Genomic DNA, 288,358 nt, shown 5'->3' on the forward strand with positions numbered 1-288,358 from the left:
ACTTTTCAAAGCAAGTTAGGTGTCACAACTTCTACTGAAGTTGGTCCCTCTCCTTGTTCGGGCGGCGTTCGGTGGTCGACGTCACCGGTTTTCTAGTCGCCACCGATCCACGTTTCATTTTCCATTTGTTTTGTCTTCATTGTGCACACCTGTGTCCTGCGCCTGTCTCCGCCTTACCTGCATCACCTAGACTTTTGACATTAGCATTATTTACGCAGCAGGTTAGGATAATTAAGGTGGCAGGGTAGGAGACTTAGGTTAAGGTTAGGCAAAGGGTTAGGGTTAGCTAAAATGCTCTCCTAACCTGCTACAAAAAGTAACTCCTGGTCATAGCTGTACTCCCTGGAAGAAGAGGAATGTAGGAAGTGGACAAACACGGATTTGACTAGATAAAATACAGTTTGCCACAATTGACCAGAATTTACTTTTCGTAGCAGGTTAGGAGATCTTGCTCAGCAGGTTATGAGAATTAACGAAGCAGGTTAGGATAATTCGATTGAGGTTAGGAAAAGGATTAGGGTTACATATGAAAAAAATATCTACTTTAGACGTAATTTAACATAAGATGTATCCCAGGAGTGTGAGAGAGCGTTGGAGGTTAGAAATGACAGTGACGTGTGCGGACGAAATTGAGAAAAAAAGTTGGTGAAGCAACAGCTGTGCTGGAATGCAAACATTATGGCTTTAAGTTGTGATGGTATGGAGCTGGAGGATGAGGTTCAAGGACCGGAGTGGTTGGTAGTGGAATGACATAGGAAGAAGAGAGATCATGATATAGAAAGCAGTGGAGCGTCTAGTAAAGAAAGCATAAAGAGGGCCAAGGTAGGAAGCAAGAGCAGTGATGTGTTGGAGTGGAAAGTGGTGATAGTGTTTGATGAGACCACAGGGCCTTACATATACCCTATCAAATCAAATTTTATTGGCCACATACACGTTTAGCAGATGTTAATGCGAGTGTAGCGAAATGCTTGTGGTTCTAGTTCCGACCATGCAGTAATATCTAACAAGTAATCTAACAATTTCACAACAACTACCTTATACAAGTGTAAAGGAATGAATAACAATATGTACACATAAATATATGGATGAGCGATGGCCGACCGGGATAGGCAGGATGCAGTAGATGGTATAGAGTACAGAATATACATATGAGATGAATAATATAGGGTATGTAAACATTATATAAAGTGGCATTGTTTAAAGTGACTAGTGATACATTTATTACATCCCATTTTTTATTATTAAAGTGGCTAGAGATTTGAGTCAGTATGTTGGCAGCAGCCACTCAATGTTAGTGATGGCTGTTTAACAGTCTGATGGCCTTGAGATAGAAGCTGTTTTTCAGTCTCTCAGACTAAATAATGCTGTAAAGATAGAGGTTGGTGAAGTGAAATTAGCTTGGTTCATTCGAAAGGATAGATTGTTAATATTGTGTGCTAGCCAGGCTCAGCAAGAGAAGATCCTGAAAAAGATTAATAGCCATGAGAACACAGTGCAGCATTGGGTGGATGCCAGGCACAGAGATATAGGATCAGTCATGATGTACCATATTTTATACATTTATTTTATTTAACTAGGCAAGTCAATTAAGAATAAATTCTTATTTACAGTGACAGCCTACCCCAGACAACACTTGGCCACCGCCCTATGGGACTCCCAATCACAGCCAAATTTGATACAGCCTGGAATTGAACCAGGGTGTCTGTAATGACACCTCAAGCACTGAGATGCAGTGCCTTTGACCACTGTGCCACTCGGGAGCCCATATACAGAGGCTGTAGAACAGATTGGTGTAGTGTTTCAAGGTGATATACATACAGTTTAATGTGTTTAGGGAGGTTTTCTTTGGGGGGCTGGGTGTTGGGGATCTATTTGGGACCATTTCCCTAGAAGTTCGGGATCTATTTGGTTTTGAATGTTATTTCATGGTAGTACAGAATTAATTCATTTGCATATTTCCGTTAGGGAACGCCTACTCTGAAGTGCACATGTGCAATAACTCAATTAGCCTTTGCACTCCTTCTAAACAACGCATTTTTTAAATTTTATTTTACTTTGGAAAAGTGTAAAGTCTATGTAAAGTGTCCACTCTGTTCGTAACAGGCTGTAGCTTTGGGTACAGAAAACTGTATTGAGAGTAAATGTTCCATCGATGGGAAAATTAACCGAATCTCGGCCAAAATCCATATCGCTTCATAGTCTCCCACGGTCGGTCAATGGGCTTTGATAGTGAGTGGAAATGACAAGCGGATGTTTCACCTTTATACATCCTGTAAAATATATGTCTAATTGTTCTATCTGTGGCTCTATTCCCTCGAGTAACTGTCGAAATTGGATTTAAGCCAATTAAATACTCTACTAACAAAAAAAGCTGTTAGAATAATACGTGTATGTATGTCCCTTAAGGTCCTTGTGTAATGTGATATTGTACCCCCTAGCCCGATTGTCCTTTGAATATTATTTGTATATACTTGTGTTCCCACATGTACTTGTTGTTAATTAAATATATATATATATATATTTATATATATTTTTAAACAGTCGCAATTGTTCTGCCCCAGCTTCCTGGTCTGTGGTCAGCTGATCAGAGAGAGCAGGGAGAATTGGGAAAAGCATCTCTGTAGCAACCATCCTCAGTTGGATTTTTTTGTTGTTGTAACATTTCTTTTAGAACGCGAAATAGAACATTGTGAGCCTGTATTTATTAACGAAGATAAACTAAGTTTGTTTGGTCGTCTGTATGCAAGATTGCGAATCTACCAGGTAACGTTAGCATTAGTTTGCTAGCTAATGGTTTTTTTCTACAGTGTGACTATGAAAGTCGTTACCAGCGGTCAGTATCTGGATAATAATCTTAGCGAACGGTAGGCATAATAACCAAACAGATTGGATTCGATTGATCGCTTCATACAATTAGGTTGTATTTGTTGAATTCAAGTATTAATGATATTGCTAGCCAGCTAACTAACGTTACGCTGTTCCCAGCTGGTTGTCATCCAAGTTAGGTAACTAGCTACAGTTACTATTCACAGAAGACATATGTCTGTCTGGCTTTCTCGATATTTCGGGTTTAGCAAGCTAGGTACCGGGACTGCAAGATGGCATGGCTCACTCTATTCTTGATGACGAATTGCTGAGGATAGCTAACGTTAGCTAGTTGGCTGGTGTTGCACAATCAGTGTTGTTGATGATTAGGATTACATTGAAACAGTATCTGTGTTTTTAAGAGGTTCTCTAACGCAAAGATACTGGTTCAGGATTACATGGTTATGTCATCAGAGGAGCTGTGTCAGTGTGGAAACTAGATTTTATTTAGTGCTAGCTAGATAATGTAATCCATTCAATACTGTGAGCATCAAATGGTAAACTGCAGTTTAGCTGTGCTACAGGGCCAGGTCCTGCTTCATGTCTTAGTGCCAGTCTCTTCCTCCTGTCCATAGACTAGGCTGTGAACTGTGCTTTCAGCCAAATATAATATCAGTTCCACTTCCCTCAACAACAAAAACAACTTTGATCATGGCTGCCTGAACCAGTTGTTTTGGGCTCTCTGTCATTTCCTCATTCCCCTTGTAGCTGATGAGCTTCTGCCATTTAGCCTAGATACTTGGCCTAGGCTATACCTTTTCCAGCTGATTCCTGTTTTTTCCAAGCTTGATTTTAAATGCACAATCTGTTTCACTGTCCATAGGGCAATTCCATGCCAGCGTGAGCAGATTACTATTTTTTAAATCTCAGCTTGTTCTGTCAATTCTCACATATAAACTTTATAGGAGGAAGTATGTTTGAACTGCGTTTTACATTTCTATCACAAACCATTTTTAATAAAATTATGATGAGTGGCCATTTTAAATCTATACATGCCTCCTCCTGTAACACCCTATAATCTATGATACGGACAACATCTTGGTGTCTTTATACTCTATATTCGAGAGTACACTATAAGTAGTCTTTCGAGATATTTCATATTCATTTATTCAACATCAAAAATATCTCAAAACTATTAGATTAGATTTAGTTCATTTTAAGACTTATTGTTTGGAACAATATACTCTTCGGGTAAATAATATGTCCATAGTGGGCTCTCTGCTAATTCTGAAGGTATGATTAACGTAATTGGCACCACCAACACAGTGAATGGGAAAATGGATTCCCATTCAAAAAATGGGAATGGAAAAATGGATTCACCCTTTGCTGATGACTTGCTGAATGTGCAATCCTAAAGGAGGGCTGTGATTGATTAATAACCTTATAATGTTGATTTCTATGTTTTAAAATGGGTCGTATCAATAAAAGTACCAGAAGGCTCTGGAAATTTGACGGTTGAAGAGTTTTGTTACAAAAAATGTCAAAATAGGCATAATCAGAAAGGGTGGTTTTTAGATTCATATTTTTTGTATTTCAGAATCTATACAAACTCCATATTTGAGTGAACACTATAGAGCCCTCTAACTCAACTCTGGACCTCGAAGCCAGCCAGTTCCGCTGCCTTTTTTTCATTCTTCCCCTCTAATCAGGGACTGATTTAGACCTGGGACACCAGCTGTGTGCAATTAATTACAGGAAACCAGCACGCTCTGGACCCTGTAGGGTTAGAGTTGAGTACTTCTGCAATAGAGTTTAATGACACAAATGTTGTCTGTATCGTGTACAGTTCACAGTGTATCATGTACAGGTCATAGGGTCTTACAGGAGGCATGTATAGGTCTAAAAAGGGCCTAAAAATTTTAATTTCATCATGATTTTCCAAACAATTGTTTGTGATACAAATGTTAAAAGCATGTTAAACATCCTTCCTCCCAATTAAATTCTGATAAGAGAATTGCTGGAACAATCTGAGTAACCACAAATATTTTCCCTGGTGTGGAATCGCCCCAATACAATCGAGAAACTTAACAAACACCCCACTCTACAACTCGCTCCTCTCATCCCACTCTTCTTCATTGATTTTTGGATGAACAAAACATCTTACCTGAAGTAGATGTTACAGATTGTGCCTTTTTAAAGTGCTTCTTTCAAAGCTGCCTACTTGCAAATCTGCAACCCAGATTTGCTAGCTTGGCTTTTTCTTTCCTCTTCTTTCCTTTTCTGTGCATCTCTCTCTCTTTTCTGTAGTTGCCTGAGATAGAGCTCTGACCCCTGCCACTCTCTCCTCTATTTACCGGAACGTTCCGCTCCTGGCCATGGAACGTCCCTTTACCAACTGCCCTGCCAGAAGGAGACGCTGAGATAAGCAACAGTTTCAGTCTGAGCTGGATTCAATGGTACATAAGGGGCAGGAGAGATGGGCTAGGTGTAGAAGCTGTGAGGAGAGATGGGCTAGGTGTAGAAGCTGTGAGGAGAGATGGGCTAGGTGTAGAAGCTGTGAGGAGAGATGGGCTAGGTGTAGAAGCTGTGAGGAGAGATGAGCTAGAAGGTGTAGAAGCTGTGAGGAGAGATGGGCTAGGTGTAGAAGCTGTGAGGAGAGATGGGCTAGGTGTAGAAGCTGTGAGGAGAGATGAGCTAGGTGTAGAAGCTGTGAGGAGAGATGGGCTAGGGGTAGAAGCTGTGAGGAGAGATGGGCTAGGTGTAGAAGCTGTGAGGAGAGATGGGGTGTGTTTAGACAAATTTGTCTAAAATTATACCCCGAATTTATTCAGTTAAATTCATTAAATCTTTATTCCCCTATGGGCAATTCATGTGCAGCATAAAATAATGAAACAAGTGATGGGTTTGGGGTAGGGAAGTATTTCCTTTCCCTTGACTTCTGTGAGGCGGAGCCTTGCCTAGCTCTCTCTTCTCATCGAGAAGCATTTGGTTTCAGTGAAACCATTTGATGTAGGCTGTATAACTCACAGGCTGTACAGGAGGCCTTTGTGCCCCACCTAAAACCACTGAACAGCAGGGGTTGTGTTGTATGTTACTGGGGCTGAGTTTGATGCACAGCCAATCAACTGGTTGAGGAAGAGGGATGGTTGAGGCTAAATGGAGGAACAGCATGTTTTCTACTCCGGGCCTCCAAGACAGGAATGAGGGAATAGAGATGGAGCAGTGAGCGGACACAGGAGCCCTCCCCTGAGTGAGCTGGGTTCCACAGCATAGCCAGCCAGCAGAGTTAAATCAAACTCTGCTCCCCATTAAAACTGCTCCCATGTTCCACCCCTCAAAAGGGAACAGGCAGGAGAGGAGAAACCTTGAATAACAACCAGGCCGCTCTGCTGAGATGGAACATTTAGTCCAACGCCACCACCCACGCATAAGTAGACCTAACTCTCACAATTACATCCTGGCAAGCCTGACATAATCCCTACAGTCTTAGGGGTTAGGGGAAATGGTTTAAAAACCATGCTTGTTTAAAAACTCTATCCTAAATGAGTTCTACATGTTTTGAAGATTTAGGTGAAGTGTTTAGTTCTTCTCTGCTCTCACACTCTTCATGGTGAGGCCAAGGCTGCAGTTATCATTATCAGCCTGCAGCACTCACACACACCTCCCAACATGAGCGCGAGGGTCCCGTCTTCACTGCTCTGTTTGCTAAGTGACATATAGGCTGATACTGTAAGTAGGCTAGTTGTTTCTGTTTGGTCAGTCCAGTCACAGAACACTTCACAACCCCAGGACCTAAACCCTTATTAGAGAGCAATACCTGAGTCTGCAGTGGCTTGGAGAAACGTAGAGAGGAACCAGGACCAGTCATAACTTTGAACCAAAGTTTTTTTTTTAAGTGTGTAAAGGAGTCAAGCATTCAGACCAGCTTTGTCATGCTATATATTTTATGTGATAACCAAGCTGGTATTGAGGCCCACCTGAGTGTGTGCTTTGCTTGTTTGGTAATTGTCTGCAATTGGTATAATGACTGTAGCAGCAGTGGTCATCCGGAGGGCTTGCTGCAGGCTTTCATTTCCAGCCCATCACTTACACGCCTGATTCTACTAATAAAGACTTATCCTTGATTAGTTTAAACGATGTTAGTGCTGGGCTGGAGAAAAAGCTTGCACCCCAGTAGGACCAGGGTTTCTGCTGAACTGTATCATTAATATGTGTGTGAGGTTTGTAACAGGTGTGTTCCTCCTCCTGTCCTACAGAGGGAGCCAGAGCGGGAGGAGCAACCTGAAGACGCCATCATGCCTCCCAAATTCAAACGACACCTCAATGATGAAGAGGTCACAGGATCCATATGCAGCGAGAGGGTGAGATACGGGTGGAGGGAGGGATGGAGCAAGGTTCAAGGGTTTTTATTAGTTACATTTACAAAAACATTTCCCAAGTGCAAACTTATTTAAGACGGGGTTGAGAGTGGGACATTGTAGGGAGACAGAGAGGGGAAGGCATCCACGTCCGGCAAGTGGACATCCACGTCCAGCAAGTGGAAATGATCCTAGATATAGGAGATGCAGATGGGTCATGAAAGGAGGGGAACATTGGAAACACAAGGGACAGAGGGGTTAAAGAGAGCAAGAGATGGAGGGATGACACTCCAGAGCCCTTTAGCCAAACGTATGTTCTCCATCATAGTTCCTCTATCCCTTTGCTTCTCTGAGGTTCAGAGAAGACTCCCTCCTCTGTCTCAGGATTGTGTTGTTGTGTTCAGCTGAATTCAAAGAGAAACAGACTTGCTTCTTACATACAGATCTGGCATCTTAATTTGATCACCCTTTTGTTGCAGCAAGTTTTCCTCCTCCACAGGAAAAAGCAAATGGTCGCAAATGGGCTTTGTGTTTAACATAAATGCAACAGAAACCCAAATAAACCCTGTCTCTTCATGCAGGGTCAGTTAAGTCATTAGTTCAGATTCAAGTTATAGAATTTGCATTAAAAGGGAGGCTATCCGTTTCCTGTAGGAGCGGTCAGCCAGTCAGATTCTGGTGCTACAGGAATCATTTGGGTCACATTAAGATGCCACATCTGTAACACACACACACCCCTCTCCATTCTCCTCCCTCCATCCCCCTTCTCTGATATTAGCTCTCAGTCCTCTCCTGGCTCCTGGGATCAGACATCCAGGAGTTGGACAGAGCTGAGCAGTGACATGCAGTCAGATGGCTGGGATGGAACATGGGTAGAGGAGAGGAAGAAGGGGGGTTTGGACCACTCATCAGATAAAGGCTTGTCCTTATGATCATATGGATCGCATTTAGTTTGTACAAAGCGATTCAAACCAGAGCATACCGGACCTATTTTCTCTCCATAACCCCGGATTCCTACTGCAAGCTCTGAACCTTCTCACCCTGATCATCGCAGCTAGCTAGCTGCAATCCGAGTGAGTACTCCTGGCTAACGTCTCTGTCCCGTAGCAAGCATCAATTAGCCTGGAGCTAACCCATGCTAGGCCTATCTCCCGGCTAGCTGAAGAGGTCCATCAGCCACTCCTGGGCTACAATACCTGTTTTGCCAACTGGCCTGCACCCCTTTTACTGCCAATACAGGGTACGGAACCCGCCAATTCTTCACGACTGGACTACCCACGTAATCTGTTCGAGGGGGTTACTCAACTGGCTCCTACGTAGCGACGTTCCCTGAATGCCCATCTGCTAGCCGCGGCCCGCTAGCTGTCTACAGCATATCAGACTGTTAGCTAATAGGTCCATCGGCCACTTTCTCGTGCCACTATTCCTATTTTGCCAATCGGCCTGGGCCCCTTTTACTACACAAAGCTCTGGTTATCCATCACGACTGGACTACCGACGTAATCTGCCCAAGGTTTTTTTTTCCAACAGGCCCCTCCGTCACGACATCCCCTGAATGCCCATCTGTCTAGAGCATATTTGACTGTTAGCTGAATAGATCCATTTGCCAATTGGACTAGACCCCTCTGCTACACTGACCTCTACAAATCCATCACGACTGGTCTATCGACGGAAACGCACAAGGAGGATAAAACAGACTTTCCTCCGTCGCTACGTCCCTCTAAGGCCCGCTGCTAGCTTGCTAGCCCCGGCCTGCTAGCTCTCTGAATCGCCGTGTCTCCAGCCAGCCCAACCATTCACATGACCTTTAAGATCACTCTACTACGCATGCTTCTCCCTAATGTCAATATGCCTTGTCCATTACTGTTCTGGTTAGTGATTATTGTTTTATTTCACTGTAGAGCCTCTAACCCTTCTCAGTATTCCTTAACCAACCATTTAGTTCCATCTCCCACATATGCGATGACATCACCTGGTTTAAATGTTTCTAGAGACAATATCTCTCATCATCACTCAATGCCTAGGTTTACCTCCAATGTACTCACATCCTACCATACCTTTGTCTGAACATTATGCCTTGAATCTATTCTATCACGCCCAGAAACCTGCTCCTTTTACTCTCTGTTCCGAAGGTACTAGACAACCAGTTCTGATAGCCTTTAGCCGTACCCTTATCCTACTCCTCTAGTGATGTAGAGGGTAATCCAGAACCTGCAGTGCCTAGCTCCACTCCCATTCCACAGGCGCTCTCATTTGTTGACTTCTGTAACCGTAAAAGCCTTGGTTTCATGCATGTTAACATTAAAGCCTCCTCCCTAAGTTCGTTTTATTCACTGCTTTAGCACACTCTGCCAATCCGGATGTCTTACCGTGTCTGAATCCTGGCTTAGGAAGACCACCAAAACCCCAGAATTTTCCATCCCTAACTATAACATTTTCCGCCAAGATAGAACTGCCAAAGGGGGCGGAGTTGCAATCTACTGCAGAGATAGTCTGCAGAGTTCTGTCATACTATCCAGGTCTGTACCCAAACAATTTGAGCTTCTACTTTTAAAAATGCACCTTTCCAGAAATAAGTCTCTCACCGTTGCCGCTTGCTATAGACCACCTTCTGCCCCCAGCTGTGCCCTGGACATCATATGTGAATTGATTGCCCCCCCATCTATTTTCTCGTGATGCTAAGTGACCTAAACTGGGACATGCTTAACACCCCGGCCATCCTACAATCTAAGATTGATGCCCTCAATCTCACACAAATTATCAATGAACCTACCAGGAACAACCCCAAATCCGTAAACACGTGCACCCTCATAGATATCAGCCTAACCAACCTGCCCGCCAAATACACCTCTGCTGTTTTCAACCAAGATCTCAGTGATCACTGCCTCATTGCCTGCATCCGTAATGGGTCCGCTGTCAAACGACCACCCCTCATCACTGTCAAACGCTCCCTAAAACACTTCAGAGAGCAGGCCTTTCTAATCGACCTGGCCGGGGTATCCTGGAATGATATTGACCTCATCCCGTCAGTAGAGGATGCTTGGTTATTCTTGAAAAGTGCCTTTCTCACCATCTTAAAAAAAGCATGCTCCATTCAAAAAAATTAGAACCAGGAACAGATTTAGTCCTTGGTTCACTCCAGACCTGACTGTCCTTGACCAGCACAAAAACATCCTGTGGCGTACTGCAGTAGCATCAAATAGCCCCCGTGATATGCAATTTTTCAGGGAAGTTAGGAACCAATATACACAGGCAGTTAGGAAGGCTAGCTTTTTCAAACAGAAATTTGCATCCTGTAGTACAAACTCAAAAAAAGTTCTGGGACCCTGTAAAGTCCATGGAGAATATGAGCACCTCCTCCCAGCTGCCCACTGCACTGAGGCTAGGAAACACTCATCACCGATAAATCCACTATAATTGAGAATTTCAATAAGCATTTTTATACGGCTGGCCATGCTTTCCACCTGGCGACCCCTACCCCGGTCAACTGCCCGGCACCCCCCTTCAGCAACTCGCCCAAGCCTCCCTATTTCTCCTTCACCCAAATCCAGATAGCTGATGTTCTGAAAGAGCTGCAAAATCTGGACCTCAACAAATCACCTGGGCTAGACAATCTGGACCCTCTCTTTATAAAATGATCCACCGCAATTGTTGTCCCCTATTACTAGCCTGTTCAACCTCTTTTGTATCATCTGAGATTCCCAAAGATTGTAAAGCTGCCGTGATCATCCCCCTCTTCAAAGGGGGAGACACTCTAGACCCAAACTGCTACAGACCTATATCTATCCTACCCCGCCTTTCTAAGGTCTTCGAAAGCCAAGTTAACAAACAGATTACCAACCGTTTCGAATCCCGCCTTACCTTCTCCGCTATGCCATCTGGTTTCAGAGCTGGTCATGGGTGCACCTCAGCCACACTCAAGTTCCTAAACGATATCATAACCGCCATCGATAAGAGACATTACTGTGCAGCCGCATTCATCGACCTGGCCAAGGCTTTTGACTCTGTCAATCACCACATTCTTATCGACAGACTAAACAGCCTTGGTTTCTCAAATGACTGCCTCGCATGGTTCACCAACTACTTTCCTGATAGAGTTCAGTGTGTCAAATCGGAGGGCCTGTTGTCTGGACCTCTGGCAGTCTCTATGGGGGTGCCACAGGGTTCAATTCTCAGGCCGACTCTCTTCTCTGTATACATCAATTATGTCGCTCTTGCTGCTGGTGATTCTCTGATCTACCTCTATGCAGAGGACACCATTCTGAATACTTCTGGCCCTGACGCTGTTAACTAACCTCCAGACGAGCTTGGTGGATGGGGAAAGAGGAGGAACTAAACACTTTACCTAAATCTTTAACACTACAACATTAAAATGACATTCTAGACAATTTTATGCTTCCAATTTTGTGGCAACAGTTTCCTGTTTCAGCATGACATTGCCCCCATGCGCAAAGCGAGGTCCATACAGAAATGGTTTGTCAAGATTGTTGTGGAAGAACTTGACTGGCCTGTACAGAGTCCTGACCTCAACCCCATCTAACACTTTCGAGATGAATTGGAATGCCGACTGCGACCCAGGCCTAATCGCCCAACATCAGTGCCCGACTTCATTAATGCTCTTGTGGCTGAATGGAAGCAAGTCCCCGCAGAAATGTTCCAACATCTAGTGGAAAGGCTGTTATAGCTGCAAAGGGGGGACTAACTCCATATTCATGCCCATTATTTTGGAATGAAATGTTCGACGAGTAGATGTCCACATACTTTTAGTCATATAGTGTATTTATATGTGTGGGCTCCCGAGTAGCTCAGCGGTCTAAGGCACTGCATCTCAGTGCTAGAGTTGTCACTACGGACCTTGGTTCAATTCCAGGCTGAATCGCAACTGGCCGTGATTGAAGTCCCATAGGGCGGTGCACAATTGGCCCAGCATCGTCCGGGTTTGGCCGGGGTAGGCCGTTATTGTAAATAAGAATTTGTTCTGAACTAGTTAACTAAATAAAATATGACTGAGGCTAGATATAGAATTTATGGAGCTCTCTCTGGCATGTTTTTGGGGATTCCTCTCCACTGTTGTTGCCAGACTCTGATAGGCCTGCTGTATGTTATGGTTGTTATGGCCAGAGCCATGGCTGTAGGCCATATCCTACCTGTCCCTGGTAGAATAAGATTGAACAAGGATCTGATATCCCTGATAAGGATGTGGTTTACCCCAGTCTGTCTGAGTTACCTGGTAATGGCCAGTAAAGTCCACACGACAGGAGAAGAATAATAAGCAGAGACATTCTGTTTATTCTGTAGCCAACTCGCCACCTGAGAAAGATGTACAAAACCATCCCAGTCGGTTTTATACCATTCCTTCACTGTGATCAGTTTTATACACAGTCTATTATAGGGTTTTAACTGAGCTCAGTTTTAACCCACATTTATATAGGGTCTTATATAACACAATTGAAGAGTCTGTCTTGTTGGAGGTAGGTATATGATGGTTGGTAAGCTGACCTCAGATCAGCCAGTCTCTGGAAGCCTAACCACCAGGGTAGCCTAGTGGTTAGAGTGTTGGACTAGTAACTGAGTGTTGTTCTGCCCCTGAACAAGGCAGTTAACCCACTGTTCCTAGGCCGTCATTGAAAATAAGAATTTGTTCTTAACTGACTTTCCTAGTTAAATACTACTCAGCTCCTCTTAATAGACTCCATGCTCTAATACACTGTGAAAGGCAAAACATACAACATTCTCTCTCAAGTAATGTTTATAGCAACAAGACACACAGGAGACCAGCACAACAGAGCAGAAATATATATTTTTTATTAGCTTATGTAAGCAAAACAGAAAATAGATTAGATGTTGCATGGTTTCTCAATGATCATGTAATTGATTTGATTTGCCTCCATGTCATTGTATTCCGTATCAGTGGTGGTGTGTCTGACCCCTGACATCTAACCTTTGCCCCCTCACAGAGGAACCTGCTGGAGGAAGACTCTGATGAAGAGGACGACTTCTTCTTGTGAGTAAAACATTAGTGTGTTTGACTGAATTGACCGCCTATTTCTTATACAGTGCTGTGTATGTGGAGGTACAGATTCTTTGTATGTTTCTTTCAGGAGGGGACCAACTGGACCCAGATTTGGAGCTGGAAGTGACAAAATCAGACAGTAAGTGTGTATGCACATGACGTGTGTGTATTTGGGATGGGGGGCACGAGTCTACACTCTTATATTTGAAATTATGAACGAAAGATGTAATTCTGTTTTTTGTTAATATTCTCTGCTTTTCTGAACCATCAACAAATCTGACAAAAAAAAATGTATGAGTTCTTTGATTCATTATTTAATTGAAGAACTACAACTGCTGAACACAGTTGATTTAGATGGTTCTGAATATATGGCCTCTTATTGGAACCCTCGCTGTTACCAAGTTAGAGGTAATCTTTTGGGCAACAGCTGTTCTAGCGATTGGTCTGATGTCACCGCCAATGCCCACAGCACATCTGTTCTAGAATCCCAACCCCGCTGCTCTTCCGGTCTGTCTCCGGTCTGTCTCCGGTCTGTCTCCGGTCTGTCTCCGGTCTGTCTCCGGTCTGTCTCCGGTCTGTTCAGTAAAAAATACAAAAGAGTGGTGATTTCCAGACAGACCCTTGGTGCATCACACCACGTATTGCTTGACATAGTCGGTGCCCTTGAGCCGGTGCTTGGTGGAGTCAAAGACATCCTCATCTGGAGCTCTTGGAGGACAGCTTGACACAGACCTCGCTGTGTTTCTCCAGGCGGCTGGGATGAAAGCACCGGCCGCAGTGCTCCCATGTCTTCAGCTTGGAGCTGGCCGCACTTATCCCAAATCGATGTTTCGTCTCCACCTGAATGAAGTAATTATCCTAATTTGTTTATTACATTGAGTTTCCTCAGTCATTATGAATACAACACTAAACACATTTGAAATGGTCAAGAATAAAACAGAATTATTTCCATTGTGGTCCTCCTCGTTATCAGATGGGCAAGCGAATGCACAGTTCAGGCACTCTAAAGGCACTTTACACACAATTAAATTGAATAAATGCATACAAAATACAGGATGTATTTCAAATAGGCCTACATGTGATCACAACAATAAATTAGAAAAGAAATCCATTAAGGAAAATGTGACATGCTTCATTCAGCTCTTGGAAAGTATTTTTGTGGCAGTGGGTAGGATTGCCTGAACATGTGGACATTAGTTTGGTGTCTGTCTCTAGCTTGAACGGTTCAAGAGTTATTACTGTGGGAGGTTATTTTATGCAAATTTATGAACGTTTATTTAGTTATAGTTGATAAACGTTTTAAAGAATTTGAAGTTGGGATAGCCTGAACATGTGAAAGTTAGTTTGGTTTCTCTAACTTGAACAGTTCAATATTTTACTGTTGGCGAGTTGTTTTTATGTAAATTTCAAAAGTTATAGTTGATAAATATTTTAAAGAATTTGATGTTTGGATAGCCTGCACATTTTAAAGTTGGTTTGGTGTCTCAAGCTTGAACAGATCAAGAGTTACTGTTGGTGAGTTATTATTTTTATGCTAATTTATGCAAATGTGTATATTTGATAAAGATTCAAAAGAATTTGAAGTTAGGATAGCCTGAATGTTTTAAAGTTGGTCTTGTTTTTTAATTGGCTAAGGAGCAGGACCATTTTGAATAGCTACCTCTGTATTCCTATGGTTCTCATTCAAACTCATGTTTATTTATTTTAAATGGTTGTAGTTCAAAAGGTGTAAATACTATAAAAACTATTTTGACAGGCAATCTAAGTAGGGTTAGTCTGAACATGTCAGCGCTGGTTTGGAGTTGATAGCTTAAATGGTGAAAGAGGAGATGGGTCTAGAATTTTAGATTTCTTTACCATTCTAGTCTATGGCCCTTTTTTTGCCATTGAAATGCATTGGAATCAATAACAATGAGCTGTTAGCTGATATTAGCTAGTTACTTTTCAACACCAACAAACAGTTGTAACTTTTTATTGGTAGCAGATAGGGCTGTGGCGGTCATTCATGAAATGTGTCTGATGGTTATTGTCAAGCAAAATGTTGCCCGTCTCACACGTTTAGCATCTTCAGGCCTCCACACGTACATGCTGCTGCTGCGTGCCTTTGGAACATCTGCATTTTAACAAGTCTAATAAATTCATTTTAATATAAACCATAACAATAAATCCATTATTTTAGGTAGGTAAAGAAACATTGTAATATGAAAAAAATGTATTTCAGATGAATTGAATATGAGTTGGCCTGTTACGTATGTTATCTGGCTATGTGCCATGCCATAGGCTGTAGGCTTGTTCATTTAGCAGACAAGATATGCTTAAGTCCCGTGTCATTAATTTATATGATTTGATAGTAAGAAGAATATAATTGAACTTAGCTGAATAAAATCGAAAGGCCCCATTCTGCAGCGTGTGCGCATATGAAGGCTATGTTGAGCGTAAAAGTGATCATTTGAAACCGGTCCTATAGGCTACGCTAGATTTCGTTATTTAGCAACTTTAGTTGTTAATGATACAAACCTTTATATGTTTTGATTTCTAAGACATTCTATGTGCTGCATGATTCAACTATAGGCTATTGATGATTTGAGAAAGTCGCAAAAGAAAAAGCTTAGGCTCTGTTCCTTGCATCATCAGGCTGCACACAATGTTCTCTCATCAAGTGACCATATCACCATCAGACTATTCTTAATATTGTCTTCACTAGTATGTTAAATTAGTTTAGATTTAGAATGGCCCGTTTATCAAATGGGCAGGGGGAAAAATACATGTCAAATGCTTATGCAGTCGAATAGCGAATGGACGCTGCTTTCCCATCTGTTCGTTAGTGGAGGACACTCCGGGTGTTTCACTCCATGCAGCAAACATTGTTTGAGGAGCATGCAACCTAACACTGCACGACAGGTGATATTCCGACAAAACTCTCAATGCCAGGCTCTGTCGTAACCGGCCGCGACCGGGAGGTCCGTGGGGCGACGCACAATTGGCCTAGCGTCGTCCGGGTTAGGGAGGGCTTGGTCGGTAGGGATGTCCTTGTCTCATCGCGCACCCGCGACTCCTGTGGTGGGCCGGGCGCAGTGCGCGCTAACCAAGGTTACCAGGTGTACCCTCCGACACATTGGTGCGGATGGCTTCCGGGTTGGATGCGCGCTGTGTTAAGAAGCAGTACGGCTGGTTGGGTTGTGTATCGGAGGACGCATGACTTTCAACCTTCATCTCTCCCGAGCCCGTACGGGAGTTGTAGCGATGAGACAAGATAGTAGCTACTACAACAATTGGATACCACGAAATTGGGGAGAAAAAGGGGTAAAATTCAAAACAAAACAAAAAAACACACAAAAAAACCTCTCAATGCCATGGGCTCCCCAACCTTGTTCCTGCAGCTGCCAAGTGCTTAATTTGGGAAACCAAGTGAAATCTGTCGGGAACGTCGAAAGTAACATGTTTTCACAACGAAACATATTTCATTAAACTGTTGACAGCTACTCTCTCTGCTTGCTTGAGAAAGTAATGGGGGAGATGGAAAAGCACAGTGGTGATATATTCTGCAGCTAAAGGTAGCCAAATGTGTCACCCTATTAATTATTTAATTATTTGTAAAAGTCCTATTACTAGGCCATTCAAAATCAAATATAAATGCACTATTGTAGGCTAACTCTGTAAGCCACCCTGCATAATCAATGAACCAACAGCATCACCTAGGCCTATACGTTCTCTCTCAGACTCATGAATAGAAACTTTAAAGTGTAGCATAAGGTAACCAGTTCATCTAGTATTCATAATAATACAGTCCACACTCAAAGGTGAATACTAGAATTTGAATAATTTTGGAGTTTAAAAAAATATATATATATGTTTCTGCGCTGCATAATATGCATAGGCTATGTGTTGTATAAGGAACTGCACAATCATCATTGTAATATTTTTTCAGTCTTGGGCACATATATAGGTCTATGTGTATGTATAAGCTCTAATATGTGTATGGGTGTCTTGAATGAACCATTACCTTTTGAAAGTGCTGTCTATTTCGTTGTTAGGCTTTGAGTTGGATACTACCAACACATGTCCTGAGTGCATAAAAGGAGATTACGGTGAATGGTCACGTGGAATTTTACTGTGGTCATGACTGCCGGCATGGCGGTACTACGGTCACCGCAACAGCCCTAGTATCAGATAATTCTGTTCTGATTCCGGATTTGAATAGCAGAGAAGTAGATCAAGATGTCACACACTTAATGTTTTGTCTAAAGTGCTATGAAAGTGGTGAAAAATGTCAGTTTGTAAAAAGTTAGAGAATTTTGTTTATGCGGCTACTAAAACAGCTGTATCGTTAGATTGGTAGAAGATATTTTTGAACTGATTTCAGATTTGAATAGCAGAGAAATATAGGAATATCTCATATGCTCTAATTTGTGGATAAAGTAGCTGATTTGTGTCATGTTGCATTCACAGTGACTGGAATGTTGGAAGTCATGTTGTCACAATGGAAGCTTTAGAATGTTGAAGAAACCCCATAGAAGTGGATGAAGTTTAATAAAAGTTTTAAAAGTATAGATAGTATCAGAAAGCTGTATACATACACACTATTCCAGACTAGTCTGCAAGTTTTAAAGTTTCTATCTTAAACGGTGTAAGAGGCATAGCACTGTAAAGAACTAGGTCAGAAAGTGGTACAATATTTCAAGTGGAACTGACAGCATTTTAACTACTTTGTAGATATGAAACAACCAGACATATCAGTAAAAAATATAAAATTCCTAGTTTATGCTTCAAAACCAACTTTATGAGAGGTTTTAAAAATAGGCTATATTTTCCTCAAACTTCCATGACGCACACTAAGGCATTGTCGGCAGACTGTATGGATGCAGTTCAATGCATGATTCATATAATTCAACAAAACATTTCTTGGTAGTCCAAAAAATATTACTATCAGGTTGTAAATCACAGCTGGTCTGACACATTGTTTGCTGCCTCAATGACTCAATATTTTAAACAAAAATAGGAGGCTATAACGAAGGCTGGGAATGTCAATACAATCAAACTAGCAAGCGTAATGATCACAAGTCGGTCATAATGTGTTTAATAGGCTACGTGTCAAACACGTGTCAAACACAAGGCCCGCGGTCCGAATAGGACAAACAAGCGAGTATAAATGAGTCATCTACTAGTTACAGCCTGATGTACTCGCATGGGTGAATTCAACTTCAGCTGCACTGCTTTCATGTGTCAGATTTACAGCGGAGGGAAAGTGTACAGACACATGCCACAGTCCTAGCTACTAAAATGACGCAGTCTGGCTTTGGTTTTTAGAGCTTGACAATGAATAACCAAAAAACTAAACCTGCAGCAATGCTGCATTCAACTGCACCGGTGATCCATGCAGTGCAAATGTTTAAATGTTACAACAACCTATGTTTTTGTTATTTAGAGTTATTAAATACTCTTTGATTTGGGTCACAGCATATTATGCAGATCTGCAAGTATAGCACAAAGGCTGGACAAATATGATTTCTCTGTTTTTGTTTTAATATGTTAACGCTATATACAGCATCTTTATATACATAAGTGGACAGGGACATAGCAGGCAAGTTCCCATTCAGTTGTGGGTTGGGACAAGCATGCATTGGCAGGCAAGCTGTAGAAGAACGAGCAGGCTACTATTCCCCATCTTTTATCAGTGCAGTTTTGACGGCAAACGAACTAAAACGTTTGATAGTGTTAATCTAATGTTCCCTCATTAGATTTTTAGCTAATCTCGCTCTGGCAAGCATTAGTTGTTGATCTTGTTGATGTGTATAAGCAACTGAGGTTGTTTGATCAATAGGACTGTGACGTTTCTAAATGTAGGAGGACACCCGAGGTATTTACAGAAGTCCATTCAGGTGTATTTTGTGGCTTTTGTCAAATGTGTTCTAATGCTCTAAAGTCGCACTGTTGCTATGCCTGTAAACACAGTCCAGTTAAAAGTGAATGATGGCAGGCCTGTAGGTCAGAATCCACCTTCATCAGCAAAATCTCCTGGATGTACTTCTCTATCTTTGCCTTGAACTGTTCCTTTGCTTTCTTCTCCTCCAAAGCCTGAGTGTCCATCTTGGCCCCACTCTTCATAAGGTTCAATTCCTGGGTGACACTGATCAGATTTGCCTTCAGATATGCCATCAACTGGTCAGCCTCATAATAAAAGACTTTCAATACCATCTTATGTCAGTAGATCCTGTATAGTTAGGGTCTGAGTCTTGATCTGAATATGTTTCTTCACGACCTGCCTTCTGAACTTTAAAGTAGGACGCTGGTTGCCCTCTGGTGTGACTGCCCGGAATATCTCCTTCTTGGGACCATTGTTAGGCACAGTGACTCTGGATCTAATGGAAGGCAATGGTGTCTTGGTGGCCATTTTGGCTCCATGGACTTCCTTCAGTGGCTTGGCACTATGGAGGAAGATGTCTTCCACTACACATTGGTCTCGATGGGTCGCAGTGGCTTCCGAATGTGAGGAAAACTATCCTTCCCTGTCTGCTGATATGTTGGAGCTGCATGCAGTCCTCAACGAATCCCATTGCAGATAGCACTCTTCTGCACAACTGGGATTCTGGAAGGAGGATGTGGATTATTTTTGTCTGTCACAATCTTTCCCACTGCCTTCATACTGGCAATTTGTTGCAGAGCACACTTTCTTCAGTCAACTCCAGTACTGGGATTCTGTAGGAAGGATGCGAGGTGTGATGAACCTTCTGGTTGAGCTCAGGAAGCTTCTCGGTGGCACTGGGTTGAGGTGGTGGGGCAGGATGAAGGGAGTTGGTACTGGCAGCACCAAGGTTCCCTATTGAAGCATTATCTTCTTGTATCGGCTGCAGTATTCTCCTCAGCATCAATGATATGGACAGTCATCTTTCACATCTTGTTCTGCAACCTCAACTTTTCGTCTAGTAACACGTTCTATATTTTATGGTGGGCTGCTGTAATAACTATGTCTCAGGTGGAATCTGAGATTGTCTTCTTGATACTGGTGTTCTATGTTCAGTATTCAGTCACCAGAATGTTCAAAGGGAATGTTTGGAATGTATTGATCAGTTGTGACATGGCTGGCTCACATAGAATTACAATGACATTCTGTGCTTAATGTAGTTGTGATGTCATAATGGACCAATACTTCTGAAAATGGTGAATAATATGACTTACCTGTGTTGAACTGCTTGCCCTCATATCTAAACATGGCACCTTTCATTGAGGGGGAAAAGTATTACTGTACTCACTGAAATCATATAACAGATTGTATATCAAATTATTTTGTAATCTGACAATGGAGTGTGTCTCTGTGTGCATGCGTGCAGGTGAGCGTATGTGTGCTCCCCACACACACCCCAGTACTGGCAGAGTTCAGACAGGGAGCCCAGCCCACAGACTGTGTTGAAATTAATTAACGGAGTCTAACATTGTTTACCAGTGTTCTGATTATTATGTAACACTACCTTTTTAGTGTTGTTTACATCATTGGGTAGTAAGGCTGCTAGTCTTTGAAGACGTGTAGTGTGTTTTTCCATATTCGCGACAGCAGCACAGAGCAATAGAGAACAACGCAGGTCATTGTTAAGACGGATTGGCACCAGACTCTCCTGTTCCCCTCTCTGGTCACACTGTGATGCTGTTATAAATAATTAGGCCTAATTAGATCATAACTCAGGTTCCTGGAAATGTTTGTTTGTTTGGTGGGGAGCTAACCCCTGCCCTGCGCCCTGCACCCCTCACCCCTGCCCCAGGTCAGATTGTAACTTGTGTTTGTGTGTTCTGGTGGTGTTTTAATGGTTATACTCTCCATAGGGACACAGCAGCACATTGAACTCCAGTTATGTGAGGATCTTACATAATCATCAGCCCAGTTTTAACTTTTCCAAAAGTTAAATTCTTCTGCAACACATACTCTTTCTTTCCCTCTCCCTCATTCTGTGTGTGTGTGTGTACGCACGCCATGGCAGGGTCAGCTGGGCACAGGTGAGGGTAGTGGTCAGTCTAAGTGTGGTCCAGGACCGTGGGAGAGAGGACATCTACTCTAATTTTATTGGTCAGATGAAGCGAAATGCTTGTGGTCCTAGGTCCAACAGTGCAGTAATATCTAACAGTATACACATCTAAATGTAAAATAATGGAATTAAGAATTATTTAACTATTATGATGAGCATTGTCTGAGTGGTATTGATTAGAATAGAGTAGAACCGGTTCAGCCCCTGGTACGACCGTGATCTGGCAGAGTTGCTCCACCTCAAGAACACCATTTGGTTAAAGGTTCAGCACACGCATACTCAGGCTGACTGGCTCTCGTTCAGGCAAATGAGAAATAAGTACACTCAGGGTATCTGGAAGGCCAAAGTTAGTTACTTTAAGTAGCAGTTCTCTCTCTGGGTCTAACCCCAAGAAGTTCTGGAGAATAAACCCTTCTCCTCACAGCTGCCCATGTCCCTTACTGTTTGTGATGTGGTTGTTACTGGCTGAGCTCTTTAATCACCACAAAACATTGTCAGGATTCCTATTTGACTCCACCATGCCTTCTTGCCTGTCCAACACTTCCTAATCCCTCAGCCCTTCTAATGCAACTATCCCTGATGCTCCTCCCTCTCTTTCCCCTGCCCCGCTACACGGTTTCTCCCTGCAGGCAGTCACTCAGTCTAAGGTGCTATAAGAACTCCTTAACCTTGACCCCCCCAAAAAATATTTGGGTCAGATGGTTTACATCCTTTCTTCGATAAGGTTGCAGCCTCTATCATCCCCGAGCCTATCTCTCACCTTTTATAACCTGTCTCTGGGGAGGTTCCCAGTTCTTGGAAGGCAGCCACGGTGCATCCTATATTTAAAGGGGGAGATCAAGCTGATCCTAACTGTTATAGGCCAATTTCTATCTTGCCCTGTTTATCTTAGTGGAAAAACGTGTCAATGATCAACTGACTGGCTTGCTTGATGTTTAGTGTTTTCTCTGGTATGCTATCTGGTTTCTGCTCAGTTTATGGATGTGTCACTGCAACCTTAAGTCCTCTGATGTCACCATTGCCCTTGATTCTTAGCAATGTTGTGCTCCTATTTTTATTGACTTGGCCAAAGCTTTTGATACAGCACACCATTCTATTCTTGTGGATCATCTAAGGAAAATTGGTGTCTCTGAGAGGTCTTTGGCCTGGTTACCCAACTGTCTCTCTTAAAGAGTGCCGTGTGTAAAGTAAGAACATCTGCTATTTAGAGCACTGGCTGTCAGCAAGGGAGTCCCTCTATGAGGGAGTCCCCCAATGGCTAGACAGTACACTGTCCTTCTCAGCACATCTCCAAGCTACAGGCTAAGGTTTAATCTAGACTTCATTTCCTCTATCGAAATCACACACAAAAAAAAAATCTCTGTTTTTTACCCAATTTTGTGGTATCCAATTGGTAGTTAGTCTTGTCTCATTGCTGCAACTCCCGTAATGACTCGAGAGGCAAAGGTCGAGAGCTGTGCATCCTCCGAAACCCAACCAAGCCACACTGCTTCTTGACACAATGCCCACTTAACCCGGAAGCCAGCTGCACCAATGTGTCAGAGGAAACACCGTGCACCTGGCGACCATTTTAGAGTGCACTGCGCCCAGCCTGCAACAGGAGTCGCTGGGACAAGGACATCCCTGCCGGCCAAACCCTCCCCTAACCCGGACGACACTGGGCCAATTGGGTCTCCTGGTTGTGGCTGGCTGCGACAGAGCTTGGACTCGAACCCAGAATCTCTAGTGGCGCAGTGCCTTAGACCACTGCACCCCTCGGGAGACCTTGCTCCTCTTTCACCCCAGCTGCCAAACTAACCCTGATTCAGATGACCATGCTAGATTACGGAGACGTAATTTATAGGTCGGCAGGTAAAGCTGCTCTCGACCGGCTAGATGTTCTTTACCATTCGGCCATTAGATTTGCCACCAATGCTCCTTATAGGACACATCACTGCATTCTATACTCCTCTGTAAACTGGTCATCTAAGTATACCTGACGCAACACCCACTGGATGATGCTTATTTATAAAAACCCTCTTGGGCCTCACTCCCCCCATCTGAGATACCTACTGCAACCCTCATCCTCCACAACACCCATTCTGCCAGTCACATTCTGTTAAAGGTCACACATCACTGGGTTTCTCCTCTTTCCAGTTCGCTGCAGCTAGCGACTGGAACGAGCTGCAAAAAACACTCAAACTCGATAGTTTTACATTCATCTCTACATTCAAAGACTCATCATGGACACTATTACTGACACTTGTGGCTGCTTCACATGATGTATTGTCTCTACCTTGCACTTTGTGCTGTTGTCTATGCCTAACTATATTTGTACAATGTTTATGCTGTTACCATGTTTTGCTGCTACCGTGTTGTTGTTGTGTTTCTACCATGCTGTGTTGTTGTCTTAAATCTCTCTTTATGTAGTGTTGTGGTGTCTCGTCATGTGTGTTTTGTCCTACATTTGTATTTTTAATCCCAGCCCCATCCCCGCAGGAGGCCTTTTGCCTCTTGGTAGGCCGTTAAGAATTTGTTCTTAAATTACTTGCGTAGTTAAATGAAGGTTTTAAAAATGTATAGGTCCAGAGAATAGGGTATTTGTGTGTGTGTGTGTGCGTGTGTGTGTGTGTGTTTGTGCATCAGTGGAGGCTGCTGAGGGGAGGAGGATTGCTCATAATAATGGCTGGACTGGAGTATGATGGCTGGTGTGGAGTGAATGGAATGTTATCAAGCACATAGAGTAAGATGGCGCCAACAGATATGGCAGCTCTGCTTCTAGCTCCTAAGCAACTTTGCAGTATTTTTTTGTGTGTGTTATTTCTTACATTATTAGCCCAGAAAATGTTTTGCATTATTACATACAGCCGGAAAGAACTTTTGGATATCAGAGTGCAGGTATTACGACCAGGAATACTACTTTCCCAAATTGAATCCTTTGTACCCCCCCATGGCAATTGAACTTATTCCAGAGGCTCCTCCAAAACACAGCCGGAAGAGAAGAGGCATTCAGAGTGGACTTCTAGTCCGACTCAGGAAGCATGCACCCCATCCACCGCTTATATAGTATATTTCTTGCTAATGTTCAGTGTCTGGATAATAAAGTAGACAAGCACAGGGCGAGGATCTCCTTCCAGAGCGACATCAGGGATTGTAACATACTGTGTTTCACGGAAACGTGGCTCTCTCGGGACATTTAAAAAAAAAAAAAAAAAAATGTATTTTACTAGGCAAGTCAGTTAAGAACAAATTCTTATTTTCAATGACGGCCTAGGAACAGTGGGTTAACTGCCTGTTCAGGGGCAGAACGACAGATTTGTACCTTGTCAGCTCGGGGGTTTGAACTTGCAACCTTCCGGTTACTAGTCCAACACTCTAACCACTAGGCTACCCTGCCGCCCCAAACATACTGGACATACTGTCCACGTCCATACAGCTAGCTTGGTTCTCAGTACATCGCGCAGACAGGAATAAAGAACTATCCAGGAAGAAGAAAGGCGGGGTGAATCTTTCATGGTATTACCTCCCAATAGAATACCTCCCAATTGTCTTTAGTTATAGTCACAGCCGTGTATATTCCCCCTCACGCCGATACCACGACGGCCCTTGTTAGCAGTTGATGTTATTCTTCAATAACACAGACCCCAAAGCAAATCTGGGAGAAAAATTCAAAGATTTAGAGTAACTGTAGTGATGCCACAACACCTACGATGCCGTGCCTTAGACCGCTGCGCGACTCGGGAGGCCTAGAAACATATTCTATTCTTATTTACAATAAAAGTTATTAAATTAGTTCTCCATAGTTCCACATTTATTCAAAGAGAACAAATCATAGTTGTTATGCTGGGAAGTAGATGTTTATTTTTCTCTGTCTTTAATGTTTCTCCACTGAACAAAGAGGCAGGATGAAGTTTATATCCCAACCCTAGCCTGTGGTTGATCAATTAGAATTCCTTGTAGTAAAATTGGGCCAGTGGCCAAATAACAAGTACCCCTTTTAAGATCAATGTATAGACAATTTGGACCAATGAGAACTTGCCACATGTAACTATAAGTCCAGGACTGAAATTCCTCCCGTGTCCCTGACCCATTCATCTTCAAAGAAACAACTATTTCCATTGATCGTTAATTCCCTCTTGACCTCTAGTCCTCTGCGTTGCATATTTGTCTTTGAATATTCTTACACCCTCAAAGAACTACACTGGACTTTATGCAAACTGTACACCATATATCCCTTGACTCTAGGGATTTTAACAAAGTAAATTTGAGGAAAAAGCTACCAAAGTTCTACCAACACATTGACTGTAGTGCTCGCGCTGGAAAAACATTGGACCATTCAACTCAACCTTTTTGAAATGCCTACAAGGCTTTCCCCCGCTCTCCCTTCGGCAAATCTAATCATGACTCCATTTTGCTCCTCCCTTTTATATAGGCAGAATTCAAACAGGAAGTATCCGTGCTAAGGTCTATTCAACGCTGGTCTGACCTATCGGAATCCATGCTTCAAGATTATTTTGATCACGTGGACTGGGATATCTTCCGGGTAGCCTCTGAGAATAACATTGATGAATACACGGATACAGTGACTAAGTTCATCAGGATGTGTATAGGAGATGTTGTACCCATTGTGACTATTAAAATCTACCCAACCCGAAACTGTGGATAGATGGCAGCATTCGCACAAAACTGAAAGCGTGAACCACCGCATTTAACAATGGCAAGGTGACGGCCGAATACGAACAGTGTAGGTATTCCCTCTGTAAGGCAATTAAACATGCAAAACATCAGTACAGAGACAAAGTGGAGTCACATTCCATGGCTCAGACACGAGACGTATGTGGCAGGGTCTACAGACAATCATAGACTACAAAGGGAAAAGAAAACCAGCCACGTTGCGGACACCGACTTCATGCTTCTGGACAAGCTTAACACCATCTACGTCCGCTTTGAGGATAACACAGTGCCATCAACACGGCCTGCGACCAAGGACTGTGGGCTCTCCTTCTCCGTGGCCGACGTGAGTAAGACAGTTTAAGTGTGTTAACCCTCGCAAGGCTGCCGGCCCAGACGGCATCCCTAGCCGCGTCCTCAGAGCATGCGGAGACCAGCTGGCTGGAGTGTTTACGGACATATTCAATCTCTCCCGAATCCAGTCTGCTGTCCCCACTTGCTTCAAGATGTCCACCATTGTTCCTGTACCCAAGAAAGCAAAGGTAACTGACCTAAATGACTATCGCCCCGTAGCACTCACTTCTGTCATCATGAAGTGCTTTGAGAGACTAGTCAAGGATCGTATCACGTCTACCGTACCTGACACCCTAGACCCACTTTAATTTGCCTACCGCCCCAATAGATCCACAGGCAATACAATCGCCATTGCATTGCACACAGCCCTATCCCATCTGGACAAGCAGAATACCTATGTAAGAATGCTGTTCATTTACTATAGCTCAGCATTCAACACCATAGTACCATCCAAGCTCATCATTAAGCTCGGGGTCCTGGGTCTGAACCCCGCCCTGTGCAACTAGGTCCTGGGCTTCCTGACGGTCCACTCCCAGGTGGTAAAGGTAGGAAACGACACCTCCGCTACGCTGATCCTCAACACAGGGGCCCCACAAGGGGTGTGCTCAGCCCCCTCCTGTACTCCCTGTTCATCCATGACTGCTTGGCCACGCACACCTCTAACTTAATCATCAAGTTTGCAGACAACAGTAGTAGGCCTTTTTACCAACAATGACGAGACAGCCTACAGGGAGGAGGTGAGGGCCCTGGGAGAGTGGTGCCAGGAAGATAACATCTCACTCAACATCAACAAAACAAAGGAGCTGATCGTGGACTTCAGGAAACAGCAGAGGGAGCACGTCCCTATGCACATCGGTGGGACCGTAGTGGAGGAGGTGGAAAGCTTCAAGTTGCTCGGCGTACACATCACTGACAATCTGAAATTGTCCACCCACACACAGTGTTGTGAAGGTGCAACAGCACCTTATCAACCTCAGGAAGCTGAAGAAATTTGGCTTGGCCAATAAAACCCTCACAAACTTTTACAGATGCACAATTGAGAGCATCCTGTTGGGCTGTATCACCATCTGGTACGAAAACTGCACCGCCCACAACCGCAAGGCTCTCCAGATGGTGGTGCGGTCTGCACAACGCATCCCCAGGGACAAACTACCTGCTCTCCAGGATACATACAGCACCCGATTTCACAGGAAGGCCATAAAGATCATCAAGGACAACAACCACCCGAGCCACTGCCTGTTCACCCCACTATCATCCAGAAGGCGTGGTCAGTACAGGTGCATTAAAGCTGGGACCGAGAGACTGAAAAATAGCTTCTATGTCAAGGCCATCAGACTGTTAAACAGCCATCACTAGCTGGCTTCCACCAGGTTACGCAACCCTGCACCTTAGAGGCTGCTGCCCTATATACTTAGAATCACTGGCCACTTTAATAATGGAACATTAGTCACTTTAAATAATGTTTACATACTGCTTTACTCATCTCGTATATACTGTATTCTATTCAAATGTATTTTAGTCAATGCCACTCCGACATTGCTCAATTAATTCCATAATTTTTATTTTAGATTTGTGTGTATTGTTGTGAATTTTTAGATATTACTGCATTGTTGGAGCTAGGAACACAAGCATTTCGCTACACCCGCAATAACATCTGCTAAATATGTATATGTGACCAGTAAGATTTGATTTTGATTTGATACAGTTAAAATAAAAATGTTTGATTCCATTCCGGCAGTTATGAGCCATCCTCCCCCCAGCAGCCTCCCTGGTGTGCATTTATTTGAACGTCCCTGTGTGTGTGTGTGTGTGGTTTTGTGAATGTGTCAGTAAGAACACCTGTACCAACTAACTCCTCCATCTTCAACACTGTTCACAACTTGTTATTTCTGTGTGTTGACATTCAAGTTTGTTTCTCTCCCCAGAGTGCAGTCGCAGGTTGATGAGGTCATCGATGTGATGCAGGAGAACATCTCCAAGGTGATCGACAGGGGAGAGCGACTTGAGGACCTGCAGGACAAGTCAGGTGAGACTCAAATCCTATTCAGATCAAGTTAATATCTTTAAAATGATATGTACAGAATCTGAGACTAACATAAAACCACGGTAGACTCCTGTCTTACATAAACAGTTCAGATAGGAAGGGAAAGAGACTGTATATGTGATCCTATGAGTGTACCCTGCCAGAAGTTCGTACAAGCAAAAGAACATTGCTGTTGGAGATGACCTGGGATTCTGACAGGTCCATTAGTCATCCTCTACAGGAGCTAATTTCCCACTGAGAATTCCACTCAGTCACTCCGGAATGGGAATGTGGGGGGAGATATGACAAGGCTAGCTCTCACTCTTGACTGCTCTTCTTTGGTTATCATGGATCAGAGCTAGAGGTCGACCGATTAATTGGCATGGTCGATTTAATTAGGGACGATTTCATAACAATCGGTAATCAGCCTTTTTGGTTGCCGATTACATTGCAATCCACGAGGAGACTGCGTGGCAGGCTGACCACCTGTTACGCGAGTGCAGCATCAAATGGACCTTGTGGCTGCAAGGACCCAAGGTAAGTTGCTAGCTAGCATTAAACTTATCTTATAATAAACAATCAATCTTCACATAATCACTAATTAACTCCACATGGTTGATGATATTACTAGGTTAACTAGCTTGTCCTGTATTGCATATAATCAGAGCGGTGCCTGTTAATTTATCATCGAATCACAGCCTACTTCAACTTCGCTAAAAAGAGTGATGAATTAATAAAAGCGCATTTGCGAAAAAAGCACAATCGTTGTACAAATGTACCGAACCATAAACATCAATGCCTTTCTTAAAATCAATACACAGAAGTGTTTTTTTTTTTTTTTACCTGCATATTTAGTTAAAGGAAATGCATGTTAGCAGGCAATATTAACTAGGGAAATTGTGTCACTTCTCTTGCGTTCAGTGCAAGCAGAGTCAGGGTATATGCAGAAGTTTTCGCCGCCTGGCTCGTTGCAAACTGTGTGAAGACCATTTCTTTCTAACAAAGACCGTAATTAATTTGCCAGAATTTTACATAATTACGACATAACATTGAAGGTTGTGCAATGTAACAGCAATATTTAGACTTAGGGTTGCCACCCGTTTGATAAAATACGGAACGGTTCCGTATTTCACTGAATGAATAACATTTTGTTCTCGAAATGAAATGATTTCACCATTATTAATGACCAAAGGCTCACATTTCTGTGTGTTTATTATAATTAAGTCTATGATTTGATATTTGATAGAGCAATCTGACTGAGCGGTGGTAGGCAGCAGCAGGCTCGTAAGCATTCATTCAAACAGCGCTTTACTGCGTTTGCCAGCAGCTCTTAGCAATGCTTGAAGCACAGCGCTGTTTATAACTTCAAGCCTAACAACTTCCGAGATTATACTAAAGTGCCTATAAGAACATCCAATAATCAAAGGTATATGAAATACAAATGGTATAGAGAGAAATACCTAAAACTTCTTAACTGGGAATATTGAAGACTCATGTAAAAGGAACCACTAGCTTTCATATGTTCTCATGTTCTGAGCAAGGAACTTAAATGTTAGCTTTTTTACATGGCACATATTGCACTTTTACTTCTCCAACACAGTTTTTACATTATTTAAACCAAATTCAACGTTTCATTATTTATTTGAGACTAAATTGACTTTATTTATGTATTATATTAAGTTAAAATAAGTGTTCATTCAGTATGGTTGTAATTGTCATTATTACAAATATATATATGTAATATATAGAAAAATCGTCCGATTTAATCGGTATCTGCTTTTTTTGGTCCTCCAATAATCGGTCGATCAGAGCCAAATGTGGCGATGACATACAGAGCATACACACACACAAAATGCAAGGCTTAGATGGGCAGGTGTGGTAACTGTGTAAAATAAGTTTCATTTTATTTTACCTTTATTTAACTAGGCAAGTCAGTTAAGAACAAATTCTTATTTTCAATGATGGCCTAGAAGCAGTGGGTTAACCTTGTTCGGGGCGGAACGACAGATTTTTACCTTGTCAGCTCGGGGATTCGATCTTGCAACCTTTCGGTTATTAGTCCAACTCTCTAACCAGTAGGCTACCTGCCGCCCCAAGTAAATGGAGTCTAGTCTGTACGATCGTAATAATGATTAGAGTACTCCCGGGTGGCGCAGTGGTCTAAGGCTGTGCCACCAGAGATTCTGGGTTCGAGCCCAGGCTCTGTCGCAGGTGGCCGCAACCGGGAGGTCCATGGGGCGACGCACAATTGGCCCAGCGTCGCCCGGGTTAGGGAGGGTTTGGCCAGCAGGGATATCCTTGTCTCATCGCACACTAGGGACTCCAGTGGCGGGCCGGGCGCAGTGCACACTGACCAGGTCGCCAGGTGTACGGTGTTTCCTCCGACACATTGGTGCGGATGGCTTCCGGGTTGGATGTGCATTGTGTCAAGAAGCAGTGCGGTTTGGTTGGATTGTGTTTCAGAGGGCGCATGGCTGTCGACCTTCGCCTCTTCCGAGTCCGTATGGGAGTTGCAGCGATGAGACAAGACTGTAAATACTACCAATTGGATACCACGAAATTGGGGAGAAAAAAATATTAGAGCTGTAATTAGTAAGGATGTTTTTCATCTGGGGCAGTAAGGAGCTGTTAGAGGATGTAGGAAACTGAACACATCCAGGTGTTCTGCACATTCTATGTGAATTATATGATCTCTATGTTCAGTACACTCTACATGTGTTCATGATCTCTACAGGTTGAATGCATTAACAGGCTAGCTCTCACTTGCGCTCTCTCTCTCGCTCTCTCTCTCTCTCTCTCTCTCACACGCCTTCCTGCTTTCTCTGTTGGGATGAACAGATGAAATGGGCTTTCTCCAGCCGTCCTGGGTACTCCAGGTCCATCATGACATACACAGATGTTGTCTCTGTCATGTCCACCAGTACAATATCCACATTTGGAACACAGTGGTGTGTGTTTAGGAAGGAACCCTAAAACAGTTTTGGTGAATTGGGACTAGAGGTCGACCGATTAATCGGAATGACCGATTAATTGGGGCCGATTTCATGTTTTTATAACAATCGTAAATCGGTATTTTGGGGCGCCGATTTATTTGTATTTTATTGATTTAAAAAAAAATGTATTATTATATTTTTGTATACCTTTATTTAACTAGGCAAGTCAGTTAAGAACACATTCTTATTTTCAATGACGGCCTAGGAACGGTGGTTAACTGCCTTGTTCAGGGGCAGAACGACAGATTTTCACCTTGTCAGCTCGGGGGATCCAATCTTGCAACCTTACAGTTAACTAGTCCAACGCAATAACGACCTGCCTCTCTCTCGTTGCACTCCACAAGGAGACTGCCTGTTACGCGAATGCAGTAAGGCAAGGCAAGGTAAGTTGCTTGCTAGCATTAAACTTATCTTATAAAAAACAATCAATCATAATCACTAGTTAACTACACATGGTTGATGATATTACTAGATATTATCTAGGCTGTCCTGCGTTGCATATAATCTAACTGAGCATACAAGTATCTAAGTATCTGACTGAGCGGTGGTAGGCAGAAGCAGGCGCGTAAACATTCATTCAAACAGCACTTTCGTGCATTCTGCCAGCAGCTCTTCGTTGTGCGTCAAGCATTGCGCTGTTTATGACTTCAAGCCTATCAACTCCCGAGATGAGGCTGGTGTAACCGAAGTGAAATGGCTAGCTAGTTCGGGCGCGCTAATAGTGTTTCAAACGTCACTCGCTCTGAGCCTTCTAGTAGTTGTTCCCCTTGCTCTGCATGGGTAACGCTGCTTCGATGGTGGCTGTTGTCGTTGTGTTGCTAGTTCAAGCCCAGGGAGGAGCGAGGAGAGGGACGGAAGCTATACTGTTACACTGGCAATACTAAAGTGCCTATAAGAACATCCAATAGTCAAAGGTTAATGAGAGGGAAATAGTCCTATAATAACTACAACCTAAAACCTCTTACCTGGGAATATTGAAGACTCGTGTTAAGAGGAACCACCAACTTTCATATGTTCTCATGTTCTGAGCAAGGAACTGAAACGTTCGCTTTCGTACATAGCACATATTGCACTTTTACTTTCTTCTCCAACACTTTGTTTTTGCATTATTTAAACCAAATTGAACATGTTTCATTATTTACTTGAGGCTAAATTGATTTTATTGATGTATTATATTAAGTTAAAATAAGTGTTCATTCAGTATTGTTGTAATTGTCATTATTACAAATATTTTTAATAATCGTCCGATTAATCTGCTTTTTTGGTCCTCCAATAATCGGTCTCGGCGTTGAAAAATCATTTTTGGTCGACCTCTAATTGGGACAGTGTCACATTTTATTGTTTTGCTGTACTCCAGCACTTTGGATTTGAAATGATACAATGACTGAGTTTTAATGGGAAAACTGTCAGCTTTAAATTGAGTTTTTTAAAAACCATATCAGGTTAACCGATTTAGAAATTAAAGCACTTCTTGTACATAGTCCCCCCCATTTTAGGGGACCAAAAGTATTTGGACAAATTTACTTAAGTGTATTAAAGTAGTCAACATTTTAGTATTTGGTCCTGTATTCCTAGCACGCAATGATTACATCAAGCTTGTGACTCTACAAACTTGTTGGATGCATTTGTTTGTTTTGGTTGTTTCAGATTCATTTCTTTTGGGCACAAAATAATGGTAAATAGTGTATTGTGTCATTTTGGAGACTCTTTATTGTGAATAGAAATGTTTCTATACACTTCTACATTAATGTGGATGCTACCATGATTACGGATAGTCCTGAATGAATCGTGACTAAGTGAGAAAGTAAACATCGATAACATCATCAATGCACTTATTAATGAAGCCAATGACTGATGTGGTGTACTCCTCAAAGCCATCGGAGGAACCCCGGAACATATTCCAGTCAGTGCTAGCAAAACAGTCCTGTAGCATAGCATCTGCTTCATCTGACCTCTTTTTACAACATTAATAATGTCTACACTGTATTTCTGATCAATTTTATGTTTTTTTCAATGGGGGAAAAATATATGTGTGTGTGTATATATTTAATGTTTATTTAACTAGGCAAGTCAGTTAAGAACAAATTCTTATTTACAATGACACCCTAACCCGGACAACGCTGGGCCAATCGTGCACCGCCCTATGGGACTCTTGATCACAGCCGGTTGTGATACAGCCTGGAATTGAACCAAGGTCTATAGTGACACCCCTAGCACTGAGAAGCAGTGCCTTAGACCGCGGAAGCCCTTGTGGCAGGGCTTGCAAACTATTACGGACTACAAAGGGAAGCACAGCCGTGAGCTGCCCAGTGACACGAGCCTACCAGACGAGCTAAAAAACTTCTATGCTTGCTCCGAGGCAAGTAACACTGAAGCATGCATGACTGTGATCATGCTCTCCACAGCCGATGTAAGACCTTTTAAACAGGTCAACATTCACAAGGCCGCAGGGACAGGTGGATTACCAGGACGTGTACTCCGAGCATGTGCTGACCTACTGGCAAGTGTCGTCACTGACATTTTCAACCTCTCCCTGACCGAGTCTGTAATACCAACATGTTTCAAGCAGACCACCATAGTCCTTGTGACCAAGAACACTAAGAGAACCTTCCTAAATGACTACTGACCCATAGCTGGTCATGGCTCACATCAACACCATTATCCCAGAAACCCTAGACCCACTCCAATTTACATACTGCCCCAACAGATCCACAGATGATACAATCTCTATTGCACTCCACTCTGCCCTTTCCCACATGGACAAAAGGAACACCTACGTGAGAATGCTATTCATTGACTACAGCTCAGCATTCAACACCGTAGTGCGACTCCAACACCATCGTTAAGTTTGCCGACGACACAACAGAGGTAGGCCTGATCACTGGCAACGATGAGACAGCCTATAAGGTGGAGGTCAGATACCTGGCAGTCTGGTGCCAGGATGACAACCTCTCCGTCAACGTGATCAAAACAAAGGAGATAATTGTGGACTACAGAAAAAGGAAGACGCCCCCATTCTCATCGACGGGGCTGCAGTGGAGCAGGTTGAGAGCTTCAAGTTCCTTGGTGTCCACATCACCAACACACTGTCATGGTCCAAACATTTTTATTTTTTTATTCTTAACTGCACTGTGAGTTAAGGGCTTGTAAGTAAGCATTTGACTGTCAGGTTGTTGAATTTGGCGCATGTGACTGTCACGAACCGGCTCAAAGCCCGTAACAAAAGGGAGACAACGTGGAGATAAGGAGTAACAAAAGATATATTTATTAACTAAAGCAACTAAGGAAAATATTACAATGGTGTGTGTAATCAGTAATCAGTAGTGTAAGTGAGTGTTTTGCATGCATGAATGTGATAATGCAGGGTGTTGAAAGATGTTGTCACAAACAACCCAAAAACCACCAAGAAACACAACAAAATCCATAAAGGTGTCTGCATGGAGAGAGTCTCCTCCATGAATGGGGAAGTGGTGTATTTATCCTGGGAGACACCGGGCCCAGGTGTTTCCCATGTAGCTGACGACCCTCCCAACTCCGCCCACCAGCATCCTAATAAGGAAATAACAGAGAGAGAATACGGCAGACAGAGTGGGAGGGTCGTCACAGTGACAAATACAATTAGATTTTTAGATGGTGCATGATTACAATGTTCTTATTCTGTAGGTAGTCTGCTAGTTATTGGCTGGAGCAAGTTCAGCTCTGTTAACAAGCACAGGAGATGACATGAGAGGAGAGGTGTTCACCATGAGAACAGGAGATCTCTGCATGCTCAGTTCAGCAGCTTTCATGTCCCTACCAACACACATAATGTCAAACAACTGTCTGACTCCAAACAGAGAGATCAAATCAAACTTTTATTTATATATGTATTTATATATTTATATATACAGGTCATCTACAAGACCCTGCTAGGTAAAGTCCCCCCTTATCTCAGCTCGCTGGTCACCATAGCAGCACCCACCTGTAGCACGCGCTCCAGCAGGTATATCTCTCCGGTCACCCCCAAAACCAATTCTTCCTTTGGCCGCCTCTCCTTCCAGTTCTCTGCTGCCAATGACTGGAACGAACTGGAAACACTTATCTCCCTCACTAGCTTTAAGCACCAGCTGTCAGAGCAGCTCACAGATTACTGCACCTGTACATAGCCCATCTATAATTTAGCCCAAACAACTACCTCTCCCCCTACTGTATTTATTTATTTTGCTGCACCCCATTATTTCTATCTCTACTTTGCACATTCTTCCACTGCAAATCTACCATTCTAGTGTTTACTTGCTATATTGTCTTTTTTTGTTGCCTTTAACTCCCTTATCTCACCTCATTTGCTCACATTGTATATAGACTTATTTTTCTACTGTATTATTGACTGTATGTTTGTTTTACTCCATGTGTAACTCTGTGTTGTATGTGTCATACTGCTTTGCTTTATCTTGGCTAGGTCGCAATTGTAAATGAGAACTTGTTCTCAACTTGCCTACCTGGTTAAATAAAGGTGAAATTAAAAAATCTAAATATGGAGAGGCAGAAGGAACAAGTTGTGTGTTTTGCTTTGGCAACATGAGGTTGTCCCTGTCATACCAGAGTATGAGGTGAGGTAGTTCTTAGTCATAGAAACAGAGAATACAACAGACAGCTCCTATCACATGCTGTTTACACCTTTCTGTTTTCTTCTATGTGTCTCCCTGTCCCCCTCTTCCCTGTCTGTCCCCATATTCTCTCCCTGCACGTGTCCCCTTTGGTCATATGACCTTCCAGAGAGCCTATCAGACAACGCTTCAGCCTTTAGCACCAGAGCCAAGCAGCTGCACAGGAGGATGTGGTGGAGAGATATGAAGGTGAGTCAACGTGTGTATGTCCGTGTATGTATCCATGTCTTTGTGTAATGCTTGGTTCTGTCTTCTACAGATGAAGGCCATCATAGCTCTGGTGGTGGTCGTTCTGCTACTTATCATCATCAGTGAGTGTCAGCCTGAACAACACACATTGTATTAATCAAGAATATTATCACACTGATTCAACATATAGCACTGTATACACACTTAACTCTCTCTCTCTCTCTCTCTCTCTCTCTCAGTTCCAGTGATATTGCGGTATCGCTAGTGTCGCCAGGAGGAGGAAGTATATCTCCTCATCTTACTCCCATTCTCCTGCACACAGTCCTCCACATCAGCCAGGGGGCACCACCCAGCCTCCCAGACCCCTGCTGTGCCAGCCTGTGTGGCTCTGGGTAGAAGTTGCTCTTAACTACAGATCTAGGATCAGCTCACCCTCTCCCAATGCTAACCTTTTACCGTTAGGTCAGTTTTGTGTTTTCAATCTTAAGGTCAGTGTCTACTAGAGACCACTTCATCCTACTCTGTGAGTCCGGGCCAAGGGTGACATAGGTAGCATTACGTCGCCGTTACATAAGGGTTGGGTTTGCTTTGCAAATGACACCTTATTTAGGGAAAAGGTTGTCATTTGACATGCTGCCTGTGTCTCAGCCCCCTCATCAAACTTAAGGAGAACTCTGTTCAATACATAATACATATCAGCTAGTCCGGTGGTCACCAAACCTTTCTGAGTCAAGATCTCTTTTACAGTCAAAAAGCAAGCTGAGATCTACCACTTAGATTTTTTTACATTACTTAAAAAATGTAACATTAACTCAATAGTTGTGTAGGAATGAGGTTCTGGCAGCAGGTCTAATGCACATGCTGCTGTTCTGTGTTGAGCGTTAACCTGAAAGAAATAGGTAGTCCTATATGCTTCATTTAAAGTTATTAATGTAACTTGTTCTACAAACATTGGGCTGGCTTTATGTTTAGATTTTTAATACATGGTAAGGCTGCATGATGCAACTTTAAATCTCTGCTTTGTTTTTTTGCGCAGGCTGAACACAGTCTCTCATTCACAATTTGACAATCAATTTGACAATGCCTAGAAGTTCATGGCAGCATCCCCTTTGTGGCCGTAATGCATCCTATAAAAACCCAGGCCTTTTGCGGCCCGGAGTACTGCATTGTGCCCTTCTCCCTGAGTCTGCTGCGCAATCCGAAACGTCTCTCACTCACACGGCTCTGACACACCAGGGACGCAATTGTGCGTGTCCTTATCCAATTACGAAGTGCATATTGAAGATATATGGAAGAACTGTCCACATTTACTTTTCATCAGCCAACAAGATGAGTAAGCCTAACGAAAAGCACTAGCATATGTCAATGTACTATCCCCCATAGTACAAAAGCCGACCTATTCTGTGCGAGAAATGAATATTCCAAACATAGTCTGGGACAGTTGTGGGATGGGATAGATCCCAATTTAATATAACCACTAGGATAAAAAAAAAACGGTTTTATGCAATGTGGCTGACGCAACAGATCAGAACATATAGCTTAAAATGTTAATAAACTATTAGGCTATTTTTTTTCACATTATAACTGCAGCAATGCGCACATGGTAATAGGCAATAAGCGCAAATGTTCCATTAGCGGAAAACAATATTATCAAAATTGACTGCAAATGCAAATATGCATGTAAATGCTTTTACTATAAAGGTGCATTTTAATGGTGAAAATGATCTTCCCCAAACTGGAAACTCACGCGCTGCTTGTAAATGCCAGTTAGGCTCTACACCCCTTGTAAAGGTGATTTAATATGTTTAATTTGAAGTTATTTGACCACTTTAGTTGTGATACAAACCGTATTAAAACATATAGGCCTATGGGCTAGACTACACGAGGTGTGCGAATATGATTGAACAAGTCGCAACAAAAAAAAGTATTTGTTTCTTATGCTGGGCATCATTCACAAGTGATAATATATCATTCACACGTGATAAACTAATATTGTCACCCATCAGACTATTCTTGATTTAATCTTGTCTTTACATATACTAAATAATATATGTGACATTTGTTTTGATTTAGAATGGACCATTATCATGCACCTGTATTGAAACGGGGCAGCAGGAAAAAAATACGTGTCATCTCACGCAATTGCATTGCCTATAGAAATGTTGCACAACATGAGCTCATGGGCTCTCATGAAGTGTTTGATTAGATCTTCGAATATATTTGCATTGATGTCAGAGGGATTAGAGGGACAATAGAGTACGGAGTACCAGGCAGTTATCAAGTTTGGTAGGCTACTAATGGCCAGCAGCAGCATCAGAGCTTGGAGAAGCCTAATTACCGTGACTAAACGGTCATGTGGAATTTGACTGCCTTCATGACATACGGTCACCGCAACAGCCCTAGGTACAGTTGAGCATATATTTTAGAATTTGCTTTATTATTTTACTGGACGTATGGTATCTGCATCTGATGGTCATGGTGCTTTCACGACAACTGGGAACTCGGAAAAATCGAGGTCAAATCATGTCAGTGAATTTCAGGTCGGAATGTCGGAGCACTGAAAGATGCCAGAGTTACGGAGTTGGATTACCGTTCAAAACGATTTTCCCCAGTTGGATCTCGTTTTTTTCCGAGTTCCGACTTCAGTGCGTTCAAGACAACTGGGAAGTCTGAGATTTCAGTTCTTTTGAAAAAACGGTATTAGTCTCAAGGGAGGGAGAGAGCAGCAGGTCCCTGATCTCTCCTTTCTCCCAGTGAGACTGACCAGAGAGAGGGGACATAAATCTTTCAACTGATGGCGCAACTCAAGTTGCACCGCATCTGTCTCAGGCACAAAATCTTGTTGTTCCTATGACCAAAGAAAGTTAAATACTCCTCGATATTAAAATATACACATCGAGCTGCTAATAATAATAAAACGCAGGGCTATCGATACACTTGGCTACTCATTCATTGCAGCTGCAGTGTGAGTGGAAGAGGAGAGAAGAGCGTTTCATGTTTTGTAATAGTTTTGAATTAAAACAGTGTTGACAGTGCTGAATAAGACTTAGACATGAACTCACTCATAAAAACAGCAGTTCTTTGCTGTATTCTTTGACAGTCTCTCTCTGGACATGGTTTTAAAAGTTGTGAAATCTAGGGCCTCTCGAGTAACGCAGCGGTCTAAGGCACCGCATCGCAGTGCTAGAGGCGTCACTACAGATCTGGGTTTGATCACAACCGGCTGTGATTGGGAGTCACATAGGGCGGCACACAATTGGCCCAGCTTCGTCCTGGTTAGGGGAGGGTTTGACTGGGAGGCTCTTTACTTGGCTCATCGCGCTCTAAGGACTCCTTGTGGCAGGCCGGGTGCCTGCAGGCTGACCTCAGTCATCAGGTGAACGGTGTTTCCTCCAACACATTGGTGCGGCTGGCTTTCGGGTTAAGCGGGCGGGTGTCAAGAAGCGTGGTTTGGCGGGTCATGTTTCGGAGGACGCATGACTCGACCTTCGCCTCCCGAGCCCGTTGGGGAGTTGCAGTGATGAGACAAGATCGAAATTGGGGAGAAGAAAGGGGGTAAAATACACACAAAAAAAAGGTATGAAATCTCACATAGGCTAGTATCAAACTTTGCTGTGGGCGGGGTCGTGAAAGCTGTAGGTAGGCACGGTGATTTGAGCTATCTGATTGGCCAGCACAGTAGGCACGCTCTATTTAACCACATATCTCCCGGTCCACCAGGTAGGCAGAGTTTGTATTTTCAGACAAACAAGACAAGGCTTCTGTATGAAGTGCATCTACCACCAACAACGCAACACGGGGGAAAAAAGGAGTGCAAGTGATTTGCCTTTATCGTTGGCTTTTCTACAGAAATGTTGGTGATCGTCTAGGAATGCCTTGAAGATCGACCAGCGATCGACCGATTGGTGACCATTGCCAGTAAGGTTACATTTCGTATCATATACTGTAGTCAGACGTATTATTATTATTATTATTATTATTATAATAGTCAACTTATTATTATAGTCAACTTATTATAATTATTTATTATTATAGTCGGATGTAGTAGTATTATTATAGTCGGATGTAGTAGTATTATTATAGTCGGATGTAGTAGTATTATTATAGTCAGATGTAGTAGTATTATTATAGTCGGATGTAGTAGTATTATTATAGTCGGATGTAGTAGTATTATTATAGTCGGATGTAGTAGTATTATTATAGTCGGATGTAGTAGTATTATTATAGTCGGATGTAGTAGTATTATTATAGTCGGATGTAGTAGTATTATTATAGTCGGATGTAGTAGTATTATTATAGTCGGATGTAGTAGTATTATTATAGTCGGATGTAGTAGTATTATTATAGTCAGATGTAGTAGTATTATTATAGTCGGATGTAGTAGTATTATTATAGTCGGATGTAGTAGTATTATTATAGTCGGATGTAGTAGTATTATTATAGTCTGACTAAAAGTCTGACTAACAATAATACGTCTATCTGTCTGCGGTTGTCTATCAACAGCTTAGAAACATGTTATACAGGACTTGTAGCACACCAAAATATTTGAAGATAAAGAAAGTAACCCCCACTACCACCCCCTCGTCCCTTCTCACACGTTTAAAATGCTTTCAAGCCAGAACTGAAAATGAAGTAATGGATGTATCTCAATACTCTACATTGGCCTCCTTTACTTGTCTCCTGCTTTCCTTTTCTACACCCAGCTTGATCCGACACTAGTAGGATAGGTTCTAGCCATTGAGAGGAAGCCACTGTGAAGTATTGAACTAGGCTTGGGCGGTATCCAGATTGTCCTACCTTCATACAAACCTTAAGCCATACCAGGATATTCGATAATACCGCCACCCAAGGAGCGCTATTTTCAAACCCAACTCTGCCTCTGTAATCCGAAGGTTAGCAATGCTAGCAAGTACATGTAAAAACCCATATAGAATGCTAACTAAATACTAAAGTTATACAAATAACTAAAAAATGCTAGTTACAGTTTGTTGCACGCACAAAACAAATCTTAGCAAGGATCTTGATCCAGGAAGGGATTTTCTGCTGTTACCAAGCAAAGCTTTATTTTGGAAGAAGTTAACCACTTAGCTCATTAACTAGCTACTAAATTAGCAAACCAAAGCATTTGCCACATTTTAGACCGTTAACTTAATAGTTATAAGATATCTCGCTGGCAAACATTTAGTTGTAAATGACATGCTGTAACTAGATCACCTGGCTTGTGCTGAACAACAGTGAGTGACTCACAAGGCTCTGTTCTCTCGTCATTGTGTCACCATGTGGCTAGGGACGACCGAAAAGCATCATAATGAAAAATATTATGTGACAGGTGAAATGAAGATCACATTTGTCTTTATCTCTTAACGTATTGCACAAGTTGACTTGAGGGATTTACTTAAAAAGTAGCTACAGATATTCACATTTATTTAAAAAATAATAATAATAATAATAATTAATAGAAATAGTATTGAAAAACCATCCCGTGGCTATTTCCAAATAACACATTATACGGTATACCAGGCCTAACTGGGACACAGTGTGCCCTACTGACCTAGTACGGCACACTAGGTCATAAATGCGGAATACACATTTTGGTTGAATGCATTGAGTTGTGCAACTGACTAGGTATCCCCTTTCCCTGTGGTACTGCTTGGCCACTTGATCTAATTTCCCATTGGTAATGCTAGGTTAGTTGTCTATCTCTAGATGGTTGAATTCTATTGTGTATGATGTATTTTTTCTGTGATATTGAGTTCTGCTGGAAGGTCATCATGAAGCTTCTGAATGTCTGCTGCTACAGTGCCTTGCGAAAGTATTCGGCCCCCTTGAACTTTGCGACCTTTTGCCACATTTCAGGCTTCAAACATAAAGATATAAAACTGTATTTTTTTGTGAAGAATCAACAACAAGTGGGACACAATCATGAGGGGCTTGGGAAATCTTTTTGTATCCAAATCCGGCTTTAAACTTCTTCACAACAGTATCTCGGACCTGCCTGGTGTGTTCCTTGTTCTTCATGATGCTCTCTGCGCTTTTAACGGACCTCTGAGACTATCACAGTGCAGGTGCATTTATACGGAGACTTGATTACACACAGGTGGATTGTATTTATCATCATTAGTCATTTAGGTCAATATTGGATCATTCAGAGATCCTCACTGAACTTCTGGAGAGAGTTTGCTGCACTGAAAGTAAAGGGGCTGAATAATTTTGCACGCCCAATTTTTCAGTTTTTGATTTGTTAAAAAAGTTTGAAATATCCAATAAATGTCGTTCCACTTCATGATTGTGTCCCACTTGTTGTTGATTCTTCACAAAAAAATACAGTTTTATATCTTTATGTTTGAAGCCTGAAATGTGGCAAAAGGTCGCAAAGTTCAAGGGGGCCGAATACTTTCGCAAGGCACTGTATTCCCATTAACCCTGAGGAGCTACGGGACAGACACTGTTCATTCCACTATTCCCATTAACCCTGAGGAGCTACGGGACAGACACTGTTCATTCCACTGCATCTGCTGGAGGTCATGAGCTGTCTAGTACCACTGTGTGTGTGTGTGTGTGTGTGTGTGTGTCGTCTGTGTCTGTGTGTGTGGGAGAGATTTGGGTGACCCATACATTCTGAGGGGGTTGGGACTTGGGTGGCATAATTCGTTTTAATTTGAATGGTATTAGTTTGTATTGTTATGTGTCTGGAAGAGTGCTGGTTAATGAGTTACAATGACTCTATGGGCTGTGAAACACACACAGACTGGGGTGTAACACTGCCTACTGTGATGACACCACAGCGTCTTGCATATCTGTACAATACAATAACCCCTACATCTTCATTCCTTTTGTTTTTTAATGTAATTTATTTGAGGTGTAAATATTGATCTGTAATGATGTACTATACTCTGGCATTGACAAACGGAACTACTGTAATGTTTCTCTGAGCTAATAAAATTATTTTAAAGGATATCTGTATTCAACTGGTTTGGTCTTGTTTATGTGACACGGAGTAGTGGGGAGGAGAGGAGGAGTGGTTGGATGAGGGAGGTGATCATTGGGACAGAGAGGTGGTTCCTGTGCCATCTTTCCTCTTTGGGCTGGCATGTCAGAGGCCGTGTGTGTGTGGAGACAGTGCTGCTGGTATTTCTCTCATCTCATTATCTGCCCTTTTTATTAGTGACTTTCAAAGCTCTCTGTAGTTAAAGCCCAGACTGACTGTTATATTAGTGTTCCTGCTGTGCCTCTCATCTCACTACTACTGTACCTGGCACCCACTTGTAAATGTAGAGTCAATGACACAGTGGAAAGTTGTACGTACGGTCATATACCAGATGACTACTGGTTCTAGCTTCCAGCTCTGTGACCCCAGGCTTTCATCTTCTTTATACCTCTTCAGAGAGAGCGATTCTTCTTATGGGTTACCAACACACACACACCTTTGTTATGGGTTACCAACACACACACACCTTGTTATGGGTTACCAACACACACTTTGGCAGGTGTCATGACGTTGGCCTGGGGGATAGGTTTATGACAGTCATAAATACCTCTTTCCCAGTTTTTCCTCTCTTTACCCTACTGATGTTACATTTGCAAACCCTTGGTTAACATAGAGATTTTGGGAACATCAGAACGTGGGGGGAAATGAACTATATTCTGGTAATCTGACGAATTGAACATATGCGGTGGTACTTAATGAATATGATGCCAGTTCGGTTGTCATCTGAGACATTCTCATCAATGATAAGATGACATAAACTCTACAGTGGAAAGTCTACACATCAGAGTTATCGGATTCACATGGAATTGTTGTTCAATTTAAATGCTTGAATATGAAATTATTTGTGATGGGATGAAATGTGATGTTAGCTTCTAAAATGTGGGTTTTCATAAGATAGGGCTCTGCTCAATCAGTGGCCCGCCCCTGTGAAGGGACATGGGCTATAAAACTTTTCAAACACGCCCTCCTTTCCCTTCCTATATAAGCCCTTGATGACAATATAACCTCCTGTTCCGAGGACGTGAGGACGAAGGTCCTATGTCAGAATGGTTCAGATGACTACAGAACGAAGCCAACATCAGGGTGAGCTTTGGTTGCGAAAGGTATGAACTTTGAACTCTTATTCACTACAGAAGTGATACCTCCTAGCCGTTGAGTTAGCAAAAGCAGATGCAAACGAGGATTAGGAAGGAACAGACAGAGTATCCCGTCTACCACACAACGACGTTACTACAACGTATCTAATTGATAACCAGAGACATTCTTCAAAGGACTCGGTTGGGCAACACGGCCTTCCATCTACCACCAACCTATCGAAGTGCAGCTCAGAGTAAATATTTATTGCATTTTCCTTTTCCAAATGGGCGGTAATTTAGAATGCATGAGAGACTGTATTTACGATAGCACAGCTTCTTCCCTTTGTTCCTCAGTCTTCCTGCTCTTTCACTCAAACCCAGCCCCTTTTCTTTTGTGTAACAAGCTGTCATATCTGTTCCGCCCGCTAGGGACGTGTTCCTTTATGACGTAATTTGTAATCAAGTTAAGATTTAATTATGTGTATGTGTAATTCTGTGTGATTTAGTTATTTAGTAATGATTTAGGTACTTAGTAAATAAATAATTAAACCCAATTTTGCATTGCTGATTCAATTTGTGAGCCAGGGTTCGTGCAGATAACCAAGAATTTACAACTTTCAGATGAGACTGAATTAAGATGATGATTAATATTGACTGCTATTGATGTAAAATATTACTAGGTCTTTAAGAGTTTATTCAGAAGATAACAGCTCTATAAATATTATTTTGTGGTGCCCGACTAGTTAATTACATTTACATGATTAGCTCAATAAATTATTTTATAGATTAGCATGTCATATCACTTAATCCGGCATAGCCAAAGACACGACACAGGACAGCGTGTATTGGTCCAGTTGGGGCTGGATGATGTCATAATCCAGACAAAGCAATAGTCATATACCGGTAAAGAGAGAAACATTTGAGAAATAGTAGTTGGGTAAGACTCTGCTCTGCCAACCTCCTGCTTTTCACTACAGGACAAATGAGCCTATTGAGGGACTGGGGAATCAGACACACACTACCAGACACTGAAGGACGGGGCAGACGGCAGGAGGAGGGAGATGGATGTGGCTACCTGGAGGAAGTAGTAGAGAATAAATCAGCATCACAACAACCCAGTCTGACACTCACCACTCCTGTTGGCTACAGCAGCAGTACTACGTACATATTCAGCAGGGTGACAACATGGAGGGAACACCAGCCAGGACTTGCACAGACGAGCAAAGAGACTTGTGGTTTAACTACTCCCTACATTATCTCTCATCTCTTTCATCCCCTTGACCCTTTGAAATGGGTTCTGGAAAGATGTGCCCATGCTAATAATACTGACCCCAAATCACTGGCTTCCTTAATCAAACACATACCAAATCCATCTAGCTAATGAAATGCATACCTGACCAATTAGGGGTTGAGGCTAACAAACATCCTGCCATTAGAAACAAAGCTGGCCTGTACCAACCTGCTTGAGAGGCAGAGAGAGCTTTGTGGAAGATAGTATTTCAACACCAGCCTTCCTGACTGATGTACCAATTGAGCTATATGACCCCTGACCCCATTTCTCAGACTCCTTCAGGGTGTGCATGTATGTGTGTGTTCTAGTCTTGAGTTCAATTTGAAAATGAACAAGGGATCATAAAAAAATGCATCACATGAGGGTGAGGAGGGAGTGTGTGTCTGTTATTCTGTGAAAGATGGATTGACAGGGAGAGGGATATAGAGAAGGAGAGAGAGATTAAAAGGTCTAGAGCAGGTGTGTGACTCATGTTATATTAAACTACATTTAAAAGTTATGAGTGGAAAAGCATCTGGTGAAGACACACAGACCCATTCATGCACATGCACACACATGCTCACACACACAAGTAATCCAGCTATTGGTTGACTCATAAGTCTAGCCCTTCAAACTGGCGATTGGAATCTGGACAGCATGGGTCAGGAGTCCTGTAGTGATCAGTCTCTTTTATGACAAACCAATTGTCTGCTTGCATCACATTTTGGCACCCTATGGGGGCTCTCCGTCTTTATGGGATGGTAACTTAATCCCCCAAAGCCCAGCTACCCCTCCCATCCCCGTGGAGACTCCCCTGCCATGCCCCCCTATCCCTGGGACCAAACACCGCACGTAGCTACAGATAGCCCAGCTCTGTTATAGCTGACAGGGAGTGCAACTGGATATAGAAAGTGAGAGCGAGCCTGTAGTCTCTCCTTGCTTACCCTCTCTGCATGTGCACATGCACACCCAGGCATGCATGCATACACCAGCATGCACGTGAAAACACACAAACAGTCCTCACCCCTCCCATCTCTCCCGCCTTTTCTTCCTTCCCCCTCTCTCTCTTTCCTCTTCTCTCCTTACTCACCTCCTCTCTTTCCTCTCCCTCCTTCCCAGATTGTATAAATATCCCTGAGTTGTTGAGAGGGACTCAGAGACCTGAGGACCCTGACCTGAGAAACAAACAGACCAGAACAGAAAGAAGAGAGACAGACAGGCAGCAGCAAGAAAACAGACAGACTAATCAGAGAATAAGAAAAATTATCTGCTGTAACACATAGAGAAAAACAAGGAAAAGGAAGACAGTTGGGTAAGAACTAGGTGAAAAGATAGAAGGGGAAATTACCACAGCTAGAGAAAAAGGAGAAGGGTTGAAACACAGAGTGGTGGAAGAGAGACCCTGAAGACAGAGAGTGTGAGAGAGCAGAAGAACGTCTAGTCTACATCTGTGTGTGTAGCTGTTTGTATTCACCATGTGGCTGCTGCTTAGCGTGTGTGTGTTCTGTCTGCTGGGGTGCAGTGAGGGGCAGGACCGTGCCACTCTCTGGAGGGGGAACGACCACAGCGGGCGCTGCCAGTACACCTTCACCGTGCCCAGCCCCAGTGAGACCAGCTGCTCCCCTACAGTCTCCGGAGGACCAGAGATGGAGGGGCTCAAGGCTAGACTCAGCCTGCTGGAGGTATTGGTGGCCAGGCTGACTGGAGGGGAGATAGGGGGTCCTGGGGCTGGGTCCCAGTCCCAGGCTGGTCTCCAGGAGGCTCTGACCCAGGCTATGGGAGAGAGGATCCTGCTGCAGGGAGAGAAAGAGCGTCTGGAGAGAGATGTGGAGGGGCTTCAGAGGAGGATGGAGGAGATGAGGAGAGAGACGGAGAGACTGCAGAGCAGACCTTGTTACCCACAACCCCCTCTGTTGCCACCCAGCATCCCACTACAGGACAGTGGTCTGCGACCTGCCGGAGGTGAGTAACAACATTCTCTCTGTCTGTTCTCTCTTCTGCTAGGGTCGGAAGTTCATAAGATTCCTGATTAAGTGGTGCAAACTATATAGACAGACTGTGTTGTAGACAGACTGTGTTGTAGACAGACTGTGTTGTAACTGTAAGTGTTCTCCATTCCCTCTATGAGACCTATTTTTATAGATCCTGTGTCTTGTGGTTTTATAGTGAGTCAGGAGATTCTGAGTTAACTGGAAGAGCTGAGTAAAAACATGACCCCACAGACCTGTGTGTGCATATGGGTGGGCGTGTGTGTGTACATGTCTGTGTTTGGGCAACACAAGCAAAGATGCAGAAGTAAGGTCAGGTTTCTCAGCTATCGGTCTGTTTTAAAGAGCAGAGGGAGGGAGAAGGTTCTAGAAGACAGCCAGCGACAGACAGGATTAGTCTGGTATTTACGACCAGAACCTTCTCTATGATGGTGCTTCCCTGAACTTCCTACATTACACGGGGAGGGGGGTTCAGTCTCACCTCCATCTCACCTTAGGTTTGATGACGCTCAACTCTGTGTGTGTCTTGTAAAACCGAGATAGCCTTAAACCGTAAATCCTCCTTTGCTAAGATCCTATACACCACCTCCATATCCCAGAGCAGCCCTATTGGAGCAGCCCTAAAAGGAGTTCATATATTTCATATAACATCTTGGCCATGTTCTGTTATAATCTCCACCCGGCACAGCCAGAAGAGGACTGGCCACCCCACATAGCCTGGTTCCTCTCTAGGTTTCTTCCTAGGTTTTGGCCTTTCTAGGGAGTTTTTCCTAGCCACCGTGCTTCTACACCTGCATTGCTTGCTGTTTGGGGTTTTAGGCTGGGCTTCTGTACAGCACTTTGAGATATCATCTGATGTACGAAGGGCTATATAAATCAATTTGATTTGATTTGATATATTTCCCTGCATGGTTCTGTGGCATCTGGTTAGATCCTCATGTAAGCACCTGCAGGCTGAAACATACAGATAGAATGCTGGGGGAGCACCATACAGCTCCACACAAATACACACACCCAGGGGACAGACATATGGAAAATAAATCACAGCCAGAGAGAAGGAAACATGAAAAGGGAAGAGAAGAGTGAAAAGTAAAACAATTACAGTGTTTCCTCTATATTCATATTCCGCCACTCCCAAAATATGACAAAATAAAATACACGTTCAATATTTCTGCCAAGACAAGCTTTTCAAGGAATTTTGCACAATTTTGGCAATTAAGCAATTTTTTGATTTACCCAGATTCAGATGAACTCATGAATACCAAGCTTGCGAGCTGTTCCCATAGACTTCCAGTCATTGCGCTAACGATATTTAGCAATGGCTTGCGAAACTACCTTCAACTTGTGTGCATGTGTGTGTGCTCGCATATGTGTGGTGAGGTATGGTAACGGGGTCCTTGGTTTTAACAGCCATCCGCTCAACAAACACAACATAAATCCCCAGCTGACCTTGGCTGATAGATGGGTAAGATTAGAACACCTCTCTGGCCCTGTAACAGGCCATGCTTTATTCATGTCTCCTTTTATTGTTTAACTCAATGGGACTTCCTGGTTATATAGTGGGTAGCTAGGGCTGGTCAGTCAGAATTAGGCATATAGAAGATGAGGTTGATGGTTAACCAGGTGAACTGAAATATGAAGTGGATTTCATATTGGTTCTAAAAATATCTGTAGCGACTGACTCACCTCTCCCTAAATATATTTTGTTACATTCATTTTCTAATGGGTTTTGAAGAGACCTTTGTTGTAGAAGAGATTTTATCAACAGCAGCCAAGGCAAGCGACCCATTGTGAGCATGTCTGCATCCAAGAACAGCTCTGCTACACAGCAACATTGAGGTGGACCGACACGTGCTGAGAGACTGACACTGAGGGAGACAGAGCAGAGCAGCCTTCAACCAAATTAGAGCCTTTTATTTCTTAGCTCTAATAACTGTAATAGCACATGGTTAGGGCTGATTAGGCCGTTGTCAGAGAGTGTGCATGTGTGCGTGTTCATATGTTTTGGTTTTTCAGTCTGGGGATCTTGATGTTCTGCCGGATATGCCCTGATATCCAACACACACACACACACACACACACACACACACACACAGACACAGACACAGACACAGACACAGACACAGACAGACAGACAGACAGACAGACAGACAGACAGACAGACAGACAGACAGACAGACAGACAGACAGACAGACAGACACAGACAGACAGACAGACAGACAGACAGACAGACAGACAGACAGACAGACAGACAGACAGACAGACAGACACACACACACACACACACACAGACACACTGACACACAGACACACAGAGCCAGAGGAACAATATGCTCTTTCTTGTTTACTTCAGATGCTGAATGACCTGGCCCTCTGGGAACACTTATGTAGTTCAGGGAAGCAAGACTCTTCCCCTCACCCTCCCTTAGCCCTTTCACCCCACCACCCCCCTCTCCCCATACTCATCCACACAAACACTCACACACAGAGAGAAACAATATGCTCTTGTTTACCTCAGATGATGAATGACCTGGCCCTCTGGAAACACTTATGTAGTTCAGGGAAGCAAGACTCTTCCCCTTACCCCTTTCACCCCACCACCCCCTCTCCCCACACTCATCCACCCAGAAAGCATCCATTGACTCTGGCCATACAAGGCATGAACAGAAGCAAACAATAATGGACATTCTCATTGTGTAAGGTCAGGCTGTACTTCCTCCATTTCAAAACCCCTTTCTTCTGTTTTGTGCCTGTTGAACTTAGCCCTGGTCTCCCCCCTTCAAACCCCACACCTCTCCTTCTCCTCCAACTTTACCCCAACCTCACCCACTCTCTCCATCAAAAGAGGAAATCAACATCAGTTTCCAGATGCTAAGGCTAACACGTTCTGCATCATTATCGCTCTTTAGGAGCCTGTAAACCCTTCACACACATGCCTTGTACCATTACAAGGTCATAAACACATTAGCATCCATCACTGTTGTAGACCAGTCACGGCTGTTGTTTATCAACACTTCTGAAGCATTAAAAAACGATCAATTGTAATGGTTGTCTGAGGGGCTGAAAGACTGAAGGGAGCAGGAGAGGGTATGGTGCAGAGGGGATGGGGATTGATGGGTGAGGCTTGGGCTAGTGTTTGGAGTTGTTCTAGTTGAACTAAACTGGTATGAGGAATTGCTATCTGTGGCAGCAGGGCAGATGGCGGGGGGCTCCATGACTGAAGGTTGTGTGTATGTGTGTGTGTATCCTACAGCCAGGCCGACTCCACAGTAGCTGGGAATCCACTCAGGAGTGTTTTTTTCCTCCTCTTACATTACCTGCTGTCAGTAGTATTGCCACAGACCCCCGCCCAACACACAAACACAGAGATACCCCATGGCTGGCTGATGGGGGCTGCTCTGGCCTCAATGGTCATTGCATGGTCGGTGATGGTGCCGTCAGTGTGACCGTTGTGTGTGATACTAAATCCAGTATGTGTTTGCAGGTGCTGGTGTTCTCTCTCACCTGGTTTCCAGACCTGGAAGACAATGGGACACTGGCAGCCTGAGAGGTATGGCGTCTTCTGTAATACCACTGAGTGTGTGTTTGCATGTTCGTGTACATATCTTATTTCAACAGAATGAATATAGCTTAATAAAAAAGTAAAAAGTACACAATGAAGACCGTGTCCAGTGTCATGGACAGATGTGCCAGGAGATCGTCTTTTAATGATTGTTGGTTTGATGCAGTCATCACACCTGCAGCTGGAATGTGTCAATGTGTCGCAGGTAATCCATCAGGGGTAGATTGTGGTAGTCCCCCACAAGCCGCTTTACCTTCTCCAGGCTAGTGCAGACTCTCTCTGGTGATGGTAGGTTGCCAGCGAAGTACTGGTCCAGTTGAGGTTCAGTCAGAGCCTGTTGTTGTTGCAGGGCATCGATGAACTCCAAAACGGTGGGGTGTGTGGCACCAACAAGAGCCCCCGAAGGCCTGATGCTAGTCCTGGTCTCCCCCTTCAAGGGGAAAAAATGTTGGTTCAACCACTGTGTGCCCAGTGGGTTGTTGGTCTTCACAAAGTCTTGCTGCTTGACAACATCATAGTAGTTCCACATTTCTGAAATATACATAGAGACATTAGACACCATGCAATGCTTTAATACTGTCATAATAATAAATATTAGGTCTATAGGTCCTCCTGTTCAAAAGGCCACAGCTTACTCAACACAAACACAACCGCCGAACAGGCATTCACACGTCTGGGTCTCCAGTTCCTCCTTCAAAACCAGCCAACCCTCTACAATCTCTGATCCGCACTTGGCATTGTTGTGTTCTCCCGCTATCTTAGTGATACGCCTGGCAGTGAGGTTGATGTGACCTTTGCACTTGTACTGATCATAACTGGTAACATAAACCCCCTCACTCCAGACCCAGCATGGCAGTATGGTGGTAATCCAGTGCTCCAGGAGTTGAAGGCTGAAGTGACTGAGATTCCTGCTCCTAGTCCTGAGGGCCCAGAGGACAGCACAGGTGAGACACACACCTGAACACACAGCTGTCCTGAACACCCACCTGGAGTATCAAATAGTTCATTAACCTGACGCGGTCCCAACAGACCCATTATTATTACACAGTAACCCCCTCTCCCCCATACAGCTGACCCACGGAATACCAGGGCATATATTAGGGCATATATTAGGGCAAATACCAACACCAGAGCATGAAACTGCATGTGTTTGTATATTTAGTGCCTGACAGGGAACGAGATCCATTGAAGCTCTCTGAGCGCACACACCATTCTCACACACACCATTCTGTCTTGAATATTCTGAATGTATTTTAGGAATTGGTAAATTTACAGCAGCCTGATCATTCTCTGAGTGAGAGACTTGAAGTGGTGAAGGATTCCTTCCTGCATCTGATCAGCTGCTGCCTTACTAACTCTGTACCTAACACACACTCATCGGGTATGTCAACCCAACACGCTGTAGACCTACTAGGTCTCTACTGACTGATGATCATCTCTCATATCTTTCAGAAGCCATGACTTCTTCCCTCCATCCCCCTATCCAACAACATGATTTACTACAGATCATCTCTCATATCTTTCAGAAGCCATGACTTCTTCCCTCCATCCCCCTATCCAACAACATGATTTACTACAGATCATCTCTCATATCTTTCAGAAGCCATGACTTCTTCCATCCATCCCCCTATCCAACAATATGATTTACTACAGATCATCTCTACACACTCCTCTTCCTCTCTCACTCACTCACTCTCTCACTTCAATTTAAATTTAAATTTACGGGGCTTTATTGGCATGGGAAACATATGTTTACATTGCCAATGCAAGTGAAATAGATAATAAACAAAAGTGAAGTAAACAAAAAAAAATATACAGTAAACATTACACTCACAAAAGAATAAAGACATTTCAAATGTCACTCTCTCTTACAGGGTGCATCTCAATAGTCTAAAATAGACACCTCTAACAACTGCCCCCCTCCCCCTCCCCATCTCTCACTTAATGTCTCTAACTGCCCTCCCCATCTATCTCTTAATGTCTCTAACACTCCCCTCCTCTCTCACAGGCTGTGGAGAGTTGATATCAATAGGTGAGCCAGTGTCCCATCGTAAGGCTGACAGTATAGCTGGTAAGTACGGGGTGTGGATGCAGGACCCAGAAGCTGTGGCGCCCTATGGAGGGAAGATGGTGTGGCGCATTGATACAGTGGGGTCAGAGGTCAGACAGCTCTTTGGTTACGAAGACATGGATCAGCTCTCTAAAGGCTTCCCCTCCAAGGTGACTGACTGGCATGGGATAGTCCTTGAGGCTAACCTTAACTACAGATCTAGGATCAGATTACCTTCCCCCTAACCAACCTTTACCTTAACCATGATAACATATTGAGGTATAATGTAAAGTGTGACCATTGACCAGACTGTATTATCATTATCTATCACAAGGTGTTGCTGTTACCGGAGCCAGTGGAGAGTACTGGAGCGACTCTGTACCGCGGCTCTCTGTACTACCAGCGCCGCCGCAGCCGCACCCTGCTGAGGTACGACCTGGTGTCTGAGAGCATCGCCGCCCGCCGAGACCTGCCCCACGCTGGCTTCCATGGCCAGTTCCCCTATTCCTGGGGGGGCTACACCGATGTGGACCTGGGGGTGGACGAGCAGGGCCTGTGGGCTGTCTACAGCACCAACAAGGCTAAAGGAGCCATAGTGGTGTCCCAGTTGGACCCACACAGCCTGGCGGTGAAGAGGAGCTGGGAGACCAGCATCAGGAAGACCAGCGTGGCTAACTCCTTCGTCATCTGTGGTCGTCTGTACACAGTGGCCAGCTACACGGCTCCCAACACCACCATCAACTTTATGTTTGACACAGCTACTGGCCAGGGGAAGGAGGTGGCGCTACCCTTCAGGAATAAGTACCGCTACAACAGCATGGTGGACTACAACCATGCCCAGAGGAAGCTCTTCGCCTGGGACAACTTCCACATCGTGTCCTACGATGTCAGGCTGGGCCACCAGTAGAGCTGAGGCTTCTTCATACAACCCAAAGACTTTCTATGTCTGTCCTTCATAGACTGACAGCTTTAGAGCAGCTCATGTGGTGGTAAGTTGTTAGTGTTATTCACCACCTTCATCAATGCGTAGGCCTAGTAGTTACCATAACTGGCCACTATAGTGATTGAGATTTAAAATTATTCTAGCAAACCCCCTGCAGGTATCTTGTTTCTGTGGAAAGGCAATTGCTGTGGCACGGTCCACAAATATGTTTATAGAGGAATTATTTTTCTACTGTTTGGTCATCAGAGTAGTGCTTTCATTGTATTTCATGTATAGTTTTGAGAAGGGGATTGCGGGCAAAGCCAACATTATCAAGTCTACTGCTCTCACACATTAGTGATCATACAAGGTCTAATGTGTGTACTGTGTATAAAACTCATTCGACCCATCTGTCCTGTACATAGTGCCTCTCCCCCCCCAGTAGGAAACATTTTCAGAGACAAACTTGCTGCTCTCTAGCTCAGCATGTATTGAAATATTGCATGTTCCTGTGCATTGTACTTCTGTATATTAAATGATGTACAAATTCATACCAATGTCTAATAAAGACGATCTATTCTAAATAATAGTTATCTGTAAAAATCAATAACTTCTAGATTCTAGGAGGATGATAACTCAATCGCATACCGTTTCACTATCATAAGAAGGGGAAGAAATGGAATCAGTCACCAAATAGCCCCTATCCATCCACTGCTTCCATCCATTCAGCTTTCAGGTCTGTGAACACAGAAGGAAGGCCTTGGACCAAAGAGGTCAATTATGAAGAGCATTCCTTCACAGGTCAATATTGACTGAAGACTCCATTTTAGTGGAGGTTGATGTGTTAGTGCAGTTGTTTTCCCCATCAGCTGCATTCATGAATGTTTTACACAATAAAACACACGTCAACTCATGGGACCTTCACCAGAGAAGGGGGAGACAAGACGAGGGGAAATGAGTGGAGAGGAGGGAATTGAAGTGTGAGAAACAGAAGAGAAAACATTCACTGTGTTCCTTCCGTAAAGAGAAATAAAACTAAGGATGGCAGAATGTTTATGGTTTATTATACACTTCTCTTGGGGCACTCCAGACACACTCACAGAACCTGCCTCAGTAACACATCACATATACAGTATGAGTATAGTCCTGGTTTGGAGTCTGCACTTTAGAAAGCAAAAGTCTTGGTTCTAAACCCACATAATCCAGGTTGGACAAAGGACACAATACATCTGGAGTTCTTCCAGTTTAAGGAAAGCATATAGAGTGCCTTCAGAAAGTATTCAAACCCCTTCACTTTCCCCCACATTTTGTTGTGTTACAGCCTGAATTTAAAATCGATTCAATTTAGATTTTGTGTCAGTGGCCTACACACAAGACTCCATAATGTCAAAGTGGAATTAGATTTTTAGAAATGTGTACAAATTAAAAGCTGAAATGTCTTGAGTCAATATTGTATTCCACCCCTTTGTTATGGCAAGCCTAAATAAGTTCAAGAGTAAAAATATGCTTAACAAGTCACATAAGTTGCACAGATGCAATAATTGTGTTTAACATGACTGACTACCTCCTCTCTGCACACCACACATAAAATTATCTTTAAGGTCTCTCAGTCAAGCAGTGAATTTCAAAAACAGATTGAAACACAAAGACCAGCAAGGTTTACCAATGCCTCACAAAGGGCACCTATTGGTAGGTGGGTACATATTAAAAAGTAGATATTTAACATCCCTTTGAGCATGGAGAAGTTATTAATTACACTTTGGATGGTGTATCAATACACCCAATCACTACAAAAATACAGGCGTCCTTCCTAACTCTGTTGCCTGAGAGGAAGGAAACTGCTCAGGGATTTCACAATGAGGCTGTGATAGCAGAAAACTGAGGATGGATCAAAGAAATTGTAGTTACTCCACAATACTAAATGACAGAGTGAAAAGAAGAAAGCCAGTACAATTTTTTTATTCCAAAACATGCATCCTTTTTGCAATAAGGCACTAACGTAAAACTGCAAAAAATGTACCAAAGAAATTAACTTTATGTCCTGAAAACAAAGTGTTGTTTGGGGCAAATCCAACACAACAGCACCATTCTACATATTTTCAGGACAATAATCTAAAACACAAGGCCAATTATATACTGGAGTTGCTTACCAAGACAACATTTAATGAGTGACCTAGTTACAGTTTTGACTTAAAACTATGGCAAGACTTAAATGGCTGTGTTGTAATGATCAACTAACAACTTGACAGAGCTTGATTTTTTTATATACTAATTTGCATATATTGTACAATCCAGGTGTGCAAAGCTCTTAGAAACATACCCAGAAAGACTCACAGTTGTAATCACTACCAAAGGTGATTCTAACATGTATTGACTCAGGGGGTTGAATACTTATCGAATCAAGATATATTAGTGTTTTGTGTTTTATAAATTGATTTAAAAAATCTTCAACTTAGACATTGTAGAGTATTTTGTGTAGATCGTTGACAATTCTTTTTCAATTTTAATCCCATGTGTAACACATCAAACTGTGGAAAAAGTCAAGGGGTGTGAATACTTTTTGAAGGCACTGTATCAAAAGCACCACTATCTCAATTCAACAACAGAATTGTTTGATTGGCTCAGACTCTGATACCCATAAGTCAGAGTAGGTAGAAGCTGCCCCACCACTGATACAGGGTCAGATTTTGTATCCCTCTAATGGTTATGTGATCTGATGCTAGATCAGGGGTTAATAGCCATTTCTTCTTCTTGCTATCTGGTGTGCCATTGTCCTGAGAGGAGAAGTGTTCAGACATGGCTGCCAGAGCTTGATACCGATGGGAAATGGTGTTCTTCACCTCCTTGGGTAGCTCAGCATATCTACAGGGATGATAGAGAGAGAGAGAGAGAGAACTTACAAATCATCAGTGAAACTGGGAATAATCACTATCATTAGTTTCCGTCAATTGGTTCAATAAAAGTCTGCCTGGAAACAGGGGTCCCATCCAAAGTCTCTGGGCCTCTAGGCTCTACAATGTAGCAGTTCAGATAAAAGACATGTACAGTACCAGTCAAAAGTATGGACACACCTACTCATTCAAGGATTTGTCTTTACTTTGACTATTTTCTACATTGTAGAATAATAGTGATGACATTAAAACTATGAAATAACACCTACGGAATCATGTAGTAACCAAAAAAAGTGTTAAACAAATCAAAATATATTTTATATTTGAGATTCGTCAAAATAGTGTCATGATGTGGCCCTTTCTGGGTGTAAATTGTGGCTCCCTGTACATTTCCCAGCTGTCAGGTTTACATCTAAATATTGTGAAACATATGTGATTACTCATTAAACTATTTGTGAAAAGATCAAATCACAATTTATTTATATAGCCCTTTGTACCTCAGCTGATATCTCAAAGTGCTGTACAGAAACCCAGCCTAAAACCCCAAACAGCAAGCAATGCAGGTGTAGAAGCACGGTGTCTAGGTAAAACTCCCTAGAAAGGCCAAAACCTAGGAAGAAACCTAGAGAGGAACCAGGCTATGAGGGGTGGCCAGTCCTCTTCTGGCTGTGCCGGGTGGAGATTATAACAGAACATGGCCAAGATGTTCAAATGTTCATAAATGACCAGCATGGTCAAATAATAATAATCACAGCAGTTGTCGAGGGTGCAGCAAGTCAGCACCTCAGGAGTAAATGTCAGTTGGCCTTTCATAGCCGATCATTAAGAGTATTTCTACCACTCCTGCTGTCTCTAGAGAGTAGCACGTCCGGTGAACAGGTCAGGATTCCATACCCACAGGCAGAACAGTTAAAACTGGAGCAGCAGCACGGCCAGGTGGACTGGGGACAGCAAGGAGTCATCATGTCAGGTAGTCCTGAGGCATGGTCCTAGGGCTCAGGTCCTCCAAGAGAGAGAAAGAAAGAGAGAAAGAGAGAATTAGAGAGAGCATACTTAAATTCACACAGGACACCGGATAAGACAGGAGAAGTACTCCAGATATAACAAACTGACCCTAGCCCCCTGACACAAACTACTGCAGCATAAATACTGGAGGCTGAGACAGGAGGCGTCAGGAGACACTGTGGCCCCATCCGATGATACCCCCGGACAGGGCCAAACAGGAAGGGTATAACCCCACCCACTTTGCCAAAGCACAGCCCCCACACCACTAGAGGGATATCTTCAACCACCAACTTACCATCATGAGACAAGGCCGAGTATAGCCCACAAAAATCTCCGCCATGGCACAACCCAAAGGGGGGCGGCAACCCAGACAGGAAGATCACATCAGTGACTCAACCCACTCAAGTGACGCACCCCTCCTAGGTACGGCATGAAAGAGCACCAGTAAGCCAGTGACTCAGCCCCTGTAATAGGGTTAGAGGCAGAGAATCCCAGTGGAAAGAGGGGAACCAGGCAGAGACAGCAAAAGCGGGTCGTTGCTCCAGAGCCTTTCCGTTCACCTTCACACTCCTGGGCCAGACTACACTCAATCATATGACCCACTGAAGAGATGAGTCTTCAGTAAAGACTTAAAGGTTGAGACCGAGTCTGCGTCTCTCACATGGGTAGGCAGACCATTCCACAAAAATTGAGCTCTATAGGAGAAAGCCCTGCCTCCAGCTGTTTGCTTAGAAATTCTAGGGACAATTAGGAGGCCTGCGTCTTGTGACCATAGCGTACGTGTAGGTATGTACAGCAGGACCAAATCAGAGAGATAGGTAGGAGCAAGCCCATGTAATGCTTTGTAGGTTAGCAGTAAAACCTTGAAATCAGCCCTTGCCTTAACAGGAAGCCAGTGTAGGGAGGCTAGCACTGGAGTAATATGATCAAATTTTTTGGTTCTCGTCAGGATTTTAGCAGCTGTATTTAGCACTAATTGAAGTTTATTTAGTGCTTTAGTGACAAAAGATGTGATGTTAACCTTTAAATGGGAGTATGGGTTTTTCATATGAAGTTAACCAAATCAATGGCCACACCCACGTGAGCATGGACATTACGTCGGCGTCATGGAACTGCCCTTTTCTACTAAAACGTATAAAATCCACTCCTGATGAAATTCACACCAGACCACGCACACCCCGGTGTAAGCTAACAGTCTGACTATGTTATTAAATTATTGCGCGCTAACGAGCGTCTGCGTTGCCAAGGGCTAAAATAGAAGTCAGTTCTATTTCTGACGCAGTTCGTGCTGCAAGTCATACCTCGCCCATCTCCTCATTGGTTATACCCACATGGGTGACTAAAAGACGAATGAGGTCAGTGGCGGTAATGCACCTAATTTATGAAAGTTGCCAATCGCATTATAAAGTCAAGAGAAGGAAAAGCCTGGAAGGATGAGATGACTAGAAATGATTTGGTTGACCGTTGGCTGATTTTCCTTCACTCTGTGGTCCAACTCATCCCAAACTATCGCAATTGAGTTGAGGTCAGGTTATTGTGTAGGCCAGGTCATCTGATGCAGCACTCCATGGCTCTCCTTCTTAGTCAAATAGCCCTTACACAGCCTGGAGGTGTGTTGTCATTGTCCTGTTTAAAAAGTAATGATAGTCCCGCTAAGCGCAAACCAGATGGGATGGCGTATCGCTGCAGAATGCTGTGGTAGCCATGCTGGTTAAGTGTGCCTTGAATTTTAAATAAATCACTGACTGTGTCACCAGCAAAGCACCCACACATCACCTCGTCCTCCATGCTTCACGGTGGGAACCACACATGCGGAGATCATCTGTTCACCTACTTTGCGTCTCACAAAGACACAGCGGTTGAAACCAAAAATCTCACATTTGGACTCATCAGACCAAAGGACAGATTTCCACCGGTCTAATGTTCATTGCTCGTGTTTCTTGGCCCAAGCTAGTCTCTTCTTATTATTGGTGTCCTTTAGTAGAAGTTTCTTTGCAGCAATTCTTCCATGAAGGCCTGATTCACAGAGTCAAAAAAGTTGTCACATGGGCCGAAAACAACAAGTACAGTGGAATGTTTACTTACAAGCCCTTAACCAATAATGCAGTTAAGAAAATATCTAAAAAAGTAAGAGATAAAAGTAACAAATAATTAAAGAGCAGCAGTAAAATAACAATAGCGAGGCAATATACAGGGAGTACCGGTGTTGAGGTATTTAAACTGCTTCACTAATCACTCCTCTCTCTCTCTCTCTGCTCCTCCAGGTATGATCCTGTTTTGTTTGTTCCTTTGTAGTTTTGCATAGTTTTCACTCAGTCATTCACACACACGGATCCATGCATCCCTGCACTTTACATACACCTTACATTATGATACTTTCACACCTCATTCCTTTTTCTTTGTTTAAAGTTAATAGTTCTGGTTTATAATAAAGAACCTTTTTGATTGGCCTATACCCGTTGTTCGCGTCCCCTCATTTTTGCCACAGGCTATGAGCCGGCCTGTGACACTATGCATAGATAACAGAGAGTAGCAGCAGTGTAGAATGGGGGGGCAATGCAAATAGTCTGAGTAGCCATTTGATTAGCTGATGGAAATTAGGTAAAAACTGATTTAAGTTTCCCTGCATTAATGTCCCCGGCCACTAGGAGCGCCGCCTCTGGATGAGCGTTTTCCTGTTTGCTTATGGTGGTATTCAGCTCATTGAGTGCGATCTTAGTGCCAGCATCGGTCTGTGATGGTATGTAGACAGCTACGAAAAATACAGATGAAAACTCTCTAGGTAGATAGTGTGGTCTACAGCTTATCATGAGATACTCTACCTCAGGCGAGAACAACCTTGAGACTTCCTTAGATATCGTGCACTAGCTGTTGTTTACAAAAATACATAGGCCACCACCCCGTGTCTTACCAGAGGCTGCTGTTCTATCCTGCCGATAGTGTGTATAACCCGCCAGCTGTATGTTATTAATGTTGTTGTTCAACCATGACTCGGTGAAACATAAGATATTACAGTTTGTAATGTTCTGTTGGTAGGATATACATGCTTTTAGTTCGTCCCATTTATTTTCCAGCAATTGAACGTTGGCTAACAGTATGGATGGCAAAGGCAGATTAGCCTCTCGTCGCCTGATCCTCACAAGGCACCCCGATCTCGTTCCACAAAATCGATGTTTCTTTCACCTATGAATGACAGGGATGAGGGCCTGTTTGGGTGTTTGGATTATATCCTTCCAGTCCAACTCATTAAAGAAAAATCTTTGTCCAATTCGAGGTGAGTAATCACTGTTCAGATGTCCAGAAGCTCTGATTTGATTTATTTTACCTTTATTTAACCAGGTAGGCAAGTTGAGAACAAGTTCTCATTTACAATTGCGACCTGGCCAAGATAAAGCAAAGCAGTTCAACAGATACAACGACACAGAGTTACACAGAGTAAAACAAACATACAGTCAATAATACAGTATAAACAAGTCTATATACAATGTGAGCAAATGAGGTGAGAAGGGAGGTAAAGGCAAAAAAGGCCATGGTGGCAAAGTAAATACAATGTAGCAAGTAAAACACTGGAATGGTAGTTTTGCAATGGAAGAATGTGCAAAGTAGAAATAAAAATGGGGTGCAAAGGAGCAAAATAAATAAATTGATTAAATACAGTTGGGAAAGAGGTAGTTGTTTGGGCTAAATTATAGGTGGGCTATGTACAGGTGCAGTAATCTGTGAGCTGCTCTGACAGTTGGTGCTTAAAGCTAGTGAGGGAGATAAGTGTTTCCAGTTTCAGAGATTTTTGTAGTTTGTTTCAGTCATTGGCAGCAGAGAAATGGAAGGAGAGGCGGCCAAAGAAAGAATTGGTTTTGGGGGTGACTAGAGAGATATACCTGCTGGAGCGTGTGCTACAGGTGGGAGATGCTATGGTGACCAGCGAGCTGAGATAAGGGGGGACTTTACCTAGCAGGGTCTTGTAGATGACATGGAGCTAGTGGGTTTGGCGACGAGTATGAAGCGAGGGCCAGCCAACGAGAGCGTACAGGTCGCAATGGTGGGTAGTATATGGGGCTTTGGTGACAAAACGGATTGCACTGTGATAGACTGCATCCAATTTGTTGAGTAGGGTATTGGAGGCTATTTTGTAAATGACATCGCCAAAGTCGAGGACTGGTAGGATGGTCAGTTTTACAAGGGTATGTTTGGCAGCATGAGTGAAGGATGCTTTGTTGCGAAATAGGAAGCCAATTCTAGATTTAACTTTGGATTGGAGATGTTTGATATGGGTCTGGAAGGAGAGTTTACAGTCTAACCAGACACCTAAGTATTTGTAGTTGTCCACGTATTCTAAGTCAGAGCCGTCCAGAGTAGTGATGTTGGACAGGCGGGTAGGTGCAGGTAGCGATCGGTTGAAGAGCATGCATTTAGTTTTACTTGTATTTAAGAGCAATTGGAGGCCACGGAAGGAGAGTTGTATGGCATTGAAGCTTGCCTGGAGGGTTGTTAACACAGTGTCCAAAAAGGGCCGGAAGTATACAGAATGGTGTCGTCTGCGTAGAGGTGGATCAGAGACTCACCAGCAGCAAGAGCGACCTCATTGATGTATACAGAGAAGAGAGTCGGTCCAAGAATTGAACCCTGTGGCACCCCCATAGAGACTGCCAGAGGTCCGGACAGCAGACCCTCCGATTTGACACACTGAACTCTATCAGAGAAGTAGTTGGTGAACCAGGCGAGGCAATCATTTGAGAAACCAAGGCTGTTGAGTCTGCCGATGAGGATGTGGTGATTGACAGAGTCGAAAGCCTTGGCCAGATCAATGAATACGGCTGCACAGTAATGTTTCTTATCGATGGCGGTTAAGATATCGTTTAGGACCTTGAGCATGGCTGAGGTGCACCCATGACCAGCTCTGAAACCAGATTGCATAGCAGAGAAGGTATGGTGAGATTCGAAATGGTCGGTAATCTGTTTGTTGACTTGGCTTTCGAAGACCTTAGAAAGGCATGGTAGGATAGATATAGGTCTGTAGCAGTTTGGGTCAAGAGTGTCCCCCCCTTTGAAGAGGGGGATGACCGCAGCTGCTTTCCAATCTTTGGGAATCTCAGATGACACGAAAGAGAGGTTGAACAGGCTAGTAATAGGGGTGGCAACAATTTCGGCAGATAATTTTAGAAAGAAAAGGGTCCAGATTGTCTAGCCCGGCTGATTTGTAGGGGTCCAGATTTTGCAGCTCTTTCAGAACATCAGCTGAATGGATTTGGGAGAAGGAGAAATGGGGAAGGCTTGGGCGAGTTGCTGTTGGGGGTGCAGTGCTGTTGACCGGGGTAGGAGTAGCCAGGTGGAAAGCATGGCCAGCCGTAGAAAAATGCTTATTGAAATTCTCAATTATGGTGGATTTATCAGTAGTGACAGTGTTTCCTATCTTCAGTGCAGTGGGCAGCTGGGAGGAGGTGTTCTTATTCTCCATGGACTTTACAGTGTCCCACAACTTTTTTGAGTTAGTGTTGCAGGAAGCAAATTTCTGCTTGAAAAAGCTAGCCTTGGCTTTTCTAACTGCCTGTGTATAATGGTTTCTAGCTTCCCTGAACAGCTGCATATCACGGGGGCTATTCGATGCTAATGCAGAACGCCATAGGATGTTTTTGTGTTGGTTAAGGGCAGTCAGGTCTGGGGAGAACCAAGGGCTATATCTGTTCCTGGTTCTAAATTTCTTGAATGGGGCATGTTTATTTAAGATGGTTAGGAAGGCATTTAAAAAAAAAAATCCAGGCATCCTCTACTGACGGGATGAGATCAATATACCCCGGCCAGGTCGATTAGAAAGGCCTGCTCGCTGAAGTGTTTCAGGGAGCGTTTTACAGTGATGAGTGGAGGTCGTTTGACCGCTGACCCATTACGGATGCAGGCAATGAGGCAGTGATCGCTGAGATCTTGGTTGAAGACAGTAGAGGTGTATTTAGAGGGGAAGTTGGTTAGGATGATATCTATGAGGGTGCCCATGTTTAAGGCTTTGGGGAGGTACCTGGTAGGTTCATTGATAATTTGTGTGAGATTGAGGGCATCAAGTTTAGATTGTAGGATGGCTGGGGTGTTAAGTGTTAAGCAGTTTAGGTCGCCTAGCAGCACGAGCTCTGAAGACAGATGGGGGTCAATCAGTTCACATATGGTGTCCAGAGCACAGCTGGGGGCAGAGGGTGGTCTATAGCAGGCGGCAACGGTGAGAGACTTGTTTTTAGAGAGGTGGATTTTTAAAAGTAGAAGTTCAAATTGTTTGGGTACAGACCTGGATAGTAGGACAGAACTCTGCAGGCTATCTTTGCAGTAGATTGCAACACCGCCCCCTTTGGCAGTTCTATCTTGTCTGAAAATGTTGTAGTTTGGAATTAAAATTTCTGAATTTTTGGTGGTCTTCCTAAGCCAGGATTCAGACACAGCTAGAACATCCGGGTTGGCAGAGTGTGCTAAAGCAGTGAATAGAACATGAAACCAAGGCTATTACGGTTACAGAAGTCGTCAAAAGAGAGCGCCTGGGGAATAGGAGTGGAGCTAGGCACTGCAGGGCCTGGATTCACCTCTACATCGCCAGAGGAACATAGGAGGAGTAGAGTAAGGGTACGGCTAAAAGCAATAAGAATTGGTCGTCTAGAACGTCTGGAACAGAGAGTAAAAGGAGGTTTCTGGGGGCGATAAAATAGCATCAAGGTATAATGTACAGACAAAGGTATGGTAGGATGTGAATACAGTGGAGGTAAACCTAGGTATTGAGTGATGAAGAGAGAGATAGTGTCTCTAGAAACATCATTGAAACCAGGAGATGTCATTGCATGTGTGGGTGGTGGAACTAATAGGTTGGATAAGGTATAGTGAGCAGGACTAGAGGCTCTACAGTGAAATAAGCCAATAAACACTAACCAGAACAGCAATGGACAAGACGTATTGACATTAAGGAGAGGCATGCTTAGTCAAGTGACCAAAAGGGTCCAGTGAGTGGAGAGGTTGGTTGGGGGTCACGGCGATTTAGACAGCTAGCCAGGCCATCGGTAGCAAGCTAGCATAGGATGGAGGTCTGTTGTTAGCCACCTCTTGCGTTCCGTCAGTAGATTAGTGGGGTTCCGTGTGGTAGAGGGGATTAATCCAAATCACACAACAACAAAACTAAAAACAATAGATATAGTTATAGAGGCCCAAGAAGAAAACATAATAATAATAATAAATAAATTGTCCGATTGTCTATTCAGATAGCAGCCAGTAAGACAGCTAACGGTTAGCAGGCCGCAGATGGGCGTTCAGGTAACGTCGTGACGGAGGAGCCAGCCGGATCTCCTTCGGGTAGATAACGTCGGCAGTCCAGTTGTGAAGGCCCGGTGGGTCTCCGCGTAGGCAGTAGAACGGGTCCGGATAGGTGACTGCAGCCCAGGAGTGATTGATGGAACTCAGGAGTGATTGACGGAGCTGGCTAGCTCCAGAATAATTGATGTTTGCTCCGGAATCGACGAAAGCCGATAGTCACATGGATAGCAGCTAGCTAGCTATGAGATCCGGGTATGAATGTCCAGAGAGCAGTTGAAATCCAGGGACATGGAGAGAAAAATTGGTCCGGTATGTTCCGTTCAGAGCCGCGCCGTACAAAACTGGCGATAGATTTTCGAGCTAAAGGATAGCTGATGACCCCAAACCGTGGTTAGCTGAATACTAACGATTTGCCAGTAAAGAAGCTAACTAGCTTCTGAACTAGCTTCTGGATTAGCTTCTGGGCTAGCTCCTGGCTAGCTTCTGGCTAGCTTCTTGGAGGATTACAGATTTTAGGTAAATAATACTTTTTTATAAATATAAATTGGTGAGGCGGGTTGCAGGAGAGTGTTTTGAAGATGAGTTGATGGAAAATAAAAATAAAATATATGTGAAAAAAGTTGTAAATATATATACAGGACACGACAAGACGAGGACAAAAGACGTCTGAACTGCTATGCCATCTTGGTTAAAAAAAATAAAAAATAAAAAAGACGTCTGATGTCTAGAAGCTGCTACCGTCATAAGAGACGATAGCAGCAACATTATGTACAAAATAGGTTAAACAATGCGAAAAATCTAACAAAATAGCACGGTTGGTTAAGAGCCCATAAAACAGCAGCCTTCCTCTCCGGGACCATCATCAATATTCAGTCTCCTCTGAACAGTTGATGTTGAGATGTGTCTGTTACTTGAACTCTGAAGCATTTATTTGGGCTGCAATTTCTGAGGCTGGTAACACTAATGAACTTATCCTCTGCAGCAGAGGTAACTCTGGGTCTTCCTTTCATGAGAGCCTGTTTAATCATAGCCCTTGATGGTTTTTGCAACTGCACTTGAAGAAACTTTAAAAGTTCTTGAAATTTTCCTGATTGACTGACCATCTTAAAGTAATGATGGACGGTCATTTCTCTTTGCTTATTTGACCTGTTCTTGCCATTATACGTACTTAGCCCTATTTGGTAAAAGACTATCTTCTGTATACCACCCCTACCTTGTCACAACACAACTGATTGGCTCAAACGCATTGAAGTAAAGAAATTCCACAAATTAACTTTTAACAAGGCACCGCAGTTAATTGAAATGCATTCCAGGTGACTACCTCATGAAGCCGGTTGAGAGGACGCAAAGAGTGTGCAAAGCTGTCATCAAGGCATTGATTTGTTTAACACTTTTTTTGGTTACTACAAGATATGTGTTATTTCATAGTTTTAGATGTCTTCACTATTATTCTACAATGAAGGAAATATTAAAAATAAAGAAAAACCCTGGAATGGGTAGGTGTGTCCAAACCTTTGACTGGTACTGTATATTAGAGCAAGCATGCAGAGATCTTCAGTGTGGTGGGTGTGATATTCTTACCTCAGTTATCCCTCTGAAGAGTTGTACCGGTTCCTCTTTTCCTGGACAGAAGGCAAAGGTACACAGAGCCCAGGCCGACTTATCCTCAAACCCAGCCAGCATCTTAAACTGACCTGGGCCGATGCCCAAAGGCATCTTAAGGCTAAGTTCATCATTAGAACCATAGGATCCTATATAATAAAATAAAAAACATCTTAAGGCTGTTCATCATGAGAACCAGATGATCCTATATAATAAAAAAAAGCATCTTATGGCTAAGTTCATCATTAGAACCAAACCGGGTCCTTAACAGTTCACACACGCTTACATAATAATTGGTAACTTTACATTTACTGTAAGTAACTATTCATTTATACATAACATAGGCTTTGTAGCTTATATGAGTCATTGCTTACCTTCTGGCTTCAATTTATTCAGGAACCATTGATAAGGTGCACTCACAGTCAATCTTCTTGGACACTAGTTTGTAGGGAAACTTGTCCCCCAGGATCTGAATCCCCTGTTGGTCAGGAAACAGAGCAGTATTTTAAATAGCATTGACTTTTAGTCAGACTGCAAAACTTCTGTAACTCAGGTAATGTTATCTTTGTACAACACATATCTCCATCTATTTGTTGTCTTTATTTAACTAGGCAAGTCAGTTAAGAACACATTTTTATTTTATTTTTTACAATGACGGCCTATCAAAAGGCCTCTTGCTGGGATGGGGTCTGGGATTTTAAAAATGTAGAAATATAGGACAAAACACACATCACGACAAGAGCCAACACTACATAAAGACAGAACTAAGACAACATAGCAAGGCAGCAACACAACATGGTAGAAACACAAAACATTGTACAAACATTATTAGGCACAAACAACAGCACAAAGGGCAAGAAGGTAAAGACAACAATACATCACGCAAATCAGTCACAACGGGTGGGTATAATTTGTGGAACCTTCCAACAGGAATCTGTTCCAAAAACTTTGTTAATAACAAGGATGCCAACAAACAACGCATACAAAGTAGCATGATCAACTCACCACGTAGCTTATTCTTAATGTTTGTCCATAGTTTGTCCATAGGCTACCAGAGTGAGGACAGACATTTTTCGGAATAAACCTGGTGAGTGGAAAAAGTAACAAAATTGCCCACTCCCTACCCGGTATCCTGTTCTGCCGCTATACAACTGTGTATGCGTTGTTTGTTGGCATCCTTGTTATTTACGAAGTTTTTGGAACAGATTCCTGTTGGAACGTTCCCCAAATGATACCCACCCGTCACAACTGTCAGTAAGAGTGTCCACGATTGAGTCTTTGAATTTAGAGATTGAGAGGAAACCGTCCAGTTTGAGTGTTTGTTGCAGCGAACTGAAGAGACGAGCGAACCAGGGATCTGTGTGCTTTCAGGACCTTAAATAGAATGTGACTGGCAGAACGGGTGTTGTATGTGGAGGATCAGGGCTGCAGTAGATATCTCAGATAGGGGGGAGTGAGGCCTAAAATGGTTTTATAAAGAAGAATCGATCAGTGGGTCTTGCGAGGGGTATACTCTGGACCCTGATCTCTCTTTTGAAGAACATATCAAGACCATTTCGAGGACAGCTTTTTTCCATCTACGTAACATTGCAAAAATCAGAAACTTTCTGTCCAAAAATGATGCAGAAAAATTAATCCATGCTTTTGTCACTTCTAGGTTAGACTACTGCAATGCTCTATTTTCCGGCTACCCGGATAAAGCACTAAATAAACTTCAGTTAGTGCTAAATACGGCTGCTAGAATCCTGACCAAAAAATTTGATCATATTACTCCAGTGCTAGCCTCTCTACACTGGCTTCCTGTCAAAGCAAGGGCTGATTTCAAGGTTTTACTGCTAACCTACAAAGCATTACATGGGCTTGCTCCTACCTATCTCTCTGATTTGGTCCTGCCGTACATACCTACACGTACGCTACGGTCACAAGACGCAGGCCTCCTAATTGTCCCTAGAATTTCTAAGCAAACAGCTGGAGGCAGGGCTTTCTCCTATAGAGCTCCATATTTATGGAACGGTCTGCCTACCCATGTCAGAGACGCAAACTCGGTCTCAACCTTTAAGTCTTTACTGAAGACTAATCTCTTCAGTGGGTCATATGATTGAGTGTAGTCTGGCCCAGGAGTGGGAAGGTGAACGGAAAGGCTCTGGAGCAATGAACCGCCCTTGCTGTCTCTGCCTGGCCGGTTCCCCTCTTTCCACTGGGATTCTGCCTCTAACCCTATTACAGGGGCTGAGTCACTGGCTTACTGGGGCTCTCTCATGCCGTCCCTGGAGGGGGTGCGTCACCTGAGTGGGTTGATTCACTGTTGTGGTCATCCTGTCTGGGTTGGCGCCCCCTTGGGTTGTGCCGTGGCGGAGATCTTTGTGGGCTATACTCAGCCTTGTCTCAGGATGGTAAGTTGGTGGTTGAAGATATCCCTCTAGTGGTGTGGGGGCTGTGCTTTGGCAAAGTGGGTGGGGTTATATCCTTCCTGTTTGGCCCTGTCCGGGGTGTCCTCGGATGGGGCCACAGTGTCTCCTGACCCCTCCTGTCTCAGCCTCCAGTATTTATGCTGCAGTAGTTTATGTGTCGGGGGGCTGGGGTCAGTTTGTTATATCTGGAGTACTTCTCCTGTCCTATTCGGTGTCCTGTGTGAATCTAAGTGTGCGTTCTCTCCTTCTCTCTTTCTTTCTCTCTCTCGGAGGACCTGAGCCCTAGGACCATGCCCCAGGACTACCTGACATGATGACTCCTTGCTGTCCCCAGTCCACCTGGCCATGCTGCTGCTCCAGTTTCAACTTCCACCTGACTGTGCTGCTGCTCCAGTTTCAACTGTTCTGCCTTATTATTATTCGACCATGCTGGTCATTTATGAACATTTGAACATCTTGGCCATGTTCTGTTATAATCTCCACCCGGCACAGCCAGAAGAGGACTGGCCACCCCACATAGCCTGGTTCCTCTCTAGGTTTCTTCCTAGGTTTTGGCCTTTCTAGGGAGTTTTTCCTAGCCACCGTGCTTCTACACCTGCATTGCTTGCTGTTTGGGGTTTTAGGCTGGGTTTCTGTACAGCACTTTGAGATATCAGCTGATGTACGAAGGGCTATATAAATAAATTTGATTTGATTTGTATACAGAGATGACCAGTTTACAGAAGAGTATAGAATGCAGTGATGTGTCCTATAAGGAGCATTGGTGGCAAATCTGATGGCCGAAAGGTAAAGAACATATCGCTGGTCGAGAGCACCCTTACCTGTCGATCTATAAATGATGTCTCCGTAATCTAGGTGGTGAACCGTAATCTATTTTATCGGCTAATAACAGCTATCAAACCATTTTATATGTGCAAGTGTAATCTAAAACCACCACCACATTCCCCGTCAGTCATTTCCATGCATTCACATGGGTTGGCTGCCATGGCTAGAGCCAAAGTAAAGCCTCTAATATACAGCACACGCTGCAACGTTTAATGTTCACAATAGGGCTTTTCTACATGGAATGTCGGTTCTTGTGAACCATTCTGCTACCTCTTCTAGTTTATTTGCGTTTCCAGTCACGGAGACCACAGATCCCCCGGTTGGGACAGCCATGTTGATGCCTCTTGTTGTCCGGAAGATAATCACCAACGGACCAGAACTCGCCGGGTCGCAAAGGCATCCGGTTCCACATCAGACAATGACAGGCTTCTGTCAAGAATCTCAGCAAATCAGCATTAGACTAGGAACTCCGCCTATTCAGAGCTATCCAATCGAAATGTAGTTGTGTACAGCTCGGAATAATGTCCGGGTGAACATGCCATGTGGGAAAGATAGGGAGCTGAAAATCCAAGCATTTCTAGCGTGATAATACGTTTTTCGACCAATTGACAATCTACCAATTGCTACCGTTACACATGTATAATGTCCTGCATGTTCCTGAATCTTAGCTAGCTTGTTCAAAGCTAATCGAAAGTATTCTAACGTTAGTTTGTTTACAAGTAGCTAGCTAGCTACTGATATAGACCTAGCAAGTGTTAAAGATGAGTCTTCTACCTCGCACTGCCGAGGAGTTCAGTTCTGCAGAGTACTGGGAACGCTTCTTCAAGAAGAGAGGAGAGAAGGCTTTTGAGTGGTATGGAGACTACAACAAACTCTGTGGCGTGCTGCACAAATACATCAAACCGCGGGATAAGGTGAGCAGATACACTGACAACCTGACATGTAGGAAAATGCCCCCTAAAAATGTTCAGACTCCACAGTCAATTTGTCTTCTGCTGAATTTCTTTCTACTGAAGAGCCATGTACGTCTTGTATTATATGACGCACGGAAGAATTCCTATCCAAATGACAGGGTCCTTTAACAGACTCTTTTATCCAACGCGACTTACAGTCATGCGCATCTTGTCTCGTCTGTCCCAGGTCTTGGTGGTGGGCTGTGGTAACTCTGAGCTGAGTGAGCAGCTGTATGACGTTGGCTACAGACATCTGACCAACATTGACATTAGTGAGACGGTGGTGAATCACATGAATCAGAAGAATGCCAAGCAGCGCCCAGACCTGACCTTCCAGACAGTGGATGCCACCCAGACACCCTACGAGGACGGAAGCTACCAGGCTGTACTGGACAAGGGGACACTGGACGCCATGGCCTCCCAGGAGGGGGCTCTAGCTGGGAGGATGCTGGCTGAGGTGTGCTGGTGTGGAGTAGCTTGTCAGGGATTATAAAATAGTTTAACAAAGCCAGAAGCCCTGCACATAGAGTAGCACTCCATGAGTGTTGGCCACCTCTGGTATACATACCAGTTAAAATGTGTCTTAAAGTTTATTCACATGCAATAAACCCTTTATGCCTTGTGTTTGTGTAGGTGGGCCGTGTCCTGGGTATAGGAGGCCGCTACGTCTGTGTGACCCTGGCCCAGGAGAGTGTCATCAAGCTGGCTGTGGAGCACTTCATCCAGGTAAAAGGCTTAGGTTAGATGCATTGATAGTGATAGATGGTTGCCTTACCTACTTTAATTCAATTCACTCAGGATAAGAGCATTTTCAAAATTATTGAAATGTAGGTGGGCTGGGCTGTGAGACTTCATTGTCTGGGTGACCCAGAGAGCCAGGAGGTCTCTTCCTTCGCTCTGCCTGTCTTCGTATTAGTTTGCACAAAGTTCCGCCAGCCAATGCCCATGCCCATCCTGGAGATGTGCCAAGGGGAGGATGGTGACCCCGTGAGGCTTCCCGTGGTGGGAGACCTGCTGTCTGTGGTGAGAGAGCGCCAGGCGTACGCCATGCTGAGACAGAGGCTCCGTACAGGTACAGACGCGACCTCTACCCCCTCGTTGACCCTCTGCCACGCCCCCACTGGGCGACCCCGCTACACCCTCACCATACAGGACTGCCCCCCTGGTGCCAAGGTTCCCCGTGCAAACCACTTTGCCATCTTCATAGGTGAGAGATAGGATTTGTCGTATATTGGCACACCTGGGTGGAAAAACATGGGTATGTTTGTCTTTCCTTTCTGCTCTTGGCTGCATTCTAAACCTGGCTCTTCCTGTCTCAACCCTGACAGTGCCTCAGGGCAGAGAGACTGATTGGCTGTACGGCTTGGCCGAGGGGCGGGGCCAACTAGCGGCTAGCGCTAACTTCAGACGTCTGGTTGTCGTGGCCATGCACAGAGAGCAGGAGTATACTGACATGCAGGCTGTCCAATCAGAGCTCTCCCCCATGGTGATGGAACTCGCCCCCCCTGGGATGCCAGCCAATCAGAAAGTAGGGAAGTTGTGATTATTCTATTTTGGGTTGTAGTTTAAAAAAACATGTTTCCTAATTTCTCTATCATCTGGCCCCCTTCACCCATTTTCCCCGTCTCCCCATCCCTGTCCCTCCCCCTGTAGGTTCCGTTCCTGTCGGTGGGAGGTGAGCTGGGTTGGAGGGAGGTGGTGAGTCATGGTACCAGTGATCTGAGTGGTCAGTACTCTGTAGAGGATGTGAGAGGAGAGGATGGTCAGCTCTACCGTAGACTGGTGTTCCTGGGTAATGACGGACTGGTCCAGTCAGAGAGCCGCCTCACTAATCCAGCAGCAGGTGAGAACAAACACACACAGTTTTTATTACTTGGTGAGTTCAGTAGCTAACCGTCTCTTTAACTTTAGCAGCAGCCTCGTCTCAGAAGAATAAAAAGAGCAGAAGGAAAGCCAAGCCCTCTGCCCCTCCCCCCATGACAACCCCATCCCAGACACCAGGTGGCGCCCTGGAGGTGGACAAAGGCTATCTATGCTGTGCCCACCACAGGGTCATGGTGGCTGGCCTCGCCATGCTAGGAGTGGGCACCGACCACAACAAAGGTAGGTGTATTTGCCAGCATTGTCTGCAAGTCAGTCGCCCTGTGCCCACATACCTGCCAAATAGCAGTCTGTGTTTGACACTTTTTCTCAAATCCACTTTTTGCCCACAGGAAGTTTGGTCACTTGACACGACAGATCTGATGAATCAGCCAAATGTCTCCTGTCTGTCATGTCTCCTATAACTTCTCTGTAGATGTGTCAGTGCTCCTGGTGGGACTGGGTGGAGGAGGGCTGCCCCAGTTCCTGCGGGACTTTGTACCTGGAGCCAGGGTGGAGGTGGTGGAGCTGGATCCAGCAGTACTGGAGGTGGCTCAGGGATGGTTCGGCTTCACACCTGATGACAGGCTCACTGTCACACTGGGAGATGGACTGGAACACATTAACAACATTGAGAGAGAAGGTGAGAGTGCTGGGAGGGAGGGGGACGAGAGAGGGAGATGAGGAAGAGATACCGGAACACATTTAAGGTGGGAGGGGGAAAGTAAAAGGTTGCTTCGAGCACATTTGTAACCTCGAGCATGCACATGATCAACATTATTCTCTTACCTGTCTAGGTGGTCATCAGTATGATGTCATCATGTTTGATGTGGACAGTAAGGACCCCAGTTTGGGCATGAGCTGTCCTCCTCCTGCCTTTGTAGAAACAGCCTTCCTGGAGAGAGTTGGCAATCTGCTGACATCTCAAGGTACAGTAAGTTTTTTTTTAATAACTTTCAAGGAGCTAGCCTGCTTTATTTTCCAAATCTAAAATGTTACATTTTTCAAAGCCTGGAGACCTAGGTCTTATCGAGGTGTGTCTTGTATCTCACCATATTACACCCTCTGTCCGTCTCTGTCACCCCTCCCCACCAGGTGTGTTCATGTTGAACCTGGTGTGTCGTGACTCTGCATTGAAGAAGAGTGTGTTGGGTCGTGTGCGGGGTGTGTTCCCGCGTGTGCTCTCCCGGGGCATCGAGGGGGAGGTCAACGAGGTGCTGCTGTGCTCCAGGGGAACGGGGGAGACAGGGGTCCCGCCCAGCCTGCTGAAGGCAGGGAAGAATCTACAGGTAGCACTGGGCATGAACAGCAGTAGAGCAGCAACCTGCATCCCTCAGATAGACATCACTGAGCTGCTAGAGGACCTGAATGTGGCATGAGGGAGAGGGGATGAGGAGAAGAGGACAATGTGAAAAAGTATCATTTTAATTCTCAAAATGCTACATGCAATGTATGAAATAAAAATGTTCAGATGTATACTGAACAAAAATATAAATGCTACATGTGATAATTTCAGAGTTGCAGTTCATATTAGGAAATCATTTGATTTAAATAAAATAATTAGGCCCTAACCTATGGATTTCACGACTGGGAATACAGATATGAATCTGTAGAGCGTGGATCAGGAAACCAGTCAGTATCTGGTGTGACACATCTCCTTCCCATAGAGTTTATCAGGCTGTTGATTGTGGCCAATGGACTGTTGTCCCACTCTTCAATGGATTTGCGAAGTTGCTGGATATTGGCGGGAACTGGAACACACTGTCGTACACGTCGATCCAGATCATCCCAAACATGCTCATTGGTTGACATATCTGGTGAGTATGCAAGCTATGGAAGAAGTGGGATATTTTCACCTTCCAGGAAATGTATACAGATCCTTACAACATCAGGTCTTGCATTATCATGCTGAAACATGAGGTGATGGCAGCGGATGAGTGGCACGACAATGGGCCTCAGGATCTCGTTGCGGTTTCTCTGTGCATTCAAGTTGCCATCGATAAAATGCAATTGTGTTGGTTGTCTGTAGGTTATGCCTGCCCTTACCATAACCCCACCGCTACCATGGGGCACTCTGTTCACAACGTTGACATCACCAAACCGCTCACCCACACAATGCCATGTCTGCCATCTGCCCGGTACAGTTGGAACTGGGATTCATCTATGAAGAGCACACTTCTCCTCCAGCGTGCCGGTGGCCATCCAAGGTGAGCATTTGCTCACAGAAGTCTGTTAAAATCAAATCAAATGTTATTTGTCACATACACATGGTTAGCAGATGTTAATGCGAGTGTAGCGAAATGCTTGTGCTTCTAGTTCCGACAATGCAGTAATAACCAACAAGTAATCTAGCTAACAATTCCAAAACTACTACCTTATAGACACAAGTGTAAGGGGATAAAGAATATGTACATAAAGATATATGAGTGAGTGATGGTACAGAGCGGCATAGGCAAGATACAGTAGATGGTATTGAGTGCAGTATATACATATGAGATGAGTATGTAAACAAAGTGGCATAGTTAAAGTGGCTAGTGATACATGTATTACATAAGGATGCAGTAGATGATATAGAGTACAGTATATACATATGAGATGAATAATGTAGGGTATGTAAACATTATATTAGGTAGCATTGTTTAAAGTGGCTAGTGATATATTTTACATCATTTCCCATCAATTCCCATTATTAAAGTGGCTGGAGTTGAGTCAGTGTGTTGGCAGCAGCCACTCAATGTTAGTGCCAAATTCTCTAAAATGACGTTAGAGGTGGCTTATAGTAGAGAAATTAACATTAAATTATCTGGCAACGTCTCTGGTGGACATTCCTGCAGTCAACATGCCAATTGCACGCTCCCTTAAAACTTGAGACATCTGTGGCATTGTATTGTGTGACAACTGCACATTTTAGAGTGGCCATTTTTTGTCCCCAGCACAAGGTGGACCTGTGTAATGATCCTGCTGTTTAATCAGCTTCTTGATATACCACACCTGTCAGGTGGATGGATTATCCTGGCAAAGGAATAATACTCACTAACAGGGATGTAAACAAATTTGTGCACAATTTTAGATAAATATTTTTTGTGCTATGGAAAAATCCCCTGATCTTTTATTTCAGCTCATGAAACATGGGACCAACACATAACATGGGTTTATATTTTTGTTCTGTGTACTTGGTCCCAACAGAATAAATAAACGTTTTATTCTCAAACTTTCTTTGGTGTTTATTGATGATGAACCCTGGAGTGATTTTCTTATGCTATTTTTTTCTGGCAGATTTTCATCTGAAATCTTTTGCATAAAGATCCCCCTACCCACAGCTGATTTGATACAGCACTGCCTCTCACTCAAACATACTCTCTCTCACTGCCAAAGAATGCAGCCGTGTTATTTACAGTAGATGAATCGTGTGGCATGGTTACAGTCTCCAGACTACATGGTCAAGAGAGACAGTTACTGCGAGGTGGGTGTGATTTAAATAGCCCTGGGCTGGAGGCGGGAATATTACCTGTCTGTCAAGCAAAATCAATATTTTAACTGGCCATCTGTTCTGTTAACAGCCATGAATGGGCGTGCAGACTTTCTGGCAACTCCTGCACATATTTGTACGCATGCGCAGAGAGAGACCCGTTAACTGTCAAATTGATCAAATTGTCATCGAGTTGTTTCACTGGCTTAACCGTGTCGAATCAGATTCAAAGTCCACCGGAGGAAATGTTACCTACACGATTCTCTCTTTGACTTTTTGGGATCGTCTTTTCCAACAGGAAGTAAATATTAAACATAGGGTGTAACTTGCGTTTGGGTTAGGCTTGCTCGCACAGGGTGTCTGGACCACGGCGGTGCCAAGTTGGATTTGACAGTACCATTGCTAACGTTAACAGCAAGACAAGAGAGGGAACGGATTTTTAGACCGACTATCAGGTATCCAGACAGCCGCTAGCTAAAAAACTATAAATAATGAATACATATACAAACTTACTATTTGTTTTAGTGGCATGCCGATTCAATAAATATCAACCAGGGCCAGCACTCACTTGAAGTTGTTGTTAGCCCTGCGATAGCTACAATAGCTTGCTCACTGGTTGTTGTCAGCTCAGCTATCAAAATATCCCAAATAACATTATTTTTGAATGCTTAAATTTATACGTGTAAATTTAGCAAATTTGCTTGTCCACAATTATGTCATTCTTCCCAGGTTAACCGAACCAGAAAGTTCGGTCCGGATGGTGTTGTCTGTACAAATTCAGGTGGTTGACAGTCGGACGGGCACTGTCGCCATGGGCAACCGGGGGATGGAGGAGCTGATCCCCTTGGTGAATAGGCTCCAGGACGCCTTCAGCACCATTGGCCAGAGCTGCAACCTAGACCTGCCGCAGATAGCGGTCGTTGGCGGTCAGAGCGCAGGCAAGAGCTCTGTCCTGGAGAACTTTGTGGGCAGGTATGGTAGTCAGACCTAGCTAGTGATCATCAACCATAAGACATCAGCTAATGCACCAGAACCATTCTTGTGCAGGAAACCATTCATGATGTTATTCAATAATGGGTTATTCAGATGCTGGCTGTTTTGAGTTTGGTAGAGATTCATGGTTCCCAACAGTTGACCTCTCCAAATGAATCCACACTGCAGACAGACATCCTCTCCTATTCAGTGAGTGCTAGCATGGGTTGTTTACTAAACCCTCTGCCAAGGGTAGTTGTGTTTGAAGCAGCTGATCCTTCTCCATTGTTACAAATTAGTTAAGTTATGTGACAATAGGCATGATGTGTAAACAAGTGTTTTCAGATCATAGCAGATGGAGATAGGAGACAATAAGATCATCTCCTTTTCTTTCTCTGTATGGTTGGCATGAAGTGGGGGCTCAGAGGAGGAAGGGGAGGATCATCCTACTCAGTGAATTTCATAAAAATAAAAACCGTGAAAGATTAAGTTATCCTTTTTAGATTAAACTATACTAAATATTTTCACGTCACAAAATAACTGATTGAAACACTGTTTTGCAATGAAGGTCTGCAGTAGCAGCAACAGCAGTCTCCACCAGTGTAACTGCTAACCTGCTTGCTGTCAGAGTATGTGAGGGCAGTTGGAAATCCTGCTCATTTATCATGGAGCAGTGATTGTGCACCGCTCCATGTCCTTTCCAACGCTCCACTGAAAACCGCTCCGCTCTCGGAGGAAAAAAAAACTGGCACTCCAAATTTGCTCCATTCATAAAAATCCCAATTTAACCAACAGCCATCTATTTTTGTGACTACCTGGACCTACCATTTGGTTTAGCAGTATTGAAACCAAAGCATATGGATTTGAATGAAAAGTATTTGAATAAACATGAAAAGGTGAATGTAAGAAGTACACATTTCAAATAGACTACATGCCATATTAAACAGCATATAAACACTCTAAATAGGTCAGGAGCCGGACAGGGAGACTAAGAAGGAACGAAAATGAATTATTTAGTCTATATTATTTAAATTATTTCAAGGCTATAGCTTATAAAGAAATACATTGTGAAGCATTTGCAAGTGCGACACAATAGACTGGTAGGGACATAAAGCGCTCAGCATTTAAACAATATTTAGTTGGATTAAATCATTATAGTCTATAATTTGCGCATATAGGCTGTGACTTACTTAGAATGAAATACAAATGAAACGAAAGTGTCTTTTTAATTCATTTTTAGAAACACCAGTTTGGCCAGTCTGTGGATTCAGGTTCGTGCGATGGTGCCTGGAGAGCAGGTCAGCAGCGGAGAATATTCTCTCCGCACTTGCAGAGCCACTGGGGATCCTAAACACCCTTTAGGCCACTCTTGCCAGGCTGGGCAGAGATGCAGAGTTTTTTATATATTTTTTATATAGGCAGGCCTAAAGGTTTCTAGGCAAAATAACCCAATCAAAACGGAAAGCTCCTTGAACGTACGAATATGCCAGGTCTATTGGGCCAAAATCAACTATGGCCTATTGTATAGATAAGAGAACAACATTAACATTGTTTAAGAGATCTGATTTAAAATCAAATACTTTGCTACAATGACACACTTAGTTATCTACCCAACTCTTTCCTTACTTTTAGCATGTGCACGTAGTAAGTACACCATCAGGCCTTTCGTGATAAGTGTATTTTCAGGTCCCACAATGATTCTTTAGTGGTGGACACTACATCACAGCACTCCCTCTCTTGCTCTTGGTCCTCATCTTTGTAATTCACCTTGATTTAGCACCTGTGTGTTCTATCAGTTTCTTTCTGAAAAGATTTAAGATTTATTTACTCCATGACAGTAGCTAAAGCAAGGGGCTATAGCAGCACACAAGTAGACTACAAAGGCATGCTGGGCCAGCCTTGCCCTGAGCTCGTGAAGTGAGCGCTACTAGATCGAAATTGGAGTGGGCGAGAAGGCCGCCGCTCCAGCCTTCTGGAATCTCGCTCCGCTCACATACTCTGTTTCCTGTACACTGTACTGCATGATTGTAGTGGGTTTACTAACGCTTTAGTACTAGTCGCCATGTTGACTATGACGTTCGCAAATATGGTTGACAACGATGTAAGCTGTGTGTAGCGGTTTGGCTTTAAGAAATGTTTTTCGCTGGTCACAGACATATGTGTTGTGCACAGAAGTTCGCAAACGAAGGGAAAATGTGAGAGGAGGAGAGTGCGTAGATGCAAGAAGGAATTATACAACGAACAAAGTGATGATGCTGTTTGTATGTGGCTGCAATAAAAGTGAAGTGTGTATTCATTCCGTCGATTCTGTTGAAAAACGTTTCTTAAACGAAACGAAATCGGGATAAACCTGAATTTGTCCAATTGAAACTCTTATTTGCAACTGTTTGGAATAATGATTGTAGCAACCTCATGATGGTTATAGGGAAAATGTGAGTATCATGTAGTAGCCTAAACCTATCACTGTTACATTGAACTGGGTGAGTGGAATATGAAAGACAGTCATCTAATATCCTGTAATAAAAGCCCATGCTCATCAAAAAAAAGTGTCCTGTCTAATCTAAAAATATTTGGGCTCTAAGGCACTGCATCTCAGTGCTCGAGGCGTCACTACAGACACCCTGGTTCGAATCCAGACTGTATCACAACTGGCTGTGATTGGGAGTCCCATAGGGCTGCACACAATTGGCCAGCGTTGTCCGGGTTTTTATTTGTTTTATTTTTATTTCACCTTTATTTAACCAGGTAGGCTAGTTGAGAACAAGTTCTCATTTACAACTGTGACCTGGCCAAGATAAAGCAAAGCAGTGTGAACAGACAACAACACAGAATTACACATGGGATAAACAATAAACAAGTCAATAACACAGTAGAAAAAAAATAGTCTATATACATTGTGTGCAAAAGGCATGAGGAGGTAGGCAATAAATAGGCCATAGGAGCGAATAATGACAATTTAGCAGATTAACACTGGAGTGATAAATGATCAGATGATCATGTGCAAGTAGAGATACTGGTGTGCAAAAGAGCAGAAAAGTAAATAAATAAAAACAGCATGGGATGAGGTAGGTAAATTGGGTGGGCTATTTACAGATGGACTATGTACAGCTGCAGCGATAGGTTAGCTGCTCAGATAGCAGATGTTTAAAGTTGGTGAGGGAAATAAAAGTCTCCAACTTCAGCGATTTTTACAATTCGTTCCAGTCACAGGCAGCAGAGAACTGGAAGGAAAGGCGGCCAAATGAGGTGTTGGCTTTAGGGATCATCAATGAGATACACCTGCTGGAGCGCGTGCTACGGGTGGGTGTTGCCATCGTGACCAGTGAACTGACATAAGGCGGAGCTTTACCTAGCATGGACTTGTAGATGACCTGGAGCCAGTGGGTCTGGTGACGAATATGTAGCGAGGGCCAGCCGACTAGAGCATACAGGTCGCAGTGGTGGGTGGTATAAGGTGCTTTAGTAACAAAACGGATGGCACTGTGATAAACTGCATCTAGTTTGCTGAGTAGAGTATTGGAAGCTATTTTGTAGATGACATCGCCAAAGTCGAGGATCGGTAGGATAGTCAGTTTTACTAGGGTAAGTTTGGCGGCGTGAGTGAAGGAGGCTTTGTTGCGAAATAGAAAGCAGACTCTAGATTTGATTTTGGATTGGAGATGTTTGATATGAGTCTGGATGGAGAGTTTACAGTCTAGCCAGACACCTACAGTAGGTACTTATAGATGTCCACATATTCTAGGTCGGAACCATCCAGGGTGGTGATGCTAGTCGGGCGTGCAGGTGCAGGCAGCGAACGGTTGAAAAGCATGCATTTGGTTTTACTAGTGTTTAAGAGCAGTTGGAGGCCACGGAAGGAGTGTTGTATGGCATTGAAGCTCGTTTGGAGGCTAGATAGTGTCCAAGGAAGGGCCAGAAGTATACAGAATGGTGTCATCTGCGTAGAGGTGGATCAGGGAATCGCCCGCAGCAAGAGCAACATCATTGATATATACAGAGAAAAGAGTCGGCCAGTGTAGGCCGTTATTGTAAATAAGAATTTGTTCTTAACTGACTTGCATTGTTAAATATACAGTAGCAAGAAAAAGTATGTGGACCCTTTGGAATTACCTGGATTTCTGCATAAATTGGTCATCAAATTTGATCTGATCTTCATCTAACAACAGACAAACAGTGTGCTTGAACTAATAACACAAATTATTGTATTTTTCTTTTCTATATTGAATACATCATTTAAACATTCACAGTGTAGGTTGGAAAAAGTATGTGAACCCCTATGCAAATTACTTCTCCAAAAGCTAATTGTAGTCAGAAGTCAGCTTGGAGATTGGAGATGTTGGTTAGACCTGCCTTGCCCTATAAAAAACACTCACAAAATGTGAGTTTGCTATTCACAAGAAGCATTGCCTGATGTGAACTATGCCTCGAACAAAAGAGATCTCAGAAGACCTAAGATTAAGAATTGTTGACTTGCATAAGGCTGGAAAGGGTTACAAAATAATCTCTAAAAGCCTTGATGTTCATCAGTCCATGGTAACACAAATTGTCTATAAATGGAGAAAGTTCAGCACTGTTGCTACTCTCCCTAGGAGTGGCCATCCTGCAAAGATGGCTGCAAGTGCACAGCGCAGAATGCTCAATAAGGTTAGGAAGAATCCTAGAGTGCCAGCTAAAGACTTACAGAAATCTCTGGAATATGCTAACATCTCTGTTGACGAGTCTACGATACATAAAACACTAAACAAGAATGCACGGAAGAAGCCACTGCTGTCCAAAAAAACATTGCTGCGCATCTGACGTTTGCAAAAGTGCACCTGGGTGTTCCAACAGAGCTACTGGCAAAATATTCTGTAGACTGATGAAACTACAGTTGAGTTGTTTGGAAGGAACACACAACACTATGTGTGGAGAAAAAAGGCACAGCACACCAACATCTCAACCTCATCCCAACTGTAAAGTATGGTGGAGGGAGCATCATGGTTTGGTGTTGCTTTGCTGCCTCAGGGCCTGGACAGCTTGCTATCATTGACGGAACAATGAATTCCCAAGTTTATCAAGACATTTTGCAGGAGAATGTTAGGCTATCTGTCCGCCAATTGAAGCTCAAAAGATGTTGGGTGATGCAACAGGACAACGACCAAAAACACAGATGTAAATCAACAACAGAATGAACGGAACTACAGAAAATGTTTGGTTGAGGTTATTGCTTGCAGTTTTGTAAAGAGGAATGGCCAAAAAGGAGGGTCAACCAGTTATTGCTGCCAAAGGAGGGTCAACCAGTTATTAAATCCAAGCGTTCACATACTTTTGCCACCCTGCACTGTGAATGTTTACACGGTGTGTTCAAAAAAGACACGAAAACGATTAATTGTTTGTGTTTATTAGTTTCAGCAGACTGTGTTTGTCTATTGTTGTGACCTAGATGAAGATCTCATCAAATCTTATGACCAATTTATGCAGAAATTGAGATATTATGAAGGGTTCACATAATTTTTCTTGCCACTGTATATACACTACCGTTCAAAAGTTTGGGGACACCAGTCTCAACATCAACAGTGAAGAGGTGACTCCGGGATGCTGGCCTTCGAGGCAGAGTTCCTCTGTCTAGTGTCTGTGTTCTTTTGTCCATCTTAATCTTTTTTTTTATTGGCCAGACCTGAGGTATATGACTTTTTCTTTGAAACTCTGCCTAGAAGGCCAGCATCCCAGAGTCACCTCTTCACTGTTGATGTTGAGACTGGTGTTTTGCGGGTACTATTTAATGACGCTGCCAGTTGAGGACTTGTGAGGCGTCTGTTTCTCAAACTAAACACTCTAATGTACTTGTCCTCTTGCTCAGTTGTGCACCGAGGCCTCCAACTCCTCTTTCTTTTCTGGTTAGAGCCAGTTTGCGCTGTTCTGTCAAGGGGGTAGTACACAGCGTTGTACGAGATCTTCAGTTTCTTGGGAATTTCTCGCATGGAATAGACTGACGAGTTTCAGAAGAATGTTCTTTGTTTCTAGCCATTTTGAGCCTGTAATCGAACCCACAAATGCTGATTTTATTTTTACATTTTTTAAAATTTCACCTTTATTTAACCAGGTAAGCTCGTCGACCAAGTTCTCATTAACAACTGCGACCTGGCCAAGATAAAGCAAAGTAGTGCGACACAAACAACAACAGAGTTACACATGGAATAAGCAAGCGTACAGTCAATAACACAATAGAAAAAAAAGAAAATACAGTGTGTGCAAATGGCCTGAGGAGGTAAGGCAATAAATAGGCCATAGTAGCAAAGTAATTACAATTTATCAAATGAACACTGGAGTGATAGATGAGCAGATGGTGATGTGCAAATAGAAGTACTGGTGTGCAAAAGAGCAGAAAAGTAAATAAAAACAATATGGGGATGGGGTAGGTAGATTGGGTGGGCTATTTACAGATGGGCTATATACAGCTGCAGCGATCGGTTAGCTGCTCAGATAGCTGATGTTTAAAGTTAGTGAGGGAAATATAAGTCCCCAGCTTCAGCGATTTTTGCAATTCGTTCCAGTCGTTGGCAGCAGAGAACTGGAAGGAAAGGCGGCCAAAGGGGGTGTTGGCTTTGGGGATGACCAATGAGATATACCTGCTGGAGCGAGTGCTACAGGTGGGTGTTGTTATTGTGACCAGTGAGCTGAGATAAGGCAGAGCTTTACCTCAAATCAAAATCAAATCCAATTTATTTATATAGCCCTTCGTACATCAGCTGATATCTCAAAGTGCTGTACAGAAACCCAGCCTAAAATCCCAAACAGCAAGCAATGCAGGTGTAGAAGCACGGTGGCTAGGAAACACTCCCTAGAAAGGCCAAAACCTAGGAAGAAACCTAGAGAGGAACCAGGCTGCGTGGGGTGGCCAGTCCTCTTCTGGCTGTGCCGGGTGGAGATTATAACAGAGCATGGCCAAGATGTTCAAATGTTCATAAATGACCAGCATGGTCAAATAATAATAAGGCAGAACAGTTGAAACTGGAGCAGCAGCACGGCCAGGTGGACTGGGGACAGCAAGGAGTCATCATGTCAGATAGTCCTGGGGCATGGTCCTAGGGCTCAGGTCCTCCGAGAGAGAGAAAGAAAGAGAGAATTAGAGAGAGCATATGTGGGGTGGCCAGTCCTCTTCTGGCTGTGCCGGGTGGAGATTATAACAGAGCATGGCCAAGATGTTCAAATGTTCATAAATGACCAGCATGGTCAAATAATAATAAGGCAGAACAGTTGAAACTGGAGCAGCAGCACGGCCAGGTGGACTGGGGACAGCAAGGAGTCATCATGTCAGGTAGTCCTGGGGCATGGTCCTAGGGCTCAGGTCCTCCGAGAGAGAGAGAGAAAGAGAGAATTAGAGAACGCACACTTAGATTCACACAGGACACCGAATAGGACAGGAGAGGTACTCCAGATATAACAAACTGACCCTAGCCCCCCGACACATAAAACTACTGCAGCATAAATACTGAAGGCTGAGACAGGAGGGGTCAGGAGACACTGTGGCCACATCCGAGGACACCCCCGGACAGGGCCAAACAGGAAGGATATAACCCCACCCACTCTGCCAAAGCACAGCCCCCACACCACTAGAGGGATATCTTCAACCACCAACTTACCATCCTGAGACAAGGCAGAGTATAGCCCACAAAGATCTCCGCCATGGCACAACCCAAGGGGGGGCGCCAACCCAGACAGGACGACCACAACAGTGAATCAACCCACTCAGGTGACGCACCCCCTCCAGGGACGGCATGAGAGAGCCCCAGTAAGCCAGTGACTCAGCCCCTGTAATAGGGTTAGAGGCAGAGAATCCCAGTGGAAAGAGGGGAACCGGCCAGGCAGAGACAGCAGGGGCGGTTCGTTGCTCCAGAGCCTTTCCGTTCACCTTCCCACTCCTGGCCAGACTACACTCAATCATATGACCCACTGAAGAGATAAGTCTTCAGTAAAGACTTAAAGGTTGAGACCGAGTTTGCGTCTCTGACATGGGTAGGCAGACCGTTCCATAAAAATGGAGCTCTATAGGAGAAAGCCCTGCCTCCAGCTGTTTGCTTAGAAATTCTAGGGACAATTAGGAGGCCTGCGTCTTGTGACCGTAGCGTACGTGTAGGTATGTACGGCAGGACCAAATCAGAGAGATAGGTAGGAGCAAGCCCATGTAATGCTTTGTAGGTTAGCAGTAAAACCTTGAAATCAGCCCTTGCTTTGACAGGAAGCCAGTGTAGAGAGGCTAGCACTGGAGTAATATGATCAAATTTTTGGTCAGGATTCTAGCAGCCGTATTTAGCACTAACTGAAGTTTATTTAGTGCTTTCTCCGGGTAGCCGGAAAGTAGAGCATTGCAGTAGTCTAACCTAGAAGTGACAAAAGCATGGATTAATTTTTCTGCATCATTTTTGGACAGAAAGTTTCTGATTTTTGCAATGTTACGTAGATGGAAAAAGCTGTCCTTGAAACAGTCTTGATATGTTCTTTAAAAGAGAGATCAGGGTCCAGAGTAACTCCGAGGTCCTTCACAGTTTTATTTGAGACGACTGTACAACCATTAAGATTAATTGTCAGATTCAACAGGAGATCTCTTTGTTTCTTGGGACCTAGAACAAGCATCTCGGTTTTGTCCGAGTTTAAAAGTAGAAAGTTTACAGACATTCACTTCTTATGTCTGAAACACATGCTTCTAGCGAGGGCAATTTTTTGGGCTTCACCATGTTTCATTGAAATGTACAGCTGTGTGTCATCTGCATAGCAGTGAAAGTTAACATTATGTTTTCGAATGACATCCCCAAGAGGTAAAATATATAATGAAAACAATAGTGGTCCTAAAACGGAACCTTGAGGAACACCGAAATTTACAGTTGATTTGTCAGAGGACAAACCATTCACAGAGACAAACTGATATCTTTCCGACAGATAAGATCTAAACCAGGCCAGAACTTGTCCGTGTAGACCAATTTGGGTTTCCAATCTCTCCAAAAGAATGTGGTGATCGATGGTATCAAAAGCAGCACTAAGGTCTAGGAGCACGAGGACAGATGCAGAGCCTCGGTCCGATGCCATTAAAATGTCATTTACCTCCTTCACAAGTGCCGTCTCAGTGCTATGATGGGGTCTAAAACCAGACTGAAGCATTTCGTATACATTGTTTGTCTTCAGGAAGGCAGTAAGTTGCTGCGCAACAGCCTTTTTAAAAATTTTTGAGAGGAATGGAAGATTCGATATAGGCCGATAGTTTTTTATATTTTCTGGGTCAAGGTTTGGCTTTTTCAAGAGAGGCTTTATTACTGCCACTTTTAGTGAGTTTGGTACACATCCGGTGGATAGAGAGCCGTTTATTATGTTCAACATAGGAGGGCCAAGCACAGGAAGCAGCTCTTTCAGTAGTTTAGTTGGAATAGGGTCCAGTATGCAGCTTGAAGGTTTAGAGGCCATGATTATTTTCATCATTGTGTCAAGAGATATAGTACTAAAACACTTGATTGTCTCCTTTGATCCTAAGTCCTGGGAGAGTTGTGCAGACTCAGGACAACTGAGCTTTGAAGGAATACGCAGATTTAAAGAGGAGTCCGTAATTTGCTTTCTAATAATCATAATCTTTTCCTCAAAGAAGTTCATGAATTTATCACTGCTAAAGTGAAAGTCATCCTCTCTTGGGGAATGCTGCTTTTTAGTTAGCTTTGCGACAGTATCAAAAAGGAATTTCGGATTGTTCTTATTTTCCTCAATTAAGTTAGAAAAATAGGATGATCGAGCAGCAGTAAGGGCTCTACGGTACTGCACGGTACTGTCTTTCCAAGCTAGTCGGAAGACTTCCAGTTTGGTGTGGCGCCATTTCCGTTCCAATTTTCTGGAAGCTTGCTTCAGAGCTCGGGTATTTTCTGTGTACCAGGGAGCTAGTTTCTTATGAGAAATGTTTTTAGTTTTTAGGGGTGCAACTGCATCCTAGGGTATTGCGCAAGGTTAAATTGAGTTCCTCAGTTAGGTGGTTAACTGATTTTTGTCCTCTGGCATCCTTGGGTAGACAGAGGGAATCTGGAAGGACATCAAGGAATCTTTGTGTTGTCTGTGAATTTATAGCACGACTTTTGATGTTCCTTGGTTGGGGTCTGAGCAGATTATTTGTTGCAATTGCAAACGTAATAAAATAGTGGTCCGATAGTCCAGGATTATGAGGAAAAACATTAAGATCCACAACATTTATTCCATGGGACAAAACTAGGTCCAGTGTATGACTGTGACAGTGAGTGGGTCCAGAGACATGTTGGACAAAACCCACTGAGTCGATGAGTTTCTCCGAAAGCCTTTTGGAGTGGGTCTGTGGACTTTTCCATGTGAATATTAAAGTCACCAAAGATTAGAATATTATCTGCTATGACTACAAGGTCCGATAGGAATTCAGGGAACTCTGTGAGGAACGCTGTATATGGCCCAGGAGGCCTGTAAACAGTAGCTATAAAAAGTGATTGAGTAGGCTGCATAGATTTCATGACTAGAAGCTCAAAAGACGAAAACGTCATTTTTTGGGGGGTAAATTGAAATTTGCTATCGTAAATGTTAGCAACACCTCCGTCTTTGCGGGATGCACGGGGGATATGGTCACTAGTGTAGCCAGGAGGTGAGGCCTCATTTAACACAGTAAATTCATCAGGCTTAAGCCATGTTTCAGTCAGGCCAATCACATCAAGATTATGATCAGTGATTAGTTCATTGACTATAACTGCCTTTGAAGTAAGGGATCTAACATTAAGTAGCCCTATTTTGAGATGTGAGGTATCATGATCTCTTTCAATAATGACAGGAATGGAGGTGGTCTTTATCCTAGTGAGATTGCTAAGGCGAACACCGCCATGTTTAGTTTTGCCCAACCTAGGTCGAGGCACAGACACGGTCTCAATGCTGATAGCTGAGCTGACTACACTGACTGTGCTAGAGGCAGACTCCACTATGCTGGCAGGCTGGCTAACAGCCTGCTGCCTGGCCTGCACCCTATTTCATTGTGGAGCTAGAGGAGTTAGAGCCCTGTCTATGTTGGTAGATAAGATGAGAGCACCCCTCGCTAGGATGGAGTCCATCACTCCTCAGCAGTTCAGGCTTGGTCCTGTTTGTGGGTGAGTCCCAGAAAGAGGGCCAATTATCTACAAATTCTATCTTTTGGGAGGGGCAGAAAACAGTTTTCAACCAGCGATTGAGTTGTGAGACTCTGCTGTAGAGCTCATCACTCCCCCTAACTGGGAGGGGGCCAGAGACAATTACTCGATGCCGATACATCTTTCTAGCTGATTTACACGCAGAAGCTATGTTGCGCTTGGTGATCTCTGACTGTTTCATCCTAACATCGTTGGTGCCGACTTGGATAACAATATCTCTATACTCTCTACACTCGCCAGTTTTAGCTTTAGCCAGCACCATCTTCAGATTAGCCTTAACGTCGGTAGCCCTGCCCCCTGGTAAACAGTGTATGATCGCTGGATGATTCGTTTTAAGTCTAATACTGCGGGTAATGGATTCGCCAATGACTAGAGTTTTCAATTTGTCAGAGCTAATGGTGGGAAGCTTCGGCGTCTCAGACCCCGTAGTAACGGGAGGAGTAGAGACCAGAGAAGACTCGGCCTCAGACTCCGACTCGCTGCTTAATGGGGAAAACCGGTTGAAAGTTTCTGTCGGCTGAATGAGCGACACCGGTTGAGCGTTCCTACAGCATTTCCTTCCAGAAACCGTGAGAAAGTTGTCCGGCTGCGGGGACTGTGCCAGGGGATTTATACTACTATCTGTACTTACTGGTGGCAGAGACGCTGTTTCATCCTTTCCTACACTGAAATTACCCTTGCCTAACGATTGCGTCTGAAGCTGGGCATGTAGCACAGCTATCCTCGCCGTAAGGCGAGTACAGCGACTGCAATTAGAAGGCATCATGTTAATGTTACTACTTAGCTTCGGCTGTTGGAGGTCCTGACGAATCGTGTCCAGATAGAGCGTCCGGAGTGAAAAAGTTGAGGAAAAATATATATATATAAACGGTAATTAAAAAGTAAAAACCGTAAAGTTGTCAGGTAGCAAAATAGGTTGGCAACAAAATGCACAGCAACTCGAAAACAAGTCTGCAACAAGTCTGCAAGTTGTGACCGGAAATGACGTCAACACGCAGTATCCCCAGAGGATTTAGCATAGACTTATAGATGACCTGGGGCCTGGCGACGAATATGTAGTGAGGGCCAGCTGACTAGAGCATACAGGTCGCAGTGGTGGATGGTATAAGTGGCTTTGGTGACAAAACGGATGGCACTGTGATAGACTGCATCCAGTTTGCTGAGTAGAGTATTGGAAGCTATTTTGTAAATGACATCGCCGAAGTCGAGGATTGGTAGGATAGTCAGTTTTACGAGGGTATGTTTGGCGGCGTGAGTGAAGGAGGCTTTGTTGTTCCAGATACGCAACTAGTCTAAAGAAGGCCAGTTTTTTTATTGCTTCTTTAATCAAAACAACAGTTTTCAGCTGTGCTAACATAATTGCAAAAGGGTTTTCTAATGATCAATTAGCCTTTTAAAATGATAAACTTGGATTAGCTAACACAATGTGCCATTGGAACACAGGAGTGATGGTTGCTGATAATGGGTCTCTGTACACCTATGTAGATATTCCATAAAAAGTCAGCCGTTTCCAGCTACAATAGTCATTTACAACATTAACAATGTCTACACTGTATTTCTGATCAATTTGATGTTATTTTAATGAACAAACAATATGCATTTCTTTCAAAAACAAGGACATTTCTAAGTGACCCCAAACTTTTGAACGGTAGTGTATATATATTTTTATTTAAACAGCATTAACCGCCAATGTTGGCATTTGAGAGTGAAGTGGTTACTTGATGCCTGATATGGCTGTGTGAGAGTGATGGCTGTGTGAGAGTGATGGCTGTGTGACAGTGACCAGCACTTGGTGGCTTATCTAGCAGGCTCCCTGCTGAGGACTGGGTCTGTGCTGAAGGACTGGAATCAGAGAGAGGTCAGGGAACAGAGTATGCCTTAGAGCATGTGCAGTCAGTCATTGAGCTAACAGAGCTGAACTGAAGAGGGCATTGTGTACCTTTCTTCCCTCTCTCTGTGTGCTGATGCTTGATGTCTCCTTACTGACTGACATATAAGCAGGACCTCTTTCAGACAGGAATGACGCAGCCTCTACTTCATTTCCTCTCAACTGACCCTGGAGGAGAGCTGTTGACCTGGTGAGAACTCTCTCTGCTGCCGTACGACACACAGACACACGCCCACAGTAACAGGCTAACAACAGCACTGAAGCGTGTCCTTGGCAGAATGTGTCCCCTTTATCAGTGTTTTCTGTCTCTGACTCACTGACTTCATGTCTGAAGGCTGAATCCAGCTGTATCTCCTGCCCTGAGTGTCAGTCCTTCCTCTCTCCAGGGATGTTGTGTTGTCACAGCTGAATTATAAATGGAGGTAGGATGCTGTAAAATAAATACAAAATGGGACAACAGGAAAAAGGTGGCACTCTGAAGTTGGAATGAAAGACAATAAATACGTCATCGTGTTTTCCACCCATTATTGCTTTGTACTTGATACTGTAGCCTGAGTGGGGGCTTGTTTTGACATTGAGATGTAGAGCTATTGTATGTAGAGCTATTGTAATACGTTAGAGATGCTTCAGGTTCCAATGGTGTGCTTGATATCATCTTTCTCTTGTCTTTTAAAAGTAAAACAAACCTCCACTAGCTGTGTCCTAGTCATCACACATAAATGAACATGCCCCTGCCTGCACTGGAAAAACCTAGACCGGTATGTAAGCCCTCCACAAATAAGTGTTGTAGCAGTAGTAGTAAAGATGGTGAGGTTGAGAGAGCCAGTCTAGTATTTCAGACTCTGATAAAATGTGCTGGCTCGACTTGGCCAAGTGTGCATTGGCTCTGAGCCTCTGACTGCCCTGGCATTGTGCCTCAGAGTGGAGCTTCCTCTATAGAGCTAATACACAGACACACTGTGTATCTGTTGTTTAGCAGTGAGAGAGATGCCTGAGGGGGTCAGTCTTTCATCTCCTGACTCTTCTATTCCTCTATCCCATTTCTCTTCCTCTCCTCTCAGGGACTTCCTCCCCCGGGGTTCTGGCATTGTCACCCGCAGACCCTTGGTCCTCCAGCTCATCTCTGCCAGCACAGGTACACACACACACACACACACACACACACACACACACACACACACACACACACACACACACACACACACACACACACACACACACACACACACACACACACACACACGTGATGTAGGATACATCACATTAGACTTCTGTCACTCTGTGTATATGTGACTCCCTGTCTGTCTGTCTGTCTGTCTTCAGGGACAATTATGGAACGCTGTTAATTGTACACAACTAGGAGGCACATCGTACTGCTCTGTTCCCCTAAGCTCCAGGGTTTGTTATCTGTGTAGTGCAGATACAGCAATGATGTCATATATACAAACGAGACTAGATATCTGACGCCTGACGTATGTGTCCGAAGATTGGTATAATATATTTATATTTGATTGATGTCTGTGTGAAATGGGCATTGATCCCCTGCATCTCTCTCTCTCCCACCCCTCTATCTCTGTAGAGTATGCAGAGTTTCTCCACTGTAAGGGGAAGATGTTTTCAGACTTTCAGGAAGTTCGCCAGGAGATCGAAGCAGAGACAGTGAGACTCACTGGAACCAATAAGGGCGTCTCTCCTGTCCCCATCAACCTACGAGTTTATTCCCCTCACGGTACACACACCACAGTGTACTACTCTTACACACTCCCCACATGGTAACACACCCTGCATCTCAACCTAAACCGGATGCTTCAATGCATAAATATGTGTGTCTGTTTGTCCTCAGTGTTGAACCTGACCCTGGTGGATCTGCCTGGCATTACCAAAGTGCCTGTAGGAGACCAGCCGGCTGATATAGAGTACCAGGTCAGACACATCAGTACAATTCAACTAATAAGACCATTTCTCCCACCCTTCTTCTTCTTTCAGAAATAAAGTTGTATTGTATTTGTTCCCCAGGTGAGGGACATGATCATGCAGTTTATCTGTAAAGACAACTGTCTGGTCTTGGCTGTGACTCCAGCTAACATGGACCTGGCCAACTCTGACGCTCTCAAACTGGCCAAGGATGTGGACCCTCAGGGTGAGACCAGAAGGACAGAACATCTCCCCCAGCACCTTTTCACATAGTCCAAATCATAGATATAGCATTCTTTCTTCATTCTTTTTTCAATGGTGAAAATATTCAGTACATTGGAAGTGAATATAACATGGGTACTGTTTGACTTTCTTTTTCATTGTTTTCCACCAGGCCTGCGGACCATAGGGGTGATCACTAAGTTGGATCTGATGGACGAGGGAACGGATGCCCGGCACATACTGGAGAACAGGTTACTGCCACTACGCAGAGGTACATGGGCTTTTATTACCATATTGTTCCCCATAATGTTCCAATAACATCACCCATGACCAGGCTGAGGTAAGTGTTGAAATGGAGGCTTGATGTCCTCCTGCCATGCTGAGCTCACGGGTTGAGTTACAGTATTACAATCAGTGCCAGCCTGACCTGGGAGTGTGTGTGTGTGTGGGGAGGGGGGGTCAGGGTCTAGGCTGGCTGGCTGGGTAAATCTGTGCCAGGTGCAAGGTCATGCTTGATCCTTCAGGTAATACATTATACATGGAGCCTACTGTTAGTACTGCTGTTACAGTAGAGAGTTTAGAGTTGAACTGCCTTGAACCTCTGCTGGCCTGCTGAACTCAGATGACCTTCTGAATCCTGCATCCAGATGTAGTGATGTGTAATGCATGGATACAGCTTACTCTCTCCTCTCCAGGTTATATCGGGGTGGTGAATCGTAGTCAGAAGGACATTGATGGGAGAAAGGACATTAAGGCAGCTCTGGCTGCAGAGAGGAAGTTCTTCCTGTCTCACCCTGCATACAGACACATGGCTGACAGCATGGGTACCCCCTACCTACAGAGAGTCCTGAACCAGGTACACAAGAACATACACTGATACGTTTTGACCAGATAACTGTTCAAATCAGCTTTTCTTTATTGTTTGTGTGTGTGTCTCTAACTCTCTCTACAGCAACTGACCAATCACATCCGAGACTGTCTGCCAGTGTTCCGCAGTTGTCTCCAGAGCCAGCTCCTAGCGCTGGATAAAGAGGCTGAGGAGTACAAACACTACAGAGCTGACGACCCAGCACGCAAGACAAAGGCCCTACTACTGTTAGTACACACACACACACCACACACACAACTAACATAATACACTAATGCTCTATTGACGTGTGTGCAGGCTGATGCAGCAGTTTGCAGCCGACTTTGAGAAGCGTATTGAGGGCTCAGGAGACCAGGTGGACACTATAGAACTGTCAGGAGGAGCCAAGATCAACCGCATATTCCACGAACGCTTCCCCTTCGAACTGGTCAAGGTCAGCCTTGGGGTGTGTGTGTGTGTCTCACCAGCTTTCGCTCAGTGTGTATCACGTCTTACCTTGGGTGTGTGCGTGTTTGTATCTTCAGATGGAATTTGATGAGAGGGAACTGCGGCGGGAGATCAGCTATGCCATCAAGAACATCCACGGCATCAGGTGTGTGTGTCAGAGGGGATACATGCTTTGTTGGGCTCAATGGTCTCTGTCACCACTCCTATTTCACCACTCCTATTTCTGTCTCTTTGTCTGTCTGGCTCTCTGTATCTAGGACAGGTTTGTTTACTCCAGACCAGGCGTTTGAGGCCATAGTGAGGAGACAGATAATCAAGCTGAAGGGTCCCTGTATTAAATGTGTGGACATGGTCATCCAGGAGCTGATCAACACTGTACGCCAATGCACCACCAAGGTAACTACTGCTGTGTGTGTGTGTGTGTGTGACAGTAACACCATCATATCTCTTGTTATTTCTTGTCTCTAGTTGGGCTCCTATCCAAGACTGCGAGAGGAGACGGAGAGAATCGTTACCACAAACATCCGGGACAGAGAGAGTCAAGCTAAAGACCAGGTCTCTCGCTCTCTCTCTCTCACACACACACACACACACACACACACACACACACACACACACACACACACACACACACACACACACACACACACACACACACACACAAACACACAAAACACACACACACACACAAACCATAAAATATAGAGACGGTGTGTGTGTGTGTTCTCTGTACAGGTCCTGCTGCTAATTGATGTACAGGTGGCCTACATCAACACTAACCACGAGGACTTCATTGGCTTCGCTAAGTGAGTTCTCCCTGTCTATGTTTTCTGGTCATCATCATATGTGGGTTGGACATGATGATGATTAAATGAGGAAAAATTGTCTGATGGGAGAGTGACTGTGTGTGTGTGTGTGTGTGTCCCAGTGCGCAGCAGAGGAGAGCTCAGACTAATAAGAAGAGCATTGCAGGAAACCAGGTGAGTTTCACATAGCTTAGTTACTGTATCTCAGGTAATGTCTTAGGTTTTATTCTCTGATGCTAATACGTGTGTTATGAGAAGTTAACAAATGTACATCTGGAATGTCAGCTGATGTGGAGGTTTACTGTATGTAGGAAGAGCAGGTGAACCTGCCTGGGCACACAGTGTCTGCTCCATTCTAACCTCCCTGTTCTCTCCTTTCTCCTGTTACAGGGTGTGCAACCAGTCTCCAGTCTAATAGTATGAGTAGTCCAGTCTCTGTAAGGCTAAACCCTCACTGCTGACTCATGGCTGCCTCCTACTGAGACACTGTTTGTACCTCTCACTGGTTGTCTCCTGTTCACCAACCTCTCTAACCCACAGCTCCACTGCTCTCTTTACCACCGTCTTTCCACAGACTGCACTCTGGCCCTACTCCCTCTGCCTGCTCCCCTCTCTCTCTGTGTGTGTGAGCAGCACAAAATGGCGCTGAGTTGTAAACTTGGCTCGGGTTTCTCAGATCCAAGCGCAGCTGTCTGGTCACTCACTAAACACAAACACTAGGGACAGCTACATCAGTTTTTGTGTATGTGTGTCACTGCCTCATCCTCCTTTCTCTCACTTCCTCCTCTCTTTCATTCTCTGTCCAAATCGGTCGGCTTTTAGCCGTCAGCTCTTTTTCTTCCTTCCTGTCCTCTTCACTGCTCTCTCACTCAGTCTCATCACTGAGCTCACAGTTTCTCTCTCCCACAGTTCTTCAACAGTTTTTTTTCTCTGGGACTATTTCTTGGTATTATTTTACCATAGCGTACCGTCAATGTCTTTATCATTTCTAATGTTTGTTAACCTCATACTCTTTGTGTAGCTTTGTATTGGTCAGAGAAATGTGGTAAAGGACTTGGCAGAAATGACCACTAGTGATGTAATGACTGGGTGAGGGGACATTTCAATTTTCTAACTGATCCTCTGTCTCAACAGCTGATCCTCTGTGCACGCATTACACATCTCTCTCAATCTATGTGCATGTATATGGATCTCTGTGTATGCATGTAGCATGCAGTATATCTGCTCTCTCCCACACTGTGACCCATATGTAAGATACATCACACCATCTCGCTCGTTCTCAAGCTAAGCTCCACAGCACCTGCCTCTCTCTCTCTAAACCTCCCAGCTCAGAGGGATAGTTCACCCAGACCACATATTGACTCTTCTATTTACAACCTGCTAACAGGACTCATCACACACATTGTTTTACCTGAACAATTCTAATGCTGGGCTGCAGCTAAGTAGACATATAGTACAATCCAGATCTTAGCTAGCTGACATACTGTAAGGGCTTCATAGCCTACTGTCTTTTGTACCCATGAGATGAGGTAACTTTGTAATCTGAGTGAACTATCCTTTTAATCCCTCCCAATTTCACCTCTTCTCAGTCCCTCCCCTGACATCACCCCTGACCTCAGATCTCTTCACAGGTCATCCGTAAGGGCTGGCTGACTGTCAACAACATCAGTATCATCAAGGGCGGTGCGAAGGAGTACTGGTTCGTCCTGACCGCTGAGAGCCTGTCCTGGTTCAAGGATGAAGAGGTGAGCACAAAGTCACTGATCTGGTCTGATGATGAGACGACTGAAGCTGCTAAAGCTTTACTATTGATGCTTACTAGTAGAGTAGTGATGGGGGGGTCGACACAGTTACATATCGGGATATTATTTTTGATGATATCGTTTTGACAATATCGCAATATTATTTTTGCACTAGTTGGCTGTACTTGTACCAAAAAACTCCAGTACTTTTCCTTCATAGGTGGTTTTCCATATTCTTTTTAAATAGGGAGCCAATTTATTTTTCAACACTAATTTCTATGACTGATCAAAACTAGTTCTCATGGCTCTCTTGTCCCTCTGCAGTAGACATACAGTGCCTTCAGAAAGTATTCACACCCCTTGACTTTTTACACTTTGTTGTGTCAAACCTGACTTTAAAATGGATAACATTTAGATTTTGGGTCACTGATAAACACACAATACCCCATAATGTCAAAGTGGAATTATGTTTTAGATAAAATAAAAAGCTGAAATGTCTTGTTATTTCAAGCCTAAATAAGTTCAGGAGTAAGAATTTGCTTAACAAGTAACATAATAAGTTGCATGGACTCACTCTGTGTGCAATAATAGTGTTTAACATGATTTACCTGATCTCTGTACCCCACACATACAATCAGTGAATTTCAAACACAAATTCAACCACAAGTCCAGGGAGGTTTTCCAATGTCTCACAAAGAAGGAAACCTATTGGTAGATGGGTAAAGAAAAAAAACAGACATTGAATAACCCTTTGAGCATGGTGAAGTTATTAATTACACTTTGGATGGTGTATCAGTACACCCAGTCACTACGAAGATACAAGCATCCTTCCTAACTCTGTTGCCGGAGAGGAAGGAAACCATGAGGAGTTGGAGTTTAATGGCAGTGATAGGAAAAAGCTAAGGGTTGATCAACAACATTGTAGTTATTCCACAATACTAACCTAAATGACAGTGAAAAAAGGAAGCCTGAATAGAATAAAAAATATTCCAAAACATGCATCCTGTTTGCAATTAGGCACTAAAGTAAAAATGCAAAAAAATGTGGCAAAGATATGACCTATATGTCCTGAATACAAAGTGTTATGTTGGGGGCAAATCCAATACAACACATCACTGAGTACTACTCTTTATATTTTCAAGCATGGGTGGCTGAATCATGTTATGGGTATGCTTGTCATCGGCAAGGGCCTTTTCAGAAGTACAATAACCTGAAGCACAAGGCCAAATATACGCTGGAGTCGTTCAATAAGACAACATTGAATGTTGCTGAGTGTCCTTGTTACAGTTTTGACTTAAATTGTCTTGAAAATCTATGGCAAGACTTAAATGGCTGTCTAGCAACAATCAACAACCAACTTGACATAGCTTGAAGAATTATTTTATAATAATGTGCAAATATTGTACAATCCAGGTGTGAAAAGTTCATAGAGACTTACCCAGAAAGACTCACAGCTGCAATCGCTGCCAAAGACGATTCTAACATGTATTGATTCAGGGGGTTGAATACTTATATAAATGAGATATTTCTGTATTTAATTTGGCAAAAATTCAAAAAACATGTTTTCACTTTGTCATTGTGGGGTATTGTGTGTAGATGGGTGAGAAAAAACAAACATATTTAATCAAGTTTGAATTCCGGCTGGAACACAACAATGTGAAATAAGTCAATGGGTATGAATACTTTCTGAAGGTACTGTGAGCAATATGTTTGGAACATCGAATCATAATAAAATCACAGTATCGAATCGCAATACATACAGAACCGTGAGAATCGCAATACCGTATCGGCACTATTGTAATAATATCTTATGAGGTTCCTGGCGATTCCCAGCCCTATAGTAGAGGCTGGACAAAATACACACCTGAGCACCCCAGACCAACACACACACATTTATTACACATACATTTCTGTTAGCTACAAAATAACTCCAAATACTACTGTCTTCTGCAGTAGGGGAAGGGAGAGTGTCATACAGGGAATGTAGGAAAGACATGGGCAGCTAAGGTTTGAGTTATCACCATCAAGCAGGAAGTCTGGGGTATACTGGCTGGGATTGGCTCTGGGAGCTGTCCGTCAAGCTGTAGGTGCGATGTGGTTTGTCCGTGGGTCAGCGGGGCTGCCATCTGTCTGCCTGTCTGTGCCTGCTGTACAGGATAGGAAGGTCTGCACAGCAAGTGTAGACAGGCAGACACACCACAACACACTCTCTCAGCCTAGCACAGCACTGCTCGCTCATGAGGTCCACAGACTGTGTTTGTTGGTGTATGTGTGTCAGTGTGTTTTGTGATGGGCTGGCCTGTAACTTAGGCAACTCAAATGAACACATGTAAGTACAGAGCAGGACCAATACTACTTCAACTAAGCCCCACTCTTCCCCTGCTCCCCCTCTTCCTCCTCTGGGAGTTGAGGCATTTGGAGCAGTTCACTCTGACACAGCTGGAGCTGCCCCAAGCCAAACCAACACACACATCTCCTTAATCATTCATGTTTTTGTCACTCATCACGTTCCTTTCACAGGGGTATAATGGCAACAATGATCTAAATAACACAGTCTCTTCTAACAGCAGTGTCTCTGACAACACTACTGATAGGAGAACTACTACTAGCCTGGCTGGTACAGGAGGTTCTAGTGCCCCTTTGCTCTGCCTTCTATTTCACAATATTACACATGACAATATTAGACTTTACTACACAGACTGTACTTCAGTGTAGTTACAGGTATGCTGGGAAAGAGGTAATCATCTATGGTAAAATAGTAATCAGAACTCTTATCTAAAAGGCAACAGGGTTGACTACTGTTGGAGCCCTGTACTCTCTCCATGCGCCGACAGTATGTGTGTTTGTCTCAATGAGGGGGATGTCCACTGTAATAAATGATCCTTACTATCACAGCTACATCAGCATGCTGCCCCAACACCACTGTAGGCCTCAGACACACTCCCCGAGTCAGGCCCAGGCCAAGCTTCTCTCTCGTAGTCTCCTCTATTTGAACCCACTTTCTCCACCTCCCCAAAATGTTATCTTTTTCTTTCCCCATTCCTATCTCTCCCTTTTTCCTCTCTTTTTCTTTCTTTCTCTGGCCCTTCTTCTCTGATTCCCTCCATCTGTCCTTCTCTTTCCTGCTCTCTCCCTCCTATTCCCCCTCTTGCTGGGTCTCTCTCCTTTTCCCTTTCCCTCTCTCCCTCCCTCTCTCTGATTGGCAGTCTCTTTGGGCCTGTACACATTCCTGGCTGGAGAACTCAAGGTTTAGTCCAAACAGCCGCTTAGCTTCCAACATCTAGCTAGAGAAATCCCACATGGCCGCTTCTTCACTTCAACCCCCCTTCCATGTCCCCCTTCTCCCCCTCAGACTCCCACTCACAACTCTTCCACACATCCAGATCACCTAGCCAGACCACCAGACTTCAGACACCCTTTCTCTCTCACTCTCCCTTATGATCTCTTACTTTTTCTTCAGCTCATTCAATCATGTCTCACGACAGTGTGGTCACCGTTACTTATTTTCCTTACATAAACACACATGCTGTACCCAGTCACGCACAAACACAAACTCCCTCCCATATTTGCTGCTCACACTCTCTCAAGTATAGATACCCATCCATATGTTTAATCTAAACAATGTTTACACACTAATCTCCACACACTAAACAGTGTATAATCTCTATATAACATTAAACAGACAGACATTCCTCCTTCCCTCTCTCCCTGCCTGACGGGCAGCCTGAGGAAAAACAGACGACCTGCGCCCATACTCACCTTATACACATTCCCATACAGCACCCATACACTCACATTACACTGTACATACACATTCCCATACACTCACATTACACTGTACATACACATTCCCATACACTCACATTACACTGTACATACACATTCCCATACACTCACATTACACTGTACATACACATTCCCATACACTCACATTACACTGTACATACACATTCCCATACACTCACATTACACTGTACATACACATTCCCATACACTCACGTTACACTGTACATACACATTCCCATACACTCACATTACACTGTACATACACATTCCCATACACTCACATTACACTGTACATACACATTCCCATACACTCACATTACACTGTACATACACATTCCCATACACCCACATTACACTGTACATACACATTCCCATACACTCACATTACACTGTACATACACATTCCCATACACTCACATTACACTGTACATACACATTCCCATACACTCACATTACACTGTACATACACATTCCCATACACTCACATTACACTGTACATACACATTCCCATACACTCACATTACACTGTACATGCACATTCCCATACACTCACATTACACTGTACATACACATTCCCATACAGCATCCAACCATTATAATCTACAGACTCACCTGCAGCCTTTTACCACAGCACAGCAGGGTGTCTGTCTGTGTCCGGTCTGCTTGCTATATCACACAGTCAGTCTGCAGAGAGACCCAGTTTCAGATAGAGCATCTTTGATATATGATCCACCATGAGCAGCCTGACACACACACACACACACACACACACACACACACACACACACACACACACACACACACACACACACACACACACACACACACACACACACACACACACACACACACACACACACACTATCATACTGACCGCTTACTTACAAATATAACAGGCCTCTAGGCTTTCGAAACACAAACAGAACAACAACGTACTGTAGCAGCAGACAGCAAAAGGCAAACCAGCAAAGACCAACTCATACATCTAGTCCCAGTGTGAATGCGCATGTATGTGTGTGTATGTATATGCTTGTGTGTGTGTGTTTTGAGAGAGAGTGGTGGAAGCCATTCCTTGCCCAGTCTAACCAATGTGCAGACTACTGTACACCAGTAAGACCCTGAACAGGTAGTCTGAACACTGGGATGACGGAACAGGACTCACTCTCTCCTCTCCCTCTTCTCTCCTTCTATTTCTTTCTCTCCGTTCCTTTCTCTTTGCTTTTCATCTCTGAAGTGTTGGAGGAGTAGAAAGATTCTTCATGTCTCCTCTCTCTCTGTTTTATCTTCTCTCATTCCTTTCTTTTATCTTGTTTTTCACCCATCCAAATGTTTCATTGACAAACTGGTTAAAGGATTCTCAATGTCTCCTCTCCTTTCTCGTCCTGAGTGAAGGGTGAGGGGTCGCACACACACTGGCTGTCCTCTTCTATTGGTCTGGGTCCTGTTCTGGTCGCGTCCCGGCCCGGTCCAGTGTGTGCCGGGGATGTGAGGGACTGCGTCCGAGCGAACGAGTATCCAGCCTCGACGTGGCACATTCACTCTCACCACTGGGGATCTGCCAGTGCACTTAGTGAAGGCATAACGAAAAAAGGGGGGAAAGGGATGGAAGAAGGGAGGGACTGAGGCGCCATATATGGGTTGTTGGGACCCTTGGGAATCAACTTTGGAGTGGTCTGCAGTTTCTCTCTCTCTCTTTCTCAAGCGGTACCAGATGTCTGTCGTCTGTCGGAGCGCCAGCCTCTCTCTCTCTATATATTTTTTTCTGCCTTTCTAACAGGAAGTGGGCCCCTCTGTAAAAAATAGAGCGGAATGAAGGAAGAGTTGCAGGGTTCAGGAGAGACCAACACACACACACTGGCGTGTGTGAGACAGACCTACACCTTTCAGTCTCTTTTTTTTCCATCTTTACCTTTCCTGGCCAATGGGGCGCTCCTTTTTAGGCCATATCTTCATCCCTTTCTCCATCTCTCCCTTTCCTCTCTCTTTCTCCATCTTCCCCCTTCTCTCCAACCATCCTCCCTCTCCACTTTTTACTATAGCGGTTTCCTGAGAATAGCCCCTCTGGAAGGGGGAGTAGAGTGGAGGAGAGGATAAGCGAGAGGGGAGGAGAAGGGTGGATGAGAAGAGAGAAGGGAGCAGGGTGGCGAGAGAAATGTGGAGAAGAGCGAGGGGAGAAGGGTGGAGAAGAGGGGGATGGAGAAATGTGTTTTAGAGCTTCACTTTGAGCAATGACTTTCACATGTAGGATGGCTTCTTTCCCTCCCTATCTTGTTCTCTTTCCTCCTCATCTCTCACTCACTTTTCCTTCCCTGTTTTATTCTCTCTTTTTTCTCACTCACTCCATTATTTTCCACTATGTAATGTAGAGTAGTCCAGTCCCTTTATGCATCCTAGCTAGCTCTGTTTCTCTGCTGTTTCCACCACAGAGAAGAATGTTAACAAACCAATAAGACACCTCCCTCCATGCTATACTTAAGCAATACGGGTATATGGTCAATATACCACGGCTAAGGGCTTTTCTTAAGCACAAAGCAGAGTGCCTGGACCAGTGGTGTAAAAGTACTTTAAAGTACTAAAGTAGTTTGAGGGTCTCTTTACTTTACTATTTATGTTTTTGCCAACTTTTACTTCACTACATTCCTAAAGAAAATAATGTCATTTTTACTTCACTAAATTCCTAAAGAAAATAATGTCATTTTTACTTCACTACATTCCTAAAGAAAATAATGTAACTTTTACTTCACTACATTCCTAAATAATATGTAACTTTTACTTCACTACATTCCTAAAGAAAATAATGTAACTTTTACTTCACTACATTCCTAAATAAAATAATGTAACTTTTACTTCACTACATTCCTAAATAAAATAATGTAACTTTTACTTCACTACATTCCTAAAGAAAATAATGTATCTTTTACTTCCCTACATTCCTAAAGAAAATAATGTCACTTTTACTTCATACATTTTCTCTGACACCCGAAAGTACTCGTTACATTTTGACAGGAAAGTGGTCCAATTCACACACTTATCAAGAGAACATCCCTCGTCATCCCTACTGCCTCTGATCTGGCGGATTCACGAAACACAAATGCTTCGTTTGAAAATGTTATCTGAGTTGGAGTGTGCCCCTGGCTATCCGTCAGTAAAAAAATAACAAGAAAATTGTGCCATCTGGTTTGCTTAGTATAAGGAATTTGAAATTATTTATTTTACTTTTGATACTTAAGTATATTTTAGCAATTCCATTTACCTTGATACATAAAACCAAATACTTATAGTATATTTAAAACCAAATATTTTACTGGGTGACATTCAGTTTTACTTGAGTCATTTTCTATGAAGGTATCTTTACTTTTACTCAAGTATGACAATTGAGTACTTTTTCCACCACTTGCCTGGACACAGCCCTCAGCCGTGGTATATTGGCCATATACTACAAACCCCTGAGGTGCCTTATTGATATTATAAACCGGTTACCAATGTAATTACAGCAGTAAAAATAGATTGATATACCACAGCTGTCAGCCAATGGGGCTCGAACCATCCAGTTTATAATAGAGCATATTTTCTCTGCATGCTGTTTCTGCTTTGACCAGAACAGTAGACCTATCAATGAATGAACCCTTCTTCTATCCTCTCTCCATCACATCTCTCTCTCTCCCTCCATCCCCCCGTCTCTCTCTCCATCCCTCCGTCTCTCTCCCTCCATCCCTCCGTCTCCCTGCCTCCATCCCTCCCTCGTCTCTCCCCCTCCATCCCTCCCCCTGTCTCTCTCCTTCTATCCCTGCCCAGGAGAAAGAGAAGAAGTACATGTTACCATTGGACAACCTGAAGCTGAGAGACGTGGAGAAGAGCTTCATGTCCAGTAAACATGCCTACGCCATCTTCAACACCGAACAGAGGTGTGTGTGTGTGTGTGGTTAAAGTGGTGTTTTATGAGACAAGGTTATGACAGACATATCTGAAAGAGATGGAGGGTGAGGTTCAGGACTTTGACACCCTAACTTTGTGACTTCCTCAATGACAGAGAGAAGCAGTGGGTTACTGGACTGAGCAGGCTAGGGCTGAGCTGGGTTGGACCTGGCTGGGTAGGGTGTGTGGACCATAGTATACCAAGGGCAGGCTCATTAAGCAGCTATTCAATGTCAGAGTTCTGGACCAGAGACGAGGCTGTTCTTGTTAGGGAACTATTTCTCAGATCGCCACAAGGAGGGAAAGAAAAGAGAAAGAGCGCTGGGTGGGGTGAGAGTGGAGGAGAGGGAGCGATCAGCCAGGAATGTGTCAAAGCGTGTCCTACTGCGCCCCCTGTTCCCCCTTCTCTGTCTGTGTGTGTGTGTGTGTGTGCATGCTTTTGTGTCCAGAGTGCTGATGCCGGTGCTCTGTATGTCTGTCTGACATTTATCAGAACCTCAGGAAAGTCCCTGATCTGAAGGCAGGGGGAGAGAGAGTGTGGAAGGGTAAAGGGAGAAAGATGCTAAAATTCCTCAAGAGGAGAGAAGAGGAGAAAAACTCCCTGGACACAGCGGAACTGAGCGAGGAAAAAGGAGAGGAAAAAGTGGGATTTGGAACTGGTTACAATCCAGCCATTGTAACGCATTGAGTGAGTTAGTGAGTGGAAGTGAGAGAGCCCCCTTCTGGCCATCTGACTAGCAACATCTCCAGCAGCATCTGGTCTACCATCAAGGGATCAACCAGCCTGGCATACAGACACTTGAGATGTCATGGGATACTGTATGTGGTGAGGCTGCTCTCCATAACACTCAGACTTCGTTTGGAGACAGACAAATACACACACACACACCACCAACATCAGCAGCTTAGAAAACATGAGAGAGGGAGAAACAAAAGGAAAGGAACAACAGAGTGAACAATAGAATATTTAACAGATGTGTGTGTGTTTTAACAGATGGGCTTTAGACAGCTCCAGATTCCTGCCACTGTCAGACGCAGCGGCATCTCCCTGACTGGGGGGGGGGAGGGGAGAAGTAGAACGGGGTAGATGAAAGAGCGAAAGACTCATTGTGTGTGAATAGGTGTGTTCCAGCACTCATAGCATGCCCTGTGTGAGACCTATGTTGTAGTCAAGTGTATGCATATGGAATGCAACCTCAAACCTGGAAAGGAAGGTGACTATATGACTGTATCTATTATAATTGTTAGAACGTAGAGTACCAGTCAAAAGATTGGACACACCTACTCATTCAAGGGTTTTTCTTTATTTTTCTCTATAGCAAGTCTCTTCTTCTTATTGGTGTTCTTTAGTAGTGGTTTCTTTGCAGCAATTCAACCATGAAGGCCTGATGCACGCAGTCTCTCCTCAACAGCTGACGTTGATGTGTCTGTTACTTGAACTCTGTGAAGCATTTATTTTGGCTGCAATTTCTGAGGCTGGTAACTGTAATGACCTTATCCTCTGCAGCAGAGGTAACTCTGGGTCTTCCTTTCCTGCGGTGGTCCTCATGAAAGCCAGTTTCGTCATAGCGCTTGATGGTTTTTATGACTGTACTTGAAGAAACTTTCAAAGTTCGTGAAATTTTCCGCATGTCGCAAAGTAATGATGGACTGTTGTTTCTCGTTGCTTATTCAGTCAGTTCTTACCATACTTTAGACTTGGTCTTTTACCAAATAGGGCTATCTTCTGTATACCCCCCTACCTTGTCACAACACAACTGATTGGTTCAAAAGCATTAAGAAGGAAAGAAATTCCACAAATTAACTTAACAAGGCACACCTGTTAATTGAAATGCATTCCAGGTGACTAGTGTGCAAAGCTGTCATCAATGCAAAGGGTGGCTACTTTGAATAATCTCAAATATAAAATATATTTAGAATTGTTTAACACTTTTTTGGTTACTACATGATTCCATATGTTATTTCATAGTTTTTGATGTCTTCACTATTATTCTACAGTGTAGAAAATAGTAAAACTAAAGAAAAGCTCTTGAATGAGTAGGTGTGTCCAAACTTTGACTGGTACTGTATATAAGAACTATAGGAACCTGGAGCGGGGTATAGGTGTTTTTAAGCTGCTGGCTGGGAAATGTAGTTTGATGACGTAGCTGACCGTTTGTAATGTTATTGTAGGAATGTGTATAAGGACTACAGGTTCCTGGAGCTGGCGTGTAGCTCTCAGGAGGAGCAAGACAGCTGGAAGGCTTCTCTGCTGAGGGCCGGAGTCTATCCTGAGAAAGTCACTGTGAGTACCCTAGTCATATCTCCTGACCTCTAAATCTGACCCTTAACCTCTAACCATAATCTATAAAGTAACTGAATATTGTTACCCTGACCCCTAACTTTTCACCCTGACAATATCCTACACCTGCCCTAAATGTCCTCTGCCTGGCTACCCTGCCCCTCCTCTCTCCTATCTCGTTCCCTCTACAAGCTCTCCCCTCCTGTTGTTGGCTGCTCATAGCAGCATTCCTGGGCTGTGATGTCATTGTGTGTGTGTGTGTGTGTGTGTGTGTGTGTGTGTGTGTGTGTAGACTCAGAGAAATGGCAGATCTGTTTCTAATCAGCACTACTCCCCTTCCCTTGTCTCCTTTCCCCTTCCCTCTTCTCTAACCCCCTCCCCTCCTTTCCCTTCTCTTCTCTAACCCCTTCCCATTGTCTCCTTTCTTCTTCTCTAACCCCTTCCCATTGTCTCCTTTCCCCTTTTTTCTCTTCTCTAACCCCTCCCCTCTGCCCCTCTTCTCTAACCCCTCCCCTTGTCTCCTTTCCCCTTCCCTCTTCTCTAACCCCCTCCCCTTGTCTCCTTTCCCTTCTCTAACCCCCTCCCCTTGTCTCCTTTCCCCTTCTCTCCTTTCCCCTTCTCTAACCCCCTCCCCTTGTCTCCTTTCCCCTTCTCTAACCCACTCCCCTTGTCTCCTTTCCCCTTCTCTAACCCCCTCCCCTTGTCTCCTTGCCCCTTCTCTAACCCCTCCCCTTGTCTCCTTGCCCCTTCTCTAACCCCCCCCCTTGTCGCCTTGCCCCTTCTCTAACCCCCTCCCTTTGTTCCTTGCCCTCTTCTCTAACCCCTCCCTTTGTCTCCTTCTCTCTTCTCTAACCCCCCTCCCTTTCTCTGCCCCTTCTCTCTTCTCTAACCCCCTCCCCTTGTCTCCTTGCCCCTTCTCTCTTCTCTAACCCCCTCCCCTTGTCTCCTTGCCCCTTCTCTCTTCTCTAACCCCCTCCCCTTGTCTCCTTGCCCCTTCTCTCTTCTCTAACCCCCTCCCCTTGTCTCATTGCCCCCTCTCTCTTCTCTAACGCCCTCCCCTTGTCTCATTACCCCTTCTCTCTTCTCTAACGCCCCCCTTGTCTCCTTACCCCTTCTCTCTTCTCTAACCCCTCCCCTTGTCTCCTTTCCCCTTCCCTCTTCTCTAACCCCCTCCCCTTGTCTCCTTTCCCCTTTCTCTTCTCTAACCCCCTCCCCTTGTCTCCTTTCCCCACTCTAACCCCCTCCCCTTGTCTCCTTTCCCCTTCTCTAACCCCCTCCCCTTGTCTCCTTGCCCCTTCTCTCTTCTCTAACCCCCTCCCCTTGTCTCCTTTCCCCTTTCCCTTCTCTCTTCTCTAACCCCCTCCCCTTGTCTCCTTTCCCCTTGTCTCTTCTCTAACCCCTCCCCTTGTCTCCTTTCCCCTTGTCTCTTCTCTAACCCCCTCCCCTTGTCTCCTTGCCCCTTCTCTCTTCTCTAACCCCCTCCCCTTGTCTCCTTTCTTCTCCCTTCTCTAACCCCCTCCCCTTGTCTCCTTGCCCCTTCTCTCTTCTCTAACCCCCTCCCCTTGTCTCCTTTCCCCTTTCCCCTTCTCTCTTCTCTAACCCCCTCCCCTTGTCTCCTTTCCCCTTCTCTCTTCTCTAACCCCCTCCCCTTGTCTCCTTTCCCCTTCTCTCTTCTCTAACCCCCTCCCCTTGTCTCCTTTCCCCTTGTCTCTTCTCTAACCCCCTCCCCTTGTCTCCTTTCCCCTTCTCTCTTCTCTAACCCCTCCCCTTGTCTCCTTTCCCCTTCTCTAACCCCCTCCCCTTGTCTCCTTTCCATCATCTCCCCTGTCTTTTCTCTTCTCCCACTCATTTTTGTCCATCAATTCAATTCAAAAAAGCTTTATTAGGTTAAGGAACTTTCCATGTTGCCAATGCAATATACTGTACCTTACAGCAGCCATGACAAATTACACCACTAACAGCCACCTCTCTCCCCCACTCTTTTCCCTCCCTCTCGCCATCCCCCTCTCTCCCTCCTCCCTCTCCCTCTTACCAGGTGGATGGGGAGTGTAGTGGTTCTAGTGATAGTTTCTCTATGGACCCTCAGTTGGAGCGTCAGGTAGAGACCATACGGAACCTGGTGGACTCCTACATGAACATCGTTTACAAAGCCATCAGAGACCTCATGCCCAAGACTATCATGCACCTCATGATCAATAACGTAAGACTGTCTGTCTTTCTGGGGGCGTTCCAGACCATCTTTATCACATCTCATAACACCTGGACAGAACCACATTGTTATCCTAGCAATCTGATCTATAAGACTAGTACACTCTCAGGTTGTACAACTGATGTACAACATATGACACAACGGTTGTGATACAGATATACAAACATGTTTAGACAACCATGGCTCTGTGTGGTGCCTCCATCTCTCTCTCCTCCTTTTCCCTCTCTCCTCCCCAGGTGAAGTTGTATATTGGTAGTGATCTCCTGGTGCAGCTCTACTCTCTAGCAGAGAAGTGTGTGTTGATGGATGAGTCTCCAGAACAGGAGCAGAGGAGGGAGGAGGTGCTGAGGACTCACTCTGCCCTGAAAGAGGCTCTGGCCATCATAGGAGACATCTCTACCTCCACCTCCTCTACTCCTCTACCTCCTCCTGTCGACTCCTCCTGGCTGCATGGAGCCCCTGGGACCAGCTGCAGGTAACACACACACGCACGCGTGTACATATGAATGCATGCACGCACACACCATAACTCTAACCCCATTCTCCTCCAGGTCTCCCAGTCCTACAGCTATAGCTTCTAAGCATATAGCCGCTGCTCCTAGAGCCTTGCCCTCCACCAGAGGCCCCGCCCCCATGGCCCCACCAGTCCCCTCCCGCGCCGCACCCCATGGACCAATCAGCAATCACGCTGATACCACCCAGTCTCCACCCACCGGACTCATCAGACCCCCCCCTAATGTACCCAGGTAACCATGGTGATGATATTTTATTCATTAGCTATTTGTTGGAATCCTCTGCGCGTGCAGAGCCAAACATTGGGCTGCAGAGGTTATTTGAACTGGATGGGGGTCAGCTGGAAAATGTGTTTCTCATCTCTTTCCCATCAACCCCAGTATACATTCGTTCTCTCTCACAACTTTACTTCTCTTGGCATGGATTTGTTTTACTGCTTTCCATTTTTCCGCATGCAATATCTCTCTCCCCTCTCCTCCACTTCTTTCCCTGCACTCATTCCTCCCCTGCTTTTGGCCCGGCTCTTTTTCTTTCTGCCTCATTTCCTCTCCACAGTTATTTTGGGCCTCACCCATCATCCCTCTCAAGCCCCTCCCTAACTCACTCTATAACTCTCCCTCTCTTTTTCTCTACCTCTATCCCAGGAAAATTACAAGCCCTTTTCTCCTATTTCACATCACAGGAACACTCTACCAGTACACACACACACACCAAAAGATTCCTTTGTCTCCACAGGGATCTTTCCTGGTCAGCACTTGCAGGAATGCTCACTGATTTCTCAACAGGACTTTCCTCCTGAGGGCACTCTGTTTGCTTTAGGAGATCTATAGTGTATTATTTTGTTTTAATACTAAAATAAAAACTTTGTATGAATTGTAGAGTACTCTAATACTTTAAATACGTACTACATGTGTATGATGTATGTACTGTCGTGTGTGTCCTGTAGTAGGCGTAGAAATGCCTGAAACAAGATCCCCCTACATACGGGTCTTGATGGAAAAAAATGTAATAAAAAAAAATGTTGGGAGGTTCTCTTCTGTACTGTTCAACCAATCCAGTAAATGTGGAGGAGGAGTTAAGATGGAGTGTCGCCTTGTTAACGTCCAAAAGCGGCAGTCACGCTGAACATTTGGTTGTTGGGGCACAGGCCAGTCCAGTAATGGTCTCTCTTCTCTGTCCCTTTACAGGAGGCACCCCCCAGCTGTCCCCACGAAACCATTGCACTGACCCCTCCCCACAACACAACAATGCCTCTTATAGGACAACTACATCATACAGTCTGTCAATCAGATGGATTATATTACTATTTTTTTTGTAATGCCTTTTTTTAACTTCTTTGCCAAATCCCAAATGTACCCATATCCCACAACCCTGAGGCACTTCTCCTATCCCCTACCTCCCGGACAGATCTGAAATGATTGGATAGGTGTAATCAATGTGGTGACTATTTCTACTAGTCTATTAGAGGGCAAGTTGAATCCATTGCCATATTGATCATTTCTACCCATTCTAAACTCATATCAATCTACCATTTTGCTGGAGACTCTTATCCAGAACTTGTCAATGAGCTGTCTAATCTGTAATACAGTGTGCTGGCTCTCCTTCCCTTCCTTCCTTCCTTCCTTCCTTCCTTCCTTCCTTCCTTCCTTCCTTCCTTCCTTCCTTCCTTCCTTCTCCCTTCTCCCTTTCCTTCCACCTCCCTCCCTGGGGAATCCTCTGTAGTCACTCCCACAATCTACCATTTTGCTGGAGACTCTTGTCAATGAGCTGTCTAATCTGTAATACAGTGTGCTGGCTCTCTCTCCTTCCCTCCATCCCTCCCTTCTGTCCCTCCCCTCTTTCTCCTTCCTTCCTTCCGTCCCTCCCCTCTTTCTCCTTCCTTCCGTCCCTCCCCTCTTTCTCCTTCCTTCCTTCCGTCCCTCCCTCTTTCTCCTTCCTTGCGTCCCTCCCTCTCTCCTTCCTTCCTCCCTCCTCTCTCCTTCCTTCCTTCCTCCCCTCTTTCTCCTTCCTTCCGTCCCTCCCCTCTTTCTCCTTCCGTCCCTCCCCTCCTTCCTTCCGTCCCTCCCCTCATCCTTCCTTCCGTCCCTCCCCTCTCTCCTTCCGTCCCTCCCTCCCCTCTTTCTCCTTCCTTCCGTCCCTCCCCTCCTTTTTTTCCTTCCTTCCGTAACTCCCTCTTTTTCCTTCCTTCCTTTCCCCTCTTTTTCCTTCCTTCCTTCCCTCCCCTTTTTCCTTCCTTCCTTCCGTCCCTCCCCTCTTTCTCCTTCCTTCCGTCCCTCCCCTCTTTCTCCTTCCTTCCTTCCGTCCCTCCCCTCTTTCTCCTTCCTCCTGCGTCCCTCCCCCCCTCCTTCCTTTCCCTCCTTCCTTCCTTCCTTCCCTCCCCTCTTTTCCTTCCTTCCTTCCCCTCTTTCTCCTTCCGTCCCTCCCCTCCTTCCTTCCGTCCCTCCTCATCCTTCCTTCCGTCCCTCCCCCTCTCCTTTCCCTCCCCTCCCCTCTTTCTCCTTCCTTTCCCTCCTCCTTTTTTTTCCTTCCTTCCTAACTCCCCCTTTTCCTTCCTTCCTTCCCTCCCCCTTTTTCCTTCCTTCCTTCCCTCCCCTCTTTTTCCTTCCTTCCTTCCCTCCCCTCCTTCCTTCCTTCCTCCCCTCTTTTTCCTTCCTTCCTTCCTTCCTTCCTTCCTTTTTCCTTCCTTCCTTCCCTCCCCTTTTTCCTTCCTTCCTTCCTTCCTTCTTCCTCCTTCCCTCCCCTCTTTTCCTTCCTTCCGTCCCTCCCCTCTTTTCCTTCCTTCCTTCCCCCCTTTCTCCTTCCTTCCTTCAGTCCCTCCCTCTTTCTCCTTCCTTCCTTCCGTCCCTCCCCCTTTTCCTTCCTTCCGTCCCTCCCCTCTTTCTCCTTCCTTCTGTCCTTCCCCTCTCACCTTCACTCCCTTCCCCTCCCCTCTCACCTTCACTCCCCTCCCTTCCCTCCCCTCTCACCTTCACTCCCTTCCCCTCCCCTCTCACCTTCACTCCCTTCCCCTCCCCTTTTGTACATATGGTCTACAAATGCTGGAATGTGTGTTACCATGTGTGAGCTTTGTGTAAATACACAAAAACAATACACCACTGTTTCTATGGTTTTAAATAAACAGGGTTTTAATTTCCTACAATGTTGTGGACATTTTACTTGAAGATTTGTATTATTTGATAGATCTATAAATATTAACAGATTGGATAATTCCAATCAGCGCGTCAAAGAGAGGGACAGACTCCCAGCCACGCTTCTATTAGTATAATAAGCCATACAGAAATGATATGTCACCCTTTAATTAGGCAAATAGTGTTTTCTACACGTTATTACATTGCCGTATGTCTAGGTTGAAGATAATTTTATAGTATTTTTTTCGACCCAGTGTTATGTGCCTGGTGGTCGTGTTGAATTCGATGTTGTCGGTGCGCGAATATAGCATCATTAACTTCTATTGTTACGACATTCGTGTGAAAACCAGACAAAACCATTCTGGCCTTGTTTCAGTGGTCTCGTGGGGGGGTGAGAGACACTATCCACGGCTGAACTCAGTCGAGGATCAAACAACTCACCATGGAGCCACAGGAACGACCACAGCCCGGGACAAAACCGAGAACCAACCGCGTCAGGCCCGGGAAAGGCGATGTGAAGGTAGGCCTACGGCTGACATCAAGTGGATTTAGTACGGTACTCCATACACGTAGTTTAGTGTACCCGACGAATACACTAACAGTACATCGTTTTGGTTGTGGCACCAGACAAGCACACCTGATTCTACTTGTCAACTAATCAGCAAGCCATTGACTAGTTGAATCAGGTGTTTTTGTCCAGGGCTATAACATATGTGCTGTTGGGGTTTATTCAAGGACCGAAGTTGGGAAACGGCTCTTGTCTACAGGCAGTATCAGGACTCTCCTTTCTAGTATCAGGTCTCTCCTTTCCAATCTAGTCTAACCACAGTCAACAGTAACACTATCCACTGAATAAATTCATCACACATACTCACGTTTTTATGAGTTCATGAAACCTTTGAAAGTTTGCCCTATTCTAAAGAATTAATTGTCACTAACCTATATGATGTATAATAAAAACAACTTTTATAACAAAGCTGCATTTTAAAAAAACTGACAGTACTACAAAAATGTTAATTACAGGTTGAATATTTCCTACTTAATTCAACATGTTTGCAATCGATCATGCTTCAGAGCCCTTGGTTACTAGACACACATGTTTAGACATTTTTTTCATTTTTGTACAATGAATAAATTAACAACAATGTCCTTTCCTAGTGCTGGAATCTGAGCAAAGAACATTATTAGTTCTAGATGAGAAACCCTCCTTGTCCTTGCTAAAATAGGAGCAACATTTCTCTCTGAAGTGTTTTCAGGATGCCAATCATGCTACCAGTCTGGTATTTGAGGATGACAACATTGGTTAACCCTCCTCAGTGGATTAGGGTGTGTGTGTGGCTTGCCCCACCAGTCCTCTCCCCCTGGTCTTTCCCCATCAGTGTAGATAGAAAGTGTGTCAGGTCCTCTTGTATCTCGGCCTCATCCCAGGGTCCCTGTATGTTATCCTTGTCACTCTGCAGTTTGATAAACTGGACCCAGCAGAGCATGCTGAAGGTATGAAGGAGAGGAGTCCAGGCCCCACGAGGTGGGGAAGGGAGAGGCCAGGCAGATTGAGGTGAACAGGGCAGCATTGAGAGAGGGGGAGTGGTCTGGGTATAGGGGAAGGCCACCAGCATCAAGGCTGTCATGGCGTAACCGTGTCTGTATTGACGGACTCTTAACGACCTGAGGACAGGAGAGAACCCGAAGGTGAAGATGGAGGCACTCTTCACGTCAGACCAACGTGTACACTGGTGGCTGTCTGAATTCTCCCGTGGAGCCAGTGCTTGGTAGAGTCAGTAGCCAAGCAGGGCACAGAGCAGGCCGCTCCACAGCAGGGTGGAGAGCAAAAAGATAGGGTTTAGACTTGAGACATGTCCTAATGTGGTAGAGGAGTCTAAAAGTAAATCACAACAGATTTCCTATTCTAGTGCACAACGTTTGACTACAACCCTAGATATGTGACTTACACTATATTGTTCTGGTCACGTTAGTGCGCTATGTGGAGAATAGGTTGTCATTAGAGCTGTAAGGTGTGTACAGTACCTGCTCCATGTACAACCAGCAAGTGAGGAACAGAGCCACAAAGGAGATGTTGTGCCACCAGTCCTGCCTCCTGCACCACAGCCCAGCAGCGATATAGGTGGAGACCCTCGTTCCTCCTGAGCTCCTCCATGAAGCGGCGGTCCACGTAGTTATCAGGGAAAGACTGGCGATCACATAGCACCTTCCTCCAGGACACTGTCTGGGGCCACCCCCGACCCACTGTCTGCCCCATACTGGACAAACACATAACCTTGTGTTATGTGTCTGTCGTTCTGCCCCTGAACAAGGCAGTTAACCTCGGCCGTCATTGAAAATAAGAATTTATTCTTCACTGACTTGCCTAGTTAAATAAAAAAGGTACAAAAAAAATTCAAATAATAAATATCAAAAATAACCATAGGCAAAAGATGAATCCCATAGATCACAACTAGTATATTCCCTATACTGCCCCAACCAGCACCACATCCTTCTCACACACATCATACAGAGACATGGGTAGTCAAATTGGTACTATAGTTTCAGAGCACAACATTATCGCATTAAAATGTATGACAAGCACTGCCAGGTTTGCCTTGAAAGCTGATTATGGTTGTTAGCTCTATTATTCCTCAGTAATCATTCAACAACAGAACTATCCTGAAAAGATCCCAGAGACCATGTTACATTTCTGTTATAACTACACATTATTTCAGTAAAAAGGGATTTCCAGATTCGACCTGCGAAGGACTGGTGCCTCGAACAAAACTGGGAACTTAGATATTTCTGACTTCAGTGCATTCAAGACAACAGGGAAATCTTTCTAGAGCAGTGTTTCCCAAACTCAGTCCTGGGCCCCGGGGCCCCCTGGGTGAATGTTTTTGTCCTAGCACTACACATTCAAATAATCAAAGCTTGATGAGTTATTTGAATCAGTGCTAGGGCAAAAACCAAAATGTGCTCCGTGGGAGGGGGGCAGGACTGAGTTTGGGAAAACCTGATCTACAGCGCCCCCCCCAGCAGAAACTTCTCCAATAGAAATCCATCCCACTTGTAGGCGATAATAACATCCATATTGTTAACCTTATCAATCACCATTATTCGCCACGCCCTTTTGGGGCTTGTCTAATGTCTTACCTCGGGGGCTGTGTTTCAAGCGGGGCTCCTCGGAACCTTTTTTCAAACTTCATTTTATTTACATACTGTACGGTCTTTGACCATGAGCTGGATTGTCACTCGTTGAGCTGTAACAAGAACGCTGTCGCTCCTAAAATCTCATCCTTCCACTACCCAGAAGTGAGGTCCTGAAAATGTTAAATATTAAACAAGCTTTAAGGGGTTTCATATTTTGTAGATTCAGTCCAGTTAAAACTCCCAAAAAATCATTAACTGGTTTCATAACTATTGAGGTCTGTGTACAGGTGTCTATGGTGAACATGTGTGGTCCCTCCTCCACCATTCCGGGGAAGATCTACCAGCAGACTGCCCTGTCTATCAACAGGTAATAACACACACGTCCTAGAGATGCCTGTATCTGTCCATAGTCAATACCCAATCCAGAGGAGTTACCCCTGGCCCTACACTCCCCACCTGATGGGCCTGGCTCCTGTACGAATAACCCAGACCTCTCCTCTGCAGCACCCGGACAAGCAGAGGGACAGAACCAACCACACCGACCACGGTAAGCATAGGATGAGGGGATTAGGGATAGTTAAATTCATTTGGATTACAGAGTTAGGGACTACAGACAGGCTTTAATGTTAAATCCTATGAGCAGGGGTTAAATTAGGAATTGAAAAGCCTTTTGGGTGGGGGGTGGGGTACAGTTAGGATTATGGTTGAGGTTATCCTAAAACTAGCTTCATGTCCACATTCCAGTTCAACCCAAACACTAAATACATCTCCAATCCTAGTCCTATGTTCAACCCAAAATACATCTAATCCTAGTCCTATGTTCAACCCAAACCCTAAATACATCTCTAATCCTAGCCTAATGTTCAACCCAAACCCATCTCTAATCCTAGTCCTATATTTAACCCAAACCCTAAATACATCTCTAATCCTAGCCTAATGTTCAATCCAAAACCTAAATACATCTCTAATCCTAGTCCTATATTTAACCCAAACCCTAAATACATCTCTAATCCTAGCCTCATGTTCAATCCAAACCCTAACCTTGGTTTGTCATACTTTTCTCTTTGGACCTATAAACTGCAGGAGCTTGGCCCCGGCTCAATGTGACAATGTCTGTTGACTATCTCTGACCCTAGCTGCAGGCAGGGACCCCTCATAGCTCAGCCAGAGAGAGGCAGGACCGGAGCAGGGTGTGGCTGTGTAGACAGAGACTGAGGGAGCGGTAGGGACACACACTATACTGACACACAGAGTTAAGGAAGATGTGGTTTTAGCATGTCTTTTCCCCGCTCTCCCTCTTGCACTCTGCTCACATCCCCAATCTCAGGTTGCGTCCTCTGTGTATAGCGGAGGTCTCCAGTCCGACGGTGGAACAGTGTCGAGGGATACAACTGCTCTGTAAGCCCCTCAGAACAAAAAAAAATACACCAGTCAGCTCATGAAGGTTAGTATTGGCCCAAAACCAAAGAATACCAGGGTCAGAAAAGTAGGATTGTTTAATTTACATACCAAATAGCCTTTTCTATTTGTAAAAGCAAGAGTTGGTTAACATCTGAACAGGTCATGTGTTTTGCAGTGTGTGCTGTTCTACCATAAGATGGTGATGCGGAGCTTTTCAACACAGCAGGAATCTGTAGAGAATAAATAAACCTCCACTGATCCTAGATCTGTGCAACCTTTACCTGGAGCAATGTCACAAACGAATACAGACTCCAACCAGTCAAGTGAAAGACAAAATGTTTTATTTAGAAATTCACAGTTTCTAATGGTACTACATCTTTGTAGTTACTGTCACTCCTGTTCCACAATACTGTGCAGCTCTTTCCCAGAATACTCAGAAAGAGAGAAGCAAAGCAGTTGACAGACAGCGTTTAGTGTAGAAAAACAAAAGGCCTGAAGGTAGTAATAATAACAAAGTGCACACTGAGACCTGGGGGTCATGAGTACCAATCTCTAGTCAGTGTGTTAAATTAGGGCTTCGCTGAGTCTCTCACAAACACGCATCAAGAGAACAAAGAAACACTCTTGCATGCATACACATAATATCATACACATAATATCATACACATAATATCATACACATTCAAAAAGGGTAGAAAAACAAAGTCGGTCATGATTCACTGGGTGTGGAACACTTGTAATCAGATAAAACAGTGCGTTCCAAACCCTTTCCCAACATTCCCTTTATTAAGTTCACAAGTTCCTTCAGACTCCTCTGAAAACCACTACCTTATTGGAGGTGGGGTAAATGCACAGTAATAACACATGAATGAATGACAAGCTAGTAAGGATAGCAGGTGGCCAGTTAAAGGTGCTGTTCTTGGTAATGGGAACAGAAGTGGTTCAATTAAAACAGATGCACTAAAAGAGAGCTCTTCACACTTTCTGAACCCTGAACTGTGTAGGGGTCAGAGGTCAGTGTGTGGAGTAGGGGACCTGGGTGGTTGGTCTGTAGAGGGAGTGTGGTGTGTGTAGTTTGTAGAATACAGTGGGCCCAGTCTCTTTCTCAGTCAGTCAACAACCAACCCAACATAGCTCAGAGGCCATCTAACCACTGGCATACTAACCACTGGCACAGATATATAGTACACTGAGATGATTTTTCACATCTGCAACTTATTCAAATTGACTTTTGCCATTCCAATCACATCCTTGCACAGACATCTAGAGACAGACAAACAAATCGACTTCAAACATTTGTTTTAACTTCATCTTCCCATAACAGTAACTTGTGAGGTGAAGCTGGTTCGTATACGACCCCAGCAGTTATTGGGACTGTTACAGCCCTCTGTTCCCTGGTAGGGTTCTAATTAACACGATGGTGTGTGTGCAGGTGACAGTGGAGGCAACTCTGCAAACACCAAATGATCAAACCACTTTTACAGAGACAAAAGGTGGATGATACCTTGTTGTCCGTATAGCTTTGAAAACCCCAAACAAATATTGGTCACAAGAGGTGAACTAGTGTCGGGCAGCCAGTGACAATCATACAGTATGCGACAGTAAAATGCATATACCTTTGTTTTAATTGCAATCATTATTATTCTATGTAACATGTACCATGCGTTTCCCCTGGGCTACATGATAGGGTTGTTTTGAGGCCAGAACATAAATAACTAGATAAATAAAAGTGGCCTCACAGCATCCCCTACAGGACCTCAGGGGATCTGCTCGCAAGACTGACACTACCCTGTGTCACTGATCGAAAGGTCAGTGTTGCATTACACTGTTGATATGAATGGTTAATATTAGGAATTGGGGGAAGGAAAGCAGATCCTAGAGGCAACTTCTACCAACAGTGGGTGTTTGTGTGCTCGAACACACCGACATCTTCAGACTAAACTGTTCCTAACAACAACTATAATAACACACAACATTCAGCTCTCAGCATGGCTCATATACAGCTCAATATAAAAACCTAACTGACTGGGTTCTGTTGACCTGTCACAATGTGCAAAAACAACCAGTCTATACAGTACAAGATCCCTTTCCTCTTGGCTGGCTCTCTGTGTGAACGAACGAACGCACACAGGAAGTCTGACTGGAGAATAGCTAGGTTAACGAGTTCAAGAGGTATAGAGCCTGTTCCTTTGTATCAGAGCTAGATAAACATGGGCTAGAGACAGGAAGGCTTGCATGCTCACGCACACATTGGGTGTGTATCTTCATTCAGCTCTGCTAGCTGCGTGGCGTTAGGTTAGACTGCCTGAGAAAGGGAGACAGAGGGCCTGTTGTGTGTGAAGGGTTAACACCCTGGTCCCATACGAACAACTGCAGTAGTGTTAGCTAGCACTGAACAATGCACAGAAAATAAACAGAATGTGGAAATGGAGGACAGGAGGAAAGAGGGAGAAGAAGCTAATCCTGCTGCACAGTTCTCTCACTGCGACACATTTCATCCTTACAGCTTCATACTGTACTTTCACAAGGTACTGGGTAAGAGCTCCACTCAGCCCTCTCCTCTGGGCACAGGGCTGGAGTACAAGCCCCTGATGCCCAGGTCTGATGTGCTTGTCCAGTAGAAACAGCTGAATGAATGTCTGTTTTCTAGTAACACTCTCCACCATTATTCTCGCTCCGAACATAAAAAGAACAATCCTTTCAGTGTTTTTTATATCAGTGAAAGCTTTAGAGTGGACAGAAAGGCACATGACCGTGGAGAGGTCTCTGAATGGCTGTTGCTAGGTGACTAATACCATGGTGTTCGAGTTCCACTGTGGGCAGGGTGCTCATGGGAGATGTGGTTCAGAGATGTGGCCATTTTGGGGCAAGACCACACCCTTTCACACATCCCTAACCAAGTCTGCTACCAGGGTGTGTGTATATGAGTCAATCTGAAGTGTGCATGTGTGTGTGATCAGACGTGTCCTGTGACTGCCGTGGCTCTTAAGGTCCCCACACTGATCTCCTTGTTTCCCTTGATCAGCTGCTGCAGGCTGTGCAGAGCGTTCACAGCAGCGCCTCCTGTCTGTCTGGAGGAGAACTGCAGATCTCCCTGACGAGACCGCCGACGCTTCACTGACCTCTTAGAGGGAAGAGAGAGGGGGAGGGAGGAGGGGAGAGAGAGGGGGAGGGAGGGGAGGGAGGAGGGGAGAGGGAGGGAGGGAAGGTTGGATGGGAGGAGCACGGCAGCGTGGCCATTACACAGGCCTGGGGGGGAGGAGAGGGGATGGCCTCGGCTGATGTAGGACTCTTCAGAGTGGCTGGAGGAGCTACAGCTGCTACTCTCTGATGGGAAGGGGAGCTCCTTACAGGACATGTCTTCTAGAGGAGGAGGGGGATTCAGGGAGTGGGGGAGACCATTGCATTTGAGTCCCCCGTTAGCCATCGGAGAAGAGGGGGCTGATAATGCTGCCTTCAGTTTACATCGTTTCTTCTGGAGAGAGAGAGAGAGAGGATGGAGAGATTGATAGAGTACAGGGCTAACTTTAGAGATGTATAAATATGTTAAGTCATGTTAACCACATCTATACCAGACAAACTGCACGGTTACAACCAAACTAGACAGATACCAAGCTCTCAAAGATAGAGAACAGGAGACATTTTGATTCAGTACGAGGTTGCAGACAGGACTGGGAAGGGCAGGGACTGTGGGTAGAATGGCATTATAATAATAATGTTTTGTCGTCACACACACTGGATAGGTCCAGTAATGTTTGTGTTTCACAGGGTCAGCCATAATAGCATGCCTGAAGAAAATGATAGTTAAGTGCCAAACCTTAGCATCTCTACATGAGTGGAGCAAAGCCATGTTATGGGTTGCAGCTTATTGCCATCTATTGGTGGGTTACAACTTCCAAACCACTGCCCAAGCCTGCCCTGTGCCTGCTCATACATCGTCCCCCTAACAGTGGGCTTCTAGTCTGTGTCAACAGAGGAGTGGTTAACCTAACAAGTTCGTAAATCGCCCATAACCAGAGATCCAGGATCAGTTTAACTCTCCCCAGACCCTACAGTATTCTTAACCATTAGGATGTGAGGATGCTAAACTGACCTTAGTCTGGGGGCAAGTTCACCCCACTCCACTGAAACCATAAGCAAACAAAGATGGCCGCTGGGGCCACCATACAACAGCAGGCGGACAGGAGACACTGTACCTTTTTCTCTGGTGAGAACCTTAAAGGTTCAACAATGTAAAGGTCGTCAGGGCCTACTGAACAGGGAGAGAACAGGGCCATGTTAATGATGAGATGGCAGGCACACAGGAACACACGTTACAAGCATGACGCCACCTTGCAAGTAGTACTACTGATTTACTATTAAAATAGTATTACACACCCTGACATACTACAGCCCAGAATAAAGGTTATAGCTCCTCTGAAGAGGCTATAGCTAGTAGGTACACTGGGTGACGTAGGGTTCTCTAGTTGTTACTACTTGCAGTGGTGTAACAGGAGCCAGCCAAAAGCATTGTGTTCTATTTATAGTCTCCTTCAGTTCAGCCTCTATATGGACACGCACTCTGGCCCAAGGACACGCACTCTGGCCCAAGGACACGCACTCTGGCCCAAGGACACGCACTCTGGCCCAAGGACACGTGATAAATAGAGTGGGAAAGAGGAGAATTATGTTACACGGCTGTCTGAATTAAGGTCTTTATATGTGGCTCCAGTACCCTTACAGCAGACATACTGTTCAGCAGCATGGACACAGATGGGAGAGCATCTAGTCATGCGGTCGATAATGAAGCTGGCCTCTATACAGGGAGGACATGTCAGGCTTTCTGAGTCTTTTAGTCCTGCTTCAGCTCCTATGGGTGTGATAGGGCAGCAACAGGATGGACAGAACAGCGATGTAGAAGACAGGAAGGGTAGAGGAAAAGGGGGAGGGTGTGTAAGTGAGAGGCCACATGAGCAGGCCTCTTGTCGTCCTTAGAAAGCTGTAGAGTGACTTGGTGTGTGTACACACTCACCTTCTGAAGTAGGAAAGGTGAAGGACTTGGAGCGTAGGAGAGGACACGATACCCTCCGCTTCAGACTCAAATCATCATAGGAGGAGAAACACCTGGCACATACAGGATAGTGCAGTAACGTTAGTAAGGGTTAAACTGAACAACATGGAAGAGATCCAATGTTCAATATGAAACATTAACTGGAATAAGAGGAACATTATATCAGACCTACAAAAGAAACAACAATACTCTTCTAAATAATGTGGGGAGATCAGACAACGGTGTGTGTTGCTGTGTTTACCTCTTGGGGCTGGGGTAGTGGTTGCCTGTGGTGTGTGTGACGGTGTGTGTGTTGCTGTGTTTACCTCTTGGGGCTGGGGTAGTGGTTGCCTGCGGTGTGTGTGACGGTGTGTGTGTTGCTGTGTTTACCTCTTGGGGCTGGGGTAGTGGTTGCCTGCGGTGTGTGTGACGGTGTGTGTGTTGCTGTGTTTACCTCTTGGGGCTGGGGTAGTGGTTGCCTGCGGTGTGTGTGACGGTGTGTGTGTTGCTGTGTTTACCTCTTGGGGCTGGGGTAGTGGTTGCCTGCAGTGTGTGTGTGTTGCTGTGTTTACCTCTTGGGGCTGGGGTAGTGGTTGCCTGCAGTGTGTGTGTTGCTGTGTTTACCTCTTGGGGCTGGGGTAGTGGTTGCCTGCAGTGTGTGTGTTGCTGTGTTTACCTCTTGGGGCTGGGGTAGTGGTTGCCTGCAGTGTGTGTGTTGCTGTGTTTACCTCTTGGGGCTGGGGTAGTGGTTGCCTGCAGTGTGTGTGTTGCTGTGTTTACCTCTTGGGGCTGGGGTAGTGGTTGCCTGCAGTGTGTGTGTTGCTGTGTTTACCTCTTGGGGCTGGGGTAGTGGTTGCCTGCAGTGTGTGTGTTGCTGTGTTTACCTCTTGGGGCTGGGGTAGTGGTTGCCTGCAGTGTGTGTGTTGCTGTGTTTACCTCTTGGGGCTGGGGTAGTGGTTGCCTGCAGTGTGTGTGTTGCTGTGTTTACCTCTTGGGGCTGGGGTAGTGGTTGCCTGCAGTGTGTGTGTTGCTGTGTTTACCTCTTGGGGCTGGGGTAGTGGTTGCCTGCGGTGTGTGTGACGGTGTGTGTGTTGCTGTGTTTACCTCTTGGGGCTGGGGTAGTGGTTGCCTGCAGTGTGTGTGACGGTGTGTGTGTTGCTGTGTTTACCTCTTGGGGCTGGGGTAGTGGTTGCCTGCAGTGTGTGTGACGGTGTGTGTGTTGGCACTCCAGCAGCACTGCAGGCAGAGCACCAGGCCCAGACAGAGACACAGGACTAGAGACACCACCAGGTAACTCTGTCGGTCAGACACCTAGAAAACACAAACACAGAAACAACATTTAGACATCAGAAGAAACAAACTCCTAACATCCAATCATGACATTTTGCGAGTTCTAATTTAAATAGACCAACATTGAATCTGATATTCAATACGTGTAGTTAGTAAGGGCAGAAGGCATCATGGTCTTCAGCTGTGTGTACCTCTCTCTGTAGCTGTGAGACAGTCATGGTGAGGTTGATCATCAGCTTGGTGACATTCTCCAGCTGGCCCTGTAACATCTGGATAGACTCTGTCTGCCGCTGGTCCTGAGGGATCACACAACCAAAATACAACATTAATACAACCAAGTTGAACCAACCCATCCCAGAACCATCAGACACAACCTACACCAAACAATGACTCAACCATCACTGAACTACACAATAACAATCATGTAACACAATTGCAACAACCATCCCAGAATAAGCATCCGGCCAACCCAAACCCAATCAAGAAGCAACTGTCTAACAGACCTGTTCTTCAGCGATGCGGGAGGTGTTCTCCAGTTTGACTATGGTCTTGTTGAATGCTCTCTGCATCTCCTCCATCTGCTTACGATACCTAGAACACACAACAAGCCAATCAGAGCCTGAACAGGACAAGTGATAGAGGAAACTACTAGGTTAAAGACAGACAGACACACACAGCTTACCTCTGGCTGAGTTCCTCCAGGTATCTGCTGCTGAGGGACATGTTCATCTCCAGGGCTTTGATCCTGTTGTTCAACCTCATGAACACACTCTCCTTCTGACTGGAGCCATACACGTTCACTCCTCCGTTCACCCCTCCATTCCCTCCAATGTACTCCCCTGTGCTCTGCAGCTCAGCGTAGAAGTCTGTAGCCGTCCGGTGTAAATGTCCGTTAGCGGTCACCGGGACGCTAAGCAGTAGGTCTTCCACGGATTCTTCCCCATGCAGGTGTTCTGCTGGCTGGGCAGAGGCATCTCCCTGCTCCCCCTGACCCTGGATGTCTCCACTCTCTGCCCCAGCCCTGGGTGTGTGTGGCTCTGTGTTTGTGTCAGGCTGAGGGGGGACAGGGAGGTCAGTGGGAGGGGGAGGTCTGCAGGTCTAGATGCTGTGGGAAGGGGCTGGACTGGTTGCTCCTTCAAGGGGGGGGGATGTCCAGGGAGGCTGTCTCAGAGGTTGGTAGGTGTAGGAGAGCGGTGGAGCTGGGAGTAGGGGTGGGGGTGCTGGCCTGTTGAGTCTCTGGGACGGGGGCTCCCTGCAGGGCTGGAGGGGGACAGGGTCTTCTTGGCTGGGGTGCTGGGGAGCTTCATCCTGGGTAGGGGTGGGTTTGCAGAGGGAGGTTTGAGAGAAGCTGTGGGGGGCAGGGTAAAGGTCCGGCTAGGCTCCAGCAAAATGATAGGGTCCACGGGGGTGTGTCGCTGTGAAGGGTATGATTTTGAGAGTCTAAAGGGGGTAGCCCCTCATTTTGGGCTTGGGGGGCAGTCTCAGGCTCAGGAATCGTCTCTGTGTGTGTTGGGGCTTCCTGTGTGTGTGGGGGGGTAGGGACAGGGACCTGTATAGGGGTGTGTGTGTCTTGCTGCCTCTCTCTGGTGAGGTGAGCGTCACACCAGCGCTGTAGCAACTCTGGCAGTGTGGCCACACAAGAAAGAGAAGAGACAGAAGAGAGTGGACAGTACAGCTGGCTCTCCCTCTCCCACTGTTCCTCATCATCATCCCCCTCTTCCTCCATCAGAGTCACAGTGGACTGTGGGGGCTCCTCCTCCATCAGAGTCACGATCTGTCCATTCTCCGGGGAGGGGGGAAGCAGGGGGGAGTCAGGGTCCTCCTGGGGACCAGGGTCGTCTGGCTCCACTGTCTCCACACTGAGAGAAGGGGGGAAGTTAGACTCTTACTGCAAGGTGAATGAGGGCGAGAGTGAGTGAGAGCGAGTGACTCACGCTGGAGGAGGAGTGGTGGGGGTTGGAGTTGGGGTGAGCTGCACATCTTTGTTTCCCTCAGTCTCGTTCTGGGCTTCTGATGATGCGTTGGCTGGAAGACATGCACAGATACACAGCAGGCTTTAGATAAAGTCATCAACTACCACAGAATCATATCTATGTCAACTACTACATTTAACCCTTCACAGGATAACAAACTATCACTGGACATGGCAGAGATCTCCAACCCCAGTCCAGCTGGGGCCAGTCTGCTCCACTCTACTGTATGTTGCCACTGCCAGCGGGTTAAAATTGGGAACAGAAACAGCTTTGTTTTGGCCAACATCTATGCTTGGTGTAACAACCACAAGAGTGGTCTGAACTAAAGCAGAAACAAGTCAGGCTGGTCCAGTTAGAACTGGTCTCAAACCTCAGCAACCTTATGGGTTGAAAAAAGATAAAAACACCATCAGCTGCCTCTCTGCAGCCCAGTGAAGGGTGTGTGTCTATAACGATGAAGGGGTAAATTCAAGTTTAAAACAGTGTTTAGATTCCAGTATATTCTGAGGGCAAGATGGTGTCCTGAGGTAATTGGTTCTGCGTCATGGACCCCCTGGTCCTAATAGACAGAGCTCGCCTCCTGCTGCTGTGTTATATAACACAGAACTATTGTTCCTCTGATAACCTCCTGCCAACTCAACATCTGAAGCTCCAGGCAGACACACATACACATGGACACACACCGCAAACCGGAGCTACAGTTGAAGTCGGAAGTTTACATACACCTTAGCCAAATACATTTAACCTCAGTTTTTCACAATCCCTGACATTTAATCATAGTAAAAATTCCCTGTCTTAGGTCAGTTAGGATCACCACTTTATTTTAAGAATGTGAAATGTCAGAATAATAGTTGAGAGTGATTTATTTCAGCTTTTATTTCTTTCATCACATTCCCAGTGGGTCAGAAGTTTACATACACTCAATTAGTATTTGGTAGCATTGCCTTTAAATTGTTTAACTGGGTCAAACGTTTCAGGTAGCCTTCCACAAGCTTTCCACAGTAAGTTGGGTGGATTTTGGCCCGTTCCTTTTATTTTTTTACATTTTATTTCACCTTTATTTAACCAGGTAGGCTAGTTGAGAACAAGTTCTCATTTGCAACTGCGACCTGGCCAAGATAAAGCATAGCAGTGTGAACAGACAACACAGAGTTACACATGGAGTACACAATTAACAAGTCAATAACACAGTAGAAAAAAAAGAGTCTATATACATTGTGTGCAAAAGGCATGAGGAGGTAGGCGGATAATTACAATTTTGCAGATTAACACTGGAGTGATAAATGATCAGATGGTCATGTACAGGTAGAGATATTGATGTGCAAAAGAGCAGAAAAGTAAATAAATAAAAACAGTATGGGGATGAGGTAGGTAAAAATGGGTGGGCTATTTACCGATAGACTATGTACAGCTGCAGCGATCGGTTAACTGCTCAGATAGCAGATGTTTAAAGTTGGTGAGGGAGATAAGTCTCCAACTTCAGCAATTTGTTCCAGTCACAGGCAGCAGAGAACTGGAACGAAAGGCGGCCAAATGAGGTGTTGGCTTTAGGGATGATCACACCTCCTGACAGAGAAGGTGTAATTGAGTCAGGTTTGTAGGCCTCCTTGCTCGCACACGATTTTTCAGTTCTGCCCACACATTTTCTATGGGATTGAGGTGAGGGCTTTGTGATGGCCACTCCAATACCTTGACTTTGTTGTCCTTAAGCCATTTTGCCACAACTTTGGAAGTATGCCTGGGGTCGTTGTCCATTTGGAAGACCCATTTGCGGCCAAGCTTTAACTTCCTGACTGATGTCTTGAGATGTTGCTTCAATATATCCACATAATTTTACTTCCTCATGATGCCTTCTATTTTGTGAAGTGCACCAGTCCCTCCTGCAGTAAAGCATCCACACAACATGACGCTGCCACCGCCGTGCTTCACGTTTGGGATGGTGTTCTTCGGTTTGCAAGCCTCCCCCTTTTTTCCGCCAAACATAATAATGGTCATTATGGCAAAAGAGATCTATTTTTGTTTCATCAGACCAGAGGACATTTCTCCAAAAAGTACGATATTTGTCCCCATGTGCAGTTGCAAACCATAGTCTGGCTTTTTTAAATGGCGATTTTGGAGCAGTGGCTTCTTCCTTCTTTCAGGTTATGTCGATATAGGACTCGTTTTACTGTGGATATAAATACTTTTGTACCGGTTTCCACCGGCATCGTCACAAGGTCCTTTTCTGAGATTGATTTGTACTTTTCACACCAAAGTACGTTCATCTCTCCTTCCTGAGTGGTCCCATGTTGTTTATACTTGCATACTATTGTTTGTACAGATGAACGTGGTACCTTCAGACGTTTGGTAATTGCTCCCAAGCATGAACCAGACTTGTGGAGGTCTATAATTTGTTTTCTGAGGTCTTGGCTGATTTCTTTTGATTTTCCCATGTCAAGCAAAGAGGCACTGAGTTTGAAGGTTGGCCTTGAAATACATCCACAGGTACACCTCCAATTGACTCAAATGATGTCAATTAGCCTATCAGAAGCTTCTAAAGCCATGCCATCATTTTATGGAATTTTCCAAGCTGTTTAAAAGGCACAGTCAACTTAGTGTATGTAAACTTTTGACCCACTGGAATTGTGATACAGTGAATTATAAGTGATATAATCTGTCTGTAAACAATTGTTGGAAAAATTACTTGTGTTATGCACAAAGTAGATGTCCTAATCGACTTGCCAAAACTATAGTTTGTTAACAAGACATTTGTGGTTGTTTGTGGAGTTTTAATGACTCCAACCTAAGTGTATGTACATTTCCAACTTAACTGTATATACCCCTTGTATATGGTCCAGTTATTGTTATTGTGTTACTCTTCTTTACTTTATTTAGCAAATTGTTCTTACTTTAAAAAAAACTCTGCATTGTTGGTTAAGGACTCGTAAGTAAGCATATCACAGTAAGGTCTACAACTGTTCTGTTCGGCTCATGTGACAAATATAATCTGCCAGTTTCGGAACAGCTTAATCTAAGCAAGATGGAGGGGCTCAGACTGTCCAGCGGTACAGTGAAGGAGGAAGAGAGGGAATAGACTGATAAAATAGGAAAAGGGGAGTTGGGCAAGAGAAAGGAGGATGAGACTAGCGTGATTGTCTGGGAAGGAAGCAGAACCATAACGGACAGTCAGAATGAATAAACGCATTAGATTGGAGCTGACTTGGCATGTACTGTGTGTGGGGCCTCTCAACACAAGCAACCCATATGCAAGTACACATCTGAAGTTCTATCACAATTTGTTGGCTTTGGACCAGCATTGCCAACTCACATTTGACTGAACATACAAAGACCTGCTGAGCTCCGAGTAGAATATGAAACTCATTTATTGTTGTGTGGATGAATAAGTTGGTTCTGCTTGATAGTTTCCATTGACCGTGTGTGGTTACTAAACAAGCAGGGTTGAATAACAGTGCTTGTTCGGAAAAGAGAGGGCGAAGGACAAATCTGTACTAGATGGTTGAACTTCTCTTCTGTGAAGTAAATAGAAGGGGCAATAGCCTGGGTCTGAGACTCATAAAACCCTGCTGCTATATTTAAGACCTTTATTATGTATAGAATACCTCTAATGACACAATCCCCTGGGCAGCACAGTGCTTTAGTTAGCACGAGACAAACATTCCACCACAAGCTTCATAAGCAAACCTCATGCCTCTCGCTCCAAGAAGTGGTGACCACAGCAAGTTATTTACAGTATCTAACACATAGCATTTCCTTTAAAGGAATGTATATGATGGGGGGAGTGAGAGGAGAAGAGTGGAGTATAGGAGAGGAAAGAGACGAGAGGAGGAGAGTAGAGAGAGAAGAAGAGGGGAAGAAAGAAGGGGAGGGGAGAGAAGGGAATGACGGCCTTTTGGTAGGCCGTCATTGTAAATAAGAGTTTGTTCTTAACTGACTTGCCTAGTTAAATTAAAATTAAAAAGGGGGAGAAGAACCCATACCTTCTATCTCTGCTCCTCCCTCAGGCTTGCCTCCCAGAACATTGGCTGCTATGTTGTTTACCATGTTGAGAATGGCATCTGTAGGGAGTACACACACACACACACACACACACACACACACACACACACACACACACACACACACACACACACACACACACACACACACACACACACACACACACACACGAGAGTGAGAGAGCATCATGAATAGTCCTTCACTGGTAGTATAGTAAAATAGGTGAAGGCCCCACAGGAATGTGTAAAACCACAGGCCTTTGGCATTCCCCTCAGCCTCACTCTCCATTCCCTTACCCAAACACTTCTCTCCAGCCCCTGCCAGTCTCTGCTTGGCTACAGAAGACCCTGCCAGTCTCTGCTTGGCTACAGAAGACCCTGCCAGTCTCTGCTTGGCTACAGAAGACCCTGCCAGTCTCTGCTTGGCTACAGAAGACCCTGCCAGTCTCTGCTTGGCTACAGAAGACCCTGCCAGTCTCTGCTTGGCTACAGAAGACCCTGCCAGTCTCTGCTTGGCTACAGAAGACCCTGCCAGTCTCTGGCTACAGAAGACCCTTGCCAGTCTCTGCTTGGCTACAGAAGACCCTGCCAGTCTCTGCTTGGCTACAGAAGACCCTGCCAGTCTCTGCTTGGCTACAGAAGAAGACCCTGCCAGTCTCTGCTTGGCTACAGAAGACCCTGCCAGTCTCTGCTTGGCTACAGAAGACCCTGCCAGTCTCTGCTTGGCTACAGAAGACCCTGCCAGTCTCTGCTTGGCTACAGAAGACCCTGCCAGTCTCTGCTTGGCTACAGAAGACCCTGCCAGTCTCTGCTTGGCTACAGAAGACCCTGCCAGTCTCTGCTTGGCTACAGAAGACCCTGCCAGTCTCTGCTTGGCTACAGAAGACCCTGCCAGTCTCTGCTTGGCTACAGAAGACCCTGCCAGTCTCTGCTTGGCTACAGAAGACCCTGCCAGTCTCTGCTTGGCTACAGAAGACCCTGCCAGTCTCTGCTTGGCTGTCTCTGCTTGGCTACAGAAGACCCTGCCAGTCTCTGCTTGGCTACAGAAGACCCTGCCAGTCTCTGCTTGGCTACAGAAGACCCTGCCAGTCTCTGCTTGGCTACAGAAGACCCTGCCAGTCTCTGCTTGGCTACAGAAGACCCTGCCAGTCTCTGCTTGGCTACAGAAGACCCTGCCAGTCTCTGCTTGGCTACAGAAGACCCTGCCAGTCTCTGCTTGGCTACAGAAGACCCTGCCAGTCTCTGCTTGGCTACAGAAGACCCTGCCAGTCTCTGCTTGGCTACAGAAGACCCTGCCAGTCTCTGCTTGGCTACAGAAGACCCTGCCAGTCTCTGTACAGAAGACCCTGCCAGTCTCTGCTTGGCTACAGAAGACCCTGCCAGTCTCTGCTTGGCTACAGAAGAGAGTCTCTGCTTGGCTACAGAAGACCCTGCCAGTCTCTGCTTGGCTACAGAAGACCCTGCCAGTCTCTGCTTTACAGAAGACCCTGCCAGTCTCTGCTTGGCTACAGAAGACCCTGCCAGTCTCTGCTTGGCTACAGAAGACCCTGCCAGTCTCTGCTTGGCTACAGAAGACCCTGCCAGTCTCTGCTTGGCTACAGAAGACCCTGCCAGTCTCTGCTTGGCTACAGAAGACCCTGTCTCTGCTTGGCTACAGAAGACCCTGCCAGTCTCTGCTTGGCTACAGAAGACCCTGCCAGTCTCTGCTTGGCTACAGAAGACCCTGCCAGTCTCTACAGAAGACCCTGCCAGTCTCTGCTTGGCTACAGAAGACCCTGCCAGTCTCTGCTTGGCTACAGAAGACCCTGCCAGTCTCTGCTTGGCTACAGAAGACCCTGCCAGTCTCTGCTTGGCTACAGAAGACCCTGCCAGTCTCTGCTTGGCTACAGAAGACCCTGCCAGAGAAGACCCTGCCAGTCTCTGCTTGGCTACAGAAGACCCTACAGAAGCCAGTCTCTGCTTGGCTACAGAAGACCCTGCCAGTCTCTGCTTGGCTACAGAAGACCCTGCCAGTCTCTGCTTGGCTACAGAAGACCCTGCCAGTCTCTGCTTGGCTACAGAAGACCCTGCCAGTCTCTGCTTGGCTACAGAAGACCCTGCCAGTCTCTGCTTGGCTACAGAAGACCCTGCCAGTCTCTGCTTGGCTACAGAAGACCCTGCCAGTCTCTGCTTTACAGAAGACCCTGCCAGTCTCTGCTTGGCTACAGAAGACCCTGCCAGTCTCTGCTTGGCTACAGAAGACCCTGCCAGTCTCTGCTTGGCTACAGAAGACCCTGCCAGTCTCTGCTTGGCTACAGAAGACCCTGCCAGTCTCTGCTTGGCTACAGAAGACCCTGCCAGTCTCTGCTTGGCTACAGACAGAAGACCCTGCCAGTCTCTGCTTGGCTACAGACGACCCTGCCAGTCTCTGCTTGGCTACAGACGACCCTGCCAGTCTCTGCTTGGCTACAGACGACCCTGCCAGTCTCTGCTTGGCTACAGAAGACCCTGCCAGTCTCTGCTTGGCTACAGAAGACCCTGCCAGACAGAAGACCCTGCCAGTCTCTGCTTGGCTACAGAAGACCCTGCCAGTCTCTGCTTGGCTACAGAAGACCCTGCCAGTCTCTGCTTGGCTACAGAAGACCCTGCCAGTCTCTGCTTGGCTACAGAAGACCCTGCCAGTCTCTGCTTGGCTGCCACAGAAGACCCTGCCAGTCTCTGCTTGGCTACAGAAGACCCTGCCAGTCTCTGCTTGGCTACAGAAGACCCTGCCAGTCTCTGCTTGGCTACAGAAGACCCTGCCAGTCTCTGCTTGGCTACAGAAGACCCTGCCAGTCTCTGCTTGGCTACAGAAGACCCTGCCAGTCTCTGCTTGGCTACAGAAGACCCTGCCAGTCTCTGCTTGGCTACAGAAGACCCTGCCAGTCTCTGCTTGGCTACAGAAGACCCTGCCAGTCTCTGCTTGTTTTCTCTCACCGAATTGGGGTGGGGGTCGTGTAGGAATGGGTCAGTCTGTTTTCTCAATGTTGAACGTGTGTGTGTGTGTGGGGGGTCTTAGCCAATCTGATTACAGCCTCATTGCAATACCAGTCCCTCCCCCATAGAGGCAGGGAGAAACAGGAGCTCCAGTGTGTGTAGCAGAGTTATATACGTCAGTCGCTAACCCGCTCTGTGTGTGTGTGAATGTGTGTGTGAGTGGGAATACAGCAACTGATAGAACATTCAGGACTTCATGTATTCAAGGAAAGCAGCTTCTAGTCTCTCCATTCTCCAAGAAACACAACCTGTTTTAGAGCCAATTCTGGAGATCAATTATATGATGTGATTAGATACAATAGAGAACTGACGCTCAGCCAGGATATCAAGTTACCCATGTTAATGCAATCATGTGCCATGTGAATCTACAGTTCCTTCAGAAATGATTCATATCCCTTGACTTATTCCACATTGTGTTACAGCCTGAATTCAAAATGGATTCTTTCTTACCCATCTACACACAATACCCCATAACGACAAAGTGAATAAATATTTTTGAAATTTGAGCAAATACAGAAATACCTAAATTACATAAGTATTCACACACCCGAGTCAATACTTCGTGGTGGCGATGACAGCTGTGAGTCTTTCTGGGTAAGTCTCGAAGAGCTTTCCACACCTGGACTGTGCAACATTTGCCCATTATTATTTTCAAAATTCTTCAAGCTCTGTCATATTGTTTGTTGAGCATTCCCAGTCAACCATTTTCAGGTTTTGCCATAGATTTTCAAGTAGATTTAAGTCAAAACTGTAACTCTGCTGCTCACGAACATTCTCTGTCTTCTTGGTAAGCGACTCCAGTGTAGATGTGGCCTTGTGTTTTAGGTTATTGCCCTGATGAAAGATGAAGTCATCTCCCAGTGTAGAAAGCAGACTGAACCAGGTTTTCCTCTAGGAATTTGCCTGTGCTTAGCTCCATTCTGTGTTTGAAATTCACTGCTCAACTGAAGGACCTTACATATTATTGTATGTGTGGGGTAGAGATGAGGTAGTCAATCAAACATCACATTAAACACTATTACTGCACACAGAGTCCATGCAATTTATTACATGACTTGTTAAACACATTTTTACTCCTGAACTTATTTAGGCTTGAAGGGGTTGAATACTTATTGACTCAAGACATTTATTTCAGTTTTGAATTAATCTCAAAAAACATAATTCCACTTTCACATTATGGGGTATTTGTGTATAGGCCAGTGATAAACTAATCTCAGCGTAATCCCTTTTAAATTCAGGCTGTAACAACAAAATGTGGAAAAGGTCAAGGGGTGTGAAAACCTTTAAGGCACTGTAGGCTCAAAACAATCTGACGTGATTGTGTGTCTGTGTGTACGTACGTACTTGTGGCAGAGCCCAGCAGATTTTTGGACCCCTTGTCCTCAGAGTGGAGGTACCCAGGAGGGTAGTCTGTAGATAAGGGGAAAAAAATCTAAAGATTATTTAAATCAAATAAAATGTTATTGGTCACATACACATGGTTGGCAGATGTTATTGCAAGTGTAGTGAAATGCTTGTGCTTCTAGTTCCGACAGTGCAGGAATATCTAACAATTTCCAATAACTACCTAATACACACAAATCTAAGTAAAGGAATGGAATAAGAATATATACACATATGCATGAGCAATGACAGAGCAGCATAGGCAAAATGCAATAGATGGTATAAAATGCAGTATATACACTACCTTTCGAAAGTTTGGGGTCACTTAGTAATGTCCCTGCTTTTGAAAAAAAAGCACATTTTTTGTCCATTAAAATAACATCAAATTGATCAGAAATACAGTCTCCACATCAACAGTGAAGAGGCGACTCCGGGATGCTGGCCTTCTAGGCAGAGTTCCTCTGTCCAGTGTCTGTGTTCTTTTGTCCATCGCAATCTTTTCTTTTTATTGGCCAGTCTGAGATATGGCTTTTTCTTTGCAACTCTGCCTAGAAGGCCAGCATCCATGATTCGCCTCTTCACTGTTGACATTGAGACTGGTGTTTTGCGGGTACTATTTAATGAAGCTGCCAGTTGAGGACTTGTGAGGCATCTGTTTCTCAAACTAGACACACTAATGTACTTGTCCTCTGGCTCAGTTGTGCACCGGGGCCTCCCAATCCTTTATATTCTGGTAGAGCCAGTTTGCGCTGTTCTGTGAAGGGAGTAGTACACAGCGTTGTACAAGATTTTCAGTTTCTTGGCAATTTCTCGCAACAAGACTGACGAGTTTCAGAAGAAAGTTATTTGTTTCTGGCCATTTTGAGCCTGTAATCAAACCCACAAATGTTGACGCTCCAGATACTCAACTAGTCTACAGGCCAATTTTATTGCTTCTTCAATCAGAACAACAGTTTTCAGCTATGCTAACAACTGCAAAAGGTTTTTCTAATGATCAATTAGCCTTTTAAAGGGATCAACTTGGATTAGCTAACACAACGTGCCATTGGAACACAGGAGTGATGGTTGCCGATAATGGGCCTCTGTACGCTTATGTAGATATTCCATTAAAAATCAGACGTTTCCAGCTACAATAGTCATTTACAACATTAACAAAGTCTACACTATTTCAATGGACAAAAAAAACGTGTGTTTCTTTCAAAAACAAGGACATTTCTAAGTGACCCCAAACTTGTGATCTGTAGTGTACATGGGTGATCCAATATATATAAACATGATTAAAGTGACTAGTGATCCATGTATTAAAGTAGCCAATGATTTCAAGTCTGTATGTAGGCAGCAGCCTCTCTGTGTAAGTGATTGCTGTCTAACAGTCGATGGCCTTGAGTTCGAAGCTGTTTTTCAGTCTCTCGGTCCCTGCTTTGATGCACCTAATCAGGTACTTTATTGAGAACACAATCTCTTTCATAACCGATTATCAAACACAGTGTACCATCTCACCATAATCCTCATCAAGGTACTCCAGCCTCTCTGAGGGGTACTGAGAATCTGCAATCTCTTCATATTCCTCCACCATACTGGTACCAAACACCCTGTAAACACACACACACACACTGTTATATAACACACACACAAACTAACATCTGGTTACATTTATCATATACAGCTGAAAGAGAGGAATTATGCTTAGGCTAACATGAAATTTGTCAGAAAACTGACAGGTGGGTTGACATGTTGCTGAGAGTACACTGTTCCCTATAGTATTCTCTAACTCAAACACCAGCCCTGAGGGGATGTGGGTTTGAGTGAGAGGTTCAACATCAGGGACATGTCTGTACTGTAACTGCACATTCATATATACATCAACCCTTTAACCTTATCGACTGAGAGAATGTACACCTTAACATGTAGTTTATCTACAGAGTAGCAGCAGTTAAGTGGATGTGAACTTAGTTCCAGTTAAAAGGGGACAGAAAGGGTGTTTTTCTTTTGATTTCAGATCTTCAACCAAAACCTAATATTAGATCAAGGGAACCTGAATGAACAAATAACAATAACTACATACTTATTTAATTCATTTCTTAAACAATGTTAAGCAACACCCAATGCCCTGGTGTGAAAAGGTAATTGCCCCCTTACACTAACTGGTTGTGCCACCTTTGGCTACATTGACTCCAATCAAACACTTCCTGTAGTTGTTGATCAATCTCTCACGTCGCTAGATGTTGATCAATCTCTCACATCGCTGTGGAGGAATTCTGGCCCACTCTTCCATTCAGAACTGCTGTAACAGCAACATGTGTTTTTTTTAACAATGAACTGCTTGTTTGAAGTCCTGCCACAACATGTCAAATCGGGACTAGGTCTGGACTTTGCCTACGCCATTCCCAATTAGACTTGATTGTGTGTTTTGGATTATTGTCTTGCTGCATGACATAGCTGCGTTTCAGCTTCAGCTCACAGACAGATGGCCTGACATTCTCCTGTAGAATTCTCTGATACAGAGCAGAATTCATGGTTCCTTCTATTAAGACAAGTCGTCTAGGTCCTGTTGCAACAAAGCGTTGTCAAACATCACACTACCAACACCATGCTTGACTCATCTGTCCATAGTACGTTATGGATCATCCAGAGTCTGGATGATCACCCAGGTGCTTTTTGGACTACATGGGTCCCATTATGCCTGGTGAAAATCAATCACTGCATTCCACAGTAAGAGCCTCATACCAACTATCAAACATGGTGGTGGTGGTAGTGTGATGCTTTGCTGCCTCAGGACCTGGACGACTTGCCTTAGCTTCTTTGGGATAGGGGGCAGCATTTTCACTTTTGGATGAATAGCGTGCCCAGAGTGAACTGCCTCCTACTCAGTCCCAGATGCTAATATATGCATATTATTATTAGTATTGGATAGAAAACACTCTGAAGTTTCTAAAACTGTTTGAATGATGTCTGGGAGTATAACAGAACTCATATGGCAGGCAAAAACCTGAGAAAAAAATCCAAACAGGAAGTGGGAAATCTGAAGTTTGTAGTTTTTGAACTCACCCCTATCGAATACACAGTTGGATATGGGTTATTTTGTACTTCCCAAGGCTTCCATTAGATGTCAACCGTCTTTAGAATGTTGTTTCAGGCTTCTCATGTGATGTGGGACCGGATGGGAGCTCTTTGAATCAGTGGTCTGCCTACAGCCTCGTTCTCAGTCACGCGCTTTCACTTGAGAGGTAGCTGTCGTTTCATTGCTTTTCAACAGACAATGGAATTCTCCGGTTGGAACATTATTGAACATTTATGATAAAATCATCCTAAAGATAGAAACCTGTCAAACTAAGTATAGAATCTTCGACATGTAATATAACTTTTTGAACGTTTCGTCCGAATGGACCAGATCACACTTTTGTATTTGTTTATCAAACGCCCTAACAAAAGAAGCTATTGGACATAAATGATGGACATTATCAAACAAAATAAGCATTTACTGTGGAACTGCGATTCCTGGGAGTGCATTCTGATGGAGATCAAAGGTAAGTGAATATTCCGCTAGCGGAACACCAGTCCGAGACCGGTTAATAGATGGAACCCTGAATTCTGCTCTGTATCAGAGAATTCTACAGGAGAATGCAGTTCATGCATGCAACAAGCAGTTCATGCGTGAAAACCCACAAATGTCACTGAGTTAAAGCAGTTCTGAATGCAAGATTGGGCCAGACTCCCTCCAAGCAATGGTAGAGACCGATCAACAACTACAGGAAGCATTTGGTTGCAGTCATTGTAGCTATGTGGCACAACCAGTTAGAGTTTAAGGAGGCAAATCATTTTCCCACAGGGGAATTGGGTGCTGGATAACCTAATTAAATAAATAATATAAGCATACTTTTTGGGGGGTTATTTGTAACCTCAGGTTCCCTTTATCTAATATTAGGTTTCAGTTGAAGATCTGATCAAAAATACAGAAAATAAGGGGGCAAATACTTTTTCATAGCACTGCATCTGTAAAAAGTGAAATGACAGTCTCTCTACCACTCCTTCCTTCCCTCCCTCTATACATCTCTAACCTGATGAGGCTGAGGGGACAGAAGTGTTCTGATCCAAAGTGGGAGATGAGCTCCACCTGGAGGGAAGGGGAGAGGAAGGGTTAAACCACTGGTAAAGCACTCACACCTAGTTAATTAAACCACCCAGCAACACTAACATTCTAGTCATCCAATAACGTCTATACTAAATTAAAGGTGATGTTGTAGAACTTGCCAAGCTGATGATATGTTTTTATTAATGTGTGTTTTGTTTTAGTTGGTTTTGGTCATGCATTACAGTATCTGTGCACTGCCACCAAAGCTCCCCATTATGGTACATTATAGAACGCATCATTGCATATTTACAGCCTCTAAAAGAGAAGAATGCTAACCTTTATGTACTTGATGAACATCTGATGCAAGAGGTCGAGACAGAGAGAGAGAGGGGAAAAGGAGAGAAATCAGGAAAAGGCTGATTCATGCCACAAGCAAGTCAAGCAACTGGTCCTTTTTTTGGCATTTTCGTAAAATGATTTCCTGACAACATAACAGTGTTGACTGAATGCTTGCTCTACAAGAGACTACAAGTATAAAGCAATTAAGGGTAAGGTATACGAAGCAAAATAAGGTACAAATAGCATTAAAAGGGAAATGTATTATACAGTGCATTCGGAAAGTTGTCAGACCCCTAGACTTTTCCCACATTTTGTTACATTACAGCCTTATTCTATAATGGATTAAATTGTTTTCCCCCCTCAATCTTCCCAGAATACCCCATAATGACAAAGAAAAACACGTTTATAGAAATTTGGGAATTTATTAAAATAAAAAACAGGAATTTAATTTTTTCACAAGTATTCAGACACTTTACTCAGTACTTTGTTGAAGCACCTTTGGCAGAAATTACAGCCTTGAGTCTTAGGTATGACGCTACAATCTTGGTATACCTGTATTTGGGAGATCCTCCCATTATTCTCTGCAGATCCTCTCAAGCTCTGTCAAGTTGGATAGGGAGCGTTGCTGCACAGCCATTTTCAGTTCTCTTCAGAGATGTTAGATTGGGTTCAAGTCTGGGCTTTGGCTGGGCCACTCAAGGACATTCAGAGACTTGTCTCGAAGCCTCTTCTGCATTGTCTTGGCTATGTGCTTAGGGTCATTGTCCTGTTGGAAGGTGAATCTTCACCCCAGTCTGAGGTCCTGAGCGCTCTGGAGCAGGTTTTCATGAAGGATCTCTCTGTACTTTGCACCCTTCATCTTTGCCTCGATCCTGACTAGCCTGCCAGTCCCAACCACTGAAAAACATCCCCACAGCATGATACTGCCACCACCAAACTTCATCATAGTGATGGTGCCAGGTTTCCTCCAGACGTGACACTTCGCATTCAGACCAAAGAGTTTAGTCTTCGTTTCATCAGACCAGAGAATCATGTTTCTGACCGTCTGTAGGTGCCTTTTGGCAAACTCCAAGTGGGCTGTTATGTGGTTTTTACTTTAGAGTGGTTCCGTCTGGCCACACCATAAAGGCCTGATTGGTGGAGTGCTGCAGTGATGGTTGTCCTTCTGGAAGGTTCTCCCATCTCCACAGAGAAACTCTAGAGCTCTGTCAGAGTGACCATCGGGTTCTTAGTCACCTCCCTGACCAAGGCCCTTCTCCCTCGATTGCACAGTTTGGCCGGACGGCCAGCTCTTGGAATAGTCTTGGTGGTTCCAAACATCATCCATTTAAGAATGATGGGGGCCACTTAGGGACCTTAGGGTCCTTCGACCTCATGGCTTGGTTTTTGCTCTGACATGTACCGTCAACTGTGGGATCTTATATAGACAGGTGTGTGCCTTTCTAAATCATGGCCAATCAATTGAATTTACCACAGGTGGACTCCAATGAAGTTGTAGAAACATCTCAAGGATGATCAATGGAAACAGGATTTCATCTGCGCTCAATTTTGAGTCTGAATAGTTATGTAAATAAGGTATGTTTTTTATTTGTAATAAATTTGCAAACATGTCTAAAAACCTGTTTTCGCTTTGTCATTATGGGGTATAATGTGTAGATTGCTGAGGATTTATTTGTATTTAATCCATTTTAGAATAAGGCTGTAACATAACAAAATGTAGAAAAAGTCAAGGGTTCCGAATAGTTTCAGAATGCACTGTAAGTATTCATAGCAGTTACTTTAGAGGAGTAGGGAAGAGGTAGCCACACACACACACAGACAACCTAGACAGGCACCCTAGACAGGCACCCTAGACAGGCACCCTAGACAGGCACCTAGACAGGCACCCTAGACAGGCACCCTAGACAGGCACCCTAGACAGGCACCCTAGACAGGCACCCTAGACAGGCACCCTAGACAGACACCCTAGACAGACACCCTAGACAGACACAGACAGACACCTAGACAGACAGACAGACACCCTAGACAGACACCCTAGACAGACACCCTAGACAGACACCCTAGACAGACACCCTAGACAGACACCCTAGACAGACACCCTAGACAGACACACAGACAACCTAGACAGACAACCTAGACAGACACACAGACAACCTAGACAGACACACATCAGAACAAGACATATCAGGTTGATATCAGCTTCAGTTCTTCTTGAAACTAAATCAACTTTGGACCTATTCACACAGTAGTTTGTAAAATTACAATTCATCATTTGGTAACAGTGGCATATTCATATTAACCCAACAACACAAAAAAATCTCCCAAGAATTAAATAAATAAATGTAATAACACTTAAAGCGTTAGATAAGAGAAGATGGCGAGGAGGAGCAGAGTTGAAAGACTACAATATAGTAGGCACTTTCCAATACTTCTTTACTGTATTTGTACTGTATTTATTACACATAGAAGTAGGGAGGAAAGGTAGCTGAAATACATCAACACCCTCAGAATATTTCCTTCCACATTTTCACCCTCACAATCACATATATGATGTGAGGTTTCAGTAGGGAGCCAGTCTCATGTTGATGACATAGGAAACCTGTTGTGAAGTGATGAGGAATTTACCTGGGCTTAGAAAATAGAATTCAAATGGTGTGTGTGTCTGCAGTTTGTCTGTGTATGGGTGTTTGCAGTGTGTGTGTGTGTGTGTGTGTAGGTGTGACTGTGTAAGTATGTACCTTGATGTATTTGGCGTAGAGCTGTTCATCCAATGGGAAGCTCTGGACGGTGCGCTCGTCACGGGCGTGGAACGTTCCCAACTTCAACCACTTGTTGGTGGGATACCTGAGAGAGAGCAAGAGAACGAGAGGGGTGGTCAGAGGGGCGTGTGTGTGTGTCCTGAGAGAAACAGGAAGGGTGTGCATATACCTGTCGCTGATGGAGACCAGGAAGTCTTTAGGTGTGGAGGAGAAGAGTTCAAAGTTAGCGATGTCCAACTGTTTCACCTGGATGGGCTCACACAGCTCTATCACAAACCTAGAGAGAGAAAAGGGGAAGAGGAATAGAGAGGTAGATGAGGAATGGTAATGTGAGATCATTTCCAGCTGCCTGCTCTCCCCTTGACCTCTGCCTGGGCAGATGGTTGGCAGTTGGGGTCACACGTGCTGAGGGGACAATGTGTGCGTGTGTGTTTCTGGAGGAAACAGCAAAGCAGAACACTGAGTAACCCATTGTCACGCTGCAGCTCCACAGAGAGCAGCCAGGACCAGGAGAAAGAGGTAGAAGGGCAAAATGTCCACAAAATTAAACAACGAGAGATGACTAGATTGAAAATCTGACACCTTTATTTATTCTCATGATTGTTTCGAACGGTGTATCCCTCTTGCACAATCTTAACTGAAGCAAAAATGACAACGTCTCCTGCATCAGCACGCCCCTCGAATGTGTGTGTGACTCACCAGATCTTGATGCTGCAGGGGTTCAGCATGTACAGGTCCATATTCTCCATGAGGATAGCAGATGTACTCTGGAAACCAGAGAGGATAGAGAGAACAAAATGGCAAATATGAGACACATAATGAGTCAATGGACGGATTCTTACAGTTCTAAGAACATAAAGACTTGTGTGTTACCTTGGCCTCTGTGTTAGCTGACAGTATCTTAGCGCCACACTCCACAGAAGCATAGTTGTTTTTAAAGTTCTTCTGTACCTTCTTCACAGGGGGGCTTCCACTTGAAGAGGTATGGAGGGACAGAGCTGGAGAAGACAGGGGGGTTAAGAGGTGTGTGTGTGGGTTGGTTCTTCTATCCTTGAGGGGACCTAAAATCCCCCAAAAGTCCCCACAAGGATAGTAAAAAAAAAGTAAAATTCTCCCGTGGGGAAATTTCCCATTTCAACAAAGGCTATTTTAAGCTTTAGGGGTTAAGTTTAGGGTTACTACTAGGGTAAAACCCTATTTATGCTCGATCCGAAAATGTGGTCGGAAACTTCATATGGAGGGTGTGACGCAATTGCCGAGCTTCTGGGGGCATGCAGAGGCCAAATCAAGCTCCGTACCGCATTGCTGTGCTCCTCTCAAATGTTTTAACTATGTGGAGGACTCCGTATAACTCCACATTGACATGATTGGTTGACGGCAGGTGGGGATGGTATATCTTGTATAAACACAAACGCACTTCCTTGACAACAGCTCTGTTCAGCGCAATAAGGATGAAACCCTGACGTCTGTGGAGGCTGCATGGCAGTAAATGCTGTACGGCCTCGTCAGAAGTCAGATTGAACATGCAGAGCCTTTAAGGGGTTAGTGGTTAGAGGTTTAGGAGTTAGGTTAGGGAAAATAGGATTTTAAGTCCCCACGAGGATAGAACAAAACGTGTGTGTGTGAGAAAGATGCAGTCCGGGACCTTAAACACTTCCAAATCCGTAACATAGTGTACAAATTAAAAAAAAAAGAAAACATATGAAATGGATGACGTAGTACACAATTACCACCGTCACGCCATCTGTTTATAAATGTGTCTGTCTGGTCTGTGATGGTGACGCTGAGGACAGGAGATCTACACAAGGTCCAGTTTCTAGCCCAGCGGATAATAACACAATGGGTTAACTGACCCTGCCACGCTGTCTATGATCTAAGAGTGTGAGGTTACTGTACGCAATCTGGAAGTATTTTTGTGTGTGTGTGTGTGTGTGTGCAGTGCATGTGGCGTGCAGTTTGAGAGTGTGTGTGAACTCATGCATGTCTGTTGGTCTGTGTCCTTCTGCTCCAGTAGACCGGGCCATTCATGACGGTGGAGAAAGAGTGCTGCCTCAGAGGAGGAGGGTGAGAGGTTGACAACACACACACACACACACGGTCCAGTACCCATACTGCCCTCATTCAGAGGGAAGAGATTCAAGAATGAAAGGCAAGAGGGGAGAAACTGAGGGATAGAGAGAAAGAAGAGGGAAGGAGGAAGATGGAGGGAAGAGAGAAAGAGATCAAGTGAGTTGAAAGGAGGAAAGAGATTTGTGAGGTCTCTGCACTAGTTTGTCTGAAAAATGACTGTTGCGACCATCATGCCTTCTTCATGGTCACTGAGCTTCTCCTGAACATGATATTAATGATGGGAACTGTGTCCCTGTGTGTGTTTCTTACTCTTCTCTTTCTCCACCTCCATGACTTGTTTCTTCCACTCGTCGAAGGTTGGGATGTCCTCCTTACTGGGCACTGAGGGGTCCGTCTCAATAGCGCTGGCATCACTGGCATCCACCTGATCCACTGCCTTGACAGGTATAGAGACACACGTCATACAGACACGTCATACAGACACGTCATACAGACACGTCATACAATTTATATATTACACAATCACTTGATAAGACCCCAGAACGGTCGACAAAGCCACCAAATGGCAAAGGCTGTTCATTAACACACAGATACGGGCCAATCCGGTTCAGCTCTGTCTGTCTGCAGCCAATGTAGTTGGAGAACAGAACAGCTCTGTACCAATACTGGACAGGGCTTTTAATTCATCACCATCTACAAACAAAGGCTGACCCTCTTCTTCTCTCACTCCCACCCTCTTCTTCCATTCTCTCGCTCACTCCCTCCCTTCCATCCCTCCTCCAAGTAAGAGAAAGGCAGAGGGAGCAGAGGGTTCATTTACTGAATGAAGGATTTTGCAGGATTGGCTGCCAAGCTGTGTGTAGCTCCTCCCCCCAATGCTCACACGTAAACCTCTACACTCCCATTACATTTACAGTCAGTGGCATAACTAACGGTCTACTCTCTGAAACACTGAGGAATAGGTTGTAGGACTCCCTCTCACCTGCTGGTCTTGGTCGGTGTCTTGGTGCCTGTGGGAGGTGTTTCCCCCCAGGTCCAGCTCTGGTAGACCTTGGTCCTGGTCTGGGTCCTCTGGGCTGACAGATGCTTGGACATCAGAATCAGAACCAGCCTGAATTTGATCCTGCTCTGACTGGCTCTCCACTAGGTCAGCATCACCACTATGGGGGAGAGGGAGAGAAGGCGAGTGGAGGACAGAAGAGCGGGTTAGAGGGGTTGAAAGGAGAAACAATCTGGATCCACAGTATTTTATTTCAATAACATTCCTACCGTGTATAAAGGGGCATTTTAATTTTTAAAATTATAATTACGTGAAAAACTCGACAACAAAAAACTATTTCAGCCCAAAGGCAATATCAGTTAAATAGCAATGTACATCAGAGGTTGACTAGTGACACCACCTCTTACGATACGATAAATACTTCATTTATACCAAAGAGGAAGTTGTCGTGGACCCATAATTCTGCTATATTAACAGAACATCTCATATACATCACACGTACAATACACATTTCTCATTTTAGTCATTTAGCAGTGCACTCATCTTAAGATAGATAGTGGGACAACCACATAGAGTTAGTAAGCTACTTCATTGAAGAAAAATGTACTCTCAGCAAAGTCAGAGCTAGTAAAGGGGAAAAGAGTCAAGTGCAAGTGTTCATTCACTAAAGGCTTTTTGAGGAGAGGGTGCAAGGGGATTATTTAAGGTACTCTTTGAAGAGGTAGTGTTTCAGATGTTTTCAGAAGATGGGCAGGGACTCTGCTGTCCTAGCTTCAGGGAGACACTGGACAGAGAAGAGCTTGTACTGGGTTGAGTGGGAGCTGCCCTCCTGTAGGGGTGGGAGGGCCAAGAGACCAAAGGTGGCAGAGCGGAGTGCTCGGGTTGGGGTGTAGGGTTTGAGCAGAGCCTGAAGGTAGGGAGGTGCAGTTCCCCTTGCTGCTCTGTAGGTAAGTACCATGGTCTTGTAGTGGATGTGAGCTTCTACTGGAAGCCAGTGGAGTGTGAGGAAGGAGCCGGGTGACATGGGAGGAGCCGGGTGACATGGGAGGAGCCGGGTGACATGGGAGGAGCCGGGTGGAGCCGGGTGACATGAGAGAACTTGGGAAGGTAGAACACCAGGCGGGCTGCAGTGTTCTGGATACGTTGCATGGGTTTGATGGCACAAGTGGGGACCCCAGCCAACAGAGTTGCAGTATTCCAGGCGGGAGATGACAAGTGCCTGGATTAGGACCTGCGCGGCTTCCTGTATGAGGAAGGGTTGTACTCTACGGATGTTGTAGAGCATGAACCTGCAGGAGCGGGTCACTGCTTTGATGAGGACACCGTGGAGTTGTCAAAAGTGATGGAGAGTTCTTGGAGCAGGCAGCCCTTCCCCGGGAGGAAGAGCAGCTACGTCTTGTCAAGGTGGAGCTTAGGGTGGTGGACCGACATCCAAGCGGAGATAACTGCCAGGCTTGCAGAGATGCATGTTGCCTTCTGGGTGTCAGAAGGGGGAAGCCGAAAAGTAGGTGAGTGTCATCCGCATAGCAATGATAGGAGAGACCATGTGAGGATATGACAGAGCCGAGGGACTTGGTGTAGAGAGAGAAGAGGAAAGGACCAAGAGACCTGGGGGACACCAGTAGTGAGGAGACTGTGGTGCAGACACAGGTCCTCTCCATGTCACCTGGTAGGAGCAACCTGCCCGGTAGGATGCAATCCAAGAAAGTGCAGAGCCTGAAACACCCAGCCCTGAGGGTGGAGAGGAGGATCTGATGGTTCACAGTGTCGAAGGCAGCAGATAGATCTAGGAGGATGAGAACAGAAGAGAGAGAGTCAGCTTTGGCAGTGAGGAGAGCCTCTGTCACAGAGAAGAGCAGTCTCGGTTGAGTGACCCGTCTTGAAGCTGGTTAGGGTCAAGAAGATCATTTTGAGAGAGATAGTGAGAGAGTTGTTCAGAGACAGCACCCTCAAGTGTTTTGGAAAGAGAATCATGAAGTGATACCGGTCTGTAGGATTTGACGTTAAAGTGTGTTTGTTTCTTGAGGAGGGAAGCGACTCGGGCCATTTTGAAGTCAGGGAAATGCAGCCAGTGGTCAGGGATGAGTTGACGAGGGAAGTGAGGAATGGGAGAAGGTCTCCAGAGATGGTCTGGAGAAGGGGATGGGGTTGAGTAGGAACGTTGTCGGGCGGCCGGACCTCACTAATCACAAGATTTCCTCTGCAGAGAGAGGGGAGAATGTGATCAAGGCGTAGGGGAGTGGGACCAGTGGACTTAATAAGCTGAGTGAATGAGCAGCAAATGTCATCAACCTTTTCAAAGTGATTGACAAAGTCACCCGCAGAGAGGGAGGAGGATTAAGGAGGGAGAAGGCAGAAGCTTGACATTTAGAGTGATAGAAAGTGGCTTTAGCAGTAGACAGGAGAAGAGAAGGTAGAGAGGAGGGAGTGAAAAGGACAATAGGTCCTCCGAAAGTTTTCACTCAGCTGGCCACAGCCCTGTAAGCTCGCAATGAGTTACTCGGAGCAGGAGGGGAGAGCCGAGCCGGTCGGGGGAAGAGGACAATACGAGTCATAAGAAGCAGAAAGGGAGGATAGTAGGGTCAAAGAGGCAGAGTCAGGAGACAGGAGGGAGAAGGAATTATCAGAAGGGAGAGATGATAGAAGAGGAGAGGAGTGAGAGTGAGAGTAAAGATTGTGACGGCCCATGACCATCTGGGTAGAGGCTGAGTGGTTAAGGTTGGAGGAAAGGGAGACAGAAAAGGAAACAAAGTAGTGATCAGAGACCTGGAGAGGTTACAGTGACATTAGAAGGAAAGCAGCCTCTAATAAAGATGAGGTCAAGCGTATTGCCTGCCTTGTGAGTAAGAGGGGACTGGGAAAGTGTGAGGTCAAAACAGGCAAGAAGGGGAATGAAAGAGTTGTAAAGAAGTGAATCAAAGGCAGATGTCAGGAGGTTGAAGTCACCAAGTACGAAGAGTGGTGAGCCATCGTCGGGCAATAAGCTTGTCAAGGTGTCAAACTCATTGAAGAACTCCCTAACGGCACCTGGCAGGTGATAGATGACAATGTTAAGCTTGAGTGGACAAGTGACAGTGACAGCATGGAATTCAAATGAGGAGATGGACAGGTGAGAGAGGGAGAAAATAGCCCTGTGCCACCACCGCGACGACCAGATGCTCTTGGACTATGAGAGAAAACGTAGTCAGATGGAGAGCAGCTGGAGTAGTAGTGTTCTCTGGGGTAATCCATGTATTCGTCTGGGTCTTCGTCAGGGCAGCATAGGCTGAGATTAACTCGGAAGTTCCAAAACGCTGCCGGAGACCAGGAATTCCATATTGTTCTCGCAGGGTACACTAAATGAGTTGGGTTGCAGCCAAGGTTTGGGGAGCGTCTTTAAAGCCTACATGGAGAGGAGCGAACTGAGAGAACACACACATAGTTGCCAAAGCTACAAAAGAGCAAAATTAGATCTGAAAAGTAACTAGGGAAGATATTCAAGTGAGCGAGTGATGTGGGCCCTTCCTGCCCCTTAATCCTGGTTGATGTGTCAATAACTATCTTCAAGTTATGAGCAGTCAGCATTTCACACACACCAAGTGGGCTATTAGGAAGACCGGGAGCACTTGAAGTAGGTGGCCCTAGCTAGCAAAAAGAAAGTACTAGTCAAAAACAGATTAAGACAATTATAGTCCTCACTCCTGGAGATATCAGGAGTCACCTAGCTATAGAATGAAGCAGTATTACCTGGCTGGGGCTGGAGCAGGGGTGTGAGAGGTAGAGGTAGGTGTGTGTTGTGGGTCTTCTGTGGCCGGGGCTGGGCTGGGTTCTGCCAGGGCATCACTGCGGGTCTCGGCCGGGGCTGGGGGGTCTGTGGAGGCTTGGTCCTGGGCTAGGTCATCGCTGGGCGATGGGGTGGAGGAGGGTGGAGTTGCCTGGTCCTGGAGGGGAGGGAGTTGTGTATCGGGCTCTGGGTGGGTGTGTGTGTGAGGCTGTGTCATTTGTGTGCTTGGCTCAGCAGCAGCAGCGGGGGGTTCAGGATCAGCGTGTGGTTCTGGGGCTGACCAGACCTCTACCACTACAGGCTCCTCCTGATTCACAGTCTGGAAAACACACACATCAGTTCAATTCGCTCCGTCGGTGTGTGTGTGTGTGTGTGTGTGTCTGTTACCTGTTCAGTGTTGTGTGTGTTGGGCTCCTCTAGTGCAGCCCTCTCTGTCTCCAGTCCCACGTCGTAGGAGGAGTGTGCGTGTGTCCTCGGGGACTCCATCTGGGGAACAGGCGCACGCGCCGTTAGAACATGGCGCACACACAGACACTTCGAATAGGAAGTTTTAATTCTACAGACACTATGGTAAACTGAAGTAGGCTAGCCTCTTTCGCCAGAAGACATGACAGAATGATAGAAGAACACCAAAAAACAGGAGAATGAGTGAGTGTCTCAGGCTGAGAAACAGTTCTTTGTTAGACTGAGGGACAGAACAAAAGGCTATAAGGGACTGACAGCACTGCTCCGACAGTACAGACAGGCCTGTTTGCCATGTGTACATTGACAGTATGCCAGCATGCAGCAGGCTTGTACTTACATGCCCGAGGACTAAATATGTGTTGACAAGGCAGCCCCCCACCCATCTCCCTCAGGCCCCCAGTTCAGAGTTGTGTGTGAATATGGGCTGAGACAGTTCAAGAGGGATTAGTCTTTATTTGCCTAATACTGTCAAAACAAAGTCTGAGTGAGGCCTAATGGGGTCTGGGGGAAAGCTGAGTGAACCGTGGCCTGCCCCTGGTCTGACCTGGCCAGGGCATAGATACATTACCTTTATCATAGTCTCAGGAAGACACTATGGCCGGGTAAGCGGACCTGCTCTCAGCCTAGGGGCCAGAAATAGGGGCTGGGAGGAGGTCTAGTCAACAATCTAATGCACAACAACCACCAATGTTAAGTATTGCATAACTCTTCAGCCAAATACCACCCCCACTCACCTCTAGCCAGAGGTCAGGAACACATACAAACACCTCTCCTCCACTTCCTAGGCTAAATCCCAAACTCATTACGGCCTTACCTCCTCTGTCTTTCACCGGAGGTCAAGCATGACCCCACATATAGGACTACACAACCCTCTCCCCCTCCCTTAACATATTCACACTCATGGCTTTGTTGAACTGGTAGGTCAGAGGAAAATAAACGCTTTAGGTGGGTCACCGTGCAAACAATTAGTTAACTCAGGTCTGATCATGATCCTTTCTGGCTGAAACCCCATAGTAAGTAACTGATTCTAGATGTAGTAGTGGATTATTAGCCTGGTGGTCCAGTCCGTTTGTGCTTTAGACAACTCCTCACCTTGAGGTCCGTCCTGTGGTACTGCGCATGCTCATGGTCGTGAAGATGCTCTGGGGGGCTGCTGTCTCCACTAGACACACCTGGACCTGACGAGTTGTGCTCTGAACAACACACATGACTTCTGGGGTACCTGGAAGACAGAGACAGGCTCAGTAACACACAATGAACAATACAGCTGGGGTACCAACGCTGTCATGCGTGGAAAAATAATTATGCATGCATGCAGCACCAGTCAAAAGTTTGGACACTTACTCATTCCAGGGTTTTTCTTTATTTTGACTATTTTCTACATTATAGAATAATAGTGAAGACATCAGAACTATTAACTAACACAGAAGGAATAGTGTAGTAACCAAATTTTTAAAAGTGTAGCCACCCTTGATGACAGCTTTACAAAGTCCCCCACCCCCATGCAAACTTTGCCACCGCTGCCTTACAGGAACAGGACTGGGCTTGCTGAACACTGAACCAAACTACTGTAGAACTGCCCTGCCAATGCCGTCCCTGCCACTGGATTCCTTTTGGTCTTAGTACTAGAGAGAAAGTCTGGAAAGGTCTAATATTACATAAGAGCACAACATCGAGATAAACAGGTGAACAAAAAGAGAAGTAGAGCAGGGTTTTTTTGTGTTTATCTGATCAGAGGGGTAAAGGCCGAGGTGATGTGGCAGGAAAGGGAGGGAGGGTCCCTGGGGTGTGTGTGTGTGTGTGTTAGGGCTCAATGAGCGTGGGGCCTGCCTGAACATGTCCACAATGTTCAGCCTCACACACACTTTAATTAAATGGTTTTTACACAATGTACTTTTCCCTCGGGCCTGGTCTTTGAAGCCCAGTATGCATCTAAACAACAGCTAGACGCTGCAATTGTCACCTCACACAGACACCCCTTGCTCTGAAACCTGAGAGCTTCACCTTAACCACTCAGACATCACTGTCAGGCCACACACAATCTGGACTATGTTTTAGCCTATTAGTTTGATGGCAGGTCATTGTGTGTGTTGTTTACCATGGTGAAGTTAAGGACTCTGATCTTCTAGACCAGTGGTTCCCAAACTTTTATAGTCCCGTACACCTTCAAACATTCAACCTCCAGCTGCGTACCCATCATTGTAAGCCTGCCACACACACAATACATTTAGTATTGTGTGTGTAAGTGTTTGTCACAAACCTGCTCGTGGGAAGTGACAAAGCGCTCTTATAGGACCAGGGCACAAATAATAATAATCAATAATGTTGCTCCTTATTTAATCATCGTACATATAAAACCTTATTTGTTCATCGAAAAACTGAATAACTCACAGGTTAATGAGAAGAGTGTGCTTGAAACCAGGCACAGCCAGAAGAGGACTGGCCACCACTCATAGCCTGGTTCCTCTAAGTTTCTTCCTAGGGTTTGGCCTTTCTAGTGAATTTTTCCTAGCCACCGTGCTTCTACACCTGCATTGCTTGCTGTTTGGGGTTTTAGGCTGGGTTTCTGTACAGCACTTTGAGATATCGGCTGATGTACTAAGGGCTATATAAATAAATTTGATTTGACATAACTCTGCAATGTTGGGTTGTATTGGAGAGTCTCAGTCTTAAATCTTTTTCCACACAGTCTGTGCCTGTATTTAGTTTTCATGCTTGTGAGGGCCAAGAATCCACTCTTACATAGGTTCATAGTAGCAAAGGGCCTCAGTGTCTTAACAGCGCGATTTGCCAAGGCAGGATACTCAGAGTGCAGCCCAATCCAGAAATCTGGCAGTGGCTTCTGATGAAATTAAATTCACAGAACCGCTTGTTGCTATTTCGATGAGGCTCTCTTGTTCAGATATCGGCAAGTGGACTGAAGGCAGGGCATGAAAGGAATAATCCAGTTGTTTGTGTTGTCATGACGTTGGCCAGTGGGTAAGGTTTAGGACCCCCCATAAATACCTTTCTCCCTTTCCTCTCTTGACTCTACAGAAGGACTCTTGAATAGCCTTTGTAAACATAGAGAGTCTGGGAACATCAAAAGGTGGGGGGAAAGGAACTATATTTCGGTAATCCAACCAGTTGAAAATATGCGTTGGTACTCAATGAATACGATGCCAGATCAGTTGGCGCATGAGACATTATGACTGATGACAGGACGATATAAACTGTATCTTGGAAAGTCTACACATTCTAGTTATCAGATTCACATGGAATTGTGCAATTTAAAACTATTTGTGAAAAGATTAAATGTAATTTTAGCTTCCAAATGAGAAATTAAGGTTAAAGCTCTGCTCACTCAGTGGCCCGCTCTTGTGAAGAGACATTGGTTCTAAACTCGCCCTTCTCTCCCCTCCTATATAAAGCCCTTGACAAAAATGTCACTTTCAGTTCCGACGACGGTCCATACGTTAAAAGGACTAATATGTGAACTACAGAACTTAGACAAACTCAGCGTGAGCTTTGGTTGCGAATAGTATGAACTTTGAACTCATATTCACTAAAGAAGTGAGACATCCTAGCCGTTGAGTTAGCAACAGCAGCTGTAAACATGGGCTAGGAAAGGACGAACGACGTATCCAATCTACCACACAACGACGATATTACAACATTACCAGTTTACCACCAGAGACACTCTTCAAAGGACAAGGAAGATCTCTGTTGGGCAACACGGCCTTCCACCTACAATCAACCTATTGAAGCGCAGCTCAGAGTAAATATTGCATTTTCCTTTTCCAAATGGGCGGTAATTTAGAATGCATAAGATACTGTATTTACGATAGCACAGCTTATTCCCTTTGTTCCTCAGTCTTCCTGCTTTTTCACTCAAACCCAAACCCCTTTGTGGAGCCAGCCGTCATGTCGGCTCTGTCCACCAGGGACGTTTTCTTTATGACATAATTTGCATTCTGTGTATATGTAATTGTGTGATTAGTTAGGTATTTAGTAAATAAATAATTAAACCAAATTTTGTATTGCTGATTCAACTTGTTAGCCAGGGTTCATGAAGATAACCAAGAATTGACAACTTTCAGATGAGACTGAAACAAGGTGACAATTTAATATTGACTGCTATTGATGTAAAAGATTAAGAGTTTATTTGGAAGATAACAGCCCTGACTTTCTAGTTAATTATTTACCTGATTAGCTTAAAATCAGGTAATATTAATTACAGAGGAATTATTTTATTGAATAGCATATGTCATATCACTTAATCCGGTATAGCCAAAGACACGACAGTGTCATCCGCTTTGGCTGCCTGCATAATTGCACACCCAACTCACTCAGGTGCGTCGCTATATCACATTTGACATTGTCCGTAAGCTTGGGTTCATTTTCACACAAAAAAATAATAAAATGGAAAGACCTGTGTGTTGTTCTTGTTAATGCAGACAGAGAAGAGCTCCAACTTCTTAAATCAAAGCCTCAGTTCTTCCCGCACATTGAATATAGTTGCAGAAAGTCCATGTAATCCTAGATTCAGATCATTCAGGTGAGAAAAAACTTCACCCAGACAGGCCAGTTGTGTGAGAAACTAGTCATCATGCAAGCGGTCAGACAAGTGGAAATTAATGGTCAGTAAAGAAAACTTTAAATTGGTCTCAATTTTTAAAAAACGGGTCAATACTTTGCCCCTTGATAACCAACGTAAAAGCCTTACATGGTCGCTGTCCATATCATTGCATAATGCAGAAAACACACGAGAGTTCAGGGGCCTTGCTTTAACAAAGTTAACCATTTTCTGCATTTTCTGTAGTGTCAAGAACATCTTTCAATCTGTCAGGCATTCCCTTGGCAGCAAGAGCCTCTCGGTGGATTCTGCAGTGTACCCAAGTGGCATCGGGAGCAACTGCTTGCACACGCGTTACCACTCCACTATGTCTCCCTGTCATGGCTTTTGCGCCATCAGTAGATACCAACATGAGCAGCAGCTACTTTTGGCTACATATGGACCGGTAGTGGAATTCCCGTGAGAGAGTAATGTTTGATGTGATTGGATGTTAATTATTTGACTAGGCTACCTGTATTTGACATTGTGTTATTTTGCTGAACACTAGATGGTCTCATTTTATTTTTGGCAGTGAAACGAGGCTACTCAGTCGAGAGAGAAAAAACTCACCCAAATGTATAGCCCCGTTGGAAAATAAAAATGGACTGTTTGAAAATGTGAATAAAAAAATATTTACAAATGTGAATTGCATTTTTAATTGCGCGTACCCCAGTTTGGGAATAGATGCTCTAGGCTAATCAATATAGAGCATAACATAAGTCTGTACATTCTTTAACTTTAAACACAGACAGAGATGCTAGTTTTAGGTCCCAAGAAACAAAGAGATCTTCTGTTGGATCTGACAATTAATCTTGGTTGTACAATCGTCTAAAAAAAAAAAAAAAAAAAAAAAAAAAAAAAACTGAAGGACCTCTGCATTAATCTGGACCCTGATCTCTCTTTTGACCAACTCAAAAATATTTTCAAGGACAGCTTTTCCATTTTCGTAACATTGCAAAAATCAAAAGCATTTAGACCAAAAACTATGCAGAAAAGCTAATCCATGCTTTTGTCACTTCTAGATTAGACGACTGCAATGCTTTTCTTTCCGGCTACCAGGATAAAGCACTAAATAAGCTTCAGTTAGTGCTAAATATGACTGCTAGAATCTTGGCTAGAACCAGCATTTTTTATCATATTACTCAAGTGCTAGCCTCTCTACACTGGATTCCAGTTAAGGCTAGGGCTGATTTCAAGGTTTTACTGCTAACCTACAAAACATTACATGGGCTTGCGCCTACCTATCTCTCTACGATTTGGTCTTGTCGTACATACGGTCACAAGACGCAGGCCTCCTTATTGCCCCTGGAATGTCTAAGCAAACAACTGGAGGCAGGGCTTTCTCCTATAGAGCTCAATTTTTATGGGATGGTCTGCCTATCCATGTGAGAGACGCAGACTCGTTCTCAACCTTTAAGTCTTTACTGAAGACTAATCTCTTCAGTGGGTCCTTTGATTGAGTGTAGTCTTGCCCAGTGGTGCGAAGGTGAACGGAAAGGCATTGGAGCGACGAACCGACATTGCTGTCTGCCTGGCTGGTTCCCCTCTTAGTCACTGGCTTGGGTCACTTGAATGGGTTGTGTCACTGACAGGATTCTTCCTGTCCGGGTTGGCGCCCCCTCGGGTTCGTGCCGTGCGGGAGGAGATCTTCATGGGCTGTACTTAGCCTCGTCTCACGGTAGTAAGTTGGTGGTTTGCTGATATCCCTATAGTAGTGTGGGGGCTGTGCTTTGGCAAAGTGGGTGGGGTTATATCCTGCCTGGTTGGCCCTGTCCGGGGGTATCGTCGGACGGGGCCACAGTGTCTTCCGACACCTCGTCTCAGCCTCCAGCATCTATACTGCAGTAGTTTGTGTCGGGGACCTAGAGCCAGTCTGTTATATCTGATGTAATTATCCTTTCTTATCCGGTGTCCTGTGTGAATTTAAGTATTCTCCCTCTAATTCTCTTTCCCCAAGGACCTGAGCCCTGGGACCATGCCTCAGGACTACCTGGCCTGATGACTCCTTGCTGTCCCCATTCCACCTGGTCATGCTGCTGCTCCAGTTTCAATTGTTCTGCCTGCGGCTATGGAACCCTCACCTGTTCACCGGACATTCTACCTTGTCCTGGACCTGCTGTTTGAGACTCTCTCTCTCTCCACCGCACCTGCTGTCTCTAACTCTGAATGATCGGCATGAAAAACCAATTTACATTTACTGCTGCGGTGCTGACCTGTTGCACCGTCTACAACCACTGTGATTATTATTTTTATTTGACCCTGCTGTTCATCTGTGAATGTTTGAACATCTTGGCCATGTACTGTTAGAATATCCACCTGGCACAGCCATAAGAGGACTGACCACCCCTCAGAGCCTAGTTTCTTCCAAGGTTCCTGCCTTTCTAAAACCAAATCTAATCTAGCCACTGTGCTTCTACAGCTGCATTGCTTGCTGTTTTGGGTTTTAGGCTGGGTTTCTGTATAGCACTGTGACATGGGCTGATGTAAAAAGGGATTTCTAAATACATTTGATTTCACTCTTTATCTTGACTGACGCACACCATACATGTCCCTTTCCTCATCTACAGAACACATGATCCATGCATCTAATCATCCAGTGCTGACGATGTTGCAATGAGGGCCTAATCACAAAGCATCACCACTTTGTACAAACATCCAGCTCTAACCTGACGGCCCCACAGTTGAATTCGGAAGTTTACATACACTTAGGGTGGAGTCATTAAAACTTGTTTTTCAACCACTCCACAAGTTTCTTGTTACCAAACTATAGTTTTGGCAAGTCGGTTAGGACATGTACTTTGTGCATGACACAAGTAATTTTCCCAACAATTGTGTAATTCACTGAATCACAATTCCAGTGGGCCAGAAGTTTCCATACACAAGTTGAATGTGCCTTTAAACGGCTTGGAAATTCCAGAAAATGATGCCATGGCTTTAGAAGCTTCTGATAGGCAAATTGACATCATTTGAGTCAATTGGAGGTGTACATGTGGATGTATTTCAAGGGCCTACCTTCAAACTCAGTGCCTCTCTGCTTGACATCATGGGAAAATCTAAAGAAATCAGCCAAGACCTCAGAAAATAACTTGTAGACCTCCAAGTCTGGTTCATCCTGGGGAGCAATTACCACGTTCATCTGTACAAACAATAGTACGCAAGTATAAACACCATGGGACCACGCAGCCTTCATACCGCTCAGGAAGTAGACGCATTCTGTCTCTTAGAGATTAACGTACTTTGGTGCGAAAAGCGCAAATCATTCTCAGAACAACAGCAAAGGACCTTGTGAAGATGCTGGAGGAAACCGGTACAAAAGTATCTATATCCACAGTAAAACAAGTCCTATATGGACATAACCTGAAAGGCCGCTTAGCAAGGACGAAGCCACTGCTCCAAAACCGAAATAAAAAAGCCAGAATATGGTTTGCAACTGCACATGGTTCGCAACTGCACGACAAAGATCGTACTTTTTGGATAAATGTCCTCTGGTCTGATAAAACAAAAAGAGAACAGTTTGGCCATAATGACCATCGTTATGTTTGGAGGAAAATGGGGACGCTTGCAAGCCGAAGAACACCATCCCAACCGTGAAGCACGGGGGTGGCAGCAACATGTTGTGGGGGTGCTTTGCTGCAGGAGGGACTGGTGCACTTCACAAAATAGATGGCATCACGATGCAGAAAAATGATGGGGATATATTGAAGCAACATCTCAAGACATCAGTCAGGAAGTTAAAGCTTGGTCGCAAATGGGTCTTCCAAATGGACAATGACCCCGATCATACTTCCAAAGTTGTGGAAAAATGGCTTAAGGACAACAAAGTCAAGGTATTTGGAGTGGCCATCACAAAGCCCTCACCTCAATCCCATAGAAAATGTGTGGGCAGAACTGAAAAGGCGTGTGCGAGCAAGGAGGCCTACAAACCTGACTCAGTTACACCAGCTCTGTCAGGAGGAACGGGCCAAAATCTACCCAACTTACTGTGGAAGGCTACCCGAAATGTTTGACCCAGTTTAACAATTTAAAGGCAATGCTACCAAATACTAATTGAGTGTATGTAAACTTCAGACCCACTGGGAATGTGATTAAAGAAATAAAAGCTGGGGGGAAAAAAATCACTACTATTATTCTGACATTTCACATTCTTAAAATAAAGTGGTGATCCTGACTGGCCTAAGACAGGACATTTTTACTGAGTTCAAATGTATTTGGCTAAGGTATGTATACTTCAACTGTATATGGCAGTGTGGGTAGGTAAATGTAAGAGGCAGCATACAAAATCAGACCATAATGAGCTGTAGGGTGGATACTGCCACAGCTAAACTTAGCGCCATAGCTTTGAACTATGTACTGCTTCAAATGTCACATATGCGAGGGTGGGAGCATGGTTGATGTGCAACCAGGGGTGGTGAGGGTAAGCCTATATTGACAGGCCTATGGGTTAGAGCAGGGGTGTCAAACTCATTCCACAGAGGGCCTAGTGTCCGCGGGCTTTTGTTTTTTCTGTTCAATTAAAGACCTAGACAACCAGGTGACAGGAGTTCCTTACGACACTGAACAAAATAAAATCTCCAACATTCAGCAATTTCAAAGAATTTAAATGAGTTACAGTTCATATAGGGAAAATAATGAATTTATTTCAATTGACTAAGTCGTAATCTATGGATTTCACATGTCTGGGAATACAGAAATTCATCTGGTCACAGATAACTTAAATAAAAATCTGAAAATCAGTCAGTATGTATGTGGTGTGACCACATTGCCTCCTTCGTAAAGAGCTGTTCAGGTTGTTGATTGTGGCACCACTCTTCATTGGCTGTGCGAAGTTGCTGGATATTGGCGGGAACTGGAATCCGGTGTCCTACACGTCAATAAAGTACATCCCAAACATGCTCAATAGGTGACATGTCTGTTGAGTATGCAGGTCATGGAAGAACTGGGACATTGTCAGCTTCAAGGAATTGTGTACAGATCATTGTGACATGGGGCCATGCATTATCATGCTGAAACATAAGGTGATAGCGATGGATGAAAGACGCGACAATGAGCCTCAAGATCTCATCACGGTATCTCTGTGCATTCAAATTGCCATCGATAAAATGCAATGGTGTTCGTTGTCCGTAGCTTATGTCTGCCCATACCATAACCCCACCACCACCATAGGGTGCTCTGTTCACAATGTTGACATCAGCAAACGGCTCACCCACACACATCTGCCATCTGCCCAGTTGAAAACGGGATTCATCTGTGAAGAGGACACTTCTCCAGGGTGCCATCAACCATCGAAGGTGAGCATTTGCCCACCTAAGTCTGTTACGAAGCCGAGCTGCAGTCAGGTCAAGACCCTGGCGGAGAACGATGAGCATACAGATGAGCTTCCCTGAGAAAGTTTGACAGTTTGTGTATAAATTCATCGGTTGTGCAAACCCAACGTTTCATAAACCGTCTCAGATGATCCCACAGGTGAAGAACCCAGATGTGGAGATCCCTAGGCTGTTGTGGTTACACATGGTGTGCGGTTGGACATACAGCCAAATTCTCTTAAACGACGTTGGAGGTGGCTTATTGGAGAGAAATTAATATTCAATTATTTGGCAACAGCTCTGGTGGACATTCCTGCAGTCAGCATGCCAATTGCACGCTCCCTCAACTTGAGACATGTGGCATTGTGTTGTGTGACAACTGCAAATTTTAGAGTGGCCTTTAATTGTCCCCAGCACAATGTGCACCTGTGTAATGATGTAAGGGTAATCAGTTTCTTGATGTCACACCTGTCAGGTGGCTAGATTATCTTGCCAAAGGGGAAATGCTCACTAACAGGGCTGTAAACAGATTTGTTTTCAAAATATGAGAGAAATACACTTTGTGCACATCAAACATTTCTGGGATGTTTTATTTCAGCTCATGAAACATGGGACCAACACATTACATGTTGCATTTAATTAATGAATCAAGTACAAGGGTGGAGCGAAAACCCGCAGACACTCAACCCTCCATGGAAAGAGTGACAAGTGGGTTTGAGTATATTGTCCAATCCCACATCAACCCCTATTCCTACCCCCTCTACTCCGTGCTCTGTAGATCTAAGAGGTATGAGTAATATGGCACAAATTCCACCTAGCCAATCAGGGGTTGATTTGGAATTGGGCACGTCAACCAGCAGAGAGAAATACCATGAGGTAACATTACTATGAAGGGCTTGTAGTGGGTAGAAGAAGTTCAGCTTAGACTTAAAAACCCTTTGAACTGAAGGCTCTGCCATTTACCCTTACATAGCTTTTAGCCAAAAATACTAGGCTTCTACACCCATCTGCACGGGCCTATAAGCTAGCCTAGACCTTGTTGTGAATTTAACTTCTGCCACGGTGAATACAGTGGTGATGGTAGGAGTGTTTATGTCACAACGTGTCTGAGGAACTGGACAGGATCCACAGAGAGATGATTGACACCAGAACCATTTACAACTGGATTGACAGTTACAACTCAATTACAATAATCCCCATAAAAACGGCCTCTGATCCCAGAAGCCTTGCATTTCTATAAAACTTCACACGCGCACTCACCTCTCTCCTTGATGGGAGTTCTCTTAGACAGCTGCAATCATCACATGCTGAGGAACCAAGTGGTCGGCTGATATTTCAGACATTACACAGAAGAAAAACCGACAATTTAGGTTCACACGATACTTCTTAAACTATTCATACACTCGTACCTGTATACGGGTTGAACATTGTAGATTTGGGCACTGATAAGCGCCTACATTGAAACGCAGTGGCTGTACAGTAATATGCGGTAGCCTAAACGACGTCAGAACTCAGGCGCTGTATGGGTTTTGACTGGACTGCCGTTCTGAACTTGAGCACCGCATGCGACAAGAAGTTTCCCTCACCCCTCGGGGTAATCGACAAACGTTTTTGTCTGAGTGAGGGAAATGCTGTAAATTAAAAGGACTTGATGTATTTTGGAATATGAGACGTTGAGGATTCTAATAAATACCGCTTTGATGTTATACAAGCAAGCTAAAACACCAGAGTCCAAATGTGGACTTCACATTTCCATGTAATAACTCATGTCACATACAGTGTCAAAGTTTTTATTCACCATTTTTGGTGTAGAGTTACAAGATGACAAACTCTGGGTTATCCTGAACATAATGATCCTATTTGTCTTTGGTGAAGAAAATGTGCCTACGAACACACACCTGAATGCACTCATGACTCTTTTCTATGTGCACCAACATTACAAACTGTTTATTTGAATTGCCTTGTGAAAACCTAACACTAAGTTCGTATTTTATTATTTACTTTTTAACTAGTCACATTGGCAAAAGAACAAGCTTTCAAATTAAGCCCACCTGACCCAGATTGCGATTTACAAAATGGGCTGTTTTTGGATTATGTAAACAGTAATTGTGTGATGGAGGGGATCCAGGACTGTGTTCCAAACAAAACTACTAGTGTGCCTGCTGCAACTCCTCAACGGCACAGCTAGGAGAGCTCAAAAAAGCATGTTATAGTGCATTGAAATTACCTTGGAACTGTGGACACTAGAGGTGTGTGTACACCAGTTAGTCCTCTCATTCAAACTTTTGTCTTTTTTTGTCTTATGTTGCACCTACTAGGGTTGCAAAGGGTCAGAAAATGTCTGTAAATTTTCCATGGGAAGTTAAGCCCGGGAACTTTGCCTAAATTAATCAAAAAAAGTTAGCTTAAAACAGTGAACCTTTCTTGTGGGATACACAAGGCAATTCTAGGTCTTCTGGCATACAGTGCCTTGCGAAAGTATTCGCCCCCCCCCTGAACTTTGCGACCTTTTGCCACATTTCAGGCTTCAAACATAAAGATATAAAACTGTATTTTTTTGTGAAGAATCAACAACAAGTGGGACACAATCATGAAGTGGAACGACATTTATTGGATATTTCAAACTTTTTAACAAATCAAAAACTGAAAAATTGGGCGTGCAAAATTATTCAGCCCCTTTACTTTCAGTGCAGCAAACTCTCTCCAGAAGTTCAGTGAGGATCTCTGAATGATCCAATATTGACCTAAATGACTAATGATGATAAATACAATCCACCTGTGTGTAATCAAGTCTCCGTATAAATGCACCTGCACTGTGATAGTCTCAGAGGTCCGTTAAAAGCGCAGAGAGCATCATGAAGAACAAGGAACACACCAGGCAGGTCCGAGATACTGTTGTGAAGAAGTTTAAAGCCGGATTTGGATACAAAAAGATTTCCCATGCTTTAAACATCCCAAGGAGCACTGTGCAAGCGATAATATTGAAATTGAAGGAGTATCAGACCACTGCAAATCTACCAAGACCTGGCCGTCCCTCGAAACTTTCAGCTCATACAAGGAGAAGACTGATCAGAGATACAGCCAAGAGGCCCATGATCACTCTGGATGAACTGCAGAGATCTACAGCTGAGGTGGGAGACTCTGTCCATAGGACAACAATCAGTCGTATATTGCACAAATCTGGCCTTTATGGAAGAGTGGCAAGAAGAAAGCCATTTCTTAAAGATATCCATAAAAAGTGTCGTTTAAAGTTTGCCACAAGCCACCTGGGAGACACACCAAACATGTGGAAGAAGGTGCTCTGGTCAGATGAAACCAAAATTGAACTTTTTGGCATCAATGCAAAACGTTATGTTTGGCGTAAAAGCAACACAGCTCATCCCCACTGTCAAACATGGTGGTGGCAGCATCATGGTTTGGGCCTGCTTTTCTTCAGCAGGGACAGGGAAGATGGTTAAAATTGATGGGAAGATGGATGGAGCCAAATACAGGACCATTCTGGAAGAAAACCTGATGGAGTCTGCAAAAGACCTGAGACTGGGACGGAGATTTGTCTTCCAACAAGACAATGATCCAAAACATAAAGCAAAATCTACAATGGAATGGTTCAAAAATAAACATATCCAGGTGTTAGAATGGCCAAGTCAAAGTCCAGACCTGAATCCAATCGAGAATCTGTGGAAAGAACTGAAAACTGCTGTTCACAAATGCTCTCCATCCAACCTCACTGAGCTCGAGCTGTTTTGCAAGGAGGAATGGGAAAAAATTTCAGTCTCTCGATGTGCAAAACTGATAGAGACATACCCCAAGCGTCTTACAGCTGTAATCGCAGCAAAAGGTGACGCTAAAGTATTAACTTAAGGGGGCTGAATAATTTTGCATGACCAATTTTTCAGTTTTTGATTTGTTAAAAAAGTTTGAACTTCGTGAACTTCCACTTCATGATTGTGTCCCACTTGTTGTTGATTCTTCACAAAAAAATACAGTTTTATATCTTTATGTTTGAAGCCTGAAATGTGGCAAAAGGTCGCAAAGTTCAAGGGGGCCGAATACTTTCGCAAGGCACTGTATTTTGGTTAAACTGTCCCCAATTTCAATGGAATTGCTTAACTATTTATCTGTACATGGAATTGTATTAGTTGTGTTTTTTAAAACTATTTCAATCCCTAATCTTTACATGAAAATGCCACGAGCACTATCTGATGTGTGTAAGGAAAAACTGTGTACATGTGCAAATACTGTGCCAAATCATATGTGAAGAATGCAACAAAGATGCAGAATCATCTGGCCAAGTGCACAGAGTTCACTCAGTGCTCACAACAAGCAACCTCTGACTAAAGTCCCTCTACTTCTATTCAAGGTGAAAATAATGAAATCAGACACCTTATCGATAGCAACAGCTCATGGTCCTCCTGGAATCAGAAGTTTTTGACAGAATGGAAGAACGTAGTCAGAGAAATGCTGATGAATGTCTTGCTCGAGCTGTGTATGCAACTGGTTGACCTCTGAAGCTCACAGGCAATGTGTATTGGAAGAGATTTCAGAATGTCCTTCGCCCTCCAACCAAAAGCATCCTGTCTGGTGCAGAGATCAACAAGGCCTATGGTGTCATCACTACCGTGTCTTGCCACCTCGGGCCTGGATGAAGGCAAGGTTCTTGGCAGTCTGGCGAAGTACACTTCCAAGCAAGGGCTTTGGGACAGAGATACAATACAGCAGTCATGCCAACATATCGCATCAGCCACCTGGTGGAAGGGACTTGGTGGATCAGAGGCTCTTTCCCCTGTTGCCTCCATCAAGGACAACAACCACCCAAGCCACTGCCTGTTCACACTGCTACCATCCACAAGGCAAGGTCAGTACAGGTGCATCAAAGCTGGGACCGAGAGACTGAAGAACAGCTTCTATCTCAAGGCCATCAGACTGCTAAACAGCCATCACTAACAGAGAGGGGCTGCTGTCCATTGAGACCCAATCACTACCACTTTAATAAATTGATCACTCGTCACTTTAATAATGTTTACATAGTATACACATATGAGTAATGTAAGCTGTGTTCTTTTTCTATTGCACCTTGCCTATGCCGTTAGGTCATCGCTCATCCATACATGTACATATTCACCCCTTTAGATGTGTGTGTATTAGGTAGTTGTTGGGAAATTGTTAGATTACTTGTTAGATATTACTGCACTTATGGAACTAGAAGCACAAGCATTTCGCTACACTCACATTAACATCTGCTAACCATGTGTATGTGACCAATAAAATCTGATGAGATTTTGCCTATTGAATATAATTCTAGAAAATGCATAAAATGCATCCTCTAATTGCAACATCTGCCTATGCCCACACATATGGTCTCAAGAAAATGTTATATTTTCAATACCCTCAAAACACTAAGTTAGGCACACTTCATTTAAAAAATTCTACCTAGTGGCGCACGCTGTTGAGTTTTGGCAACGAGACATTTTTTGGGGGACTATTAAACTAACCATCCTAAAATCTCATAAGAAATTACTAAAGATAGTGTTTTTAGTGTAACAGCCACGTGTGCTATTATATTTGGTTCAGTTACGTAGAACACTAAATTAATCATTGTGTGATCTTCAAGACATTGCTTCAGCTTTGATCTAACTTTACTAAATGAAGTGATAGAGCGACTCCGGTGTACTCTGGCAGCATTACACCCCCGGAGTAGCTCTTATAACCACAGGTAGCCTACACTTTTGCCTCTTGCAAAATTTGCTAAAGTTTGTGATGCAGAAACGAGGTAACACATGTTTGATGAAAATCTTGGAATATTTGGCCAAGAAAACCTGTGTTTAACAATAGGCCTACGTCTCGTGTTGCACTGAGCAGAATATCAGATCTCAACGACTGGAGAAGTGTTTAATGTCACCAGTACCACATCCTTACGATATACATTTTCAGAAGCGCAACGTGACTGCAAGAGATAGGTTTAAATGTCTGACTGAAATACGGGACAAATCTCCCTTTTTTCCCCTAAATTAGTAGAGGTTGATAAAATGCGGGAAATGATTGTTTAGTTGCGGGACAAAGGGCAAAAATGCAGGACTTTCCCACTCAATCTGCTACAATTGTTTACCCTTGTGTGTGCATGAGTGTGCCAGTGGGTGTTGAAGTCTGATCATCCACTGCAGCATACAGCACTAGTGTGGACACAGCTCTTCTCTACACAATGTGTGAATCATAGTGTTGAACAAAGTCCAGTTTTACAGGGAGGCTGACTGACTAATGAAGAGGCCAGGTGTGTAGAACTGAGATGAGCCTAACAGCTTCTAGTCTGGTAACATTCCTTCCCTTAAAGGAAGAGAAGCAAAAAGAGGGGCAGAAAAGTTACCTCTGCTAGAAGGAGCAGCTTTAGGGGAGGAATGTGACCTAGTTCTGGTCATTATTTAACAAGTGGAGAGGAGGACCCTGCAGACAAGAGAGTGGGAAGGGGGGAATGAGAGGTGTGTGTTGAAGTTGCCACTATAGAGACACTGATCTCGGGTCAGTTTGGCATTTTCCCCACTAATGGTTAAGTTTAGGATTGGAGAGATGATCCTATCTAGCGGAAACGACACCCTGGAGCAGGAGCAGGGAAAGAGAAACTAGAGGAACGCGATTGAGACTAGAGAGGGGGAGAGGAACGTGATTAAAGAAGACTAGAGAAGGGAGAGGAACACGATTAATAGAGAGACTAGAGGGGGAGGGAGTGGAATAGTGTTCCTGTAGTCAGTCAATGTCGGTAAAGAGGGAAGAGCCTCAGGCTCCACTGACTCAGCACATTGACAGTTCAAGCCTCCTCCTGCCCTTTTTTCCCTCTCCATCTCTGTCTGTTTTCTACTCTTCACAGGGGGCCTAGTCAACAGGTAGACAGAAAACCTGCTCATACAGTCATAGCTTGTGGTGGAAAACACACACAGTGGGGGTCTGGAACTACTGCAAAGCAAACCCTGAATTGATCTGAAACTACAGGACAGATAAGTCGAATGCCTCGTGGGATCTGTTCAATTTGTCCAATTCACACAGTTCAGTGTAGATGAAGGGAAGGAGACGGAAGAGGAAGCATCAAGCTACTTCAGAGTATTGGGATGCAATAAGAGGTGATTTGTGATTGGACCCCACATTCGGACAAATGACAGACATCGTTTAGAAAGGGTTTGGCATTGTGGTTGAGCAGACAGATCAGATCCAGAACCACGTCAGTGGTTTCCCTGCCCGCCTCAGAGACGAGAGTGGGTGCATTAACACACAAACACCAGTTATGGCCAGCCAAATCCCTTGATATTTCCTGTTGGGTTTAAGGACATACAAAGGGCCAGAGGGAGAGGGAGAGGGAGAGGGAGAGAGAGAGAGAGAGATGGGACTACAGGGCATAGCCCATTGTACCAACAGACTGCATTCAAAACACACAAAGCCTGTGTCCGGTCCACCATAACAATAGAGATCCATTAGAATGTGGAGGGAAGATGAATCTCCCTGCATTAAGATAACAATCCATGCTTTACCTAACCTTACCCTGACATTCCCACCCAACACCAGCCACATCTCTCTGACCCAGTCCAGTCTGATCTAGTCATTTGTTCAGAGAAAGTCCTGATGTGGTTCTGATAGATCAGGGAGGGTGTTTGTGACAAATGATGATCAGGGAGGGTGTTTGTCCTGACGTGATGGCACACAGCGTTGTGTGTGAGCTCACAGTTGTGCCAGACATGAGTAACACAGTTCCCTTTATGAATACTAACCGAAGACCTGTATTCCCAGCTCCAACCTTCCCAGATAACCCTACCAGCGTTTCTGATGAAGGTATAGGAACACCACACTGATCTTCCTCCCTCCCTCTGTACACACACACCTCACTGCATGACAACACTCATACAAGCACAGGTGCCCAAACCCAAGGACAGTTTATTGCATTCCACTTCGTTACTGGTTTTTCCTTTCTTTCTTCATGTATTTTTTGTAATGTATTGAATGTGTCCGTTTTGTTTAAATGCATGTTACTGTTGGGAGGTCACAATTCTGTTTGAACACTAACATCGATATACTTCTTAATAAAACAAGCCATTAAACATCAATCATGGGCTTTTATTATTTTTGCTTTATAAATATGAATCTACAAATTAAGAAATGCCAGGTTGGAGAGGATTCGTCGCATTTTCGGTATGACACATTATTAAAATATTATTAAATAAAGATATGCCTACATTGTCCTTGTCTGTTGGCTTTTCTGCATATAATTATTAATATTTTTTAAAATATGGATCCTATTTCAACGCACAAAACCATTCAACGTCCAAATGGGTTTTCTCCCACTTCCTGAAATAGTCACAATGTCAGAAACCCTACTGCTGCGGTCATTCGATGGCTTTGGCATATGTTCTTCAAACAGAGGACACCGTGTTGAGATAAATAATTAAGCCTAAGCTACTGAAAAATAGGCCTTTTACAATACTAAACCATGACAGGGGTATTTGATATTTATTAAAGTGATGGAATCTAGACAGGCTACCAGCATATGTCAGACAACAGCAAAAATCTCCTTTCCTTATTTGAATACCTAGGCCTACTTTCATAAAGCCTATGAGATAATGAATTGACAAGGACAAAATTAAGAGCAAAGACAGCTATGCTATAGTATGAAGATGAAATTGAAAGTAATTCAAATAGAAACAAATACACCCAACATGTCCACATCCTATTTATCAACGTTGATTACTCTATAAATTAAGAAAATATTCCGTGTCCAATTATACCATGCCAGGTTGGAGGATTGGCATATTGCCCATTTGACAAAACATTAGGAATTACAGGCCTCAGAGACAAAACCACCATGACGATTGATGTTGAAGAATTAAATGGTCACATCCAACCCTTTTTTAAAAGACAGATTTATTTATTTACTTACTTACAAGCAAGCAATGACCACCCCCCGTATAAAATAAAGTCCACATATCAATGTTTTTACTGAAGTGCCTATAGGCTACTGCTTCAACACCTACGTGTCCAGTGGATTAGCTGCTCCAGCATCAAACGACAGAAAGAGGATGAAATGTTGACAGCTCAACACAGACTAAGTTATCAAAACAATTGCTTATAATCATTAGTAAACATATTGTAGACAAACAACCACTCTTAGGTTAAGTTTATCTACATGAAAATAAAGTTAACATTTTTTCCCAAAAAAGTACATAAGCCTAGTTAAACGGTTTAGAAGGTTATTTTATTTTCATGACGGTCTTTATCCATAACCATTGGTTACATGGTTATTCAATTACCGTCACAGCCCTACCGGTAACTCATTCTGTCTGCCATCACAGCAGGTGCTGCTGACGTTGATGTAAGGCAGTCCCAGTAGCCTGGTGTAGCTCTGTGCAGGCCCTGAATGGCCTACTAGCTGCTACTAAATACCTTCATCTGATAGCTCTTAATTAACAGTGTCAGCTAACTAAAGCATGAGATACAGTAGGGTTGCACAGCAGGCTTATTTACTCACAGCTAAGCTCTTTACTGATACAGACACTCCTATTCTCATTTGACAGGGTCTGCATAGAAAGAGAGAAGGGAGCCACCAGCTAGCAGGTAGATGGAGGGAGAGATAGCTAATATAAAATGGAGAGGGGGATAGGGATAATAGAGCATCCATTAGCTGGCAGTGAGGGAGTTATTTCAGGGTGTGTGGATGGAGAATATCTATCACTGGTGCGGCTGGTAGAACACTCTTTGGGCTGGATTGGGTAATGGGTTGGGTTATGGAGTGGGTTAATTTTTGATGCTGCTGTAGAAGTTTGAATGGAATCTAATGGCTGTGATGGGGTTTAGGTTAGCAAATAGAAAAAGCAGAACAGCAGAATCTTTAGGCCTCCAAAGCACTCCTGACATGTAGTTCAGCCATTGTTAGCTAACATTTCTATGAATACCATTTTAGAGAAATACAGTTACTATAGTTGGAAGTCATACATATTGAATAGCATAGTTACTAGTCTGGGGTCTGACATTTGGAACTGCTCTGTTAATATTCACGTGTGTGTGTGTGTGTGTGTGTGTGTGGCCCTGAAGCTGGAGAGGAGTCTTGTGATGTTGGACCTAGACCTAGATTAGATATGGCTGACTCTGGGTTCAGTGGGTTGTGCAAGGCAGAGTGGTGCATCAGAGGCAGTAGGGAACAATACTACAATGTCGATGGCTTTTCAATAAACAAACCATATTTTTCCACTCCAGCATTGGAGTTCCTTAATGGACAACAAAATAAGATGACAAAGGACCTTACCTCGGTCATTGCCAAGTCTCCAAAGCCTAGAGATATCAAAAGCCTGGAAACTTGGAGGCCAGAAAGAGAAGTGCAAAGTGTCATGAGCTGTCTGTTTCTCCCTGAGCTCAGCCACTTACTAAAGATCAACACAAAACTCTACTACTCCATGTAGCACATCTACAAACCCAACAACAGCCGAAGACAAACAGGATTACCGATTATAGAAGGGAACTAAAGGGCTGACCGAGGGATGGAGAGTGGGGGTGAGAGTCCAAGAGAGACAGAAAATTTGAGGTAGAGGCATAAAATCGATATATAAAGATTGAAATGTAGACAGAGAGAGCAAGAGAGGGAGGGAGAGCCACATGTGCAGGGCAGGCGGTATGCCAGCAGGGCTGCTAAAGTAGGGCAGCCTCGGCCAAGCAGACAAAGTCATTCCGTCAGCGCATAGGGGGGGGTCCGAGCTCTTAACGGACCAGGCTCTCTGTGTGTGTGTGTGTGTGTTCTGTGCGTACACTATAGTGTGTGTATACTGTATGGTTGTGTGTTTATTTTTTTAACCAGACTGCTTTGGTGTGTATGTGTGTGTTCTGTGCTATGTCCTGTCTGCATGCAGTAACAGAGGACAGCATTACCAAAGCCTGCGGATCGCAAATAATCACCATCACTGGGCTGGAGGCTGAGCAAGAGGGCAGGATGTCAATACCAAAATATGGGGCATCATGGATCTTTTGTGTTTTGGCTGTCGCTCCAGCATGGCCAGAGGAGTGCCAGGGGGTCTGAGACATCATGTAGAGGCTGTAGCAGCAGAACTGAATACAGTAGCTACATAGTGTGTGCTCTAGCCATACAGAACGGTGGTAAAACGGAATACAGTAGCTACATAGTGTGTGCTCTAGCCATACAGAACGGTGGTAGAACTGAATACAGTAGCTACATAGTGTGTGCTCTAGCCATACAGAACGGTGGTAGAACTGAGTACAGTAGCTACATAGTGTGTGCTCTAGCCATACAGAACGGTGGTAGAACTGAGTACAGTAGCTACATAGTGTGTGCTCTAGCCATACAGAACGGTGGTAGAACTGAATACAGTAGCTACATAGTGTGTGCTCTAGCAATACAGAACGGTGGTAGAACTGAGTACAGTAGCTACATAGTGTGTGCTCTAGCAATACAGAACGGTGCTAGAGTCACCAATCTCCTTCAAATCAAATTTTATTGGTCACATAAATAGTTAGCAGATGTTAATGTGAGTGTAGCAAAATGCTTGTGCTTCTTGTTCCAACAGTGCAGGAATATCTCACAAATAATCTAACAATTCCCAACAACCACCTAATACACAGAAATCTAAAAAGGGGTGAATGAGAATATGTACAAAAAGTACATGGCTGAGTGATGGCCCAGCGGCATAGGCAAGGTGCAATACTAGTGTCCAGTTGATCACTGTGTTCTATCAGTGATTCAACTCTGCTACTGTGGTACAAATCCATCCATCAATGACTACAGTTGAACAACAAGAGCTGCTGTGGTGTGTGTGCCTGCATGCGCGTGCATGGGTATCAAGCATGTTAGGAAACAGTTCTGGGTCTTGAATCATGTCAGAGACAGAGAGGTTAACAACAAAACTCACATTGCAGACTTCTGTTCAGTGACAAAGGAGGAGATCACAGAGCAGTCTCTACCAAAACGGTTATTTTGTGGTTTAGGGAGAATAAGCCTTTCCGACATCTGTAATTAAAGGCAACCACATTATTGTCCAGTCAACAACATTTATTCTCTACTCCTACAGACTTCTGTATACCTCAAGAGTATAAAACACAGAGGTACTGCCAACCCTACAGCACAACCCAAGGGAGGGAATGAGAAAAAAAAACTAGACTCAGGGACAGCCTTGAATGCACAAAAGCCATATCTCTGTCAGAAGATGCCATTACATGCTACTGGGGCACAGGCCCGCGCACCCTCACCCTGTCATGCCCTACTGGGATAGGTATTGCCAGAGTATCAACATGAGAGGAAACAAACCAGTGACTGCCACAGTCTTATCAACATCAACAGCTCTTATCAGCTCTGATACTATATTGTAAACACCCTAGTGGCAGGAGGGAATTGTGGCAGGAGGGAATTGTTATAAAAAGGAAAAACCCACTCTCACTGAAATACTCTAAGTACTCTAAGTTACAGTGGAAGTCAGAGGTGGGGCGGCAGGGTAGCCTAGTGGTTAGAGCGTTGGACTAGTAACCGGAAGTTCGGTCGTTCTGCCCCTGAACAGAACAGTTAACCCACTGTTCCTAGGCAGTCATTGAAAATAAGAATTTGTTCTTAACTGACTTGCCTAGTAAAATAAAAAGGTAAAAAATTTAAAAAAACATACCTTGGCCAAATACATTTAAGTTTTTCAGTTTTTCACAATTCCTGACATTTACTCCTAGTAAAAATCCCTGTCTTAGGTCAGTTAGGATCACCACTTTATTTTAAGAATGTGAAATGTCAGAATAGAGAGAATGATTCATTTCAGCTTTTATTTCTTTAATCACATTTCCAGTGGGTCAGAAGTTTACATACATTCAATTCGTATTTGGTAGCATTGCCTTTAAATTGTTTAACTTGGGTCCAACGTTTCGGGTAGCCTTCCACAAGCTTCCCACAGTAAGTTGGGTGAATTTTGGCCCATTCCTCCTGACAGAGCTGGTGTAACATTCAGGTTTGAAGGCCTCCTTACACGCTTTTTCAGTTCTGCCTACAAATGTTCTATAGGATTGAGGTCAGGGCTTTGTGATGGCCACTCCAATAACTTGACTTTGTTGTCCTTTAGCCATTTTGCCACAACTTTGGAAGTATGCTTGGGGTATTTGTCCATTTGGAAGACCCATTTGCGACCAAGCTTTAACTTTTTGACTGATGTCTTCAGATGTTGCTTCAATATATCCTCATCATTTTTCTGCATCATGATGCCATCTATTTTGTGAAGTGCACCATTCCCTCCTGCAGCAAAGCACCCCCACAACATGATGCTGCCACCCCCGTGCTTCACGGTTGGGATGGTGTTCTTTGGCTTGCAAGCCTCCCCTTTTCCCTCCAAACATAACGATGGTCATTATGGCCAAACAGTTCTATTTTTGTTTCATCGGACCAGAGGACATTTCCCCAAAAAGTACAATCTTTGTCCCCACGTGCAGTTGCAAACCGTAGTCTGGCTTTTTTATGGCGGTTTTGGAGCAGTAGCTTCTTCCTTGCTAAGTGGCCTTTCAGGTTATGTTGATATAGGACTCGTTTTACTCTGGATATAGATACTTTTGTACCGGTTTCCTCCAGCATCTTCACAAGGTCCTTTGCTGTTGTTCTGGGATTGATTTGCACTCTACGAGATAGAACGCGTCTTCTTCCTGAGCGGTATGACGGCTGCGTGGTCCCATGGTGTTTATACTGGCATACTATTGTTTGTACAGATGAACGTGGTACCTTCAGGCATTTGGAAATCGCTCCCCAGGATGAACCAGACTTGGAGGTCTACAAGTTATTTTCTGAGGTCTTGGCTGATTTCTTTTGATTTTCCCATGATGTCAAGCAAAGAGGCACTGAGTTTGAAGGTAGGCCTTGAAATACATCCACAGGTACACTTCCAATTGACTCAAATTATGTCAATTAGCCTATCGGAGGCTTCTAAAGCCATGACACCATTTTCTAGAATTTTCCAAGCTGTTTCAAGGCACAGTCAACTTGTGCATGTAAACTTTTGACTAACTGGAATTGTGATACCGTGAATTAAGTTAAATAATCTGTAAACTATTTTTGAAAAAATTACTTGTGTCGTGCACAAAGTACATGTCCTAACCGACTTGCCAAAACCAGTTTGTTAACAAGAAATTGGTGGAGTGGTTGAAAAACGAGTTTTAATGACTCCAACCTAAGTGTATGCAAACTTCAACTGTATGTATTAGGTTAGGATCGTCAGCGTTCATGTACAGTGGGGCACTTATTTTCCACCATAATTTGCAAATAAATTCATTTTAAAAATCCTACAATGTGATTTTCTGGATTTTTTTTCTCATTTTGTCTGTCATGGTTGAAGTGTACCTATGATGAAAATTACAGGCCTCTCATCTTTTTAAGTGGGAGAACTTGCACAATTGGTGGCTGACTAAATACTTTTTTGCCCCACTGTATATGCCTTTTGAACACGGCGCCCCAAGACTTTTTGGTACTACAAACATTTGAGCTGAGGCCGCCAATTCCTCCTTCTAGGAAGGCACTCTTCCCATCAATGAATTAGGGACAAGAGTCTTCCTGACCACATGGCCAGAACAAGACAAAACACCGGGACCTATTTGAAGGGATTGGGAAAGTATTGAGCTGACAAGACAGGCTAGTCAGGTAGGCGGTTTAACTTGGTGTTAAGCCCTTTGTCCTGGCTCAAGCCCTCCCTGTCATGGTCACCTATTCAGTAATGAATTGATTGGCTTAAACGTTTTTCCTCGATCCCCCATTCTTCTCTTGCCAAGTTTCATAGAGAACAATGTGTTCTCAGTCAGACAACTTGCTAGGCACATTGGAACTAATGAAATACACTGAAGCGCAGACTCTGAAAGCCAGGCAAGCTACATCACGCACAAGCTGTACGCACCCGAAATATTTACCTTTTTAGAAACTTATTCAGCCCAACAGTTAATCAGTTAATAGGAGTCAGACAATAGCCCACCCATAACCAAAAGTATGCGGACACCTGCTCGTCGAACATCTCATTCCAAAATGGCCACCTCTTAACAAACCATGCTGCACTACAGCGGGTAGAGCGCAAGGTCCAGTACATCACCAGGGCCAAGCTTCCTGCCATCCAGGATTCTACCCCCAAGCCAATGAGACTCCTGAACAGCTAATCAAATGGCTACCCAGACTATTTGCATTGCCCCCCGAGAATGTAACGACGTGTGGTCCTTCTTACCGAATTCATATGTGCATAACTGTCCACATGTACTTTTCCTCAGCCAACAAGACAAGTACCGAACAGCAAAATCACTAGCCTGTCAATTGCCAAATATACCCCATAGTAGAAAAGTTAACTTATTCCATTGGTCAGCTTGTCGAGAAAGAAATAGCCTATTCCAAACAGACGGGGACAGTTGTGGGATGATGGCTTCCAAATTCATACAACCAGTAGGCCTAGGCTACATATAGAAAACATTAAAAAGCAATGATGCAACAGATCTGAACATTTAGCTTAAAATGTTGATAAACTATTTATTCACATTATAAGCACAACAATGCGAACAAGGCAGTAGGCTACGCGCGAATGTTCGTTCCATAATGCCATTAACGGAAAACTTTGCTGTCAAAAGGGCACTGCACATACGAGCGGTTTAATGTGACAGACGAAAATATCTAATAGGCTACTTTGAAGCAAGGTAAGACATGTCTCATAATATGTATTCAAACTTTCATGTTTCCAACAATTAAGTATATGTTTTAAAAATGTATAGCCTTCTGCCTCCAGCTCACTGCAAAGAGGTGGTGCTGATGAAGCCTGCCTTTCATTGCAGTTTGAGATGCTGCAGCAGCTCTCGCGCTGTCTGACAGATTTTCCGCACAAAGGCTGTTTGCGGTACAGGTGTGATAAATAAGATGCATACCAAGTATACTGTAGCCTACGGACACTGCAATTTAATTGCGAATTAACCTTAAGTCTGATAAGCATGACCAGTCAAATGCATTTCTATAGACTGGTATTTCAAATCAATGAATAATCTCAATTGGATTTTACCTTGTTGTTTCTTCACCTGGACAACTGGCCGGCGCAAATTGTATTTATCAGCTTTTCCATTTTTAATAGGCCAAAAGCCAGCTACTACCAGCTAACGGAAACCCTGTATCAGCACCTAAGTATCGTGATAATATCTTACTGTATAATGAGGACCCTGGCAATTCCACAATTCCAAGCCCTTCCTGTACTACACACAGACTCTTCTACTGTAGAGCGCCTATACACACTATAATAGGGCTGGGCATTGCCAGGGACATCGCGATACCACTGTTTGGGTGCCGATACAATATGTATTGCGATTTCATACTGCAATTTAGTTGCGATGACGTTCCAAACATATTGCTCACTATATGTCTGCTTCAGAGATACAAGAGAGAGCATGAGAAAACAAGTTTTGATCAATTAGGGAAATAAAATAACTGAAAACATGTTGGCTCATTATTTTGGCGGAGGAACAGCCGACTTGCTCTAGCTAAAGCTACATACAGTAGCAATTACTGAGGCACCGATATGACATTTTGGGCCTATACCGATATTTTCCTTGCATTTTTTTAACCTATATTTCATTTTAGCGGCCTTAAGCATTCTAGTACAGTTAAATAGTTAACACACACACACACTGACGCAGCGGTCTAAGGCACTGCATCTCAGTGCAAGAGGCGTCACTACAGTCCCTGGTTTGAATCCAGGCTGTATCACAGCCGGCTGTGATTTTCAGTCCCACAAGGCAGCGCACAATTGGCCCAGCGTCGTCCGGGTTTGGCCGACATTGATAAATATTTCCCTATCACAGAAAAAAACACTTTCCATTGATCGATAGTTCTCGTCCTCTTGACCTCTCGTACTCTTTCTGCGTTGTGTATTTATCACACACATATATCCCCTTTTAAGGACTCACTTCTTCTAGAACACAAAATGTCTCTGTAGGGCCTGGCTACCCATAAAACATATGTTCACTTCAAAAAGATTGTTGAAGAGTTACATTAACCACACTGGAAAAATTGCTACTCAACTAGCAACTCACTTCTATGCAAAAAGGTTTCACAAAAAGAGAAAGGACCCTAACCTTTTAGCAGAGGACTTAAACCCCTATAATAGAGAACAAAAACAAAGGCCTCAAACCTTTTCATAGAGAACTAAGGAAGTCTGTAGTAGAACAATGGACTTGAATCCTTATACACATCACTCATTGCATGTCCTGTTTAAACTTGATTTGGTTCTTTTAAAATTATATTAGTCTTGACTCACCCAGCAATTATGCCATCAATGAGCAAATTAAGAGTTGACTCTCCCAAAGTGTGTTGCGCTCAGCCTCTTTCTTCTGAATCAACACAGTTGAGTTGTTGTTCAGACCAATTAATCCGGGTCACAGCACCAAATGTTATCAATTTATGTTATTCTTCAATAACAAACTCCAAAGCAAATCAGGAGGAAAACAGGTTTATTCAAAGAGGACAAATCATACTGGGAGGTAGATGGCCATTCTCCCCTGTCCTCAGTGATGCTCTCCAGTGTTTCTCTCCCCAGAACAAAGGGAGAGCATGTAGTTTTATAACCCAGCCCTAGCCTGTGGTTGACTAATTAGAATTCCTTGCAATAAAATTTGTCAAATAACAAGTATCCTATTTCAGAAGACATATTCCACCCATGTCTCTGAACCTGTTGATCAATATTTCCCTATTACAGAAAAAAAAACACTATTTCCATTGATCGTTAGTTCGAGTCCTCTTGACCTATCATACGTTGTGTCTGGTGTGTATTTATCGTCGACATAGTTACAACATCACATAATAATTGAACGCATACATTGATTTTATGTAGTTATTACACATTGATTACACCATCACTTGTATTTCATATATCACAACGATACGTATGCTATGATGCTGGTAATAATCTGTTTCAGTAGCTATAGTTAGCTAGCTAACTATATAGCTTGGTGTCATCTAAAATATCCCTAATTTAAAAGAGAGTTCTTATTTGATTAATGGTGGTTGGACCCATCTATGTGAAGCTAGCCACAATAGGAATTAGCCACAGTAGAGGACTTTGCGGTTAGCATTCAAAATAAAAGTGTCATTGACAGTGATGCAAATGAATACAAATAGCAGAATTATGCCATAATTGAATAGATCATGCTAAAAAGAGGTTGGAATATAGGATAAAAATCAACAAAAGACAATTTGTTAATTTTACAAAAATCTATTGAAATCCCACTGGATGTATTGTACTTTAGAATTGCATTGGGGGTATACTTATTTCACTGTACAGCCTTACCTATGGATTGTGGATCAATGACATGGGGTATCAGTCTACTTGTTGACACCCAGAGAATATTAACGTCGTAGCTCTTATTGCGGGACTCTGAAACAACTGATTTGAGCAACATTTATTGTCAACACTATTCCTGAGGAAAAACAATACTGCGTGGATGTTTGAGTCTGATAATTCTGAGGAGGATGTTGTAAAAAAATATATTGGGTATTGAGTAGACTGACACCCCATTTCATTGATCCCTAAACCTAAGGTAAAGCTTGGAGTTAATGGATTTCACCTTTGAGTTGTCTTGCTGACATTTTTTTACTCTTTCAAATGAATGTTCGACTTGTTGACTGCCCGATCCACACAGCAGACAGTGTGGGCCAAGTTAGGAATGCTGTGTTGCACGTGTAGTGCAAAATTTGACATTGCGTCATGTACCTACGTTATAAAGGTATTGCACGTCAGCTTTGACATTAGTTTAACAACGGTGTGCAAAAAAAGATATCGGGCCGATACCAATGTTGGCAGTTTTACCTAACAACTGGCCAAATCCGATATGTTTACCGCTATATAGTGCATCCCTAGTAGCAACCAATAAATACGATACTTGGAGTCGAAAAACGATAACAATATTGTCCAAAAATAATATTAAAAATATGTAACTATTGATTTTCCTACTCTATAATACTGTACATACAAGAGGCCCCAATAACAATATACATTATTTAGGGCTGTGATGGTAATTGAATAACTGTAATTGACAATTATGAAGACCGTCATGAAAAAAGATAACTGTCAAAACTGTTTAAATAGGCCTATTTATTTTTTTTGTTTAATTAACTTGTAGATAAACATGTAGATAAACTATAGTGTTTACTGATGATTATAAGAAATTGTTTTGCTAATTTTAGTCTGTCAATTAAACATCTTCATCTCCTCCTCTTTCCAACTGTCTGATGCCTGAGCAGCGGTGTAGAATTGATGAGTACTTTCGTTTAAGCGATGCACGTTTTCATTGCTTGCCAGTAAATAAATAGGTTGTCGATGACTGTGTACATCGGCCTGGCCAATTACCATAACCTCAAATTCCAAGACCGTCACAGCCCTACATATGTTTGCAATATGTTTATGTACAGCTTCACATACATACAGCAAGTCAGAGCAAGAGGCTTGCGGTTGTCTGTTTAAACTCTACATAGGCTACAGACATCTATGTAGAGATAAACAGGTTGTTTCCTGTTACAAGCTGAAAGCCGGTTGGACGGGTTGAGGCTCTTTCTGTATAGTCTCCATATAACGTTAAGGTTTAGATATGTAAAGCTGTGTCGTTCCTAGACAGTACTTTAGTTGCAATAGAAAAGCAGGGTGGGGAGAAGGTCTTTGTAAATCAACTCTATAACAAATATACAGTACCAGTCAAAAGTTGGGACACTCCTACTCATTCAAGTTTTTTTTCTTCAATTTAACTACTTTCTACATTGTAGAATAATTGTAATGACATCAAAACTATGAAATAACACATTATGGAATCATGTAACCAAAAAAAGTGTTAAATCAAAACATATTTCATATTGAAATTATTCAAAGTAGCCACCCTTAGCCTTGATGACAGATTTGCACACTTATTGCATTCTCTCAACCAGCTTCACCTGTACTGCTTTTCCAACAGTTTTGAAAGAGCTCTGACATTTGCTGAGCACTTGTTGGCTGATTTTCCTTCACTCTGCGGTCCAACTCATCCCAAACTATCTCAAATTGGGGTGAGGTCGAGTGATTGTGGAGGCCAGGTCACCTGATGCAGCACTCCACTCTCCTTGGTCAAATAGCCCTTACACAGCCTGGAAGTGTGTTTTGGGTCATTGTCCTGTTGAAAAACAAATGATAGTCCCACTAAGCACAAACCAGATGGGATGGTGTATTGCTGCAGAATGCTGTGGTAGCCATGCTGGTTAAGTGTGCCTTGGATTCTAAACAAATCACTGACAGTGCCACCAGCAAAGCACTAGTGGTTAGAGCGTTGGACTAGCAGCCGGAAGGTTGCAAGTTCAAATCCCTGAGCTGACAAGGTACAAATCTGTCGTTCTGCCCCTGAACAGGCAGTTAACCCACTGTTCCTAGGCCTTCATTGAAAATAAGAATTTGTTCTTAACTGACTTGCCTAGTTAAATAAAGGTAAACATAAATTATCATAACACCTCCTCCTCCATGCTTCACGGTGGGAACCACACATGCGGAGATCATCCATTCACCTACTCTGCGTCTCACAAAGACACGGCGGTTGGAACTAAAAAACTTCAAATTTCGAGTCAGACAAAAAGGACAGATTTCATCCGGTTTAATGTCTATTGCTCATGTGTCTTGGCCCAAGCAAGTCTCTTCTTCTTATTGGTGTCATTTATTAGTGGTTTCTTTGTAGCAATTTGACCATGAAGGCCATGAAGTCCATGAAGTCTCTACTGAAAAGTTCATGTTGAGGTGTCTGTTACTTGAACTCTGAAGCATTTATTTGTGCTGCAATTTCTGAGGCTGGTAACTCTAATAAAACATATCCTCTGCAGCAGAGGTAACTCCTTTCCTGTGGCTGTCCTCATGAGAGCCAAGCTTCATCATATCGCTTGATGGTTTTTGCAACTGCACTTGAAGAAACTTTCAAAGTTCTTTAAATGTTCAGGATTGACTGACCTTCATGTCTTAAATGAATGATGTACTGTCATTTCTCTATGCTTATTTGAGCTGTTCTTGCCATAATATGGACTTGGTCTTTTACAAAATCTTCTGTATACCACCCCTACCTTGTCAAAACACAACTGATTGGCTCAAACGCATTAAGGAAATAAATGCAACGCTGTCATCAAGGCAAAGGGTGGCTACTTTGAAGAATCTCAAATATAAATTATATATTATTATTTGTTTAACACTTTGTTGGTTACTGCATGAGTCCATATGTGTTATTTCATAGTTTTGATGTCTTCACTATTATTCTATAATGTAGAAAATAGTAAAAATATAGAAAAACCCTGGAATGATTAGGTGTGTCCAAACTTTTGACTGGCACTGTACATCTCTACAAGCTATAGGGAAGCAGGATGAGATGACTCGACGGATCTTTGTGTATGCATTTCCTCTAAGCAATGCCTTAATTTATTGGGCCCTCGAGTGGTGCAGCAGTCTAAGGCACTGCATCTCAGTGCAAGAGGCGTCACTACAGTCCCTAGTTCGATTCCAGGCTGTATCACATCCAACCGTGATTTGGAGTCCCATAGGGCGGCTCACAATTAGCCCAGCGTCGCCGGGGGAGGCCGTCATTGTAAATAAGAATTTGTCTTAACTGACTTGCTTAGTTAAATAAAAGGTTACATTTAAAAATATATATAATAATAATAATAATAATTAGCTGAAAGTACACAATGTACAGAAAGAACATGGATAATGCACAGCTGTTGGAGAGTTCCCTCCTACACACACACAAAGATGTACAGATACAGTGAGAGACATGGAGGTGAGTGGCTGGTTTAGAGCTAGCTGTGGTAAACAGTTGGTGCTGAAAAGAGTGGGGGAGGGGCAACACTGAATTTGAATGGTACACGAAAACAGAGTTAATTTAGTATTTTGAAAACTATACTTTCAGAAAACAGACTTCAGACAGCCACATGGTTCACAAAAACAAGTGAAGTTGCTGTACTGTCACTAGTACTGCCTGTGGACCCCCAGCTCCAGACGACTTGGTACTCCTGGCATAGTGTTGCTGAATGCTTATAACGTACAAAAACAACGAGGGGGAGGGAGAGAACAAAAAACAACATTGTCCAAGAAACTCAGCTCCCGGACCAGTCCTTGTCGCCCCCACCTACTCAGAATGGACTCTGGGACTGAATGACGGGTAGACTAATATGTCATTATATAGCAGGGGGCTTTGGCCAGAATGGGCACCCTGGCCCCGTCTCACCCTCACCCAGACAGAGGCAACTATCGATTTTTCCCACACCACTAATAATAACAGGCAATGGATGGAATGAAGAAAAACGTGATCAGAGTTGAATTCAGAGTCATAGATGAGTTTATCACGACTCGTTTGAATGAGTTAAAGCTTTTCCCAGACGCTTGTTGAAACCAGCATTCACATTCATGATTAATATTATCCTTATCGATATTAGCCTCCGTGGCCAGTTTATTGGGTACACCATCCTGTTCACAAAAATGGTTCACTCCTACAGACAGTGAGTCACGTGGCCGTGGCTTGCTAAATATAGCCGGCAAACGGGCAGAGGCATTTAGTTTCTGTTACTTTAAACAGAATGGGTAAAACAACTGAGCGTGGTATGATAGTCGATGCCAGGTGCGCCGGTTCCAGTATTCCAGAAAAAGCCAGTCTACTGGGATTTCCACACACTACAGTAAAAAACAACATTAAATTGTTGAGAGGTCGAAGGACAATGGCAAGAATCGTGCAAGCCAACAGGCAGACCACTGCGCAGTACAATAGTAGTGTGAAGAACAGCATCCTGGAATGCACAACTCGTCGGTCCTTGTCACGGATGGGTTATTGCAGCAGACAACCACACTGGGTTCCTATCAGCTAAAAACAAGAAGAGGTGGCTCCAGGGGGCAGACGATCACCAACACTGGACAATTGAGGAGTGGAAAAACATCGCCTGGTATGATAAATCCGGGTTCCTCTTGCGTCACGCTGATGGCAGAGTCAGGATTTCGCATAAGCAGCAAGAGTTCATGGCCCCATCCTAACTGGTGTCAACAGCACAGGCTGGTGGCGGTGGTGTAATGGTGTGGGGAATGTTTCCCTGGCACACGTTGGGTCCCTTAATATCAGTTGAGCAACATTTCCATGACTCGAAGACTTAAGGCTGTTCTGGAGGCACTAGATGGCCACTGAGTGTAGTTGTTCCTCCATTTCGATTAACTGTACCAAAATCGGATTTGGTCAAACCCCACATTACCTAAACAAACAAGCAGGGATGAGTACAAGGGGCCTGAGAACAAATACAACAATGAGTTCTGATTGTTGCCATTCATAACTAACTAGATGGAAACAGACCAAGCCTTCTGCTGTACCTTCCATCAGAAAGATGGGTGGGGAGAGAGCGCAGATGTCACAGAGAACAGTGGAAAAGGAAGAGAAGCATGTCTGCATGACTAATGCCATTTCAGTAGCAGCAACCTTTAAAACAACTTTCCAACGGGAATTCCCTTTAAACCAGACCAAACTCTCCCTTCTGAGTCTCAATTCTCTATACTCCAAACAAGGAAATGGCATTTTACAGCTAAAATATGACTTCACACACTGGCATTACCTAATGACAATAAAGTGATTAGGATAACATACAGGATATTATGCTTCTTTATACAGCACTGTCAAAACGGCTACGAGATGGAGAGGGTTGGGCACAGCTGGCTCACCGCATATGCATTTGATGACGCAAATTCTGAGCCATGCTTTGGGACATTACCTGTACACTGGTGTGTGTGTGTGTTCCCTGCACTAATGTGAGTCAACACTCTTTCTGCAGCAGTATGTCAGACAATTAAGACTGTGCCATGAGGACATAACTAATGAACTGCAGATGTCTGAATGAGGCTATGTCATCATCATGGCCAACATGTTCTTTGGGCTCCAATACTTCATCTTCCGACAACGGCTGAAATATCACTTCAACACTTCAAAATGTGTTAAGCTTCCAAGCCATACATTTTGGGGTGGAATGGTCTTTATTTTCACAGATTCCATAGCAATTAGGGATGCACCAATATCACATTTTTGGCCACTACCGATGTCCAATATTTTCCTTGCCCAAAAAACTGGTACCTAACATTTTAGCGCCATTTTAAGCATTCTAGTACAGATAAATAGTTACACGGACACATTGGTTTAAGGAACTGCATCTCAGTGCAAGAGGCATCACTATGGTCCTTGGTTTCGAATCCAGGCTGTATCACATCCGGCTGTGATTGAGAGTCCCATAGGGCGGCACACAATTGGCCCAGCGTCATCCGGATTTGGTCGGCATTGTAAATAAGAATGTGTTCTCAACTGACTTGCCCAGTTAAATAAAGGTTACACACACAAAACATTATTTTGTTGGCATTTACACATGTCCCCATTACCAGTAAAACATAATCAAAACCTATTTCTTTCACTTACTTGCTGTTTCGTTGTTCAGTCGTTTCATTATCAACCAGAATTTCATCATACAAGTCAAGCAGTGAAGTTTCAGCTGTCTGTCAGTGGCCTCTCTTCCTCGGTGCCCACTGTCACGGTGTCCGTTTTCATCATGTCCAGCTGTGTATGTAACATTTCACGTGAACCCAGTTTGTCTGCAGCAAAGTAGCGGTCATTGTACCTAGCATCGAGTATGGTGGCGACACAGTAAAGAGGCTCAGAGAATGCCACCGAATTGCTTGTTCACAGCCTTCTACTTTTGTAAGTTAACACCACGGTCTGTCAGCAGTTTTGTTGAGCAGGTGTTTCAATGCCATGTCAGAGGGTATCACGTCTGCTGCAGACGCAGTTGATGAGCTTATTTTTTGAGTCAGTTGTTTGAATGGTGCTAGGAGTGTGTTCATGTTTCCAACATGTTCTCAAATGCCATTGAAATGGCAGCAGCGGTATGACAATCAGCACATTCATGAGCATGAAATAAGACTTTCCCCAGTACGAAATCCTGGTCAACCCACTGTGCTGTCAGACTCAGCATGCTCATGGGGCTGATATCGCTGGCCCAAATGTCAGTTGTGAATCTAGTAGCAGTGACGCCCATCCCAAGTAGCTCATGGTTGTGCGTTTCAACAATACTGTGCAACTCCGTGGGGCAACATCTGAAAAATAGCGCCTACTTGGTAGTGTGTACGGGTGCTCGACCAACGAAAGAACGGTTTATTGTCAAAGGCAATGAAATCCATTATCTTGGCGTTAATGGATTTGGTCTTTGAGTTGTCTCGCTGAAATGTTCTTACTCTTTCAAATGCTTGACTAGAACTTGTTTAGTTGTTGTGTGTGCTTAGTATTTTTCTGCTTTTGTTTTGTGAAGCGCTGTATTTTTCGTGGCGTCATTACGTCATCTACCTACGTTATATAGGCATGCATGTCAGCTTTGACATCGGGCCGATGCTGGAATTTTTAACTAATATCGTCCGATTCCGAAATGCTCACCGATATATCGTGCATCCCTAATAGCAAGTGATAAAACCATGTGACACAGCAATGTGACATAGCAAAGACACCACAGGGGGAAAATACATCCAGACCACATCCACATCCCAACATCCCCCCAAGTCAACCATGCCCACAACCCCATTTAGGCCCCCACAGATCAGAACTATGCCCTTCCAGCCCACCCCAATGCTCCCACTCCTGCAAAGAGGGCCTCAACATTGAAGTCAGATACGCCCAGGCCACGAGCAGGCAAACAGGCCCAACCCCCACTCTTACACTAGCCCAAGCCAATGGCATGTACCAGATGCTCAGCAGGCTCTGCTCACACTTACTGGCCTGAGGACAAACCACACGACCAACAGACACTGAATTGAGCACAAAGCCTTCCCTATCTCATCCTGGAATATCCCAGGCCTGAGGTCATCTGCCTCTGGCCTAAAGAGCAGGAACCTGGACGTCACCAAATAAATCAGAAATACAGACATTGTCATCCTCCAAGAAAGATGGTATAGAGGAGATGGACCCACTGGTTTCCCTCTAGGTTACAGAGAACTGGTAGTCCCATCCACCAAACTACCAGGAATAAAACAGGGAAGGGACTCAGGGGGTGTGCAAATTTAATAGAGTGAGTCAGCAGACCTGACTCACTCTATTAAATGAATCAAAACAGGAAAAATGTGGCTAGCAATTTAAAAGGAAATCTCAACAGACCTAGCTATATTCCCCCACTAGAATCCCCATACTTTATTGAAGACAGCTTCTCCATCATGGAGGGGGAAATTAATCATTTCCAGGCCCAGGGACATGAACTAGTCTTTGACCTACATGACAGAACTGGACAAGAACCTGACACCCTCAACACACAGGGGGACAAACACCTACCTGGAGATGACAGCATTCCCTCCCCCATATGCCCCCCTAGGCACAACTACGACAACATAAACGGGTCACAACTCCTGCAGCTCTGTATGCATAGAGTCAATGGTAGGCTTTGAGGGGAATCCTACGGTAGGTGCGCCTAAAGCTCATCTCTTGGCAGTAGTACTGTAGACTACTACATCACTGATCTCAACTCAGTCTCAAAGCATTCACAGTCAGCCCACTTACACCCTATCAGATCACATCAAAATCACAGTCTACTTGAACAGAGCAATACTCAATCATGGAACTGAATAATATTAAGAAATGCTATAGATGGAAGGAATGTCGTTGTGGAAACCTACCAAAAAACAATTAGGAAACAAATTCAAATCCCTTTTAAGCAACTTCCTGGACAAAATGTTCCACTGTAATAGTGAAGGTGTAAACTTGGCAGTAGAAAATCAAAACAGTATAATTGATCTCTCAGCTTCCCTTATCAAATCTCAAAATTTCAAACAGAAAAACTAAGAAAATTAACAACAATGACAAAATGGTTTGATGAAGAATGCAAAAACCTAAGAAAGAAATTGAGAAACTTATCCAACCAAAAACATAGAGACCCAGAAGACCTGAGCCTATGCCTTCACTACAGAAAAAGAAGGAACAGCACGTCAGAAATCAGCTCAATGTAATTGAAGAATCCATAGACTCTAATCACTTCTGGGAACATTGTAAAACACTAAACAACAGAGTTATCTATCCAATATTTTTGGCTCTATAACAAAGCACAAACAGGAAAAGCATATACATGATCAAATACAAATCTTAGAATCAACTACTAAAGACTACCAGAACCCACTGGATTCTCCAATAACCTTGAATGAACTACATGACTAAATACAAACCCTCCAACCCCAAAAAGGCCTGTGGTGTTGATGGTATCCTAAATTAAATGATAAAATATACAGACCACAAATTACAATTGGCTATACTTAAACTCTTTAACATCATCCTTAGCTCTGGCATCTTCCCCAATATTTGGAACAAAGACTGATCACCCCAATCCACAAAAGTGAAGATAAATTTGACCTCAATAACTAGCTTCTCATGCTTTGTTGATTTAAAAAAAAGCCTGAATCAATTTGACATGAGGGTCTACTATACAAATTGATGGGAAGTGGTGTTGGGGGAAAAATATACAAGAATGTAAAATGATGTCAAATTTGCGTGAGGTCTGGGATTCGCTCACCAACCAAGAATTCACAAAATGGGGAAAACACCAAATTGAGAGACTGCATGCAGAATTCTACAAACATATCCTCCGTGTACAACGTAAAACACCAAATAATGCATGCAGAGCAGAATTAGGCCGATACTGCTAATTATCAAAATCCAGAAAAGAGCAATTCAATTCTACAACCACCGAAAAGGAAGCGATTCCCAAACCTCCCATGATAAAGCCATCACCTACAGAGAGATGAACCTGGAGAAGAGTCCCCTAAGCAAGCTGGTCCTGATGCTCGGTTCACAAACACAAACAGACCCCCAGGTCAGCAACACAATTAGACTCAACCAAATCATGACAAAACTAAAAGGATAATGCTTACCAATGTGTCAAGTAATTAACAAAAAAACTGAGCAAACTAGAATGCTATTTGGCCCTAAACAGAGAGTACATAGTGTCAGAATACCTGACCACACTGACTGACCCAAATTGAAGGAAAACTTTGACTATGTACAGACTCAGTGAGCATAGCCATGCTATTGAGAAAGGCGGCCATAGCCCGTCTTCTCTTGAGAGCCAGATCTGCCTATTTGCACACTGCCCACAAAATGGAGGTGGAAACTGAGCTGCACTTCCTAACCTCCTACCAAATGTATGACCATATTAGAGACACATATTTCCCTCAGATTACACAGATCCACAAGAATTAGAAAACAAACCCGATTTTGATAAACACCCATATCTACTGGGTGAAATACCAGTGTGCCATCACAGCAGCAAGATTTGTGACCCGTTGCCACAAGAAAAGGGCAACCAGTCAAACACCATTGTAAATACAACCCATATTTATGTTTATTTATTTTCCCTTTTTTACTTTAACTATTCGCACATTGTTACAATGCTGTATATAGACATATGACATTTGAAATCTATTATTTTGGAACTTCTGTGAGTGTAATGTTTGCTGTTCATTTTTTTGTTTTATCTACTTCACTTGATTTGGCAATGTTAACATACATTTCCCCATGCCAATAAAGCCCTTGAATTGAATTGAGAGGCTCAGGTGTACCGACACATGGATCATAAATCACCATACTTATTGGGACTAGACAGGATAATAAAGACGAGCAAGCTTAGTGAGAGGGAGCTGGTGGTGAGCTAATGGATTTCTAAAGCAAGGATCCTTCTAACACACAGCTAGCTAGGCCCATGGGATCCGTGGCCTTCCCTTCCCTTTCCATCCCCATGGCTAGAAGAGCTGCATGGTCAACTAAAGCCATTCTGGCTCCATGTCTCCCCAACAGCTGCCTGTGTACTGGTCTGAAACGCCAGACCACTGCTAGGGGTCATTATATGAGGAGCAGCTTATGGAACAGGACTACCTGCCAAACTGGCTCTCCAATTATTATTCATTTTTTACAAGGAGCATATGTGCACCTAAGTTGAAAAATGTAGGCACACAAATTTAGGAGCACTATGAAAAACACAGAATCCTTACATTTTTCTAGATGCACTGGTGCTCCTAAATGTACATTTTAGGTTGCACAGCTAAACATTTTGGTGCATATGCGAGTAAAATGGTCGCTCTGTAAAGCACTGCACATACACATCTTTTACGAAGGCCCTCTACTCACACACTGCTGGTCTAAACTTACTGTTGCGTTGCTCGTGTGCGTGCATATAAGGAAGGGAGGCGCCCTATAGGCCCTTGAACAGTAAAGAGTTGTTCTTAGCTTGGGTCAGCTCTGCTGCTCTTCAGAAAGCATGGAATCCCCTCAGCAATGTGTCACTGATAAGTTCTAGGCCCAAGGCTATAGCCTGTGACACGGATACACCTGGGGGCAAAGTCATATTCCTTCTGAAGGTTAGGCCTATCTAATCAAATGTATTTATATAGCCCTTCTTACATCAGCTGATATATCAAAGTTCTGTACAGAAACCCAGCCTAAAACCCCAAACAGCAAGCAATGCAGGTGTAGAAGCACAGTGGCTAGGAAAAACACCCTAGAAAGGCCAAAACCTAGGAAGAAACCAGGCTGAGGGGTGGCCAGTTCTCTTCTGGCTGTGCCGGGTGGAGATTATAACAGAACATGGACAAGATGTTCATAAATGACCAGCATGGTCAAATAATAGTAATCACAGTGAACAGGTCAGGGTATCTGAACTATATATTTGCTAAACCTGTGGATATGATCAGTTGGTTTAGTAACTATTAATTGAAGTATTGACTGAAAACTCCACCATATAGATACGATAAGGCAGGTGTTCCAACACCAAGGGGCATAGAGGGTAAACCTGATATAGGAGGCGGCCACGAGGATGGAAACAGCCATACAGCACAGCAGAGCTCAGCCCATAGATAAGAAATTAAACTGGTTGGCTGAGCCGGGCCTGGGATATACCGGTGTTGTCATACCGTTACTGTCAACATCACAACTTTGCCTGAAGGGTCATTTTATGTTTTATCCAGCAAATGTGTGAGGTTCAGTTGTGTTTGTGTGGCCAGTGCGGAAATCACATCCACAACCAAGGTTGCAACTTGCATAAGCCTACCACATGTTCCAATCAATTGAGCTAGAGGTTCTTTTGTATTAAGACCCCAGGTTCCCACCTGGAACCACAAAGGTTGAACTGGTCATTATCTTATTAGTGATGATAGTCTACATGATCATCTGAAAGATTGAGGAGAACGAGATTCTCTCCCTCACACACGGTTCACTGCGTCTGCCCAAATGAGATATCACAATGTGTAGGAATCTAAAGTGAAAGAACAGAATAGAAAGAAGAAAAAAAGAATAAGCCAAGAATAGACTGCAGGGTGTTCACTCACTGCCATACAATGTAGAGAAAATCAAGAGGGTGCTACGGTATTCAAATCAAATCACATTTTCACATGGGTTGAATACAACAGGTGTAGTAGACCTTACCGTGAAATGCTTACTTACAAGCACTTAACCAACAATACAGTTCAAGAAAGAGTTAAGAAAATATTTACAAAATAAACTTAACTTTTTATTTGATTTTTTTTAAACTTAAAGAATATCAATAACAAGTCCACGCAGCCATTTCAGGTCTTGATTTACCATTCATGAAAACATAGCCATAGAAGCATTAGTAGAAATGTAAAACAGCACAGTGTGTGAGTAACAATGCAAAGTCAATAAGATGGAGGGTGAATGAGCTGACTCACAGCTCCAGGAAGCATTTCCAGGGCGACTTGATGGTGGGGCCTTACTGGTTTGTTAGGTGAAATGTGACGAGAATCCCCACGGGAGACAGGCCTTCACATATAGAAACACACTTCACCATTACCAGGCCCCCTAGCTCCAACACAAACTCACTTGAGGTAAGCACAACTCCTACAAACTCCCTGCTATGGTAAAAACTTTCTGGCCATTGGATTCTTCCCCCATCTGCTGTGCTGCCTGTTCTTTCCATGCCAGAGGTGTGAGAATTGGCACAGAGGGGTGACAAGCCAATAGTCGCACGCTAAAGGGTTTGCATTAGTAATCATTCCAGCAAGAATGTGTGTAATTAGGTTTGCTGTGGGATAGTGAAAGCAGGCACCCACCAAACTGGGAACCCAATCTGCCTTGGAAGAGTATTCTTCTCCTGGTATTACTAGTGTATGTCTAAATAAGAGAAATTCAAACAACAAAACACATGTAGTGTGCATGCGGGGATCACAATATACTGCAAATAATGATCTCCCTTCTTATAGTCCTATCTTGAGCAGAGGGCCAATGTGCAGAAAACAAGATGTACGACCAGAGCAGCGCCCAGTCTGCCTCTTAAAAAAGTTACAGGTCTGTGAGAGCCAGAAATCTTGCTTGTTTGTAGGTGACCAAATACTTATTTTCCACCATAATTTGCAAATAAATTCATTAAAAATCCTACAATGTGATTTTCTGGATTTTTTTCTCTCATTTTGTCTGTCATAGTTGAAGTGTACCTATGATGAAAATTACAGGCCTCTCATCTTTTTAAGTGGGAGAACTTGCACAATTGGTGGCTGACTAAATACTTTTTTGCCCCACTGTATATGAAATGGTCTGAATAACAATGCATTTGTAGAACAATTCAAGCAAAGGCAATACAGGGCTTGAGTATACTTTCTAAGCCACTTTTGGACGAGTAGGACTGATGTTTCTCTTGTCTGAAAGCCCCCCCCAAAAAAAAAAAAAAATTAATTAACAACTTGGGCCAAAAATGTGACGGAAAATGGTGTTGTATGATGCAAGAAACCGCTTAACAAAAGAACATTCATTATCATTACTGGTTTTGGCAATGGAAGGCTGCTGGTCTCTGACCCCATGTATTATACAGTATCTCCTGCCATTGTGATCTTGAGCCAGGCAGTTAACCCCACCCCAAAGTAAAATACTGCACTGATGGGCTACTGTATAAAACACATGGTCCTTCAACCCTCCATCTGGAGAGATACTGGTTGTCCAACCCTGCTCAAACAAACCAGTCAGCTTAACAAGGGCCTATAGAGCAGCTCATTTTTTTTTACAATGTGGTATGGGATGCGCACAACATTACTTTTCCAGGACTTTCATTGGTGACCAAAAATTATAAAATGGGCAAATAACTCACTAACTAGCAATGAATATCAACAAATGTGCACACGCAGTTACTGTAGGGTCGCTGCATAATTGAAAGACCTCTCTCGTGCCGGTCAATGCAGACCTACAATACTATACTCTGATGCGCTCTGCAGAGATTGGGAGGAAAATGTGAAACACATTTAATCTGCAGGACACTGATCCAATTCTGATCTGAGTAGCCTAATTGTTTGATTGTGATTTTTTCATGATTATTTAAAAAATGTAGTCCATTTGGATAACATATCTATATTCTTGTCTAACAATTATATTTTTTCCCCAACTTGTCCAGGGCAAGCGTTAATGTCTAGCCCTGCAATATGCAGTGATAACGTATTGGACATATAGGATACTGCACAAACCTCATTGCTACAGTACTGTTTTCAACATGTTAAATGTTGCATAGACGCATGTTTAAGTCATGCAACAAAAAACATCGTAGAGGTAGATCTCGGCTTGCATTTTGACTTAGAACGTGATCTTGACTCAGAAAAGGTTGGTGCACACTGCATTAGGCCTACTGCTGCCTTTATGTTGCACTCTCCCTTCTTGTCTCTGTGTTCAGGCAGGCAGGGAGGCCAGGGCAGAGGGCTGGAAACAGTTAACCCCTTCACTTCCCTCTGGGCTGACTGACATTGGCAACGACATGCCTGCTCCTCCTCGCCACAGACATTCAGTACAGAGAGGATTGGGTAGGACATGGTAGAACAGAAAGAGTGGAGCCAAATATAACAATAAAAACATATCCTCTATCGTTCTCACATCCTATTTCACACAAACTCAAAACTCCCCAGGCTTTACCAGAACACACCATAATCACTAACAAATGAAGAAATTCAGATGAATGTAAATAAATGAGTCAGGTTGAGTATGCCTAATGGATAATGCCTAATGGATATGACCTACTGTATGGGAGGGAGATGGTGAATATTTGCATCAAACTCACCTGGAAAGATGATTAAAATCCATAAAATTCTAATATACCCCCTCATTTAATAATTATTTTTCCATAACATGATTAGGATACTCAGGGGTCTTAAAATGCACTGTAAATGTGAGAGACCAGAGCTGTGTACCAAAATAGACCACAGGCTCAAAAGACAAGTTAGGTGGGAATCAGGATAACAGAATAAGAAACTAGCTCAACTAACCAATTAGTTTATTACTAAATTCAATCTAGGAACCTAACTAAATGGTACAGAACTTAATAAATTACATTTAAAGCTATATAATCTCAGTTTGCCATTGGCAAGGCTTCTCAGATGTCATCACACTTGGCTGAAAACTCAGCAGCAGATTTCTGTGTTTTATTTATTAATGAACAAACTGTGTCAGCTATGTCATGATAAATAAAACATCAGCAGTTAAAACTCAACGGCCTAAAACTAATCCGCTGAAGCTTGAAAGGCTCACGACAATACATGGGACAAAGGAATGGCACATGATTTCATACAAATGATTCAATTCTTCTTACCAATAGGTGCTTGAGCTGGTATGAAGACAGGTAGAGATGGAAAGACTAAGTCAATCTGAGACAGTACAGTGTAAAGGCACCTCTCTAGCAATAGTGTGGGCTGTAATTTCCAAAATAAAACAGTAGAAGTTCAACTCTACAAGAACAGGACTAGAGGTTCCTAGAGGTCGACCGATTAAATTGGCTTGGCCGATTAATTGGGTCCGATTTCAAGTTTGCATAACAATCGGTAATCGGGTAAACCGATTATGGCCGATTACATTGCATTCCACGAGGAAACTGCGTGGCAGGCTGACCACCTGTTACGCGAGTGCAGCAAGGAGCCAGGGTAAGTTGCTAGCTAGCATTAAACTTCTTATTAAAAACTATCAATCTTCACAATCACTAGTTAGCTACAAATGGTTGATGATATTACTAGGTTAACTAGCTTGTCCTGCGTTGCATATAATCAATGCGGGGCCTGTTAATTTAATCATCAAATCACAGCCTACTTCGCCAAACGGGTGATGATTTAACAAAGGCGCATTTGCGAAACAAGCACAATCGTTGCACGAATGTATCTAACCATAAACATCTTTTGCCTTTCTTAAATCAATACACAAAAGTATACATTTTTTAAACCTAGATATTTAGTTTAAAGAAATGAATGTTAGCAGGCAATATTAACTAGGGAAATTGTGTCACTTCTCTTGCATTGCACGCAGAGTCAGGGTATATGCAACAGCTTGGCCTGCCTGGCTCATAGCAAATTAATTTGCCAAAATATTTTACATAATTAATGACATAATATTGAAGGTTGTGCAATTTAACAGCAATATTTAGACTTGCCACCCGTTAGATAAAATACGAAACGGTTCCGTATTTCACTGAAAGAATATACGTTTTGTTTTCGAAATGATAGTTTCCGGATTTGACCATTTTAATGACCAAAGGATCGGATTTCTGTGATAATTATATTATAATTAAGTCTATGACTTGATATTTGATAGAGCAGTCTACTGAGCGGTGGTAGGCAGCAGCAGGCTCGTAAGCATTCATTCAAACTTTACTGCGTTTGCCAATGCTTGATTCACAGCGCTGTTTATGACTTCAAGCCTGTCAACTCCTGAGATTAGGCTGCCAATACTAAAGTGCCTATAAGAACATCCAATAGTCAAAGGTATACGAAATACAAATGGTATAGAGAGAAACAGTCGATACGTCATAATTCCTATAATAACTGCAACCTAATATTTCTTTACTGGGAATATTGTTCTCATGTTCTGAGAAAGTAACTTAAATGTTAGCTTTTTTACATGGCATATTGCACTTTTACCTTCAACACTGTTCTTGCATTATTTAAACCAAATTGAGCATGTTTCATTATTTATTTATTATATTAGGTTCAAATAAAAGTGTATATTCAGTATTGTTGAAATTGTCGTTATTACAAATAAATAAATAAATATATATATATATATAGATAGAAGAATTGGTCGATTAATCGGTATCAGCTTTTATTTGATTTGTTTTACCTTTATTTAACCAGGTAGGCTAGTTGAGAACAAGTTCTCATTTGCAACTGCGCCCTGGCCAAGATAAAGCATAGCAGTGTGAACAGACAACACATAGTTACACATGGAGTAAACAATTAACAAGTCAATAACACAGTAGAAAAAAAAAAGAGTATATACATTGTGTGCAAAAGGCATGAGGAGGTAGGCGAATAATTACAATTTTGCAGATTAACACTGGAGTGATAAATGATCAGATGGTCATGTACAGGTAGAGATATTGGTGTGTAAAAGAGCAGAAAAGTAAATAAATAAAAACAGTATGGGGATGAGGTAGGTAAAATTGGGTGGGCTATTTACCAATAGACTATGTACAGCTGCAGCGATCAGTTAACTGCTCAGATAGCAGATGGTTGAAGTTGGTGAGGGAGGTAAGTCTCCAACTTCAGCGATTTTTGCAATTCGTTCCAGTCACAGGCAGCAGAGAACTGGAAGGAAAGGCGGCCAAATGAGGTGTTGGCTTTAGGGATCATCAGTGAGATACACCTGCTGGAGCGCGTGCTACGGGTGGGTGTTGCCATCGTGACCAGTGAACTGACATAAGGCGGAGCTTTACCTAGCATGGACTTGTAGATGACCTGGAGCCAGTGGGTCTGGCGACGAATATGTAGCGAGGGCCAGCCGACTAGAGCATACAGGTCGCAGTGGTGGGTGGTATAAGGTGCTTTAGTAACAAAACGGATGGCACTGTGATAAACTGCATCCAGTTTGCTGAGTAGAGTATTGGAAGCTATTTTGTAGATGACATCTCCGAAGTCGAGTATCGGTAGGATAGTCAGTTTTACTAGGGTAAGTTTGGCGGGGTGAGTGAAGGAGGCTTTGTTGCGAATAGAAAGCCGACTCTAAATTTGATTTTAGATTGGAGATGTTTGATATGAGTCTGGAAGGAGAGTTTACAGTCTAGCCAGACACCTAGGTACTTAGGTATAGATGTCCACATATTTTAGGTCGGAACCATCCAGGGTGGTGATGCAAGTCGGGCGTGCAGGTGCAGGCAGCGAACGGTTGAAAAGCATGCATTTGGTTTTACTAGCATTTAAGAGCAGTTGGAGGCCACGGAAGGAGTGTTGTATGGCAATGAAGCTCATTTGGAGGTTAGATAGCACAGTGTCCAAGGAAGGGCAAGAAGTATACAGAATGGTGTCGTCTGCGTAGAGGTGGATCAGGGAATCGCCCGCAGCAAGAGCAACATGATTGATATATACAGAGAAAAGAGTCGGCCCGAGAATTGAACCCTGTGGCACCCCCATAGACTGCCAGAGGACCGGACAGCATGCCCTCCGATTTGACACACTGAGCTCTGTCTGCAAAGTAGTTGGTGAACCAGGCAAGGCAGTTATCAGAAAAACCGAGGCTACTGAGTCTGCCGCTAAGAATATGGTGATTGACAGAGTCGAAAGCCTTGGCCAGGTCGATGAAGACGGCTGCACAGTACTGTCTTTTATCGATGGCGGTTATGATATCGTTTAGTACCTTGAGCGTGGCTGAGGTGCACCCGTGACCGGCTCAGAAACCAGATTGGACAGCGGAGAAGGTACGGTGGGATTCGAGATGGTCAGTGACCTGTTTGTTGACTTGGCTTTCGAAGACCTTAGACAGACCTATATCCATCCTGCCCTGCCTAACAGTTTGGGTCCAGGGTGTCTCCCCCTTTGAAGAGGGGAATGACTGTGGCATCTTTCCAATCCTTGGGGATCTCAGACGATATGAAAGAGAGGTTGAACAGGCTGGTAACAGGGGTTGCGACAATGGCGGCGGATAGTTTCAGAAATAGAGGGTCCAGATTGTCAAGCCCAGCTGATTTGTACGGGTCCAGGTTTTGCAGCTCTTTCAGAACATCTGCTATCTGGATTTGGGTAAAGGAGAACCTGGAGAGGCTTGGGCGAGTAGCTGCGGGGGGGGTGGGGGCAGAGCTGTTGGCCGAGGTTGGAGTAGCCAGGAGGAATGCATGGCCAGCCGTTGAGAAATGCTTGAAGTTTTCGATAATCATGGATTTATCGGTGGTGACCGTGTTACCTAGCCTCAGTGCAGTGGGCAGCTGGGAGGAGGTGCTCTTGTTCTCCATGGACTTCACAGTGTCCCAGAACTTTTTGGAGTTAGAGCTACAGGATGCAAATTTCTGCCTGAAGAAGCTGGCCTTTGCTTTCCTGCTTTCCTGACTGACTGCGTGTATTGGTTCCTGACTTGGTCCTCCAATAATCGGTATCGGCGTTGAAAAATCAGAAATCGATCGACCTCTAGTATATACACAAGGAGAGAATCTCAAATTGCATATCCTACTTCTCGCGTACCCTCTCCACCTTCTCACAACTCATTGGAGGATGGACCTCTGGCTCTCTCATCCAATGGGTTTTAAGAAAGTCGCAAGGAGAGACGACGCAGAGAGCACACAATTGAGATTCTCCCAAGATAAAACCCACAGCCATACCCTTTCACGTCTGTTTCTTATAGTCTAACCTCACACCTTAGGGGGGATTGGAGCCACAAGTTACAAACTTCACTCACTTTGACGCAAGCGCAGAACTATGAAAGCCTTTTAACTCCTGAGTCATACATACAACTAAGGCTGTTGCAGTGACCGTATTTTCGCCACACCGGCGGTCACGAGTCATGATGGCAGTCAAATTCCACATGACCAATTCAGTCACCTTAATTAGGCTTTTCCAAGCTCTGATGCAGCTGATGGTCATTAGTAGAATACCAAACATGCTAACTGTCTGGTACTCTGCACTCTATTGTCCCTCTAATCACTGACATCAATGCAAATGTATTTTAAAATCTAATCAAACACTTAATGAGAGCCCATCAGATCATGCTGTGCAACATTTCTAAAGACTAGAAAACAGTGATGGCCGCTAATAAATAAAAAAAATAGGATCCCATCAGCTTTCTATAGACTAGGCCTACTATATTTATTTCTCAACTTTCATAATTAAGCACATGAATTATATTTACAACAGGAGTATAGCCTACCTAGCTGGTATGAAAATAAACCACAGGCATAAGAAAAAAAAAGTCCTCCATTTGCTATTTAAGTGAATAGATGACATGTACTTTTCCCTGCTGCCCCGTTTCAATACAGGTACATGAAAATGGTCCAATCTAAATCAAATGTCACAGACTAAATAATATATGTAAAGACAAGACAAAATCAAGAATAGTCTGATGGGTAACAATATTATATATTATCACTTGTGTATAATGCCCAGCATAAGATTCATAGCCGCACACCTCAAGGTTTGTATGACAACTAAAGTGGCCAAAAAACTTCTTTAAATCAAGCACATTAATCTGCTTTACAACGGGTGTAGAGCCGAACAGGCTAACATGCATACACACTGGAGTGAGTTTCAGGTTGGGGAAGATAATTTTCACAATAAAAATGCACCTTTATAATAAAAGCATTACATACATAATTGCATTTGCAGTCAATTTTGATAGTGGTGTTTTCCGCTAATGGAACATTCGCACTTATAACCGACAACCATGTGCACATTGCTGCGCTTACAATGTGAAGAAATAAAATACTGATAAACTATTAGGCTAAGCTAAACGTTCTCACCTGTTGCGTCAGGCTCATTGCTTAAATCAGGTTTTTGATGCTTGTGGTTATATTAACTTGGGATCTATCGCATCCCACAACTGTCCCAGACCATGTTTGGAATATTTAGTAAAAATATAAACATATAGCCCTACGTTTGTAGAACAACTATAGTTAAACATTAAATTAAGCATATAGGAGTACCTATTTCTTTGTTAACTGCTCAACACAGAACAGCCGCATGTGCACACCGACTGACACAAATCGTTCGGAAAGAAAATATTTATATTTCATTCAGCTTTGTTAAATTGTTTTCTTCATACTATAAAATAATGCCATGGAATTATAAGCAAATCTTGTCTGCGAAATGAACTAGTGTAGCCCACAGCCATTTGGCATAGACAAATAAGAACTCAAAGTATGCTATTCTTTTCTTCTGAAATAGACCACATTTTCTTCATATCATGCTGGTTTAGACATGTCTAAAATAAATAATGGATTTATTGTGAAGGTGTAGGCTACAGTTGAAGTCGGAAGATTACATACACTTAGGTTGGAGTCATTAACTCGTTTTTTCAACCACTCCACAAATTTCTTGTTAACATCTTGGTGACAAGTGGGCAGTATTGAGTAGCTTGTATGAATAAGGTGCCCAGAGTAAACAGCCTGCTACTCCGTCCCAGAAGCTAATATATGCATATTATTAGCAGTATTGGATAGAAAAGACTGAAGTTTCTAAAACTGTTTGAATGATGTCTGAGTATAACAGAACTCATATGGCAGGCGAAAACCTGAGACAAATCCAACCAGGAAGTGGGAAATCTGAGGTTCGTAGTTTCATTTAAGTGATTGCCTATCCAATATGCTGTGTCTATGGGGCCAGATTGCACTTCCCAAGGCTTCCAGCAGATGTCAACAGTCTTTAGAAAGTTGTTTGAAGCCTCTATTTTGGAAGGGTGTTGAATAAGAGCTGTTTCAACAAGTGGACTTGGCTGTGGCCAATCAGTTGTTTACTGCAAGGTCAGGCGGGCGCGCCGTTCCTTCTTTTTCCTCTGTAATGAATACGCTAATGTCGGGTTGGAATATTATTGAAGATTTATTATAAAAGGATCCTAAGGATTGATTGTAAACATCGTTTGACATGTTTCTACAAACTGTAATGGAACTCGACTTTGTCTGGATTTTGCACTCGCGCATTGTGCCTTTGGAATAGTGTACTAGACGCGAACAAAACGTAGGTATTTGGACATAAATATGGACGTAATCGAACAAAACAAACATTTCTTGTGGAAGTGGGAGTCCTGGGAGTGCATTCCGACAAAGATCAGCAAAGGTAAGTGTAAACTTCCATCTTCAACTGTATATTACATGGATTCATTAGACTTTTTAAAACTGGCTTGTAGGCCAGGAGATGCTAAATGTGTTTCCTAATTAAGGGTCAATTACCATGAGACCGACAGTTATTTGCTTGACAATCACTAGCTGATGAAATTTCGGGACCGCCACAGCCCTACATACATCTCGTCTGTCTGTTTACAATTCTAAGGCATGTTTGAGAACAGTAAAGCCATTTATTTAACTACATGCAATCAATCTCACAGCACTAATACTCAAATCAACACTTTACTGATAGGAGGCATACTGCAGTCACATATTTACATTATAGAAAACCATAATGGACCTTTCTATAGTGTAAAGAAATGTACTGCTGGACTGCTAAAAATGTGCACAGTATAGATTCACAGTGAGGCTCGGACCCAGAATCTCTGGTGGCACAGCTAGCACTGTGATGCAGTTCCACTGCGCCACCCGGGAGGCCGCTGTAGTCTCTTTCAAGCTGTATAGTTAGGGTTATCACGACACCAGTATGACGATACTCAGTGGTATCGTGGAAATGAAACAAAAAAATAAAGAGACTTAATTTCCTGAGGGAAAACAGTCCTAATGTTGGAAACATGCAGCCTTATGATGTCACCCAGAATCAGATGTTTATTTTCCGAGCTCTAGCACACAATATTGTTCATACAGTATGTTTTTTAAAGGACCAAAGAGTTGTGTGCTTTGCATTTTCCTTTTTGCCATGGGAAATCAGGTATTGCAATACTGGTATTGTGACAACCCTAGCTAGTTGTCTAATGCTAGTCACTCAGCCTATCTGGTAGCTACAGATTGCACACCAGATAATGTGATAGAACTAAAATGTTGGTGTCCATTACTGGGAATTACAGGAAAGCCCCATACAAACCACTGCCATAGATTTTTAAACTAACCTGTTCTTGTCAATGCTATCTTCGTTCTCGATTCAGTGAAACTTGTATCTCAAATGTCAGTTTCCAGTTGCATGTGGGTTTACAACAACTATAGATAATTCAGAAAGATAAATGTAATGTTTTGTATCCAGTGAAACATGCCACCTATGTGTGTAGGTCTTTGTTTTGGTCGCACTGTGACGTGCTATCATCTATTTCTACACATGGCCACATACAAACGAATGGTTCCTGCAAAGACACTGCGAAATGCTAGATGTGGGGCAAAACAAGAATTTAATAGCTTTCTTTTCACTGGTTTTCATAGAACCACCTGCAACTGTAAACTGACATTTGAGATACAATTTTCCCCCGAAACGAGAATGAAGAAAGCGTCGCCAAGAACAGGTTAGTTAAAATCTATGGCGGCTGTTTGTATGAGGGTTTTCTGTAATGCCCAGTAACGAACACCAAACATCTATGGTTATATCACATTATTTGGCATCCAATCTGTAGCTACCCATCTTGAGAAACTTGGCATGCTACTGACCATCTATTCACCTGTAACCAGTCCTGTGTATTGTTAGCTGCTGCGTCAGTGGCTCTTAGTGGTTAACCAATGCTGGACCACGACCAGTGATAATCCACCACCTGTCAGTGTTACCTCTGTGCATTGGTAAGAACTCAAGACAAGCAACTGGCTAGAAAGTTTTACAGCTAGATAGCTGATTTATAGATGTTAGTCAAGTACTGCACCAGGACCACCTATGAAAAATAGTAAATACTAGTAGATGTCCTCCTAAAATAACTAGCTGATATATATAATTAGAAGGAAAGCATAATGTCCAGTAACTGTCAAACCAACTAGAAGAAACGTGTATTATCGGTGTGCCCGACAAGCCATGGACGACAGTTGAGAAAACAGATGTGCTAGTTAGCCAGTAGGGTAGACCATCAGCTATCTTCGCTTAACATGTGAGAGGATTGAATAATATATATCGAGTTAGAAACATCTGTCAGTGTTCTTTTTAAGCAACAATGATTTTCAACAACACGGCGTTATCCAACGTCACCTGTTTGTGTTACCGTTAGCTAGCCAGTCACACCCCCTTGACGATGTGAGCTAGCCAACATATGCGTTACCTTAAAATGTCTCGAGGGACAAAAAAAGCATCCCTCACCAAGAAAGGACAAGGTCATAATATCAGTATAACAGCTTCCAATGCTGCTTTCGAGTTCTGTCATTTGTTCGGCGTAACGTGACAGTCTAAAGCTAGCTTTACTACCACAATGAAAAGCATTTAAGAAGGGCTTACCAGCAAAGGACAGCTACAATGAGGCACACGAACAAAACGCGCAACCGCTTCATTATCTTCCCGCGGGGACCAACATCCTCGCTATTTTAGGATTTTACTAGCAAGATATGTTTTAAATATAACGTTTGTTGATTATACAATAGCAAATATTTAAGGGAGGGTGGCACTTTCCTAAAACTACAGTCGATGTAGCTAGGCGAATTTTCATTCAGTCATCCCCTCGCCGCTCCTTGCTGTCTTCTGTTGCGCTGTTACCCTGCTCGATTTTGCTAAGCTTTCCTGAGGTTCTCCTCTCGGCCAATAGCATTAGGGCAGTACTGCGGTACACCAATAGGATCAGGTAACGACCAAGAAGTAGTGACGTCTAAGGGCCATTTCCTCTGCTTGAGCTGAGTTGGAAGTTCTGACATGGAACGCGTGTCCATTACGATAAGCAAAATATCCAAACCAGAAATAGTCCACCCGATTAGACTACAATCAACCCACTAATAACCAATTTTTGGATGACACCAACGTTTCCATCCAACTTTTTTTTTAACGCGAGTAATGCCGTGTTCAAATAGTAGTCGGACTAGGAAACTTGGAAATAGCTGATTCGTTGAACACGGTACATGTATAACTACAACCAGATACCATGTCGGACATTACGGAGTTTTCTAGTTCCGACTAGTATGCGAACGCGTCATACATTACATATCAGATTTAAAAAATCGTGACAGGCCTACATTTTCCTGTCCACATGTCGACAAAACAAAATACGGTGTGATATTTTTTGTGTCACTAAATTAATAATGCGAGACATGTCAGCGGAAAAGCTTTTATGCACACATATTGATATAATACCCATCATATTCAAGTGAATTTTGAGTCACGCGATGACATGTTGTGTGGTCCTACCACTACGACTCGTTGGGAAAGCATGCAGTTTAGGCTACAGATTAAATAAATTATGATGAATTTTACAGGGTGGTAAAAGTGCAAGGTGATGAACTTGATGCACCATACCAATAAATATCGAGGATCTTATTCTGATGACATAATTTATACTTGGCTGCCATTTGACAAAACATTATCTGCTTTTAAATGGCCAATAATAATTATTATTATTATTTCGTCATGTAGGCTATAGAACCCCACAGTGGGATGTCATAATACCCATAAAACCTAGCGGTCAACAGGTAAATGGTTCCAATCGTTATTCCACCATTCATTTTTCCCCATAGGGAATTTTAGAAAGACTTAAAATAAGGACTGTTTTGTATAGGCTTACCCTTGCGTGACGTTCTGATAATCATGTAAATCTCTCTCGGGCAAAGTTACTTTTATCAATATATTCAGCCCTATTTACTCTCTGATTTGAAATGGTAATTAGCATCAAAGTAGACATGCAAAACTATAAATCCCTGCAAGGTGTTGCACATCATCCCTAGCTGACACCTTCGCTCACTGGTATTGTGTACATTTAAAACTTGCACAAGACAGTTCACAGAATTGGCCATTTTAAGAAATGTAGCTAATTTATGAATTGCTACATTTAGCTGACATTAGATAGTTAACCCATAGATTCTTACCTTTGCCTCGATTTGGCACTCTTGTCCAGATCATCATGGCATTTGTAGTTCTCTATGATAGCCACATTAGCAGCTAATAGAGGAAAATATATTGATAAATCACCTTGTCCTAGCGAGATTTACATGGCTATCAAAACATCACGCCACTGTAAATTTACACAAAACAGCACTTATTTTTAATGAACCATTTCCATGTTTGACCGCTAGGTGTAATAGGTATTATAACGGTCCTGATGTTGTCAAGACGAGTGCGCTCTTGGAGCAGCGTTGGATGCCGTCTTTTGTTCTTAAACACTACATTGCCCATCATACAACGGATACGTGCGTCTTCTGAGATCTGCCTGTGTAAACGTTTTTGTTAAATGTAACATAATACACGCAGAATGTGTCCCAAATATATTTTATGCACCAATAAATACATTCAATTGAATAAGAAAAGGTTTGAGATTAACCCAGCATTTAGAATGTGAGGCACTGTGGCTCAGATCCTCACATTCTAAATGCTGGGTTGAAATCTAAAACATCAAAACTCGTTGAGCGAAAACGATTTCCATTCTGAAAAGGCAGGGTCCTCATATAGTGATTGCCATCGAACGGTGAGCTGGTCATCATAAATTACGTTTTGACGAACTGAACTAGCACTTATCGAGAGCTTGTCTCTTTACGGAGTCAAAATCAAGAGTTGAAGGCAGCGGGAGACCATGGACGTGGCCCGGATGTTACTGTGCCTTATCTCGGTGCTGGTGTCTGAGAAGTTCCTGGTGGCTGCGTTCTCCCAGAGCCTGGTCAGCGACTTCACATTCACACTCCCCGCAGGGCGGAAGGAGTGCTTCTTCCAGACCATGAAGAAGGACGCGTCGCTGGAGATAGAATATCAGGTGCCAGGGGTTTATATGGTTGGTTTTACATGGGGAAAGGGTGACACACAATTGTAAATGAGCACACTTGATATAACTCATGTGGGTAGCTTTGGAGACGGTCTCTACTCTGCTAGAACTACTCGCATGACTTCACAAGAAGTCCCATGTTATGTGCATATCCCATCATTGATTGTGGTTAGCGCTGTCGTATCCAGTGGTGGAAAAAGTACCCAATTATCAAACGAGTAAAAGTAACGACACCTTAATAGAAAATGACTCAAGTGAAATTCACCCAGTAAAATCCTACTTGAATAAAAGTCTACAAGTATTTTGTTTTAAATATACTTAAGTATCAAAAGTAAATGTAATTGTTAAAATATACTTACGTATTAAAAGTATACATAATGAAACATTCATTATATTAAGCAGACCAGACGGCAGCATTTAATAATTATTATATATATTTTTTTTTACATTTGCGGATAGCCAAGGGCAAGCTCCAACACTGACATCATTTACAAACGAAGCACGTATTTAGTGAGTCCGTCAGATCAGAGGCTGTAGGGATGACCTCTTCCCTTGATAAGTTTGTGAATTAGACCATTTTCCTGCCCTGTTAAGCATTCAAAATGTAACAAGTACTTTTGGATGTCAGGGAAAATGTATGGAGTAAAAAGTACATAATTGTCTTCAGGAATGTAGTAATGTTAAAGTAAAATACAAATAGTGAAGTACAGATACCCCAAAAACTACTTAAGAAGTACTTTCAAGTATTTTTACTTAAGTACTTTACACCACTGGTCGTATCTGAATCCAGAACCTAGGAACTACTTGTGGAATAGGTTGAGTAAATGAGATGTATTGTAAATGTATTAAACACTTACTATAGGCCTATATGATTTTGAAATGATGCCATCATACTAGTTTAGAAACTCGTTTTTCCCAGAACTGGCTATAAGTTCCTTTCTAATAATGACATTCCATCCTAGGCTGTGGTTCCTCTTACTCCTATTTCATTGGCCTAGCACTAGATTGTGCTCTGCTGATGTGTTTAAAATGTTTCCAATTGAGTTGTGGCCCTGAATCACAAATCTCAACACAGAAGTCTGGTAAAACCTCTATTTTCTATGAAATATTTTAACATTTCTGACATAACGGATTGTCATACCATCACAGTAGGATAGTCTAGCTGTAGCATGCTATCACCATAGACAAGCTATTTCTGTGGCATGCTGTAGCCCACCACTCTGCCATCGGAGTGTGAACAAAACTGACAATGTCCTTAGTTTGTGGAGACACTAATTTCTAAGTACTTCATGGTATCTGCTCAATGTCTGTGTTTGGAAATCCTCAAATAACTAGACATTAAAGTTAGGAAACCCTGTCATTCTTTGCTCCTGAGTAACAGAGGAGGCAGAGATCTGTGGAAATAGTAAACCAGTAATGCAACTATAGAGAAACAGGCACCAGGGACTGGCCTGTTCACTTATTGTCTTGAATGGACTCAATCCAACCATATTTCACTACTGAAAATAGGCCGTGTTCTTGGACTGGACATTGTGAAGCACCTCTGCTTGTTTTTCAGCACCAGCTCTCCTCGACCTCTCTCTCTTTCTGAGTGCGAATTACACTGACATTCGGGGTGGTCTCTTGGGTGAATTTTTTAAAAGGGGATAATAATGATAATAAAGATGTCATTTAATGGTAAAAATTGATTACCTTTTAATGTGGCATGCACACAGCCAGTCATGGTTTTCATCTGATTGTCAAACAAATCACTTAAAGTAGGCTACCTGTGCATGTTCGTCCACAAAATAATTCTAGCATCACAACAGTACACTGCATGTACACTTGTGCCATTTGATGAATGGAAATGGACATCTGTTACAAAACACCAATAAGTGTGCCTAATGACATTCAGTGATTGTCATTGATTAGGCCTCCATTGATTGGGCCTGCATTGATTGATGTGTCTTGCTGACAAATTAACATTATTTGTTGCCTGAAAAGTCGGGACACCTGAATTGGGGCTGAAACTGTCCCGTGAAATAACAGGATGGTCACCCTAACACACACAGTCAATTTACTAGACTAGTCTACAATGTGTTTTACCATGAACTTGAAATAGGTATACCGGTAGCCAGTGACGTAGTGTTAAAAAAGATAGGTGGGTAAACTCTAATTGCCGGTTGTGGTGAAAAAGTAACGCGCCCTATACTTTCAATGCATTTGTCTGAAAAAGGTGGGTAAACTGCATTTACCCTCCACTAGGCCAACACCACTGGCAGTAACCTACCCTCTCAGTCGAGGCAATTTTACACACATGAATACACGCAGAACAGGTAGCCTACATTCAATATAATAGGCCTACATGAGATGAATCAAAACATGTGTACACCCTAGTTCATGAGTTGTCCATAATTCATTAGTTGAATGCTTGGAGTGTTCACAGATCATGTGACATAAAACACTACCATTCTTTCCTTACACGAATGACCATTTGTGACAGTGTTATTTGCCATTATTAAGCATTTAACCATTTAGTTAGAACTTTAACCTGTATGAATCCTGGATCTTGGAGATCTCAGAAAGTGCACTAAGTGTAACTATGCCTACATAACATTTCATTATCTTTCGCCGTGAAAACAGTTCTCATGGGCACACAAATCCAAAATAAAGTAGGCCTATGCAAATACAAAATCTAATGGTTGTGACCGAAAAAGCCAACTATAGGCCTGCTGTCATTAACGTATACTGAGTGTCCGATTTCCATGACAGACTGACCAGGTGAATGCTTATTGATGTCACCTGTTCAATCCACTTCAATCAGTGTAGATGAAGGGAAGACAGGTTAAAGAAAGATTATTTTAGCCTTGAGACAATTGAGACATGGATTATGTATGTGTGTCTTTTAGATGGTGAATTGGCAAGACAAAATGTAAGTGATTTTGAAAGGGGTACGGTAGTAGGTGCCAGGCGCAACGGTTTAAGTGTGTCACAAACTGCAACCCTGCTGGGTTTTTCACGCTCAAGTTTCCCGTGTGTCTCAAGAATGGTCCACCACCCAAAGGACATCCAGCCAACTTGACACAAATGTGGGAAGCATTGGAGTCCATATGGGCCAGCATCCCTGTGGAATGCTTTTTGACAACTTTTAGAGTCCATTCCCTAACGAATTGAGGGTGTTCTGAGGGCAAAAGTGGGTGCAACTCAATATTAGGAGCTGTCCCCAATGTTTTGTACACTGTGTATACTTGTTGGATGGATTGGAAGCATATTGGTGTCTGTGTAGGCTAGTTGTAGTGATATTGTCTACCATCGGCTGAAAACAAATATTGATAGAAAACAATCAAGCTAAATAAATGGTCTACTTCTTCTGGCCACAGACGCACAGAGAAGACCAATACCCGCACGCACCTGGAAAAACAAAACAGTGAGCACAGCTTACTGACAAAAGCAAACGGTATTAAATCAACGGATGAATCTAATGCATTGGAATAAAGGCTATTTCTATAAAGGACACATGGCAAACAAATGGTGAAAATTGGGATGTACAAAGGAAAATCAATGCTTTTAAAAGAGCTCAGCTTAGGCCGAAATTCAGCACTACTGAGTGGACAGCGCCGCTGTCTATTTACCTACAGAATTCTACAGTACCATTCGTGGACAGGAAGACAGTTTGTGTAATCATATAGAAATAAATGTTTTGAGGCCTCATGAGTGGCGCAGTGGTCTAAGGCATTGCAGTGCTTGAGGCGTCACTACAGACCCGGGTTCGATCCCAGGCTGTGTCATAGCCCGACCATGACTGGGAGACCCATAAGGCGGCGCACAATTGGACCAGCGTCGTCCGGGCGAGGGTAGGGTTTGGCCGGCCGGCCGGGGCTTCCTTGTTCCATCGTGATCTAGCAACTCCTTGTGGTGGGCTGGGCACCTGCAAGCTGACAATGGTCGCCAACTGGACCGTGTGCGGCTGGCTTCTGGGTTAAGTGAGCAGTGCAGCTTGGCAGGGTCGTATTTCGGAGGATGCATGTCTCTCGACCTTCGCCTCTTTTGGGTCCGTAGGGGAGTTGTAACGATGGGACAAGACTAACTACTAATTGGATATCACCAAAAGGGGGTAAAAGTGCAAAATAAACACGAAATAGAAACCATTTCTTTCTTCTTTTTTTTTATTTCACTTTTACCCCCTTTTGGTGATATCCAATTAGTAGTTACAGTCTTGTCCCATCGTTGCAACTCTCCTACGGATTACATTGGTGTGTTCATTTGGGAGCTTTTATTTTCATAATTACTACTGCATGGTTAAATTAGCATAATTTAGAGAGCCCCATGAAAGTTGGACTTTTCTTGCATTTAGGGGAGCTAATGTCTCATTCAGGGAAGCCGACAAAAGCATACTTTGGAAATGGAATGATTCATTTAACAATATCAGTAACAACATCAATTATAAATCATCAAGAATTCGTTTGCCATGGTATACTGTCGATTTAGGGCCACATAGCACTGCATTTTGCTCTGTGCTTGTTTCCCAATGTATTTTTTTATTTAACTTTTTATTTGACGAGGCAAGCCAATAGGTGATGTAGTTTTGTTTTGACTCTGTGTCTCTCTCTCGCTCTCCTTTTATCATTCTGTCTCATCTGTCTCTCACCCGTCCCACTTGTCTGTGTGTGTCCTCAGGTGTTGGACGGAGCAGGTCTGGATGTCGACTTCTCCCTGTCGTCTCCTACTGGACACGTTCTGTACAGCGAACACCGCAAATCAGACGGAGTATACACGTAAGACACACACACCACGCAAGTGTGAAATACACACTCGCATGGAGTTGGGCTCGCTCTCTCTCACGCTCTCTCCCGGTGTGTTTCCATTAGTGTAGAGACGGAGGACGGAGACTACATGTTTTGTTTTGACAACTCGTTTTCTGCTGTGTCGGAAAAGATCATCTTCTTCGAGCTTCTCATGGACAACATGGAACAGGAAGGGGAGGAGCCAGAGGACTGGAAGGAGTACGTCCATGGGACCGACATGTTGGACATGAAGCTGGAGGACATCATGGTGAGGGGGTGTGCTTATATTACATCTAGGCTACATGCTGATTCTTCACCCTTCTCCTGAAGTGTGTACTTAAACTTTCTCACATGGATTTTACAATGGTGGAAACCCTCCAACCAATGCTTACACCAATCCTATGCTTTGAAATCCATGACACGGAGTGTGCAAGTGCGTAACTTCTAGAAAACGATGGAGTTGTAGTCCTAGCTAGGACTGGAAGCATGCTTTGCTTTTACACACACTATAGATGTATGGCATCATGGAGGGTGCGTTTTATTCACGCAGCATCTGTATTACATCATGCGAGGGGGTGCGACTTCGCACATAACATTTCACAGAATTCACACATGTTCTTTTAAGATCTTGGAAAGTGATACTTTATAGTCAAAAAGGAAACCCTGTGGGTAGCCATTGGGAAAAAATCCATGTGTTAGTCAGATTAGGGCAATTCCACGGTAACAGAATTAGACAGACTCACATTTTTTACTTAAAATATATGCCAAACAAAAACCATTGATTTCAAAGTTTAACAGAGTTTAACAAACCATACAACTCTCTGCACAATGACTACTTTTAGGAATTTACACTGAACATTTTACAAAAACACATTAACTGGAAGAGCTGTGCAGATGCAAAGTTTGGTTACATAATTTGTGTATAATCTACCTCAGTTTTTTGTGTCCACGTTTTCCAAAAACTCTTAAATATCTGCACCCAATTAAGATCGAACGATGTCTGCAAAAATAATGGAGTGTCAACTATGACTTGACACATTGAGTTTGAAAAAATATGAACTACAGTAAGTGAAGTGGATTTCCACCCGGTAATGGAATTTCACCATCGGTCCATGATCTGTACTACACAGAAATACATAATTATGGATATATAAATACTTTTTTTTTTGGGGGGCATGCCTATTTTACATGTTATTTTGACATTAATACATGTCACATATAAGTTTGCAAACAATTTAAAAAAAATATATATATATATAGTAAGTTAATACAAACATACAAACATGGTCTCTTTTTTTGTTTTCTTGAGTGATCCAGCTCCAAAATGCAGGTGTTTCAGCCTAGCTCAGTGCTTTCTGTGGTGGTGGGGCGAGCCAGCAGAAAATAGGAGCATTGCGCCGGGATTGGCTCAGTGTTCTGTCACTCATGGGGACACGACATCATTGCTCAATTAACTTTTTCGCTGTCAGACAAGGCTCCGCTGAAAGCCAGGTGTAGCAGTGGTAAAGTGTTGGGACTGCTGTTGGGACATCTTTATGTAGACCCTAACAGTTTGTGTGCACCGTTTGTCACCAGTATAGTGCAATGAATGTATTGTTTAGTGTTGTGTAGTGGCTTTGCTGGCATCCATCCCACTTGATTTTGTTGTTGTTGCCCCGTCAAGATTTACAAGCTAAAATCGCCACTGCTTGGAGGTGACGCACTGCCCCGACGAGTGACAGGACACTGAGCTAATCATGGTGCAACTAGAGGACATACACTTTGTATATTCCACTGGCTGCCCCACCACCACAGGGAGCACTGGGCTAGGCTAAAACGCCTGTAGTTTGGAGCTGCCTTACTCAAGACAGCAACAAAGAGACCATGTTTGTATGCAGCTTTATTAAATCAATTATGTTTTTCGTTGTTGTTTTTTTACATTGTTTGCAAACTGATATGTGACACATATTAATGCCAAAATAGCTAAAAATGTGTGGCTCAAAACAGGTGGGGCTCTGCCTGAATGACTGGTCGCCACTGGTCCTTTTACATGGAAATTACCATTAGTAATGGTAGAGTGGTTTGTGTGACCAGCAGGGCAGAAGAATCTGGGTCTTGTCTGAAGCCTGTTGACATCGGTGTCTGTCCTGTCTTTCTGGGCCAGTGTTGCACAGTATACTGAAATATTGTACTTTCTCAGTGCTAGAACCCAAACAAAGGTTCAGTACTACAATGTTTTTTACTTTGGGTACTTCTGCCAAATGTTTCTCATGTCGTCTACTGATTGAGAGAGGATCATGTCGCAACCAATGTCCCCTTTCAGCGCGAGAGCACAGTGCCTATGGCGGTTGCGGTGACCGTATTGCTGCCACACCAGCAGTCATGAGTCATGACCGTTGAGCCACGGTAATCTCTTCTTATGCACTCTGGACATGTGTTGGTGGTACACAACTTGCTAACGACCATTCGGTCGCTAATGGCCTGGTACTCAGGGCTGTAATGTCCGTTTAACCACTGAGTGTAAAACATGGGCTTCGTGGATGTTGTTTCAAAGCCAAACACAATGAAATGGGCAGTGCTTTCTAAGGAGATGATTCTTTCAAAACACCCATCAGCATATTAGAGTTTATGTATATGCATAGGATTAGGCCTATATATGAAGCCAAGCCTGAAGAATTATGATTGTGCTGTTATACAATATTATGCATGGCAGAAAAACATTTAAAAAATAATACAAAATATTTAATATGTCTTTAGTGATTGGCCAAACCTATACTCCAAAATGTGTCACAAATGAAGCACTGGGTATCTGCAAGGAACAGGGTTGGAGAGCCCACGGCATACAGAGTTTGGGCGGAATATCACATGTAGCGCAGCGATCATACTCCTCAAACAGTGCTTAACGGGTGGAGTGAAAAAAAGTGTTCTTTATTTATTTCTCAGCTGCTCATATTAAGCACATGCTCCGCTATAAAACCGGAGTAGCCTACCCAGCATCATTGAAAAACGAACCGGCTGGAAAGCGCGCGGCAGCTATTCGAGTGCATACAGATGACTTCTTTTTCCCCTGCGCCTGTTCCTGCCTATTAGATAATGGGGCATTCTAAATCGAAAATAATTTTACGTATTAATAAAGACAAGATTAAATTGAGAATAGTTTGATGGGTGAAAATATGGTCACTTGATGAGAGAACAGCTGTGTCGCCTCAGGCAAGGAACACAGCGCAAGCTTTTTCTGCGACTTTCCCAAATCATCAATAGTCTATAGTCGCATCATGCAGCTCATATATGTTTTGATTTTTAAGACATTCTGAGATTTGTATCATTAACCAACTAAAGTTGCCAAATAACTAAATATAGCGTACAGGACCTGTTTCAAATGAGCACTTATACGCTCAACATAGTCACTTCATATGCGCAATCGCTCCGGAATGGGAAAAATATCATTGATATTTTATTCAGCTAAGTTCAGTTATATTCTTATTACTATAAAATCATATAATATAAAATAATGGCACTTGACTTATGCATATCTTGTCAGCTAAATGAACAAGCCTATGGCATGGAGCATAGCCAGATAACATTTTCTTCTGAAATACATTGTCGTCATATCATCATATTTCTTTAGACCTGACTTAAATAAATAATGGATTTGATGTGATGGTGTATATTAAGTTGAATGTAGATGTTCTGAAGGCTCTCATCAGCAGCTTGTATTAGTGGAGGCCTGGAGATGCTAAACTTGTTTATGTTAATTATTGTTAAATCATCATGAGACCAGCAGTATTTTGCACGGCACTAACCGGATGACAAAATGTCATGACTGCCACAGCCCTAACCGTGCCTGCTCCACTTACCCATTGCTAGCTGAGGAACCACTGTACTCACTGGGAGAATGGGCTACATCACCACTTATGCTGCACAGAAGTTTTAATGCAAAACGGCATGTAGAGATGTTGAAACTGTTAATAACCGTTATCAAAACAATGTTCATTACAGGCTAGAACATTTTACAATGCAAGATCCCGGTAGCTTCCAGTTTTGTAGGCTAACTTTCCTTGCTAGCTTACAGCTCAAGCTAACATCAATTCACTACCCTAGTTCCTTTTTTTTGTGATAATATGTGACCATAATGCAAAATATTGTTTTGCCGATTGTCACCAAAAACTTTATTCATTCACTTCATCTCCCCGCCTCACGTCTCTCCCAGTCAAGATGGTGATTTATAATACATTTTCTAAACAATAATACAACACGGGGAACACACGTATACATAAATAATATACAAAGGACAGTTGGAATAGAGGGTACAATAACACATTACACAAGGACCTTAAGGGATATACATACACTTATAATTGTACATCTTTTTTGTTGGTAGAGTATTGCATTGTGTTAAAATATTGTTCAATTTCCTTTTGTAAGGTAAGAAAAAGGTCCCACTGTAGCCATTTGATTTACACTGAACAAAAATATAAACACAACATGTAAAGTGTTGGTCCCATGCTTCATGAGCTGAAATAAAAGATCCCAGACATTTTCCATACTCACAAATTTGTTTAGCATTTCCCCTTTGCCAAGATAATCCATCCACCTGATCGGTGTGGCATATCAAGAAGCTGATTAAAGAGCATGATCATTACACAGGTGCACCTTGTGCCAGGGACAATAAAAGTCCACTCTGAAATGTGAAGTTTTGTCACACAACACAATGCAACAGATGTCTCAAGTTTTGAGGGAGTGTGCAATTGGCATGCTGACTCCAGGATTGTCCACTAGAGCTGTTACCAGAGAATTGAATGTTCATTTCTCTACCATAAGCCGCCTTCAACATCGTTTTAAAGAATTTGGAGGCATGTCCAACCGGCCTCACAACCGCAGACCATGTGTAACCACACCAGCCCAGGATCTCCACATCTGGCTTCTTCAACTGCGGGATCGTCTGTGGGTTTACACAACCAAATAATTTCTGCGCAAACTGTCAGAAACCGTGTCAGGTAAGCTCATCTGTGTGCTCATTGTCCTCACCAGGGTCTTGTCCTGACTAGTTCAGCGTCGTAACTAACTTAAGTGTGCAAATGCTTACCTTGGGTGGCCACTGGCAGAAGTGTGCTCTTCAAGGATGAATCCCAGTTTCAACTGTACCGGGCAGATGGCAGACATTGTGTATGGCATCATGTGGGTGAGCAGTTTGCTGATGTCAACATTGTGAACAGATTGACCCATGGTGGTGGTGGGGTTATTGTATGGGCAGGCAAGCTAAGGACAACGAACACAATTGCATTTTATTGATGGTAATTTGAAATCACCGAGATACCGTGACGAGATCCTGAGGCCTATTGTCGTGCCATTAATCCATCGTCATCACCTCATGTTTCAGCAGTATTTAGTCAGCCACCAATTGTGCAAGTTCTCCCACTTAAAAGATGGAGGCCTGTAATTTATCATAGGTACACTTCAACTATGACAGACAAAATGAGAAAAAAATCCAGAAAATCACCCATTGACCATTTTTAATGAATTTATTTGCAAATTATGGTGGAAAATAAGTATTAAGGATTTTTCTTTCTTCTCATTTTGTCTGTCATAGTTCCAGCCCTATGATGAAAATTACAGGCCTCTCATCTTTAAGTGGGAGAGTGGGAGGCCACATCTTGATTAATCCAGTTTATTAATAGACCATACAAAACGGTATTTATTAGAAGGGTAAAGAAAGATTTTGTTCGGGCGCCAGGCAGGTATTAACCATGCCGAAAGGAAAAGAGTAGAATAGAGAGAGTACCACTACCAGACACCATGCACATCAGCAGAAGAGACTGCCTAGAGGGTAGCCTGTTTACCAGATAGCCAGTGGAGAGAAAAGAGAATACACACCATATAAAACCCACATCACAACACAGGGGCCAAACAAGAATACCTCATACAATAATACTAATACTAATAATGGCAGAGCAATTCACAGCAACTTCATACAAAAACTGTAACCCAGTCATCAACATAGGATTTGCAATAATCTGTATTATTTTCTAGTGGATGAGTGCAGAGGGTATGAATGGTGGGGGTGTTCATCGACACAACAAAGGCCTTAAAAATGTCCACAGTCTTCACGGCCACATGTCATTAGTACACCCCACCTCAATACAGTTCACATAATATACTTATTATGTGTATAATATACACATAATATACAACTTGCAAGCAACCTACTAAAATGTCCCTCCAAACACTTCTGGCAGGGAAATAATAGTCCAGCTCTAATGAACTTCAATGGGAAGTGCATTTGAAAAATAGAGAGTCTGTTGCAGGGTAAAGCACTGGAATGAGAGGGAAGAGAAAGAAAAAAGATAAGAGATCTTAGCTGTGGTCTTCAGGCGTGCAGGTGTACTGTCTGACTGTCCGATGGTTTGTTGGTTTGTATGTTAAAGCTTCGCAATAATGTTGCTACTAATCCATGCGATCCATAACGGGCGCGGTCCCAAACGAAAACAACCACGACCTAGAGCGATTACACCGATGATTGAGTTATATACTCTATAAACTACACACGCTGAAAACAAACAAAACTTCTGCAGCACAGCACACACAATCAAACTGTCGCGCCACCCAAGAGCCCCTCCCCAAAGAGCTGAACGAGCTCTCTTTATCTCCCTCTTCCTTACTGCTCATGCGCTCTTAAAGTGGCAGCGCACGGTGAAGGCTAGAGCAGATTTCGCCACAAAATAAATGATTACCATTATGATGTTATGTAGTTGATTGATTGTCTAATTGATTCATTAATGTATAGATGTTTTTAATGTAAAATTTAAAATGTAATGATATTGAACTCAGAAGATCCAAGTGCCATTCTGTGACATTGGCAAATAGGCCTTCTTCTTTTCCCTTGGTATTGTTTTGATATAATTTTGGTATCGAGAATTGTGACAGTATCGAGTATCGTGATACTAAACCTGGTATTGGTGTCAAAGTTCTGGTATCGTGACAACACTACTCTGAGGTAGAGATGCCTGGAATTACTACACGTCATTTTAGAGTACACAACCACAAAGGTGGTGTCACTTTGACCCAGCTCACACACGCTGCCAACACAACAGCAGAAGGTCAGAGAGACTGAGCACCACAGCCATCAATGTCACAACAACACACACGTACCTGAGAGCAGAATGGTTTGATCTTTCTTCCAAACCCCCCCCCCATCCCCAGTATCAGTACACAGACACAGTTAGAGGCAGGAAGTGTAAAGTACAGCTGTGGCCCCTTGAGAGGACTCACTGACTTATCAGCCTTGTTTACATGCCCCCACCACTTCTCCACCCTGTCCTGTTGCCTTGGTCCCTTAGGACCTCTCTAGGTAACATCTATAATCTGCTTGGTCCTGAAGTCCAGTCTACTTTCTCTACTCAGTATATTGCTTAATATTAGTTCCAGGATGGTTCTATGACTATTACAATAACCCAAACTACTATCTCTCTCTGCTCTCCAGGACACCATCAACAGTGTTAAAGCCCGGCTGGGGAAGAGCCTTCAAATACAGACTGTGCTCAAAGCGTTCGAGGCTCGCGATCGCAACCTCCAGGAGTCCAACTACGACCGGGTCAACATGTGGTCCATGACCAACATGCTGGTGATGATGCTGGTGACGGGATTGCAGGTCTACCTCATCCGTGCCCTGTTTGAGGACAAGAGACACGCGCGCACGTAACACCCCGCCCACTGGGAAGGGCCAGGGAGAGACGGACAGCTCTGTCTACACCTGCCAGCCAATAGCGAGCAGGACTGTTGGTGAAGATGAGATTGTAACTCATCAGATTTTTATGTACAACACTCACACACTCATACGTTACATCACACATCCTTACAGACACAAATGCCATACCTGTCCAGTCTCTTCCTCTGCTCTGTTCTCCTCTGTCTAGCTGCTGTTGGTCAGAGGGTCTGTGTTTGTATCTGCTCTATCTAATAATCAGTGGCGGGTGAAACACCAGCCAGACCTTCAGTTATTGGTGTTTAAAAGTGAGCGTAAATGAACAAGTATTTCTAATTTAATATGTTAATGTGACCTCTAAACTTTTTCTTCCAGACACTGAGGTTTGTGACTGTCCTGTCTCTGTGTCACGTCTTTCGAGGTCTTCCAGTATGTGACCTGTTGATGAGTCATGTTGTGACCTGTTGATGAGACCTGTTGATGAGTCATGTTGTGACCTGTTGATGAGACCTGTTGATGAGTCATGTTGTGACCTGTTGATGAGACCTGTTGATGAGTCATGTTGTGACCTGTTGATGAGACCTGTTGATGAGTCATGTTGTGACCTGTTGATGAGACCTGTTGATGAGTCATGTTGTGACCTGTTGATGAGTCATGTTGTGACCTGTTGATGAGACCTGTTGATGAGACCTGTTGATGAGACCTGTTGATGTGACCTGTTGATGAGTCATGTTGTGACCTGTTGATGAGACCTGTTGATGAGTCATGTTGCGAAACACTTTATTGTAGAGTAGGTTATTGATACGGCCTTTCACCCTCTCACTCTCTTTCAAAAACACACACTCAAACCCACACACACTCAAACCCACACACACTCAAACCCACACACACTCAAACCCACACACACTCAAACCCACACACACTCAAACCCACACACTTCTTCATTGAAACCGCTGCTGTCTGCCAGTTCCAGCGACTGGAGAAGTGGAGTAGGGGAATGGTTCCATATGTAACTCTCTAAATCACGGCTGTTCTCTTCTACTCCCTCCTTTTCATCCTCCTATAACTCTGTCCTGATGGTCTGTCAGACTTAGTGCTGACAGGAGAGTCGGGTTTCAGTCATACAGGCAGAAGCGAAATGGAACCTGCCCTGCCCCTTTCGCTTTCTTTTTCTCTTGTGACAGAAATAGAATGCTATCTAACACACAGCTGTGTCATCACAGCAATCACACGCTGCACCTGGGGGGTAAAAGAGGCAGGGAAGGTTGTGGGAAAAGGGTTGCGGGTGACTGAAGGAGGTGGGAGTGGTTGGGAAATCAACTAATTGACTGTTATTGGGCTTTATTTTATTGGTTTGTAGCTCTGTTATATACGCACTTGGACAAACATACAGATGTGATTGATGCACTGAGATATGTGCCAACATTTTGGAGCTGCTGACAAATTTTTGTCTGATTTCTCTCTTTAACTGCTATGTCACAAAATAGTTTTTCTATAAATACGCAATGCGCTGCTGTGTTGATGAGTAACACACCACCGCCATCTTGTGGCTGGACAACAAACTGCTCATGCAAAACAACGTGACTTTTTTCACCTCTCGGACTGAAGGGTATACTACAAAGCATGCTCAATGAAATAGCCAGGTAACTTTGATAAATAATCAGATAGTTATTGGTTTTCTGGTTCATTTAAGAATGCTAAACGTATATATGCTTGAAATGGGCATATCTAAATGTCAGCTAGATAATTCATTGAACCTGCTTTGTAGTAAACCCTTATGGCTTTCAACCTATCCCTGCTTTGAGATATTAAATAAGCAATAATACAGTGCAGCAGTATCCACTCTTTCTCCACTTTTACAATGGGAGAGTAACTTACTATACAATAACAAAGTGATGTTCAAAGGATCTTGCATTGTGCCATTATGAGCCCCCTCCGTCTCAGTTACAGCTTCTCTAAGCCAATTACAATGGGTTGTATTGCCACTGTCTGTCTCTGCCCACCATTTTGTGTCAAAGTATTTTAGCTGATGCTCAGGCAAGCATCACCATGGGAGATTAATCAATAAAATGAATATTTTTAATTTATAGAATGTCATTGATGCTCTTCTCCAACCTTTTTTGTTCCTTTCTGCACAAGACAATGATGGCCTCTAATGAACAAAAACTCAATGCTTTGAACCTACAGACAATATGTTTAGGAGAAGGTGTCTATTTTACTAACCTTGTGATGGAACGAGGAGAGTATATTTTAGCAATAAGGCCTGAGGGGTTGTGGTATATGGCCATTATACCACGGCTAAGGGATGTTCTTAAGCACGACGCAACACGGAGTGCCTGGATACAGCCTTTAGCCATGGTATATTGGCCATTTACCACAAATCCCTGAGGTGCCTTATTATAAATTGGTTACCAATGTAGTAATTAGACCAGTAAAAATTAAGGTTTTGTCATACCTGTGGTATATGGTCTGATGTACCATGGCTGTCAGCCAACAAGCATTCAGGGCTTGGACCACCCAGTTTATAATCTGAGATGTACAGACTAATGTTCTATATATGTAAATGTGTCAAATTTAAAAAAAATACTTTTCTGAATGTGGTGTCCTGTTGTGTCCTTTGACTTCAAATGAGTGGTAGGAAATGAGAAGCCACTTCAGACTGCAGACAGCACTGTTTCATTTATCAGTGGTAATGTAGGAGAAGAGGTTAGGAAAGCAAAATATTTTTAAAGTATTGTCTCAACACTCCTTGCAAATATATTCTCCACCGCTTGCATTGCCCAATGTGGAAAAGTGACTGTATCACACTCCCACCACTTGGTGTCGATGTCGAGGAATCCTGTCATTATTGTGAATGAGTACACTTAGCCCGTTGTTTGAAATTTGTCTGTAGCCAACATGGCGGACGACCTGGACGTTGATATCGAAGGAGACGAATATGATGCTAAATTGGGGTAAGAGCGTTTTTAAAATGTTTTATTGATGGGCTAAAAGTAATTAATATAACGTTCAAACGATATTTGGGCGATTCAGAGAACCAAAGCCAGTTAAATAAAAAAAGAACCCGTTGGACACGCAAAAGACATGGCTAGCACGGTAACTAGCTGCTAACGTTGGCTGATGACAACAGGTCGCTTGATCAGTAGATTATTCTAGCTACTTAATTTAACATGTAATGGTCGCTCCCTTTGACTACCAAAACACGTCGTAGAGACAAATTTCAGAGATTGATGTGGCCCCAGTCATCTATCTGCCTCAGCCACGTGAAACCTGACACTCATGACACGCCCACTCCACTGTCTGCTGCAGCAGTTCTTTTTTGATAGAACAGGGATGCTTTTCCCCCAATTAAGCAGGAATTTCTGCTTTTCTGACATATATGAAGGTTAAAAATAACCTGTTACTGAAGCAGCATCTACTTTTCCTGGTGTCCACATAAAATATGACAGAATACAGTACATCTATGCTGTGTTCATGTGCTAGTCAGGAACTAGGAAAGTCTATTTCTCGACTTGACAACTGGGTGTAGTTATTACACACGTGTGTTTTGCAAGCAGCTCTTTGCAAGCACTGTGTTGTTTATGACTTCAAGCCTATGAGCCTAATGGCTGGTGTAACCGATGTGAAATGGCTAGCTAGTTAGCGGGGTGTGCGCTAATATCGTTTCAAACGTCACCCGCTCTGAGACTTGTAGTTATTCCCCTTGGTCTGCATGGGTAACGCTGCTTCGAGGGTGGCTGTTGTCGATGTGTTCCTGGTTCGAGCCCAGGTAGGGGCGAGGAGAGGGATGGAAGCTATACTGTTACACTGGCAATACTAAAGTGCCTATAAGAACATCCAATAGTCAAAGGTATATGAAATACAAATGGTATAGAGAGAAATAGTCCTATAAATCCTATAATAACTACAACCTAAAACGTCTTACCTGGGAATATTGAAGACTCGTGTTAAAAGGAACCACCAGTTTTCATATGTTGTCATGTTCTGAGCAAGGAACTTAAATGTTAGCTTTCTTACATGGCACATATTGCACTTTTACTTTCTTCTCCAACACTTTGTTTTTGCGTTATTTAAACCAAATTGAACACATTTCATTATTTATTTGAGGCTAAATTGATTTTGATGTATTATATTAAGTTAAAATAAGTGTTCATTCAGTATTGTTGTTATTGTCATTATTACATATAAATGAATCAAATCGTCCGATTAATCGGTATCTACTTTTTTTGGTCCTCCAATTATCGGTATCGGTGTTGAAAAATCATAATCGGTTGACCTCTAGTTGAGATATGTTACTTGAACTCTGTGAAGCATTTATTTGGGCTGCAATTTCTGGTAACCCGAATGAACTTATCCTCTGCAGCAGAGCTAACTTTGGGTCTTCTTTTCCTGTGGCGGTCCTCATGAAAGCCAGTTTCATCATAGCGCTTGACTGTTTTTGCGACTGCACTTGAAGACTCCTTCAAAGTTCTGGAAATGTTCCTGATTGACTGACCTTCAAGTCTTAAATGAATGATGGACTGTTGTTTCTCTTTGCTTATTTGAGCTGTTCTTGCCATAATATGGACTTGGTCTTTTACCAAATAGGGCTATCTTCTGTACACCAACCCTACCTTGTCACAACACACCTGATCGGCTCATTCGCATTAAGAAGGAACGAAATTCCACAAATTAACTTTTAACAAGGCACACTTGTTAATTGAAATGCATTCCAGGTGACTACCTCATGAAGCTGGTCGAGAGAATGCCAAGAGTGTGCAAATCTGTCATAAAGGCAAAGGGTGGCTACTTTGAAGAATCTAAAATGTTTTTTTAACACTTTTTGGTTAGTACATGATTCCATATGTGTTATTTCAGTTTTTCAGTATTTTAGTTGTGATGTCGTTACTATTATTCTACAATCTAGAAAATAGTTTTAAAAAATAAAGAAAAACCCTTAAATGAGTAAGTGTCCAAACTTTTGACTGGTATTGTGTGTATACAGTTGAAGTCGGAAGTTTACATACACCTTAGCCAAATACATTTAAACTCAGTTTCACAATTCCTGACATTTAATCCTAGTAAAAATTCCCTGTCTTAGGTCAGTTAGGATCAGCACTTTATTTTAATAATGTGAAATGTCAGAATAATAGTAGTGATTTATTTCAGCTTTTATTTATTTAATCACATTCGCAGTGGGTCAGAAGTTTACATACACTCAATTAGTATTTGGTAGCATTGCCTTTAAATTGTTTAACCTCTCTAGGAGGTGTGGGACGGTAGCGTCCCACCTGGCCAACATCCAGTGAAATTGCAAAGCGCCAAATTCAAAAACAAATACTCATTATAAAAATTCATATAACATACAAGTGTTATACATCGGTTTAAAGATTAACTTCTTGTTAATCCAACCACGGTGTCAGATTTCAAAAAGGCTTTACGACGAAAGCATACCATGCGATTGATTATCTGAGAACAGCTCCCAGCAGACAAATCATTACAAACAGTTACCAGCCAAGTAGAGGAGTTACACAAGTCAGAAATAGTGCTAAAATGAATCACTTACCTTTGATGATCTTCATATGGTTGTACTCACAAGACTCCCATTTACTCAAATGTTTGTTTTGTTTGATGAAGTCCCTCTTTATATCCAAAAACCTCAGTTTTGTTCAGTAATCCACAGGCTAAAAGGCAGTCACAACAGGCAGACCAAAAATATGAAAAGTATCAGTTTAGTTCGTAGAAACATGTCAAATGATGTTTATAATCAATCCTCAGGTTGTTTTTAGTCATAATAATCAATTATATTTCAACCGGACAAAAGCGCTCTCGGTCGTGCGCATGAAAAACCCCTGGGACACTGCAGTGTCCACTCATTCAGAGTGGTCTTACTCCCTAATTTTTCAGAATACAAGCCTGAAACAGTTTCTAAAGACTGTTGACATCTAGTGGAAGCCGTAGGAAGTGCAATTTGAGTCCTAAGTCAATGGAATCTGTAAATGCAGTCAATAGAAAACTACAAACATAAAAAAAAATCCCACTTCCTGGATGGGTTTTTCTCAGGTTTTCGCCTATCATTCAGTTCTGTTATACTCAGACAGTTTTAGAAACTTTGGAGTGTTTTCTATCCAAATATACTAATGATATGCATATCCTAGCTTCTGGGCCTGAGTAGCAGGCAGTTTACTTTGGGCAAGCTTTTCATCTGGAGGTGAAAATAGTGCCCCCTACCCTAGTGAGGTTAACTTGGGTCAAACGTTTCGGGTTGCCTTCCACAAGCTTCCCACAATAAGTTGGGTGAATTTTGGCCCATTCCTCCTTACAGAGCTGGTGTAACTGAGTCAGGTTTGTAGGCCTCCTTGCTCACACACGCTTTTTCAGGTCTGCCCACACATTTTCTATAGGATTGAGGTCAGGTCTTTGTGATTGTCACTCCAATACCTTGACTTTATTGTCCTTAAGCCATTTTGCCACAACTTTGGAAGTATGCTTAGGGTCATTGTCCATTTGGAAGACCCATTTGCGACCAAGCTTTAACTTCTTGAGATGTTTCTTCAATAGATCCACATAATTTTCCTGCCTCATGACGCCATCTATTTTGTCAAGTTCACCTGTCCCTCCTTCAGAAAATCACCCCCACTACATGATGCTGCCACCTCCGTGCTTCACGGTTGGGATGGTGATATTCGGCTTGCAAGCATCCCCCCCTTTTCCTCCAAACATAACAATGGTCATTATGGCCAAACATTTCTATTTTTGTTTCATCAGACCAGAGGACATTTCTCCAAAAAGTACAATCTTTGTCCCCATGTGCAGTTGCAAACTGTAGTCTGTCTTTTTTAATGGTGGTTTTGGAGCAGTTGCTTCTTCCAGATTATGTTGATATAGGACTCGTTTTTACTGTGGATATAGATATTTTTGTACCTGTTTCCTCCAGCATCTTGAGAAGGTCCTTTGCTGTTGTTCTGGAATCGATTTGCACTTTTCGCTCCAAAGTACGTTCATCTCTAGGAAACAGAACGCATCTCCTTCCTGAGCGGTATGACGGCTGCTTGGTCCCATTGTGTTTATACTTGTGTACTGTTGTTTGTACAGATGAACGTGGTACCTTCAGGCTTTTGGAAATTGCTCCCAATGACGAACCAAACTGTGGAGCTCTACAATTTTTTTCTGAGGTCTTTTGATTTTCCCATGATGTCAAGCAAAGAGGCACTGAGTTTGAAGGTAGGCCTTGAAATACATCCACAGGTACACCTCCAATTGACTCAAATGATGTCAATTCGCCTATCAGAAGCTTCTAAAGCCATGACATCGTTTTCTGGCATTTTTCAAGCTGTTTAAAGGCGATCTTAGTGTTTGTAAACTTCTGACCCACTGGAATTGTGATGCAGTAAAATAATCTGTAAACAATTGTTGGAAAAATGACTTGTCATGCACAAAGTAGATGTCCTAACCCAACTTACCAAAACTATAGTTTAACATGAATTTTGTGGAGTGGTTGAAAAATTTGTTTTAATGACTCCAACCTAAGTGTATGTAAACTTCTGACTTCAACTGTATATGTAAAGGTGTGTATGGGCTGTATATGAATAGAAAAGGTGTGTACATCATCACATTCCTGCTAGAGTGAGAGATAATAGCTATATCACTTCTATGTCAGTGGCTTTGGTGAGGGAGCAGCGCTACTCCAGAACCTGCACCCGCAGTCAGCATGGAAGGACAATACTGGAGTCTTGGTAAGAGGTGTTGCTGCCAAATCAATATGCCATGATGGAAGTACTGTGTGATGGTCTTTGTGTGTGTTGACTCTCTCTCTCCCCTGTAGCCATGGGGACTAGACAGCTCCATCAGTGCAGAGAACATGCTGCTGGAGGAACAGTATCCTTCTTATAGACCACACACACCCCTGGGATAGATTTGGATGTGTTTGTGTGTCTGCCTTTCTTCATATAATGTGTTTTAGTCCTTATTAAGCACCTTTCTAGGTATTATTTGACAGGTAAAGAGATGTCCAAGAGTGTGTGGGCCAACTCGGCTAACTGCAAGCCTAAACCCAAAGTGAAAAAGTGAGTCAGTTGTCCCATTTGTCCTTGTGTTGCTCTAAACCTCTTGTGAAAACGTTCACTTCCCACCCCTCTGATGTGTTGTGTTGTTGCCTCTGACATGATACTGTTACTGCTGTGTTTTCACCCAGGTCTCCTGCCAAGCCTTCAAGTTCAGGCTCCTCCACAGCCACTCGCTGGTCTCCGCAGGAGAAGGAGCTGTTTGAGACAGGACTGGTACGACCCTCTCTTCTCCTCTCTCCTCTCCTCACTGATTTCAGATGACACCCTACTTTTTATACCCCCAGGCTCAGTTTGGCCGTAGGTGGACTAAGATCTCCAAGCTGGTAGGCAGTCGGACCATTCTACAGGTGAAGAGCTACGCCAGACAGTACTTCAAACACAAGGTAACACTGTCCTCTAGTCGACATCTCTCCCAGCTCAGCCAACCAGGATATATTAGAGATATCCTACAGTCTCTGTCCTCTTTCACCATGTCACTCTCCCTGTCCTTTCTGCCTGCAGGCTAAATCAGAGTGCAATACTACTGCAGTGGCAACCCCTACAGCCCCCCTGGTTTTTGGCCAGGTCCCAGAAGCAGGGTCAACAGTGTTCACCTCTGGCCTGTCTGTCCCCACCCACCTGTCAGCTCTGACCAACACTGTCCGGATAGAGAGACTGGGAGATGAAGAGGAAGAGGAGGTGGACATAACTGATGAGGGAAGTAGTGGAGGAGGAAATGGAGGAGAAAGAAATATTGAGGGAAATGTTGAGGACCTCCAGGCTGGAGTTAGGACTGAGACACATGAGCCTGGAGGGCCAGAGGAGCTGGACAACCATGGAGAGATCCACCAGGTGCAACCCAACCAGACACACCCCAGGCTGGAAGAGACGGATCAGGAGCAGCCTAACTTTAGCCCTCCATCTCCCCTCACAGCTCCATGCCCAGCAGAGCAGGCCCCTGGCGGACAGTGTGAGGGGGGAACTGCTGAGCCCCTGAGGGACCCAGTGGAGTCTGGAGAGGAGACAGGGGGGTCTGGGTGGCAAGAGGCAGGGGAGGAGTTTGAAGAGGAGGAGCTTACAGCCCCTGAGCAGGAAGCGGAGCTGGACCTGGCGACTATCACTGAGGAGGAGAAACAAGCTATCCCAGAATTCTTTGAGGGAAGGCCATCCAAAACCCCAGAGAGATACCTGAAGATCAGGAACTACATGCTGGACCAATGGTACACACACACAATCACAACCAATCAGAGACCTCAAGGTTTCACTTTCAACATGCTTTTTGTGTTTGTTTGTCTCAGGTTGAAGAGTAAGCCCAAGTACTTGAACAAGACTTCAGTGCGTCCTGGTCTGAAGAACTGTGGAGATGTCAACTGTATCGGCAGAATACACACCTACCTGGAGCTGATAGGAGGCATCAACTTCAACTGTGGTAACTAGGACTCACTACTTGTGTGATTCTCTCATTCTTTTTCTCAGTCTATCTTTCTTGGTTATGCAAATCTTTCTGATTTGTCTGATCTACCTGTCTATTCTCTCCACTCTTCCCCTCCAGATCAGGCAGTGTATAACCGTCCCAGGGTGGTGGATCGTTCTAAACCCAGAGAGAGCCGAGACACTCTGGAATACCAGCTGGCCCAAAGACTACAGAGCATGGTGAGTCATTTTATATTTGGTTTATTAAAGATTGAATCTACATTTAGGGAAACAGCGGCAGTTTGCCTCAGCACATTCGTTATTGTTTTGTTGATGAAATGGAGGAGAGGAGCGTCCGGCAGCGTGGGAAAAATATTTTCAGTACATATTGTGCTGTTCTATCCATAGACATTAAAACCAGTAGATAGTAATAGCGCTGACGTCATCCACGTATCCATAAGGAAAACTTCCAATGGCGCATGCAGCCGGAAGTATTTGACTTTGAAGCGTGCCGTATTGCTGAAGGGGGCTGAATGGCACCAACAAGTCGCTAAGGATCATGGTGAAAGTGGCCGTAACTAGCAAAGGATTATGGTCGATTTAGGCGTTTTCATCCTGCCTGAGAGTCGACTCTATGCTGCCGGCCCGTGATCGATCTGTGTCAGCACGTGCTCCTGTGTGAGCTCCACACCCAGCAATGCAGTAATCAGTATAGCACAAAAAGTAACACAAGGTAGAATAAACACACGAAAAATGTAAATCCGAAGAACTCGAGAAAGTAAGAAGCTATATACAGTTCCAATAATATATTTACAGTGTGCAGGGATACTGGAGTGATAGAGGTGGATACACCATATATACAGAATTATGTAGACACCCCTTCAAATGAGTGTATTCGGCTATTTCAGCCAGACCTATTGCTGATTTAATACACCTATCTCCATAGAATACATTGGCAGTAGAATGACCTTACTGAAGAGCTCAGTGACTTTCAACGTGGCACCGTCATAGGATGCCACCTTTCCAAGTCTGTTCGTCAGATTTCTGCCCTCCTAGAGCTGCGCCTGTCAACTGTATGCTGTTATTGTGAAGTGGAAACGTATAGGATCATCAACTGCTCAGCCGTGACGTGGTAGGCCACACAAGCTCACATTACAGGACCGGCGAGTGCTGAAGCGTGCAGCGCATAATAATCGGTTGCATCACTCCCTACAGAGTTCCAAACTGCCTCTGGAAGCAACATTAGGACAAGAACTGTTCGTCTAGAGTGGGTTTCCATGGCCGAGCAGCTGCACACAAGCCTAAGATCACCATGCACAATGCCAAGCGTCGGCTGGAGTTGTGTAAAGTTCGCCTTCATTGGATTATGGAGCAGTGGCAAAACGCGTTCTCTGGAGTGAGGAATCACGCTTCACCATCTGGCAGTCTGACGGACGAATCTGTGTTTGGCTGTTGCCCGTAGAACGCTACCTGTCCCAATGCATAGTGCCAACTTTAAAGTTTGTTTTTCATGGTTCGGGCTAGGCCCCTTAGTTCCAGTGCAAGTAAATATTAACGCTACAGCATAGAATGACTGTCTAGAAAATTCTATGCTTCCAACATTGTGGTAAAGGTCAGGGGAAGGCCCTTTCCTGTTTCAGCATGACAACGCCCCCGTGCACAAAGCGAGGTCCATACAGAAATGGTTTGTCGAGATCGGTATGGAAGAACTTGACTGGCCTGCACAGAGCCCTGACCTCAACCCCATTGAACACCTTTGGGATGAATTGGAACACCGATTTTGAGTCAGACCTAATCGCCCAACATCAGTGCCTGACCTCACTAATTCTCTTGTGGGTGAATGGAAGCAAGCAATGTTCCACCATCTAGTGGAAAGCCTCCCCCAGAAGAGTGAGGCTGTTATAGCAGCAAAGAGGGGACCAACTCCATATTAATGCCCATGATTTTGGAATGAGATGTTCGACGAGCAGGTGTCCACATACTTTTGGTCATGTAGTGTATGGAAAGGGGTATGGTAACTAGGTATCAGGATATTTGATAAACAGAGCAGCAGCATGAATTAATATTTTATTTGAGTGTTTGTGTGCATTTGTATAGTCAGTATAAATGTGTGTGCATGTTATGTGTGTTGGAATGTGTAGAGCCCTGTGAGTGTGCATAGAGACAGTATAAAATACAATGGTCAACACAGATAGTCCATGTAGCCATTCTGTTAGCTATTTAGCAGTCTCATGGGATAGAAGCTGTTCAGGAGCCTGCTGGTGTCAGACTTGATGCACCAGTACGGCTTGCCTTGAGGAACCAGAGAGAACAGCCTATGGCTTGATGGGGGGAGTTTTTGACAATTTTTAGGGCCTTCCTTTCACACTGCCTGATATAGAGGTCCTGGATGGCTGGGAGTGCACCCCAATGATGTACTGGGCTGTCCGCACCACCTTCTGTAGCTCCATGTGATCGAGGGCGGTGCTGTTGCCATACCAAGCAGTGATGCAGCCGGTTAAGATGTTCTCAATGGTGCAGCTGTACAACATTTTGAGGGCCTATGCCACACCTTTTCAACGCCCTGAGGGAAGAGGTGCTGTCACTCCCTCTTCACTACTCTGCGCGTGCATCATTTTAAGTCCTTAGTGATTTGGACACCCAGGATCTTGACGTTCTCGACCCGCTCCACTGTAGCCCCGTTGATGTGGATGAAGGCGTGCTTCCCCCCCATTTCCTGTAGTCCACGATCATCTCCTTGGTCTTACTGACATTGAGGGAGAGGTTGTTGTCCTGGCACCAAACTTCCAGGTCACTGACCTTCTCCCTGTAGACTGTCGCATCGTCGCCGGGGCTCAGGCCTACAACCGTTGTGATGTCAGCAAACTTGATGATGGTGTTTGAGTCGTGCGTGGCCACGCAGTCTAGGAGTGCAGGGGGGGACTGAGCACACACCCCTGTGGGGTCCCCGTGTTGGAGGTGATGTTGCCTACCCAAACCACCTGGTGTCGGCCTGTCAGGAAATCCAGGATCCAGTTGCAGAGGGAGGTCTTCAGTCCCAGGATCCAAAGCTTGGTGACGAGCTTGGAGGGGACAGTGGTGTTGAACCTTGCTCTCTCGTCAATGAACAGCATTCTCACATAGGTATTCCTCTTATCTAGGTGGGTTAGGGACGTATGGAGTGCAATTGTGATTGCGCCATCTATGGATCTGTTGAGCGCTATGCAAATTGGAGTGGGTCTAGGGTGTCTGGGATGATGGAGTTGATGTGTGCCATAACCAGCCTTTCAAAGTACTTCATTATTACAGATCTAAGTGCTACAGGGTGGTAGTAATTGTGGTGTGAAGCCTTGAGTGTTGACCTGATTTAAAGACCTAACTCATGTCGGCCTCGGAGAGCGAGATCGCCCAGTCCTCTGGGTCGATGGGGGCCCTTACGCACGGTTCTGTGTTATTGTCGAAGCGTGCATAAAATGAGGCATCTGTGACCTGCTATAGCTCTATAACATGTTGATTGGTTGTGTGTCGTAGCGAACCAGGAAGCGTCGTGTGAGGGACGTGTGGGGGAACTGGCGTGACGCTAAAGACCTGGAGGGACAGACATACGAGCACCTGAGTGCAGAGGAGCTAGCCCTGAGGAGAGAGATGAGGAGACCACATAAACCCTGTAAGGTCTCCAGGCACAGAGGGTGAGTGGGTGGTGTATACTACCAATAATGTCTGTGTGTGTTGTCAACACTGGATCCTTAGAAATGTGTACTGTACATTACATGCAGTAAAAGTCACTTTCTCCATTATCAGGTTGCTGGATCCGTTCCAGCTGATTCCGTGTCGTGTGTTTGGAAAGGAAAGGCAGGAGCCCTTTCAGGTGATAGTGTGTGCCGAGGCTCTCCTCATCATGGACATGGTAGGTACACACATCTACACGTATTTAATAAAGTAACAATGTTCACACATGAACACACAGACAGAGCTATCAATGTGGGTTTTTTACCAAGGTCTTCGGGCTCAGTGTCTTTGTGTTTTGTATTTTTACCCAGCATGCCCATGTGTCGATGGGTGAAGTCATTGGGCTACTGGGAGGATCCTACAGCGAGGAAGACAACGTCCTGAAGGTGAGACGACCACCTCATGATGATGATGATGTTGATAAAGAAAATGCTAATAACACTAGTCTATCCTGTGTGTATCTACAGTGCATTCGGACAGTATTCGGACCCCTTGACTTTTTCCACATTTTGTTATGTTACAGCCTTATTCTAAAATGGATTAAAAAATAATAATAATAATCCTCAATCTACACAAAATACTGCATAATGACAAAGTGAAAACAGGTTTTTAGAAATGTTTGCAAATGTGTATATACAGTTGAAGTCTAAAGTTTCATATGGTTTTTCACAATTCCTGACATTTAATCCTAGAAAAAAACTCCCTGTATTAGGTCAGGTAGGATCACCACTTTATTTTTAGAATGTGAAATGTCAGAATAATAGTAGAGAGAATGATTTATTTCATATTTTTATTTCTTTCATCACATTCCCAGTGGGTCAGAAGTTTACATACACTCAATTAGTATTTGGTAGCATTGCCTTTAAATTGTTTAACTTGGGTCAAATGTTTTCAGGTAGCCTTCCACAAGCTTCCCACAACAAGTTGGGTGAATTTTGGCCCATTCCTCCTGACAGAGCTGGTGTAACTGAGTCAGGTTTGTAGGCCTCATTGTTCGCACGCGCTTTTCAGTTCTGCCCACAAATTTTCTATAGGTTTGAGGTCAGGGCTTTGTGATGGCCACTCCAATACCTTGACTTTGTTGTCCTTAAGCCATTTTGCCACAACTTTGGAAGTATGCTTGGGGTCATTGTCCATTTGGAAGACCCATTTGCGACCAAGCTTTAACTTCCTGACTGATGTCTTGAGATGTTGCTTCAATATATCCACATAATTGTCCCCCCTCATGATGCCATCTATTTTGTGAAGTGCACCAGTCCCTCCTGCAGCAAAGCACCCCCACAACATGATGCTGCCACCCCCGTGCTTCACAGTTGGGATGGTGTTCTTCGGCTTGCAAGCATCCCCCTTTTCCTCCAAACATAACGATGGTCATTATGGCCAAACAGTTTTATTTTTGTTTCATCAGACCAGAGGACGTTTCTCCAAAAACTACAGTCTTTGTCCCCACGTGGAGTGGTTGAAAAATTAGTTTTAATGGCTCCAACCTAAGTGTATGTAAACTTCTGACTTCAACTGTGTGTGTATATATATATATATATATATATATATATATATATATATCTTATTTACATAAGTATTCAGACCCTTTGCTATGAGATTTGAATTTGAGCACAGGTGCATCCTGTTTCCATTGATCATCCTTGAGATGTTTCTACAATTTGATTGGAGTCCACCTGTGGTAAATTCAATTGATTGGACATGATTTGGAAAGGCACACACCTGAAGGTTCAACAGTTGACAGTGCATGTTAGAGGAAAAACCAAGCCATGAGGTTGAAGGAATTGTCCATAGAGCTCCGAGACAGGATTGTGTCAAGGCACAGTTCTGGGGAAGGGTACCAAAGAATGTCTGCAGCATTGAAGGTCCACCAGAACACATTGGCCTTCATCATTCTTAAATGGAAGAAGTTTGGAACCACCAAGACTCTTCCTAGAGCTGGCCGCCCGGTCAAACTGAGCAATCGGGGGAGAAGGGCCTTGGTCAGGGAGGTGACTAACTACTCTGTCACTCTGACAGAGATCCGGAGTTCCTCTGTGGAGATGGGAGAACCTTCCAGAAGGACAATCATCTCTGCAGCACTCCACCAATCAGGCCTTTATGGTAGTGGCCAGATGGAAGCCACTCCTCAGTAAAAGGCACATGACAGCCAACTTGGAGTTTGCCAAAATGCACTTAAAGGACTCTGACCATGAGAAACAAGATTCTCTTGTCTGATGAAACCAAGATTGAACTCTTTGGCCTGAATGCCAAGCGTCACGTCTGGAGGAAACCTGGCACCGCTTATCACCTGGCCAATACCATCCCTACGGTAAAGCATGGTGGTGGCAGCATCATGCTGTGGGTATATTTTTCAGCGGCAGGGACTGGGAGACTACTCTGGATCAAGGGAAAGATGAACGGAGCGAAGTACAGAGAGATCCTTTTTGAAATCCTGCCCCAGAGTGCTCAGGACCTCAGACTGGGGTGAAGGTTCACCTTCCAACAGGAAAACGACCCTAAGCAAACAGCCAAGACAACGCAGGAGTGGCTTTGGGACAAGTCTCGAATGTCCTTGAGTGGCCCAGCCAGAGCCCAGACTTGAACCCTAGCTGTGCAGCAATGCTCCCAATCCAACCTTACAGAGCTTGAGAGGATCTGCAGAGAAGAATGGGAGGGACTGCCTAAATACAGGTGTGCCAAGCTTGTAGCGTCATACCCAAGAAGACCCGAGGCTGTAATTGCTGCCAAAGGTGCTTCAACAAAGTACTGAGTAAAGGGTCTGAATATTTATGTTTAAAAGTTATTTAATTTTTCTTATTTGCAAACATTTCTTAAAACCTGTTTTTGCTTTGTCATTATGGTGTATTGTGTGTAAATTGGTAAGGACAAAAACAATTTAATACATTTTAGAATAAGGCTGTAACGTAACAAAATGTGGAAAAAGTCAAGGCGTCTGAATAATTTCCAAATGCACTGTGTGTGTCTATGTGCTAGATTGTTGCAGCGGAGCCGTGTAACAGTGTGAGTACAGGTCTGCAGTGTGAGATGGACCCTTTGTCTCAGACTCAGGCCTGTGAGCTGTTGTCTAGCCTGGGCTTGGCTGTAGTGGGATGGTACCACTCTCACCCCACCTTCCACCCAAACCCCTCTATACGGGATATACACACACAGGACCAGTTCCAGGTGCGTGTGTGTGTGTGTGTGTGTGTGTGTGTGTGTGTGTGCGTGCGTGCGTGCGTGCGTGCGTGTGTGAAACTGTGTTCTGACTCTCTCTTTCTCTCAGAGTTATTTCTCTCGAGGCGGAGCCCCGTTTATTGGGATGATTGTGAGTCCGTTTGACCCTGCTAACCCCTCCCCCCGCTCCCAAACCACCTGCCTGATGGTCAGAGAGGACCAAGGACCAGGACCACAGAGTATGACACACACCTCTTAACATGACCCCTTTCACAACTTCTAATCAACTTGGTAGAAAAATATAACTAAAATAAAAACATAGTCTGAGTGTGCATATTCATCCTCTACCTCTCTCCTTCCTTCTCAGAGCTGCCCTACAGGTTTGACTACCAGTGTTCACAGCAGCAGCCTGACTGGAGCCAGCTGATGAGGAGGGCAGAGTGGATTATCCACAAGTATAAACACGCCCACGGCAGTGTCCAGATGGACAGGCCGTTCCGCAGGGACTCTCATCTCACCTGTCTGGAGAAGGTAGGTCACCTTGTTTCTATTCACTCTCTTACCCTGTTTCATATTGCTGTGTCACCCCTCTCTGCTGTCTGAGTTTTTTTCTTTTTTTTCTTTATCATCCCTGCCTCACTTCCATCTCTCAACATCTTGCTCTCTTTCTCCTCCCTGTCACACCCTCTGTCTCTATCTAGATGATGTCATCTTTGGGGAGGTATCTGGAGCCCCTGCTAGAGGAGGAGGGAGACCACTTCCTCTCCCAGATCCACACTCTGTTCCTGTCACACTTTGTTGCTGAGAAACCAAGAGGCGAGGATGAGGGTGAAACCGCTGACTCCTCAGATCCAATCAACACCTGTGCCTTCCCCTTCACTCAGCCAATCAACATCAGAGGAATAGATGACACAGGAACAAAGGAAAACTGGGAGAACGAATCGGTCTCGCCCATTGATAGTATAGAAACGCCTAATATAGAAACCACTAACTCACACACAGCTAACCAAGAGAACTTACATCCAATGCAGTTTGGTTCTGTGTTGTTAACTGGTCATGATTATCTATTCTGAATCTAATAGATTTCTCTATATATCCCGTTTGTAATGCAGTTGAAACAATAACAAAGTGTTTTCCCTGCCCCTGTTTTGATAAAAAGCTGGGGGATGGGGCTGGAGATATGTAACCCCTCACAGACAGAGCTATAGATGCAAGGACTGACCATCCATGATATAAAAATGATTGTTTCAACCATGTTTTGGAGCTATATAGTGTTTGTTTAAAAACATTGTAGTAAAACAAGTGTATATTTTGGGTTCTGATGGGAACAGTTCAAGAATCAATGGGTACATATAAATCATTTATCGTTCTAAAAATGAATGAACCTCCAGATTGCCCTTTTAACCCCTTGTGTGGTGTTTTTGTTATTCACCCAATGTTCACCGGTCTGATGGACCCACAACATTACTGGGTTTTTAAAACAATTCCGCCATAACAATTTATGTAAAAATACTTTTGATGTTGACTTAAATCAATTACAAGCAATATAGACAGCATACATGGTTCATATTTGCCATTTACCTCTGCCTGATCACATTTATCAATAAATCAAACTTTTTCCCCCTTTTTTTTTAACAAAATAAATTATCAAGACATGGGTGAAATAAATCATGTTTATCTTGAACAAATATAAATGAAACAGGGTGGTTTTCATCACTATTGATGTTTATGGCTTTGAACTGAACAAATTGGAAGGACAAATTTTACGGAAACGTTAAATGATCCCAATTGAACACAAATGAAGGCTGGTCTACACACCACATGAGGGACAGTTTTACAGGTGTAATGTGTCTTCCTGTCCTCCTTGTTGCTATCGTCTGCAGTCTAGAAATTGACTAACCTCTCACTCACTCACATATATAGTTACAGCAGGCCAAGGTAGGAGAGTCAGACACACACACATGCAACATCACTCACACTTCTGGTATTGGAGTTGTTGGTTCTGTGGGTCGGGTTCTGTGGGGTACCAGCATCCACCTCACGATGGCTGCAGAAGCTGGGGTTCTTGGAATATGTTGCCACCACTAGATTTGAGGTCTTACCAATACCTTGCCCAGCTCCTTGAGAAAGAGCTGTCTCTGGAGTATCTGTTCCAGTCTGGGTTCAACGCCATCCAGATGACAAACGCGTTGTACGCCGATATGTCCATGATGTTGAAGAATATCACAAGTGACCAGTGTAAGGTTATTCTTCTGCAGCTGTAGCCAATCACCAACTTTTCTAAATTGTCCTCCCCTCCTTTTGTGGCATTGTAATCCAATATGATTTCTATTTTTGATGTTCCTGGCCACAGATTCTCCCATCCCTATGCAGCATACTCATGAGTACCACATTTTTGCCTTTCTTTGGCACGTAGGACACTAGGGACGTGTCAGCTGTCAACACAAATTTAGAGGAATTGATTGGCCTGTTCCGTGTATTCAACTGCTGAGGTGGCTTTTTTCCCCATACTTCCTACCATTGTCGGCTTCCTCTTGAGGAGCTCCTATCCCAGCTTGTGCTACGTAAAAAAGTAATTGCATGTGATGTTGTGGCCACGGAGTCTCTGTCACGCCCAGGACAACCTCCATCCCTTGGTTCTTCTCAGGGACTCCTCCATCTGGCTTCCCCATATACATTTGCAAGTTCCACACATACGATGAAGCAGCAAAACAGGCAGCCCGAACTTTATTCCATATTTTGCGGGTCTAGTTGGTATGTACTGCCTGAAGGGGCAGCGACCCCTAAATGGCTTAAGCTGCTCATCAACAGTAAAATTGAGCCCATGGTTGTAGTACGGGGGAAGGCGGTCCACCCACTTGTTCCACACTGACCTGATTGCATCTAGCTTGTCTCTGCTGCCGAGCTGGTCTGGTCTCTCGGTTATCGAAGCGGATAATCCTGGAAAGAATGTGGAATTTTTCCAGAGACATTGTTGCACGGAAAAGTTCTCTGCCAGTTTCTGCATCCCACAGGGATTCTGTGGATTCCCCATTGGATCTAAAAACACCAGCAATGATAAGAACCCCAAAGTATGCATGTAAATGAGTTTGGTACATCTCCTTCCATCTCACGCCTTCCCTCCAAATTAGTGCCGTCCAGAATGATTTTCTGATGGTGTCTTGGATGAACAGTTCAAAATAAGACTTTATGACCTGCACAAGAGTAACCGCCATCCGCGTCAGGCCTGCTGTTTCTGGTGTCCCCGTCTCCAGTAGTACTGCATGGTGTTTTTAGTGTCCCCGTCTCCAGTAGTACTGCATGGTGTTTTTAGTGTCCCCGTCTCTAGTAGTACTACATGGTGTTTTTAGTGTCCCCGTCTCCAGTAGTACGACATGGTGTTTTTAGTGTCCCCGTCTCTAGTAGTACTGCATGGTGTTTTTAGTGTCCCCGTCTCCAGTAGTACTGCATGGTGTTTTTAGTGTCCCCGTCTCCAGTAGTACTGCATGGTGTTTTTAGTGTCCCCGTCTCTAGTAGTACTGCATGGTGTTTTTAGTGTCCCCGTCTCTAGTAGTACTGCATGGTGTTTTTAGTGTCCCCGTCTCTAGTAGTACTGCATGGTGTTTTTAGTGTCCCCGTCTCCAGTAGTACTACAGGGTGTATCTGGTGTCCCTGTCTCTAGTAGTACTACATGGTGTTTTTAGTGTCCCCGTCTCTAGTAGTACTGCATGGTGTTTCTGGTGTCCCTGTCTCTAGCAGTACTGCATGGTGTTTTTAGTGTCCCCGTCTCCAGTAGTACTACATGGTGTTTTTAGTGTCCCCGTCTCTAGTAGTACTGCATGGTGTTTTTAGTGTCCCCGTCTCCAGTAGTACTGCATGCTGTTTTTAGTGTCCCCGTCTCTAGTAGTACTGCATGGTGTTTTTAGTGTCCCCGTCTCCAGTAGTACTGCATGGTGTTTTTAGTGTCCCCGTCTCTAGTAGTACTACATGGTGTTTTTAGTGTCCCTGTCTCCAGTAGTACTACAGGGTGTATCTGGTGTCCCCGTCTCTAGTAGTACTGCATGGTGTTTTTAGTGTCCCCGTCTCTAGTAGTACTGCATGGTGTTTTTAGTGTCCCCGTCTCCAGTAGTACTACAGGGTGTATCTGGTGTCCCTGTCTCTAGTAGTACTACATGGTGTTTTTAGTGTCCCCGTCTCTAGTAGTACTGCATGGTGTTTCTGGTGTCCCTGTCTCTAGTAGTACTGCATGGTGTTTTTAGTGTCCCCGTCTCCAGTAGTACTACATGGTGTTTTTAGTGTCCCCGTCTCTAGTAGTACTGCATGGTGTTTTTAGTGTCCCCGTCTCTAGTAGTACTGCATGGTGTTTTTAGTGTCCCCGTCTCCAGTAGTACTACATGGTGTATTTGGTGTCCCCGTCTCTAGTAGTACTGCATGGTGTTTTTAGTGTCCCCGTCTCCAGTAGTACTGCATGGTGTTTTTAGTGTCCCCGTCTCTAGTAGTACTGCATGGTGTTTTTAGTGTCCCTGTCTCCAGTAGTACTACAGGGTGTATCTGGTGTCCCCGTCTCCAGTAGTACTACATGGTGTTTCTGGTGTCCCCGTCTCCAGTAGTACTACATGGTGTTTCTGGTGTCCCTGTCTCCAGTAGTACTACATGGTGTTTTTAGTGTCCCCGTCTCTAGTAGTACTGCATGGTGTTTTTAGTGTCCCCGTCTCTAGTAGTACTGCATGGTGTTTTTAGTGTCCCCGTCTCTAGTAGTACTGCATGGTGTTTTTAGTGTCCCCGTCTCCAGTAGTACTACAGGGTGTATCTGGTGTCCCTGTCTCTAGTAGTACTACATGGTGTTTTTAGTGTCCCCGTCTCTAGTAGTACTGCATGGTGTTTCTGGTGTCCCTGTCTCTAGTAGTACTGCATGGTGTTTTTAGTGTCCCCGTCTCCAGTAGTACTACATGGTGTTTTTAGTGTCCCCGTCTCTAGTAGTACTGCATGGTGTTTTTAGTGTCCCCGTCTCCAGTAGTACTGCATGCTGTTTTTAGTGTCCCCATCTCCAGTAGTACTGCATGGTGTTTTTAGTGTCCCCGTCTCTAGTAGTACTGCATGGTGTTTTTAGTGTCCCTGTCTCCAATAGTACTACAGGGTGTATCTGGTGTCCCCGTCTCCAGTAGTACTGCATGGTGTTTTTAGTGTCCCCGTCTCTAGTAGTACTGCATGGTGTTTTTAGTGTCCCCATCTCCAGTAGTACTGCATGGTGTTTTTAGTGTCCCCGTCTCCAGTAGTACTGCATGGTGTTTTTAGTGTCCCCGTCTCCAGTAGTAGTTTTTACTGCATGGTGTTTTTAGTGTCCCCGTCTCCAGTAGTACTGCATGGTGTTTTTAGTGTCCCCGTCTCTAGTAGTACTGCATGGTGTTTTTAGTGTCCCCGTCTCTAGTAGTACTGCATGGTGTTTTTAGTGTCCCCGTCTCTAGTAGTACTGCATGGTGTTTTTAGTGTCCCCGTCTCTAGTAGTACTGCATGGTGTTTTTAGTGTCCCCGTCTCCAGTAGTACTGCATGCTGTTTTTAGTGTCCCCGTCTCCAGTAGTAGTACTGCATGCTGTTTTTAGTGTCCCCGTCTCTAGTAGTACTACATGGTGTATCTGGTGTCCCCGTCTCCAGTAGTACTGCATGGTGTTTTTAGTGTCCCCGTCTCTAGTAGTACTGCATGGTGTTTTTAGTGTCCCCGTCTCCAGTAGTACTGCATGGTGTTTTTAGTGTCGTTGTCTCTAGTAGTACTGCATGGTGTTTCTGGTGTCCCTGTCTCCAGTAGTACTGCATGGTGTTTCTGGTGTCCCCGTCTCCAGTAGTACTGCATGGTGTTTCTAGTGTCCCTGTCTCCAGTAGTACTGCATGGTGTTTTTAGTGTCCCCGTCTCCAGTAGTACTGTATGGTGTTGTTAGTGTCCCCGTCTCCAGTAGTACTACATGGTGTTTCTGGTGTCCCCGTCTCCAGTAGTACTGCATGGTGTTTCTGGTGTCCCCGTCTCCAGTAGTACTGCATGGTGTTTTTAGTGTCCCCGTCTCCAGTAGTACTGCATGGTGTTTTTAGTGTCCCCGTCTCCAGTAGTACTGCATGGTGTTTTTAGTGTCCCTGTCTCCAGTAGTACTGCATGGTGTATCTGGTGTCCCTGTCTCCAGTAGTAATGCATGGTGTTTCTGGTGTCCCTGTCTCCAGTAGTACTGAATGGTGTTTCTGGTGTCCCCGTCACCAGTAGTACTACATGGTGTTTCTAGTGTCCCCGTCTCCAGTAGTACTGCATGGTGTTTTTAGTGTCGTTGTCTCTAGTAGTACTGCATGGTGTTTTAGTGTCCCCGTCTCCAGTAGTACTACATGGTGTTTCTGGTGTCCCTGTCTCTAGTAGTACTACATGGTGTTTCTGGTGTCCCTGTCTCTAGTAGTACTGCATGGTGTTTCTGGTGTCCCTGTCTCCAGTAGTACTATATGGTGTTTCTGGGGTCCCTGTCTCCAGTAGTACTACATGGTGTTTCTGGTGTCCCTGTCTCTAGTCGTACTACATGGTGTTTCTGGTGTCCCCGTCTCTAGTAGTACTGCATGGTGTTTTTAGTGTCGTTGTCTCCAGTAGTACTACATGGTGTTTTTAGTGTCGTTGTCTCCAGTAGTACTACATGGTGTTTCTGGTGTCCCTGTCTCCAGTAGTACTGCATGGTGTTTTTAGTGTCCCCGTCTCCAGTAGTACTACATGGTGTATCTGGTGTCCCTGTCTCCAGTAGTACTACATGGTGTTTCTGGTGTCCCCGTCTCCAGTAGTACTACATGGTGTTTCTGGTGTCCCCGTCTCCAGTAGTACTACATGGTGTTTCTGGTGTCCCCGTCTCCAGTAGTACTACATGGTGTTTCTGGTGTCCCCGTCTCCAGTAGTACTACATGGTGTTTTTGGTGTCCCCGTCTCCAGTAGTACTACATGGTGTTTCTGGTGTCCCCGTCTCCAGTAGTACTACATGGTGTTTCTGGTGTCCCCGTCTCCAGTAGTACTACATGGTGTTTCTGGTGTCCCCGTCTCCAGTAGTACTACATGGTGTTTCTGGTGTCCCCGTCTCCAGTAGTACTACATGGTGTTTCTGGTGTCCCCGTCTCCAGTAGTACTACATGGTGTTTCTGGTGTCCCAGTCTCCAGTAGTACTACATGGTGTTTCTGGTGTCCCCGTCTCCAGTAGTACTACATGGTGTTTCTGGTGTCCCCGTCTCCAGTAGTACTACATGGTGTTTCTGGTGTCCCCGTCTCCAGTAGTACTACATGGTGTTTCTGGTGTCCCCGTCTCCAGTAGTACTACATGGTGTTTCTGGTGTCCCCGTCTCCAGTAGTACTACATGGTGTTTCTGGTGTCCCCGTCTCCAGTAGTACTACATGGTGTTTCTGGTGTCCCCGTCTCCATTAGCACTACATGGTGTTTCTGGTGTCCCCGTCTCCAGTAGCACTACATGGTGTTTCTGGTGTCCCCGTCTCCAGTAGCACTACATGGTGTTTCTGGTGTCCCCGTCTCTAGTAGTACTGCATGGTGTTTCTGGTGTCCCCGTCTCCAGTAGTACTACATGGTGTTTCTGGTGTCCCTGTCTCAAAATTCACAAAAGTGATGTTAGCTGATGAAGATTATCTCATAGAATAAAATGTATAATATCTCCTGTGTTTACCACAGACCTTACTTTCGGCATTTATCATTAAAAAAAACATTAATTTCCCCATAGGCTTTGACTAACAAAGGCATCCCAAAGGTCTTATCTCTTCCATGGAGTGTCCATGTGACGACAGCCCTACCATCAACACCTTTGTACTGCCTGTGAGTAGTGTGTGTGTGTGTGAGAGACACGTGTTTGTTTTATTCCCAGTCCAGATCAATTCAAAACAGAAGGATAAAGGTGGATCACTTCAGCTACAGAAAACGTTGTTGTTTGTATGATACCTGCCTCTCTCCTCCATAATGGTACAGTGTTTATGTTCACTGGGATGTTAGAGGTTGTAGTAGACGTTCATCAGCTCACCCTTTATCCTTGGACATTAGATGGCCCACGCAGTGATTGGACACTGTATACACCCAGGCCTTTGTCTGTCTGTCTCCCTCTAGTGATGGGACACTGTGTATACACCCAGGCCTTTGTCTGTCTGTCTCCCTCTAGTGATCGGACACTGTGTATACACCCAGGCCTTTGTCTGTCTGTCTCCCTCTAGTGATGGGACACTGTGTATACACCCAGGCCTTTGTCTGTCTGTCTCTAGTGATGGGACACTGTGTATACACCCAGGCCTTTGTCTGTCTGTCTCCCTCTAGTGATGGGACACTGTGTATACACCCAGGCCTTCGTCTGTCTGTCTCTAGTGATGGGACACTGTGTATACACCCAGGCCTTTGTCTGTCTCTCTCTAGTGATGGGACACTGTGTATACACCCAGGCCTTTGTCTGTCTCTAGTGATGGGACACTGTGTATACACCCAGGCCTTTGTCTGTCTGTCTCACTCTAGTGATGGGACACTGTGTATACACCCAGGCCTTTGTCTGTCTGTCTCTCTCTAGTGATGGGACACTGTGTATTTACCCAGGCCTTTGTCTGTCTGTCTCCCTCTAGTGATGGGACACTGTGTATACACCCAGGCCTTTGTCTGTCTGTCTCTAGTGATGGGACACTGTGTATAACCCATGCCTTTGTCTGTCTGTCTCTAGTGATGGGACACTGTGTATACACCCAGGCCTTTGTCTGTCTGTCTCTAGTGATGGGACACTGTGTATACACCCAGGCCTTTGTCTGTCTCTCTCTAGTGATGGGACACTGTGTATACACCCAGGCCTTTGTCTGTCTCTCTCTAGTGATGGGACACTGTGTATACACCCAGGCCTTTGTCTGTCTCTAGTGATGGGACACTGTGTATACACCCAGGCCTTTGTCTGTCTGTCTCTCTCTAGTGATGGGACACTGTGTATTTACCCAGGCCTTTGTCTGTCTGTCTCCCTCTAGTGATGGGACACTGTGTATACACCCAGGCCTTTGTCTGTCTGTCTCTAGTGATGGGACACTGTGTATACACCCAGGCCTTTGTCTGTCTGTCTCTAGTGATGGGACACTGTGTATACACCCATGCCTTTGTCTGTCTCTCTCTAGTGATGGGACACTGTGTATACACCCATGCCTTTGTCTGTCTGTCTCTAGTGATGGGACACTGTGTATACACCCATGCCTTTGTCTGTCTCTCTCTAGTGATGGGACACTGTGTATACACCCAGGCCTTTGTCTGTCTCTAGTGATGGGACACTGTGTATACACCCAGGCCTTTGTCTGTCTGTCTCCCTCTAGTGATGGGACACTGTGTATACACCCAGGCCTTTGTCTGTCTGTCTCTAGTGATGGGACACTGTATACACCCAGGCCTTTGTCTGTCTGTCTCCCTCTAGTGATGGGACACTGTGTATATACCCAGGCCTTTGTCTGTCTGTCTCCCTCTAGTGATGGGACACTGTGTATATACCCAGGCCTTTGTCTGTCTCTAGTGTGGGACACTGTGTATACACCCAGGCCTTTGTCTGTCTCTAGTGTGGGACACTGTGTATACACCCAGGACTACACCCAGAAATGCTTACTTACAAGCCCTTAACCAACAATGCAGTTAAGAAAATATTTAGTAAATAAACTAAAGTAAAACATTTTAAGTAACCAAATAAAATAACAATAACAAGGCCATATACAGGGGGTACCGGTACTGAGTCAATGTGAGGGGGTACAGGTTAATCGAGGTAGGTAGGGGTAAAGTGACTAAGCATAGATAATAAACAGCAAGTAGCAGCAGTGCAAATAGTCCTGGCAAATAGTCTTTTTCAGTCTCCTGATGTGTTGTTGTGCCCTCTTCACGACTGTTGGTGTTTTTGGACCATGATAGTTTGTTGGTAATGTGGATACCAAGGAACTTAAACTCTCGACCCGCTCCACTACAGCCCCGTCGATGTTAATGGGGGCCTGTTCGGCCCGCCTTTTCCTGTAGTCCACGATCAACTCTCTTGTCTTGCTCACGTTGAGGGAGAGGTTGTTGTCCTGGTAACACATTGCTGTTATCTCTTGTTTTTCAGTTATTTTGCCACCGTGTGTGTGTGTGTGTGTGTGTGCGCGTGCGCTTGGGAGCTACACAGAGTAATGTCCTGTTCTGTGCAGGGTGACTAATCAGTCTTAGTAATGCTACGCTAGTACTGCTCTCCTCACTTTCATCCACATCACCTGACCTAAAGCTCAGATCTGCTGCAGGTCTACAGAGAGGATGTCATTATTAGCAGTGGGGTTGCGTCATCAGCCATAGTTATGAGAAGCTCACAGGCAGACAGACAGTACTTTAGAAGTCTGAGACACTAATGTTGTTTCTGGACCGATGACACAGCTGTTTAAGTAGCAGAGAGACTCTAGTCTCAGCCCTGTTCAATTAAATCAGAATCACTGAGTGTTCTAATCAAATATTCTTCTTGATCTGAGAGAAATGTTTGGAGATAGTTTCTGATATTTTTTTCTGAGAACTTCATACCCTCCAACACAGAGGAGAGTTTAATTAGATGAAGAAAATGTATATGGATTAATCAGGTCCAACCTCGCCCTGGGTGTCTTCATTTAGATTCACTGTTCAAATGTAATCTCCACATTAGGTCCGAATTAAAAAGTTCAGATGAAATAGGTGGGAACAATCAATACATTTACAGAGAATAATTTATTTATTGCCTTTCCTCCCCTCTCTCTCTCTCTCTCTCTCTCTCTCTCTCTCTCTCTCGCTCGCTCCATTCCGTCCACTCCCTCTCTCTATCCCTTCACTTCCCTCCCTTCCTCTTCCCTCTCCCCCTCACTATCTTCCTTCCTTCCCTCTCTCCCTTCCATCCCTCTCTCTTTCTCTTCCCTCTCTCCCTTCCATCCCTCTCTCTTTCTCTTCCCTCTCTCTCTCTTCCCTCTCTCTCTTCCCTCCCTCCCTCTCTTCCTTCCCTTGTCCCGTCCCTCCCTCCCTCTCTCCCTCTCCCCTTCCATTCCCTCCTTCTCTCTTCCCTTCCTTCCTCCTTCTCTCTTCCCTTCCATTCCCTCACTCTCTCTTCCATTCCCTCACTCTCTTCCCTTCCTCTCTCTCACTCTCTCCTTCGCTCCCTTGTCCCTTCCCTCCCTCCCTCTCTCCTTCGCTCCCTTGTCCCTTCCCTCCCTCCCTCTCTCTCTTCCCTTCCTCCCTCACTCACTCTTCCCTTCCTCTCTCTCACTCTCTCCTTCCCTCCCTTCTCTCTTCCCTTCCCTCCCTTCTCTCTTCCCTTCCCTCCCTTCTCTCTTCCCTTCCCTCCCTTCTCTCTTCCCTTCCCTCCCTTCTCTCTTCCCTCCCTCCCTTCTCTCTTCCCTTCCCTCTCTCCCTCCTTCTCACTTCCCTTCCCTTCCTCTCTTCCCTCCCTCCCTCTCTCTCTTCCCTTCCCTCTCTCCCTCCCTTCTCTCTTTCTCACTCTCCTTCCCTCCCTTGTCCCTTCCCTCCCTCTCTTTCCCTCCCCCTCTCCCCTTCCCTCCCTCTCCCCCCTCTCTTTCTCTTCCCTCTCTCTCTCTTCCCTCTCTCTCTTCCCTCCCTCCCTCTCTTCCTTCCCTTGTCCCGTCCCTCCCTCCCTCTCTCCCTCTCCCCTTCCATTCCCTCCTTCTCTCTTCCTTCCTTCCTCCTTCTCTCTTCCCTTCCATTCCCTCACTCTCTCTTCCATTCCCTCCTCTCTTCCCTTCCTCTCTCTCACTCTCTCCTTCGCTCCCTTGTCCCTTCCCCTCCCTCCCTCTCTCTCTTCCCTTCCTCCCTCACTCACTCTTCCCTTCCTCTCTCTCACTCTCTCCTTCCTCCCTCCCTTCCCTTCCCTTCCCTCCCTTCTCTCTTCCCTTCCCTCCCTTCTCTCTTCCCTTCCCTCCCTTCTCTCTTCCCTTCCCTCCCTTCTCTCTTCCCTCCCTCCCTTCTCTCTTCCCTTCCCTCTCTCCCTCCCTTCTCACTTCCCTTCCCTTCCTCTCTTCCCTCCCTCCCTCTCTCTCTTCCCTTCCCTCTCTCCCTCCCTTCTCTCTTTCTCCTCTCCTTCCCTCCCTTGTCCCTTCCCTCCCTCTCTTCCCTCCCTCCCCCCCTCTCCCCTTCCCTCCCTCTCTCTCTCTCTCTCTCTCTCTCTCTCTCTCTCTCTCTCTCTCTCTCTCTCTCTTCCCTTCCTTGTTCCTTCCCTCACTCCCTCCCTCCCCTGCTCTCCCTTCCCTTCCCCCACCTCTCTCTTCTATTCCTCCCCCTCTCTTCCCTTCCTCCCTCTCTCTTCTCTTCCACCCTCTCTTCCCTTCCACCCTCTCTTCCCTTCCACCCTCTCTCTTCCCTTCCTCCCTCTCTCTTCCCTTCCTCCCTCTCTCTTCCCTTCCTCTCTCTCCTTCCTCCCTCTTCCTCTCTCTCCTTCCTCCCTCTCTTGCTCTCTTCAGTTCCTCCCTCCCTTTCTCCCTCTACCTCTTTTGCATCCTTCCCTCTCTCGATCCCTTCCCTCTCTTGCTCCCTTCCCTCTCTCGCCCCCTCTCCTTCCTCTCTCGATCCCTTCCCTCTCTCGATCCCTTCCCTCTCTCGATCCCTTCCCTCTCTCGATCCCTTCCCTCTCGGTCATCTGCCTACAGTGCACTAGATGGCGATGTTGTCAATACAGTTTCTCTCTCTCCTGTAACCTTCTGCCTGTTCAGAACACAATAGTAATGACAACCATGTGCGTGCAGGGCCAGTGTTCTGGCAGCAGATGGACAGGCTGATCCCACAGGTAACTGTTAAAACACACACCTGAGATCATGGCTGGTCATGGCTCACATCAACACCATCATCCCAGAAACCCTGGACCCACTAGAATTTGCATACCGCCCCAACAGATGACACAATCTCTATTGCACTCTACACTGCCCTCTCCCACCTGGACAAGGTGAACACCTACAGTTGAAGTCAGAAGTTTACATACACCTTAGCCAAAAACATTTAAACTCAATTCCTAACATTTAATCCCAGGAAAAATTCCCTGTCTTAGATCAGTTAGGATCACCACTTTATTTTAAGAATGTGAAATGTCAGAATAATAGTAGAGAGAATTATTTATTTCAGCTTTTATTTATTTCATCATATTTCCAGTGGGTCAGAGGTTTACGTACACTCAATTTGTTTTTGGTAGCGTTGTCTATAAATTGCAGGCATCCTTACTCACACATGCTTTTTTTTAGTTCTGCCCACAAATCTTTTATAAGATTGATATCAGGGCCTTGTGATGGCCACTCCAATACCTTGACTTTGTTGTCCTTAAGCCATTTTGCCACAACTTTGTGAGTATGCTTGGGGTCATTGTCCATCTGGACGAGCCATTTGCGACCAAGCTTTAACTTCCTGACTGATGTTAGTTATTCCGCGTAGCTATTGAGTAACAGTTTAACTTCCTGACTGATGTTAGTTATTCCGCGTAGCTATTGAGTAACAGTTTAACTTCCTGACTGATGTTAGTTATTCCGCGTAGCTATTGAGTAACAGTTTAACTTCCTGACTGATGTTAGTTATTCCGCGTAGCTATTGAGTAACAGTTTAACTTCCTGACTGATGTTAGTTATTCCGCGTAGCTATTGAGTAACAGTTTAACTTCCTGACTGATGTTAGTTATTCCGCGTAGCTATTGAGTAACAGTTTAACTTCCTGACTGATGTTAGTTATTCCGCGTAGCTATTGAGTAACAGTTTAACTTCCTGACTGATGTTAGTTATTCCGCGTAGCTATTGAGTAACAGTTTAACTTCCCTTTTTGCACCTCTTTTGATTCATCACATACACTGATGCTACTGTTTTATCTTTCCTGTTAACTAGTCACTTTATACCTTCCTCAAAGGTTTGGACACACCTACTCACCTACTCAGTGTTTTAAACTATGTTTTGTACTATTGTCTACATTGTAGAATAATGGTTGTGGTTGGGATAGCTGAATCCACAAATTTGAAGGGGTGTCCACATACTTTTGTGTATAGAGTACCAGTCAACAGTTTGGACACACACTCATTCAAGGGTTTTTCTTTATTTGTATTATTGTCTACATTGTAGAATAATAGTGAAGACATCAAAACTATGTAATAACACATATGGAATCATGTAGTGACCAAAAAAGTGTTAAACAAATCTAAATATATTTTATATTCCTCAAAGTAGCCATCCTTTGCCTTGATGACAGCTTTGCACACTCTTGGCATTCTCTCAACCAGCTTCACCTGGAATCCTTTTCCAACAGTTTTGAACGAGTTCCCACATATACTGAGCACTTGTTGGCTGCTTTTCTTTCACTCTGCAGCCCAACTCATCCAAAACCATCTCAATTGGGTTGAGGTCAGGTGATTGTGGAGGCCAGGTCATCTGAGGCAGCCCTCCATCACTCTCCTTCTTGGTCAAATAGCCCTTGCACAGCCTGGAGGTGTGTTTTGGGTCATTGTCCTGTTGGAAAACAAATGATAGTCCCACTAAGCGCAAACCAGATGGGACGTATCGCTGCAGAATTCTGTGGTAGCCATGCTGGTTAAGTGTGCCTTGAATTCTAACTAAATCACAGACAGTGTCACCAGCAAAGCATCCCCACACCACCTCCTCCTCCATGCTTCACGGTGGGAACCGCACATGCAGAGATCACCTCCTCTCCATCTCACAAAGACACGGTGGTTGGAACCAAAAATCTCAAATTTGGACTCGTCAGACCAAAGGACAGATTTCCACCGGTCTAATGTCCATTGCTCTTGTTTCTAGACCCAAGCAAGTCTCTCCTTGGGGTGGCAGGTAGCCTAGTGGTTAGAGCATTGGGCTAGTAACCAAAAGGTTGCTGGATCAAATCCCTGAGCTGATGTAATGGATGTGAAATGGCTAGCTAGTTAGCAGTGGTGCGCGCTAATAGCGTTTCAATCGGTGACGTCACTTGCTCTGAGATCTTATTGGTGTCCTTTATTAGTGGTATCTTCGCAGCAATTCGTCCATGAAGGCCTGATTCACGCGGTCTCCTCTGAACAGTTGATGTTGAGATGTGTCTGTTACTTGAACTCTGTGAATAATTTATTTGGGCTGCAATCTGAGGTGCAGTTAACTCTAATGAACCTCGGCCTCCCGGCACTTTTCGCACCAAAGTATGTTCATCTCTATGTTCATCTCTAGGAGACAGAACGATCTCCTTCCTGAGCGGTATGATGGCTGTGTGGTCCCATGGTGTTTATACTCGCGTACTATTTGTTTGTACAGATGAACATGGTAACTTCAGGCATTTGGAAATTGCTCCCAAGGATGAACCAGACTTGTGGAGGTCTACAATTTTTTTTCTGAGGTCTTGGCTGATTTCTTTTGATTTTCCCATGATGTCAAGCAAAGAGGCACTGAGGTTGAATGTAGGCCTTGAAATACATCCACAGGTACACCTCCAATTGACTCAAATTATGTCAATTAGCCTATCAGATGCTTGTAAAGCCATGACATCATTTTCAGGAATTTTCCAAGCTGATTAAAGGCACAGTCAACTTAGTGTATGTAAACATAAATTGAAATATTTGCAAATAATTAGCTTTTTATTTTATTGGACTGATGGTACCTGCATCTGATGGTCATGGTGCTTTCAAGAGCTCAGATGTCTGAGTTGTTTTGAATGCAGCAAGTCCCAGTTGTTTTGAATACGGCATTATGGCGCGTTCAAACAAACTGGGAACTCGGAAATCTCCAGATTCAGTCCATTCAAAACAACTGGGAACTCTAGGGGAAAAAAACTACATCTGACTGGGAAAGATTGATTTGAACGGTTATCCAACTCGGAAACTCGGGCCCCTTTCTAGAACTCTGATTTTCCGACCTGAAGATCAATGACGTCTACGTTCCCAGTTGTTTTGAACGCAGCATTAGTCTCAGCGGCAAGGAGAGAGAGAAGCAGAGGGTCCGCCTCTCACGGTTCCTGCCCTCTCCTTCCTTTCCTCCAGTGAGACTGACCAGAGAGAGGGGGGTCTTCCACCTGATGGCAGAACTCGAGTCGCACCGCATCTGCCTCAGGCACAAATTCATGTTGTTCCTATGACCAAAGAAAGTGAAATAGCCTACGCCTCAATATTAAAATATACACAATGAGCTACTCATTTATTTAATGAGGCAAGCCAGTTAAGAACAAATACTTATTTATAATGAAGGCCTATCAGGGAACAATAGGTTAACTGCCTTGTTCAGGACGACAGATTTTTACCTCAGGGATTTGGTCTAGCAACCTTTAGGTTACAGGCCCAACGCTCTAACCACTAGGCTACCTGCCCCCCCGAATAACCTATACTAATAAAATGCAGGGCTATCGATACACTTGACTACTCATGCATTGCAGCGCGAGTGGAAGTAGAGAGAAGAGCGTTTTATGTTTTGTAATAGTTTTGAATTAAAACACAGTTGACAGTTCTGGATAAAACTTAGACATGAACTCACTCATAAAAACAGCAGTTCTTTGCTGTATTCTTTGACAGTCTCTCTGGTCATGGTTGTAAAAGTTATGAAATCTCACATAGCCTAGTATAAACTTTGCTGTGGCCAGGTTTGTGGAAACTAGGTAGGCACCAGTGGAGGCTCCTCAGGAGAAGGAAGGGGAGGACCATCCTCAGTGAATTTCATAAAAATAAAAATGGTAAACATTTAAAAAGTTATCATTTTCATATAAAAAACTAACTTTTTTTGCAATGAAGGTCTACACTAACCTCAACAGAACTCTGTTGGGTCGCACCATGGTGTAGCCGGAAGACAGCTAGCTTCTATTCTCTTCTGGGTACAATGACTTCAATACAATACTTAGGAGGCTCGTCAAATCAAATTTTATTGGTCACATACACATTTTTAGCAGATGTTATTGGGGGTGTAGTGAAATACTTGTGTTCCTAGCTCCAACAGTGCAGTATTATCTAACAATTCACAGCAATACACACATCTAAAAGTAAAATAATGGAATTAAGAAATCTATAAATATTAGGACGAGCAATGTCGGAGTGGCATTGACTAAGTACAGTAGAATAGAATACAGAATATAAATATGAGATGAGTAAAGCAGTATGTAAACAGTAAAGTGACTAGTGTTCCAATATTAAAGTGGCCAGTGATTCCATGTCTATTTACATAGGGCAGCAGCCTCTAAGGTGCAGGATTGAGTAGCCGGGTGGTAGCCGGCTAGTGATGGCTATTTAACAGTCTGATGGCTTTGAGATTGAAACTGTTTTTCATTCTCTCGGTCCCAGCTTTGATGCACCTGTACTGATCTCGCCTTCTGGATGATAGCGGGGTGAACAGGCAGTGGCTCAGGTGGTTGATGTCCTTGATGATCTTTTTGGCCTTCCTGTGACATTGGGTGCAGTAGGTGTCCTGGAGGGCAGGCAATGTGTCCCCGGTGATGCGTTGGGCAGACCGTACCACCCTCTGGAGAGCCCTGCGGTTGTGGGAAGTGCAGGTGCCATAGCAGGCGGTGATACAGCCTGACAGGATGCTCTCAATTGTGCATCTGTAAAAGTTTGAGGCTCTTTGGGGCCAAGCCAAATTTCTTCAGCCTCCTGAGGTTGAAGAGGGGCTGTTTCCCCTTCTTCACCACACTGTCTGTGTGGCTGGACCTTTTCAGATTGTCAGTGATGCCAGCAGCATACCATGCTGCATCCCACTACTGGCTTGCTTCTGAAGCTAAGCAGGGCTGGTCCTGGTCAGTCCCTGAATGGGAAACCAGATGTGGCTGGAAGTGGTGTTGGAGGGCCAGTAGGAGGCTCCCTTTCCCCTGGTCTTAAAAAATATCCCAATGCCCTGTGTAGGGTGCTGTCTTTCAGATGGGATGTTAAACTCTCTGTGGTTCCTAAAAGATCCCATGGCCCTTATTGTAAGAGTAGGGGTGTTAACCCTGGTATCCTGGCTAAATTCCCAATCTGGTTCTCATAATAGCATGGTCAACTAATCATCCCCAACTTACAATTGGCTCATTCATCCCCCTCCTCTCCCCTGTAACTGTTCCCCAGGTTGTTGCTGTAAATGAGAACGTGTTCTCAGTCAACTTACTTGGTAAAATAAGAAAAAATAATAATAACACAGAGGAACTTGAAGCAGGGCAGTGTGCAGTGCGATTGGGATTGAATTGTCTGTGGATCTATTGGGGCGGTAAGCAAATTGAAGTGTGTCTAGGGTGTATGGTAAGGTAGAGGTGGTATGATCCTTACTAGACGCTCACAGCACTTTATGATAACAGAAGTGAGTGCTACAGGGCGATAGTTATTTAGTTCAGTTACCTTTGCTTTTTTTGGTACAGGAACAATGGCGTAATCTTGAAGTACAGTTGAAGTCGGAAGTTTACATACACAGATTATTTTACTTATAATTCACTGTATCACAATTCCAGTGGGTCAGAAGTTTACATACACTAAGTTGACTGTGCCTTTAATCAGCTTGGAAAATTCCTGAAAATGATGTCATGGCTTTACAAGCATCTGATAGGCTAATTGACATAATTTGAGTCAATTGGAGGTGTACCTGTGGATGTATTTCAAGGCCTACATTCAACCTCAGTGCCTCTTTGCTTGACATCATGGGAAAATCAAAAGAAATCAGCCAAGACCTCAGAAAAAAAATTGTAGACCTCCACAAGTCTAGTTCATCCTTGGGAGCAATTTCCAAATGCCTGAAGTTACCATGTTCATCTGTACAAACAATAGTACGTGAGTATAAACACCATGGGACCATCATACCGCTCAGGAAGGAGATAGTTCTGTCTCCTAGAGATGAACATAGAGATGAACATACTTTGGTGCGAAAAGTGCAAATCAATCCCAGAACAACAGCAAAGGACTGTGTGAAGATGCTGGAGGAAACAGGTACAAATGTATCTATATCCACAGTAAGACAAGTCCAATATCGAGATAACCTGAAAGGCCGCTCAGCAAGGAAGAAGCCACTGCTCCAAAACTGCCATAAAAAAGCCAGACTACAGTTTGCAACTGCACATGGGGACAAAGATCTTACTTTTTGGAGATATGTCCTCTGGTCTGATGAAACAAAAATAGAACTGTTTGGCCATAATGACCGTCGTTATGTTTGGAGGAAAAAGGGGGAGGCTTGCAAGCTGAAGAACACCATCCCAAACCGTGAAGCACGGGGATGGCAACATCATGTTGTGGGGGTGATTTGCTGCAGGAGGGAACGGTGCACTTCACAAAATAATGGCGTGTGCGAGCAAGGAGGCCTACCCATCTGACTCAGTTACACCAGCTCTGTCGGAGGAATAGGCCAAAATTCACCCAACTTATTGTTGGAAGCTTGTGGAAGGCTACCCGAAAAGTTTGACCCAAGTTAAACAATTTAAAGGCAATGCTACCAAATACTAATTGAGTGTATGTAAACTTCTGACCCACTGGGAATGTGATGAAAGAAATAAAAGCTGAAACCATTCTCTCTACTATTATTCTGACATTTCACATTCTTAAAATAAAGTGGTGATCCTAACTGATCTAAGACAAGGAATTTTTACTAGGATTAAATGTCAGGAATTGTGAAAAACTGAGTTTAAATGTATTTGGCTAAGGTGTATGTAAAATTCCGACTTCAACTGTAAGTGGGGAAAATAGACATGGATAGGGAGAGATTGAATATGTCCGTAAACACTCCAGCCAGCTGGTCTGTGCATGATCTGAGGACGTGGCTAGGGATGCCGTCTGGGCCGGCAGCCTTGCGAGGGTTAACACGCTTAAATGTCTTACTCACGTCGGCCACGGAGAACGAGAGTCCACAGTCAGATAGCACAGTGCCACCGGGCCACGTCGGCCCAATTTCGGGGTATCCAACTGGTAGTTCCAGTCTGGTCTCATCGCTACAACTCCCATAAGGACTCGGGAGAGGCGAAGGTTGAGAGCCCTGCATCCTCCGAAACACAACCCAATCAAACCCGCACTGCTTCTTGACACAATGCCCACTTAACCCAGAAGCCAGCTGCACCAATGTGTCGGAGGAAACACTGTACACCTGGTGACTGTGTCAGCGTGCACTGTGCCCGGCCCGCCACAGGAGTCGCTAGTGCGCGATGGGACAAGGACATCCCTGCCGGCCAAACCCTCCCCTAACCCAGATGACGCTGTGCCAATTGTGCGCCGCCCCTTGGTCTCACAGTTGTGGCCGGCTGAAAAAGAGCCTGGACTCAATCCCAGAATCTCTAGTGACACAGCTAGCAGTGCCAAATCCTGGGTAGGTTTTAATATTCACCGTGGGAACAACATCCCCTATATACTTCCTGATTAATTTAGTCACAGTGTCCATGTAACTGTCAATGTTATTCTCAGAGGCTACCCGGTACATATCCCAGTACGCGTGATCAAAGCAATCTTGAAGCATGGATTCTGATTGCTCAGACCAGCATTGAATAGACCTCAGCACGGTTACTTCCTGTTTGAGTTTCTGCATATAGGAAGGGAGGAGCAAAATGGAGTCGTGATCTGATTTGCTGAAGGGAGAGCGGGGGAGGGCCTTGTATGCATCTCAAAAAGGCGAGTAGCAGTGATCTAGGGTTTTTCCGAAGCGAGTACTACTGTCAATGTGTTGGTAGAACTTCACTAGCGTTTTCCTCAAATTTGCTTTGTTAAAATCCCCAGCTACAATATTTGCTGCCTCAGGATATGTGGTTTCCAGTTTGCATAAAGTCTGGTGTACATACCTACATGTACGCTGCGGTCACAAGATGCAGGCCTCCTTACTGTCCCTAGAATTTCTAAGCAAACAGCTGGAGGCAATGCTTTCTCCAAAAGAGCTCCATTCCACTTGGGGTTCTCTGCCTCTAACCCTATTACAGGGGCTGAGTCACTGGCTTACTGGTGCTCTTCCATGCCGTGGTGTGGGGGCTGTGCTTTGGCAAAGTGGATGGGGTTATATCCTGCCTGTTTGGCCCTGTCCAGGGGTATCGTCGAACGGGGCCACAGTGTGTCCTGACCCTTCCTGTCTCAGCCTCCAGTATTTATGCTGCAGTAGTGTGTGTCGGGGGGCTAGTGTCAATCTGTTATATCTGGAGTATTTCTCCTGTCTTATCCAGTGTCCTGTGTGAATTTAAGTATGCCTTCTCTCTCTTTCTTTCCCTCTTTCTTTCTCTCTTTCTTTCGTTCTCTCTCTAGGAGGACCTGAGCCCCAGGACCATGCCTCCAGACTAGCTGGCCCGATGCCACCTTGCTGTCTCCAGTCCACCTGGTTGTGCTGCTGCTCCAGTTTCAACTGTTCTGCCCGCGGCTATGGAACCCTGACCTGTTCACCGGATGTGCTACCTGTCTCAGACCTGCTGTTTTCTACTCTCTAGAGACAGCAGGAGCGGTAGAGTTCCTCTGAATGATCGGCATGAAAAGCCAACTGACATTTACTCCTGAGTTGCTGACCTGTTGCACCCTCTACGACCACTGTGATTATTATTATTTGACCCTGCTGGTCATCTATGAACATTTGAACATCTTGGCCATGTTCTGTTATGATCTCCACCCAGCACAGCCAGAAGAGGACAGGCCACCCCTCATAGCCTGGTTCCTCTCTAAGTTTCTTCCTAGGTTCTGGCCTTTCTAGGGAGTTTTTCCTAGCCACCGTGCTTCTACACCTGCATTGCTTGCTGTTTGGAGTTTTAGGCTGGGTTTCTGTACAGCACTTTGTGACATCAGCTGATGTAAGAAGGGCTTTATAAATACATTTGATTGATTGATTGGTGTAGTTCCTTAAAGGCCGTAGTGGTATCTGCGTGAGGGGGGAATATACACGACTGTGACTATACCCGAAGATAATTATCTTGGGAGGTAATACGGTCGACATTTGGTTGTGAGGTTTTCTATGTCGGGTGAACAAAAGGACTTGAGTTTCTGTGTTATCACAATCACACCATGAGTACTTAATCATGAAGCATACACCCCCGCCTTTCTTCTTTCCGGAGAATTCTTTATTCCTGTCTGCGCTATGAACTGAGAACCCAGCTAGCTGAATGGATGGGGAAAGTATATCCCAAGAGAGCCATGATTCCGTGAAACAGAGTATGTTACAGTCCCTGATGTCTCTCTGGAAGGAGATCCTCGCCCTGAGCTCCTCTACTTTATTGTCTAGAGATTAAACATTAGTGAGTAATACACTCTAAAGCGGTGGATGGTGGCCCGACTCCTGAGTTGAACTAGAAGTCCACTCTGAATACCTCTTCTCCGCCGGCGGTGACTTGGAGCAGCCTCTGGGATAAGTTAAATTGCCCTGGGGGCTACGAACAAAGGATCCAATTCGGGAAAGTCGTATTCCTGGTCGTAATGCTGGTGAGTTATCGCCGCTCTGATATCCAAAAGTTCTTTCTGGTTGTATGTAATAACACAAAAAACGTTCTGGGTAAATAATGTAAGCGATAACACACGAAAAAAAAAATACTGCAAAGTTGCTTAGGAGCTAGAAGCAGAGCTCCCATGTCTGTCAGCACCATGTTTTAACCTGGTTCCCACACCTTTTCATAGACTTACACAGTTATAATGGCAACTAACCTATACAATGTTGGCTGTGTGTAGCGATTATGATATAGTTTGGCTTGGAAAGGTTTTTTTGCCTGGCCACATACAGCTGATGTGTTGTGCACAAGCGAAGGGAGAAGGTGAGAGGAGGAGAGCACATAGATGCGATAAGGAATACAACGTTGCTAATATGAAAGTGAACTGCTTTTACGCGTGATCAGGGGTGTGTTCATTCCGCTGATTCTGTTGAAAAAGTTTCTAAAAATGAACAAAATGGGGATAAATATTCCTGAATTTGTCCAATATAATCTCTCATTTGCAACTGTTGGACTAATGATTACACCCTAGATCAGCTGGATGCAGGCAAGAGTGTGCAGGGCAGTATTGAATGTGTCACTGTCTGTCCATGTGTTACAGTCTGTCACCTCAATTTTTGTCTCTCGACCTGTGTGCACCTACATTGTAAACATTTATTTGTAGGATAGGTTGTAGCAACCTCATGGTGGTGGGTATAGGGAAAATGTGAGTATCATGTAGAAGCCTAAACCTATCGCTGTTACATTGAACTGGATGATGGAATATGAATGACAGTCATCCAGTATGCTGTAATAGAAATAAGGCAATGCTCATGAATTTAAAAAAATCACCCTCCCTCATCTTAAATGTCACTGACCGCCACTGGCAGGCATGGGGATTTGACCTATCTGATTGGCCAGGCAGTAAGTGCCCTTTTTTCTTTATTTGTATTTTTTATAACCCCTCCCCCACCCCCCCTCTTCAGGAAACAAATATCTTTTAGGTTGTTTTTTTTAACAGCTTTTCTGCTACATATACATACACTTTACATACATGGTAGTTTTATATAAAGCAATCACATAACAATACATTACCAAACATAAGCTCTTTAAGTCGACTGTGAGCAGCTCACCCTGCACTAACATTAAGAACATGAACACATCTACTGCTGCTAAGCTTCCCAGTAAAGCAATGAACGCAAGCAAGCATCCCAGAAGAAAAGTGCTCAAAATAGCCTACGTTAAGCTACATATGTTAAGACCAGATTCATGAAATCAATCATTTGCTAGTAACAGATGACATTCATATTCTGACTATCTCTGAAGCTCACTTAGATAATACCTTTGATGATACAGTAGTAGCAATACAAGGTTATAACATTTACAGAAAATATAGAAATACTAATGGTGGAGGTGTTGCTGTTTGTATCCAGAACCACATTCCTGTAAAGATTAGAGAGGATCTCATGTTAAATACTGTTCAAGTAATATGGCTACAGGTGCTTCTGCCTCACCTTACAGCCCATTATGGTGGGAAGCAGCTATAGACCACCAAGTGCTAACAGTCAGTATCTGGATAATATGTGTGAAATGCTTGATAATGTTTGTGATATCAACAGAGGTATATTTTCTTGGTTATTTAAATATTGACTGGTTTTCATTAAGCTGCCCACTCAAGGAAAATCTTCAAATTGTAACCAGTGCCTGCAACCTGGTTCAGGTTATCAGTCAACCTACCAAACAGGACAGGAATGAAATCAACAGCATGCATTAATCACATCTTTACTAACGCTGCAGAAATTAAGCTTGAAAGCAGTCCTGAACCCTGGGGTGTATTCTGCCCCATAATCAGAGGTTAGTCTGAACTAAATATTCAACCTTTCAGGGGGTTGTCTTTCTCTTGCAGGGTAATGACGACGTACAGGTGAGTCTACAGTCACATTGTCTCGGAGTCTGAGTGGTGATGGTGTATGCCCAGACTGGGGTGCAACAGTAACCTAAGTAGAGACTCTGGCTGGTTCAGGTGAGTCTGGAGCACTTTCCACATTTGTAGGTTGCTGCAGTGGATGTTCAGGTTATGGCTCGTCGTCATGGTAGGTCTCCAGCAGCTGATCTTGGTTTGTCACTTGACATGAGTCATCTCTGAGGTTAGTTCCTGGCAACAGTTGATCCACGTGTCTCCTCTAGACGATGTTCTTCGGTGTGTGAACTGTGTAGGACACAGGGCCTGTTTGTGCGACCACTGTGGCTGGTGTCCACTTCGAACCTTTGCGGTCGTTCCAAGCAACAACTCTCTCTCCAGCTCTGAAGCTTCTGTCTTTTGCTTTGTTCCGTCTCTCCACCTGTGCTCTATGTTGTGTCTGTACAACTTGTTTAGCCTTTGGAGGTCGAGTCGTGTGCAAAGCTGTCTTTCATCATGGCTGACTCGGGTGCTACTTTGGTTGTAGCATGGGGGGTGTTTCTGTAGATCAACAGGAAGGGGTTTAGGTGCCTATTGGGGGACCCGTTCCCTTGTGATGATTTTAAAGCTTCATCGTCTGGACAAATCTTTCACCGAGACTGTTCATTGTAGGGTGATATGGTGCTGACTTGATGTGCTGAATTCCATTTGCTTCCATGAATGACCTCTTCAGACACCAGTTGGGGGCCATTATCACTAACGAGTTGCGTTGGGATTCCAAAGTGACTGAAGATTGACCGTAGCTCTTCGATGGTTCTCTCCGTTGAGGTGCTCTTCATCACTGTGACCTCAGGCCATTTTCTGTGTGCGTCGACTACGACTAAGAACATACGATTCTCCAGTGGGCCTGCATAGTCTATGTGGACTCGCTGCCAAGGCTCCTCTGGGAAGTCCCAGGGGTGTAGTGGTGCTATCTGAGGCATGTTCCTCATCTTTTGACATGCAGAACATGACTTGGCCTTGCCTTCGATCGCTGCGTTCAAACCTGGCTTTCAAAAGTAGCTGTGTGCAATCTCCTTCATTCGCACCATGCCACAGTGCCCTGAATGGAGTTCTTCAAGCACCTGCCTTCTCAATGGCAGCGGTATGATGACTCAAATCCCCCATTGTAAGCATCCAGACTGAACTGTGAGCTTGTTCCTCCGCACCAGGTAAGTCTTTAGGCCGTCCGACAGCTCTCCTCCTTTCCCACAAGTGACAATGTCCACGACCTCAGACATCACTGGATCAGTGTGGGTGAACTTTTTCACTTGGACAGATGTAACTGGGGCGTTTGACACCTCATCGAAGTAGAAGATTTCAGCCTGAGAGTGCTCAGTGTGTGCGACAGGTAAGGGAAGCCTTGAAGTCGTCTGCATTGCAGTGCTGCTCAGACCTTCTGTACTTGATATCGTACTGGTGAGCAGATAACAGCAATGACCATCGCTGCATGTGGCTGGCTGCGAGTGACGGAATGCCAGTGTGGGGACCAAAGATGAGGGTGAGGGGTCTATGATCAGTCAGCAGTGTGAATCGTTGGCCAAACAGAAACTGATTACATTTCTTAACTCCGAACACGATGGCCAGTGCTTCACGCTCTATCTGCATAATTGCTCTACTTAATGTCCATGATGCAAAAGCAATTGGCCTGCCTTCTCCTGATGGCATGATGTGTGAAACAACAGCACCAACGCCATAAGGCAAAGCATCATATGCCAACTGTAATGGCAAGTTTGGGTTGAAGTGGGTGAGGGCCTCTGACTGAGCTAAGGAGGTTTTCAATTTCTTGAAGGCCTCCTCACATCTGTCCACTTCCACTGTTTGGTTTTGTTCAAAAGTTCACGCAGTGGCTTTAACATGTTAGCTAGGTTTGGCACAAACATTGCGTAGTATGTCAGTAGTCCTAAGAATGATCTCATCTGACTCACGTTCTGTGTGGATGGAGCTTCCGAGATGGCCTTCCCCTTTGATGGTGCCTTGTGGAGCCCCGAAATGTCGAAGACATGGCCCAGGTACGCATTTGTCCTTCCGGAACCTCAGACTGTATTCCTCCAGTCTCTGTTGTGTAGTGTCCAGGTTTCTCAGGTGCTCTTGCTCGTCTTTGCCGGCGATGAGTAGATCATCGAGGTAACATTGGACCCCAGTGAGCCCGCTCAGTATCTGGTCCATAGCTCTCTGAAACAAGGCCGGAGCTGAGGTGATTCCAAAAGGAAGCCTCCGGTACCTGTACAGTCCTTTGTGAGTCACTATGGTCAACAGTTCCTGTGACTCTTGGTCCACATGCATCTGTATATAGACTTATGTCAGGCCTATCTTACATAATTGCTGCCCTCCCGCTAAATCAGACAAGAGGTTGTCAATGAGGGGTAGTGTATATTTTTCAGCCGTCAACACAGGGTTAACAGTGATATTGAAATCACCAAAGTATTTTTTATGACTGGAACAATGGGTGTAGCTCATTCACTGGGTCCAATACTCCACTCTCGACTAGTCTGTTTAGCTCAATTTAAACTTTTGGTTTTATGGCATATGGGACAGGTCTAGCTTTGATGCATTTTGGCTTGCTGTCTGGTATCACGGTGAGTTTATTTGTTCTTTATATGTCCTTTATACTGCCAAGTTCTCCATCGAACACATCCGTGGGTTTCCTCAATATCCCTTGTAGGTTTGTGTCCTCTTTTGCAACCATGTGAATTTCCTGCCAGTTTAGTTTGATCTTTCCAGCAATGCTGGATGGCTGCCTTTCACTATGTAGAGTGGTATCTTTACCTTCTGTTTGTTGAGCTCCACTGTAACAATCACGCTTCCTCTCACTGGAACAATCTCACCTGTGTGTTTTCAACATCTTTGTGGGCTGTGGTGTGAGGTGATGTAGTTTCTCCTTGTATACAGCCTCAGACAGTGAAGATATGGCTGCTCCAGTGTCCACTTGCATCTGTACTACTTTTCCATCCAGTAGCGGTGTCACCCAGTATCCATTGTCTGAAATGGACAAAACATGCAAAGATTCTTCTGCTTCAGACAGGGTATCACTTTGTTCATTCTCTGTGGGCTCCATTTTATGCACTTGTACTTTTCTTTTTGTCACTTTCCCTTTGTTCAGTATTTATGTTTGAGTCTTTTTGTTTTTACATGCACGTTTGATATCACCTTTCTTCCATAACTTCTGCAGTCTAAGTCTTTGCACCAACACTCCTCTGCTTGGTGACCTGATTTCCCACAGCGATAGCATGGCTTGCCAGCTACTGCCTTGTTTTTTTAAATCTATAGACACCTTATGCACTTGGGTTGAAGCACTCTTTATTTGCCATTTCCATTGCTTTCTGTAATGTTAAGTTACTTTCAGTCAAACGGCGTTACGATTGCCTCGCTGCGCATGTCACACACTAACCTATAACGTATATAGTGTCACTCAGTGATCGCCCAAATTCAGTGTTCAGATACAGTGGGGCAAGTATTTAGTCAGCCACCAATTGTGCAAGTTCTCCCACTTAAAAAGATGAGAGAGGCCTGTAATTTTCATCATCGGTACACTTCAACTATGACAGACAAAATGTGGAGAAAAAAAATCCAGAAAATCACATTGTAGGATTTTTAATGAATTTCTTTGCAAATAAAGCAAGATTTCTGGCTCTCACAGACCTGTAACTTCTTCTTTAAGAGGCTCCTCTGTCCTCCACTCGTTACATGTATTGAACTTGTTATCAGTATAAAAGACACCTGTTCACAACCTCAAACAGTCACACTCCAAACTCCACTATGGCCAAGACCAAAGAGCTGTCAAAGGACACCAGAAACAAAATTGTAGACCTGCACCAGGCTGGCAAGACTGAATCTGCAATAGGTAAGCAGCTTGGTTTGAAGAAATCAACTGTGGGAGCAATTATTAGGAAATGGAAGGCATAAAAGACCACTGATAATCTCCCTCGATCTGGGGCTCCACGCAAGATCTCACCCCGTGGGGTCAAAATGATCACAAGAACGGTGAGCAAAAATCCCAGAACCACACGGGGGGACCTAGTGAATGACCTGCAGAGAGCTGGGACCAAAGGAACAAAGCCTACCATCAGTAACACACTACGCCGCCAGGGACTCAAATCCTGCAGTGCCAGACGTGTCCCCCTGCTTAAGCCAGTACATGTCCAGGCCCGTCTGAAGTTTGCTAGAGAGCATTTGGATGATCCAGAAGAAGATTGGGAGAATGTCATATGGTCAGATGAAACCAAAATAGAACTTTTTGGTAAAAACTCAACTCGTTGTGTTTGGAGGACAAAGAATGCCGAGTTGCATCCAAAGAACACCATACCTACTGTGAAGCATGGGGGTGGAAACATCATGCTTTGGGGCTGTTTTTCTGCAAAGGGACCAGGACGACTGATCCTTGTAAAGCAAAGAATGAATGGGGCCATGTATCGTGAGATTTTGAGTGAAAACCTCCTTCCATCAGCAAGGGCATTGAAGATGAAACGTGGCTGGGGCTTTCAGCATGACAATGATGTGCTTTGGCAAAGTGGGTGGGGTTATATCCTTCCTGTTTGGCCCTGTCCGGGGGTGTCCTCAGATGGGGCCACAGTGTCTCCTGACCCCTCCTGTCTCATTCTCCAGTATTTATGCTGCAGTAGTTTATGTGTCGGGGGCTAGGGTCAGTTTGTTATATCTGGAGTACTTCTCCCATCCTATTCGGTGTCCTGTGTGAATTTAAGTGTGCTCTCTCTAATTCTCTCTTTCTCTCTTTCTTTCTCTCTCTCGGAGGACCTGAGCCCTAGGACCATGCCTCAGGACTACCTGACATGATGACTCCTTGCTGTCCCCAGTCCACCTGGCTGTGCTGCTGCTCCAGTTTCAACTGTTCTGCCTTATTATTATTGGACCATGCTGGTCATTTATGAACATTTGAACATCTTGGCCATCTGTTTGAAATATCCAATAAATGTCGTTCCACTTCATGATTGTGTCCCACTCCAAATGATTCTTCACAAAGTATTGAGAAAAAAAATACAGTTTTATATCTTTATGTTTGAAGCCTGAAATGTGGCAAAAGGTCGCAAAGTTCAAGGGGGCCGAATACTTTCACAAGGCACTGTACTTATTTTCCACCATAATTTGCAAATAAATTCATGAAAAATCCTACAATGTGATTTTCTGGAATTCTTTTCTTCTCATTTTGTCTGTCAAAGTTGAAGTGTACCTATGATGAAAATTACAGGCCTCTCTCATCTTTTTAAGTGGGAGAACTTGCACAATTGGTGGCTGACTAAATACTTTTTTGCCCCACTGTAACTGTTTCAATACAGCCACAAACTGTGAGATTGACTCCCCCTCCTCTTGAATTCTCCTTTGAAACCTAATCTCTCCAAAATTATCAATGGTTTGGGAGAATGTCCTTTTAAGGTCGCCACAATTTCATCATTTGATTTATCACCAGGTTGTCAGGCGTTACTAGGCTGCGCAGTAGATTTGAATGTTTTTTCTCCCATAACAGTCAATAACTACTTCTGCTTTAATTCCATTTGCCAACACAAAGTACTCAAAACGTTCTGCGCAAGAACTCCATGTTTTGCCTCGTTAAATAAAGGTTAATTAAAATAACTCCATTGTTCCACAGATTCATCAAATGTTCCTATATTTCCAACAATCACACTTTTTAGACAGTTCCTTGCTCCCAGCCCCCTTTTTTAAAATGTATATAACTCACAGTGATTCCACTTTCTCCTGCAGCAAAAATCTTCCTCGAGGCTCTCGTTGCTGTGACATCAGAAGCTAGCTAGCATTACTGGACTCCACATTTTCTTTGCATCTTTCTACAGTGAAAAAACAAATTATACTCAAGACTACCGAAAATAATGAACACGTGAGAATGTTTCTTCTTCGTCGCCAGTTATAGTATACCACAATGTATTACTTATACAACTAATATAAGGACAATACATGAGACGGGAGAATAAACTAACGTGGGCATTGTTTAATTCGTTTCACAGGACAAAACATTCCAAGTTTTCCAATGTACGTAAGCAGGGGGTGTTATAGGTGTTCTCGAGACAAATTAGAATTTGGGTTAAAAGCAGTTAACAGTTGAGTTAAAAGCGGGAGCCACATATTGGTTGGACTTTGTGTGCAATTGACCAATAAAGTGAATCTTAATCTGTTGAATCCCTGACTGGGACATTGACCTGTAGAAGCAGTGATCTGGATCAGTACAGTGTCGGGGTGGATTTACTCACATCCACTGTGTGCATATAAGAGAGGAAACACACACTAGAGCAATGGACTGCCGAGGGTACTTAAAAGCAGTGGGTGGCCATCCTATCTCCTCTGACCACAAAACATCGGCCGTCACTTTCAGGTAATTTCCTGACGATTCTACATGTTGAATGGCCGCTGTTTGTCAACACTCAGCAGGTGATCACCGCCACGCTGCTTTCAGGCGTTCATATTTCTGTCGTTTTTCCTCTATAACCCCTCGCCCTCTCTCTCCCTCCCTCCCTATCCTCAGTACCTGGAGCTGAGGGAGAGCTGTTCTTGCCCTCCCTGCCACAGACCCCAGAGCTGTCTTCTCTCAGTGTCAAAGTGCTTCTGGACACTGCCAGGTACTGGAGGGGGAGACTGAAGCCACTACCCCTGCCCCAGACCCCAACCACATCACAGCAGGGGGACGGGGTACTGCCCTGATAGCCTCAGCAACAGCCCTTGCGCTAACCCTAGACACTGCTACCCCCCTGACCCAGACCTCTTCATGAAATAGGTTTCCATGGTCGAGCAGCCGCACACAAGCCTAAAATTATCACACGCAATACCTAGCGTCAGCTGGAGTGGTGTAAAGCTCATCACCTTTGGACTCTGGAGTGTGGAAACTTGTTCTCTGGAGTGATTAATCATTGCTTCACCATCTGGCAGTCCGACGGACAAATCTGGGATTGTGGCAACAGTTTGGGAAAGGCTCTTTCCTGTTTCAGCATGACAATGCCCCCGTGCACAAAGTGAGGTCCATACAGAAATGGTTTGTCAAGATTGGCGTGGAAGAACTTGACTGGCCTGCACAAAACCCTGACCTCAACCCCATCGAACACCTTTGGGATGAATTGGAATGCTGACTGTGAGCCAGGCCTAATCGCCCAACATCAGTGCCTGACCTCATTAATGCTGTTGTGGCTGAATGGAAGCAAGTCCCCGCAGCAATGTTCTAACATCAAGTGGAAAGCCATTCCAGAAGAGTGGAGGCTGTTATAGCAGCAAAGGGGGGACCAAATCCATATTAATGCGCATGATTTTGTAATAAGATGTTCGGCGATAAGGTGTCCACATACTTTTGGTAATGTAGTGTATCTTTGGTTATGCCTAAATATGACAAGGTTATTATTCTTGGAGATCTGAACATTCATGTGTGTTGCCCAACTAATGCACTAGCTGGAGTTTCTGAACCTGTTTGAATCCTTTAACTTGGTGCTACATACCACAGGGTCTACACTTGTGCTGTCCTAGAAACTATTGATGTGTGTGTCTGACCATCTCAGTATTATTTCTTAAAAGCTTTCTCCTCCTAAAAGTGTCTATCCCCACTCCCTCTCACATTATTAACTCCACAACCACTTTTTCATCCTCTACTACTCATCCTGTTCTTTCTTTCACACCGATGATTTGTTGAATACTTTCAATGACATGTGTCAGACACCAGTTAAAACCAAGAATAAACTGTCTGCCAGAGTCTCACTTTGGTTAAATGATCCCACTTGTGCCTTAAAGTGAACTTAGAAAGGCTGAACATAAATGGAAAGCCTGCAAACTTCAAGTATTCAATAAGATAATGAAGGATCTGATGAGAAATTTAAATATTGTGGTTAAAGATGCAAGAGCAAACTACTGTAGTTCTCTACCTTGATCACTGAGAACTCCCACAACTCAAAAACATGTTTTAAAGACAAGTGAGCATGTTGTTGGTGCCCCCCCCTAACAGTGACATGCTCGCATCGCCTGATCTCTGGGAACAGCTTTTACGATTCTTTACAGAAAACATAACATATTAGATCCAGATTGACAGTAGCTGACACAGTACCATCATTTCTGGCCAGGAGGCACTTGAGGCAACTACTTTGAGACTGTCTACTGCTTGCTTATTCTCCTTTGAGAAAATATTATCCTTTGAGTCCCTTCTTGGTACTGTACCTCACATGAAAACCTCCTCCTGCCCCTTCGGTATGATCCCTACCAGACTACTTAAAGAGGTTATGCCTACTCCAGTGGAGGCTCCTCAGAGGAGGAAGGGGAGGACCATCCTCTTCAGTTATTTTTTATAAAAATATAAATAGTGAAACATTAAGTATCCTTTTTAGATAATACTAAATATAGTCACGTCACCAAATAATTGATTAAAAAACACATTTGCAGGTCTACAGAGGCCTCAGCAGCACTCTGTAGGGTGTAGCCGGAAGACAACTACAGTTGAAGTCGGACGTTTACATATACTTAGGTTAAAACTTGTTTTTCAACCGCTCCACAAATGTCTTGTTAACAAACTATAGTTTTGGCAAGTCGGTTAGGACATCTACTTTGTGCATGACACAAGTAATTTCAAACAACTGTTTACAGACAGATTATTTCACTATCACAATTCCAGTGGGTCAGATGTTTACATACACTAAATTGACTGTGTCTTTAAACATCTTGGAAAATTATAGTCATTACTGTCATTAGAAGCTTCTGATAGGCTAGTTGACATAATTTGAGTCAATTGGAGGTGTACCTGTGGCTGTATTGCAAGGTCTACTTTCAAACGCAGTGCCTCTTTGCTTGACATTGTAGGAAAATCATAAGAAATCAGCCAAGAACTCAGAAAAAAAATTGTAGACCTTCACAAGTCTGGTTCATCCTTGGGAGCAATTTCCAAATGCCTGAAGGTACCACGTTCATCTGTACAAGCAATAGTACGCAAGTATAAACACCAGAGGACCACGCAACATACCGCTCGGGAAGGAGATGAGTTCTGTCTCCTAGAGATTAACATACTTTGGTGCGAAAAGTGCAAATCAATCCCAGAACAACAGTAAAGGACCTTGTGAAGAAGCTAGAGGAAACGGGTACAAATGATCTATATCCACATAGAGTCCTATGTAAACATAACCTGAAAGGCTGCTCGGAAAGGAAGAAGGCCTACAAACCTGCCTCAGTTACACCAGCTCTGTCAGGAGGAATGGCCCAAAATTCACTAAACTTATTGTGGGAAGCTTGTGGAAGACTCCCTGACACTTTTGACCCAAGTTAAACAATTTAAAGGCAATGCTACCAAATACTAATTGAGTGTATGTAAACCTCTGACCCACTGGGAATGTGATGAAATAAATAAAAGCTGAAATAAATCACTCTCTACTATTATTCTGACATTTCATATTCTTAAAATAAAGTGGTGATCCTAACTGACGTAAGACAGGGAATTTTTACTCTGATTAAATGTCAGGAATTGTGAAAAACTGAGTTTAAATTTATTTGGCTAAGGTGTATGTAAACTTATGACTTCAACTGTAGCTTCTGTCTTGCTCCGGGTACATTGACTTCAGTACAAAACCTAGGAGGCTCATGGTTCTCACCCAGTCCCTTACATCACCACCTGTTACGCCTGTTACGCTGTACTTGTGGAAATGTGGCCATCATCAAGGTAATTTAAAATACTTCTATGTGTCGTCCTGAAGGGATGACAATGTGTTTTGTTTTAGTGTCAAATATCTATTTTAAGATGCATGTGAGCCCATAGAAATGTGTAGTTTTGTAAAAAAACAAACATGTATGGAACATGCCAGAGGTCATACTAGAATGAAACTGACAATTCAAAAATGAAACTGGTCTAATTGTGGTTTGTCTTTGTAACATAAGTGTGAATGTCTGGGTTCTAACCTTGATTGACTGTGTTAGCCCACTGACTTAAAGCCTAGGCATTTGCTCATGGGGCTTGCACAAGTCTACACTGTCCTTTCCTTTCTTGTCGAAGGGAATCGTGTGAGGCAGAGTCACACACACACAAATACACATACAGGAGGGTGTGAGAGCGTGGTCCCAGGGGAAGGAAGCAGAAGAAACTAATTATCTTGAGAGAGAAGCTGCTTCCTAACACACACACTACCCAGTGACATGCACACACACAAACTACCCATTACTAACAGATAGCGGTGGAAGAATTAACAGAGGGAAGAGCGAACAAGAGCAGTGGTCGAGGTGAAGGATGCAGAGGAGTACAGGTCCCTCAAACTGTGGAATGAAAAGAGAGGGTGTGTATGCATACACTGTATTCAGACCCCTTGAATCTTTCCACATTTTGTTATGTTGCAGCCTTATTCTAAAATTGATTAAATACATTTTTCCCTCAATCCACACACAACACGCCATAATGACAAAGCAAAAACAGGTTTTTAGAATGTTTTGGGAAATGTATTAAAAGTAAAAAAACAGAAATTCCTTATTTACATAAGTATTCAGACCCTTTGCTATGAGACTCGAAATTGAGCTCAGGTACATCATGTTTCCATTTTATCATTCTTGAGAGATGTTCCTACAACTTGGTTGTAGTCCACTTGTGGTAAATTCAATTGATTGGACATGATTTGAAAAGTCACACGCCTGTCTATATAAGGTCCCACAGTTGACAGTTCATGTCAGAGCAAAAATTAAGCCGAGAGGTCAAAGGAATTGTCCGTAGAGCTCCGAGACAGGATTGTGTCGAGGATCTGGGGAAGGGTACAGAAAAATGTCTGCAGCATTGAATGTCCCCAAGAACACAGTGGCCTCCATCATTCTTAAATGGAAGAAGTTTGGAACCACCAAGACTCTTCCTAGAGCTGGCCGCCCGACCAAAGAGAGCAATCAGGGGAGAAGGGCCTTGGTCAGGGAGGTGACCAAGAACCCGATGTTTACTCTGACAGAGTTCCTCTGTGGAGATGGAAGAACCTTCCAGAAGGACGTCCATCTTTGTAGCACTCCACCAATCAGGCCTTTATGGTAGAGTGGCCAGACGGAAGCCACTCCTCAGTAAAATGCACGACAGTCCACTTGGAGTTTGCCGAAAGGCACCGAAAGGACTCTCAGACCATGAGAAATAAGATTCTCTGGTCTGAAGAAACCAAGATTGAACACTTTTGCCTGAATGTCAAGCGTCACGTCTGGAGGAAACCTGGCACTCAAATGAAGAGCCCAGTCAGACTTGTCTCAGTGTCCATATAGACATGGAGTAATGCAGAGTACTGAGAACAAGTGAAACATCTCTTGTCCTGTTCACTCAACCACCACACAGAGACACATCTGGACCAGGCAGCTTTTCTGCACTGAGCAGAAGTGAACATGAATGCGTTCAAAGTAGACAATACACACGCTAGATAATTGTAACTAACACACGAGGTAATTGTAACTAACACACGAGGTAATTGTAACTAACACACGAGGTAATTGTAACTAACACACGCTAGATAATTGTAACTAACACACGCTAGATAATTGTAACTAACACACGCTAGATAATTGTAACTAACACACGCTAGATAATTGTAACTAACACACGCTAGATAATTGTAACTAACACACGAGGTAATTGTAACTAACACACGCTAGATAATTGTAACTAACACACGCTAGATAATTGTAACTAACACACGCTAGATAATTGTAACTAACACACGCTAGATAATTGTAACTAACACACGCTAGATAATTGTAACTAACACACAAGGTAATTGTAACTAACACACGCTAGATAATTGTAACTACACGCTAGATAATTGTAACTAACACACGCTAGATAATTGTAACTAACAACGCTAGATAATTGTAACTAACACACGCTAGATAATTGTAACTAACACACGCTAGATAATTGTAACTAACACACGCTAGATAATTGTAACTAACACACAAGGTAATTGTAACTAACACACGCTAGATAATTGTAACTAACACACGAGGTAATTGTAACTAACACGCTAGATAATTGTAACTAACACACGCTAGATAATTGTAACTAACACACGCTAGATAATTGTAACTAACACACGCTAGATAATTGTAACTAACACACGCTAGATAATTGTAACTAACACACGCTAGATAATTGTAACTAACACACGCTAGATAATTGTAACTAACACACGCTAGATAATTGTAACTAACACACACTAGATAATTGTAACTAACACACGCTAGATAATTGTAACTAACACACGAGGTAATTGTAACTAACACACGCTAGATAATTGTAACTAACACACGCTAGATAATTGTAACTAACACACGAGGTAATTGTAACTAACACACGCTAGATAATTGTAACTAACACACGCTAGATAATTGTAACTAACACACGCTAGATAATTGTAACTAACACACGAGGTAATTGTAACTAACACACGCTAGATAATTGTAACTAACACACGCTAGATAATTGTAACTAACACACGCTAGATAATTGTAACTAACACACGCTAGATAATTGTAACTAACACACGAGGTAATTGTAAGTCTAAACAAGTCTGCTCCAGACTGAGCCTCAGGAACAATTAGGAGAGAGGGAGCAGACAGAAGAGAGAAGGAGGAATAGAACCATAGAGCAAGGGAAGAGGGAAAATAATGGTGAGAGCGTGAGGCCCGAGATGGAAAGATAGACATGCTGAGAAAGGCAGAGGGGGCTAGAGAAAGGAGATATGTTGAGCTGTCTTAGGCTGCTGTCAGAAAGAGGACTAAAACCTCTGGCTGTGTTTACCTGACAAGGTTGGAGAGAAGAGTCAGTGAAAGAAGGAGGGGAAGATAGACATGGGTTGGGAGGGTACTGAAGAGAGAGATGGAGAAAGAGGAACACAAAAAAAGAGAGAGGGTATGGAGGGAGAGACATGGAGAACTCTCTATTTTAATCCAGATACAAAGTGCAGCCCTAAACTCCACGCTCTGCCACGTGTCACCCACATTGTAAGGTTCTTATAGAGGCGTGAATGTATATTTTTCCCTCCATCTCCCCCTCTCTCAGTCCCTCCCTCTCTATCACCCTCTCTCACCTTTTGTTAGGTTGTTACGGGGTCCTTCAAATTTAATCCCACTCTTTAATAACTCTCCAGATCAGGGCTCGGCCAGGGCTCCCAGTTCCGACTAATCTCACACAGAAATAGATCTTCTCTCTTCCTCTCTCTCGCATGTGTGTGTGTGCTGTAGCCATATGCAGGTATTACTGTTTGGCTGAGTATTGCTGGCTCTCTGCTCTCTCTGATGCCAATGCGAATTCCCCAAAGTATGGAAACAGCACAGACAGCTAATTAGCATGTAGCATTACAATTTGTTCCCAGACCAGCGGAGTAAAAACTCATAATTATCAGCTTACATTCAGTCAGCCCATAAAATCGCTTCTACAGGCCAAAAATATACACAAATGTCTTGAAACATTATCTTAACAGCCTTTATATCTACAGTATAAGCATTTCGCTATACCTGCAATAACATCTGCTAAACAAGTGTGTAATAATATTTGATTTGATTTATAATAGACATGTTCGCGCAGTGGCGAACCTGTAGGCTTTCTGTGTGTGACATGTTAAAGGATAAGCCGTCCATAAACTCAGACATAATAAGCCAGTAGGTCCCAATCAAAAGAATACAAAAACACAACTATTGAGCATTTTCCAATCAAAATGTACAACTATTACTTCCCATTGCAAAAAAAATAATCATATTTAGCACAAAGTAACCAGTGGCCTAAAGATTAAAGTGGACTGACAGCGTTTTAACTACTTTGCAAATATGAAACAAACAGACAATCATAATATCAGAAATTCCCACTTTATGCTACTTAACCTACTTTAAAAGAGGTTTTTATAAAGAGGTTCTATTTGACTCAATGTTCCATGATGTACACTAAGGCATTGTTGGCAGAATAGATGGATGAAGTTCAATGGTGATTAATATAATTGATCAATGTATTTCTTGGTAGTCAAAAAATATTGCTATCAGGTTGTAAATCACAGCTGGCCTCGTACATCGTTTGCTGCCTCCATTCGGGATGCACTGTTTTTCAGTTTCAATGACTCAATATTCTGAACAAAAACGGACGAATGTAACCGGGAATGTCAATACAATCAAATTAGCAAGGGCAATAATCACAAGTCTGTCATGACGTGGCTAATAGTCTAGCATATCTATCTATTTATGTAGCAAGCTAAAAACACTAGCTAGATAATTAGCAATCTAGCTGCTAGTAAGATGTCATGCCATTGGAGGAGTGAGTAAGTGACTGACTTTTTCCCCTCGTATTGTTTTTCGGTGTCTATACACAGCTAGAGATGCAGGTGTTATTTGGTTAGCTAGCAAGAACTTCAACAACTGTTATCTCTTGCATTCCAAATTCACTCTGAGCACTCTCATCTAAGTGTGCCAGAGCGCAGAACAACTGATGAATTTACAAACGCACAACACCTGCTGAATATGACCCGTGTCAGTAAAAAAAAGTAATAGTTAGTCAAGAACACTCCAGATAACCAGCTCTGCTATGATGAGTAAAATGGTCAGAGTGAGGTGTTCTTCCATTTGCGTCTGGAAGTAGCTAGCTAGCCAACTTTAGCCAGTTAGCGTGTGTGCTTGGTTGGGACAAGCATGCATTGGCAGGCAAGCTGCAGAAGGACGAGGCGGCTATTCCCCATCGTTTATCAGTGAAGTTTTGGCGGCCAACTAGCTGAAAAAGTTTGAGAGGGTTTATCTAGTTCCTTAGTTATCTTGCTCTGGCTAGCATTAGTTGTTGATCTTGTTGTTGTTGACGTGCATCACTGAGGGAGAGAGAGACTACTTTTTCATGGTTGTTTGATCAACAGGTTTGTAAAGTTCCCAAATGTAAGAGGACTCCCGTTTTACATACAGTATTTGCAGAAATCCATTCAGGTGTATTTGTGACTTTTGGCGAATGCGTTCTAATTATCTGAAGTTGCGTGGTTGCAACTACCTGTAAACACACAGTCCAGTTCAACATGAATGATGGCAGGACCAACTACCTGTAAACACACAGTCCAGTTCAACGTGAATGATGGCAGGACCAACTACCTGTAAACACACAGTCCAGTTCAACATGAATGATGGCAGGACCAACTACCTGTAAACACACAGTCCAGTTCAAAGTGAATGATGGCAGGTCCAACTACCTGTAAACACACAGTCCAGTTCAAAGTGAATGATGGCAGGTCCAACTACCTGTAAACACACAGTCCAGTTCAAAGTGAATGATGGCAGGTCCAACTACCTGTAAACACACAGTCCAGTTCAAAGTGAATGATGGCAGGACCAACTACCTGTAAACACACAGTCCAGTTCAACGTGAATGATGGCAGGACCAACTACCTGTAAACACACAGTCCAGTTCAAAGTGAATGATGGCAGGACCAACTACCTGTAAACACACAGTCCAGTTCAAAGTGAATGATGGCAGGACCAACTACCTGTAAACACACAGTCCAGTTCAACGTGAATGATGGTAGGACCAACTACCTGTAAACACACAGTCCAGTTCAAAGTGAATGATGGCAGGTCCAACTACCTGTAAACACACAGTCCAGTTCAACGTGAATGATGGCAGGTCCAACTACCTGTAAACACACAGTCCAGTTCAAAGTGAATGATGGTAGGACCAACTACCTGTAAACACACAGTCCAGTTCAACATGAATGATGGCAGGTCCAACTACCTGTAAACACACAGTCCAGTTCAACGTGAATGATGGCAGGACCATGTGGCAAACGGCTTGTTTGTATAAAGGCCTACAGTACTGTAGCTCTGATTGGCTATAGCTCAACGGTCTGTGTAGACTCCATTACTGGACAAGACCGATGTTTTTATTTGGTTTTATTTCCTGCAGTGCCTATTAATTGTCCAAACCTACAGCCGCTTTCCCACTCTATATTTCTATAGAATTTTCACAAATGCTTTTAGTATACTTAATTCCCAAACACTATGAATTTAGGAAAATGTGAAAATGACCATATCTAAGTGGTCGCTTGTCAGAAAATGTTTAAAAAGTGTAATTCTTCATGGGGGTGTATATGAACAGATTGTAATAAGATTTCATATTGCTAAAATGCTTTCAGTTCCACTTAAAATGTAACAATGTTTCATACACAAGTTATTTCAAAGAGATGGCTAACAACAGCAAGCACACTGCAATAAAACACAGTTCCACTTACCGGATGATGATCATTTGAAACTTAAATTCTTGTTGACAGTTATTTTTGAAACGGGAGAAGCTATCCTCTTTGATAACACCTGCTACAGCAAAAACTACTGCTGACTATTGCACAGTGACCTGTTGGCCTTCAAGAAGACAGACGTTTCCATACCTTTTTGTAAAAACGGTCCCACCCATTAAGTCAAAATGTGATTGGTTGATTCCTCTGTCACTCCAAAATGTTGCCCTAATACAGTTGTCTAGCTTTATCTATCTTCTGATGGCCAGGACATGGCAAACGTAGCTAGCTAGATTTATCTCCCCAGAATCCAGCAGTGTTAACCCTTTTCTTTTCAACAAAAACCATAAACATTAAATCAGAACATCATTGAAAATACTATTACAGTTATCATTATTATAATCATTATTTTTAAATCCTTAGCCCTTCTCTGAAGGCATAGAAAGCCCATTGTTTCCCACTGTGTTTGAGTTAGTAATCATCTGTAGAGTGGCTCTATTTTCCATTTGTTCACTATTCGGAATGTCTAAAGAATCCATATGTTCTGAAATATGAACACAGAAATACTGGACATTTTTAACTCGTATGTGGTGATTTGACACAATTGCAATCATGGTCTTGAATTGGACTCGATTTTCTCCGGTCTTGAATCGTTCTCGCTTTAGGTGGTCTCGAACACAGAACTGCCACAGAGCAAGCCACACATGCTCACATAGCTTACTAAACGCCCACACACACAAGCTGACGGACACTTACTAAGGCTTTTACCAAACAGAACTTCTCTCATACTCAGCCACCACCGCCCGTTGTCACGCTTGTGTATGTGTGTTAACGAGAGGTTGCCAAGGACACACACACAGATGAGACAAGGTGTCAGAGCAACTGTGATCTGGTAAATGTCATCTGACTATTTAATTTAGTGTTGAGCGTACCCATGCTTGTGTGTGTGTGAGATACATTCGTTTGTCTCCTTGGCCTACATAGGCCTGTTGTAAGTAGCACAGTGAGCAGCTCCTTCCCCAGTAGACCCAGCTGAATAATACATTCCCTCTCTCCCCCTCCCTCCTACCCTGAATAATAGAGCAGTGTTGGGGCTGCTGGGTAATAAGATACACTGGCTCCGGAATAACTTGCTGGACAATGTGACGGTGTGTGAGAGAGAGATCATCTTGGTAATGACTGCTATTATTCTGCGGCTTTGGGACCAAATATACACAGGCACAGCCTGTTATATGACTGCGTGTGTGTCCGTTTGTGTGTGTGTTTGTGTGTGCGTGCGTCTGCTATTATTCCAGGCATTAGAGACCAGGCACATGCATGGTCTTATGTTAGCCTATGGGCCAATGGAGAGCTGCTCAGAATAACATTATACATATCTCTTTCTTTTTCTCTCTTTCTTTTTGTGTTTGTGTTTCAGCGTGTGTGTGTGTCAGGGGGTTGGCTTTGTGACTTTTCTAGATTGACAGGAGTGCTCCATATCATAGCCCAGACTCTGAAGTGTGTGTGTCTCTTAGTATGCTGTCCTATCCCTGTCCTTCTCTCCACTCTTTCTTTCTCCTGTTATCCCACCCCTCCTCCACTTTAAGTAATAGTCTAATCTTCTCAACCCTCTCTCTCCTCCAGCATAATTTAAATCCAATGAATACTTAATGACCCAGAATCCGACCTGAAACCCACTTCCCTCAACTCACCTCCTACTCCTCTCACCTCTCTCATCATTTTCTCTGAAACGCGAATTAAGGATTGTGGCTTTTATACAGTTTACCAAATGCATTTCACATAATGCTAGGCTATTCGCTGTTAAATAACATTTTCAAAAGGTTGAAGTTCATAATCTCACTGGATTATCCTATCATTAGCCTACCTGTGTTGGCTATTAAGTCTTGTTATTGTAAGAATTTAAAGGCCCAAAAATATTGCCGTACCTTTCTACTGTGTCAACCATCCAGCCAAATCCAATAATTCCATGCCATGTGTCCTTATAAACGTGCACACAGGTATTCCATGATATGTGGTAATAATCCGTCACTGCAGTTTATTGCCAGATATCGTCATTCATCACATACACAAATGCAATATATAATCATTACACAACTTTCAAGGAGTAGTACATTTGAGACAAACAAATAAGTAGGCTATAACTTTTCCATTGTATGAAATTACATCCTCACAATTGCTTGCTTGCCATACTAGTCTGTTCCGCAAGAAATTAGCCAGCCACAACTGACCGTTGAGGGATAATGTTGATTGTAAGGTCTACACCTGTTGTATTCGGTGCACGTGACAAATACACTTTGATTTGATTTGATTGGCGGTTGGAATGATGGCCAATGAGGTTGCAAGTTTAAAGCAGGGGGCGGGATCATATCTGCACAGCATTGTCCAATGAGGTTGTGGGGTGAGCCCAAGCATGTGCATGTTTTGTGCACAGCTGCAAGGGCTTAAGAGCAATTACTGTCGTAGTACACAACTTTCAGGGACCCTATTTGGCTCTTGGGCACTGCTTTCAGAACTGCTGGCAAAAAATATACAAAAGGTATGGAGATTCTAACTCTGCATGTAGCTCCCATCGCTGGTCAATAAGGCATAGTTAGTGAAAGGTAAAGTAGCAAAACTGTTATTTTATTTAGAAGAGTCTGCATATTAGTGTCACTGAATGCATACACTGAAAATGAGGGAGAGAATGGTCAATATTGGGAACATCGGCAGGGAACTTTCAGGGTCACTTTGTGCAGGCCAGCCCAGGGTGTGTTGTGTGTGTGTGTGTGTGTGTGTGTGTGTGTGTGTGTGTGTGTGTGTGTGTGTGTGTGTGTGTGTGTGTGTGTGTGTGTGTGGGTGGGTGGGTGGGCGGGCCAGTGGCTGGTAGTCAAGTCTATATGATATAAGAATATTGCCGCTGTCATTCCCTGCTGGCTGGTTTAATTATTAATCCAGCAATTCTGTCTCTGAGACCAGACCACTGTCTGTACCGGCATAATATCCCCCCTCCCTTCACGGTTTGAGAGAGAGGGAGGATGTATGGATAGACAGATAAATAAAGTGCTACAGGCAATGGTGGAAGTTGAATCACATCTGTGACATCACCTTGTGTGTCATCACTCCCCAGGCGTCCTTGCTAGGTGCTAAGTCACTGTGATGCTGTTCTCAAATCTCTTACCTTGGAGATTAGGTTCTGCTGTTCTGTTGCTGCGCTCCTGAAGAAACCCTGCCAAGCTGCCCTGCAGAGGGACTCCAACACACAACCGTGCAGGACTAAACTGACTGAAAATAGAAAATAGATTGCAAGGCCACTGAGTCGTCTGCCCACTGCGCGCGCACACACACACACACACACACACCTGTCCACGATCCACAGTCTCGGGGCTGACCTTAAGGGTGCCTGGCACAAATTTCAAACAAGCATGTGTGTGTGCACGTGGGCAGGCTTGCGTAAGCATTACTCCTGTGGGAGTAGGTTATAAATCAGGTATAGTTCCACAGGGAATGTTCACTCTGTTGAACAATAGATGGGTAGGTGTGTGTCTCTGTAGGCAGAGAGGGGACGACTGGCAGTGACAGTTTGGTCAGAAACTATTCTTTTGGAGCTGATGTTGAGTGGTCTGCAACTACAGACTGGTCTGTAACTACTCTACTCTGTGTGTGTGTGTGTGTGTGTGTGTGTGTGTGTGTGTGCGCGTGTGCGTGTGCGCGAGAGAGAGTGACTGGTCTGTAAATACTCTACTGTGGTTCTCTGTTAAATCAGCACTTTTCTCTGGGACATGGATCACACTAGGAGAGAGTGAGTGTGCTGGCGTAGAGCTCCCTCATCAGAGCTGCAACGTTTGGTCCTCAGGCTCTACTGTAGCTCAGCCAGAATTACACAGCAACACCACCACTAACCTCTCTCTCTCTCTTTCCTTCTCTGAGTACCTTTCACTAACTTCATACGTTCTGACTGTGACTTTACGTGTGTTCCAGACCAAACAGACATGTTGATATGAATGCCAGTGGTGCTGCAGGCAGGGAAACTTAACTGGGTCATTCTCTACAGTAAAGACACATTGTAGACCTGAGGTTTATGAATCCATTCCTTTAGTAATTTCTCTCCATCTGAGCAAGAGAGCGAGGGCGAGCGAGAACAGGATTTAAGGGGAAGAAAAGGTTTGTTGTCATGAAGCTGCTTTGTTGGTTGTGTGAAGTAAGGATGAGAGTGAGGGTTGTTACAGCGCGTCCTTGCAGAACCTCTTTGTTATTATTACTGCAATGAACCCTGCTAGCAATTCTGTTACTGTTGATGAAACCAACAACAATACGTTTATTTCTGGAGTAATATGATTACATTATTTCTGGAGTAATATGATTACATTATTTCTGGAGTAATATGATTACATTATTTCTGGAGTAATATGATTACATTATTTCTGGAGTAATAAGATTACAATATTTCTGGAGTAATATGATTACATTTGCATGAAAATAAACAGTGGGTTGCTCAAAGGGCACCAATATCAAGACTGTGTTTTATAAATGGATTTTATAACAAATGGAAACAACATTGTTCCTTGCGATACTTTTTCACATGATGAAGAGAAAATAATTGGGACCCTGAATTAAGTGTGTGTGTGTTTTGTTCTAGGTGAGGGCAGAGTAAGAGTGTACTGAAAAGGGCAAGCTCAAGTGATAAGATGGCCGTGTCACCACACGTGTGTGTCACCCCATGTGACCCTCACGTTGTCGTGGTAATTAACAGATAACCTTTAACAAGATGTGGGCGTTGCTGGCCTTAACGAGGAAAATGTCACGCTTAAAGAGAGGGAGACAAGGACACACACACACAGTGAGACAAGATGTGACAAGGTGTCAGAGTAACTGTGATCTGGTAAATGTCATCTGACAATTTCATTTAGTGTATGTTTCAACTTGATCAGTTGGGATGTAACCTAAATGATATGAGTGTTGGGCGATAACTGGCAGGGAAAATCTCCAATAACACCAAATAAGAACGAAGCAATAAGACAAGCATATGGGGGATTCAGGCGAAGCTATGTCCATCTCTCAACGTTCTCCTCCTCCAACGATCACATGCATACCTTGTCACCCCCCCCCCCTCCATCCTCTTCCTCTCCGCTCTTTGTCTGTCTGACTCTGAGTCTAGAGGTTTGACAACCCATTTATGGAGAGAGAGATTGTGTGTGTGTTGTCCGACCGTGAAAACACGCAGAGTTATCCAGGTGGCACTCAGAGGAGCTGTTCTTTGTAATGAGTGTAGAGTAGAACTAGACTCTCAGCACCTGCTTGGTAGTTAATTATCTGTGCTGTGAATTGTTGTTGAGAGCTAGTTGGATCAGGTGTACTAGAAATAAACCAATATGTAGAATGGCTCAGGGGGGAGGGGCGAGGTCATACTGTGTTGAGAAACACTGATATGGTGCTGCTAGACAGTAGACTAAAGCACTCCCAGTGATATGTCAAACCTGTACCTCTTGCTGTCTGGGAAAAATAACATGCAGTTGAAGTCTGAAGTTTACATACACCTTAGCCAAATACATTTAAACTCAGTTTTTCACAATTCCTGACATTTAATCCTAGTAAAAATTCCCTGTCTTAGGTCACCACTTTTATTTTAAGAATATATAATAGTAGAGTGATTTATTTCAGCTTTAATTTATTTCATCATATTCCCAGTGGGTCAGAAGTTAACGTACACTAGTATTTGGTAGCATTGCCTTTAAATTGTTTAACTTGGGTCAAACGTTTCGGGTAGCCTTCCACAAGCTTCCAACAATAAGTTGGGTGAATTTTGGCCCATTCCTCCTGACAGAGCTGGTGTAACTGAGTCAGGATTGTAGGCCTCCTTGCTCACATACGCTTTTTCAGTTCTATCCGCAAATGTTCTATGGGATTGATGTCAGGGCTTTGTGATGGCCACTCCAATGCCTTGACTTTGTTCTCCTTAAGCCATTTTGCCACAACTTTGGAAGTATGCTTGCGGTCATTGCCCATTTGGAAGACCACTTTGTGACCAAGCTTTAACTTCCTGACTGATGTTTTGAGATGTTGCTTCAATATATCCACATAATTGTCCCACCTCATGATGCCATCTATTTTGTGAAGTGCACCAGTCCCTCCTGCAGCAAAGCACCCCCACAAGATGATTCTGCCACCCCCGTGCTTCACTGTTGGGATGGTGTTCTTCGGCTTGCATGCCTCCCCCGATCATTATGGCCAAACATTTCTATTTTTGTTTCATCAGACCAGAGGACATTTCTCCAAAAAGTACAATCTTTGTCCCCATGTGCAGTTGCAAACTGTAGTCTTGCTTTTTTATGGCGGTTTTGGAGCAGTGACTTCTTGAACCGCCTTTCAGGTTGTCTCGATATAGTACTCGTTTTACTGTGGATATAGATACTTTTGTACCCGTTTCCTCCAGCATCTCCACAAGGTCCTTTGCTGCTGTTCTGGGATTGATTTGCACTTTTCGCAACAAAATATGTTAATCTCTAGGAGACAGAACACGTCTCCTTCCAGAGCGGTATAACGGCTTGTACAGATGAACGTGGTACCTTCAGGCGCTTGGAAATTGCTCCCAAGGATGAACCAGACTTGTCTACAATTTCTCTCCTGAGGTCTTGGCTGATTTCTTTTGATTTTCTCATGATGTCAAGCAAAGAGGCCCTGAGTTTGAAGGTTGGCCTTGAAATACATCCACACTTCCAATTTTTATTTATTTTACCTTTATTTTACTAGGCAAGTCAGTTAAGAACAAATTCTTATTTTCAATGACGGCCTAGGAACAGTGGGTTAACTGCCTGTTCAGGGGCAGAACAACAGATTTGTACCTTGTCAGCTCGGGGGTTTGAACTTGCAACCTTCACCGGAAGGTTGCGAGTTCAAACCCCCGAGCTGACAAGGTACAAATCTAGTCCAACGCTCTAACCACTAGGCTACCCTGCCGCCCCAATTGACTCAAATTATGTAAATTATCCTATCAGAAGCTTCTAAAGCCATGACATTATTTTCTGTAATTTTCCAAGCTGTTTAAAGGCACAGTCAACTTGGTGTACGTAAACTTCTGATCCACTGGAATTGTGATCTGTCTGTATAGAATTGTTGGAAAAATTACTTGTGTCATGCACAAAGTAGATGTCCTAACCAACTTGCCAAAACTATAGTTTGTTAACAAGACATTTGTGGAGTGGTTGAAAAACAAGTTTTAATGACTCCAACCTCAGTATATGTAAACTTCTGACTTCAACTGTATGTGGTTAGTGTCTGAGAATTCATAGCTGCAGTCTTATGAATGGAAGAGGCCCAGACACAGACAGGCATCACATACAGATATAGGATCTTAATCTGATCACTCTTTTGTTGCAGTGAATTTTCCTGCACTGTGGGAATTCAGTAAAAACCCACGCCAACACACTGTTATATTAACAGTATTGCACTTTTACTGTGGCCTACTTTGGGGCAGCTAATAGTCTAACCACCGATCATGCAACATTATTGACTAAACGTTCAAATCCGGTTGCTGCAGCATTATTTTGATGTGACAATAAAGGTCAAATTAAGATCCAATATCTGTACACATGTACACCCAGTTGTTTGCACACACAAAATCAAATATATTCTCCCTGCATCTCTACTCTCGTTACGCCTCTCTGACCCTGTCATTGTCTGAACCAACACACACACACCACAAAAAATTATACCAGACACACAATAGCATTCTCATTTTGGTGGGAGGATAATTTGTTCAGCATCTGTGAAATTAGACAAGGTTTTACAATGTAGTGCTTTCGTTATTGATCACTGTCATACACAGTGTTTGTGTGTGTGTGATGAAGCTCCTTTGTATGTGGTTCTTTTGTGGGCTGTGAAATACATACTCCAGCTGTTTAACTTGTATTCAGGCAGTAGACCTTTACACAGTCATGAAAGTATTTGTGTATGTACAGTGCACATGTAGCTGTTACAGCCTGAATTCAAAATGTATTTAATTAGTTTTTCTCTCTCCCATCTACCCACAATACCCGATGACACAGTGAAAACATGTTTTTTAGAATGTTTGCTAATTTATTGAAAATGTTAATGGAATATTTCTATATTGGATGTAGCCACACCCCTGTCAATACATGTTAGAATCACCTTATGCAGTGCTTACAGCTGTGAGTCTCTAAGAGCGTTGCACACCTGGATTGTACAATCAAGCTCTGTCAAATTGATTGTTGATAATGGCTAGACAGGTACTCAGTCGTGTTGAATTTGCCCCAAACCTAGCGCTTTGTATTCAGGACAAAGACTATTTCTTTGCTGCATTTTTTTGCAATTTTACTTGAGTGCCTTTTTGCAAAGAGGATGCATGTTTTGGAATTGTTGTACTCTGTACAGGCTTCTTTCTTTTCACTCTGTAGTTACTCCACAATATTAACCTGACAATGTTGTTGATCTATCCTCCATCCATCCTGTCACAGCCATTAAACTCTTACTGTTTTAAAGTCCCCATTGGCCTCTTGGTGAAATCCCGGAGTGGTTTCCTTCCTCTCAGGAAGTTAGGAAGAATGCCTGTATCTTTGTAGTGACGGTGTATAGATACACCATCCAAAGTGTAATGAATAACTTCCTAATGTTCAAAAAGATATTCTATGTTTTTGTTTTACCCATCTACCAATAGGTGCCCTTTGCGAGGCATTGGAAAACCTCCCTAGTCTTTTTGGCTGAAATCTTTGTCTGATATGGAGTTGGTTCCCCCCCACTCCACCGGTGAATTGGTACATTGCTGCGCGGACTTGCTTCCATTCAGCCACTAGCATTAGTGAGATTGGCACTAATGTTGTACGATTAGGCCTGGCTCGCAGTCGGCATTCCAATTCATCCCAAAGTTGTTCGATGGGGTTGAGGTCATGGCTCTGTGCAGGCCAGTCAAGTTATTCCCTACCGATCTCGACAAACCATTTATGTATGGACCTCACTTTGTTCACGGGGGCATTGCTGAAACAGGAAAGGCCCTTCCCCAAACTGTTACCACAAAGTTGGAGCACAGAATTATCTTGAATGTCATTGTATGCTGTAGCTTTAAGATTGCCCTTCACTGTGACTAAGGGGCCTAGCCTGAACCATGAAAAACAGCCCACTCCAGCCAACGCTTGGTGTTGCACATGGTGATCTTAAGCTTGTCTGCGGCTGCTCGGCCATGGAAACCCATTTCACGAGGCTCTCCACGAACAGTTCCTGTGCCAACTTTGCCTCCAGAGGCAGTTTGGAACTCTGTAGTGAGTGTCGCAACCGACTATTTTTTGAGCTACGCGCTTCAGCACTCGGTAGTCCCGTTCTGTGAGATTGTGGGGCCTACAACTTCGTGGCAGAGCTGTTGTTGCTCCTAGACGTTTCCACTTCACAATAACAGCACTTACAGTTTACCAGGGCAGCTCTGGCAGGGCAGAATGTCTTAGAGCTGACTTGTTGGAAAGGTGGCATCCTATGACAGTGCCATGTTGAAAGTCACTGAGCTCTTCGGTAAGGGCCATTCTACAGCCAATGTTTTATCTATGGAGATTGAATGGCTGTGTGCATGGTTTTATACACTTGTCAGCAACGGGTGTGACTGAAATAGCCAAATCTACTAATTTGAGGGGTGTCCACATACTGCTAGACATAGTGTACTTACTGACTCGAGACATTTCAGCTTTTTGTTAATTTGTAAATGTTTCTAAAAAAACACAATTCCACTGACAGTGTGGGGCCAGTGACACAAAATCAGAAATTAAAAATCTGGCTGTAACACAAGATGTGAATACTTTCTGAAGGCACTGTATCTGTTTATTGTATGCACATGTGTTTGGAGCTAAAACATAGTCATTCTAATATAAGTACACTGCATGAAATGTATGTTTAGAGCTGGATTGGATTTCTCTGCAGTGGGTGACTTCTTCTAACACTGCTGTATGCACAAGGGACTGCGCTGTTTGTAGTTGTTATTGGGGTGAAGATGTATATGGAGACAGGGAAACTGCACACTGTTATTAAATGAAGCCCAATTAGATACTTGATCCTCAGTGTGTCTTTAAGCAGTCACATGTCCCCCACTCCATGCCCCATCTATCTCTCCATTATAATGAGGTCTATTAGCAGATGTAAATATTTACCTCTAAGTGACGTCTGAGATTTATAGCACACACTTCACTATGCTCTTTAAAACAATATTTCAACTGCTACGCTGTGTGTGTACTAAGATCAGATCATTAGGGCCTCCTGTAGTGTGAGATCGTCAGAGAACAGAGAGAAAAAACAACGGTTTAGAGAGATGGAGAATCAAACATCACACATGGTGCTACTCACTGCTTGGAGGTTTACACTCACAACACAGACAGTGTAGCCGTTGAAATATTGTTTTAAAGAGCATAGTGAAGTGTGTTTATATGTCAATGTCACCTAGAGGTAAATATTTACATCTGCTAATAGACCTCATTATGATGGGGGGGGGGCGTGACTTAATAAATACACACTGAGGGTCAGGTATCTAATTGAGCTTAATTTAATAAGTGTTGTCACGTTCTGACCTTTATTTCCTTTGTTTTGTCATTATTTAGTATGGTCAGGGCCTGAGTTGGGGTGGGCAGTCTATGTTTGTTTTTCTATGATTTGGGTATTTCTATGTTTCGGCCTAGTATGGTTCTCAATCAGAGGCAGGTGTCATTAGTTGTCTTTGATTGAGAATCATACTTAGGTAGCCTGGGTTGCACTGTTTGTTTGTGGGTGATTGTCTATGTTGATTGCTTGTTTCAGCGCAGCTCGCATTAGCTTCACGGTTGTTATTGTTTACTGTTTTTGTATAGTGTTCAGTGTTTTCTTTATTAAAATTCATGATGAACACGTATCACGCCGCATTTTGGTCCTCCGATCCTTCTCGCCTCTCCACTTCAGATGAAGTCAGCGCGCACCACCGCTGACTAGCTAGCCGTTTCACATCCGTTACAAGAGCCACTGTCAGTCTTTACATCTCTCCTCTTCAGATGAAGTCAGCGCGCACCACCGCTGACTAGCTAGCCGTTTCACATCCGTTACAAGAGCCACTGTCAGTCTTTACATCTCTCCTCTTCAGATGAAGTCAGCGCGCACCACCGCTGACTAGCTAGCCGTTTCACATCCGTTACAAGAGCCACTGTCAGTCTTTACATCTCTTCTCTTCAGATTCAGCGCGCACCACCGCTGACTAGCTAGCCGTTTCACATCCGTTACAAGAGCCACTGTCAGTCTTTACATCTCTCCTCTTCAGATGAAGTCAGCGCGCACCACCGCTGACTAGCTAGCCGTTTCACATCCGTTACAAGAGCCACTGTCAGTCTTTACATCTCTCCTCTTCAGATGAAGTCCGTTACAAGAGCCACTGTTAGTCTTTACATCTCTCCTCTTCAGATGAAGTTACACCGCTGACTAGCTAGCCGTTTCACAAGCCACTGTCAGTCTTTACATCTCTCCTCTTCAGATGAAGTCAGCGCGCACCACCGCTGACTAGCTAGCCGTTTCACATCCGTTACAAGAGCCACTGTCAGTCTTTACATCTCTCCTCTTCAGATGAAGTCAGCGCGCACCACCGCTGACTAGCTAGCCGTTTCACATCCGTTACAAGAGCCACTGTTAGTCTTTACATCTCTCCTCTTCAGATGAAGTCAGCGCGCACCACCGCTGACTAGCTAGCCGTTTCACATCCGTTACAAGAGCCACTGTCAGTCTTTACATCTCTCCTCTTCAGATGAAGTCAGCGCGCACCACCGCTGACTAGCTAGCCGTTTCACATCCGTTACAAGAGCCACTGTTAGTCTTTACATCTCTCCTCTTCCTCCTTTGTGTTCTCTTTCAGTCTCCATCAGTTTTTCAGAAACTTGAGATTGATTAGTGTTTATATGAATTCTACTGTAGCTGTGATGGACCAAACGGTTATAATGTTGTACTGCACTAATTACCATTGTAACCACTCACCCAGATGGTGTACATCTGAATTGAGTGTGTGAGAAAGATCTCCAAAATAAGATGACTAACAAATCAAACAGCAGCGTGTGCTTCTGGGTCTCTACAGACCAGTGGTTGAGACTTATGTCGGAGTCTCTCTGCACAGGCACATAGCTACAGTACATTACATTTGTGTGTGTGTATATAATCCCTTAGTCTCCGATGTGTTATCATGATGTCTGAATATAGGGTCTGTCGTGTGTGTGTGTGTGTGTGTGTGTGTGTGTGTGTGAGTAGCAGTTGGAATGGAAGGGGAAAGGGGGATACCTAGTCAGTTGTACAACTGAATGCATTCAACCAAAAAGTGTCTTCTGCATTTAACCCAACCCCTCTGAATCAGAGAGGTGCAGGAGGCTGCCTTAATCGACGCCCACATCAGCACCAGGGGAGCAGTTGTTGGAGTTAACTACCTTGCTCAAGGGAAGAACGGAGAAAACAAATCTGCATTTTTCCACCTTGGGCCAGTAACAACATTTTTTGGTTACTGGGCCAACGCTCTTAACAGCTAGGCTACCTGCCGCACCATGAGGAGCAGGGGAGAGTAGGGAACAGGAGAGGTTATTTGTATAGATTTTGATGGGCTACTGGTTGTTGGGGTGTGTGTGAGAGAGAGTTGGTTGATGTTTGATCATGATGCAGAAAGAATTTAAACAGGGTATTTCTCTGAAAATCCCATTGCTCACTCACACGTATGCATACACGCAGACATGCACACACATCTAACCAGTGTGTGAGTTACGGGAGGGCTCAGACCCATGAATGAGACATGAGCTGAGCTCCCCTAAATCCAACAAGTCAAACTTTGGGGGGCATCTTTAATTGAACCGTTCTATTTGTTTAAAATGCAATTTTTGTGCTGATACAGTGGTATGAAAATAAAAGCTTATTCCAAATTAAACACCCCCACCTCTCATGTTTTAAACCAGTGAATTGGTTCAGGTTCTTTCAATCGTGTTCATCATACTGTTCTTCTGGTAGCAGGATATTTAGGCAGGTCACCCAGGATACAAATCAATATTCAACGTCCATCCCATGTCTGAGGACGTTGGGAGATGACGTGGAAACTGGTCCCTATGGGCAACAGTGATGGATGAGGAATGGCAGATGGGCATAAGCATCTGCCTCTGGTTCCAGAGGTTGAGAGTTTGAATCCAATAATACGTTTAAAATAAAAATGTCAAAACACTATCCCAAACTTTAGCCATTAACATAATCAAATATATTTATAAATCCCTTTTTACATCAGCTGATGTCACAGTGCTGTACAGAAACCCAGCCTAAAACCCCAAACAGCAAGCAATACAGATGTAGAAGCATGGTGGCTGGGAAAAACTCCATAGAAAGGCAGGAACCTAGAAAGAAACCTAGAGCGGAACCAGGCTATGAGGGGTGGCTGGTCCTCTTCTGGCTGTGCAGGGTGGAGATTATAACAGTACATGGCCAAGATGTTTAAACGTTCATAGATGACCAGCAGGGTCAAATAATAATCACAGTGGTTGTAGAGGGTGCAACAGCTCAGCACCGCAGCAGTAAATGTCAATTGGCTTTTCATGCCGATCATTCAGAGTTAGAGACAGCAGGTGCGGTGGAGAGAGAGAGAGAGTCTCAAACAGCAGGTCCAGGACAAGGTAGAATGTCCGTTGAACAGGTGAGGGTTCCATAGCCGCAGGCAGAACAGTGTGTGTGAGTGAGAGATTTAATTCACACTGGATAAGACAGGAGAAATAGTCCAGATATAACAGACTGACCCTAGCCCCCCGACACGTAAACTACTGCAGCATAATTACTGGAGGTTGAGACAGGAGGGGTTGGGAGACACGGTGGCACTGTGACTATACCATTACCTTAACCATTCAGAGTTAATGCCTAACCTTAAGCATTCAGCGTTCATGCCTACATTTAACTTGGGAACAATACAGAGAAGTAACCAAACACTTTGAAATGTTACATGAGAAACATGGATGAACTCTAATTCTAACGTGAGACTGAGCTGGTTGGGATATTATGTTGGCAGCAGGATCAGTTTTTTTCATCCCCCCTACAAAGACGTGCTAAACTTTGGAAATAAATATACATTTTTGCACTCCAGTGCAGTACAACTGCTTTTCACAGCATTGCAACCACCTTAAAAAAAAAAGAATAATTTGACAGTTTTATTTTTAATATTCAATCTATACCATCTTCAGAAAGTTTACACCAGTACTGGTATGTTGAATTTGGTTGTATAGGCTATTTGTAAAGAAATACACAATAAAATACAGATATGTAATTGGAACTACTCTATAGTCTACAAAACTTAAATTGGTCTATTGTGCTGGGCAATGGGTTTAATACAGAGCAGTAACAGTAACTTACTCCTTTCACTGCAAGGCAGTAAGTACACTGCAACAGGGGTGGCAGGGTAGCCTAGTGGTTAGAGCATTGGACTAGTAACCAAAAGGTTGCAAGTTCAGATCCAAATCTGTCGTTTTGGCCCTGAACAGGCAGTTAATCCACTGTTCCTAGGCTGTCATTGAAAATAAGAATTTGTTCTTAACTGACTTGCGTAGTTAAATAAAGGTTAAAAAAAAATTAAGTACATATTAGCTTATAGAGAACAAACTGTGGTGATGTAGAAGTGAGGCTGGGATTATTTAGTTGGCTCTGTAGAATCTATAGTGCTTTCAGAAAGTATTCAGAACCCTTGACTTCTCACATTTTGTTACATTACAGCCTTATTCTAAAAAGCAACAGACCCTTTGCTCAAAATTGAGCTCAGGTGCATCTTGTTTCCATTCATCATCCTTGAGATGTTTCTACAACTTGATTGGAGTCCACCTGTGGTAAATTCAATTGATTGGACATATGGAAAGGCACACCTGCTTATATAAGGTCCCACAGTTGACAGTGCATGTCAGAGCACAAACCAATCCATGAGGTTGAAGGAATTGTCCATAGAGCTCCGAGACAGGATTGTGTATTGGCACAGATCTGGGGAAGGGTACCAAAACATTTCTTCAGCATTGAAGGTCCCCAAGAACACAGTGGCCTCCATCATTCTTAAATGGAAGACGTTTGGAACCACCAAGAGTCTTCCTAGAGCTGGCCGTCCGGCCAAACTGAGCAAGCCGTGGAGAAGGGCCTTGGTCAGGGAGGTGACCAAGAAAATCCACCTTTCCAGAAACAAGTCTCTCACCGTTGCCGCTTGCTATCGACCACCCTCTGCCCCCAGCTGTGACCTGGACACCATATGTGAATTGATTGCACCCCATCTGTTACGAATCCCTTTTGGCCCGACAGTCTAGGGGGGATGGTAATGAAACATAACTCATGCAAATTATAATTGTGACAAAGTAAAAGTGTGAACGAAATAACCAGGACAACTGAAATATTACCGTCAAACTCAAGGTTTATTGTAAAACACACAGTAATGGGGGGAGCAGGAAAAGGGGCTGAGCTGGACCCAAGGAAAGAAACAATAAGCATCCAAAACACCCCTAAGCTAGACTAGCCTATTTTAACAACAGCTAACTAACCAAAAATACAGTGGGTGGTCCGCCCAGTTTAACTAGTGTTTTTAACAAAGTCTACCTACGGGTAGTGTATGCCCATGGGCAACTTGTCTTGCTTTCCCCTTTTCCCACCAGCAAACAAACACCATAACCAAAAACAATACTCACAGGAGATGACAAAGTGATTTGGAGGTTAAGACACAAAGAGAGAGTGACACACAGAGATCTACATACATGGCATTTACAGAGAGATTGAGCTCTAGAGCAAACAACTGATGGGGTTTTTAAACCAAGGGAAAGGAACTGTGATAGGGTAGGAAACAGGAGGAGGTGTGTCTTCTGATTGATGATTGATTGTTGACTGATTGGGGAGTGATGATTTTCACCTGTGAGGGGAGAAGGAGAGAAAAGAAACAGACACAGGATACACACACAGGATACTTGTATCCGTAACACCGTTGCCGCTTGCTATCGACCACCCTCTGCCCCCAGCTGTGACCTGGACACCATATGTGAATTGATTGCACCCCATCTATCTTCAGAGCTCGTGCTGCTAGGTGACATAAACTGGGACATGCTTAACACCCCGGCCATCTTACAATCTAAGCTTGATGCCCTCAATCTCACACAAATGATCAATGAACCTACCAGGTACAACCCCAAATCTATGAAGGCACCCTCATAGATATCATCATAACCAACCTGCCCTCCACAAACACATCTGCTGTATTCAAGCAAGATCTCAGCGATCACTGCCTCATTGCCTGCATCCGTAATGGATTTGCGGTCAAACGACCACCCCTCATCACTGTCAAACGCTCCCTAAAAATCTTCAGCAAGCAGGCCTTTCTAATCGACCTGGCCGGGGTATCCTGGAATGATATTGACCTCACCCCGTCAGTAAAGGATGCCTGGTTATTCATTAAAAGTGCCTTTCTCACCGTCTTAAATAAGCATGCTCCATTCAAAAATGTAGAACCAGGAGCAGATATAGCCCTTGGTTCACTCCAGACCTGACTGCCCTTGACCAGCACAAAAACATCCCGTGGCGTACTGCATTAGCATCGAATAGCCCCCGTGATATGCAACTTTTCAGGGAAGTTAGGAACCAATATACACAGGCAGTTAGGAAAGCTAAGGCTAGCTTTTTCAAACAGAAATTTTCATCCTGTATCAAAAACTCAAAAAAAGTTCTGGGACACTGTAAAGTCCATGGAGAATAAGACCACCTCCTCCCAGCTGCCCACTGCACTGAGGCTAGGAAACACTGTCACCACCGATAAAACCACTATAATTGAGAATTTCAATAAGCATTTTTCTACGGCTGGCCATGCTTTCCACCTGGTTACCCGCACCCTTGTTAACTGCCCAGCACTCCCTGCAGTAACTCG

At 43.8% G+C, this 288,358-nt stretch overlaps 7 protein-coding genes, 1 long non-coding RNA gene and 1 pseudogene across 16 annotated transcripts; 6 read left to right on the forward strand and 3 right to left on the reverse strand.

Annotated features, from left to right (window-relative positions):
* Positions 1-2,579: 2,579 nt before the first annotated feature.
* On the forward strand, positions 2,580-37,569 carry LOC112251080 (vesicle-associated membrane protein 4). 3 transcript variants are annotated; one of them, XM_024421764.2, is made up of 9 exons: positions 2,636-2,763; positions 5,113-5,261; positions 7,062-7,166; positions 13,121-13,167; positions 13,265-13,315; positions 28,121-28,221; positions 35,967-36,046; positions 36,117-36,168; positions 36,286-37,569. In XM_024421764.2, the coding sequence occupies exons 2-9, from the start codon at positions 5,259-5,261 to the stop codon at positions 36,309-36,311; spliced, it is 465 nt and encodes a 154-aa protein (XP_024277532.1). In that variant the 5' UTR covers positions 2,636-2,763; positions 5,113-5,258; the 3' UTR covers positions 36,312-37,569. The 3 variants fall into 3 exon arrangements, with proteins under 3 accessions (XP_024277534.1, XP_024277532.1, XP_024277533.1); XM_024421766.2 differs by lacking the exon at positions 5,113-5,261 and having other exon boundaries at positions 2,580-2,763; XM_024421765.2 differs by lacking the exon at positions 5,113-5,261 and having other exon boundaries at positions 2,733-2,864.
* Positions 37,570-46,531: 8,962 nt separating this feature from the next.
* Positions 46,532-54,492, forward strand: LOC112251082 (myocilin). Its single transcript, XM_024421767.1, has 5 exons — positions 46,532-47,342; positions 50,854-50,919; positions 51,774-51,875; positions 52,940-53,151; positions 53,316-54,492. Exons 1-5 carry the CDS (start codon positions 46,856-46,858, stop codon positions 53,886-53,888), a joined length of 1,440 nt encoding a protein of 479 aa, XP_024277535.1. The 5' UTR covers positions 46,532-46,855; the 3' UTR covers positions 53,889-54,492.
* Positions 54,493-55,888: 1,396 nt separating this feature from the next.
* On the reverse strand, positions 55,889-68,261 carry LOC112251084. The gene is made up of 4 exons (XR_002953612.2): positions 67,685-68,261; positions 67,054-67,157; positions 66,659-66,828; positions 55,889-56,765 (listed from the first exon to the last, which is right to left on the reverse strand). It is a non-coding gene; the product is annotated as an uncharacterized LOC112251084 (long non-coding RNA).
* A 2,099-nt stretch (positions 68,262-70,360) lies between these two features.
* Positions 70,361-74,223, forward strand: eef1aknmt (eEF1A lysine and N-terminal methyltransferase). Of its 2 annotated transcripts, none has more exons than XM_024421769.2 (10): positions 70,361-70,829; positions 71,056-71,325; positions 71,502-71,594; positions 71,700-72,075; positions 72,197-72,396; positions 72,522-72,711; positions 72,783-72,971; positions 73,165-73,371; positions 73,526-73,657; positions 73,824-74,223. In XM_024421769.2, exons 1-10 carry the CDS (start codon positions 70,677-70,679, stop codon positions 74,105-74,107), a joined length of 2,094 nt encoding a protein of 697 aa, XP_024277537.1. In that variant the 5' UTR covers positions 70,361-70,676; the 3' UTR covers positions 74,108-74,223. The 2 variants fall into 2 exon arrangements, with proteins under 2 accessions (XP_024277537.1, XP_024277536.1); XM_024421768.2 differs by having other exon boundaries at positions 70,364-70,829; positions 72,780-72,971.
* A 2,105-nt stretch (positions 74,224-76,328) lies between these two features.
* Positions 76,329-110,805, forward strand: LOC112251086 (dynamin-2). 4 transcript variants are annotated; one of them, XM_042322215.1, is made up of 23 exons: positions 76,329-76,652; positions 76,927-77,169; positions 91,269-91,342; positions 91,787-91,936; positions 92,051-92,130; positions 92,224-92,347; positions 92,516-92,614; positions 93,039-93,199; positions 93,296-93,438; positions 93,509-93,644; positions 93,736-93,803; positions 93,916-94,033; positions 94,127-94,213; positions 94,394-94,464; positions 94,587-94,638; positions 94,855-94,881; positions 96,096-96,209; positions 103,788-103,897; positions 106,080-106,191; positions 108,224-108,388; positions 108,634-108,872; positions 108,949-109,143; positions 110,098-110,805. In XM_042322215.1, exons 2-23 carry the CDS (start codon positions 76,955-76,957, stop codon positions 110,135-110,137), a joined length of 2,580 nt encoding a protein of 859 aa, XP_042178149.1. In that variant the 5' UTR covers positions 76,329-76,652; positions 76,927-76,954; the 3' UTR covers positions 110,138-110,805. The 4 variants fall into 4 exon arrangements, with proteins under 4 accessions (XP_042178149.1, XP_042178151.1, XP_042178148.1 ...); XM_042322214.1 differs by having other exon boundaries at positions 76,330-76,652; positions 93,916-94,054; XM_042322216.1 differs by lacking the exon at positions 94,855-94,881 and having other exon boundaries at positions 76,330-76,652; positions 93,916-94,054.
* Positions 110,806-113,351: 2,546 nt separating this feature from the next.
* Positions 113,352-114,295, reverse strand: LOC112251586 (annotated as a pseudogene).
* Positions 114,296-116,893: 2,598 nt separating this feature from the next.
* LOC112251587 (SUN domain-containing ossification factor) lies at positions 116,894-200,515 on the reverse strand. The gene is made up of 24 exons (XM_042322712.1): positions 199,894-200,515; positions 148,820-148,949; positions 147,650-147,748; positions 147,226-147,581; positions 143,482-143,659; positions 142,809-142,935; positions 141,303-141,427; positions 141,129-141,196; positions 140,599-140,706; positions 140,409-140,514; positions 137,668-137,688; positions 137,318-137,373; positions 134,760-134,851; positions 133,221-133,286; positions 128,844-128,921; positions 124,828-124,918; positions 124,201-124,752; positions 123,576-123,983; positions 123,397-123,484; positions 123,085-123,189; positions 122,772-122,914; positions 121,586-121,677; positions 120,771-120,826; positions 116,894-120,049 (listed from the first exon to the last, which is right to left on the reverse strand). Exons 1-24 carry the CDS (start codon positions 199,944-199,946, stop codon positions 119,531-119,533), a joined length of 3,717 nt encoding a protein of 1,238 aa, XP_042178646.1. The 5' UTR covers positions 199,947-200,515; the 3' UTR covers positions 116,894-119,530.
* A 1,109-nt stretch (positions 200,516-201,624) lies between these two features.
* Positions 201,625-216,892, forward strand: LOC112251087 (transmembrane emp24 domain-containing protein 5). Of its 2 annotated transcripts, none has more exons than XM_024421772.2 (4): positions 201,625-202,360; positions 207,008-207,105; positions 207,199-207,382; positions 214,574-216,892. In XM_024421772.2, exons 1-4 carry the CDS (start codon positions 202,166-202,168, stop codon positions 214,790-214,792), a joined length of 696 nt encoding a protein of 231 aa, XP_024277540.1. In that variant the 5' UTR covers positions 201,625-202,165; the 3' UTR covers positions 214,793-216,892. The 2 variants fall into 2 exon arrangements, with proteins under 2 accessions (XP_024277540.1, XP_024277541.1); XM_024421773.2 differs by having other exon boundaries at positions 201,646-202,342.
* Positions 216,893-217,633: 741 nt separating this feature from the next.
* Positions 217,634-232,352, forward strand: LOC112251088 (histone H2A deubiquitinase MYSM1). Of its 2 annotated transcripts, none has more exons than XM_024421774.2 (16): positions 217,634-217,749; positions 222,435-222,510; positions 222,600-222,652; positions 222,760-222,840; positions 222,969-223,053; positions 223,125-223,223; positions 223,342-224,039; positions 224,118-224,248; positions 224,372-224,472; positions 227,743-227,900; positions 228,013-228,118; positions 228,252-228,326; positions 230,917-231,105; positions 231,206-231,335; positions 231,464-231,627; positions 231,798-232,352. In XM_024421774.2, the coding sequence occupies exons 1-16, from the start codon at positions 217,694-217,696 to the stop codon at positions 232,167-232,169; spliced, it is 2,574 nt and encodes an 857-aa protein (XP_024277542.1). In that variant the 5' UTR covers positions 217,634-217,693; the 3' UTR covers positions 232,170-232,352. The 2 variants fall into 2 exon arrangements, with proteins under 2 accessions (XP_024277542.1, XP_024277543.1); XM_024421775.2 differs by lacking the exon at positions 217,634-217,749 and adding an exon at positions 221,976-221,998.
* Positions 232,353-288,358: the final 56,006 nt, after the last annotated feature.

The sequence above is a fragment of the Oncorhynchus tshawytscha genome, linkage group LG05 (assembly GCF_018296145.1).
Source record: "Oncorhynchus tshawytscha isolate Ot180627B linkage group LG05, Otsh_v2.0, whole genome shotgun sequence".
In the NCBI taxonomy this organism is placed as follows: Eukaryota; Metazoa; Chordata; class Actinopteri; order Salmoniformes; family Salmonidae; genus Oncorhynchus; species Oncorhynchus tshawytscha.

Coding starts and splice junctions, on each gene's coding strand:
- eef1aknmt (XM_024421768.2), top strand. CDS start 70,677: ATGAGTCTTCTACCTCGCACTGCCGAGGAGTTCAGTTCTGCAGAGTAC. Junction 70,830..71,055: donor ACATCAAACCGCGGGATAAG/GTGAGCAGATAC, acceptor CGTCTGTCCCAG/GTCTTGGTGGTGGGCTGTGG. Junction 71,595..71,699: donor CTGTGGAGCACTTCATCCAG/GTAAAAGGCTTA, acceptor ATTGAAATGTAG/GTGGGCTGGGCTGTGAGACT.
- LOC112251088 (XM_024421774.2), top strand. CDS start 217,694: ATGGCGGACGACCTGGACGTTGATATCGAAGGAGACGAATATGATGCT. Junction 223,224..223,341: donor GACAGTACTTCAAACACAAG/GTAACACTGTCC, acceptor TTCTGCCTGCAG/GCTAAATCAGAGTGCAATAC. Junction 227,901..228,012: donor AAGGTCTCCAGGCACAGAGG/GTGAGTGGGTGG, acceptor CTCCATTATCAG/GTTGCTGGATCCGTTCCAGC.
- LOC112251082 (XM_024421767.1), top strand. CDS start 46,856: ATGTGGCTGCTGCTTAGCGTGTGTGTGTTCTGTCTGCTGGGGTGCAGT. Junction 50,920..51,773: donor GGACACTGGCAGCCTGAGAG/GTATGGCGTCTT, acceptor CCCTCACTCCAG/ACCCAGCATGGCAGTATGGT. Junction 51,876..52,939: donor GGGCCCAGAGGACAGCACAG/GTGAGACACACA, acceptor CCTCTCTCACAG/GCTGTGGAGAGTTGATATCA.
- LOC112251086 (XM_042322214.1), top strand. CDS start 76,955: ATGGTGTTGTCTGTACAAATTCAGGTGGTTGACAGTCGGACGGGCACT. Junction 92,615..93,038: donor GTTACTGCCACTACGCAGAG/GTACATGGGCTT, acceptor TCTCCTCTCCAG/GTTATATCGGGGTGGTGAAT. Junction 103,898..106,079: donor ATCTTCAACACCGAACAGAG/GTGTGTGTGTGT, acceptor ATGTTATTGTAG/GAATGTGTATAAGGACTACA.
- LOC112251587 (XM_042322712.1), bottom strand. CDS start 199,946: ATGAAGCGGTTGCGCGTTTTGTTCGTGTGCCTCATTGTAGCTGTCCTT. Junction 142,936..143,481: donor ACACCGACCAAGACCAGCAG/GTGAGAGGGAGT, acceptor ATACCTGTCAAG/GCAGTGGATCAGGTGGATGC. Junction 137,374..137,667: donor TGTTCATCAAGTACATAAAG/GTTAGCATTCTT, acceptor CCTTCCCTCCAG/GTGGAGCTCATCTCCCACTT.
- LOC112251087 (XM_024421772.2), top strand. CDS start 202,166: ATGGACGTGGCCCGGATGTTACTGTGCCTTATCTCGGTGCTGGTGTCT. Junction 202,361..207,007: donor AGGTGCCAGGGGTTTATATG/GTTGGTTTTACA, acceptor GTGTGTCCTCAG/GTGTTGGACGGAGCAGGTCT. Junction 207,383..214,573: donor TGAAGCTGGAGGACATCATG/GTGAGGGGGTGT, acceptor TCTGCTCTCCAG/GACACCATCAACAGTGTTAA.
- LOC112251080 (XM_024421764.2), top strand. Junction 13,168..13,264: donor GAAGAGGACGACTTCTTCTT/GTGAGTAAAACA, acceptor TGTTTCTTTCAG/GAGGGGACCAACTGGACCCA. Junction 13,316..28,120: donor GGAAGTGACAAAATCAGACA/GTAAGTGTGTAT, acceptor TTCTCTCCCCAG/AGTGCAGTCGCAGGTTGATG.